Genomic DNA, 243,654 nt, shown 5'->3' with positions numbered 1-243,654 from the left:
ACTATTTCTCCAAGTGTTAATTAGAGTAGAGAATTATTATCCATACCTTTTATTTCTACATTTGTGACGATACCTTAAAGAAATTATTGTCTCAAGGTATCATAAGTAATTCCATATACAGTAGTTTTAAATATAAATGCCTTTGATATTGATTAAGAGATGGTGATATAAAAAATCTATTATTTAAAAGATCAAGTAAAAAACTTTATTTTTATTTTTTTATTTAATAAACGAAATAATTAACAAATGAGAATAGCATCTTCACTCCAGTGTATGAATCATGAGCCATTTGAGGTAGTTCTGGCAAACGATCCACCCTTCAACAGATACTGCCCAGGACACAGAGGCGATGTTAGAAACCGAACAATTACAATATGGATAGACGAATCTACAGTTCAAAGTGCAAAAGGAAGAAATAGCATTAACTCGTTTGACTTATTGTGCAAATAAGAGTCAGTAAACTTTTATCATCTTTCTGGAAAGAGGGATGAACTCTGTTTCGGCACGTAGTTACCAACTCACGGTGACCTCGATAGTGCAGACTTTTGACTTTTGCTTTAGGGTCTGTTATGAAGTTCTTGAAGATCTCGCTAGTTTTCGCTACCCACCGACTAAAAATATAGGGAGTTGAGTTCCGCCCGAGGCTTCGTTCCTCCCTGGTTTTTTCTATGAGATATGCGTTTTAATATATACTGCAAATGAATGCGTTAATAAATTCATTTTAATATAAAAATAACAGAAAAATATTTAAAATTTTTCTCAATGTCTTACAAAGAAATAATGTACATTAAAAATTAAGCAATGGTTTAATATTTACAAGAAATTATTTCTTATTCATTTTTTGTGTAATTTAAAAGTTAAAATACAGAATTTCTTGCAATAAAGTAAGCCATTTTGTTGTTTAAATGTATTCTAATTCTGCAGAATAAATTATATTAAAAATTTAAGAATTTAGTTATGTAAAGAAAAACAAAATAGTCTATGCATATAAATTTTTGCATTTTATTATTTGTATCTTTATTTTTCATCTTTGACTCCATGCGGTTCTACGAATAATTTGCGTGCAAATATATCAAAGACAGATGCGAAATTCAAGCAAGTTCAGTTTATTATTACGGATGTAATAATAAACTAATGTAAAACTAATGTAAAACTAGAAATAAATTATTTTGATTTTGTATTATAATGATTATTATATAATATAATTATTAGAATAGAATAAAGTTTATATGTATAAACATTATCTAATTTATAGTATTTTTATTCTGACATTTTTAACCGTTAAAAGAATAATGATAATCTAAGAGTTTCTTTTATATGAAATGAATGAGACCTTTAACCATGAAGATGAAAATTCTCGAATAAAAACATTCTGGATGCGAATTTTCATTCTTTCCACGTCTAAGATACTAGAATTCCGACCTAGAAATTTTTCGAGCAAAACACTAGTTCCCCTTCAAGAATACTGATTTTAGATCTACGAGAGTGTGAAATTGCTTTCTGAAAGTTAGACACAAAGTCCAAAACATTTTTATTTTGACATACTTCTCGAACTTAAATAGCTAAAATTCAACGTGAAGAAAGATCATAAATTTCTCGATACAATCCATACAGAATCAACAATGATTTCGTAACTGTTGATTCTAGACGTTTCAGAATTTTAAAATTCAGACAATGGGAGAAAATATACCTAGAAAAGCTGCATAAATTACCATTTACCATTATAAATGAACGTATATATATATTCCTTTAGTTAATCGCATAGTTAAAGACTAAAATGCAAATTACCATCTTAATTAAATTAAGATATTTTTTAAATTAAATCCTTAATGGAGTGCATAATATACACAACGTCAAAAAATAAAAGTTTCTGCGAACTGATATAGGACTACGGAAGAAAACGAATGTATTCAATTCTTGTCACCATAGCAACTGTTATGACGTCAAACGAAATGGGTCAAACTAAAGATCTACACAAAAATTTAAACGATCTTCATTATTAATCAAACCAGTAGAATAATTATTGCAAATAGGGAACAAAATTGAGAGGTAAAAGAACTGGCATCACAAAACGATGAATTGAAATTAATAAATAAATAAATTGAATATATGTCTACGGAGTCTTTTCCTCCCTTTATTCTTGTATGCAGAGCGATAACCTCTGAAGTAGCTAGAATACATATGATATATATATTTATGGTGAGATTATAAAATACCGATTATCGATAGTGAAAGCATGTTTTTAAATATTTAAAAAGTTGCAGTAATGTAAATATATCGCATCGAATTTTTGCTCCAAGCTACATTTAGTCTGAGAAGAAATTTGTAGTTTAAAACTCAAACAAAAATATTTGTATCTTAAAAATTATTGGTGGAACTTTTTCTACTTTTGATGAAAAGAAGAACGCCTCTAGTGATATTTGATCGAGTTTAAAAATTGGATTAGTATATTGGTTATCAGTATGTTGGATTAGTGGATAGTTACCACGCTATGGCTTAACGTTGATTTCATGCAACCATTGCATGCGATAGATTTTCTAATTGAGTCAATTACCGTTTCCAGATGAAAGTGATAAGATTAATAAATTGCATTAACATATTTTTAACATGCAAATTGTATATACGCCATGCTGAAAATGTAAACATTATGGGTTATGATTCGTGTGAGTGGATGTCATAATAATATACTAATTATGTTAAATAGCATGTAGTTGTGTATAATGTATTTAAACGACGTACTGGTCATCCAAATTAACTTTAATATCACTAAAGTAATAGGAAAATAATTTATTTGATTATTAATTAGCGATAATAAGTTATAAAATTATAATTTATAATCGTATCGTGTATCCGCCATGAGTTTTTTTAAGTTAGGAAAAAGAAGTCCAAAATTAATGAGTCGAATTAGATTGTTGGTTCTAATTTTTGTTTTGTACTTAATGAGTAAAGTATTTACGAATAAAAATACTTTAAGTTTAATGACATGCGGATAATAATTTATTATTGTGATTAATTTTTATTAAATATTAATATTTTAGAAGTTGAAGCTACATTAGTTAAATGCACTTTAAATTCTTTTTTATTTAATTTATTTAATTTGTATTTCGTAAATTTTTCATCGTTATATTTCACTGTTATTCATTAATTTAATTACAAATAAGAAAACACAATTTACATTCTAAAAAATATTTATTTTTCTAAGTAAAATATATATTATAATATAAATTTTAAAATATTTATTTATTTATATTTTATTTACCGTAATTTTAAATTGATTTTAAATAAATAAAAATTAAATATTTAAAATCTTTTATTAATTAAAAATTATAATTCTTCTAATTTTTTTATTTAGCATTTAATGATATTATATAAACTATTCTAATTGCAAAAAATAAATATTTTTATTTAAAAAAAAATATATATATATATATTATTTAAAAACACGCATAAATTTTGAAAAATTAATTTTTCTATAAAAATATTAACTTTTAACTTATGTGTATACACAGATTTATTTAAATAAATATAAGCATACACAAAAAAATTTAATATACAAACTTCAGAAATATTTTTAAAAGAATTAATTTTTATCAAATATATCTTCAAATATTCAATACAAATCCTTTTTTTTTATTTTTAATATTTAAGAAGTGGAGGACAGGAAATGAATTTTTTACTTTCGAGATGGTTTACGCTTGCACAAACCAGACGAAACGTACAGTACGTTCAGCAGTTTTGATGAGAATATTAACCAAAAGCTCTTTTAAAACTATAATAATATAAAAATCGATAAAATAAACCAAGAAAAAAGTTACAACAAAATTTTTTAATGAAGTAATTAAATTTATAAAATGCTCAATTGCGACTTGTTTGGAAAAGAAAATACTAATAAAGTACATAAAAATTATCTCAATTTTTGTGTATAATTTATTTAATTTTCTTAAAAAATACTTAACTTCAAATAATTTGACAAAATATGAAACAAAAAGTATCATCAGTGAATACGACTCGTGATGATTGTGTAGAAGAATTACATGTTTAAATCATCGAGAATTATGAATTATGAAAATTTATACCGTTTTTTTTATAATTTTATTTTTATTTTTTATACCGTAACTGAAAAATTGTGTAGTTATAATCCTAAAAAATGAATATATTTTTCTCCACACTTTAAAATAGTGCAAAGAACGTGAAAGTGCAATCAATCAATACGGATACATTCATCTATAGGATAGGTTTTATGTCTTGAACATTTTCAATATAATCCTAGATACATTCTAGAAAATAAATGATCATCAGAACTTTACCCAGCAAAGAATAAAAATCGTTACTTAATACTTTTTTGATACAATAATCCCGCAGGCAGAGAATTAATTATATATAATTTTTTCTTCTTATTATTATTATTATATTTTACTTTTTACTAAGTATCAAAATCCTGTTCTATCGTAAAACTAATCGAGATAATTGTAATTAACAAGAAGTTTATTAAGTTAAGTTGCGTTAATTAATAGATTTATGTCTATATTGATAAGCGCGTGGAGATGCCGTCGTAGGATTACACATTTTATTAAAGGTCCCGTGTGTTGTATAAATATAAACATTATAAATAAGGAATTGTGCGAAGAATGGTAAACTCGCGTGAAGAGAGCGGCCACCCCTTGGATCGAACATGGCTTTTCCCATACCGTTCCAGTCTCCATTCCGGGCTTCTCCAGTTTGCTTCCATGTAACCGATTGTGACGTCCACTGTAATTTTCTTCCATCCTGCAGAGCACTTCTATCAAAGGCTTGCAAAGCGAACAGGTATGATGTAAATTCACTTTAATCAACGTTAAGTTTTTAACTAGACCCTTCTCTATGCCATATTACAGTTTACGTTTTGGAAACACACTTAATTTGTCGCGATTGATTTTGTAGCGAAGATGCATTTAATATTTTACAGAAATGCCATTTTATAAATTTTGACGATTTAAAATAATACTCTTAATAACGATTTTTTTCGAGTTTATTTTGACGCATTTAATCGAATTTTATGTAAGCATTAACGTGTAAAAATTTACTCTTAATCGTAACGTTCTTAAGTATGCACGAAATGATACATGCGAATAACATTAATCTCAACTATTTAGAGAATTGTTTAAATATCTCACTTAGTTAAACTCAACAAATATTAAAATGAACGTAGGTGAGCTTCCTTATATGCAATTTAAAGAACCGAATGCGTCGATAATGATTTATGTGCAGGTTTGTTTTTACTATCGCATCTTGCACTGCGTTACAAATTATCTTTATGGGAAATTATTATTAATTTATAAGTATCGATTATATGATAAAAATGCTTTATATTATTTTAAAAATAGGTGAAATTATAAATTTAAAAACGATTAACAGTATTTCTAAACGTAATTTTACTCCTTTTATTTAGTTTAGAATGAAAAATAATTTAAAAATTTGTTATAACTAAATATATTTTTTTTTGTTATATTAGTGACCTTTCTGCAGTTTTTGTTTAGTTTATATTTAATCAAACTTAATAAAAATAAATTAATGAATTTCTTAAAATTATTCTATTGTATTTTGTACTTCAACTTTAATTTATTTTTTTTAAAATAAAATTGCAATTTTTAATTATAAAGAATTATAATCGCTCGTCTTTTTATTAATTTCAAAATTCTAGTGCAGTGTATAATTTCCCATTAAAAAAATTCTATATAATTTTTAAAGTACGGTAACGAATATGTTGTCAATTCGTGCTCTTCCATTCGAAATGGGATATTTAGATATAGGAACTATTTTAAGTAAAAGTAACATTGATCTTGCTTCGAAAACAGATGGCATCGCATTTTACGTGGGATGAATGCCATCAAAAAATCACCACCAACTGTGATGAACTTACAAACTAAATGTTTCGGGTCAGAATTTAGATATTCTTTTGTGTATTTTCATTCCATTTATACGTAATCAAATTTAAGCTTCGTCTTTAACTAATGTTTTCATTTCTATTCGAATATTAATTTCTATCGGCAGTTTGCAATTTTCCCCCTTTTAGTGCAATATATTTTAACAATTTAAAAAAAAATCAATAAGTGTAATTTTATTTCTTTATTTTTTCGAGACGTTTTAAAATTATGAGATTATTTTTTTATGAATTTTTTGTAGTAAGGAATATTAAATCATCGCTCGACCCCGAAAAATCTTCCTTCTCTACAAAAACCGACAAAATAACTGTGTTATAAATATATTACCATATATTTGAATAAACATTTCATAAGAAAAATTTGTTTCCAATGTAACTAGATAAAACTTCCAATTAAAAATAGTTTTACGAGAAAGTTTTAATATTAATCGCAATTCTAAATAGCGTAATGAGAAATTGAAAAGCGTTATGATCCAGGCTTTGAAGTTCTTATGAGATTCGTATTATAACTTATGTTACTGCTTAAAAACAATCAATTTGCGAGCCACAATGAGTGGATTTTGTTTCGTCAGCCACATGCTTAGTTTTATTCATTATGGACCGACTTGATCCTTGATAGGACCCACCAATATAAACGTAAAACGAAACTACTATTCATTTCTTACTCGGATAGAGAATCCATTGTCGCGCGATCGTCGGTTTATTCGAAAGCGGATTATAATTAATTCATAATTTAATTTTTAAATATTTGAAATAAAAATAAAATTGCAAAGAAAAGGCTTATTGTATTGCCACTATAAAATAAGGAGAAAGAATTGAAAACAACAACACAAAAATGTATTGTACGAAAACAACAGATGTGTAATACGTAATCAGACGCCGAATGTAGAAAGTTATTTTTACTAGAAAATTCTATTTAAAAGCTTATGATCACACAATATATATTATGTTTCATTTTATAAACACACTTGAGACTGAATCCACAATATAGCCTAATAGTGAATCGAAGTAGATGTGTATAAATATAGATTATAAAAATATAATGGGTGGAAAAAATGGGAATAAAATAGTTTTTTTACAGTATTAAAAAAAAGTACAGAAATTTTAAAAAATTTGCTCTTTTTTCCGTACATTTAGATAAGATTATGGATTCGAGTGAATTGCATTCTCGCTTCTTACTTGCTTTCGTAATCTTAGATTTGATTTTTTTTGCTAACAATTTACCAAAATATTTGATATAAAATTTAATATTATCATTTTCAATTTTACTTTGCATTGTAATTTTCAAAACATTTAGGTATTTATTCGGAGAAACGAATACGATACTGATGATATTTGTTTCTGATTTTCGAAGCATTGTCTCGTATGATTTTACCAATTTAAGTATTTGTGATCGGTAATATAATGTAATATCGACGATACTTATGTAACAGTAATAAGAAAACATTTAAATTTTTATATATTTTCAAAATTTTATATTATCTTAGCCACTTTCGTGTCATTGCACTTAGAGGTAATTAGAAACTGTAGTATATTAGTGTTCGTGTGATAGCAATTAAATAAAAAACTATATATGCATAAAATTAAACAGATTTCTCATTTAGTTATAGACAGAGACATTTCTATTTTTCATACGAATTTTGCTTCTTCGCTTGATTTTTTTGAATAAAATTCATTTATAAAAGCTAAATAAATTTAAGAAAGAATTATTGAACGTAGTTAACTTAATTATGTTCAAATAAAAAATGAATTACATTTTCAAATTTAATAAATTTATATGTATATTTATTAGATAAAATATTATTTTTACAAAATTTATAATTCATTTAATATATATATATATATATATATATATATATATAATATATTAATATATAGACGGCCGTATTACCGCAGCGATTAAGATGTCAACTTACTGCTCTGGGGGACCCGGGTTCGAATCCTAATGGCAAAAAACATAGGAGTTTTTTTCATGGACAGTTTTTTCGTATTCATCGAGCTCCGTCCTTTACCACCAGGACCTTTCTGTAGGCCTGCCCAAACCAATTATGGATATGAAAAAAAGTCAAGGGCCAGAAAGAGTTATAAATAAATATTCTATTTTTATTATATTATTTTATTTTATATATAAAATATATCATTTCAAAATCAAGTTATCACTTTTTTAATAACCGAATTTCCATTTCTTATTAACTCCGCATTTAATCCTTACTTTCAATTTCTTATTTAATCTGTCTTCCCTCCGATTCTTATAATTTGATGTATCCTATAGTGTTAGAAGTAACATTAATATTTCTCATTTAATAATCTTTATCAATAAGCTTCTAAGTCGATATAAAAATAAAATCGAGATAATTAAGTTTTCACAATATTTATCTTAGTATTTAATGCGTAATTAGATAAATTATACAGGTCTGTAAATATTTTTTATTTTTACATGGGATGAAGTTGGTCGTTTTTCTTAATTAGACGATCGTTAGTTTTGTTAACCTGTACACATTTCATTTTTTATCTTATCTTTTTGCTCCTCTTCTACAGTTAGTCAGAAACATCCTTTTATTCCCTGGATGATCATTGAGACAGTCTACGAGTATAACATATAACGTGCTTGTTTTTGTATTAGATAAATTAGTATGGATTATGTTTGAATATGACTTGGCTCTGCTTAGGTATGCAAACATAACCGAAATATTTATTTTCGGTTATAAATATTTATTTTCTATATACAAAAAGCATTCTTATATATCGCGTGAATGCATATTTTACTCTATTTTTCGTGTCCGTCTGCGTTAAACTCTTTATATATATTTATGAATTATTTTTAAGACAATCTAAATGTTTAAGCGAATAAAATGTTTGATAAACAAGTACAAGTATATAACCACAGTTAGGCGAAACAATGTCTCAATGAGAGGGGGGCGTAGAAAATTTACGGTTTAATCCCTACTTTAATGTATGGAATTTTCTTCACGTGTTAGCTTATTGTTTACAGAATATATTAAAGAATTTTATCAATTTTAATATTTATACCTTAATTGAAAATCTTATAAAATTATCAGTTTTATCTTTTAGAATTTCTATAAAAAATTTCATTGGATCATATTTTATTTTTTGAATAAACATTTTTGTTCTTCCGGGCAGAAAAGACGTTTATTAATTAATAAATTAATTTTATTTTAATTTTGTTTAAAGTAATAAATAAATTTATGTTATTTTTAATTTCAAAATCTTTACCTAAAATGAAAATTTATGTTAGAATTTAACAGTGAAATGGATATGATTAGAGTAATAATATTCTCTTGGATTGTCATCAATGATTAAGTATCTTGCGGTTTCTTAAAATATCTTAGAATTTCAACTACTTCGAGTATATCCTCTAGCTTCTTTAAATATAATATATGTGGATATTTAAATTCTGTGACGAAGAAGAATTAATTCGGAGGGATATAAAAATATTATTTAAGAAATTAGATCAAGGTGTTGACTTAACTTCATTTCTATATTCAATTAATTTAAATCGAGGAATCGTAAGGCGTAATTACATTATTTTTAGTTTTTAAATTAAGTTATTAAATAAAGAAATTGGAATAAAAAATATGCATTAAGAAAATCACATAAATTATTTATATAAACCTATTATATTCGAAGAATATTTTCATGACCGCGTAAAAAGTGGGGTATAGTGTCGATGCAAAGTATATTTTTTTAAATTATGCTTTTAAAATAAACAACAGAGCAAAATGCAGTGACCGAATTAAAATCGATATTAGCTTCTTCTATAATACAAATTTAAAATCAAAGTAAAAGTAGCGTGCAAAATTAAATTAATAAAAAAAAATTAAACATTTACGATTTACTCTGAGGAAGTTTAGTTCTTTTTTTTTTTTTTTTTTTTTTGATTAAAGGAAACAAGATAAAAACCTTTGATCATGTAAAAGATCGGTTGTTTATCTTCGGAAAAGCACCATTAGAACTTCTAATCTGTGCGAAAGATCAGTATTGTGTCACAAACATTCATTGTTTCTGTCAGCGACGGGATTTCTATCAATTTTCGCTTAATTTAGCTGGATTTCCTCTTCACTAAGATATTTCAGGAGTATTTGCTTCATTTTCTGCCATAGTTTATTGTTTTTATATAAATTAAGATTGAGTTATGTCGAACGCGGTGTTGATGTAGGGCTTCCAAGGCGCATTTGTGAGAAGCTAAACGCATGCTTAGCTTTTCGCAAGACACAATAAAGTGTATTCTAGCAAAAATAAACAAATTGAATTACAGATTACAAACAGTTTGTTAAATATAGACTTTCGGCTATGAAATCCAAAAAATCGAAAATTAATTTTACGCAAACTCGTCAACGTTAATTCGATATTGTTGAATGTCAATTTTCAAATTATTTAATTATGTAAACTGACTGGATAAATGATTATGCTAGAAATTCGATATTAATCTTTAATTTTATAAATTTAATAAAGCATTGAATAAATAATCTTAATGGATTGTAACATAGAGGCGCACAATTCATTATTTATGAAAACAGCTAATTAACGCTCCTACTTATATCAATATAGTTAATCCTATATGTGCTGTTACCATAAATATTTCTGTAATGCATCAAACTATGAATTAGACAATTAAAATTATTGATTATATATTAAATATAATGTTTTATAACTTATTTAATTCTTTGAATATACTTATACTTTCCTGGCACTGTTATATAGGCTATAACAGAGGGAAAGTATGGAGGTCGGTCAAAAAATGACCCTCCAATATTTTTAGGAAATTCAGTGGTGTTTTCTGTATGTATGGAGTATTAGTGTGTGTGGGTGAACACGAGTTTATTCATCCTCTTTGAAGCTTAATAACTTCTGTACATTTTGTCGAAAATTTCTGAAATTTTGTAGGGAGGTTTGTTTATTAGGAGAATTTATGCTATTCAATTTTGGTGGCTAAAGGTCGAGGGGAAATACAGGGGGGGGGTCGTGTGTCATGTCTCGAATAGGTCGGACTTAATGACGATTTTAATGGTTATTAAATGCTAATAACCAGTAAAATCGTCTTTAAAAAAATAAAACTCATCCTTACCCTCAAATTAAGCTTTTTGAAATTTTATAATAATTAAAAACTTTTTAAAATAAAATATCATAACTTAGCACCGCACGCAATTTTAAATGTTGCCGGGAAAGTTAAGCAACTCGTTGCTGGAATTTTTTCTTTATATATTTGTTTCACTCTTATTAATTCGCGCTCAGATGTGAAAACTGAACGAGGAATATCGTCGAAAAATTTCGTTTAGTTAACCAATTTGCGAATTGTTATGCGTGTTAATCAATTCGATGAAGAGTTGACGAAAATTTAGCCATATCGTTGCTTGATTGATTGTCTCTCAGGATCACAGATCGTTATCACGCAACTGGATAACAACCCCTATATGAGTGAGGCAGTCGTCCTCAAACCATAAATCTTATTTATTGCAGTAAATAAATTTGTTGCGAAGTGTTTTAAGAGGTAAAATCTTATTTCGAAAAAAAGCCATTTCATGTATCCATCTTTCAGTTATTATCTGTTGTACCGGCCAAAAATAATGTAAATTACTCTTACTTTTTTGATGGTCTGAATGTTGTCATTTAGTTAATTAATTGGAGACGGTAAATTAATTAATTATTATATTATGCAGGATTATTTATATTTTTCTATTACAATTTCTATTTTTCTATTATTTCTATTCTATTAAAATTGCATTTGATAGTATTACAATTTTTGGAAATTTTTATTTATTTACTTATTTTATTTATTTTTTTTTTTTTGTATATTTCGAACTATTCTAATTTATTGTTAGTTTTTTAGAAAAATAATTGCAAAAATATAATTGTTATACAAAAATAAATAATTATCAACGACTGAATCCATCAACTATGATGATTTATAATAGAAAATGTAAATATTCTTAGGCAATATTTTTTTTAAAAAAATGTAAAGAAATGGAATAAAAAATAGGATTTATCGATGAAAATTATTATTTTAAATAAAACTTTTCTGACTTATTTAAATTTCCTCTGTATCTAGAAATGATGTTGTTAGATTTCATTAAAAATTGTGAAGTTTTCGTATCTTTTTCTGTTTGCTGTAACAAGTTTCCTTGATAATGTAGGATCATTTTTCACTTTGAAATATTCTTTCTTAGATCAAAATATTGCTAAAATTGAATTAAAATTTTATATCAAAGTTTGAATTCATTCGACATGTAAAAACACTAGAGAAAATTTATAAGAATGCAAAGACATTTTATATACTTTAGGTGCCATAAATCAATATCCTGATACATTGAACAAGGTCATTATAACAAAAATGTAGGTATTATCAAGAATTTTGTGAGTTTAAAAGTGATTTTTATGGTTTTCAATTTATAAATGTAATTTTTTTTTATTTTCAGATAAAATTTTTTTAATAATATTTCTCCCATTGAATTGATATTATTCGGACGAAATTTACTGTTTGCTTCGAAAAATCAATATCAAATTTTATTTTGTCTTTTCTCTTACCCGAAACGTTTTGATTTATAAATTATTGATCTGTCTTTAATTTTATTAATTTTTATAATAAATTAATATATACATGTAGAAGATTTTACGATTAAAAAATCGATGGAAATCGCAAATAGCCAACTGAGATCACAGGTAATTTATATTTACACGATATTTTCAAGAGCAATTAAAGGAATTATCACAAAAAAAAACGGTTACCAATATATTAAAAACCCATATAATTCGAAAACCGGAAGCATTCATTATCTGAAACCAATTTTAAATCAAATTGATTTATAAGTTTTCTTATAAGCAGCATTTTTCTATTTGAAAAATATAGTCGCAGCTGTTGGTAATTTTTTAATAATTAATTTCACCACGGTTATAAATTTTCAATCAATAATATCCAAAAATATATTCCTTAAGAACAGATTTTAATGACGCAGAAAGATCGTTGAAAAGAGGAATTTCAGTTTAAATGTGAAATTTTTTAATATTATTTGACACGTATAAACTGTACCATCGCTTGTTTAAAGATGAATATTAATTAGAAATTAAATTTTTTTTGTGTGTGTGTGTGTAGGAGACCGAATATAAATTTTATTTAAATACAATAATGAGAAGGTTATTATAAAATATTTCTATTAAATAAAGTCGTGTATTGGTTAATATAAAATTTAATTTCTCTCTCGAATAGTTTAGATAGGAAAGTCTAAACTGTCATAAAAGCAAGTAAGAGACGATCAATCAAATCTAATGCTACTGATCGAAGAATATTTGAATAAAATTAATAAAATAAATTAACTGATATTTTATTTTGTGGAAACGTTAAATTATCCAAAATAAATTATTTCAAATATAAACTTTATTCAAATATATTTTGATGTTTTTTCTAAGAGGAAAAAGTGCTGTAATTCCTTTCAAAATTAATTTTAGAAACATTTTAAGGCTATAAAATTAATTTTATAAGAAGTTAAATGATTGATTTAAAACAAGAATCTTCAGAAATGTACTTTTTTTTATTATTATTAGAAAAAGGGGGACAAATTTTGGGGGCTGAAAAATGGACCGAATGAAACAGTTTTTATAACTGCGAAACATTCGTGGGCCATTTTGAACTGAATTTCCCCAGTGATCTTACTTCAATTAAATACACAGACAGAATGGCGATTACAGTAGTTCAGCAAAGTATCGAATCGGAATATAACGCGCATACGCGACACTGTAAACTGTACATTTTGCTAAAGAGAAAATAACTAAAATACATATTATTCATATTATATTTTATAAAATATTCTATATTATTATATATATATTAATATTAATTCTATTAATCTAGTAATCGAACTAATTTGTTATTTCACTGTTTTCGTCTAGTATGAAAATCACTCTAGGCCAAAATTTTAATTAACATAATTATCGATGAATAAATTATCTAAGAGATTAAATAATTAACTTCAAGTAGATAATACAGGTTACCAAAATGAACTTTTTAACATAAAAGGTATATGAACTGTTTGTAAACTCCTGTTTATTTGAATGTAAATAAAATATGATTATAGAGTTAATTCACCTTACTAATGGCTTTCTAAAAATCGAGAATTAAAGAGATTACATTAAAATATTTACCTGTTATCCATTTAACTTAAAAGAGAATAATTAATTAAAATTAACTTAATCTCTTAAAATGCTTTTGCACAAAATTTATTATCTATATAGAACCAAAATGCGAACAATTACTTTAATAATAGTCCGATGATAATATGGGCTACTATGTTAATGTATAATAAACTGAATTAAAATTAATGTTGTTTATGTCTAAGGACCGAGATATAAAAGCTTTTAAGATAAGATAATTGCATATAATGTAATATAATTAATAAATTTCATTAAGCTTTCCTATATAACCATTATTATTACAATAATTATATTAGAAAGGTAAAAATATTAAGTAGACTATAGGGCTTTACAAACACTATCATTACACAGGTTTAATTTTGTTGTAGTACTTTTCAGTATATAATATATTGAATCTATTTTAGCTTTTTTTTTAAAAAAAAAGAATAAAATAACTGTTTAGATGGAAATATAAACTTCACGCGATTCGATCAAAATACATTCCCTTCAAAAATAATGTGTAAACAAATCGATAAATTGCAAAAAAATATGATTGAAAAACTATAAGTGATTGGTTATGACTGAATTGGTAAAGGAATCCCTGACTTACAGGACAGAATTTTGATGACAGAACCAAGATTGTTATATAATATTCAGCCAATATGGATTACTTCAAGAGATGAGAGAAAATACTCTCAAAAATTTTAAAAACTCCCGAGTGTATTTACTGGTACTTGCCAAAGAATTTGATAAAACACTCAAATATTTTCGGATGATAGAATATATCTTAGAATAAAATATTTTCTCTTACCATTTTAATTTTCAAAAAAAAAAAAAAAAAAAAAAATTTTCGCATTTTCTTATTTATTTATTTTATTAATGCTTTCCTATTTTATTAATATAAATTATGGCTTTTAAAATTTCTTCCGGGCATTCAGAATTTTTTAATATAATTGAATTGTAAATAGTTTTCTTTAAGGATTTGTTGTCGAATTTTCCATTTTCATTTCAAATAAAGATGGGGTTAATGTAATGTTTACGTTCTAAGGAACTAATTTATATAAACCATAAATAATGAGAGGCAAAAAATGTTTCAAAGATATTTAATAAGAATTAGAATATTATTTTTGATACTATTTAAAATATAAATTAATAATGGTCTATATGACTTATTGCTAAAATGTTGTATGTGTATGTTAACTTATAGACCAATACAGTATTTTAATACTGTAATAATAATCGCATAGTATACAATTGAAGTAAGTAAAATTAATGTTTAGTTTTTCATTGAGTAAAACGAGCTTAATAAAATTACTTTTAATGAGAATTGTTAGTTAATTAGAAAATGACAAGGATATTTAAACATTTTTTTTTTTGTCAGAATGTTATCAAATCAGTATACTTATTTTATTATTCATAAATAAAAATATTTAATACATAATTAAGTTTAGGTTTTATAGATATCGTCCATATTTTTAAATTACGTCTAATTTTATACATAAAAATTAAACAATTTATAAAGAAATTAACGCATAAATTATTTACTGTTAATAACTCTTATGAATGTATTTAAAAAAAAAAAAAAGAAATAGAGAAAGTGAGGGCAAAAGAATTTCAATTTAATTTTTAAATTTCTGTAGTTGATAATGTAAATTTAAATTATTTCAAAAATTATTTTAACTTATATACGTTTTACTTATTTACGTTTTACTTATTTACGTAACAAAAGTTACGTCACGAAGCTATATGCATGTAAGGCTTATTTTATTTCAAATTTATATTTTTATCTCGTTACATCTGACTGAATTAAATCATTATTTTTTAACTTTTCAAATAGATACATGAATAGAATAAAAAAATAATAATAGTAATAATTTATTATACTGTAATAATACTCGGGCAGTTCATCGTTTATGATTAAAAATCCACACTTAAGACAACTAATTAATTTGTTATCGCTTATTCCGAGGAATTTGAAAGTTAATAAACTATAATTATTATACCATATAAATATTTTAATTATTTGAAGACAAAAATTATATTTATTCTATTAAAATATGGGGTTTTTGACCGATCAATTCTTTTGTTTTTATACCCACAGAATATTTTAAAATAGTCTTATTCTGCTCCTGTAAAAATTAACTGTAAATTGTTTTCTCAGAAAAGATTACAGAGTGATCGAATGGAAGATCTCGGCCTTCATTTCTGCAAAATTCTCAACAGAAAACACACCTTTAAGATTGTTGGTTAAAAGAAAGTGGATTTTCTGGTATTTCTAACAATATTATATATATTTTAGCGACTTTCAGTTTATCGACAGAAACTTCTGAAGTAGCTTATATGCTTCTATGTAATATGTTATAATCGATTAACAGAATTCAATTTTGGTATTTTCGTCTCCTCTGCGCGTTTAAAAACTCTTTAAAATCATCTGTAAATATTCTAAACTAAACTATTAAAAAAAATTGCATCAACGTTTTTCCATACCTAATCAATTCACTTTCGTGGGATGATGCGCGGGTTGTATCCTATAATAAATTCCTAGACTCAATTTACATCTCAATTAATCTATAGGTTAGGTTTATTACATTTGGAGCTATAAAATACTCGGAATAATGTTATAATTTAGCTAATTTGCATACAAATTTTCTACATATCATTATCTAAAATTGCTCCTTTGAAATTTTTCATTTCTTTCTATTAGTAATCGTGGAAAAAAGTTACGATAAAATAACATTTGCAATTATTTATGATTTAGAAAATGTTTTTTTTTAAAAAAAATAGAATAAATTGCTTAAAATATTTTAAACGTTTAATTGAAAATGCTTCCTGTTTATATGATTGTAACCAATTTTTTATGAGAAAATATGCATTTAGTATCTGAAATTCCGTTCAATATTTCTTTATAGCTTTGTTTATAAATAACCCAGAAGAGTAAGTCACGAAATAAATCAAAAACGTGACCATATTTTTTATCTAACATTAAATAAATTGTTTTTATTGATGGAGAGAGACTATCCCACATATTTTAGATATTAAAAGATTTAATAAAATTTAACGTTTTTAAATTATTTGAAACGTAATAAAAACTATATATAATGCAAGAAAGGCAATTGTAAATAGACTAACAAGCAATCTTTCCTATTTCCATAATCAATCAACGACGACAACTATTTGCAATATGCAACGAGATTCCTTGCATGAGATGAATTCTTCTAGGAACATTATAGACCATAAAAGAAAACGATGTTCAGATTCCATCTGTAATTCTTACAGTCTTGCAACAATTCTTCCAAAATTTAATCAACTTGTTTTCATCCCGAAAACTTGAAGCGAATTTACAGGTTTTTGGGAGTATTTTTTAAATTATTTTTTGAGTTTTATTAAGAATTTTTATGTTCCTAACATTTTTTTTTTTTTCCTTTCCACTTCCTATAATCATAGAAATAAGTATTATTATTATTATTTTTAATGAAATTTGTTTAGTTAAAGGTATACAAGCTATTTTAAATATTAATTAAAATAAATTATATACAATATAAACTGAAAAATTTTAATAATTACAGTAATAAGTTTTATTTTTAGAAGTCGAATGGCAATTTGTAAATGGCATAAACAGTTATTTTGATATTTGTGATAAATTAAATTATGTATATTTATGGTTATACTCGTATCTAAAACGTTAAAAAATGAATAATGTAAAGTTCAAATTTAACTGTAATTTATCTTTACTATATTTTATAAATAAATTTGATAGATGCGAAACATTCTTATACTTTAATCTCATTTTCATGAAAAATTAATAAACTAAGATATTTTAAAAATTATATTCCGAGCTTATATTTATAATTAGATATACTTAATTTTCTTCAATGTTTTTCTAACGCTTAAGCATTTTTTAAATTAATTATTAATTTTTTAAGAAATTGATTTTTAAAAAAAAACCGCAAAAGTTGAGAATTTTAATAAAATAAGTGAATAAAAAATGTATTTTAAAAGAAAATTCAGTGAAAAATTTGGTTTTCCCCTCCCCCTTTAATTCATAAAGTCTTTCCGGTTCACTTAATATCTACTACTGTAATTTTGATTAATTTAATTAGAAAATTTCTTAAGCTAACTGGAATTAAATTAAAATTAATCCAATTTTATGTTGGAAATATAATTATTTATTCAAATTTAAATATCTTGTGTTTAACCATTGAAAAGATAAGTAAAACTTCATTAGAGAGTGCAATGGAACTAAATAAAGATTCTTTCATTTTCAATAACTTGTATTTCATTATTATTAATAAATCAATAATTAATAATGACTTTTGTATATTTAAATAAACTACAATAAAATAAAAATGAATTGCAAATCAATTTTCTTTTTTATATTTTATTATTGTGAAAACCTTTCCTCTAATCAATCCTCAATTTAAATTATACCATTACTTAAATAAATAAAGGTAGAATTTCTTAATTTTCCGCATATGCAAGCTTACTTTAATGAATATCATCAAATAATAACGGCAAAATGTTATATAATTTAATTAACTTTTAGTTTTCTAATTAAATCTGCATAATTGAAACACTCCGCCATCTTGCCTGATAAAGAACCGAGACTGTGGTGGAAAGTGCTTACATTATAAATACATCTACAATATAAATAAACAAATATCACGTCTAACACAAAATTTCATCATCATCTATATGAAATTTTAATTTCATTTATTTAATTATGGAAAATTTAATTGCAACTGGGCATTATTTTTGTATGTTTTACTGGAGGGCATATAAAAATAAATAACATTAGACAATTTTAGTAGATTCGATGATGATTATATTGATTTTTCTTATCTAAATTTCACTTCGATTATATCTTTTTATCGAAATTTACAGCTATCTTAACGGTATAAGGAATTTCTGAAATACAATTTTGGCATTACAGATAGGAAAAACAAAAAAAATAACTCACATTCCTGATACATTTTTACTTAGTTATTTTATCAAAATAAATTTATACAATAAAACAATTAAATATATTATTTTAGTGATATTTAAATGACAACTTCAGATTTACTAAAACAAAATTCGATTTTTTAAAATTATTTTATTTATTTCGTTTGAGTTTTTCTTTTTTTTCTTTTTTTTTTTTCCTTTAGACTGAACGTCATTGTGTGCTATCAAATTACCAGTTTTTGAAGGTATTTTCTAGAACTTACTTAGTGACACGGGAATAAAAAGGAGATTTTTCTGAAAGATCAAATTTCTTCTAACGGTACATGAATCAAAACATTTCGGAAACGTTCTTCTTGCCGATAGAAAAAGAAAAAGAAAAAATACAGGTTTAAAGAAACATTCGAAGACGATAGTCGAAACCATAAAAAACTTTTCATTATTACGTAATTTGAAAATCTCATTTTGTCAACATTCGAGAAAATAATCTGATCTTGTTCTTTTATTCATAGTTGTTACCATTGCAGACATATATATATTTCTATGCGGGCTAATTTATATTCTAACTTGTAATATTATTTTCTTCTACTATCGCTCGAATGTAACAGTTGAAGCATATCCTATTTATTTCATTTTATTTTTGAGTTTTTTTGCAAAATAATACTAAATTTTATGTCTGCATTTATTTAAGAAATATTGAATATATAAATTATTGCATTTAAAATATTCTGAGGAATAATAATTACTGTTTATGTTCGTATTTTATAATTTAAATATTAATAATTTTTGCTTGAGGGTTATTAATTTATGAATGTTTAATTATAAGATTTTTAACCTCTTATAGTTTGCATAAAATAAATTTACATGTAAAGAAAATTGTAAATAAACATTTATACATATTTTTCTCGAATATAATATTAAGTTTATTTACATATGAATTGCATAAACAAATTTATTTAAAGAAAATCTCGAGATATTTTGAATTTTTGATGTGTAGGAATTTAAAATAAAATTTTTAACAATGTAATTAATAAATATTATTTTATAAGTGTAAACTAATTAGATAATAATTAATGCATCAATTTCTCTCATTTTAAATGTTATTGAAAGAAGTTTTATTCAATATTTCTCGAAAATATAATCAATAATTAATTACTTTACTTGTAAATTGTATAATGAAGTCGTTAATATGAACAATACTCATTTTCTGCTCTGTTATCAATCTTATGAATAATTTCCATAGAATTTTAACAATTAAAATGTCATAGTATTATTAATGTTCAATTCAAAATAGAAATTTTATTGATCAATTTATTGAGAATCAAATAGCATAAATTTATTTTATGCGCTATCTTATCAGTTCAAATTCCGGTTTAAATTATTAATTAAAATTCCACTGCGAATTTATTGCCTATTAATGGAAATGAGTAAGACATTGATCCTCATTATGCATATACCGAGTTTAATTCATTTAGAATTTAAAAAACGACCATGAATTTTGGTGAAGGTAATGCCATTTAACAGATGAGTTTGGGATTATCTTAAATCGAGGAACCATATTTCCATCATATCGATGCATTCCACTAGGGATTAACAAGATAAATGATGTTTTCTCAAGCTTTATATTTAAGAGACCATATAGAAATATACATTGAAGATAAGATAATAGACGAAATTAATGCTCTCTTAGTTCGTATAAGCATATTTTTCTTTTAAACATGCCGTAAGCTCTATGTGAACGAATAATGTTTCGAGATAATGCACTCAGAAATTTGCCTTTCTTCAGGTTTTGTCATTGAAAAAGGTCGAGTTCATGTGTTTTAGCTTTTGTAACATTGTGGTAATGCTGTTTGTATTACATGTAGAGGGATTTTGTTTCAGCATTGAAAATAGTATAAAAATGAAAACAATATTTATATTTCATGTGAATTATTATTTCTTTTCAAGCTATTTTTCTTCATATAAAATAGATTTTTTTAAGTACTTTGAAAAATAAATCCAACATAGAGAATTAAGGAATTTCAACATTAAGAAATAAACGAAAAAAAATACTTTAATACTTTCTTAATTCCTTGTTTTTTCGTATTTATTTGTGGCAAATCCTTTTGGTCCGTGTCTTCTAGTTTTGTTTAGGAAGTCAATTCTTTGCCGTTTATATCCTTCTATTGATTGTTAATGACTAGATACTATCATTTACTACGATTTATGTCTTTCTACTGCAGTTACTTTCAATCACTTCATATTGAAAATAGAAGCTTTTTGAAATTATTTTAAGTTTAATTAAAGAACATTTTAATTTATTATTATAGATTATTAGTTCTTTTCAATAGTATTATCTGCAGTGCTGATAATATATATATTTTGCCTCGTTAACACTTACGTAGATAAAAGATATTGTTAATAGGATCAAACTATTTATAAATAATTTTATGAAAGAGTATATAATAAGCCTATGTAATTCCTGAATTTATTCAATTTAATATTCTGAAAATTTTTTTATTAAATTGATTTATTGATGACATTTAATTTTAATAATGTTTTACATTATTTGTAATTTAACTAAACTATAAACAAATTGATTTGGTTTGTATTCAAAATATTTTACTGAATAACAGTTGATATAAAATGCCTTAAATTAATAAAAGTTTATAAAAGTTTTAATATTTGAACATATAATAGATATTTAATAATTGTTAAATTAAGAAAAAATGTCCCCTAGGCACCAAAAAGGACCCTTTGATGTCTGGGGCATCGAAGAGGGTCGGTCCTTTGGTGGCTGGGGGACATTTTTAACCCACGATGAGAATGAAAAAAGGACCGTATTTGGTGTCTATGGCACCAAAGAGACCCTTTTTCCATACAAATCGTGGGTTAGCCATATTCACAATGGGGGCAACCGGGTGATGTGGGACAGGGTTCGACGTATCCTGGACAGATCGCTCGGATATAATAAGGAATCTCCCAAATTGTTAGGTTAGTGTCTTAATCGCTCGGCCATCCGGCTTTAAAAATTTAAAATGTTCTTAATTTAAACTGTATTTATATTAATTTATGATATAAATTCGTAAACAATTTAAATGCTTAAGAACGTAAACCTTTTGAGTTTACTCAGAAATAAAACTTTCTAATTAAATAAATAATTTCATAAATATTCAATAAATATAATTTGTTCAGAAAGTCTTTTTTTAAAATTAATTTAAGTAAGTTAGAAAGTTGACATGTAGCTACAAATGTTAAATATTTCCTTCGTGAAGTGTCTAATGTATCTCATTTTATTGATCAGTTGGTATTATCAAATAATTTTCTTTTTTATTGGAAAATGTCCAACGTTTCCACTAAGAAATAAAATCTGAAAGAATAATAAATAATATTTGAAGCATTATTATGAAAGAATAAGCCCACGCTAAAAGTTTTTTCCTTGTACTGTAATGAAGCTTTATATTCCCCATAATTTATTTTATGGATGTACAATGCAAACTAACTTTAGTTTATTAATATATAATATTTAAGCATCATAAATTATCTTAGTATATTTTCTATTGCCAATAAACCTATTATCGATTTTATAGTAATATAAAATTACTCTACCGTTTTTTTATATGGTTAATTAATTAATTCATATAGTTAAATTAATGTCAAATAAAATAATGAAGGAATAATTTAAAATTAAAAAAGATAATTGGTGACTTTTCTTTATTCTTTTTTTTTCTAAGCGCGTATAACTTTAAAATAAAATAAATAATTAATTAATTTTAAATTGATTTTTTTCTTTATGTGCGAATCGTCTTTAAATAATTCATGGCTAAATCATAATTTAAAATACTTTAAATGAAATTTTATATTGCTTCAAACTTTCAAAATATTTCAATTATTTAACTATGAATAATTTATTTATTACTTTTTCCGAATAAAATATTTTCGCAGATTCTTTCTATTATTATATGTATATGTATCTAGACTTATGTAACATTTTCTTCTCCGTATTGCAGTTGGAAAGTTGCTATATTGCTTCTCGCTTTAATTTCCATCGTTATTAAATTCTCTACACAGAATCATTCGTCCATATTAAAATAATAATTTTAATTTATATTTATACATTGAAATCAGTAAAATTAATTATGATAATTTCATCTAGTATTGTATTTTTACATTTCAATAATTTTAATTAATCGTTGTATAGTTTAGCAACGAGATAAGCATCGTTGGAGGATGAGTAATGAACGAAGTGTCAAAATTAATACTTGATTGATATAGTGAATTTATTTTGTCTTAAGTAATTCATCAAATTTATGTAAATTTCTCAAAGAATTTTAAACATTTTTACGCTCAAATCCTTCAAAATATTTATTAAAGTATTATATAATTTAAAATATTAATTCTTTATTTTGCACTTGTATTGCATAACTGAAATAAGCATGAAATTGTTTTTGTCTTTTTAAATTTATTCTTTAATAAAATTATATTTCTTTAGAAGAATTCCTTTACAGTTTTTATATTATAAAAATAATAATTTTGTTTATGATTCTAAGGAAATTTTCAATAAAATGCTAGAATATATTTTATTTTGGTTTATAATTTGTCTATGTCGTGAAATCAAATTAAATTTATTACAAAATTAAATTATATATTATTTCGCTTGGTTTATATAAGTTATATTGAAGAATTTATTGAAAATAATTTTATTTACACTTATTCTAAAATTTATATATTTATTATAATGCGATTTATTTGATTTTATAATTCCAGTTTCTTTGTAATAATTATATAATCGAATAAAATATTGCAAGTAATTTAAAATATGTTATATGTTTTATAAAATTTATTTATCCTATCCAAAGAAATAATAAAAATGCCCTTTATGAAAGTCATAAAATATTTTATTCGTTTGTAATATTTATAATTCAACAATTTTACTTTCGACAAAGTGAATTTAAATACAGTATATACACACAGTAAACCTCGATTTAACGCTACCATTTGTCCACCTCTGAAATTGACAGTAAATCGAGTGTGGTGCTAAACTAAAGTACCGTACCTCAAATGTAGCAATGAAGTCTACACACAAATTTGAATTTGGGAGTTTGAAAATCACATGATTTAGTAATGATAATGTTATTTGAAATGGTAAAGCACTTGTTTAGTAATTCACAGATACCGAAGAGTTCTTTATTCAATATTTAAAGGGAAGATACGTGTTCATTGTTGCTTTATGTAGGATCGCTATTCAGAAGGGCGCTATATCGGAGTTCGAGCTATGTACACGTGGTATATATAAAAGTCCAGTATCGAAACAAATGACTTCTAATAAAATCTTCTTATTAGTATAATAACTAAATAAGAAGTTATAATAGTAAATATCGAGTTCTTAAACTACGAAGAATAACAATGCTATTTTTACTTTTCGTATAGATACGCAGCATATAAGTAAATAAATAAATATTAGTTTATTTACATGTTTATATTATATTTGTTATATAATTGATGATTAGAAAATATTTCATAAAATTCTATTAAATATAGATTTTTTTTCATAATTAAAAAAAAAATTGAAAGGCATTGAACAATAAAGTAAAACGTTATCGTTGTCTACAGACTTACATAATTCGTGTTTTTATTGGATATTTTAATTAAAACTTCAGACAATAAATAGCATATTTCTTTTTTTTATCCATTTCTAAAAAATGCGAAAGGATTCAATAATTTAATAACAAAATTTTCAATTTAATTCTCACATTATTTGTTATAAATTTGGCATCTCATCAAATGATCTCAATGTAAAATATAAAAATAAAACGAAGAGATTTAATTTATTTTTTATATGTAATAATCTTATTTTTTTTCTATTCGTAAACATAAACCTTAAATATAATAATATTTACTTTAAAAATAATAATGATAATGTAATTTTCTTGAGTAGATGAAAAGTAAAAGATCGAATAAAATCAAACGTCGAATTTAAATATACTAAAAATTACAAAAAATCAATTTAAAAAAAAATTTAAACAGTATAAAATTAGATAATAAATTAAATTAATTTTTTATGTTTTAATATATTAAATAATATCATGTACATAATAATATATCCTTAAAGATAATAAAAGTAATTATGTCATTTTAAAAAATTTCATCAATAGAGAATAAATAACGTTAAATTAGTGATTAAATTCAAACCTAATATTATAATAATGAATATGTTCTTACAAAATATATTAAATTTTAATAAATATCGTATGAAAGAAACGAAATTAGTTATATATGTACTGTACTGTTCGTATTATGGGCATCGATCAATAAAGGACAGAAGGGACATAGTTCCTTCCCAATATTTTTGGCAAAGGCTCCCGAAGATATATACATTTTACTTTTATACCATATATAAAAAAATTAAGAGTAGAAACGAGTATAAATGAGAAATGTTCTTACTCTTTGCCAGTGACCTGACCTCCCTAACATATATATATATACAGATTGACGCCGACTGCATGTGTATATATTAATTTAATATAGGCCTATATATATATATGAAAGACAGATTGTGTATCACCAAAATTGAATCTAAATTAGTGTTCATAATCTCATCTGATAGAGTGCAACATACTCTTATATAAAAATACTATAATGGAAAATATTTGTGACTAACTTATTACGTATTATTGTAAAGTTAAAACGTCAATGATAAAAAAATATTGTAAATGATTAGGTTTTGTCAATAAAACAATGCAATTAAAATGAAATAAGTATACTTATTTAATTTGATTTAAATAATTATTGATATATCTCGACTAATTCACAATCTGGCTTTGTAAACTTGCAAATTTTTAAATAAATAATGAATAAAATATAAAGGTAAGCAATGTAATTCTCTTCGCTTCACGCTTGAAAGACATTTTTCGTATCAGAATTTTCTGTTTTGTTTTCCCTCTTTCGCCTGAAAGAATTTGTTTTCCAAAAAAGAAAAGTAAATCATACAAAACAAAGTTCTGCAGGCTAAATACAGTTTTGCCATATTAAGTTTTCCCTATTCGTCTTTTCAAATTTCACTTAGAGATAACTTAGTGAAATAATAACAAATTGAATTTTATCTTGTTTATTTCTGCATGTCACTTGTTTCTTGTTTCATTTACTTCTTACATAATTTCACGTTTATTGCCTGACTTTTAAAACATTTAAATTATTTTAAAGTTGTATAACAATGATAGAGAACAATGATCAATAACTCATAACTAGTGAGTTCCTAATATAGGTCCCTGGGGCGTTGTTTTTATTTTCTTGTTTTCAGTATCGTACCATTATGAAGCCTTAATTAAGCTGATATCCATGATCTAAACTAAACTAGACCAGTAAAAAGATAACAGTAAACTATATATAACTACTTTGTATATCATTAGCATATGGCGGTTATGGAGTAGACTATGTTAGTACTCAGCAGGCTTAAAGCCTGAAACTCTATAATAAAAAATGCCTGCGGCCTGCGGGAAGCCTGCGGGAAGCCTGCGAAGTTCACTTGCGGCCCGCATCTAGAAAACGTTGTTTACCATTGATACAGAATTTTCTCATTATTTAAGTTACTGTACAAATTTATATTCTTATAATCAATTAAATTTCGAATTAAAAAATATAAAGTTGAACTTGGATTCCTAAAAAATGAAAAAGTAATAAATATTTTAATTTCATTCAATTGAAGTTTATTGCATATTTCAATTGCAAAACTTTCAGGGACAAAAGTTTATAAATAATTACGTTGACAAGGATACGTTCAGTCAGAATACATTTAAACATTTATATGTTGCAATTGTAGTTTCTTATTGACTTGTTAGTGCTTATTAAATATTTAGTTTAATTTTAAAATTTTTCCAATAAAATAAGAAAATAATTATTAATTACAATTCATATAATTAATCTCAATAAATATATCAAATAATTGAAATCACCTGATGATAATTTTAATTATTTGATGATGACGCTAAGTGTTAACCGCACAAATATCATTACAAAAATAGCTAGAGTTTGGACCATTTCAAGATATTCATATCAATATCTCGAGAAAAAGTATTGCTCTTTACACGTATTTTGTGTATTATTGAAAGTAAGGAATTATTTATTAACTATGTATGAAATTGTCACGCTTACATATTATAATATATATGCGTGCCAATTTAATGAAAGGTTTATTTTTATCTATTTTATATTGTGATATCATTGGACATTATTTCCATGAATATTATATCAACATCTATTATTCTACGAATTATTAATGTAAAAAGTATTTCACGTGGTTTACTCAGTTAATAAACATGTTGTGTTTTTATATTTTATTAAACATAACATTTATTCTCGATATTGTATTATTTTCTATACGCTATTGTAAAATAATGTGTATTGTTATAAACAATTGTATTTATTAATATATTTATAATAATTATTATAATTTATACATTTATATTAAAATATATTATTAATTTAATCATTTTTATCGTTTTAATTTACGAATTAAATCTCATTAAATATTATTATAATTAATAATTAAGTTTTAGTTTTAGTTTAATTAATTAATAGCTTAAATAATGAAATAATTATTAAATTTTAAGTGAAAGTGTTAATAACAAAATTCAATCAAAACCTCGATTTAGCGCTATTTGTTTGTCTCAAATTGGCACTAAATCGAGTATGACGCTAAACGGAAGTACAGTATCTTAGGCAATAAGAATTATAACTTATATAATAATGAGGTCTACACCCAAGTTCGAATTTGAGTTTGAAATTTAGTGCTAATGCTCTATGCAAGGCACGAATACCGAAGTATTCCCTATTTAATATTTGTGAGGAAGATTCATTCACATGTATTTCATTGGCGGTTTAGGGGTAGCGCTATTTAAGTGTGTGCTATATCGAGAGAGAGGACGATTTGACTGTAAAATAAACAAACAACTTGTATGAAATTATAATTACTTCCTTTTGATGTATGAGATACATCAAAAGGAAGTGTACATTACTTTAATATCTTAAGAGAAATTATTAATTCATCGATATTAGATTATTTTTAATGGTGCTATTTTTTAAATACTTTGTAAAAAAATTTGAAAATTTTCATTTTCTTTTAGTACAATTTTTTATTTAAATGATGTTTATTCAAAAACAAGGAGGGGAGGGAACGTTATTTTTAAAAGATCGAATTTCTTTTTCGTAAATATTGACTACCTTTCAAAATGTTCTTCCAAACTGTTTGAAATATTTTAACTCTTTATATCATTTTTATTTGTATATTATTTGTATTTTATAGGGAATTATCTATCATAGGTTATATTTGGTATTTCAAAAACGGTTGCTTTTCTTAAATCATAGAATTCCCAAATGAAAACAAACTTTAAAACGATATTTTTCTGTTATCATTTTTGCTTCTCTCTAAGCAGGAAAAAATAATATTTAATCCGAACGATTTTGGTAAAAAGTTTTATGATATTTTTTTATATATATATATGATTCGAGTATAAATAATATTTTAAGATTTTACAGAACATATTTCTTCAAAGTTAGAAATTTGTATCCTAAACATTTTGTAATAAAAATATAAATATCGACTAACTAATAATATATTTCGTGTAATAAATTTCCAGATTTTTAATATATCTTAGTTTTTTACTTATTATATATTATATTAACAGAATTAAAGTGACGAATCATTTAAAAATTTCAACAAAACTTTTCGAGATTTTGAATAATTTTTAAAAAATTATCATTTATTTTCTCGTGATAATTCTAAAGTTATCGATTTTTCAATACATAAATAATATCAAAATTTACGATAATTGTATATAGTTAGATGAAAAATTTAGTTAATAATATAAAAATTTCACTCACTTATCGGTAATTGTATCTACATCCAACATTCTTCGGTTGAAATGTGGATACTGACAACTCCCTTAGTGACACTTGAGATGACATCAAAATAAGGGGGGAGAAAGTATCTCCTGGACATTCTGTAAGACATCAATTCTCAAACGAAGCAAAAACTATCGACTTCATAAAATTTCATCCTAACATCGAAACAATTTAATTATTATTATTATTATTTCCTTGTTAAAATCACTATTCAAAATTATTTAATATAAATATTTCAAATCTTATATTTATAACTCAAAAATTTGATTATACAGTACATAAATTCAAGAATTTTCTTTATAATTTGTAAATTTATTTTATCGTTAAAGTACATTTACGTTAAAATGTATTCATAATTTAAATTTTATTTAAAAACGTTAGCTAAATTTTTAAAATTTATATAGAAAATCAGGAGTGCGTAATCAAGGCTTTAATGCATAATAATTATTTATTTTTCTATTAAAATAAATTAATAATAAGTAAGTAAATTAAAAATTTGAATTATTTATCATTTTTTCCATTATGTTGTATGAAAATGTCGAACATGAAAAAACTGGGGTTCTGTAATAACTGCAGTTTATATTATACTTATTGATCATTCAATGAACGACTGCAACTCCAAATTAATTCAAACATATTTTATCTGGAATTGATATCATCGTCAAACTCTGTTAAAACAGTGATTAAAACATAAACTTATTCTGAAGTACAAGAAAAAAAATTAACATATACAATTCAATATATCAATGGTCATTTCCTAGCAGAAAAATTTTTCTTTTCTTTTAATGTACAGAGTAAACGTTTGCTACGTGTTTATGAAACATTGATTATTGATCGAATGTATAATAAATTATTTAATTAAAAAATAATACAATATTCATACGTAATATTTATGTACACAATGCACTCATAACTTCACCGTATTTCCCTTTTGAGACTGGCAGAGATCCAAAAGAAGAATTTATTAAACTAACTCTTAATCTAATCCTCACGTCTCTTTATATTCATTGCCACACACATTCCTAATCAAGCATACTTTTGCCTCATATCTCTTGGTGGCATTCCAATGATTCTTTTTACTCAATATTTTATACGAATTTTCTACCAAATTCAAATTAAGCCGATTTCTCTTTCTGTTTAAACTATTTCTGAACATTTTCTCTCATTAGTTATTGTGTTGTAAATAATACTAAAGTCGGCTTATTCGCTTTCATCTGCAATTTCTTTTATGCTGCATAAGTTAATTAATTGAAATTAATAGGTCTGAAGGTAACCGAAAAGCTTCTTGGCTCCATCATACATTAAACTATTACAGGTTCTTACCTTTGAAATAGGATAATAAGTTTCAGAAAGATGATGACTGATTAATTTGAAATAATAAAATAATATATCAATAAAAAAAATTGAATATATTGCAGTGTAAAATTTGCTACGACTAATTTTTTTTATAAATAAACAAACAGATATAACATGGGCGCAATTGTTTACAGGGGAAGGAAATATTAACTCTTATAAAGCATATTCTATTAGATAATGTGCATTTTAAACAATTAAAATTTTTCTGTCATGAAAAAATTAATAATTATCTCAGTAGACGTCCTTAGAAATTTCGTGTATTGCATAAAGGAGAATCTGTTTTCTATTCAGAAAAAAAAATGAAGGGCTTATACATTATTGAATAAACTTTCCTCATTTCCTTGTGTGCAAACGGATATTTGCAAAATTATATACTAATTCCTAAAATTCTGAATATAATAATAATTAGTATATCGTTATTGGAACAATTAAGGATACAATTACAGAATATCTGGATACGTGTATAAGGGACAAATTATATGAAAATAAATTATGTATAACATTAATGTTGATAACATAAATTGTATTAATACGTTAGAATAAATTAAATACAGAACTTAAAATATTTAAAATAAACATTTATAATAGAGCATTAATAAAATAATTGAAGAGTATTAGAATAAGGAATTTAGACAATTTAAGTTACTTTTTAATAAGATGGAATTCTCCGAATAATATGAATCACGAAACTTTAAATGAAAAACCGTAGATTTTTGTACGTTGTTGGAAATATTATGGAATAAAGGTGTACATTTATTTCTTGGAATAAATTTAAGATAGAAACTATATTTAATGCGAATTGGATTGAACCGAATACATTCGGATACACAATGTATCGAGTGACCAGACTGTGATGTATAGAAAGGATATGGAATAATTTCAGTTTCGGAATTATGAATATTTTAAAATTAAACCTATATATATATATATACAATTTTGCTGTATACTAGGGTATTATTTCTTTCTAGAATTTTATCAGTGATGATTATTTAATAGCTTCGAAATATATGTTACTTAATAATATACGACCATAAATATACCATTCGTGATTTGTTCTCTAGTGTCAAGTTTGGTTCTCTAGTGTCAGAAAATACAATTAGTCTTATAGGTCAATTTTAATGATCTCGTCTAAGCTGATGTATTATTAAGTATGGGCGAGATCATTGAAACTGCGTCAATATTAGGCAAGTTAATGACGAAACTAACACATGCATGTTATTCAATTATTCGTAAGCCATGTTTTTGTATTCATATAATAGATAATTATAATTGAATTCTCCCATTTAGTGTTGCGTGGAGTGGGATCCAATAAAGGAATTCAACGAAATTTGACGGGATATTTTTCCAAAAACACGAGGAAGGTAATTTTGTAGAAAAAAAAACTTCAGTTTTAATCAGCAGGGAAAAGGTCACTTATTTAGGCATTGGACACTAAAATCAGGCTAATAACATTACAGAAACGCGCTTTGTTATTAAAGCTGTAATACTAAATAATACTTTAATAAAACTTAATACAAAAATAATAAAAATAAAACAGTAATTATTTTTGAATATAAAATTATTTAGTAGTATGTTCTTTTTCTAGAGCATACGCATCGTGTTAAGCACTTTAACACTGCTGTATCCACGCGTGGATAAAGCGAGAAGAGCATTAACTTTTCTTGGTTCCAAATTCTAAAACAGAAACAATAAATATTTTTTTCTCTCGTTCTGTTTTTAAATTATTTTTCAAATGACCTGGCTTTCAAATTTATTACAATCCGTTCATTACATATCGTTCTAACAGTTCTGAATATAAAAGGTTTTTTACATTCGAAAAAAATTTTTTCGAATAATTAAACAAACTGATTTGAAAATTTACACTAAATATTCATTAAAATCGTATCGAAGTTTAGTAAACTGAAAAATTTACTAATGTATTATTAATACGTTAGAAATGTTATAGATTATATGCTCACAGATAAGTGTATTATCTATAATTTAAATGCAATAAACTTCAATATGATGCTAAATTGTCGAACCTTATAATGTATAAAACTAAAAAAGTTGGTATTATAAATAAACTTTAAATAATTTTAATAAATTTGTTTTTTTTATTAACATTTCTATTTCTTTGCTTTAACCTTTATTTTCCTTTTTGAATTGTTTAGGTTATTTGAGTGCCATTTCTGTAATTAGACACGAAATTCTATATTCAATTGTATGTTTTATTAGTGAAAACGAAAAACACAAAAAAATAAACTAAAATATATTTAATTATAGCTAGTTTTATTCTATATTAAAATATAATTCATTAAACGAAGAAATAATTGTCTGAATTTATTTTTGAGTGTAAATTATATAAGAGAGAAATGATATAAACACATATCTCTAAATTACTGAAATCAAACAGAATAATTGACTCATTAGTCCTATTATTTTAATTTAATTCATTACATATAGTGCTAATAACTATGAAATAATGGCAGACTTCTACTAATCCCAAAGGAAGATGGTATTTTTTTATTGTTATCCCATCTGTCTAGTCAGGTGTTATCCCTTAAGTAAAACCGCTTATAGTATATTACACTTCACGGCATATCGGAACAAGATAAACCTCGTGTGTCTACATAAGCTAATATACATTAACATTTATATAACTAGTTAAAAGACAATGTGTTCGTTCATGTAAGCTGTTCTATGAATCTTGTCCAAAGAAATTTTATAAGCATTGTCAAAGACAATTTTCTTTTTGTTAATTTGGTAAGCCGTCCTAACTCTTATTACTTATTAAAAAGATACAGTAGATGCACTTCATAGTGTGGGTGTTTCAGCTTTGCACTCGCTTACAAAAGTACGTTTCAATTTCTATTTCAGAAATAACAATATGATATTTAAATTTTAAACTAGAGAAGAATGGGTAATGAATAAATTATTTCTACAGATTTAGAATAAGATAGGCTACAAAATCGTTTCATAAGATTTTCTGAAGAGATTTTACAACAAATTCCTCCCAAGATTTACAGAATGGAGTCTTATTCTTAAACTCAATATTTCACGATCGACGTTCAGCAAAAAATATTTAACAGTGAAGTATTTTTGTAGTTCTGTTTTTAAATTTAACAGCTTTGTATCCTGAAAAATATTTTTTGCTTTATCTTCTATTGTTTCAATAAAAAAAAAAAAATGTTTAGAATACCAAAGTTAAGCATGAAGGCTCTGATTATGTACTAAAATGGTTTAGATAAACCATCAATTGAAGATTGTAAGTTGAGAAAGAATCAGTTCCTTTATTTCCGATAGAATTTCTTATTTTCTTTTCAATGAAGTATGCCATGGCTAGAATTACATCAAATAGCCATTAAATCAATTTGAAATTTAACATTTAATCAGTCAGAGCCATATCGAATATAAATTTTTTACTGTTTTGCACCAAGAAATAATTTTGTTTTTAAATTATGTGTATCAATTATAATTTTCGGTTAATGTTACCTATGGTTCCAAGATGACGGCCCGTCTCTGATTCCAGCAAACAGAAGAAAGGAAACAGTGGGAACGCACGTTCTAACCTAACCTAACCTAACCTATTCTAATAAATTACCATAATTATTACCAACAAAATTATTAGAATAGGTTGAGTTAGGTCAGAACGTGCGTCCCCACTGTTTCCTTTCTTCTATTTGCTGGAATCAGAGACGAGCCGCCATTTTGGAACCATAGGTAACATTAACCCAATTTTTTTTATAAAAATGAAAAGATCTCGAATAATTTTATAATGTATAATTATGTCACAGAATTTTATAATATTTTATCGGTTAAATTTTATTTTAACTTCTTCTATAACTTTTTATAGGATTAATTTTTATTGATGATAAAAATTCACAAATCTGATTACGAAAATTTATTTAATATTTTATCAATGAAATTATTGGAAAAATTATTAATTTTTTGGATAAAATTCAGAACAGGGAACATTTTCCCAAATATTTTTTAATGAAGGATGATAATATAAAAATAAAAATATAAGGTCGTTCCACTTATGTTTATCTAATTATCTTATATTTGCACTTTTCAGGATAATAATTTAAATAAATTTAAAACCTGTTGAATTATTTAGCCCTTGCATTTTATTATTAATTTAACTATTTTTCGACTGAATTGAATTATAAAACTTCTGTTTTAGCTATGATCGGTCATAAAAAAGTTTAAGATGAATAAAAGAATTGTGTACCGATTATTACATTATTTTAATAAATCTGTTTATTTTTATATGTGGATCTATTTTAAAAATAAATTTCATTAAACAACGAGCAAAAATTATTGCGACATAGTCACAATGCCAGGCTGCAATTTTTAATTTATTTAATTTAAGATATATGCTCGCCACCTCAAATTAGTAGTAGCTTGCCCCTGTACATCATACTTTTCCTGATAATAACACGAAGTCATGCCGATCGTCTATATAAGTCCGTTTTAAGTTTAAATCGAAACCACATGACTTCCGGTCTAAACCGGAAGCTCGTATATAGTTATTCGGGGCTTCCTTTCCCTAAGCTTTCATATATGGTCTCGAATTTCATTTATCGAATACCGTTCTCGAAATTAATGAAGGACAGGCTGATGACAGTGGGAATTTATAGGTCTACAGTTTTTTTCAAATTGCAGCCTAATAATAACAGTAAGAAATAATTAGTTGAAAAACCTATATAGAAACTGAAAACATATAAGTAAATGCTGACAAAATATGAAATAATTTTTGATTTTTGGATTGTCGTTAAGAGTTAAGTGTCGTTGATTAAGTGAAAATTTTGTGCGCTGAATATATATTGTACTAAAGTAGGATTATAATTGTAAAGCTGGTATAATTTTTTCGTTTTGATAATAAATAAAAGGTATTTAATAATAAAATTAGTTTTATTATTTTCGTTGTTTCGAGCGAATTTACTTTTATTTTATTACATACGTGAAGAAAATATTTTTTATTTGACCGATTTGTATAGAGCAATTAGGCCACCAGAAGGTTCCAAATGTTACCATGAAAAGCTGTATTTTTCTTCTTTCTTTTCTAGTCGTTAATGCAATTCATTAAATGCAAGTATTTAATTTTTAGATAATTATTTTCCAATAAAATACAGAAAATAAAAATGTAAGATTATTAAATTAATGTTGTTTATTTTTCTGGATATTCTGTTTTTCTATAATTTTTCTGGATACTTAATAAAACTTTAAAACAAATTAAATAGCAATAAATTATTATTTTATATATTTTTATTATAACTCGAAATTTGTTCATTGTTAATAATCAGTTAACCACCAATAAGAAAACGGTTGGTAAGTGATTCTGAAAGATTCCGGATTATTATACGTTGCTTGAAAGCCTTTTATGGAGTGTGTCACGAAACCATTGTCACCTCGAGTTTGTATGGCCTGTAGGGGACGCTAAATTATCTGGAAGTGCTGTAATAAAAGTGAATAATCCTGCCATTTAACTCATTTTATACGAATGACACAAACAGAATTGACTTGTGCTCTTTTAATTATTAATTCGATGCGCATATTAAATGAATTACACCTTTCAGAAAAGTGATTAATCTCTTTATTCATTTTTAAATTACACTTCGCACTTTTCATCATTGCCGTCAATATTAATTTGAAAAACCTCGCTCAATTCTGGCATTCCGCTTCGTCAATTTTTGTGCTAAGTCTCAAGTTGTGTGAGAAGCGACACGAACGACAACACACGTGTCACGAACTCACTCAGTAAATGGTCTCACTGAACGAGTTGTTACCACGTAATATTCTCAACGCGTTCGTGTTGATAATCACATAACTTGAGACTAAGCATTCAGACAGTCCTGTTAGTGTCGATGAGGAGGAACTTGTCAATAACATTGAACTTTTACTTCGATCTGGTATTTACTTCGAAACAGTCGATGATTTGAATTTCGAAGATCGTTGTTGATGATCAAGAAGATCAAATACAAGATGTGGATCTCACGGTATGCTTCGATGAAGAACTTCGAATCGACTGCCACAGTCAGTTTGAAATTCACTGATATGACTGTCAATCGCTCTCCGAAAGTGAATAATCCTATAATCCAAATCTTGCAAAAATTTAAGACTACAGTTATGCCATTTTCAAAGATGATTCAAATTGTTAATGAACTGCTGAAAGTTCCAGAATGGGATGGAAGATTAGAATTGAACGGAATGGATTCAAGATCTTTTCTGGTTGTCAAAGTAAGGATTTTGTTAGAAACAAAGAGACTTATTTGAGGACCTTATTATGTGCCAAGGCATTCATCTCGAGAAACTCAAGAAAATTCATTCCATCGTACTCCAAAGACCCGTGGAAGCAAAACAGGACTATAAGATTGTCTATAATCGTAACTTTCGATTCTGTGCATGTGAAGTCAACATAGAAGTCAGACTCATGAACTTCAAAGTATGAGAGTCATGGGTTACAAAGTTTAAGATAATAAATGAAATTGGCAATCACAAGCTCAATCGAATTGCTATTAAAAGATTTAGTCGCGAAGAAAAGACATCCAAGCAAAAGTTGACGAGTTTATCAGAAATATCAACAACGAAAGGATGGCTCCTTACTATTCATGTACAACTGTAAATTTTTATTTCAATATGAAATGCATACTGGAAGAATCTTGATTGTAAAGGAACTCACCAAATTACTGCTTTGGTTCAATCGGTAAATACTACCAGTCATTCCTACAGGCCTACGATTTTACTCGTGATCAGAATTGATGGAATTTTGCATTCTTTGTTGTTCATATGCCTTCAATAAAAAGTGATAAATTTTCTGAAAATTCAAACCCATCCTATCCATTTACTTGGACAACATTTACTTGAAGTATTCATTATCTAGAAATGTTTGATAAAAATCAGATCGAAGAATGGTTCAATGATATTATCTTTCTGGAATTCGAAAAAGTTCATGAAAGATAGCCATGTTTTTTCATAACGTTTGTCTGGATTCAAATCTTCGAAAATAAAACAAGGGCTTACCGTTAATATGAGAATAATTCCACCATGACCACACGAATCATTCAGTTTATAGTATATGTTCTTCCGTTCTTGGAACACATCAGACCACATTCTCTTGATAAACAGCAGAGTTTCTCTGTACCAGAGAAACACAGCCATCAAACTACAGTCCTTGTTCACTGCGAATCGTTACAAAGAAATGATCGAGTTTTCTTGGTTTCAATCAGAATACAATATTGGAAGAAAAAATCATTTAAAATCTCCATAATTGTTTGGTTTTGAAAACATTTTTCAATTCTTAGATGCCTTCAAATCGTGGTCAAAAAAGGCAGTACGTTGTAGTCACTGTGAGATCTACTTATGCTTCAATCATTTCTTCATGCATAATTCCGATGCATGCTGTAAATACATTAATTAATATATTCATTAATTGAAATGTTAATAAAATATGTTCATTATTTCAATCTATCTTTATTTGCATTTTAAACACTATTCCAATACCGCAGCCTTCCTTTCCAAATTGATACTATTTCTAGATTACCATAACTTATATTAATGCATTTTCCTATAGGTGTCTAATATGGCTATCGTGGCCAAACGAAATTGAGGTAGTGTAAATTGACAACGGACAAAATTGATAAAGGCTTTCAAATAACGTACAATAATTCAGAATCTGTCCGAATCATTATTAACAGTCTTCATGTAAAGTCGTATCTTTGGGAAACATAAAATATTATTTAAATGTCATTTTAATGAAAATCAATAAGAAATTTCGTAAATTTAGTGGTATTACTAAATATATTTCATCGAAATGTCCTAGTCTAAGTAATTTTTCTGTAAACTTTGACAAGTTTTCTAGTAACCGATTGAATAATTTTATTAATCGAAAATCAATTAGGCATTGGTCGTATGTATGTTATATGACTTCAGTAGTTCAATGTACTGTACTTTACATTCACAGTTTACAAGGCTTTTATAATAAACCTGAATTTTAAAAGCTGTACTTCGAGATTATATTCTATAATCATTTTAAAGGCTTATTACTTTTCACTGAAATAATTTTCTTAACTTCATTATTTCTAACGAGGAGAATTTTCAAAATTATTATAAATTAGTTACATGAGCCAAATGTATGTACTATTAAAACAAGTAACTAATTTCATCTTGCTTTGAAATGATTACTTGGTTCAAATTTTCAATTTTTTTCTAACTAAAGTTTTTGAATTTAAATTATTATACGGAGTAGTATTTAGGTAATATATAGGGCTATATATGATCTATATATATAGATATAAATATATAATTATATAGATGATATCAAAATGTATATTGTATATTAATTATTTAGCTTTGCTATTAAGTATCAAAATGGCTGTTTTAGCTTTACACAGTGACAGGTTTCCAGCATACATAATAAAGCAAGAAGGCAAGAATTTAGATGTTTTTGCCTGTTATGGATGACTGTTAACCAATATAATTTTGATAATGATGATTTAACGATTATTTATAAACCAATAAATAAATATAATAAGTTAATCTAGATATAAATTTGAAATTCATAACTTATACAGTATAATATACGCAGTGTTTTGTGTATAGTCAGTGAAAAAAAATCCACCTTTAATTTACAAAGATATCTTTAGTGGATTTTCAGTTTAATTTATGGTAAAATATATTAAAAAATTATGTAAAGCTTTTGGTTTATCCTCATTATTTTCTATCAAATTGATGTAATTAAAATGTATTGTACAATTAGTCATGATAAAATTAATTGTATCAGGAATTGTATCAGGAATATAAAAATTCTTCTGAAAATTTGTCTAAGTACGAAATGTAACGAAAAGATTACTACATTATCTTGTCGTGTTTGAGAAAAAGTGGATGTAATGAATCTTAATTAAATCTTAATTGCGTATAAAAATCCAAAATATTGAAATAAAATAGAATTTTCTAGCATCTTAAATACCTTAGTGAATTGAGATTTTCGTAGAGATCTTTGTCACTCTAGACGAAGACACATTGACAATGCTCAAGGCGATAGTGTTCTTGGATTTAAAAACTTTACCTATCACATTTCATGCACGATAAGTTCTTAAGTAAATTTCATTATTATTCGATTCTTTCATACATATTATCTCGATCAATTTTCATAGTTCGAATCGGCTTCGTAAAAAGTTTTTTGCTTGGATGAAGATAAATAACAAATGCTAGTGAGACATCTTATGGTTCGGTGAAGTTCAGAATTGAAGTTCTGATAGTTATTTTTCACAGAATCGATAATATCTATGATGCTTTATATAAAAATTATAAAATCGTTACCATATTATGGTACATATAATATTTCCACAATAATATATAATAATATAAATATAAGAAATATCACAGTGTAAATTATATATAAATTAACTCATTTTATTATAGGCTATTTTATTAATTACAAAAAATAATTAAGCAAAAAAAATTACAAATTTGTTTCTTTATTGCCTTTTATGCTATTTGAAATTGTAATTTAGAAAATTACAAAAATAAATTCCTATTCTCAACTCGAATTTAGATTTAATTATTAAATCTATATTTTCAGTTCCAAGTTTACTTCAATGAATTTCTTAAGAAATTTTCGGTTAAAATTATAATAAAAAATATAAATATTATTTTCAACAATTTTTCAAATTGTTTTAAAAATTCATGTAAATTATAATTTTGAATTAATTAGCATTTTTCCTAAACTCTAAAAAAATTTTACAGGTTAATTATTAGGTCATTTAACATAAATATTAGAAATTAAAACAAAAATTTAGTTGTTTGAAAAAAGTCTGTCATTTAAATAAATATTTTCCATTCTTTTTGTTGTCCAAAAACCTTATAGTAGATAAACTTGCATACTTATTTAATGCAGACGGTTTAATTTAAAGTACTTTATTTTAATTATAATAATATATTAATGAAAAAGTATTAACTTATATGAATGTTTAGAATTACAAACGATTATATATTTATTTATAAAGTTGTATAGTACTGTATATCGCTGTATAAATTCACATTACCCAGTATAAAGATAAGAAAAATGATAATATAAAACATTTAGAATATATATTAAAATGAAAATTTCTTTTTGATATATATAAATGCATAAATTATCCATTCATAAAATAATAAAACGAAGAAAAAATTTCTATTGATGTAAAACGGATTATTCTCCTTGAGTGAAATTTCCATTCGAATTGTCATATTTCTGGATTACGAAATATTTTTCATTATTGTTTTTACGGCCAAACACTTTCTCGTTTTCGAATAACTTAGAAATGTTGGCGCCGTTTGAATTCAAACTGAGATAATTCATTTAATACTTTTAGACATTACTGAACTAATATTTAAAAAAAATATTTTAAAGTTGGGAGCTGAGTGGATGGAATCACTGAACAGTTATTGGTCGCGCTTTCGTTCCTGATAAACGTGATGGCGCGTGGAGTTTCCCAGATTTTTCTTCACGTGTCTAACACAACAACACCTAAATAGGGGACCAGTTTTCCATAGAATGTCCTCCCGTGAGATATTTAATTCCCCACGGCGAATCGCGTGCCTTATTCCATCTAAATCAAACCAAAGAAATCCTTAAAATTATAGAGAGAGAAGGGAAAAAAAAGTTTTTAATAAAATATATTGTTATTTGGCATAAAATATTAAATTACATACTTTAGTAAATTAATAATTTATATTGTTGAATTTTTATATATAGCGTTTTTAGAACAAAAATTTAATTATTTGATATTAAAAAATAAATTTAATATTTTAATTTCTTACCTCCTGTAATGACAAAAGAAATAAAAATACTGGATATTATAAATATAATAGATCACCTATTATATTTATCTAGGTCTATAAATAAATAAATAAAAAATATTGACGTGATCTGTGTTTGAATAATTACACTGATTTAAAGATGCTTAAAAATAACCGGAAATAATTAAAGAACAAATAAATTTTAGCAACATCTCTGTATTATCTTTAATGAATATTTATGAATGAGAATTTATTAATCCAAATACTCATGAAATTAATGAAAGTAATTTCACTCTTGCACTTCTATTACTACTGGTAATTTAAGAAAAGTGAATAAATATATGCAAAATAATCTTTATTGTTTTATATAATGATCTCATCATTATCGTTATTATTAATTGTGTAATATCGTGACATTCTGCTTTTATTTTCGATAATTGTAAATTTTTCCATTTATTTATGAAATATTAATTTTTGTGGAATTATATATAATTCCTATTTTGATTACGCTTTATAAAATATGAAATACTTAGAATGTTATTATTATTATTAGAAGCGTACTTAATTTAGTCAATATTATTGTATAAAAATTTCAATAATAAGTAAATGAGTTTTCTACATAGTTTATTAAAAGAATTTTCGGTGAAACAGGAAAATGTGGCTTTATCTAATTATAGGTGGACCTGTATTATAAATTTTTATGGCATTTATTATTATAATTATTCATTGATAACGTATGATACATTTTAACAACATAACAAGTTCATTTTTTATAACATAGCATCACTTTTAGAATGTCATTTCTTTAATATAAAAATTATTAGTAAATAATTTAAACGTTTCATACATATTAAGAACAAATCAAATAATATCAATGGTGATTTTGATCGTTCTTCATTGTTTTATAGCAAATTTTCTTTAAATGTGGCTCTCATTTAGCTAAGCAGCTATAACAGATACTACTGTATAACAGCATACATTAGATATTTTTAAAACATTTTAAAAATTCCTTTCTAGAAATGTAATAAATATTATGTTAAAAATAACAGTTAAAATTTTACATTTACTTCCTTACAACTGTATTTTATTTTATTCAGCATCTTTAAATACATTTTACAATTAATTTTTATGTTATAAACTTATTTAGTCATTAATTGGTCATGTTTTCAGTGAAAGGTAGCTAGTTTTTGACATCAATATCACTCTTGTTTTTTTAGATATAAAATATTCCAAACGTTCTTATGAGATTTAATAATATCTAGAGAAATGAAAATGTAGAAATAGAAATAAACTTAAGTAAGTAAATTGATGGTGTAGAATCTAATAATGATTATCCTAATGACCTTGATCTACTTTTCGTGGAACATTCGCTACAAAAGAAAAATTCAAAGTTGTCGAGAGAGGCCGATTACTTATAACTCATTTCTTAATTTAAACTTACGTAAAGAACTAGAAATCATCGTGTATTTTTAACTTTGAATTGAGCAAACTACTGTCCCGACTGACAGACATATCGTGTCCTTTATCTCCAAGAACAGATCATCGCTCTTCTTATGTCTTTTTAATGACGTATAAAAAGAAACGTTTAGAGTTAAAATGTTCTAAAATTCTGCTAAAGCAATAAATAAGAATTTAGGAAATAGGAAAACGTACAATAATTGAGATTTGACACATAAATAATCTAAAAAAGTACGATGTACTGTACGACACTCGAAAGCAACAAGCCGCAACGAAAAATCGTATCGACATTTTTCTTGCGAACACAAATAAAAATGAATGGTTTATAAACATTTCTTAACAGTTTGTTTGTAAGCTTAAAATAATAATTGTTATTTACGTAATTGATCTGTTCTATAACTTTGCAATTTCAATTTTCTCTTCTGTTCAACAGTTAGTAGTGATTGCTTACTTGGCAACAATTAAATCAAGGTTAACGGGATAGTCATTATTAGATTCCACAGCATCAATTTACTTAGACAGACATACTCCAATTTCTAAATTTTGATTTTTTTAAAATAAAAGTTGTTTATCTGCAAAAGAATTTTTGGAACATTTTGTAAGGCACTGAATATTTTCCAATTTAGATAATAGTTAACAAAATTTGGAAAATCTACAACAAAACAATTAAGGTGAACTAAATAAAGAACATAATTTTTGATCTGTAAGACTAAATATCTGCATCCATAATTTTCAGTATAATAAGTCCTGTTAATATATAGAAAGTACTAGTATACAAAATAAATTTTAAAAACAATTAAGGATTTACTGTCTCCTCATTTAATACTGTGCATTCTCATATTATTATTATTATTGTTATTACAGTAAAATTCGATTTAACGGACGTGAAATAAAGTATGTATGAGAAGTTTAATTTCACAGAAAATTTTTCTATACACATTACAGTATTGTTTATGTACTGTACTCACCGTACATCTGAGACTGTAATAAACAAATAAGACTGTACGATCGAAATCAAAATAAATAAACAAACATTTTTTTTGTAAAATAACCTATTAATTGTATTTAACTAGGGTTTCTCGAACGGGATCCCGGAGGTTTTTTTAACCCGGGAAATATCCCGGAAAATTTTTCTTATCCCGGGAAATCCTGCAAATTTCTTAAAAATTCACTTTTTTCTTATTTTGTGTTAAAGTTCAGGAAATTTTGCAAATAGAAAGCATAATTAACTCATAAACTGTCAGAATAAATTTGTATTTATTAATTTTAAACCTACTTATTAGTTTTTTAAATTTTTTCCTCGTTATGGCATGTTACAAATGGTCAATAATCAATGCGTAGCCTATTTGTGGCAGGATTCTCAAAATTCTTTACTTGTCAAAACCTGTAATATCTGGAATAATTGTGTTTATACTGTCTTAATTTTTAACCATGCCCAGTAGCTTCAATAACTGCATTATGCCAGATTGTGCAAATTGGCAAGGATGCAAACGAGTATGAAGTTTTTCTTCATAAACCTGATTATTAAAGACAAACGAACTGTCGAATTATCGGGCTACAAGCTTAATACCGCTATTAAAGCAGCCAAGGTAGACAAATCAAGAATACTAGAAAGCAAAACAAGTACTACAATCTCGAAAACGAACTAGAAATCTTCCAGGCTACAGGTGAAAAAACACATAACATCTATTTTCTCTTAAATGCATTAAACACGATTCCAATCACATCAATTGAATCGGAAAGGGAATTCTCGGTAGCAAGACTTTTCATTATTAAAATAAGAATTAGATTGAGTGATCGGAGTATTGACCATGTTTGCTTTTTAAAATCTTATAATACAAAATATTATTGTAAATTATTATAATGTTTTATTTAAAAAACGAAAATTACCTTCTGAGTTAGAAGTTTGATCTAAATTCATTTTTTCTTTAAATTTTCAACTCAATTCAAAGTCTTTCTTTTTGTTGTTGTTGTATGCAATTTCCAGCAAACTTTAATACATTTTTTCTATTAGTAAACATTTCTACTTAATTCAAAGATAATTTTTAATATATACCTTACACAGAATTATTAATGTGATTTTGGCGGTTGCAGAACGTATTAAATTACTTTAAAAAATGAAAAATAATTATATCATTTGATTTCAAGCTATTTTGTATATCTTAAAAATAATTAATTCTATCCCGGGAAACAGTTCACTTTTATCCCGGAATCCCGGGACAAGCACCCGGGATTCCGGAAAAGACCGGGAAACGAGAAACCCTATATTTAACTAAACAAGCACATAATGTTAAGATCGGTGGCTCTTGGATTTGAAAAATTCTCTTAATTCAATTAACATAGAAAACATTTTAAAATTATTTGTTAATTTTCACGTATGACATACGCGAGTTTAATTTTTTTTATTGCAAATTCTTTTTAAATGATTACAGTTTACGTTCAAAATATTAAATATATTTATCACTAACCTGAAATCGCTAGTTTTGCTTTACGATTGTTTCGATTTTATTTCTTTTCATTTTAGACCGCCTGTGGATATACTGTTCAATATCGAAACTTTTATTAACTTAATGGAATAGTTCTTTAATTAAAAGAATGATTAAAGATATATACAAAATAAATTCTTTATATATTTATGAAAATCATTTAACTTGCGATCTGAATAGATTAAAGTTGCGAAAGTATCTTCTGTATTATAATTATTCGTGATTTTTTACACTAGTTATTAATTATGAAATTTTAAAATTTCTCTTATTAAAATATAGTGTAATTTCTATTTTAAAAAAGTTATTTTAAACAGTAACCAATTTTTAAATATTAATAATTATCGATTTTCATCTTATTTGTTAGTCTTTCAGAAAAAATAAATTTAAATCTGATTTATAAAATTAATTTCCAGAAGATTTTATTATTAAATTTTATTCGACTTAATTTAATTCTATAATCATATTTAAAATAAAAATTTAGTTTGTAGATATATTTTCTCATTTTTTTTTTTTTTTCGGGTAATCAATGTAAAATGACACAAATTTTATAATTAATTTGTGCTATTTTAGACTAAAATAGAAAGATTAAACATTTATCTCTCTTTTTACTTTAATTATGCTATCCATTCTTTTACAATTGGAATCTTTTTTAACGTTTTCTCTAAAAATGCGCAAGAAAAAACCTGATAGAAAGAAGGAAATTAAAGAAGAGGAAATCTTTAACCAATTACCACGTTTTCCGATTTTTTTCATTTTCAATTATAATATTTCTTGTGTTTCCAAGAAAATTTAATATGAATATAATTAGAAAAATGTTCATTAACCGTTGCAATAACTAAATGTACACTGCAATAGAATTACAAGATAAAAACTATTCAGTTAGCAAAATTTAGAATTTTAATGCTACTCAAATCTCGTTACATTTTTCAGCTTTAGAAAAATATTAATTGTGTGCTTTATCTTACAGTAATTGTTTCCAAATTACTTACATAGAAGGTCGGGTGGCCGAGTGGTTAAAGTGTCGCCCTACCGCTTTAGGGACCGGGGATTTTTTGGGAAGTGGTCCGTCCCGCATATGTTAGATCTCGTTGTGGATCTGACCGAACCCACGATGGACTTGATTAAAAGGCTTTCTTAGTGCACAGAAAAAAACACTACCGATATCTGTGAACTGAATATAGAGTGTAGCACCCTTTAAAAAATGTTTATGGATCCTTACAGGATATACTCGTATATAGTGTATGAATATTAGGTTTCTCGAAAAGAAAATTCAAAGGTTTTATGCTTTATTGTTATTTCAACATATACAATGTATAACAATAACTTTAGCATTAATTTGTATTCACACGTGCATAACTATAAACATGAGTTAGTGGTGAGGATTGAACCGCGTTTTGTAATAAAAACGACTTTCATATAGGCTAACTGTATCGAAACTAATATTTTATATACGTATATATAAGCAAATTTTATTAATTTTATTGAAGTTATCCCCTTTATTATTTACATTATGCTGTTTCATTAGATCATGAACGTAAATCGTTAGTTTCTTACGGTTGTATGTAAATGTCTACGTTAGTTAGTTGAACTATTGAGATGAATTCTTTCAGCACCAAATAGGCCTTAGTGTCTACTTTAATTTTACCCTTATAGGCGTATTCGACTTGTAATCAACTCGATTAGCACGGGTGATTGATGGGAAATGATGCCCGAGCAATTACACACGAGGATTCTAACTGGTTCGAATTTAGTTAGAATCCTCGTGAGAATAACAGAATTTTTTATTCTGTAGTTCTCCACTTGACTAATTACAGTAATTTTAATTAGTTTCTTTACTTTCTCATCAACAACCTATAGATTTGCTACTTTAAATACATTCATTTGTATAGATATTAATCGTGGGTACAACTCTAAAATATTATTGGGGAGGCCCAATATTTTAAGTGGTGCCGGTCTTCCAAAGTTAGTTGAAGGATAAAAATTATTTTAACCTTCAACTTTGTTCTGGAAAAAAATTTATGTAATTTTAACAAAGAAGAAAATTTAGTTTTAACGAAGTTTAAATTGACTAGTACCTTAATAAAAATGATTGTAAGAGTATAATTAATTTTCGAATTAAATTGATGCAATTGGATATTAAGAATACACAGATAAAAAATGATAAAATAATTGGATTACCCAATAACTTTTTTGGAAATTTTATAAGGAATTTTAAAAAAATAAAGTTATTTGAAAAATAATCTGCTTTCATTATGTATCTCATAAGAATTAGGCCGAAAAACAAAGTCTTAAGAATGATAATATAAAATCAATAAAAAAAAAAGAAAATTGACTCTCAAGTGTATAAAAATTGAAGTATTCGTCAGATAGTATAAGATGGGTAAGTCGATTGCCTAACAGATTTATGAAGAAAAATATAAATCTACACCAACGTGACGATGATTTCCATACCATATATAAATCTTTACGATAAACGTTAGGAAACATCTTATTCATTTCAATGGAGCGAGACATAAAGTTTATCAAATAGCAGTGAATGGTATATTTAGAATATTTATGACTAGAGAAACCAACTATTGAAAATCGAACAGTTAAAATATATGTCGGAGATAATTGTTTTTTATGCAGTATAACAATTTATTCCAATAAATTCTGAGATATATGAAAGTTGAAGAATAAAATATTATTTTTCTTTCGATACTCGCATTCTTTTTTCTGCAATATATATATATATATATGAAAGATATAAGAAATGAAAAAAAAGAAAAAGAAAAAAAAGCCGAGAATAAAATATCATAACATTTTGTAAGGAATATGGGCAAATAATTGGCATGTAAAAGATTTGGAAAACACTAGAAATAAGAAAAATCAGAAGTGACGTGGAAAGGTGTTCAATCGACGAAAAACTAGGGAATATCATAGGTCCAAAAATAGGAAAAGACGTTTACTTTAATAAATGAATGGTCTAGCATATATCTTATTAAGAAAATTCGAATAAACCTATTATTATCAATTTAAATCTAAGAATCTTATTTTTCCATAATACTCAAACTCTGAATTAAATAGTTATTAAATATTTAAATGATGAATTAGATAGTTATTAAACATTTAATATAAGCGGTGAAATTTTGAATAATTATATAAAGAGATTTCAATCTTAGTTCAAGAGAAAATATATTTATAGATATTCATTACATACTGTAAAAAAATTGCAAACGATTTTATTTATAATTTTTCCAGTTCGTGAAATTAATAGAAATTAAGATTTTCTTCTTAAATAAAAGATTTTATATATGTACATTTATCTTATAAATTGTTATTTCAACATATACAAATCTTATATTATTAATTTAAATTACAGAATATTTTATTATTTTCTTTAAAAAGAATAAAATGAAATATTTATTCGACTAATTTATTCGAATTATTTTTCAGTGTGAATTGGTCATTTAAAAAAATATTCAAGTAATTAATTAGAAAAATTAATAAATTTATAATGTTTAATATAAACTTTAATTTTATGATTATAACTAATTTTAATACATTTTTTTTTAGTTTTATATAATTATTTATTATAGTAACATCGTAAATCTGAAAAACTGTTTTTATAAATATAAAATCTCATAAAATAAACTTGCAAATTTTTTAAGATCATACAGCTCATTTGTCAAACTCAGCATAAAAAAGTCGACATAAATCATTATGCAAATTACTTCATGCCATTCATTCTTGATAAATTTAAATCAAGAGATTTATATTTGATGCTTTAATTATTCCATCGTATCTTACAGAACACGAGGAGGATAAGGGTTTTGATTACGCTTTCCATTATTTCAGAAAATGTAGATATCGTTTCCGAGTGATTGTTTTTTGAAATTTTCATTTACTTTTGCTTCAGTTTCATGGTGACAAAATAAAATCCATCAGAAAGAATTAGAGCGAAGATACTTCCAGATCATCCTAACGTCTATCTATGTCTTTTTCTCCCAGGAAAATGTCTCAACTAATAACACTCTTCTTATCCCATTGTGTTACTATCATGACAAATCAAATATCTGATTATTTTTTCATTCATTGCTACTTTTTATAAGAATTACATTTTTATTCTTTTATGCCGTGAATAAATACAATTATAAAGTTATACGTAGTGTAATAACTGTAGTTCACTTTTCATCACATTAATAGTTATAGTATTACTTTGTAGTTATTGAAACTCTGAAACTGAAATATATAAGATTTCCTCCCGGTTATCTAAAAATATCTGTTTTACTGAAATTTAAAGTAAACCCTATTATTTATATTTAATCGAGTGTACCTGAAAGATTTGTATCTAAATGTATGTGTCTTTCAAACTCCGATCAAAGTAATCAAGCAAATATTTTTTTTCTATTAAGCAACTTTAATAAGATTTATAACATTAAAAATAGCCAGCAAAAGTGTCACTAACCAGACATATAATTCTTACTTTAATCCTGTATATTTATTATCCAGATGCTAAACAAATACTTTTTTTAATAATAGTTTATCTCACCGGTTAAATTAAATGAATGGTTTCTAACTTTTATTTGTGTTTTTTTAAAATAATTTCTAGTATGTAAATTATATAAATTTTTTAAATTTTATAATATTTTACTATTTATATTTACATTTCATTAATTAAGATTCTCAAATTATAAAATTAAAAATGTTAAAATACATTACTAAAAACTAACCAAAGTCTATCTTATTATAAAATTAAACAAAGTGATATTCATTAAGATCATTAACTCATATTGGTTTTAATTATACAGTTCATTAATTGACTGTAATGTAAACGTTCAGTAAATGCGATTTTCCACGCTTCCTTTTTTTCCAGCTTTTCATACCAGAAATTTATCCAGAGATACATTAATTTAGCTTGTTCATATTTGTTTTCTAATAAACAAATCAAATTTAATCACAGGTATTAATAATGAAATTCATTTTAAAACAGAGGTAACATCTAGAGATCTGTAGAAGTTTTTAAGTCTAAGTTACATCGATAATTAGTGAAATTCAATTACAGTTTATAAAAAACTAATTTAATTTTTAACGATTTATAATAAATAATTCATAAGTTCCTCTTGATTAAAAATATTTAATAAACGTAAAAGAATTACTTGTTTCTTCGTATTTTCATAATGATGAAAACTCTCACATTTTTTTTTATTTAAAACTTGTTAATTCTACACACATAGGCCTATAATACATTATTAGTTTATTTTTTATATTATAAAAGTTACAAAATCCTGATATTGAGGAATGCACATAGAAAAAATAAGTAAGAAATCGAACTTCAGTAGAAATTTAATTAAGGGTAGCATTTGATTAAAAAGAAAGATCAGAAATCGACCAAATTAATTTTTTTTCCTGTTTTAAAAAACTTTCACCCTTTTTATTTTATGTTTGTGATCTATTCCTTATTTTACTCAGAAAATATCTTATTTAATTTAAAAATTTTCAAGTCATATTTTATTTATAAATGAAATATTTTCTGTTGTATAGAGTTATGTAAAATTTATGACACACAATGAAATTACTCAAGTCAACCAATTGGACAGTATTTAGAGGTGACTGGAGGGATCGAGGACACGAGATTTTGTTCTTCTATGCCACAAGACTCGTTAGAAAAAACTTAGATTTTTTTACGCGAATTGATACTCAAATCTGTTGGCCACTATTTGATATATACAAGATTAAAAACTAATTTCCTCCCTCCCAAAAAATAAAAAAATAGACAACTATACAGTGTCTTTTATTCCCTGTGTCACAGGGTAATAGTAGACAGTATCTGGAGCAACGACAAACAGCTAGAAAGTGGCTAAAATTTTGCAGACAGAAAATAAATAAATGAAATGTAATTTATTTACATATATTCATTAGAAATTGAAATACAAAAAGGAAATGAACACCTCAAATATTAACTCACTACAATTTTAGGTTGCCATGGTCACGATTTGCTTCTGAACATGGCAACTTAAAACTGTAGAGAAATAAGTAAAACCGAGTAAGAGATAATTCCCGATATAATATAAAGCGCGCTTTCCCAAAATCTCCGTGTTTGATTTTAATCAGCTTTGGAAAGGAAGAAGTTGCGCTATTTAAATTTTTATACATATTAAATAAATAGCACAAAGCACATTATTATGCACATTTAAAAAATATATACCTAAAAGTCACGTGATAGTTGTAATAAACACTTTCTGAAATAGTAAAAAATCTGTCAAAAACGACGAATTTTCAGCCGTACAAAACATAAAAGAAAATGCACGAGCATAACAACATAAATCAATATTACGTGCTGGTAGAAATCATGACGAAACATGACAGTGCTGCCAACCTTTTATTTTTTAAAATATTTCATGTCCAGCCACTCTATAGCTTATAAATTTAAAAATTATTGTTGCAACCGCAGATAACGACTGATTTTAGAGGAAAATTATTTACATAATAATTTAATTTCATTTTTTTTATCACTTTAAGCTAAATTATTTCCTTTTTTTTGGAATTTTAATTTAAATAATTATTCTCGCAAATTATGATATGTGACGTGTATTGTAACGAAAATTAATTAAATACGATAATAGTGACGTACAGTACAAATAGTAATATTTGAAACTAAAACAAATGTTAGACTTTCTTTCAACTGATATCAATTTGAAATCCTTGTATGATTATTTAATATTCAAGTTAGTTTAATTTGCTTTACCAGCAAATGCACTATATGTAAACACTAAATTTCACACAGTAATAATTATGTGAACACCGTACTTTTCTTAATTTAAATAAATTTGTATTCCTTTCTTTAAAATTTATCTTCACTTTACTTTTAAAGTATCTCACTTCGCCCTGAATTAATCTTTGATAATTTAAATTCTGCCAGCTTCTCGATGACACTCGTTAGCATCCAACATACAACAATTGATGAAAAACTATTCTCGCAATTTACTTCAAAGAAGAGATTCTTTAGATTAAATACCGGCTTCTTCAGCTTTTTATCTTGTCAATTCTGCTACATTAAACATCCAGGAAAAGATGTTGCTGGACTGTAAAAACGGTTAAAGATTTTTATAATTTCTTTATAACTGAATGGCTTGAATTAATACGATAAATAATTAGAAAGTTAAATAAAAGAAAACTCACGAAAGTTTTCTTAATTAGATATAACTGTTGAAACAGGTATTTGGAAACTAGTCACCATAATGCAGTTAAGGAAAAAATATACATAATTTGAGAGAAGAAATATTACATAATCAAATAAATAAAAATGCTTAAAGTATTTTTTTAATTAAATTTACGATAATTTTACGTAAAATTAAAGATTATTTTATATATAAAAGCTAGATTGGCATGTATTAATTTTAATGGAAAATGTGATTATAAAATCAATTCTATTTTCTAGGAATTAAATGATTCTAAAAAAGAAAATAATAATAACAATAGATTAATAGGAGATTATTAAATTTTTCGGTAATTTTATATACATTATAAGACATAATGCAAAATGAATCATTTATATAATTCGGTGTCTGAAGGAGAGATATATTAAATTAAGAATTTTATGAATGTAAAATAAATATTAGAAATTTCCATTAGTTCTTATGGATCATTAATTTCTGATAAAAATTTCTTGTTAGAAGTTAAACAAAAAACATATTCATTATTGTTACAAAATATGTTTTTTATCCTTATTCAAACTGAGAAATATTTGAGATTTTAGAAAAAAAACAATAATTTTTGTAGGTCAACAGCCTTTTCCTTGACAAAAAAAACTGTTTTTTTACGGGATGTCGACTTTCAATTTTTTAAAAAATTTCTTAAAATCTAAAACCTAATTTTCAAAAAATTATAAAAGTGTTCATAACTTAATTTTATTATAAATTTTAACACTTCTGAATTAGAAAAATAATTATTAAATAGCACTTTAAAAAATCACTAAAAGTATATATGCAATTTTTTTTATTATCTTAATTTGTAAAAGTAAAAAGTTCAAATGGAGAAAAGAATCCGTTTTGTAAACAAGGATTCCTATTCAGAAGATCACGTATTTCTTTTTACACGTGTAGATAAGAGAAGAAAAGAGATTGGCTGTTGGCCAAATGCGAGATTTGACGTTTGTCAACAATGATGACTGACAGAAATCTCTTAGCGATCAGGTTGGTTGGTAAAATAACCGTAGAATAAAAAAAATATATGCTATTACACGTTGGCATCTCATCTGCATACATACATCATCCTCGTGTTACGCAAACATCCATGTTTTTCTGTTTCAATCAACACGGATGAGAATTTCAATTATTCATTTACTCTCTAAATTTTAATATCTCACAAATAGCTTTTAGTTATATTGTATTAAATGTATTTTAAAAGGTTTTCGAGCCATAAATTTTTCAAATTTTCGTCTTCTTCTTCTTCGTTTATTAAGAAAACGATGAAATCAATTCGATTTTATTAATAATATAGCAGATATTATGGGTCAGTAGAGAAATCGGTTGACATTCTGGATAAGTTTAATAATAAGTAGCAAAATATGGACTGAATAGCCGAAAGCATTAAGGTTTCATTCGATGGATTGAGATCATTTCCTGTAGCACACTCGCTTTCATGACGTCTGTGTGTTTTCAAAGATAATCGATTTTTAATGTAGTGCTTTATCATTTTAGTATATTATAGATACATCGAACAATCTCTGCACTAAAAAAAATAAAGAAATTATAATTTAATTTAAGTTTATTAATAATTCATTCGTTTTTATAAATTAAAAAAATGCAAGACAGTCTTGTATTGCAGCTAGAAATTTTAGTTTTAATTTATTTTAAAAGTATTAAATAAGTCAAACGTTTTATAATTTAAATTTTTCGCTTGTTTTTGTATTAATTTTTAATTTGTGAAATGAACATTTTCTTCTTATTTTAAATGTTAATATAATAAAATTAAAATGTATATAGATGAAATTAATCTTGCCCTGAATTTAATACATTTAAGTATAGAAATTTTTTGTGTATTCTTGTTTATGTAAAAATTCTAAAAGAGTTATAAATTTTTGAATATATAATTTAGAAAATTCTTTTAAGGAAATATTTTAATAAAAATATAATCTTTTCCAGAAAAGTTTTTGAATTTTTAATATATATTTTTTTTACTCAACATATTTTTTTGTTTTTTTAAAGAAATTATTTATTGCGAATAAATTATTTATGTTAAATAAAATGTATTGTAATCAAGTCAGCAGAGTGATATCAAGTTGGCATGTTACCAGGAGAGTCCGGAATCGATTCCCGTTGATTTCCATTCTATGAAACCATCTGTTTCATTCCAATGTATCTAATATACCATAGTATAACCCGCATTATATTACTTCCCGTATCATTTTAAACACTGAAACATTTTAGTAGTAGTAGTAATAATAATAATAATAAATACTGTAATTTATTTTTCTAATTATATTAATATATATTATTATTTAGTCTGAACAAATGCCGATGCCATATTTAGTAACAAGATATAACTAAGTCATCATCGAGTACTTTTCATTGATTTTTCTGAAAGTATTGACTGCAGTCATCGTTCAATAATCGAGAAACATCAGGTAAGAATGCCATGTTTTCTAAGTTATGGATCTATAAACAAGAATTTTATAAGATAAATCAACACATAAAACTATTTTATCAAACTTTATATTTTTAGTTAAGGAATTAAATTAGAATTAATGCGAAAATGAAATCCGATCCAAGCAAACTTCTACAATTATGTGGTAAGAAATTTTTAACTATTTTGTAGATCATTTTTTTGTGTAAATTACTTGTTCTATTATATAAATTGCTATTAGTAATAAGGATATTAGTTCTATAATTTGGGATATTAAAGAATTATTTTTAACTTTTTGGCTAAATTTCTATTTAAACTTATTACAAATTTAATTTTTTTCCACTATATTTACAGAACTATTTATGTAAATACTTAATATCTTAAAATAGTTTTTTTTTTACTTATATTTTTACATTTAGATTTTTATTTCTTGTTTAAGCCTTAATATTGATAAGTAACTTAGATTTTAAATTGTATATAAAAATAAGAACTGGAAACGTAGATTATTGTTAATCAAAATCTAGAAAGAATGGTAACTCGTTTCTATTAACATAATAGAAGTTCTTTTACCCTAGCAATTTAGTTAGTAGCTTCATCCAGTGTAGATGTAATTATGTCGTAGACGTGAAATTCCATCGAATCCAGATAGGTCATTCACCAAATAACACATCCTAATATCTGAAACTAATGCAGTAAAATATTATATATACGTACAGTACACTTAATTTAAACATTATTAAATCAATAAAGTAAATTTTAATTGAAGCTTATAATTATATTTAAAAATTAATTAATTTTTTTAACTGTATAGATAACCTATTGTATAATAGATAAACTATTGTATAACATATATTACGTAAATTTACTAATTGTGATATATGTATTTGGATTTATTTTTATATATGGTATTTTACAAGCTAATTTTTTAAATATTATTATTACGTCTGATTATGTAGAACTGTTATGTATACAAAATTATATCGATAAAATAGGGCAAATTATAAAATTGATAGATAAGGGAAGAGAACTTGTTACGTACCTGAATAGGAAAATTATTGAAAATTATAGAGTAGATAGAATAACATTTGCTTTCTGAAGGAAACGGATAGTCGGCGTGAGTGAAAACAGATGAGAAAATAATCGAGTTTGTTCGTGAAGTAAAGAAAACAAAATTTATACTTTAAATTGATGGAGCATTAAATAGAAATTACTTGAAAAATAAAAGTTAAAAATGTAATTGGGGTAATTCAGTATTTTTAACATAGAAAATTTTCGTCTAAAGATCGTTAAGGAGCTGTTTTTGCACTTAAAAATGTTAAGCTTGAATGCGCTCACTACTCGAATATTTTAATGTTGAGAACCGTTTGAACGCTCAATGATAAAAAAAGATAAATTAATTATTTCTGGATTTATTAATTAATTGAATCATTAATGAAAAATATGCTTGAAATTCTTGTATTCGGCGGCAATTTGAAAAAACTGTATACCTATAAATTCCCACTGTTGTTCGTCTGTCTTTCCTTAATCTCGAACGGAATTAGATAAATGAAATCCGAATCCAGATATGGAAACCTTAGGGGCAGGAGGTCCCGATTAATTATATATGAACTTCCGATGTAAACCGGAAGTCACGTTATTTCAATTCAAAATGTTTTCCCCTGAAAGCAGTTAATAGATGGTCGGCACGACTCTATTGTTAAAGGAAAAGTATGATGTACAGGGGCAAGCCACTACTAATTTGAGGTGGAGAGCATATATTTTAAATTAATAAATTAAAAACATGATTTAAAAAATTACTCTTTTATAAAGACTTATTCAATTAAAACATATTTTTGGCTAATTTAATAAGAATATGTCAGATTAATTTTTTCTTTTTTTTATTGATTATTTATTTGAAAGTTTAAATAAAGATTATTTTCTAGAAAAATTAAGCATTATAATAAATATATTTTATTTTAGTTTTATAAATCTATAAAATTCGCGTTAAATTGATAAGAACAGTTTCGTGTCAGATATATAAATTTAAAGCTATAATGTTAATATATTTAATTTAAACTGTTCAGAGACATCCCGATAAAGATTGCATAGGTTTAAACATAATAATATTTGACAGATTAATTTTGAAAAGTGATAATAACAAATTGATTTTAAAAAATTGCCTTAAATGAGAAGAAAATTATCTTTTATGTAATCTGTTTATCTATATGTATAAGAGGTAGTGCTACAATATAAAGTGATATTTTTAATTTAATATTTATTTTTAAACGTAGCGTTATTTTAAAGACAAAATAAATAACAAGTTTTAATACTCATCAAAGGTGAATTGCAGTTGCTATTCTTTAGAGGAAAATTGTTATCGAACTATCCATTACGTGGCTATCATTTCATATAATTTAAACAACAGCTCTCTGACAATAGGGAATAATTTCGCAGCCATGTTTTCATCTGTTAAATAATTTTAATGGAAGAACATTTATGTATGCCCCCTTGTCGTGCTGAATGAAATATATTTAAACCAAAAGATATCAAATTTTTTCCCGTTTTTAGTGGCAATTAATATTCATATTGCTAATATTTTCATTATTTTCGGTCTTATAATAAAGTCTCGTATCTCAGACTAATCAAGTAGGATAAAGGGAATGATGCCGATTGCAATATTTACCATCCTCCTACGTAATCAGAACATATCAAATATAACAAGATTAACATTTTTGCTTTATTATCTTCTATGCTAAGTTTTCTTTCTGTATAATTGTAAATACTAATGTTTTATAAATACTCTTCTTGATCCAATAAACATTACGTTAGTTTCTTTAACATTTTCTTTATTAGAATGTTTTATAAAGATTTTTTACAGTGGAAATTCTTATCATCTGACATATATATATTGATATATTCTAGTTGTTTTTATACAAAATTAACAAATCCACACAGAATATTTTAATTTAATTAATTTAAAAATAGTATTAATATTTTATCTTTAATATCAAGCATTTTATCAAATGTTTTCTGGCATAATTTTAGCGCATTAAATCTCTTGAATACATTATTTATGAATCGAGAACTGTAGAATTAAAATATAATGAAACAAAATAAACGTAACGTAATATTTAAAAAAATTCTTTAATAAACCATATCTTTATAACAAAGAATGTTGTTTTTTCTGTCTATTTATTATGAAACTACAAAAGTTTTATCATCAATTGCATCGTATGTTATAGATCAAATGTAAAGCATTACTCGTCTTGATATATGTAGATCGTAGAACATTTTTTCTACTCGTATTACTGTATAATAAGCACTTTCACTCTGTCGTTAGTCGCAGTTTACTCGCTGTCGATAATGTTTCCATTCATGCTTTCTTTAGCTATATTATGATAAGTTTCTTGAAAACACCACAGAAACAAAATAGGGGTAACAATAAAATTAAACTGCTTATTAATTGCCACTTTTATTTAACTGTTGATTTAATTTGCTGTTATAATTACGAGCATTTTTCGAGATATTTTTTCGGTCTGCATAGAAAATTTCCAACAAGAATAGGTTTTAGACCGTTACGATGTAGCTATAACTAAACTTTTTTTATTTTAAAAAATTTAAAATATTAGTAACGTCTAGAAAATATAATAATTAAAATTTTCATAGGATTTTTACATTTCTGGACTTAAGACACCTTGGAAGATCAAGAAATGCAAAACATTACGGTTTTTTTCCTGTATGTATGGATGTTAGTGTGTGTGTGTAAAGCACAATTTTTCACCCTGTTTGAAGCTTAATAACTCCTGTGCTTTTTGTCGAAAATTTCTAAAATTTTTCAGGGAGATTTAGATTTGTGTATTAGGGAGATTAATGCTATTAAATTTTGATGGTTGGAGGTCGAGGGGGTGGGGAGTGTGTGGTATCTCGAGTTGGGTCGGACTTAATAATGATTTTACTCGATATTAGCATTTACAATTTTTGGTTAATGTTACCCTTGGTGCCAAGATGGCGGCTCGTCTCTGATTCTAGCAAGGAAACAGTGGGACGCACGTTCTAACCTAACCTAACCTATTCTAATAAATTATAATAATTATTAGCAACCAAATTATTAGAATAGGTTAGGTGTTAGGTTAGAACGTGCGTACCACGGTTTCCTTGCTGGAATGAAAGACGAGCCGCCATCTTGGCACCAAGGGTAACATTAACCCAAATTTTTTTTTTTTTTTTAATAAAACTCATTCCTACCCTCAAAATTAAACTTTTTGCCGTTTTATAATAATTAAAAATATAAAAAAAACTTTTTAAAATAAATTATTATAACAGATGGCGCCTTACGTAATCTTAAATGTTACTGGGAAACGTAAGCAACTCGTTGCTGGACTTTCCTATTTAATGATAAAATTACTGGAAAAAATATAAACTATCCATTAATACCTCCGAGTATTCATATTTAATATTTTTTCTATAAATATTTTCGTTTGAAATATTTAATGTTTTTCTTTTTTATATAAATTAATTTTTTATGATGTTTCTTTTGTTTGAATTATAATTAATTTTATATTTTTAAAATTAAGATAAAAATTTTCATGTGATTGGCCGATAAATTGATATACGAGATGGCAATGTTTGTTTCTATTAATTTTTCAATGTGTTGAACGGAATGATTAGAATATTGGAAATAAAATTAGAAAATAAAATCCATATTTTTATTTAATAAAAATATAAAATCGAGATTTATTAATAATGTTTTTTTTTTCATTTACAATCGGAAGAAATATATTTTGTTTTCCATCATTAAATTCAATCACTCATTCATCACAAATCTTACAATTTAGTTATTTAACCGTTGAAATTATATAGATTTAAATCGGTTTAAGTGTAATTTATATATTTTATACACAAGACTTTTTCTCTTTATTAAATAATTGAAAATTTTGTCGTAGAAAATTCGATTAGAAAATAATTTTCTAAAAGGAATTATCACTGAGGATAATTTTTATTAGAGTAAATAATTACTTTACAAAATTGAATTAACAGCTTTGTTGGAGATACGAAATTTGTTTAATGACTATTTGATAAATCACTTTGTAATAACAGAAGCTAATTAATGGATACACTTAAGACGCCTATTATAATGCCTGTAGAAATTTGAAGAAATATGATAATAACGGAATTAGAACAGATGATCTTCTACAAAATGAAATTATCTGAATAATGAAACTGGATACAGCAACCACTAGCCAAGGATACTTGTTATTAAAGAGAATTATAATGAAAAGTTTCCTTGTAGAATTTAAATTATCAAAAAATATTATAACAATTGTCTTTCTTAAAATAATGCTGTTTACAGTTTAAATTTAATTAATACTTTAAAAATTTACTTTAACCATAGTTAAAAAGAATTTTATTTAAGTAATATAAATTAGATATTGTACACATAAATTAAATTAAATGCTTATTTACTGAGAACAAAGACATTTATAGTCGTTTTGATGATATCCAGATAATGTTATTTTTAAATTTTTAATGCTTCTCTGTTAGCCTTCAAAATTATGTTGGAAAGAAACATTTGCAGGCGCAAAATATATATATATATTTTAATATATTTGATGCTCTATAGAATTTTTTTTCTTATTTTTAATAGGAAGTTTGTTTGATGAAAGCACTGCTTATCTACAGAAAAAGGTTACTCAATATGTAAGTAAATTTAAAACAAGGTTTTGTTTACATATAAAATGAAAATGGTCATATAAAAAATGTCTATCATAATTAAATTTTTATCTAGAAAAATTGTATTTTACTTCACTTTTTTTAAAAAAAATAGTTAGTAGAAGAAACAGGAGCACAAACGGCATTTCTTTTATTTGTCTCTGATGATCAAGATGAACTTAGTTGCAAGGTAAATATATATATTTATCTATTTTATCGGAGAAATAAAAAAATTGTATTAGAACGAATAAATACGAATATTCAGTTTTATATTTATGGTTTGATAAGAATTTAAAAAATTGAATGTATTTAATATTAGTCAAATAACTTGAACTGGGCCGACGTTTTTATCGTATGATTTATATATGGTGGAGATTAGATATGCAGTTACTTGAGCGTTATTTATAATCCTCATCATTCTTGATTACAACGGTTCATTGATAGCAATTTAATTATAAAAACGTTTATAACTTGCATATAAAAATGATTTAAATTTTACTATAAATTATATCAAAATATTTTAAAATGTTCTTGCTGTAAAAAGAAGTATCTATGCGTTTATAAGTTGAATTTATAGGAATATACCACTTCATAATTGTTTTCGTGACTTCAGATATATAATATAAATTACATTTAAGTAATAATTAAATTAATTAAATATCATAATATTTTTCTTAACTGTTTTAATCTATTGATTTAAGTAATTTTTTTTCTTACTATGAAATTATCATTGTTTTACTATCAATAAAATTAATTTATTTTAAAATATAACAGGTGGTAGGAAATAAAATATTGGAAGAAAGTGTGAAATTTCCAGTGAGTATCAATTAACTCTCTAAGGATTTTATTTAAACAAATTTTTAAGTTTCTAAACACACATTAGATTATTCCATTTGAAAATTAATTAGAAAATCAACTAAAAGAATTTAATGAATTCTCATTAATTACAATTTATTAAGATTGTTTGTGAAATTAAACTGTCGCGTATTTAAAATTACACTAATATAAAATTCGAATATATATACATATATATATTTAAATTAGCAAATCGTGTAAAATATATTATTAAATTTTTAACAGACTAATTATTTATTACTTAAATTTTCTTTAAATATGAAGTTTATTAGTTTAATAAAACAAAATTTAAAAAACAAATATAAATTGTCAATACTTACACTTTTATAATTAAAAAATGCATTTATTTTAAACATTAATAATGTTACTTTTTCATTATAATTTTTTCCTCACATAGAAACATTTTTCTTGTAAAATCTAAATTATAATTAAAACAAAAAGCAATATTATTATTATTATATAAAAGATATAAATATAAATAATAAAATATTTGTTATATATAGCTAAAAATATTTTAGACAGTTAAAAATAACATCGACTGCTTTATGTAATCAAGAAAATTAGACAAAAATTCATTATATAGATGTAAACATGAAGAAGAAATAAACTAGTCTGTAATCAAAGTGTTTAGCTCATTTCGGTAACATAAATATTATATAACAGATGAAGAAGATACAGATATTGATATTGTTATCGAGTGTTTTACTTATATTGCACCAATTTTAATAAAGTCTTTATATATTTAGTTTTAATTTTATATTATTTTTATTCCTCGTAACGAGAAATCTCTACTATAAAAAATAGAAATATATAATTAATATAATTACATTTATTTACTTTTTATTTAATTAATATAGATAATCTCTTAATAAGCGCATTAAAAATTATTTTTAAAAAATTTCATTAAAACCAACTGGAAATAAAATGTAATTTCGAATAAAAGAAATAAATTTAATTTAAAAACTATAAGATTAAGCTTTCAGATAAAAATACTTTGTTGTCTATTCGTCTTTATTTCCATAAATTGTTTTTTTCTTTCTCTAAATAGCTTCAATTTCTAAAGTACTCATCACAGGAAGTGACTTCGCTGCATTAGTAATGATAATGCGCTTCATACTGGAGACAGTAATATGGAACTAATCTTGTAAATAGTACATACAATAACACAAACATATGATACTCTCATAATAATCAAAGACGTAAATAACAATAAATATCGTTAGAAAAATATATAATATTTAGCCTTTGTTTATGAAACAATATAGTAATAGTAAATTATACATTTAAATGCAATAAAATTATTTTAAATTTTAATATGAATAATTTTTACAAAAGTTAAATTATTGTAATCGTTATCTCTCTTTTTAGAATATCATAATTAAAATAATTTAAAATTATTACAGATTCAGAGCAATAGCTTCAGTACAGCTATCATCGAAAAAAGACCATTAACCTTGGAAGATATTAAAAATGTAAGTAAATATTTACCAAATTTTAATGGTTTATATAATTTTTTTCTGTACTAAAAACCTTATTTAAATATAGGAACAATCCGAAATCATCAGTTCTATGATGGAAGATGCATTGCTCACTCTTCTTTGTGTTCCAGTGTTACATCCTCACAACGAAGAGAAAGTCAGCATGTTAGCTTGTCTTGTTAACAAAGAGAAGTAGGTGATTTTTATCTTTCTTTACATCTAAATTTTAAAATTTACAATAAAATATTCTTCAGTTTTGATGAAGAAGATACAGATATTGTTATCGAGTGTTTTACTTATATTGCACCAATTTTAATAAAGTCTTTAGCCTTTGAAGAAGAAAAACGATTGAGAAAACAATGCCAGGTACATAAGAAACTATATTCATCTCGTCTATATTGTAAATTAATTTATAATTCAACAGTTTATAATTTTATGTTTAGTCTCTCCTTACTGTGGCAAAAAATTTGTTTACTCATCTTGGTGAGTGTAATATATTTAATAATATTTAAGGATTTGCTGGACATAATGAAACTTATATACGTATTACTTTACAGATGATGTAACATTATTACTAAGAGAGATTATGACAGAAGCAAGAAATTTAACTAAAGCCGAAAGGTAATTATATAATTAATTGCATAATGATGATGATGACGATGATAATATATACTATTATCAATTTGTTTATATGTTGCAGATGTTCACTATTTCTGTTGGATAAAGAACAAAATGAATTAGTTGCAAAAGTTTTTGACGGTAGCGCAACTGAAGATGGAATAGACGTAAGAGTTAAACTATATTTTTTTATTATTTACGTAATATATTTTTTTAAATATTAAACTGTTTTTCTAGCATTCATTTGAAGTTCGAATTCCAAGCAATGAGGGAATAGCCGGTTACGTTGCTACTTCTGGTTAGTATTTTTACTTATATATTCGAATTTACCAACAGTCTTTAGTTAAAATCACACAAAACTTTTTAAAGAAAATATAAAATTTCTAAAGAAAGTGGTAAAATTTGCAAATTTTGAACACATAAAATACAATAGATGACAAAATAATCAATCGTTATCCATCATCTTTGTTTATCGTAAACGTTCAGATGAAATCTAATCACATTTAACTTTTCTTTAAAAATTTTTATTGAATATGTATTACATTATGATAATAAACAGAAATTTGTTTATTAAAATTTTATTATATATATATTAGTTTTTAATAGCGAAAGTAATTTTATCGAATTAAATAACTTCACTTTTATGTCAGTATGTACAGCACTTGTATGTCGCTTCCTTTTTAATTTATTAATTTGTATATAAATAAATAAAATACTTTGAAACTTAATTTATATACAGGAAAAACGACACGACTATTTTATGTAACAGTTAAAAATAAAATAATAAATTGTAAAAAATGATATTTTATTTACATTTTAAAGTAAGATAGATTTAAAATAATAACTTTATTTTCACATAAATACTCATTAGCATCCAGTAAAAAAACTGTTACAATGTGTAAAAAAAAAAAAAAAAAACTCAGACGTAATTCCTGTATATTTCGTTGTTCTGAAGAAATGTTCCCCTCAGAATATATTTATTTAGTAATTTAAAATGTTTTATCTTTCTGACTTCGTATTAAAAGTAATTTCATTATTATATCGATTTTAATTTTTTTCTATTGTTAGAAATTACGCATTCTTCACCTTATTCCTACGTTATTTTGGAAAAGTTTCCTATACATATTTTATTTCGTTCTTCTTCTTGGTTTATAAACTAATTGAGCAGCTTTTTTGACAGTCTTCCGTCTGTAATTCTGTTGTTTCTATTTCTATTTATATTCTGTTATAGATCATTAATGGAGGATAAGTTTATCTTCTTTCTCTACATTTTCGTCTTATATCTGATTCAGTTTGTGCAGTCTTTAACATATGACAAAAATAGCATTTCAGTTGCTTGAACTCTGCCGATGTCTGTCAATAATGTTTCGTTTTCTTATTTTTTTAATATAAAACTGTATTAATAAAAGCTAAAGTTATTTTATAGAATCTTAAAATTATCTTTCAGGAGAAGTATTAAATATCCACGATGCCTATGCTCATCCATTATTCTATCGAAAAATGGACGAAACTACAGGTTTTAAAACGAGGTATAAGATTCTATTTTGATTGTTTATTTTATATTGTCTAGACTACATCTGTCACAAGAAATCGCACATTATTGATATATAAATTCCAATTTTTCTTTTATACAGAAATATCCTTTGTTTTCCTATTAAAGATGATAGCGGTTTGTATTCTCAGTTTATGTATTATTCAAAATTGTCTCGTCATAAATAAACTAAACAATTATAATATCAAATATTTTCATTATTTTAGGTGTAATAGGAGTTGCCGAGTTATGCAACAAGATTAATGCCAGATATTTTTCATCTTTTGATGAAGAAATAGCTAAAGCTTTCTCCATATATTGTGGAATTAGTATAATGCACGTAAGTAATTCCTTTTTTTTTGTAATTCTCGAACATTATAAATAACAGATAGATTTCATTTATAAAATATTATTTATTAGTCTCTCATGTGGAAAAAAGTCCGAGATTCTCAACACAGAAGCCATCTTTCTAATGAATTAATGATGTATCATATGCAGGTAATGTTATATATATATAATAAATTAAATCAAGTATACACACGAAAATGATGTATAATTAGATTATTTTTTTTTATTTACAGGTTCCTATAGACGAAGTGATGAAATTTGCTCACAGTACAATACTTCCTCCTTCTTATTTCAGTGATGATTTTAATAAGTTTCATTACTTACCAAGATCCATTACCGAAAATGAGACACATCTTGTAAGCTCAAACCATTATAAAAGTAAACAAATTTAATTAACAAAGTAAAAAAACCAAGAAATTCGTTCATTTCCAGGCTGTAATGACCATGTTCGATGACGTAGGTTTCATTTCTCGATGGAGAATCCCAATGGAACACCTCTCTAAGTATTGCTATTTTTAAGAATGATGAATTTTAATATAATTTAAAACGTTTCAAAAAATAATACATAAATTTATATTTTGAAGATTTATCTTAATGGTAAGGAAAGGTTACAGAGATCCTCCATATCATAATTGGATGCACGCATTTTCTGTTGCACATTTTTGCTATTTATTATTCAAGAATTTTAAAATAATGGAAGAGTATCTTACGTAAGTTACTTGATTATTCTATTATATATATATATATATTTAAATTTATTATCCGATTTATTACTTTAACAAATTTTGTTTATAAAATAACTGTAAACCTGAAACTTTCCTCTCAACTTAGTCTATTGCATTTTCTTCAGAGATCTGGAATGCTTTTTCTCTCTTTGTCGCTTGTCTCTGCCATGATTTAGATCATCGAGGAACTAACAATTCCTTCCAAGTAACATCAGTACGTTATCATATCCTACGTTTATTTCAACTTTCTGACTTACACATTAATTTTATTGTAACTATTAACTTTTCAATTTATACCTGTTCATTATTTAAAGAATTAATTTAAATTTTATCTTAATTAAGGGATTGATAAGGAATATTTTCTTATTATTCTAGAAATATATTATTATTTTTCCATTTAGAAGATGAGATAAACATTTTATATATTTTTCTGTGATTAAAGGAAATTCATTTCCCTTTTAGAATAACAAGAAAATAGGAAATTTGCTAAATATAAAATTCTCTTCTTACATTTTGTTTATCCTTTCTTATCAGTTGCTGAAATTAAAATGTATAATTCATCTTCTACTCGACTATATTTTGTAATGGCTTTATTAAGGATATTTATTCATTGCAGAAATCAGATTTGGCAGCTTTATATAGTTCCGAAGGTTCTGTCATGGAGGTAAAATATTTAATTTAATATTTGTTTGTTGTGTAGTCAAGTTTTTTATAGTATAAAAATTTTTGTTTTAAAAATAATTGACAGATAAAATAACAATAACGTTTATTCAGTTTCTATTTTAAAAAATAAGAATAAAAGAAAATAAACAACAAAGTATTTTTATTTTAAGACGTAACTTTTAATCTTACTAATGGAAACGACTTTAATATTAAATATACTGTCTAATGAATAGTTTAAAAGTTTATATATATATATATATATGGAAATTAAAATGTCAATGACAATCAATCAGTTTATTTATGTTTATTTAGATAAATTTAATGGAAGAGTATTCTACTTCTTCACTTTTTAATGGTTTATTATATAAATATAAATCATAAAATATTATGTAAGCAGTGTACTCATTATTTGATTTATTATCTACAGGGAGATCATAATTAAAATTAAGTGTTCAGACTTCTGCAGGAACAACTATTGAGCAAATCTCAATCAACTTTAGTATACGTACTGTCTTGAATTTAGTTTTGATTTTAGAAGAAAAAATTTTACTTCAAAATTCAGCCGCAAGGTCGAAATTTGGCGCTGACGTTCTCTTAACGTGCACGTTACGTACTGTACGTTTTTTAAAAACGAATTTCTGAAGTTACGTAACAAAGTACGTCGTTTTATTTCAATTGCAGATGTGGAATGAAGAATTGACTATTGTATGAAAGATACAGCTCTATGTGACCTCGTGCCCACCGGTGACCAAGTGGATAACGCCACTCAACTGGTCGTAGGTTCGCACCTTGGCCGCACAAAGTTTTTCGGGTTTACTTCACCTGTCTAACACCTAAATAGGGACTAGTTTTCCATAGGAAGTTTTCCCGGAAGGCATCCCTCCTTGGCAGATGGCTCATTTATTTTGCCTTATCTTATTCCGTTAATTCAACCCAATGTGCTCTCCATATCTCCATACACTAAAATCTGCATTCGCTGCACAACACATTCGATAGCGAAACGCAACTGATCTGTGTGTAGGTGTTGCACGTCTAAAATTCTGTCTTTTGTATCCAGAGACTATCTAAACAGGCTCTGCAGGTAGCCCAATAATAAAAAATCACAACCAAAAACGCTTCAAAACATTTTTATAGCCGAAATTCATTATAAAACGTACGTAAATATGAACACTAACACAACACAACAGCGCCAAATTTTCCCTAGCGGCTAAATTTTGAAGCAACCGTTTTTCTACAAAATCGAAACCGCATACTCAATATGTAATATATATATTACATACTTATTATATACTAGCTTTTTTCTTTAGAATATATTTCTAGCTTAAAAATTAGTTTATTTTCATCACATATTTTGACTTTATGTAATATATTTTCAGAGGCATCATTTCGCTCAAGCTATGGCTATTCTTAATACCGAGGGATGCAACATATTCGAAACTTTTAGTAAAATGGTAAATATCTTAATTAATAAAATAAAATTTCTTAATGTTATCTTAATAAGATCTTTAAGTAAAATATAAATATTTTTATCCTACACGCTTCTACTACGTTATATACAAAATGTAATTTAAAGTCATTTTATTTATGAATAAATTATTACTTTCTCGGCTGTTATAAAGTATAAATGTGTGTGTGGGAGGCAAGATTTTGTTCACCTTCTTTGAAGCTTAATAACTCCTGTGCCTTTAGTCAAAAATTTCTGAAATTTTGCAGGGAGGTTTATGTATTAGGGGGATTAATGCTATTAAATTTAAATGGTTAAAGGTCGACGGGGTGGGGAGATACAGGGGGTCGTGTGACATTTCCTTTTGTATATGTAATAAATAAATATCTCTACCCTGAAAGTTAAGTAACTCTTTGCTGAAATTTTTTTTAATAGGAGTACATTCAATGTTTGGATTGTATACGTGATATTATATTAGCAACGGATCTTGCTCATCACATTAGAATCATAGAAGATATTAAGAATGTTCAACAAGGTATACAATATAAATTAATGTATATTGGATGAAGGTTATGTAAGAAAATGGATAAAAACTTTTTCTTTAAAATATCAACAGAAGGATTTGATAAAGAAAACCATCATCATCATCAATTATTACTCTGCTTGTTGGTAACATGTTCCGATTTGTCCGATCAAACTAAAGATTGGAAAAGTTCAAAAAAAATTGCAGTAAGTTATCTTTATATATTTATTTATTTATTCCCTCTACGGCCTCTCTTATCCTCAAAAATTGCAGTATTTATTTTAATTACTTTTCTTTGTATCAAAATACGGGCAATAGATTTAAATTTACTTATTGATTTCAGGAATTAGTATACAGCGAATTCTTTTCGCAAGGTGACCTGGAAAAAGCCATGGGTGTGCATCCTAGTGAAATGATGGACAGAGAAAAAGCTTGTATTCCAGAATTGCAAATCAGTTTTATAACAACGATCGTTCTTCCTTTATACGAGTAGGTTTATGAAACGTATCTATATAATTAATACTATTATATCATTTATAATTATTAAAATAATTTGTCATCCACAATATTATTGAATAGAGGATTTTAAAAGTTCAAGCTTTGTTTATAAAGTTAATTTTAATTAATAATTAGCTGCGTGTTTTCGGACTTTTGAGTGGATGGGCTTAGGTGAATAAGAGTTGGTTTGCAATGGCGCGTTACCCTATGGGTAAAGAGGGCAATTGCCTGGAGTCTTCACCAAAAGGGAGCCCTAAACTAATCTTTTATAAAAGAATACTTCCCCAAAGAAAAATGTCTGAAGTCAACACTGTACTTGAGAACCCCTAATTCAAATTTGTCTGGGCAACTATGAAGCTATAACGCACCATCGGTTGGTTGTACTTCGTAGATTATTTTTTAAGAAGTTGAAGGGGAAAATGGTCAGATTGGATTGGAAGAGGACGATAAAAATAGTGGTACTTAGGTCAATAAATGTACATTTTTAGTTAATGAGTATTTACAATAATGAAACCACAAATCATTGTTGGGCAGTTAAGAGTGGGCATTAGGAGTGATTGGAAGATCTTCACAGTAATATTTCAAGGGTGTCGAAGAATATGTTGAACGATATAGAACCCTTTACCTAACTAACAAACATACATGTATACATGTCTTGACTTTTACAGGAAACCACGGCAGGTGGTAAAAAATAAGTTTCATTTATTATTAAAACAATGATTTTTTAAAATAAAAAACGTAAATTTAAATATTAAACACTTCGTTTTCTAACAAATCTCTACATGAAAAGTACGTACAAAGTTATCTTTTATATGTTTAATCTTATACAATTTCTATTTGATTTATATATATATTTCCAAATTAGAGTATATTTTATTTTAATTAGTGTATGTGTTTATCGTAAACAGATTACTGACAGCATTTTTTCCTGAAGCCGAAGAGATATCGAATGCTGTAAATACAAACAAAATCTATTGGGAAAGAATGAGAGATATTTACAAGAGGAGATACAGCAACAGTTCGTCTTCGTTAGACATGTTCGAAGACGAAACATTAGAACAAGAAGTGCTCAATGGATTTCAAGAAGCCATAGGCAAATTATTTATATAAATCATTCATTTATATTTAGCGATAATTCTTTTTTAATTTTAAACGATTTTTCTTTTTTCGTTATGCAGAGAGCAACGTAGAAGAACTAGACGAAGCTCTGTAAAACAAATTATCAAGACGATATTTTTTCCCCCACGAAAATATGACGCATTTCAGGTATTTCGGCCAATATACGCCAGAAATTCGTACCGAAAGAATATATTAAAATGCGGAGACTTCATTTAAACACGCAAAATTTGCGGAAGTGACCGATAAAGCAATAATACAGGAACTGTCTTTAATTAAAGCATGTACAATCGATTTATTCATAACGGAGCTACAATATACGACAATGGTATCTGTCGTATATCGTTCCCTGTAAACGAAAACCATTAGTTTTTACGAGGTTGCTCAATTGTTTGCTGCCTGATCAAATTGTTCTACGAAAATAACGAAGTGTATATAGAGAATGCATAATCTTCCACGTATACATTTTACGGGATGGATCTTACTTGGTGTTTAAAAATAGTTACAAATTTGCTACGTTTATGTAATATATTTTTCCCATTGAAGAATTTTCAAGTGTGACAATTAACGAACTCCTTGTGAATCAAACTTGTTGTAACATATCTCATATTTGTACAGTAATTCAAATGTGACGTATGATTTTCATATTTATCGAAAAAAAAATCCTGATGTTTTTTGTGAATCTTCTAAAATACAGAAAAAAAATTAAACATTTTTAGTAGGATATAAATCTTTTTAAATGTGAATTTTTCTAACTGTGATATAAAAATATATATATATATATATATATATAAAATCAAGAAAATTCACAGTCAAAATCGAATCGTATCATTCAATTATGGAAAAAATTCGTGTGAAAAATATAAATATAAATAATTCTTTCATCTAAATATATTAAATCGATGCTTTTTTATGTGAGAAAATTCATTGTTTGCCTGAAATATTCACAAGATGAAGCACGAATAAGCAAAAAAAAAAAAAAAAATTCATTTAAAGCGGTTGTAAATCATGAACAAAAAAATATATACGCGGCAATTTTACTTAATGGAATAAATTAAATTCCTAAAAGTTTTATCATCATTTAGAATAAATGTTCAAACATTTTAATTAATATATTTTTATTTATATAATTTACACTCTAAATTGGACAAAAGTTGAACATTTTCCTATAATATTAAAGAATTAAGCAAAATGACAATCTGTTGAACTTTATAAGTAAAATGTTTATTGTCGAATGCGTGTGAAGTTATGATCAATGATTTTACTCGAATCTCATCCTTTTTTTGGTTAGTTTTTATTTTCATATTTATTTAAAGTTTGGCTGTTGAACGTTAGAATGAAGTTCCAAACGAGCTCTGAGTAGGAAGTATTTATATATATAAATGTCCTCATGTTTTGTGACTATATAAAATAACAGCTTAGATTTGCATATGTATAGCTATTCGAAAAAATAATATTTTTAAATTTAGAACTTAAAACATATATTTAAATGATATTTTATCTAATGATTCATATAATTCATTAACTAAATTATAATTATAAATGTTATGTTTCTTCAAAATTAAAATATTTATCATTTATATGATTTAAAATATATATATTTAAAAAAATTAATCAGATATTTCTAATTTGTTAATGAGCAAATTACAATATACAAATGTAATAAGTTATTTTGTTGAAATAATTTTTTTTATTTTATTTAAAATAATTTATTTATAATAAATAAAAAAAATATATATATAAAGTTATTCTGTGTTAAATTTTTCATTTTTTTAAAGCAGCTTTTAATTATTTAATCATAATAATAATTATTATTTACCGACATATATTTATATTATAATCAGATCACTTCAAACTAAATTTAACAAAGAAATTACCAGAGAAAGATTATTCAAATATATAAAAATTAAGATATATTATTGTAAAATTGAAATATATTGTCAAATATTTTAAATTATTCAATAAAATTTAAGCATCGATATGTTTTAAAATATATAATTTTATTTTATATAATTAAAGTTCATTAAACTCGGTAATGTAATACTTATTTGTCAATACAAATAATTCAAAGAATGATTAATTGAAAATAACAAAATAAATTGTAAATTTGGAACGAAAATACGATAAATAATAAACATTTTTTCCTAAATTTTTCAACGTAAAAAAAAGTTATTGTTTAAGGATAGATCTAAATACCACATTTTTGGCACGTTTTCCGGCATAAATGAGAACTCATTATTCCGTTTTTCGTCCATTATTTGCATATTTATCTTTATAAGAGCAGGGTGAACTTTAGTCCTTGGAGGGATCTTCCTCGTATAATTAAAATTTTATAATTGCAATTATGGGTATTTGTTACATACTGAGCTTACAAGAACAATCTGTCAGATCCCGTCCGTGTTTACAGTGACATTTGCACCTGTTTTTATTTAATATTCCACAATTTAAACAATTTAATTTACAGTCTAAAGATTGATTATGTTAAAACAATAAATTTATATACACATATTTAAATATTTCATAAAATTATAAAGCTATAAATTTCGACTTACCGCAATTCAGCTTTAGTAATTTGCAGAGTTTTGCAGAAATTGAGCTAAATATATATATTATTTAATAAGCAATAATAGTTACAAATTAAGTTTTTAATAACTACAATAAGTTTTAAAGTAACTATATAAAAAATAAAAACAAAAATAATAATTAAAATTTCATTTCAGCTTTAATCTTTCCAGAATTAATAGTAATCTCGAATGGAATGTTTGCTAAAATATTATCAAAGTATGATGAATTTTAGATGTAAACATTTAATTTAACAACAGCAATTGAATTTAAATCATTTAAAAATATCTGAAGCATTTAAAATATAATTTGTTATCTTTAAATTAATTTCTATCATTAATACAGAATGCACGAGTAATTCCGTAAAGATTAAGACGGAAATTAAAGTTTATATTTTATCTTTTATAGAATTAATCATTTATTCTGTATCGATGATATTCGTGTATAACATAAATTAATCGAGCTTCTTATTATCTTATAATCTCAAATTTTGCAACGTTATGCAGCAGAGTGACAAGTATAATAAAATTTTTTATTTGCGTAATAAAAAATAAACATGAAAAAGTTTCCGGTAAACTACTTTAACAAATAGACGAACAAATAAAAATTAACTTTCAATCGAAAACAGCAAAAAGAAAAACTGTAATCCCGAAGATTTTCCCGACAAATTATCTTTTTCTTTTCGAATAAGTATCGCTTTTAGGGAGAGAGATAAAGAAAATTGATTTAGATCTTAACTCAATATATCTTCATTTCTGCTCAACTTTCGATCTTCTATAAACACTAAACATGCCAACATTGAAAGGGTCTTTTATACTCAACAAAATTTAAAACGGGAGTGCTGGAATCGTTTTCATTTACCATAATAGTCATACATATCAATATTGAAAGAGTTTCTTTATAAAGATCAATAAAATTTAAAATGTTCAGTGAAAAAGTAAGATATATATATATATCTCTTCGACTTCCCGCCATTGTATTTTTATAATTTAATATTTTAAAAAAAAGTTGCTTGTTAATGCTTATTTAGGTTGCATTTCTATGTATTTAAATCTGGAAATTTTAAACAGAAACTTTTAATAATAGTTACTGTACTGTACTACCAACTTAATTTTTAGAATTATATATTAAAATATGTAATCAAATATATAAGTAGAAGCAAAATTGACAAGATTTAAATGAAGATTTCGACTTACTGCAGAGACCGGAATGACAAATATAACCGGGATTACATAAAGAACATCTTTTTCCAATTTTATAAACAGCGTAATTTTTGATACGTTAATCTGAAAAGGAGAACAATATTTTCCTTTATTAATAAAATTCAATTAATAATAATAATAAATATATATATATATATTATAAAATAACGCAATTTTTTAATAGTGAGTGAATATGTCTATATTATTCCAACACTTATTTACGGAGCATCCCGATTTCGAAGTTTCGTACCACATCATCTACTTTTTTTTTTATTTTAAAGAAAAATTCTACAGAAACTGAACTACGTGATCATTAAACGGGTCTACCGGTATGTAATTTTGTTATTTTTCTTTCGTTAAACGAGACGAAATATAAATATTATAAAGTTTTCTCACTTCGTACCAACTCGGTATCATACTATCTTAATCGATATTTTCCACGAAATAATATATATTTTGAGTTACATCCGAATAATATACTATCTACTCGGCAATTCTTCCACATAATAGCATATGTTTACTCAAGCATTTGCCATAGAAGCCAACCTAACGTCCCAATTCTCGATACGAAAAACACGTGTAAGCGGCGGTATTCTTCTATATTTTATTCGTATTTTTCGTAATGTCTTACCAGATATTTCATGTTGGAGGCTGATGGAATGCATTTGCTTTTATATTTATTGTGTAAAAGTATTATTTTAACTCGATCTTCTTCGTCTAGAAATGAATTTTTGGCTTCCGAAAATTCGTCACCCGGAATTTTCGTTTCGTAACATTCGTAATCGAAATTTTTGATGACGTAAGCATGTGATTCATTTTTAAAACTTTTTTTATTCGTCATTTATAATAAGAATAATGTAAATAAATAATAATATTTGATTCACGTTCTTAAAAAGACCTATAAAATATTTTAATTTTTAACAATGAGCAACCATGCATTGTAAATATAATACAAGATTAGTTAAAAATAATAATAATTATTATTAATTAATATATACATGTTATAGTATATAATATAATATAAATAATCTATTATAAAGTATGTAAATTATGCAATAAACGTAAATAAATAAATATATATATAACTCATGTAATAATCTAATATCTTAATATAATATAAATGCTTGTATTTACAAATTGCGAAAATAAAAACACTACTTATTTTAATAAAACAATATTAAAAATAATATTACAAATATTATTTTATAATTTATCTTATCTTAATCTTAAAACGATAGATGGCAGCACTACTTTAAATAATTTTTGAAAAATTTATATTTATTAATTTCGTTATAATTTTTTATATTATTTAAAATTAATTAATTTTATAAATACGCGAGTTTTAATATAAATTTCGAATTAAAAATATTTAAAATTGTTTATTTACAGTAATTAAACTTGAATGTAAGTTTATCGCCATCTAGTGTCTTCAAAGTTTAATAAAAAATATCAATAAAATAATAATTAATCATTATTATTTTATTGATTGCTTTATGCATTATTATTATAAATTGTTTTATTCATAGAACAATTACTTATCCAAAATGTATAAGATAAAATACTTATAGCTAAAAATAAAATATAAAATAATATATTTATGAGTTACGATAAAAATAAAATATTATTAAAATTTAATTATAATGAAATTAATGAGTCTATTCATAAAAATACAGTTAATAGCTCCAACGTTGCTATATAATGAGCATTTTTCAAGTTCATAAATAAAAAAGTTCCAAAAATAAAATAAAATTAATGACATAAAAGTTAACTTCCGATACCAGATGGCGCTAGCACGAAATGAACAATTTAACGATCGAATTGATACTTAAGACCAAAATAAAGCACGATAATGCCAGTTCTTAAGAGATATAAATAGATGCTAACGCCATCATCTCACTCTTAATTACGCTAATTGTTGTAGATGACAAACATAATTAAAATGAAATGAAATGATTAGTATTTTATTATTAATTAATATTAATTTACGAATAATTATTAAATAGGGTTTTCGAACTTGTTTAAAAGATCGCTATTAGGAGCGAACCGGAGCGAGTTACGCGAAGTGGCAGCCATTGTGTCGTTCGACTCGGGTCACGGCCATTGGTGCAGGCGCAGAAGAGAGCAGCAGCCATTGACCCTGGCACTGAGCGAATTGGCACTGTGCCAAGGTCTAGAAGCGAACGTCCTTGTCTGCAGTTCCTTTTCTTCTTGAATCTGTCTTGTTTCCTTTCGTCCGCGCCCCGCATCCACAACGATATTTTCGTTACTTCCCACCATTTTACGCTCGTTGCCGTTTCTTTCTCATATCCTACCTTCGTTTTAATTATACAAAAAAGAATAATGCGTAACACTCGCGTTGCGCTCGCAAGACTAAACAAAAAAATATAAATATAAATATAAAAAAAAGCAGTAAGAAAATCGATAGATCGAGGTTTATAATAAGTTATCTGCTGCTATAACCGGCGAGGGGCCCCTCGTTTCTTATCTACAGAAATAATGTTTATGCTGACCGATAAGTTAAAGGGATGCAACGATGTTTAGCACCCCGCAGAAATAATTAAGTAGGCAGTTTTAGTCATGTGCATATTCGAATATGAGATCACCGGTTTCTCCAATGAAAGAAACAAACAGACCCATGACTCTAATGCCGAAGGCGTCCCTTTTACTGCGCATGTCATTTTTAGGGGCCGTGAGTCACTTTGCGAAAAGATCTATCCGCTCTTGTTGCGTCACGTGTTTGGTAGAGACTGTGAATCCGGCACAGTAATAGGTTGTCGGTCAAACAAAGAGGTCGCTAGTTCGTTCGTGCCTACATTTACTGCCCTTCTTTGACAATCAGCGATTTCCTGACTGGATGACCTTCTTTCGTATCGCCATCTCCTCAGGTAAGACTATCTCTTTCTGTTATATACTTGAAAAAATTATTATCTATAAACTCGTTTTAAACCCGTGCAGTAAGTGTTAAGGATGCATACGGTACATAAAACTGTATGATTGTTGTTAAGGGGTGTTTTTTAAAAGATTCACTTTGCGAACGTTCAACATATGCATCGTAAGTTATTGCACCCATAAATATCATTGCATATTTGCATAATATTTATAATAACTACTAAATGAAGAATATTTAATGCGTTTTAAAATTTTGCAAGAAAAAAAAAAGGAAAGAAAAATCGATTTAAATAATTCAATTAAATTTTAAAAAGAGCTTGCAATTGAATTTGTTTAATTCAATTTTTTATTATTCTAAATAAAAACTGTGTTTATATACATAAGCAATTTTATAATATGAAAGAAAAATCGAAAAAAAAATAGCGCCTTTTTTTTAATTTAACCGTCTAGCTGTGAAAACTATTTTATATATATATATATATTAATATTGTCGGTTATAAAATTTAATAGACAGCAATATTATTTACACACAAAATATAATTTACAACTCAAAAATCAATACCAGACTTACTACATAACAAAATCTAAGACATCTCGCATTCTCAAGTTCACTGACATTCAATGATAAGAAATGAAAAAAATCGATTTCCTGGACGCCTGAGAATGTATCTTCACCTCACAACTATCCTTATCTACAGAGAAATTATCATTGCAGGGGCACGAATGTTCAGGTGGACGTCACCTGATAGTCGCCAGTATTATACCTACTTTTAATGTTTTGGCGCCAAACTAGGAAGTAAAACGTGCTGCATGGCGCCCGCCTGTCCTATTAATGCTTCGTGAAAAGCCTAGACGTCGTCTCACTGTGAAAAACCGATGACTGTATACTGTTATACAGTAAACATCACGTTTGGCGCCCCATACGGCCCTAACTCTTCCATACTCGTGCAATTTTTTATTTATTTATTTATTTACTAAATCTTCTCGGAGTTTTTTCGTCATAAAATTAGTAATTTGTATTAGTAGGAATAAATAATAAATTTATGAATATTAATTTAATTTTTTTTTATCGGCAATAAATCACTCGTAAACTTTTTTTTTTCAATTACAAAATCCCATTAGAATAACGAACAGCTTTTTTCGCGCCCCGACGACAAATCAAACCAATTGGAAGAAGATTGGATTTTTTGGATAACAAGGTCTTGCAAATCACTTACTAAGAATAGGAAATTGCATTCTACAGCAAAACAGTAGCCTGGAAGCAAAGTTTTATCGTTAAAAGGTTTCAACCGGAAATAAAGAATGTGCCATAAAATGAAATAGAATGGAAGATGTTAGATGAGGTGGATGCTATCATAAATGTTTGCTTTCTATTCCGAGTATATACTTGTAAGAAACTTCTATAATCTAGCGCTTGAAATAATTTAAGATCAAATTTTTTTTTTGTGTGTGTGTATTCAGTAAAAATCTTTCTTCGTTAATTAAAACTTGCAGGTAATTTTATTTGCAAGAAGCTTGCATTAAAACTGGGCGGAATAATATTGATTGGTTTCAATCCTAATCCACTTTTGTCCTCTATCTTGATTTTCTTAACTGCTTTCTATCGGGAACTGCATAAAGGAAAAAATAAAATAAAATAAAATTACTAAAATTATTCTGTTAACACAGGCTTTTCACACATGAAGATTAATAAATTAATTTTAGAAACAATAATTAACTGGCTGAACATTAGTGTGTTTATTTTCCTTGTTAATTCGACAAATTATCAGATCTTAGCGAAAATTCCTAATGGATGAGATAAAACAAGAGATCAATCTTTCGACTGTGTGAACACTAAAATGTGATAGTCGAAGAATGGTTCATCAATTACGATTAATAAATAATGGCTCACGTACCTATTTACGTTTTGTGTGAGGTATTCCCCATTCAGTTTTTCTCTCCAATAGCTTAAACGGGTTTTTGAATTTACGAGTTGAAACAACGACGAGTGGCAATCGAGAGAAAATGCGTTTCTCGTTCAGAAATGTAGACTAATTCCATTAAATTAACGTCTACCGAACAATGGTAGACAGTGATTAATGTGTACAATTTTAGATTAAACCATTCCACTCTGGCATCCGACAGGAAGACACCAAATCGCATTCTGTTTGGCCAATCAGGAGCTTCGACTCTTCTCTTCCCTCCTAATACAAGATGGCCAAGAGAAGAATGTGTTAAGGGCATTTATAATTTATATCCCGCTTGTTGCGACCCTCCACACGCTGATCTATCTTAATTTATTTTTCTTCGATGATGTGTCTGATATTAAGAGATTTGTCAAATAAATTCGTTATATAGCATGATGCACAAATTAGTTTAATGTATAAACATTTAAAATTCTAGCCAGAAGCTATATAATCCAACATTTACAAATTATATTATGTTGAGTCTTTAATTATTGTCTGCATCGAATATGATTTATATATTAATCGAATTTATCTGTTTTCTATTGTAGTATGGCGCCATTGGAATGTTTAAACTACTTTCAATGTTTAAGCCTTGATTATAGGAGCATTCTTCTATTATAAGATATAATGGAAGAAAGCAAACAGGAAACAGTACTCGGGATGGACGAATTAGATTGTCTTCTTACCAATACAATTTTTCTTTTTCTTTTCGCGTGTCATTCGATCCTTTGCACATTACGGTTTTGTATCCACTGTAGTCTCTTAGTCACGTAAATTGTTTTACCAATCGAATGGCTCTCTCCAGCACTGTCTCCGAGCTTGCTATATTAAAGAGTTTGGGACTGTAAAGTGGGTTTTTAAAATGAAATCTGAGCGTGCACTTCACTCCTCCAAATGGAATGATTATGGGCTAAACTTGATCTTGTCTTCAAATAATATAATATACACAGAATTTATTGTATCTTATTGGATAACATGTCATCTGTCACAACTGCATCCGAAGAAACTTATGCATACATAGAAATATTTTATGCACAATCTATAACATAAATTCAAAATGTGAGGAACCGGACCCTTTATATGCTTATAAACAAGATAGATTTTATGATCTTGGCCGAAAATTAGTTCATTACATGGCATTAATTCTGTACAACTTTAATTTATTCTCTTCGGCAAATAAATAGGCAAATCATTTTTAAATGCTAATTAACTTAATTTGAATTTAATTATAATGGATGCATTTGATTTTGATATATATATTACCTCAATGAAGTCAGCGAAACATCGGATTTATACAAGTTAATAAGCGCAGATCTCTATTTATAAACGTGGAAAAAAATGAAATCGATTCGACTTTTACGTACCAATTACAATTTATAATTAGTCTAGACCGATTTGATTTAATTCGACTGTCTATAAATTTTATAAAGCGAAACAATCGTAAATTACGAATCATGAAACGCCGTTAAACGTAATTTATGATAAACAAATTAAATAATTATGCATTTATTCATCAATGAAATTATTGAGTCGAAATTTAATTATAAATGTTGTCGATGCATTTCTCTACGGTAATATTTGCCGTTGGATGGAACATTAATAATGTTTCCGAAGCTTTAAAAAGTCGAGAGAATAAAGTGAAAAGAGGAGAGCGCATCTGGCGGCTCGACATTTGATGTTATAGGATTAAAAAGTAGGGATGCAATGCATTCTGGATGCAACGACGCTAATGCACCTCTTACCCAGAATTCCTCGAACGAGTACAGTCATTCGTCATGTCTGCCTCGGACAACGACCTTGAACCACTTCAGTCCATTCATTCGGATCGATAAAGCGACGTGGAGGTCGCTTACACCGAACTGATGCAGAGAATATCCGACTGGCGATCGATAGAATTTTCTAATTCTAAAACGATTGCGAATATACACACGGAAAATCGATTTTATAATCATCTTAATACAAAAGACACCGACATTCGATATCTTTCTAATAAAAGCCATCCGATTAAAATGTCTCGTTTCGATAAAAACTGTAACACGATAAGAATTCTCTAGATATATTTTCACTTCCAATCATTAGCTGTATTAATGTTTCACGGCGACAGGTTATAAAACTCGATTTTTTTTAAATAAACCGCTCTTAAAATAATAAATTCTTTCATTTCTATTGCCTCCCTTACGACGATATATCGTGATAACGGAAAATCGAGCGATAATTGATTGATATTTTATGGATTCTTCTGCCATGCCAAAGAATATTTATTGTAAAATGTTCGACTCGAGTTTGAAGATTTTATGTTTATAAAAATAATTCCTGTTTCCCCCCTTATTATTTTAGAAACTTTCTACAAAAGAAACCTGTTGAATAAGAAATTTATCATATAAAGTAATGAGTTCCATCGGGATTTTCCTATATTTTCTTCTTGCACGCCATTCCGTAATCTGATTTTTTATTATTCGACTTTCTACGTTCGAGTTTTTCCTCTCACATTCCTATAAATTTTTTTCGTTGTAAAAACTTTTGTGTTTGTAAATAATTGAAAGTACAAGGCCTCATTTTGCGTCAATAGAATTGTGCCATACTAAGAGGATCAATAGCGAGCCTCCAGATCTTTTTTTAGTCATATCTATTTTCCCACAATATTTGTTTTCGTATTAAAGTATTTATTATGTAATAAAAAATTAATCCGGATTGATTCGATATAAACTGAGTTTCCGGACAATATTTGCAAATCGTAGCAGGAAATGGGCCATGTCTGAAAAGAACATTGAGTAAAGAATAAAAGCTTCCACGCCGTATTATGTTACTCAATATGTTTGTTCGTAAAAAAAAAATATCTTTCTTCCTACAAATCTCTATTCGATTTGATACCCACAAAGAGTAGAGAGGAAGAGAGTGCATTCTCGCATCTTCCGTACACACTACCTCTTTTCACTTTGTAAAATTTGTATTTTTAAACTTTAAGATGCAGAAAATGCGATAAAATTCGAGAAATTAGAAACAAATTCTATATTTTAAATTACAATTCTGTAATTTAATATTTTATTTAACTATCGGGTTTCTAAAACGAATATGGAGTCGATCAAATGTTAATAAAAATTGTTTATGAAATATTATTATTATTATTATTTTGTGTATTATAATCAAAATTTAATATATAAACAAGGCGTTATTACATTACATATTACATATATCATACAAACATATTAAGATATATTTTGCTTTTAAAGTTTAGAAAAAAAAACGTCTGTATAATATATGATGTATTTATTTTCCTATCGGGACCTCAGCAGCGACCTATTAAGCCGATTGGATGTATCCATGGGCATAAACACATCATCCAATATCTTATTCATAGAACATTTTTGTAAGTAAATAAACAATTCAGATGAAACAAACGGTTCAACGTTATCAACAAACAAATATTAAATTTGATCGCTACATTGCTCTATTATTATTCTGTTATATTCAACTGTGAAACATAGAAATGCCCTTTGGCTAGCGGAAAATAAACACTGATTACGAATTTTGTTTATATTGCCAGAAAGCAAATAGATCAGGAAATTTATATATATATTTTTTTCAGTTATCGGAGCTTAAATTTTTGTCATGAAAATAAATACGAACGAATTAAATGCTTAAATGTTAATAAAATGGCTAAATTAATTTTTCTCATCGGACATATTTTTTTAAAAATTACCATAAAACAAACCATAGAACTCGATAAATTGCTGCTTGGCTTGAGAAGCAAAGCAGCAATTAATCGAGTTCTATGGTATGAGCAATGCTTTAATGTGGGTATACAAATTTATTTAAACAAGAAAGTTGTATTGTTACAATGACTAGAAGAAAATTGAAGACCAACTAATGACAACAATTCATTATAACGAATATCGATTATTTCGTATTTAATTAAAATATTTCGGAAGAAACGAAAAGCAAGTTACATACACCGATTATCTCATCCATTAAAATTTTTATGCCAGATAAGGTTATCTAATTTAAATATATAGGCCTATATAATATTATTTAACGCAATCTTCAATATCTGGATATCTTAAAATTTACTCGATATTCGTGTTTGTTGCCGTAGATACTTGCATTTAAACACAGTAAATAAGAAATTTTTAAAGTTGTGATGAAGCAAATAACGCATGGAAGCTCGAAAAATAACACTAGGATCTAACAATAGTACAAAAATATTTAAAAATTTGGTTAAAGATGTCTTCTAACCATAATTATAATGAATTGTAGCGTGTCGTTAATTAACTTTTCACACATTTTAGTACATTATAACCATAGATGGGCAATATCTTTATTTTCTTCTAATTTCTTAATAAAAATATGGATTTTAAAAAAAATTTCCTCGTTTTTAGCGTAATAATTTTTTAAAATCGTTTTTAGCGTAAATAATTTTAAGCTAAGTGTAGAAATGAAATTAAAAGTAAAGTAAATTAATTTAAAATCCATCTGGCTAATGATATTCAAGAATGTTTGCCCAACTCAAGTCAAACATTTACTGGTAAAATAAACAAGTATAGAGAGACATTGATTTTATTCATTAACTTGCATAATTAATTTTAATAAAGTTTAAACATTATTGATAACTATGGGAAGCAACGGCGGGTTTTAAATCCAATCCGTTTTGGAGTTTAGGATAGGAAATGGCTTTACAATAGGGATTGGCGTTACAATAAGGTACGAATGGACGAAAACAGCACAAAGATGAGAAATTATCGTCTGCTGTTTACGGGGAAATGGTCTTTCAAGGTCACCAAGGTTAAGAGCCATTGCACCCATACCGAGTTCATTGGGTCGATAGCATTTTAATGGCGTAACAAAACAAACCGATTTTAAAGGGAAGAGAATATGTTTGTGGCAAATTATTCAATTCGGTTTCTGTGACGTAAGATAGCCAACACGTGTGCTCGTGACGTGAAACGATCAAACGCGCTCATTCACCCCTGGCTCTTCGCGCACGGTATAAACGGCTAAAAAAAAAGGGGGAGCAGATGACCGAAGACCAAGATGGCGTCGTGAGTGGTGTCGGCTGCTGCGAACTGAACAAAGGAAACGGATGTCGAACGAGGTTTGTGGCAGTTTTTCATTACAGTTAATAGCCAGAAAACAATTGATATCGTTTCAAATAATAATATAAACCAAAACTCGAAATATATCTATTATACGAGCGAGTGACGATGTTGGTTGTTTCTTTCTCTGTCACGTATCAAAATGGCGGTCTTTACTTCGACTTGTCAAATTGTTTACGAATGTTTACAGTTTTTTTAATGAAATTGAATAATACAGAAAACGTAGGGAAACGTGACAATACAATTAAATACATTTTCATCACCCATACAAGTTATATTGTACATTTACTACTGTTGTTGTATTCACTTGTAACATTCTTATGAACATTATACAATAAATACAAATAATCATTTATAAATTTACAATAATTACTTCTCCAGTATTGTAAATCTCCACAATATAGTTAACATTAATGAATACTTCACTTTATCTCACTTGAGAAGTTAAGACAATTTTTTTGTTCCACTTATCTAAACTATCATGCCTTTTTAGAACCTGAAAATAGCCAGGTTGTGGCCGAAGTTTTCGTCTCTAAGATGTGAACTTTCATGTTCATGTTTTCATGTTTTAGAGAGAAAAACTTTGGCTGCAACCTTGCTAATATCTGTACACAGAATAATAATAATAATAATAATATAGTGAATACTTGAAAATGTACAGTAGTTGGAGAAACTTTACTGTTCTGTAACTTCATTACTTAACAATATGTACAGCTCATTATTTCATTTTATATATATATATATATATATATATATATATATTATTGATTAATATTCTGTGAACTTTACATGCCACATATTGGCAGTCAATTTTAGAGGATGATAATTTAAATTATTGTCCTCTAAATTTTTGCTGAGTGTGTTTTGTAACTATCCGTTATGAATGCCGTATTAATTTTATAATAAGTTTTCAAATATTTTCAAAAGTTTAAAAGTTTATTAAAAATTAATTATTCATTGGATGTACTGATTAAAATTAATACTTGCTGTTATGATGATTAAACAGTTTGTCTTTAGAACTTCTTTCCTGTTTTTTACTAGTTTAATTTGTCATTATTGGTTAGCTGGCTTTAATAATGACTTCTGAATAGTATACTGCTCTGTTGCCTTATTACTAAGCTAGCATTTCTCCGTAGTGATAAATTTAGTTTATTGTATAATATGAACAGTGCATATTTATATTAATGTAATAGTATTGTATTTAATTACCTATAATAATAGTAGTAATAATGTATTAATATAAATATATGCTATTCAGATGATTATTAATCTCTTTAATTGTAGTTTTGGTTCTGTATTACATAGGATGCTGCGAATAATAAAAAATTTTAAAAGATTATTATTATTATTGTAGATTGTTATAATTTTGAACAATTATGTCTGTCATTGAAGGTTTAGTTTTAATGGAATTCATTGGTCATTGTTGTTATCTAAATCATAATTAAATCCAGTTTTAATCTCTAATGATTCAAGTTTTATTTTTTGACATTTTTCAGGATTTTTATTTCGGTATTTTATTATTTCTTTTCAATATTTAAGATACAATAATAATGATAGAATATATATCACATTTAAATTTATAAACTATTTAATTTGTTTAACAAAATATGACGTTTTAATTTCAAATATATTACGATAATTGAAACATTAAGGAATGAAAAACTAATAGATTAAAATATTTATAAATTCCTTTAACTTAGTTTATTCTGAATTTCTTTTTATGATTTTCAGTTATAAAAAAAAACTTAGATAACTACTTGTTTTGTTAGCTACTCAGTAGTATTTATACTCTGTTAAAGAAAAATTTAGTTTAGAGAGATTCTATTATTTGTTGAAATATTTAGTTCATTCTTAATTAAACCATTTCCCATTATTTTGGAAATAAAGTACAAATTTTTCTAATTAATAACATGAAATTAATGTTTTTGAAGCATTTACTAAAGTTTTTACAATTATAACTAAACTTTAAATAAATTCAGTTTAGATGACCTGAATAGTCCAACTTGTCCTTTGCAAAGTGTATCAGAACCTGTTTGAATGAACTCTACTATCTAAACTTTATGAAGAAAGTTTAGTAATATTACATATTGTTGTGAAATATATTTATTAATAATGTTAGTTAATGGAATAGTTACCGAGTTTTATTTGAAATATAAATACTAGAGATTATTTGTAAAACAAAATTTTCAAAATATGACAATAGAAGATATCTATCAATAGAGTAGAATGTTTAGTAGAAACAATTTAGAATGGTTATTTTACTACTAAAAAAGAAGTTCCTGTTATTTTCAATATGTATTTTTTATGTTTAGATAAAAGGATGTTTTAAACTTTTAACAGATGTAAAATTTATTTATTGTTTTTGATAAAAATTAAGTTTTCTGACGTGACCATTTATCTTGTACACCTTATTTTATATATATATATTTTTCCTTAATCTAGTTTTGAAATAAAATAACAAATAAGGGTATAATTTTGAAGGGATGTGATTGTTAATGACAGGAATTTAATACTGTTCTTGCATGAAAAAAATCATGCATTTATTGCTAATATAGTCATCATTTCATGAATGTTTTTTGAAAATGTTGTGTAAAGGCATAAGCCAATTGAGCCATGGCAATTTAAATTTTAAAGGTTTGATAATTTTGTCATAATATGATTATTAATAATAATTTAAAATTAACACTGTTATGTATTAAGTATTTGCTTTTCATAATCTTAATAATATGCTAAGTGTGATATTTGATTAGTTTAAAACTTGTTTTCAGGGCTACATTAATATATGGGCATACCTGGCTATGGCTGGGGCCTTGCCTTCTCATGGGTATTATCTCACTGTTATTAATATTTTGTACACCATCTCTATAATGTCTCTAATGAAATTGAGCAGATGCCACAAAAGTGCTTAAAACAACTATGCATTGTCTGACATTTTTCATAGATTTTTTACTTTGGCTAAATCTATAATCTTGAAATATTTTAAAGTAATTTTTATTAAAATTTATACATTCAGAAAACTTATAAAACTGACTTTATCATTTTTAGTTTACCAAATCCTTATAATTCATAAAGTTCATATCTGTCAAAATAGTTTGTGATGAAAATATATAACTTGCAAGAGACATTTTAAAATGTCTAGTGTAATTTGTATTATTTTTTCATTAAAGAACTGTTTCATCAGAAATGTAAAAGTGCCTTTTTTTTTAAATGTATAAAATCTTTTAAATTTTGACAAATTTATTTTTCTAATGATTAAATATTAGAATTTCATTAAACTTATTTATGTAAATAAGTGTACATAAATAAGTTATGTAAACTTATTTTAGGCATTGTAAAAAGGCATTTTTTTATTTATAAAATTATTTTTGAATCCTACATAAAATTGAAAGTTTGAGAAAAAGCTATAAATTGTGCATTATCCAACTAATTAGAAAAAGAAACTGTCAGATAATGAGAACCAATAAGCTTCTTTTATTAATGTGTATTTTATTAAGTTAATGTTTAAAGTTGCTGACAATTTTGTAACTTTTGTTTTAACATATAGATACTTTGTTCGAGAAATAATAGTACAGTAAAATTTGTGTATAATAGGGAGGTTTTAATTTTGTACAGGGTCTAACTGGGAAATAAAACTTGAAATAGAGAAATTTGTCATTTAAAATACTATAAGCTGAAAATTGGTCTAATATAGAAATGGAATGTTTTTTAGTGTACTAATTGCATAACATAATCTAAAATTTTTCTTCATTTAAGATTATTTTATTGTCTGGAAAGTAGCTCTGAAAATGCTGTATAGCAATGCTGTTTTTCCTCAACACTCTAGAAAAGTTAAAATTGTTTTCTGGTAATAGTGCATATTTTTAAAATATTCATTATTTTTGAGAAAGTTATATGCTAAAAATCTATAGTTACAAAAATGGGAATATATCAAATTAAGTTATTATGGCAAATCAAAAATTGGTTACATGAGATTCAACTGGTGTCAACTGGTAAAATTCTTAGAAGTGGCCAAAATTCAGCATTGCATTACTAATATTAGAAATAAGAAAAGTTTAATTTTTAAAAAAGCATTTTCTGTGAAGTTTTAAGTGAAAGTTTTAGGTGCTAGTGAAACATTTTACAGGCAGTGAGGTTTTACATATGTATATATATTTCGATGAAAACATTTCAGTATTTTCAACATATTTTTGAAACATGATTTGTGTGGGACTTGTTTAAAACAACTATTCTTTAACATATGAGTTACAACTTTAATTTTCAACTTTTATTTTTCTGCATTAATAAAAACATAACTCTATATAAAATGGAAACCTGGCACAATAGAAAATTCTTTTCAGTAGTGTTGCATTTCGTTTTAAAACAGGTTTTACTACATATTAAAAATCCTAAAATAAATCAACTAGATATAGGTTGTAAGTACATAAAAATTAGTTTTTAATCAAGCACAAATTTTAATGAAGATCAGTTTATCTTTTTATAACTATTGAGGTTACAATCGATTACACTCTTCAATATAACAAACTTTTTAAATTTTTTGAATTCATGCAAACTGCAAACATTTTAAATTTATAAATTCAGTTACTATTTATTGAAAATTGATATTTATATATATTGAAAAGTTTACAATCATTCTTCAAATATAATAAACTTTTTATGTAACTATTACCATAATATTAATGGATTTCATAATTAATTTAGTATTAAAATCAAATTAATACGAGCATGTAAATGGGGATTAGCACTTTCAATGTTATAGAACATGTGCTTTCAATATTACCATCATTTAGGGCCAATTGCACAAGTTTTAATCTCACGGTTAAATGCACTTTAATCTATAGAATTAATCTTGGTGTGTTGCATGAGTATAAATCTTTGGGATAAACTGCCAGTTAAGTTAACTGGCCAATTTTGGGATGTTTAGATTAGCAAAGAAACAAAGGCAGAAGTCAGTCCTGATTTGAAATGTGGAAAGTCTTTTAAGCTATTTAAACAAAGTTTATACTAATATTTGAAGAATAGTTTTAAAAAAGATTGCTATACAACATTATAGAATCTATAAATTTAAAGAATTGCTTTTCAATTTAAAAAGCAATGGTTTTGTTAATTGTCAAGTTAAGTCAATTGTATTTTATATAACAATCATTTTTTTATATTTTAAAATACATATATTTAAATATCATAGATAGTATTTTCTAAATCTGGTAATGTGTTCATCTACACTCCAATCTGTCATGTGCTTTTGCTTAGTATTTTTGTGTGTATAACTAATGTTATCTTTAAGACAATTTGAAAGTCATGTGGATTATACAATGATTTTAAATTGCAGTTACAAACTATGGCAAAGGTTTCTCATTCTAGCAATTCTCCTCAGGTTATACACATGAAAATATAGTACTTGTTTTTCATTCTTCCATTTTGTTTGGTAACAAATATGCAATACACTATCAGTCAGTCAGCTGAAAAATTCTCTGTCAAGTCAGAGCAGCTTGTGCAATAGGCATAGCTTATTTTTTCAATTTGTGACAAGATTAAATTTATTCTACACAATTATTCTGTGATTTAAATGATAACTCATTTGACAATCTTTGAATTATTAAAATTCAAACATAGATTAGGAAATGCATCATTATTGGACTAGTTTGAAAAGGACAATGATTTGAATTTATTATTTACCATTTGACTTCTCATCTTTAAAATTTTGATGTTAATGATGGAAAAGACCAATATAAATATGGAATAATTAAAATTCCATAATGGATTTTTTAGTATATCAGGCTTAATTTTACATAGGAGAGCTCTTTGTTAACCAACCCAGTAATAGTCAGGGTTAGAAAATTTTCAAATTAATTTATTAAAATTTTTACTTTTGTATTTTTTTCGAAAGTTTAAGATAGGAATGTGGTCTTCAGTTCTAATAATTCTACATTCTATTTTTATTATATTATAAAATTTACATAATTATTATAGTATATAATTTTTTCCTGAAATTTAGAATTTAATAAAAAACAAAATGTATTAAAATTGTTTTTTGTATAGCTGTTAATTGTTTATATTAATGAAATAATTTTTTTTTAAAACCTTTATTTCAAGTCAAAACAGATTTGTTTTTAGAAAATGTTCTGAAGATAACTAAATTTATATTTAAGATAATATAAGTTTCCAAGCTGAAATGAAACAGAATATTTAAGAACTTTTTAGTAATTAAACTTCTGAAAATAAAATTATTTTTGGAAAAATATACATAGGATTCTACTATAATTTTTGATAGTGATAGTGATTTTTCTTAAGTCCTTTTACTCCTGAAAATGACTTAAGAAAAATCATTTATTTATTTTAATTTAGTACAGGGTATGCCATAATTAGCAAGAGATGATTATCCTATAGAAAACATCAACAAAAAGAACAATTTCAATAATACATGTAAACAAAAATAAAGGTATAAAAATCAATATATAAAAAAGTAAAACTAAGACAATAACATGTTCATACAATTTTCATATTTTAACTGTTTCATTAGCCTTACATCCAATCCAGCAGGGTAACAAAAAATCAGTTCAATTGTTTTTGGCCTACACTGAAGGTCTTTCTCAGGAGCAACAGAGTTTTAAAATAGAATGTTAACCAGCTGAATTGGATGTAAGGTTACTGAAACACTCAGTAACTGGTCCAATTTGAGTTTAAAGAATTTGGTGATAAAAATTGTAGTAAAATAAAAATAAGTAAAAAAAAAGGCTAGTATTCATTATAAAGAACCTTTATACAAATTATTTTAAAATATGTAAAATCATGAAGTAAAAGATCATCTGAATCAAATATTCTATTGAAGATTGCTTATGAATCAAAACGAAAACATTTTCATTTCTTCCAACTGTTAACTATTGTTAAAGATGTAGGCTATTGTTTTTATTATGATGTAAATTTGATACTTAGTTGATATTGATACTAAGTATTATGTATTACTGAAGTCCATACATAGCTATTTAAAATGGCTGATTTATTATAAATTTATTAAAAAGTTGTTGACTTGTAGTATATTTAATTTTGCTGCAGAGAGCAATATTAAATGCATACATATGTAGATACTATACAAAAATCTTGAAAACATCAGCCTATTAAAAATAATTACATAATGCTTATATAGTATTTATATGTAATGATATCCAAGGAAGACAGAATAGTGTTTATTTTCTGTTGCTACTTTATTAATAGAGCTAGTTCTAAATATATTTATTGATTCTTTCCTCAGTATAGATGTTTTTTATATTGTGGATGTTCAGGATGAATGTCTGAAATGTCCTTGTTTGTTTGTTCATCTGAGAACATGATATGTATCAATTTTGATGAATACCATATTTCATGGGAATAGTAATAATGGCTTATAACTTGTAGCACTTTTTTTAAAAACTTGCAACTGAAATATATATACCAGATTGTTCAATAAGTTTTGTCGTTCGATAAGAGATGGTGCTATTAGATTCATCACTTTATTTCTCTAAAAAAACAGTACTACTTTTTTATGCCTCATTCGTATATTTACAGCTTTCAAAGTTGATGTGTCACTGTATTTTTTTACAATGGAAAAAATTGAATATCCTGCAGTGATAAAATACTTATTTTTGGAAGGTGTAGCACCAAAACAAATTCATGAATGATTGTTAAGTGTATAAGGACTCTTCACCTTCAATTAGAATAGTAGAAAGATGGGTTGCTGAATTTAAATGTGGTTGTACACGTCTTGAAGATGATCCACGTGAAGGACACCCAAAAAGTGCATAAACACCAGATCGTAGCTAAAATATAGCATATGGTTTTGGAAGATCATCAATTAACTGAGAGAGATTTAGTAGGAAGCCCTAGGGATCTCATTAGGCAGTGTGAGCAATATTTTGGCTGAAGTTTTGGGTTGCAGAAAGCTGTGTGCACAATGGGTGCCGCATTTGCTAACAATGGAATAAAAACACATTCAAATGCAATTTTCCCAGCAACATTTGAAGTGTTTTAGAAAGGATAAAAAGGATTTTGTGTGTTGTTTCATCACTGTGGATGAGACTTGGATCTACCACCATGATCCTGAATCAAAACAAGAGGCTAAGGAGTGGTGTGAACCTGGTACTTTGGCTCCAAAGCAAGTTAGGGTCCAGAAATTGGCCAAGAAGGTGTTAGCATTAGTTTTTTGGAATGCAAAAGGAATTTTGTTTGTGGATTACCTCCAAACTGGTAAAACGATAAACTCAGATTATTATTGTGACCTTTTGGATGTAAAAATTAGTGAGAAAAGACCTGGTTTACAGGAGAAAAAAATTATTTTTCATTAAGGCAATGCACCCTTTCACACATCTCAAAAAGCCATTGTGAAAATCAGTGAATTAAAATACGAATTGTTGCAACATTCTCCCTATTCACCAGATTTAACTCCCTCTGACTTCTGGCTGTTCTCACATCTCAAAAAATTCATGTGTGGGAAATGATTTTTATTGAATGAAGAGGTAATAGCAGCTGTGGAAGCGTATTTCAACAGTCTTCCGGATTCTCACTTCAGGGATGGAATCCATAAATTAGAAGATCACTGGAACAAGTGTATTGAATAATAAAATGTATTTCAAACCATAAAATTGTGTTTCTTATTGAATGACAAAACTTATTGAACAACCTGGTGTACTAAAGAAATGTTCAGATAGGACGAAACCAATCATTTTTCTGACCATCTTTTTAATGGGCACATTGTTATTTTCATAGATTGTATACAAAATGATTATTTCTTTATATACTGTCCCTTGCTTGTATTACTCATTTTGTATGTGCAAAGAATGGATGATTAAAATTGAAGTGTGACAAACTGAAAAATCATGCATTTATGGTGTAAATGAGCTACATGAAAAAAATGTTTTAATAGCATGAAGTAACATGCTATCTAGTATATGCTAAACTCAAAAAGTATTTTATATAACTAATAATATATTATACTGCTACAATATAAGAATACTGCATTCTGTAAGGTTGGGTGATAATGCCATACAGTTTATAAAATTACTGTATGTTAAAAGCCTATTATTTAAAATCTGAACTAAAATTGGGTAAGATGCTGCAGTGGAAGAGATCCAACTATAGCATTTCACCTGATTTTACCTTAGTTTTTAAGTTTTTAGTATGGTAACTATATATGTGAGATAAAAGTTCTAACTATACACCAACACCACCACATATACATCACTACAGTGCATTTACATACAGATCTTATGATAAACATAACTAAATATATAATTTAATCATGTTTTGGGATGGGGAGGATGGTTTGGGTGGAACCACTCCTCTAAAACAACATTTAAATGTATTGTCATTGGTCTTAGGTATGTCCTTAAGGTTTTAGCCTTCTATCTTAATTAGAAGTGGATGAAATTTGAATTGCGAGATTTGAGGACATGATACAAACCAAGTTAAATAAGTGTTTTAAGATAGCTTTTATTAATGCATTGTACCACCATTTTTGGCAATTGTTTCAAACACATGATTAAGCATTGTTTCAGTTTATCCAAAAGTGAAAGTTCTAACTTAACCCATTTATCCATGACTGTAATGGTTATTAATTCATGTGTGCTTCAAAATTGTTGGTTATTTGCATAGACTCTTTTTGCCAGAATTCCTCCCACACTTTCCATGGTGGTTGAGGACTGGTTTACATAATAGCCATGGAAAAATGCATTTTTTTTTGCAAATCAACTTTTCATTAAAACTGATACATAACACAGTATGTTGTCTACTTCTAGTCACTGCTTCCTGTGAGAAGACCAGTTGAAATCAATTTATCATACAGAATTTCCTGATTAACCTCTAATTCATTTGAGCCAGAACTACAAGATCAGTTTTCCCACCAAATGAAAAAGCTCCTGAAATCATAACTGAAAATTTCCCATTTTACAATTAACTCATACATTTTTCTTTATATAAGTTATTGTCATCTGGCCCATCTAAATTGAACTTTTTTTCCATCTGAAAAGACAACAGATTTTCATTCTTTTTTCCAGCAAGCACTTTTTTGGCCCACTGAAGTCTTGATATTTTGTGTGCAGATGATCATTTGTGGCTGTGATCTCATTTTTATTTGTTTGATAAATGTTTGTGTTTTCCACACTAGTAACTTAAGTTGTCTTTAGTTGAGTCACAGTTTCAATCGGATTATTTGCTTTGTCTGTTATAATCAAAATCCAGTAACTTATCAAGATTTTTTGTTTTTCATGAGTTCATAAATGATTTTTCAGTTTAGGATTTGAATCAATCCTATATAAAGCCATTTAGACATTTTTATTAATTATTATTTGACTTGCAGTCATCTAGCACAAGTTTATGAATGTTAAACCAAATATGTAATTACTATATTAATCAGGCTAAATTTATGATACTAATTTAATTAACTAACCAAATAATTTGTCTAAAAGTACATAGTTACACTACTATCTTGGGCCAATATTATTAATCAAAAATGAAATAATTTTGAATAACCTGGAAGAAAGATTAATTTTGGAGCTTGAAACCTCATCTCTATACTGTGCAGATGCATTCATTACCAAACAACCTCCTTGTTTTTTGCTTCACTCCTACATTAATCAAAGTTATATAACAATATAAGCTAATTGTTTTTTCCAACTGGAGACAATTAAATCCATATGATCATAAAGCATTAATTAATGTGGATCTGGAAGCAAAAATCAGATACAGGTAGAGATTTCAATAATGTAATTGGTGATGCAAGTTTGAGCTCTGTTCTAGGTTGATTGTTTTTTATTTCAGATTATTCAAAGTATTTAATTTCTAATAATTAGTATTGACCCGAGATGACAACCTAACCACCTATCTTTAGAGTTTAGACAACTTATATGGTTAGTTGAATTAGTAGCCAAAATGTTGCATGATAATAAATATAGTAATTGATAATTGATTCAATAGTGACTGTCTAATATTTAGTCTAGTTAGTGCTTTTGTCATTTCCAACATAATGATTAAGGGTAAATTAAAACAAATTGACTGGGTTTATATTTCATATCAAAAGTGTAACAGAGCCAATCAATAGTTAGATATGACAGGTTTGAGTATTTAAAATTCAAGTTTCTGCCGAACACTTATATTGGCATTATTGTTTTTTAGTGATATATGCTATATAAAATCTTTCTACTAACATACAAAAATAAGCTTAATTGTAATATATGTAATATTTATTTTAAATATTTTTTGTTACAGGTGTGACAAATAAGAGACATAATCTGTGATATATTTATTCTGAAACTTATGCTCTCACACTAGTTTCAGCAATTTCCAGTTATCAACTGAAGTAAAATCTGTTAGAGGACAAATACATGCATAAATCATGGTATTCATGTCAAAAATAAAAAATTATGCACCAGTAATGTCACAAGTATTAGATGTTTTAGATATTACAGGAATGATATCTAGCATATATATAAATTTAATTTTTTTTTCTCCCTCCACACACACAGCTTATAAGATTCGACTTCTACCATTTTTATACCTACTTAGTCATGTACAGGACTAACTACTATTAATTACTGTTGATGCTTGTAGCTTCTCCTTCATCAATATTCACTCCCATGAATTGTCATCTGTCAGCACTCATACTTTGCCAATTTTCTTTGGGTATTGCAGATGCAAAAGCATTTTAGAAAACTAACCTCCACAACCATTTCAGCATGATAGAGTACACAATTTAATCTATTTTGACTTTAACTCAACAATCAAAAATTATCATTTTTTTATCTTCTCGGCTTTATCATTGACTATTCCAGCTTCCACTTTCATTTTTCTTTATGCAAATTGAAATAGGTTTGCTTTTTACAGTTATTGTCACTCAACAAATTATTTGCTATAGGTTGAAAATATAGTTTTTGGGTTTCTTTATGGGTAATCTACCTTCTCAATGTTTTTTCAGCATATCAGAATTCATTTTGGTTTTCTCCAAAAAAACAAACTAAACACCATGTAGGAGTTTTGATGCCTATTCTATAAAATCAGCATCATCAAATTTATGTGACTACAGTTAATCAGACATTACCTTTAGCAAATTCCATTCATTACATCATTTTCATAGGAAATTGCAATGAAAATTTATTCTGCTATGATCCCAAAATCATCATCTTTAAAGTATGTCAGGTTAAAAAGATTATCCATTTTTAAAATCAGTGGCACATCCTTCAGAAAACATTTTGGTATGATTAAGATATGGATAGTATTAGGTTAAATTTGCAAAATAGTTATGCATGAAGTTCCAAATTGCTTTTGTTGTCAGGAGTGGATGGAGTCCTTAGGAAATTTCCAGAGGTGCCAGTAGGTCTGGTCCCTTTATATTCGTAGGCACCAGTACCAGTCATGTTTCTCACATTTCTTGAACAAGTCCAATTTGCCCATGTTTTTTGTGATAAAGTTCTTCATTGACAATGTGAGAGAATGCATTCTGATTGTTTTGAAGCCAAACAATATAAATAAACAGTGTAATTTGATTGTGAGCCCACTGAGCCTTTTGGACTTCATCGTGACGTAACACCATACTGTTTTCTGCACAATCAACTTGAATAACAGTTCAGTTTTATAACAAATGCTGATTTTTGATATAGGAATTTTTTGGAAGTGGAAAGTCTTAATTCTTTACAAGAAGAGAATCAAAGTTACTGCTATTCAGGATTGATGACATCTTCAATTAACATTCTTATTGTTTTTATGTCAGTTTATTTTCACACATCTCATCTATTTGTCAGATAATCATTTAGTTTATTTGCACAGACATTGAACTCTTCTGTCATGCACACTTCTGAGAAATTTCTGCAGACTTATAAATAAAATACAAGAGAACAGCAAACTTGTGTTGGCTTTTTGCTTGCAATTATATTGTAACATGAAACACATTTTATATTGAAATATTGAATTCTATACAAGTAGATATGTAACAATGCATATATATATATATATATATTTTATTTATTTATTTATTAAATCAGAGATTATTAAATCAGAGAATTCAGCATTTTCTGATTATCAGGCTGTTGAAATTAAAATGTGATTTATTAGATTTCTTTGCCTAAATAGAGTCAAAAATAGAAAACATCAAATTATTTAGAAATAAAACTTATATATATCTATTATCTATTATATATTTTTATCCCATTATATATATATATATATATATATATATATATATGGGATAAAAATGCCTCTGAAAGAATGGTAACTAAGTAGAAAAACAAGACAATCAGGTCTTGTTCAGACAAAAACAAGTCTTGTTTTTCTACATAGTTACCATTCTTTCAGAGGCATTTTTATCCCAGCATGCTATCAGTTATTCCATGCCTATAAAGAATACTTTGTCCTAATGAATTGTATGACTGGTAATGTTTTCCTTGGAGTTTTTTTGAATTTCGGGGAAAAAGTGGAAGTCTGAAGGGACCACATTTAGATTGTAGGGAAGATGGGACATCCTCCAACTTCCACTTCTGCAGCAGTGCAGCTATTTCTTTGGCAGTTTACTCTCTCACATTGTGGAGAAACATAACTCTAACAGAAGACCTAGCTGGTGATTAATTACAATTGAACTAGTGTTTTTCCAAGTAAGCATTGGCGTTCACTATCATTTTCTTTGGTGAGAACTTACATGCTTGAATCTTCAAGACAGTTGCTAAACCTTGCTTTTCCAGCACTTGCTGACATCTTGAACTACTTGTTGAGAGATGTCAGATTATTCCATATTATGGATTCCTCCTTGGTTTTAGGTTGGAAGTGATAAACCCAGGTTTCATCTTTAGTGACAATGGAACTTGATTCTTTTTTCTGTTACATATAACAGCACAGGTTTTCCAAAGACAACTCATTCACAGGAGCTCTTCATCTACAGGAAGCTGTCTGGGGATCTACTGGTTGGAGACCCAAATGGCCACGGACAGTATTTACGTGATGTCGTATTCATATGAACAGCTAAACATGTCTTTCAGTTTATGGTTACTTGCCTTTTGTTCAAATTGCATTGTTGAAGTAGGAATGAGTATATTTGAAATTGATGGACAACTACTTCTTTCTGATCAAACAAGGGGTCCTTCCAAAATCAAATTCTCAGCACTAAAATTGCACTTGCTGTATAGACATCACAGCACTTCCATACAAAATTACTAGTTTCTGATGAAGTTTCCTTTTCCCACAAAAATTAAATTGTGCCCTGTATTTTCTCTTGAATACACAGTAATCACTTTTTAGATATAATCACTCATGTATTCTTCTCAATCTGATGTCTAGGAAGCAGCCAGATTCCATGACCCATGAACTGAGGATATATTGAACTTTGTAGTTGTCAAAACATTACATAACTTCCTGTATCATCTGCTTGAAAAAAATTAGGAGAAGCTAATTTTTGATACACCCATGTAATTAATCAAGGCTGTTTGTTGTAAGAAATTTCTAAATTTTAATTTTTTTAGACTTCTACAGTTATAGTTAACATATACATTTAAAAAAGTTTGTAATTGCTGCTTGAATAATTATTAAAAGATAAGAATCCATTGTTAACTGATATAAAAATTTTCTCAATTATTTTTTTAAAATAATTTTTGGAATAAAAAAGTCTTTTAGAAAGTTATTTTATAAAGATATTCAGTACATTAGATTAAAATCCTTTTCTTGAACCTCTTATTTAAATTACTCTGTTCTAACTTTCACAATATTGAATCATCAAACAAATTGAATAGATTAAAATATTTGATGGAATTCATAAAAATCATTTACCAAATTTAAGTTAACAAATTAATCAAAAAGCAAATTGTTTTGAATTTAAAGAAAAATTCACTGTCTCAAAATATTAAGTACTATGATAAATGTTTATAATATATTTTTCTGATATAATTGTTTTTTCTGCTTTATGTATTGTTTTGCTGTATTTCATACCAAATTGAGAAAAGTATAATTATAAGATATAAAATAGTTCATTCAGTTCATCATGCTGAAATATTTGCTATGAATCCATAATTTAGTAAATTATGTAAAATGATTAATTCTAAATCATTTTTTAAGAAATGATTAAATTTTCAGTTTTTAAAGTTTTCAATAAATTTTTTAAATAACAATTTTTAATTAATTTAATACTTTTAATTTTTTACAGCTTGGTGGACTAACTTTTGGTTCTTTGTATGATTGTAACCATTGATCTTTTGATCCATATGTAGACAAGCCATCGCTGACAAAAGTAATTTCATTTTATATATTATAAATATATAGTTTTAATTTTTATAGTAAAAAAATCTTACAAATTAAAATCCAGTAGAAACTATTCAATGTATTCTGAAATTTTTACGTACAAAAATTTTATATTGTAGAAATAAAAATTTGTGAAGATTGTTTGAAAGAAATTTTTAAAAGTTTGTAACAAAATCGAAAGTTAGTTTTTTGTAATACATTTTTTTTTTTTTCCTAGAAATTATTACTAATTTTTCTAGTTACTGATTTTGATTTTCTTACTATAAATCTGTTATGAAAAGAAAATCTAGAGAAATTTTTTTAGCTATGAACACACAAAAATACTATTAAAATAGTATTTCTGTGTGTTCATAGCTAAAAAAAAAATACTATTAAAATAGTATTTTTGTGTGTTCATAGTTTTTCATTTTTTGCAATTTTTCAATTTTGAAAATTCTCTAAAAATTCATTAATTTTTCAGGAAATTATTGAATTTTAATTTCATATTTAGATTATTTGTTATATTTTTTTTAATTATGAAAATCATGAAGAAGTAATTTAATTATGTACTGTAAGGTTTGGCTATAAAAAAACAAATTCATAATTTTTTAAAAATAAATGGAAAGTTTTAGAAATACTTTTCTTCTGTTTAAGTAAGAGAGTTTGATACTGATATACATATTTTCAGTCATTTTACTGGCACACTCATCAAAACATCTGCTTGGTGTTGTTATAGTTTTCTTAAGTATCTTGATGTACTGTATAGGTTGAAATTTGCACCCATGTGTCCCTTTAATATATTGCCTAGTATATTGTCTTTGCAAATTTCTGCATGAGTTTTTCTAGGGTAGAACATAAATATTTTTATATATGCATGGCTCATATATGTGTGTACGCAAACACTAATGCACAAATACAAATATAATCTGTTTTTCAGATTTTAAGACAAATACGTTACACTCCAGTCTAGAGAACTGGAGTGTAACTGAAGTACATAACCAAAAAAATGCTTTAAACAACCATAAATAACTTCAGTAACTAATCATGAAAAGTAGGACTAATGATTTTGATCTTATCCATGGATTATCTTCAGGTCAAAGATTTTGAATTGGTATAATTTTCAAATATTGATGCATTTTTTAATATGTTCAGTTTTTGAATGCATTTATAAATTTAAATTTGATATGAGCCATCAATATCCTTTAGTGTGAGGGCTTTTAAAATGTTTTATCATTTAATTTTGTGATATTGATGCCTCACACCAAATTTAAAGTTATAAATGCATTCAAAAAATAAAACATTCAAAAATGGAATGATATCTGAAATGCATTGATTTCAACAATATTCAAAAAGCATTTCAATTCAAAATCTTTGACCTACAGAAGATCTATGTCTAGGATTGAAAACATTGGTCCTATTGTCAATGATTAGTTCTGGAGTTATTTATGGTTCTTTAAGGTGTTTATTGGTATTAAATAAGTTCAAATTAAAGTACCTTAAATTGATGATGATATTGTTTTTAATAATTACAATTCCTGAAGATGTTAACATTAAAATAGTTGAAAGTACATTGAAAAGTAGGTTGTTGTACATGATTAAATTGTATTTAATGATACTTCATGTTAAATGATTTAACTTCAACACAGTTCATGAGTATCTTGATAGGTATAAATCTTCAATGTACACCTATAAGTGATTTTAGACCAGGATATGATACTAGTCTTCTTGTGTCATTGGCTAAGAATTTGGTTTTTTTATTTATATAAGGCTTTTGTAGATATTAGTTTTCTAATGTCATTATTTTTTAATTTTGTGAAACTACTACTATCTATATCAAAAATTCTTTTTTGCATGTTTAAAAAAAACCTATAAGTCAAATAAGTGGACAAACTAACTAAATCAGATTTCATACAAATAAAATATTCCTCATGAATACAGAATAAATAATTAATATAAATTAAGATACATAATATCATTATTAGAGATTGAGATTATTATTATTATTGTTGTAATCAATATAATTAAAACACAAAAAAACTACTCACACCTTGTAAACATGCAGCCAAATTTATTAACTTCGAATGTTTTCAGTCATGTTGAATGACCATTCTCAAGAAGAACACTGTGAAATTCGAACACTTTTTTCTTTATTTTTCCGCTCATATTTTAATATTTAGCTATCGCTAAAGCTGGCACACGTAATTCTTCAATGGAACACCATTCAAAAATGTCTGAAAAGCCTATTCGTTTATGCTTTTGTACTGTGTTCGAATTTCACAGTGTTCTTCTTGAGAAAGGTCATTCAATATGACCAAAAACGTTCGAAGTTAATAAATTTGGCTGCATGTTTACGAGGTGTTTAGTAGTTTTTTGTGTTTTGAACATTATGCAGTCTCGGAAGAATTTCAATATAATTAGTTTGGCTAAATAATTTTAATTTTGTTTTAAAAATTATACAATGTACCAAAATTATTTTTCTATGGAGATATTTAAAGTATATAATAATCTGAAATGTATGATGGTTTTTGAATAGAGCTGTTTGAAAACTGTGTGTGTGTTTTTTTGTTTTTTTTTGTAAAATCCATAATGTTTAATACTTAAAATTCTGTTATAAAATCATTAACTACTTTTTCTGTAACATATGATATAGAATTTAAAATTTTACCATTTTATTATTATTTTATATTTTTCCTTTTGAGCAATACATTAAAATGTGCTACCAATGCATTTTTTTTTTCTTATTTATAGTGGGTTTATAAATTAGTGAATTGGTTGAGATAACTGTTTGCCATATTTCATAATAGTTTAAATTTATTAAACTATTATCATTATGTAGCATGCAAATATTTTTTGTATCAGTATGTTAAAATCTTTTAACATTTGTCAAATATCACTTCCAAATAAACAATTTTATATTCTACCTCTTACGTCTTTTTCTTCTTAAATATAGGAATATTTAACAAGAAAGACATGAGATACACAAGAGAACACATAATAACTCTTTCCTTTATACTATAAATATAAAAGAAAGATTTAAAGCAGTTTTTATTAAAGTAATTATATTTTTAAATATTTTTCACAGTATTTTAGTTCAGTTCATAAAATTGTTATTAAGACATTGATTAGTAAGTAAACAATGAATAATTAACAAGCCGAATGAAGGAGCAAACCAGACAAAATCTGATTTGATTTTCGGTTCACTATTGTATCTCCAATAATGTTTCCTGGTTATGGAGAATTCAAGAATCAGGAAGCCTATTACATAAACACAAGTCTAAAATTCTACTTTATAATACTAGCCAACTGATTATTTTATTCTAATTGTTAGTTGTTGGTTGATATTAGCATTTCTAATTTTTTGTAGAATCATATCTAAAATACACATTATTTCAAATCGGCTATGATGTAGATTTTATTAGGTCTCTTACAATCTCTATGATGCCTATCCTGTTAATATTCTCTTGCATAAATTATTTTAAATTGGAGTTGTCAATATGACTAGATTTAAGATCAGTGGGCATAAAATGTTTTTTAACTTTGAAGTTGAATATCAATCAAATTATTTGGAGTTTAAACATACAAATTCATATATAAGAAGTTATTTAGTTATCAAATAAGTCAGAAGAAATTTATTGTACTTAATTTATCATTAATTTTATGTTAATTATCTATAGCTGTCTTACTCACTATAACTGCATAATATAAAATATACTGACAATGAATATAATTTTTTAGATTCATCAGTTTTCATCTGAAAAAAATCATGTGTGTATTTTTAAAACTTTTTTTTTTCCTTGTGCTTTGTTTTTTCCAGAATTTTTTTCCCCTAGGAATTGGTTATATGAAACTAAACTTTTGATGTTGCGTAGTAATGGCTATAATTACAGGCATGTGCATTTGAACATTTTTTAAAAACATGTCAGTTAGATCTTAGTTATTTTAAGCTATGTTTACACAGTTACTCTTTCTAGCCATGCCAGCAACCACAACCAGCTCACTACTGTAGCTGTTTAATAAATTTCCTCTGAACTGTGTATGATTACAATTGCAAAGTGCAACTGACAACAAACTAGTTTGTGCTGGTTACAAGTGCATTCCAATAAAGTGTTAAATATAGTGATGTAGAAAGATGACAGTCTGTTGAAATATTGCTTTGGAGCTTGTTATATCAAACAGATTGAGCAATATGATTCTTTATGAAATGTCATCTTTATAGACTATTGTTGAAAATACTTAGTCTTGGAGAGAAATTCGTGAAAATTTGTTAGTAATCAACAGTATCTTTCATGTTTCTAGCAGCCACTTGATGTTGAAAGACGAAAAGCCCAAACATTTTCGACCCTGTTCAGTAGCCAGCTTCAGACATTTTTATATATAGCCTGCGTTTGAAAATTTAGGGATTGAGGGTAAGTTATATGTTTAAAAAGTTGTTTGCTTTGCTTCAGATAATGTCTTAATGTAGACTATGATCTGTTCAGCTGTGAAAACAGTCATCTTCTGTAATATGCAACAGCACTGCTTATGGTTGCCAGTGTGGCTAGAAAGATTAACTGTGTAAACACAGCTTTATACTTATTCAGTAAATGGTAATGCTTATATTCAGATGAATTAGAACACAAAGCATTAAAGTACTGGAATCAGAATTCTGAAATGACACATCTCAAACAATAAATTAATATTAAATTTGTTAAATTTCGGTAAAAATTATACTGAAACATTTAATCTGCTTAAAGAAACATACGGTAATGGCATAAGTGCATGAGTGGCATAAGTGTTATAAAGGACATGAATCTACAAAGGACAAATCTTATCCTAATTGCCAACTTCAGTAACAAACAACAAAATGATTTTTTGAGTTCATGATGAGATCAAGAGGGACAGTAGAAAATTAATAGATGATCTGATTTGGTCAACATTTTGAAAATTTTTTTCACGTGGCTCTATATATGCCATTCTTCATAATGACGTAAAAATACACTTAATTTTTAAGTCATTTATGCATTTTTAACTTCTGTTCTCATTGCACATCTGTTAACTTCCTCAGAACATTGTGAAGAATATTTATTTATTCATTATTGTAGGACTGATTGACACAGTTAAAAACTAGATATGTTAAATTGAATGATTACTGTCAGTGAAAAATCAATGTTTTTTACTTCATATGCAGAGCACAAATGCACCTCACTATGGAAATCAGCATCTTCACCAAGACAAAAATCTTTTATGATTGACCCAAGAGGAAGGTAATGTTTTTTTTTTTTTTTTTTGGCAAGACCTGGTACTAGTACATTACAAATTTGTTCCTGTAATAGAGCCATTATCAATATAAGACTTGTTCTCATCTGCCTTCATGACAGTAAGATGAAAACAGCCTCATAATTGGCAAGCAAAAAAAGTAAGTTCTTTATCATAATAACACCCAAAAAATTGCACTCTTTTAATTTATATCTGACAAAATACCAGATAATGTGCAAAAATATAGCACTGTTAAGTGGCATGCCAATTTAAATGATAGAAACCAGAAATTTTTCTTCTCACATCTATCATAAACCAGTGTGCCAGTTTACCATGGGCAGTTAACTGACATTTCAGTTTCTAAGATAATAGTGTTTCAGTTATTTTCTACAGATCATTTCACATCTTGGCTAATCAATTTTTGGAGAGTGATATTAAACTTTTGCTACATCTTATTGGCTTCATTATAAACTAGCAACTGATCTGATTGGCTACCATTATAACATTATTTTATGATGTAAGCTTATAAGAATAAGCAAAGTCTCCCATTATAACATTATGCCTGCCCATAAAGTTATATCAAAGCATTTTATAATGAAAAATACCAATGTGCAAACTAGCTATTATCATTGTGATGATTGCACTATATAACAAAATAAATTATCTGACATTTTTAGAAAAACATAGACAAATTAAAAAGTTTTTCTTTTAACATCATAATTACTAAAAATATGGTAATACAGGTTGAAAATCTTTTATCTGATATTCCAAAAACCTCAAAAATCATCTTGAATGTTGACATAATGTGCTACAAATGGGAAATTCTGCAAACCACTGAGAATGTTGGTGTTCTCAGGCTCTACTAGGATGAAAAAACTTTGAGCAGTATATGTAAATAAAATGTATTACTTTTTTATATTTGAGTATATTTCAATTCCAATTTTTAACATGTTTACAAGAATATATTTAAAATTTAAACAAACATGCTGTTCTTTTAGAACAGATCAATTAAGTATCTGAACTGATCACTATCTGAATATATCTAAAATTGTTTTAATATATCTGTGAATATTTTTTAAAAATGTTTTCATGTGTTTATGGTGGATTTGTTTTTTAAAAAAGTATTCACTTAGACATGCAAAAATTTTTGTTTTTATCAAAAATTAATAAAAATCCTTATGTAATCAATGTAAAAAGAATGAAGTGAAACAAATATAAATCAAATCAGATGCAAAATATACAAATATCCCAATATCCAAAACACTTCTAGTCCCTAGTATTTTGGATAAATGATTCTCAACCTGCAAAGCAAAAAAATACTATTTGATTGAATGATTAACAAAAAAAATAAATGATGTGAATTTCATCCCTCTTATGGCTGTATTTGCCAACAAAAAGTTGAATCAATCAATCATCATTTATTGTACTTTAAGTAGGTGAGACACTACGTACTTAAAGTAAAATGAATGCTGGCTGATTGACTTTGATTCTCAATTCTTTGTTGGTGAATACAACCATTAGTAGCCTTACCTTAGGGCACTAAAGTTACCTTATATGTTTAGTTAGCACCTTACATTAACTAATCAAAGTAAATGTTCCAGTATGATTGGCATGTACTATACAACTTCTGATCCCACTGAATGTTGCCTATGATAAAGTAAAATTCTGCCACAATACTGGTAACAAGACAACAAAAATGAATTACAGTAGAGCATCGATTATCCGACTCAATTGAGGACTGAAGTTGGTCGGATAACTGAAAAAACAATAACCGGAAAGTATGAAAAAATACATTATTAGTATAGTGTGTTAGTATATTAGTATATCTCATGTAATTAGTATATTAGTATATCGCTATTAACCTACTTTGCATTGAATTTTCATTGATGTTAAGCTTAACAAAATTTTTTAAAATAATAATCATCGTTAAATTATTTCTTTATTTTGCACATAATAAATACAGAAATAAAGAAAAAATAGAAAATTAAGCCTGGTTTAAATACTGGTTTCCCTTTCATGGTTGAGCCAGTGTTTCCAGCTAAAACACGCAAAAATTTAACAAAAATAATATTAAAGTAACCAAGACATAGCCAAATATTGTAGCGGACATTTGAATTTGCTGACTAGAACGCGGTCGGTTAACCAATGTGACGGTTGATCGGGGGTCGAATAATCAATGCTCTACTGTAGTTCTATATAAGAAGGGTTATGATATTATAACACATAATTAATTCATCATTATAACTTCATTTAAACTATCATGCCAGCTTCCCTGGGGTTAGTTTGTTAAAATATGGTACTTTCACTTCTTAGTCTCTGGACTTCATTTCTACACTTTCATATCTTTACCAAAATGAAAGCTATATTGATGGGTTGTAGATTCAAATCAGAAGAGCAGGTAAAAAGTGATGCAATGATTTCACTCAAGGAAGTAATGCAGAATGAGCTGCATTACTATTTTAATACAGGATATTAGCATTGTCAAAAGTTTGTAGCTGCAGAAGATGCTTATTTTTAAGATGGTCTTCTGTACATCTTTGTACTGTTAATAGCACTGATACATTAAATATACAATTAATTCCAAAGGACATAAAACTAATTGTGAGAACAGCAAACAATCAAGTATTAAAAATTCAATTTATTTTTGACTTAGTACATTAAAAATTATTGTTATAATTAATGTTGTTATAATAATTTATTACAGAAATTATAATGAAATATTTATTATTTGAAATTTGTTCATGAACATTTTTGATAATTATTAGATTTTATCATATCAATTGAAGATATATAATAGGAAATTACATAAATTTTATTTGAGAAATTTTTTGAATTTACAATTTTACATAAATTAACAACAAAGTCCTCTTCTTTATAATGTATTTATGAACAAATTTGCTGTTTTCAAAATTTACTACTTGGTAGTACTATTTTAATTCATTTAAATAAGCACTTATTTACAAATGATATACTTACAGTGAAATACTTCAACATTATATATGCTTTAATATTTTAATAGTTTTAATCCACTTTTAGAAAAAGCTAAACTCTGATTAATTTATTTAAAAAAAAAAAATGATATTTAAATCTATTGTTAATTTTATAAATAATTATTTTATAATGTTGCTTGTACTTCCATTATAATTTCTGAAAATGAGACATTTGAAAAAATTTTTTGTATCTTTTACATAATCAAATAGATATTGGTTTAATTTGAAACAAATTTTTAATTAAAAAAATCCACAAAATGTTACTAATCATTGAAGAATGTGAAACAATGCAACTGTTAGGTACAGCTTTAAATTGCTGACATCTTAGAGAAAATAATCAAGGAATATGTCAGTTAGGTTATCCCAATTTAATAGTTACCAGCTTATTTGTAGTATTTGTACTTCTGCTTTATGCAGTTTTTTTTTTTAATTTGCTTAGTATGTTAGTCTTATATGTAATTTTTAAAACCTTTATTCTTATTTCAAAAGAAGACAACTTTTTGGAAAAGTTATTCTTTTGAGAAATTAACATATTACAGCAAGTTTATTATCATCATTTTTAGAAATATCGAAGAGGGTGTATAAACATGAGATTCACATTCCATACCAAATGACTGGAAACCATTATACAGTTATACAGATGGCTGCATGTTATACATTACATTAACTTTATAGAGGAATACAGAACTGACTCCAACTTCAGCACCAGAGTAAAATCTACACTTTCTTAAACTTGTTACCAGTGTGTAACACATACAAGATATACAGCTGGTTTTGAACTGTCACATAGTTCTTCTTCAGGTGAACTAGCTCAGGAATGCTTCTGAACAGTGTATGGAATTCAGCGGGATCGAATGCCATTTCAATGAAGTCAGTACTGCCTGACATGTGCTCCTCCAGCACTTGTGTGCTAGAGGAGGTAGCTGCGGGTCGGCATCTAATAGGGACTGCCAGGCCAGTGATAGACTCAGCTCCTCCTTTCAGTTGACACACGTGGCTACCTGGCCAGCACTATAGATGGCTATGGTTTCTAGCCATCTAAGATGTTTCTGATGGGGTGTGTTTATGATGACTGCAGCTTCATCAAACTGCGCCTCGACTTCGGGATTGGACGCATACATAGCAAGGGCAGTAGTGTGCCACCCATGTTACATATCTGCTCGGTGTTCCCTTATATGGGTATTTAAGGAATGCTTGGTAGAACTGATGTATAACAAGTCTTTGCCCCACCTGTTGTCTCTAATCGGGGTGGAATAGATACCTTGGAGTCTGGTGCAATCCGGGGGTCTTCACAATCTTCTAGCTCCCCACCTGGAAGACTACCTTCACACCATAAACAATCCGGTTGACCTCATCTGCCTTCTGCGGGATCTATTCTCCCTGCCACGATTTATGACAGTCTTGGACTTTAAATCTATGTACCCTTTAGTGGAGCTCCCTCCTGCCTTCTGCTCCCTTAGAGATTTTTTACTTAATGCAGTTTAAGACCGAACACTATACCAACAGATACTAGAAGTGGCCCATCTCATGTTACGACTCTGTTTTTATGTTTGACGGTACTGTTTACTGGCAGAAAAGAGGGGTACCGATGGGAAGCCCCAGTGTCCGGGGACCTTTGTGAAATGGTCATCAGGCAGCTTGAACACCGGGTCCTCCCATTTTTCCTCCCTAACATCTTGGTCTATAAAAGATACATTGACGACATTTTCATCATGTGAAGGGAGGTTCCTGACATGGCATCTTTTGTGCAAGCCATCAACAACAACCCTTTCGGTTTGACAGTAGGAATGGAGCAGGCTAGCACAGAAGAGGTCCATTTTCTTGACGTTGGCATTAAAATAGTAGGACCCAACATCCACACATCAGTATACCACAAACCATCTGCTGCTCCTACGTACATACCAGCCGATTCATGCAACCCATTCTCATACAATGCAGCAGCTTTTAACACTCTAGTCAGAAGGGCATTTTCATGTTCATTAACCAAGCAAGCCCTAATGACTGAGTTAGCCCAAATTAAGAAGATAGCAACCTAGCATGGGTACCTGACTCTGATGTGCCACTTGGTCGAATGATACCAATGCTTGAAGCATGTCTCCACTGCCAATGATAATGCCGACTTTGAGCCCAACAGTTTGACATGTATTCCCATAACGTTTAACCCATATCTTAAAGCAGTTTGTAAGCAGATAGCCAACAAACATAGGTTACAAGTAGCATACAGGAGATGTCTCATGATTTTCAATATCCTACGAAATGTAAAAGACCCTCCCCAGATTGCACCAGACTTCCCAGTATCTATTCCACCCCAATTAGAGACAACAGGTGGGGCAAGGTCTTGTTATACATCAGTTCTACCAAGCATTCCTTAAATACCCATATAAGGGAACACCGAGCAGATATGCAACATGGGTGGCACACTACTGCCCTTGCTATGTATGCGTCCAATCCCGAAGTCGAGGCGCAGTTTGATAAAGCTGCAATCATCGTCAACACACCCCACCAGGAACATCTTAGGTGGCTGGAAATCATAGCCATCTATAGTGCTGACCAGGTAGCCACATGCGTCAACCGAAAGGAGGAGCTGAGTCTATCACTGTCCTGGCAGTCTCTATTAGATGCCGACCCGCAGCTACCTTCTCCAGCACACGATCGCGCATGTCAGGCAGTACTGACTTCGTCAAAATGATATTCGATCCTGTTGAATTCCATACACTCTGTTCAGAAGCATTCCTGAGCTAGTTGACCTGAGAAAGAACTACCTGATAGTTCAAAAACGTTTGTCACTCGCTGTATATCTTATATGCGTATGCACCGGTAACAGCTTTAAGAAAGTATTTATAGAGGAATTTGTTTTTATTTATTTTGATAAATATTTGTGTAAATTTAGAATATTTTTTTAAAAGTGAATTATTTGGAGTGTTAAAAATACTTTTGTATTGTTTAAATTTAAAATGTAATCTGATAACTCCTAAAACTGATTGAAAATGTTATTTTCCAGAAATTCATTTAATAATTATGTTCTATAATACCTAATTATAATTTATTAAGAATATCCTGCAGATTGCATTGAATGTAATTAATAGAGCAATTTCATGCTCTATCAATTACATTCAATGCAATTTTGAATTAAGAATAGAGAATAGAAACTAATTGAACCCTTCTTTACCAGAAATTTAAATTTTAATGCATTTGTGAAACATTGTTCTTAAAAATCAGAAATAAACTAATCAAAAGTGCTAACATTTGAAAAACATTGCTTATAATTCACTTGATAGATACAAATAAATATTAAATGAAAGAATCTGACATTTTCTAATCAAAATCAGCATTTAATTTGTCATTAAAAAATTATGATCCTAATGTTATTTTTAATTACAATTAAATACATTTCCTATTAAACAATGAAAGATTCTCTTAACCTATGAGAGAATTATCATCTAAACACAGATTAATATTTTACTTTTTCTGTTTATATATAACAGCTGTTAAGTAAAATGGCAAGTGTTATATATGGCAATTGGTCAAAAAATGACCCCTGAAGATTTTTTACATTTTTTTTGGAGGGGAACCTTGAAATGTTATGAAATGTAAAAAACTTTAAGTGGTTTTTCTGTGTGGGGTGGTATGCTTTTATTCATCCACTTTGAAGCTTAATAACTTCTGTGAGTTTTGTGAAATTTCTAAAATTTTACAGGGAGGTTTGTATATTAGGGGGATTATTATTGATAAATTTTGGTGGTTAAAAGTTGAGGAATGAGGAGGTACAGAGGAATCTGTGTTGTGTTATATCTCAAGAAAGGTTAGACTTAATGAAGATTTTACTCTTATTAGTGTTTACAATTTTATAATACTAATATAAAAAAAACTTTGTTAATAAAACATCATCAGATGGTGTCATTTTTAAATGCAATTTTAAATGTTTTTGCTAGCAAAGTTACACAACTTGTTGCTGGATTTTTTTTATATTGATGAATGTGTATATTTTAATTTTTTCAAAAAAGCTGATTTTATATTCACATACGTGTTTCCAATATTGATGAACAATATTTTACTTACAGTAAATTGTAAATAATTAAAAAGTGTGCTTTTCTCGTAATTTTTTTCATAGAATATTAATCATCTGAGTTTGTCATTTACTAGAAGATATGTTTTTTTCTCCTTTTGTTGTTTCTTTTAATAAAAGGAGAAAGGTTTAGTTTATTTAGTGTTTTTCTTTACCATTTCTACATGTATTGTTTTATGCTTGTATGTACTAAGTGATCATAACTAAAGTAGCCCTATTTAGTGCTGTCTAGAAAAATTTAGCAGTCCAAATGCAATCAAATTTGGTATGGTGATATTTCAGGACATTGGAAGACATTCTGTACATAAAAAAAAAATACCAAGACTTACCACTATGGCACTTTTGGAGCTGTAATCTACAAATGTTTTATTTATAGAAGACATTCATAGCCTTAGGAACAGATTCAGCCATAGTTGGAGCACTTTTTGCTTCCAATGTTATAAATACAATTATAATTTCAAATTACCTGTTAGTTTGCAATACTGTCAAACCAAACCAATAGACTTTCCATATGGAGAAAGTGCAAGTTATCAGTAAAGTATTGTTTTCCTTATCCCTGACATTATGTATATACCTACTCTGGGAGATTTAAAAATTTAGAAAATTTTTGAAATAACTAAGTAAATATTGAAAATGAAATTATAAAGAAACTGGGTGACCATAATCATGCCAATCATTTTTGGGCTGGATCACTTCCCCTTTCCTTACAGCCTTGTATACAGGGACCTTAGCCATACAGGGAGATACTGCTCAGTATGGTCCACATTCTGAAAGTGTAAAATCTGAAGGCAATGGATAATGTTCAACAGCTGACTGCAATTGATTGATCCTCTGTGATGCTTGTCATGTGCAGTGTTCTGAAATGCTGCCAAATTTCCAACATGTTTTCAATAAACTTTCTAACAGGCTGTGGAGAGGTACATAAATGCTCAACTCTGAATCCAATTCCTTGGTTTATTGTAAATATATATATATATATGCAAATTACAGTAAAACTTCTCTAATTCAAACCTCCAAGAGGCAGGAAAAACCTTTTAAGTTAGAGAATTTGAGTTAGAAAACAATAGAGTAAAAACTGGTGATTCTGAATAGGTTGTATTTTTACCTCTTGCACTACATTAAGAATCTTTTGATATATTTTTCTGTTTTAAATAGCCCATGTAATCTCATGTAATACCTTTTATCAAAAAATGTTTAATGTAACTAATGTATCTGCAAAACTGTTCACTTCCATCTTACTCCAGTCCAAAGTGAGAGGAACTCTGCCTAGGATGTCCTAAGCCTGGCTGTGAAAGGAGGATGGTGGTCATTCTGGCTAGATGACCAGAACCAGGAAACTGAGGAAACCAGCCAAGAAACCGCATGAATTTCGACTAAGTTTCGATTATGACTAGTGCTACTGCATCTGGGGCAGCCGATGTGCCAGCACTATGGTCCTAGGATGCTGGTGAGAAGTTGGCTGTGGGCCATAAACAGAAAACACTATACATCACCCCAAAAATTTGACTGAACATCGCTGCATGGAATGTCAGAATAGGACACCATGTTGTCCAGAAAGAAATCATTGCCAGTGAACTTGCCAAATGCAATATTTTGATTGCGACTTTATCAGAACTAAGACTTACTGGATCTGGAACAATGACTATACAACCACCAAATATCAATAAGACAATGATGCTTTACTACTCTGGTAGTGACGAACGAGAGGCAGGCATTGGGTTCATGGTGGATGGGCGGGCTGGGCACAGTGTTGTCGCCTTCCAGCCAATATTGGACCGTTTGGCAGTCCTTACGGTGCATGGCACCATCAAGGCCCACATTGTGAGCACCTATTCACCAACTGAAACCAGCTCAGACACAACCAAGGATGACTTCTATAACTAACTGCAGCATATGGTGGACATGATCCCACAGACTGAGCTGATTGTCCTGGCTGGCGACTTTAATGCCCATACTGGTCTGGACAGAAGCGGCTGGGAGACAACAATGGGCAAATTTTGATGGGGGTGAAATCAATAAAAATGGACTGCGTCTCTTATCCTTTGCCAACTCCAACAGTTTGATCATTGGAAACACCTGGTTTCAACATCTACTAAAACACCAGCTCACATGGAGAAAACCCATCTGGCAAAGATTCTGCTGTACTGGATTATGTCCTAATCAACCACCAATTCCGCTCAACGCTGAAGGATGTCTGGTCCATGAGAGGACCCAATTGTGGCTCAGATTACTACCTGGTTTGTGCCAAGATCTAGCTTAAACTATCAAGTAGACCTCGCCATCACAACCTCAACCAGACTGGAAACAACTTATGGTCTCCACATGCAGGCAGGAATTTCAGACCGCCTTGTCCAACTGCTTCTCCAAACTGGACACATCTGATAACATAAACAAGGAGGAGAGATGATACTGGATTGTGCCAAGCCCTTGGGCCACTAGCCCACCAGCAAACACAACCATGGATATCTGATGAATGCCTCGATCTGGTGGCCAAACGAAAACAAACAAAGTTAACCAACTACGAGCACTATCACCAGCTTAATCATGATGTTCGACTGAAAATGAAGGCCGAACGAGAGCAATACTGGAACAAAGTGACTGCTGACCTGGAAGAAGCTGCATCCAAACATGAGTACTGCACTCTCTACAGCACTATCAGAAGGCTGAGTGGAAAGTCCAAAATAACAAACGACACCATAAAGAAAGCAGATGGCACATTCGTAAAATCGCTGACAGAACAACTGCAACATTGGAAGAAATTCTTTAAGAACCTGTACAACCATGATGCTCCCCAGGGAGTACCAGTAGACCCACCGCCAATTGACCAGCCCATGATACCTATGCCTTATACAGTGCCTACAATTGCAGAAGTGAAAGCAGCCATTAGATTGCTGAAAAATGGCAAAGCTGCTGGACTGGATCTGGTCACTACAGAAGCGATCAAGGCTAGTGTTGACATCCTGCACCATCGTCTTCATCTACTCATCAAAACAATATGGCACACAGAACAAATACCAGCCACCTGGAAGAAAGTTATCATCATGCCAATCCACAAGAAAGGCAACAGCCAAGATTGCAGTACAAGTCTCCTTTTCATCATCAGCAAAGTATTCATGAAGATCATCCAATCAAGGTTACAAAAACACTGCGAACAGTGGAGCCAGCTCCACTGTTCGCAGTGAACCAGCCGAGAAAAACAGGCAGGGTTCCGTCCTGGTCATGGTTACTGTGATCAAATCTTTGCCCTTCATCAGCTTATAGAAGAAAGGACCAGATGTGGCAAATGGACTGTTGTCATATTCATCAACTTCAAATCTGCATTTGACTGCGTGCACTGGCCTGTGCTGTGGAGAGCACTGGAGAGTGAACATGTCCTCTCCAGGACATAAAGTGTCATCACACTCCTAAAGGAAGCCTACAAAGATTCCTCTAGTCAACTGCGAATCCGAGGGAGAACTGTCTGAGGAGTTTACCATTCAGACAGGAGTTTGCCAGGGAGACATGGCCTCCCCACTACTGTTTAATATTGTGGCAGATGCAATTATGAGGAAGGCCTTTGATGGGAAACATGGTGTCCAGTTTGAGGATGTCACCGACAACAGTGCCGTTCTTGCTGACAATGATGCAATGCCCACAGACATGCTTTATGATATCACCACTATTGCTCAGTCATATGGTCTTAAAATAAATGTGGACAAAACCATAGTGCTCACAACAGATGGATTGCTAGCTACTGTTTACCTCCATGGAGTCCAGATTGAGCAGGTACAAGAGTTTAAATACCTTGGGTAACTGATCCACGAGAGGAAAGTGGCATTGTTGAAAGAAACCCACACTTGAATTGGACAGGCAGCCCATGCATTTGCCTCACTCAAATGGTGTGCATGGAAGAAGAATAACATCTCCATGATGACCAAGATCCACCTGTTCTGTACACTGGTCATGCCAATCCTTCTCTATGGATCAGAAACTTGGACCCTGCTCAAGACAGATTTGGCCAAACTTGAGACCTTTCAAATGAGATGCTTGAGACAGATTCTTGGTATCTCCCTTCGGGATCGCATTACCAACAACGCCATCTGGGCCAGATGCCTACAGCTGTTGAAAGGCAAATTCATCAGTGATGGCTGAGATGGTTTGGCCATGTGTGCCAAATGGATACTAACCGGATACCTCACCAACTGCTCTTTCGACAGCGACCTACCCTGTGGAAAATCCAATGCACCACACCTAAGAAAACATGGACCAAACAAATTATGTATAATGTAATATGTATAAATATGTTTAATTACAAAATTGTTTTTTTAATTTATTCAACTTGTCTCTTAAAAATTATTATTAAAACTTACTGAGTAGTAGATCAATAAAAAAGAATGGTGACTTATTTTTTTTTATAAAGAAAACAAAAAATTTGTATTTTGTTTATGTTCATTTCTTATTTTGTGACTCAGATGTCTGGCCCCAGTTATTGGTAGCCCAGTTGTTCTTTGTCCACTCGCTGTTGCCCAGTTGATGCCCGCATGTAATTTATACTAGTAACATAAAAGCTGCAGTATCTGATTTTGTACAGCTCTTGCATTAATATTTTAGCTTCTTGTTCAATCAATGCTCTTTTTTTAAACATTAATATACTAATAAAATTGCTATGCTAATCTGATCCAATACTACTGATTACTGATCCAATACTATAACAAGTAATTAGAAATCATAATTTTTACTTTTTTTTAAGAAAAATTAAATAAAAAAAAGTATTTTATTAAAAATTTTATTAGATTTAGATCTATTGGCATGTTTAACTCTGTACCTGGTGCAGGAATGGAACAAAAAAAAGTTAATGCCTTTTAGATGGAAATGTTTATAGCCTTCTGAAAATGCAATATGTAGTGCACATCAATTGTTAGGAGTGTTGTTCCATTTGCTGCTGTTGAATATTTAAATTTTTATACCTGTTGCATAAGTCAATCCCTAGTTTGTAGAGATTTTTTTTCAGGCTTAAAAAATTGACTTATACACTGGCACATATGAAAACTATGAAATTTTGATTTTGATATTTAAGAAAATTTTAATATCAGCTAGTTTAACTTTACTATATATGAGAGATCAAATTATATAAAGAAACATTGAAAATTCTGGAATTAACTGGTTTAGATTATTTTGTATTTGATAATTGTTGTTTTATATAATTTCTAGAAAAAAACTAGTTTAGTTTAGAAATTGAAAGTAGAATTTTATTTAAGTGAGCTTGTTTTTGGAAAGCTTTATATAAAAAAGGTTAATTAAAACATTTCAAAATTTTCAATTTAATATATAATTTAGTCTCATAGAAATTCAAGAAAATATTATGTGGAAAATCATTATTAAGTAGAAGTGAATTCTACTGTATACATTTTCAAAATAGGCTCTACATATGAATATGTTTAATCTCAGAATATTATTATTAATATTTTTAAGAATTACTCCATGGAGATTCCATGTTACTTTAAATATTTTCTAATAATGTATTATACCATTAAATTTTAAATTATGTAGTTTCAAATTTTAAATTTGTTTAAAGCATTATGGCAAAAAACAAACTAATAACTTTTACTGTTAAAATGCCAAATAATAAGACATATACATACAGTATAATTCACAGATTAGTAAATCTTTCCCTTGCAAAAATCTGTTACTTCTCTCATGGTTTTTTGAGTTTGTAATGAGATGTATGGTTGCACAGGTTATGGGATAAACTGTCACACTTAATTTGTCAACTGTCATGACTGCCAGCTGAGAAGTTCTGAATTTTATGATGTTGATAAATTTGAAATGTTAAGGTGAGTATATTTATTCATTTTTCAATGTGTTTAACATTGCTTGTAATACTAAACTATATATGAAAGAGAAATTTAGTGCATTGAAATGAACATAGGATGTTCAGTATGAATGGGGGAATTAATTTGTCACATTTATGTTTGTTCAGAAAACGTTTTAAATATTTTCTGCTTGTTATTTGTTTGGAAGGATTAAAATTAGTTATAATTTCCTTAAGTTTATTACATGATTTTATTATTTGTATAAACTAGCATTTCCAGATTAAAATATAGGGGAATGCAGTTAGAATGTCATTAATGAAAAGAAAGGTAAATTTATTAATTAAATTATGTAATTCTAATGATTTAAATATTTATATTTAAATAAATCTTATTTGAAATTTTTGTCCATTTTTTTTTTCCAACATACTGAAATTTGAAAGATTAAAATGTTTTGAGGAACACAAATCGAAATTAAAAATGCTTAGATAGATAGATAGATATTGTTAGTATAAAAACTATAGATTTTAATCATTTTTGAAACTACGTGTGTTTTAAAAATATTCTGCATGCATTATTGTATATTATAATTAATAACCAAACATGTTAATTTACAAAATTGTTATGTTGAAGATACTCATCTAGATTTTATAAAAGAAAATTGTTCCTATTTTCTGAAAAGTCATTTCATTATTCAGTACATTCTTTTAAGCAAACAATCCAAAATTTATTGTGAATGATTCACTTGTGTGTGTTTTTTTTATTATTCTGATTGCTTTTTGTCTGTTGTTTTTAATTTGTATGTTTTGTGCTAGCCATGGCTATGGAGTCATTTAAAAATCGACTGACTCTAGCAAGTCTGACTCTGACCAGCAGAAGACTTATCAAAATAGGCCGAGGAATTCTGATGTCATCATGTGACCTCAGAATAAAAGCTTCAATAAAAAGTTCTAATAAAGATAGAACATAGAAACTTTTTATTTCAAAGCTAAAAGACTTCTCTAAATAATGACATAGTCAATATATAAATATGTATTTAATAATTTTTACTTTCCTGATTGTTACATATGAGGGAAAGTGTAACAATCAATCAAAAAATGACTCCCCCTTCTGAAATTTTTACATTTTTGGACTCAGGACGTCTTGAAATGTCAAAATATGCAAAAGATTTAAGGTTTATTTTTCTGTATGTATGAATGTTAGAATGTCTGTGGGAGACACGATTTTGTTCACCCTGTTTGAGGCTTAATAACTTCTGTGGTTTTTGAATTAGAGTCAGATGGTTTAACACAGGAGTTAAGCTTCAAAGTGGTTGAACTAAATTGTGTCCCTCCCCACATCAAGAGTTGGAGTCAGTGGATTTTTCGCAATGCTGACTAAAACACTAAAACTCCACAGTCCTGGTGCTAGCACACTTTTCCCAAAGACACTTATCACATTGGCTTAAACACAAAACAGAATGACTTTGAGACATAATTTGCAGAATAATTTTGTATTTATGATATGCATTTCAGACATAACTCTTCAGTCTTAATACATAGATCCTTTTTAGGATTTGTAGGCATATGCATACACGTTATTAATTTTATAATAAAACTTTACAACATATATACACACAGGGACTGGGCTACCATATGGGCAAACTGGGCATTTGCTCAGGATGGAAAATTTTCATAAATTTATGCAAAATTTTTAGGCCTGTTTTTAAATATTTTTTTATTTTTATTTATATTACATGGCATAAGTTGAATATTTGGTTAAAGGAGCAAGGTGTAGCATATCAAAACAAAATATTTTTCATTTTATGTTAGGGGATAAGGACATCAAATACATATCTTGCCCCAGGCAGCATAAACTCTGTATACAAACATGACAAAATGCCACCAAATAAGAACATTTTAACCAGGATGTAAACTTGAATGAAACTATATTGAATTCTCACAGTACAACTATACTCTAATAGAATTTACTAACAACACCCCTTTTACAGATCTACATTGCCTTTGCCTTTCTTTTGCTCTAGCTCAATGTTTGTGCTAATTTTTTTTCTCTCTATCAGTTAGTAATTCTTCCAAGATTCATGTACTGTACCTGTATTTTCATTTATTCTTTTATTATTTATCTTTATAATTTCTAAATGTTCAAATAATTTTCTTTGGTTTTTTGGACTTTGGTTCTCAAAGAAGTTTGATAGTACAAGAATATTAAATAAAACAATAAAAGATTTAATGTATTTCCATGCAAATAAGAGCATGCTCTTACATGTGAAAAATGCTTGTTTTTGCATCTTGGAAACACATTGTTTGCTTTGCTTATAAGAGCATACCTTAAAAAAAGAAAATGCCAGACTCGTTGACATACAGGCAAAGCTATCCACATCCTACAGGAAGAAATACCTTAGTAAAGATTCCTCGTGTGTCAATGATCAAGTCACATAGCTTTTTAATTTGTATGGTAAGAATTGCCTTGCATTTATCTATATGCTAGTGGCATGGTTGCTAATTTAGGAAATTTTACCCTAAATTTAGATGTTTTTATTACTCAGAATTTTTTCAGGATTTAGGGTATATTTGTTTTTCCTACAGTTAATAATCTAGGAAAATTTAGTAAATGCTACTGTTTGCAGTAAATACAGAATGTTGTATAGAAATTAACTTTTCCAGAGTATTGGTTGCAAATTATGTTGTTTCCGTACTTTTAAAATAACTATAATTTTGCTTGTAAATTTATTATTATTATTGCTTGAATTTGGATTAGTAACTTAAAAGTTTATTGCAATTGCTGTAAAATCAGTTCTATCACTCTGATGGAAAACACTGAAACAAACTAAAAAACATTAGCTGAAAATAAGCCTTCTTGGTTCAAAAGGTTATCTTCTGTTTTCTTGTATTTTTTCATGAAAAATAGTTATTAAAAAAAAATAGATAAAAACAATATTATTGAATTGCATAGAGTATATGAAAATATCAAGAATTTAATAACTTAAAGTAATATAACTGAATAAATAGCAATAATGGTAAAATACAGAAATGATAGCAGACAGGTATGACTGCTAAGGAGGAATAAAAAAGTTATCAAATTTTATTGCTTTAGGATTCATCTGACGAACTAATGACACATTTAAGTGTTGTGACTTCCCATCAACAAAATAGAAAATAATTTATAATATGCTTTCTTAATTTATTTTATTTCATTTTAATTCTCCACTTGAATTTGGCCCATTGATTAATAACTACTAATTTAGGATAATCTATGGTAAATCTTTCAAAGTAATCCTGAAGAACTTTTTGACAACAGAGGGTTTAAATGGTTTGATTGTACATCACACCACTTAGAAACAGAGTAAAGCCTTAAACCAAACCAGTCAGTCTACCATTTTTATTCTTAGAACTAGTGAATGTTTTTAAGTATTTGCAGGATATTGTACTGATTTTGCCTTATTTATACAGTAGAATCCCAGAAACTTGACTCTCAATAACTCAACATTTTGTAAAACTCCATCATGTTGTCCAAAAAATAGAAATACATGTAATCTAATTATTACCTCTATAATTTAATTTATTTGATCCTAGTGTTGTCATTCTTTACTGGTGACACTTGATAATAGCATAAATTGTGTGTGTTAACAAAGACTATAAGCTTTTTTCCACCGTGCCACTGAAAAACGTCACACTTCTTTAAATTCAGTTCTTGAACTTAATTGAAAAACTAGGACATGAAATGTTGCTACAGCAGTCAAAGTGCTGCTTCTGCAATGATTGCTTCTTTGATAATAAATATTTTCACTTCATTTCTGTATAAAAATAAAAATAATATATAATATATATATATATAGTCACTATGCTATCATAAATTATTTGAATATTTCTTATATAATCTATTGCTTTTTATTGCTTCAATAATCTATAATAACTGAATTGCATCATGATGATGATATGTTAAGAATGTGAACAGTTTCATGTTTTGTAAATATAAAATTTGATATTCTTATCAAATACTTGTCAAAGTTTGTTGATTAAACATTTTATTTTTGCAGCATTAAAGCTTTGATAATGCATTATTGCATTCTGAAAAACCACTTGATGATAAACATTATATAGCTTGGAGGGTATGAAGTTAGGCATGTATGAAAAGCAGCAAGTAATCTCTAAAATGTTTTCTTGTGTTATTGAATTAATGTTTTCATCTCATACATGTTTACGATTAGTTTTAAAAACAGACTACAAAGGTAAATGTTCTATGGCCATTAACAGGGTTCTCTAGTAGGTGTAGTGCAATGTAAATCATGCTAAAGTCACTGAGTCATTTTAAGGATTTGTGAACTTCCTATCAAAATATAGTTTTTCTTCATAGCAATGCAATTAAATTTGTCTAATTATTTTTGTGTGGCAGTACCATTGCTCATAAAGTGTATAATCTCAAATATGTTGATTGCATATGCTTGCCTTTACAGATCTGGGAAAATGGACAGTGTTTGTTGTGATTGGAAACCTGGGAAGTGGAGGTAGTGTCAGGCCTAGTCCTACTACTGTTAATGTATTTATATGGTGTATTGAAACTTAGACCATTAAGTGCACTATACATAAATATTATGTGCTTATAAACAGTTAATAAATTGACTATTAACTGGGTATCCTAAGTAGCCTGCCAAGTTTTAAGAGGACATCATGAAGAATCAAAGTAAATTTTTATTTATTTTTTTTTTTTACATATCTTGCTTGAAATTTGTGCCAAATTAAGATTACAATCAAGACCATGCTTTTTAAGTTTATAATTTTACACACAATTTAACCAAAAGATATTATAGAACTAGCTCTTGTCATTAATGTTAAGTTTCCAATCAGATTATTATGCTTTATGAAAACAAATTGGAGTTAAAAATAAAACAAATTTTTTGTTTTATTTTTAACTTTCAAAATTTCTCCTTAAATTTTTGTACACCAAAGTCAGATATTTAGCAAATTCTATTGTCTAATACTTAGATTTAGGGATTGAAAATGTAAACAAAAAGCTATGATTTAATCCAAATTTGACTTCATTAATAAATTATAATCTTTCTTTTCTAGCATGAAAAAATTAATATCCAAAAAGTTTATCCAAACTTTACAATAGTTTAATAATCTTATTATTTCTATGTTCACTATATTACTAAACATTTATTGTTAACTGAATAATTCTTAAATTTATATCTTCTGAGAGATTTATTCTCCTTTTTTTTTTTTTTAATAAAAACCTTCATACTTTGCTGTAAATTTTAAAATAAGTAATTGATGATGATGCTATCAGCACAAGCAGTTTTTTGTTAGCATCTAATGGATTTTTTTCTGATTAGCCTTGCAAACTGATTTCCTTATAAATGTTAGTCTATTTATATGCTGTTAATTATTGCATTATTGATATATATTTTAATATAGTGAGAATTTTTATAGAAGCATTACTAATGAGTAATACTGCAAATCTTTAAACATATTAATGGTAACTAATATTTTAAGTGCAATTAAAAATGTTAGTTTCAAGTTTTATTATTAACTGTTTAACAATCTTCATCAGATTTAAACCTCAGAACAAATGAACAGAATAATTACAAATTTAAAAACTTAAACTCTATGTTCAGTGTTCTGTCATTCTGTAGTTTGTAATTTGTTGCTTGCATGCAGTATTATTTCATTGTAATTTTTTAAAATTTGTAACATTCTGTAATCTTTCTTCTGAGGTTTGAATCTGATGAAGATTGTTAAATAAAATCAAACATTGCCTTTTAAATTTCTGCTGTGTTTAAAGGTTTGGATTGTTATTCATTATTTTCTTTTATCCAGATGTTATCTGAATAATAATTTTTTATTGTAATACTACAGATTTGCAGTCACAAATGACAATATGTAATGACAAATGCTGTGTAAAATGAGAGCTCTAGCTTAGCATGGTTTGAATGATTTAACTAGTGTGCATGGTCAGCAAGAGCTGTAGATTTAAATCCCTATTCAGAGCTGTTATTTCCAGTTTATTTTAAATTTTATTAAATTAATAAATAATAACCAAAATTATTATTAGCTTTTGGCAAAATAGCAAAATTGCTATTATAAATTTATCAATCAAATTAGTAAAAAAAACTAAAAAATAAATACTGTAAATAGTAATTTTCATAATTAACGTACTTTAATTTTAGTAATAGTTTACTTACTTTAAAACATCTAAATGCACAGAATGTTAGATTTTATATTGACTTATTCATATTCAATTAATTTATTTTAGAGTATTTAAAAATTTTTTATGGTTAACTTTCTAACAGATGTTGTAATTCTAATAAAAAAAGTCAGATCTTTGAATTTGTATTTGGCACTTCAGTCCATAATTTGAGATATAGAGGTTTTGGGTGAAAATTATTTGAGATAAACATGGAAAATATATTGAATTTAAACTGAAAATGCAGGGGGGGAAATAAATTTTAAGATAGAGATTTTCAAGATAAACATGTTTAAGATAGATAAATTCAACCCTAATAATAATTATAAAATATATAAATTTTCTCTTAATGAAATAAATCATCTTCAAGCATAACAAATTATAATTTGTAATGCCTGATAGTTCACTTTATTCTAATTTCTGGCATATTTAGTAGTAGTAATTTTAATGATTTTTCTTTTTATTTAACATTATGCACATATTAGCCAAAAGGATTGAGAAATTACATATTCTTAAGAATATTCTTTTAGAATTTAGTGCTTAACTAGACTATTACATGTGTGTGTATAAACATCACTAAGCCCAATGTATTAATAATAAACCAAAAAATTGCTGTAATTAATCTGGCTATTTTTCATTACTGTTAATAATTAGATATTAAGTAATTTGGTATTAGAGGTAGATGTTAGGCACCATCTCTTATTAAAATCTATAATTATAACTTAATATTATTATTAGTGAAAAATAGCCTGATTAATTATTTATGGTGATCGTTTTATTTATTATACTATTATGATATATTAGAGCAGGGGCCACCAAACTATGGCCTGCAGGGCGGATCCGGCCCACAAGGTCAGTTCATCCAGCCTGCTGCCGTACCATGCCACAAATGAGCTAAAATATAATTATTTATATGGAAATATCATAGACTGTAGATAAACTTATACTTATTTTAATTTTTTATACATAGGAAGTAAAAATGCCAAAATTGGTCCAATCTGGTTTTTGCATCTGACAGTAATATGATATTTAGGAAAATCGGTGAAATAAAAAAAATCTGTGGCTTTTTGTCACTTTGGATATCAGAGTGCTCTTTGTGTAAGTACCTGCAATGAAGTTTCTAAGAAAAGTGATTACAAGCTTACTGAAGCCATCTTGTTTGTGTATTAGTAAATAAATATATTGGTCGTGTTTATTATTTGTGTATTCAGTATATTGTATTGAACAAAATGGTTATGCAGCCTGCACTCGTCATTCTCTCAGTTATGTGGCCCACTGTGAAAAAAGTTTGTTGATCCCTGTATTAGAGTATCTTTTATAATAATTTTCAATGTGCTAATATCCTTTCATATGTTTCAAGTTTTTTATACAAATATAGTATAAATTATTACTTGATGAAAATAATTTATTATATCTCAAATATTAGATCAAAACTTGAAAGTCTTTAAATTATCAGCATGAATGGAAAAGTCAATAAAAAAAAATTTGATAGACAATTTTGTTAGTTGTCTCTGATGAGCCAGGAGGCTCAAAAATATTCATGACTTAATTGGTAAATTTTTTTTGAAGAAATATATAAATGATTTTTTATCAGAACTGTATTAATATATGTTAGCCACATGCTGAAATTTGCCATTTCAAGAAGTGCTAACATGTGCTATAACAAACATTTGTTTTATAATCTGTCTAGTTTTTCTGGTCACTTCTTGAAATGTTAATCTAGTTTCTGCAGATGTTGAAATAGTTGTATATTTCAGCATCTGTCTAATGAAACTAAGCATTTCATGTAATGTCAAAAGCTTACTAGCACGTGGTACAAAACAAAACAGTTAAACATTTCTATACTATAACATGCAGATTTTTGGGTACTGGGTACATGTCCTCAATGACAATTCTTACATGTTTTATATATATGTATAATTTTTACAAAAATAACTATGTACTAATAAAATTATAAAATTATTTTGCTAAAATTTATATGTATGTTTGTATTGTGTGTGTGGTGTGTTACTATATATATATAATATATATATATATATATATATATATATATATATATATATAATTTGAGCAGAAACACTACTACATTTCATTCTTAATTATTTACTTTTGTTAGTTGAGAGTGACTATTACTCAGTCTTGATGGGGGGAAAACAAAATTCAAAACCAAGCTTACCATCCAAAGTCTGTCTCCCTGGAGAACACTCTAGTAAATATCAGAAGAGTGAAACTTTAAACATTCAGCTGTTTATGCCATATGCTAGTAAGCTTTTGACATTACATGAAATGCCTAGTTTCATTAGACAGATACTGAAGTATACATCTGTTTCAACATCAATAGAAACCAGATTATCGTATCAGGAATTGAAAAACTAGACAGATTCTGAAACAAATGTTTATGCTAGCACTTCAAGAAATGGCAAAGTTTAGCTTGTGAGTATGAGACATTTAATACAATGAAAAAATCTAAGAAAAATTTATTCATAGCAATGTATTTTTGATTTCAAAATCATTATAAGAGAGAGCAATTTTTTTTACAATAACACACACAGATTTTTAAAAGTAAATAAATTATGATGCAATTAAACAGATTACATATTTTTGATCAATTTGACTATTAACTTATTTGATAAGAATTTTTTTAAATATGATGATATTCTGTAAAACTCAAATACATGTTTAAGCTTAAAGGTAACTGCACAGTTGGATGGACAGACTTTTGGATAAAGCATAAATCTGTCTGCATTATTTGTTAGTAGGGACGTGGGCACACTGGTGGGCAAGCAAGAGGACAGATTTCATGGGAGGAAGTTTCACATTCTCAAGAATTTTTGAACCTACAAAGTTGATTAAACCCAGGTACCTAGCTATCAAAACCTCCTAGCACTTCACTTAACAGAAATTGCTATTTTTTCTTTGAGGGAAACACTTCATTCTTTCTTTTGTTCTAAATTCCACTCAATCTGCCAAATCAGTCCTCAAGTGTGCACACACCAATGCAATTCTATCCATCTGCCTAGGGGTGCACTTATGCATTTACTTTAATACTTTATAATAAAAACTGACATCTAATATTAGTTATTTGCATGTTTTTATGAAGCTATTTAATATTCTAGATGCAAAGTATACTTTTTCAAAGATCAAATTAGTTTTTGTTTTAAATTTTTATTATAATTCTTGTAAAAATTTATATTTAAAAACATTAAAATACTTTTTTTTGTTTCTCACACACAATGCAGGGCAATTTCGCAATCACTTGGCTTCCTTTCATCTTTATTTCAGTTGATACTTTAAAATATTTATTCAAAAATTATTAATTATTTAAGTATTTCAGAAATATTAATAAAACATTTAAAAAGTGATTTTAGCAAGATTGTGTTTCTGTAGATAAACTCAACAACATAAATACTCATTTAGAATTATATTGATTGATTGAATAAGAACAGTGTTAGATATATTGTATTGTGATGGATAAAGAAACTTTTGAAAGAATACCTGAATTTTAGTTTTGATTTATATTATTCTAAACAATGATTTTGTGAAAAGAAAAAATTTGATTACATAGGCTATCAGATCGTTAAAACGAGCATATGAAATTGTTTGGAAAATCTGAATAAAACATAATATTTAAGGTCTTCCTTATTAAAATGTTTTATCTAATAAAATGAAAAGATGCCATTGTTTCTAATGTATATTTGTTTTAGCATATGGTGTAATTCTGTTTTTTAAAAAGTTGATAACAGTTTTTCGTGTTTTTAAGCTTCTTGGGTTATTCACTTCAGCACTTAAACAAATGTAAATAAAATCAATTTTTAATTCACTTGTTTCTCTGTTAGGGGTTATCAATTAATTACATGTACAGTGTAAGGAGGAGGGTATTGCAAAAGGACATCATTGTACTGTACATGATGGGGATGGTTCAAGGCATTGTCTACATACTTTTTTTTTCTAGTATTAGTACCATACAAATTTGTTGTTAATAAACTTACCTACTAGTCATGTGATCAAATTATCTTTAAAAAGTTCTGTAAATATTTTCTAAGTCACTTCTTTAATATTGAGGGGGCCATGAATTTTTGTACACATAATTAAAAGAAAAGAGGTTTGTAAAAATTACATTGTTGTACATAATTGAGGAGGAATCAAAAATTATTCAAAAAATTTCACTTGTAGTTGATGGATGGTCCCTTACATAAATATTAAATTGATCAGCTCAAACATTTTGTTTACACTAAAAGTTAAATTTGTTTAGAATTAATCATGTTTAATGTTAAACAAGTTTAACTATTATACTATTCACAATAATTGCAATTAACTTACTTAAATTATTTTCTGTCACGTTCCATGATGACCAAATTTATCAAATCAAATAATGGTAATTGATAAACATTACTTAAAATACAAAATCAGTTTAATGTATTTAATCCACAACGTTTCAATTTTCACAAACATGAGTGTATATATGTAACACCATGAAGGAATTGTGCAAATTGAACCAAACTTACAGGAAATGTAAAGTGAAGTAAGACATGCAAATGATTAGAATTACAAAGTGATTGTGGATGCATGAAACAAGAAACGGCTCCTTATCAGCCACTTGTTCTAGGTATATAAAGTACTGTAAAGATGCATTGAAATTCATTTATCTTCCTCTGTCTGCGGTAAACGTTTCATTGGTGGTCAATATGTCTCGTCAAAAGCGGAGGAAGCCATACCAACAATTAACAGAGTTTGTATGAGGCTGCATCATTGGTATGCGAGAGGGTGGATTTTCGTATCAAGAAATCGCAGCTTGTACGCAGTGTAATGTCACAACAGTGATGCGTGTTTGGAAGAAATGGACAGAGGAGAACCAAATAAGGCGAAAACCTGTCAGTGGGGCAAGCAATAGCACAACAGCATGGGACGACAGACACCTCATTTGCATGGCTGTGATGGACCGTACAGCGTCCTCTTGTGTGTTAGCGCAACGTTGGAGCATGGCTACAGGTATTTTGTTGTCTAGCTCCACAGTTTGTCGCTGTCTGCTGCAGCATGAACTGCATGCAAAGGTTCCTCTATGCAGGATTCCCCTCTCACTGATTCACAGATGCCTTCGACTTCAATGGGCTCAGCAACACAGCACGTAGCGTGCCCAGTGGTAACAAGTTGTTTTTTCCAATGAATCTCGCTACAATCTGCAGTACAATGATGGAAAAGTACATGTCAGACGTTACAGAGAGGAACGTCTGCTCCCACAGCGTGTTATCCAGCGTCATACCGCACAAAGGCCTGGCATCATGGTGTGGGGAGCTATTGGGTATAATTGTCGATCCCATCATACAGGTATTGTGGGCAACCTCAACAGTGATCGCTACATACAGGAAATTGTGGAGCCAGAGGTCCTTTCCCTTGTTCGACGCATTCTGGGTGCTATATTTCAGCAGGATAATGCCCGTGCACATGTTTCTCAGACTGCACAAGCCTTCTTCAGTGCACAACAGGTTTTGCTTCTTCCATGGCCTGCTTATTCCCCAGATATGTCGCCCATCGAGCATATCTGGGATTTCATTGGTCGGCGACTCGCTTGTACAGCTGGTGGGGCACACAATAAGACTGAACTTTGGCATCAAGTCAAAGCCATTTGGAATGCCATTTCCCAGGATTACATTCAGAACCTCTATGATTCAATTCCACGACATGTACAGGCTCTCATCGCTCAGTGTGGCGGACACACAAAGTACTGATTTCCAACAATCTTTGTTTTTTTGTCTTATAAATTGATCGTTTATTTGTACCACTATCAGTAACATGTGGAATAATTTCATTAATTTTTGACAATTCCTTCATGGTGTTGCAATTTTCACAAACATGAGTGTATATTGAATTTATAATTCTGATGAAAACAGCATTCAAATTTCTAGATATCAAAATTATATTTATGAAGCAATAGAAAATTAATGCCAGCACATTTGGTTTTGTTATTCTGTTCAATGAGAAAGCTTGACTACTCTAAGTTTAAACTTTCAAATTAAACAAGGTTACTGACAATGAATGACTGTGGTTTTAAACTTTTAATAGATCAGCTGATCTATCTGTTCAACTAGTTTAACAATTTAAAATCATTGTAACTTTTCTAGTATAAAAATACTATTAAGGAGCTTTAATTCAAGTAACATCAATGTAGAACAGAAACAAATGCTTTTAATTATTAGCTAATTAAAGATTCTGAGTGCTATTTATATCTATATAAATATAAATGTTGAAATTAAAGTGCTATGTTAAAAAGTTGATATATTGTACATTTACGAAAATATAAATTTTAATAAATTTTACTATATTTGTAAGCAGTATATATATTTGTAATTTGGTTGAACAGGATTCAGTTGTATTTTGGGATTATAGAGTTTAGCTACATTTTATTTTAACCTAGATAATGTTTAGTTAAGTAACTAGCAGATGAATATTATTGATTTATTTAAATTAATTTATTTTTTATTAAAAGAATATTAAAATGTTGTTGGTTACACTAAAAGTCAGATAATCAAAGCTCAGATTATCTAGTTAATAGCATTTATTTTACTAAAATAGAATAGTAAGTTCTATTAATAAGTTTAACAGTTTTCTATCTTATGTATTCTGTTAATTTGTTTTAGAGAATAAAATGTGTGAATTAAACATATTTGATAAAATTGCATTGATATATTTTTTAATTTATATTTCATATTCTACTTGAATTATCCTATTATTTACATATATTATATATTAATTAATAGTATATTAGGTTTTATTTGTTAATAAATATTATTCAAAAATGTTAACATTAGCTAGGCATTACTTTATAGAAATTAAAGAACATCAAGATCAAGACTAATTGATCCATATATGATTTGACTTTAACATTCTCTTACTCAACATTGTGTAATCTGGATTCACAAAGTTATTAGAACATATAGTACAGTACATAAGAGCTTAGAACCAGGGGGATCCAAGGGGGTACAGGGGCTTAAGCCCTGCTCATTGATACAAACAATTGAAACTTGAACTTTCAAAGCATTTTAAAATACATTTATGATGGTAAATATGGTTTATCGGACTATCTACAATCATCTTGCACATGTTTAACAAGTTATTTATAATTTATTCAAATATTTTTCATTTTTGAGTTAGTTCCCTTTGAGTTCTTTTGGATCTGTCATTGCTTAGGACATTTATTAGAACAGTTGTTTTAATAGGAATTCTAAAATTAACATATTTCCAGGATAAATGTCTGTTGTGAAAAATGAAGTTTAAGCATTCCATTATATTTTAGTTAAGTATTCCATTATATTAATATAATATAATGTAAGTATTGTAATGTAAGTAATGTTAAGTATTCCATTATATTATATTAATATAATGGAATACTTAACTAAAATATAACAAGTTTTTTTTATAATGAGGAGTATGTTTTAGGATACATTTAGTTATGTATACTCTATTACAGTTTAATGGGCTACATAACTAAACTCATTCTTTAACATTTGACATGTTGCTGAAGAAAGAGTATGTTTCATCTATATGGAATCTAAAGTACGCATACATTCTAATCTTAATTTCTTTTCTTTGAATGAACACTGATTTAGGCAAAGAGATTATATTAAAGTATAGTTGAATTTTAAAAAATTAGTAACAAAATCATACATGCATTTATAGTTTTTACATAACAAATTACAACACAATTACTGTTTTAACATATGACCTTGGATAAGATTCAAGCTTACATTTTTCAGTAACATATCAAATGCTTTAAAATTCTGTAGCTTAAATATTAAAGTGTAGCATTCTATTACATTTTATTGTAGGGACAATTAGTATATGAATATGATTTTAAGAATATTGTATGGAAATTACTATTATTTTTATATTTTTACCTATTTTAAAATTAAGAGTTTTTCATATATTTGACAAGGTATCCAATTCAGAATCTACAGGGAGAAAAATATCAAGAACTGAATTCTGTAATTAAGTATTCAGTAAACTGCATGCATTACAGTTCATTCATGTTATAAATAAAATCTAATCTCAGTAGTAATCTAATGCTTGTATTTTTACTCCTTATAGTTTATGAAACTGTAAATTTGAATGAAAATGTTAAATAAGAAACATTTTTTTATTAGCTACAGATAGTTTTATATATAGACACTCTAAAGCTTTTTGTACACAAAATTACTTCAAAATTTTAATGCTCTATTACCCAAATATTTACTGTGAAGGTTTAAATTTTTTCAATTCAAATATGAAAAAATTTTAAATTGATTTGCTTAATAGAAATTAATAAACAATTTGAAATGAAATTAGTTGCTTTCTCATTCTATAATTTAAACATTTAATACATTTGTATATTAAATTCATAATCTTAAAAGCCCACTAGTGGCTGAGTAGATAAAACCACTGAACATCTGTAGTTGTCATGGATTCATGCCTCACCAACAGACTGGTCAGAGTTTTCCAGGTTCTATTCATGTCAGTAATGCCTAAAAGATCACCTTGAAGGCATTCTCTCCCTCAGCAGATTGCTTGTGTTGTGTTGCCTTAATCGAATAAAATCGAACTAGAATCTTAAAATATAAACATTTTGTTGCTTTGTGGATCAAATTGAATAAAACTTATTAAAGTGAAAGTTTTTTTTCTAATGTAATTACTTAAAATTGATTAAAATGATTGACTAAATATAATGTGATTGATTAACTGATTGAGATTAAATTTTATCAAGGAAAAATACTGCTGTAATTGATAGAGATTATTAGTTAGTGGATGGTTATAGCACTTTAGAGAGTAAATGGATTATTGTCAAGAATTCTGAAAAGATTGCATTGTCATAGAAGTTGAAAAATAGATAAGAATAAGGACAAACACCACAATGATGATATCTCAAATTACATTGATATAAATAGCTTATAGGTGATTAACATATTACATCAATGGTAAACAGCATTAAATTCGTAATTTCTGACATTGTCATTACCATATGTTTTTTCCTTATTTGTATTCCAGCTTCTTTGGCAATGCAATTCGTTTTAGAATTTCTGATGATCGTTTAAGCTTGAAAATCATTGAAGTTGACAATACTTTCAAGCAAGCATTTAAAAATGAATGCACAAACCTTAAATTGACCTTGCAGATAAGTGTACTTTTGGTTACAAAAGTTTACAGTACTAATAAACCTTCCTCGGGTTTATCCTTTTTGAAAATTGAATCTTTCTGGCCATATTCGACCTGTTGTTATAAGAGGTGTGCTACCTCTTATAACAACAGGTTATATAGGCACATAGACAATAAGCGCATAGGCTATTAATAAATACATCCCATTGGATGCTTAAAAAATTTTTGAATTTGAACTTTTATGCAAATCTTTTATGCATTTTATTCTAGAACCAGAAAGATTTCAATTTTTGAAGGGATAAACTTGAGGAAGATCTTTAGAAGTAGACTGAAAACATTTGTAACTGAAAGCACATCTATCTGCAAGGCCAATTTAAGATTTGTGCATTTGTTTTCATTTTTTTTATTATAAGATTAATTTACAAGCATTTTTATATTTTTTATTTTTTGTATGAATAAATGTTTGGTAATCTGAAGCAGTTGTATGTATATTCATTTAGCCTTGAAAATATTTGATCATTTTATTTATTAAAAGTTTAATAAACTAACACTTCTCCCACACCGGGTTGTATTTTTTATTTTATTTTATATATGGACCCACCAGTGGCCAAGCAGTTCCATTTCCTAAACACTGGGAGTCGTGGGTTTGTGCCTTGCCAAGGTCAGGCTGGCCACGTGGAGTTTTCCGGGTTTTCTCCACATCTGTAACATCTAAATAGGGGGCAGTTACCCTCAAAAAGACCTCACAGAAGGCATCTCCCTAGGCAGATTGCCCAAGTGTTGCATTGCCATAACTTATTAATAAAACAAACAATTTTATTATATGGCAGTTATAACTGACCATAATATTAAAATACAGTCAAACACCATGCACGCTTTTCTCAGTTATGTTTTTTGCAATTGTATGTTAAATATGATTTTTAAATTATATGTCATACTTTTTGGTACTCTGCAGCACTTTTCTCACTTGTGTTGTGTAATAAATTTTTCCACTTCAAAGTAAGTGAATTATGTATTCACACAGCTTAGTTCACACTGGTAACAAATTGCCAGCAATACAAAAGGCAGAGCGAATAATATCTATATGTAATTTAATGCCATTTGCAACAAATTTTTCCACTTTTTATCAGTGAGCCAATTTTTAGAATGATACTTCATTCTTTCACACGACTGGAGTTTTGACCAGAAGGAGATGACTGATGACTTTTCAATTTATTATACACATGATACATTTGAATATATAAAAGTAAAACAGTGCAAAATTAAGCCATGTACTTTTAAAAAATTGACCAAGTTTTGTTTGTTTCTTTTTTTGTGAATTTTTCATATACTGTACCAGTTTGTGAAAAATAATAAATTGAAACTTCGTTAAGAATTACATTTAAAAATTCAGTTGTAAGGTATTAATTTGTACTATGCTGTAAAATATAGCATGGTATATGATTGTATTCACTCTGGAAGCAATTCAAAAATGATTTCACGTGTATTTTTTTTTCTCACTTACACAATATTTTTCTCAGTTTCCATGAAAGACATGTAAATACCCAGCTGAACTCCATTTATAACTTTGTTGAAATAAAAAAAAAATGTTCTCAATAAATTTGTTCCTAATATTAATGTAGTTTGTGTTGTTTATAACTAAAGTTATTCTGTATAGTGTTAATAGAGAGGTTGTGGCCGACGTTTTAATTGCGAAAACATGAACGTCAGACGTTCAGCACCACTTTCCTGTAAGCCTAGACGTTTGACAATGGCGTTCGGAACATCGAGCATGATTCCACTGACGTTCCAACGTCATCGTCAAACTTTGTACACATTTTTGTGATGAAAACATCGACCACAACCTCTCTAATATAATAATCTTAAAATAGGTGACCATTGAAAATTGTGTAAGATGAAAATACAGTAATTGTGTAATAGTAATTCAATTTAGCTTTACTATAAGGCTTTTTCAAGTAAACTCTATAATGATTTTTACTTGAAAAAGCTATATAATAAAGTGAAAACACTTAGCATAAAATTATTATATTTTTAATATGAATTATTATTAAACACTCATATGTTTATAAAAATTTAATTCAAACCAGATTTATTATATTAAACGTGTTTTAATCAACTAATTGAAGAATAAGATTTCAATTAAATTACCCAGATATATTTTCTAATCATTCAAAAGGGTCTCATGCAGTGGTGATATTCAGCGGGTTCGCACAGGTTCAGCCGAGCCCGTTGTTAAAATTTTCATTTTCCCGAACCTTGTTAAACACACGGAACATTTCTCAGTGGGTTTGTTTTTTTTTAAAAATATATTAAAATATACATATTATATTTTGTAATATTACTAAACTAGGGCCTTATACCCCGTTTGCACCGAGCATTTCAATCTAGATTGTGAGCAAGATTGGGGACTATGTCTTGGTGCACTCTCTCTCGACCGAAAAGAGGTTTAATAGTGATTGATTCAAGAGAGTTCTTGAAAGTAGATCTAGTCATAAGAGAGATCCGACAATCTCACGTGCGCAAGATAATACAAGATGGCTGTGGAACACGTGTCGGGCTATGGACAGCGAAAGAAAAAGGAGAATGTATCTCTAGAGATGATGACATCTGTCTATAACGAGAAGTGCCATTTCGCGGTGAACAATTCCTCTGCCTAAAAAGAAAAAATAAAAAAAAAAAAGGTCGACAGCACTAATACACTATTGTTACCTGGTCTTCACCCAGGGCTTGTTACGTTCCAAATACGCCACTGATTATTAGATATATTGCAAGAAAAGGTATTGTATTTATTTCTAACCAAAACTTCCATTTCGTTTGTCGGTGATTGTCAGGGAAAAATTTTCTGCTAGCGAACCCTTTGTTAACTATTTCAAATATCACCACTGGTCTCATGTAAACCTTATGGGAAATGGGTCCTGATGGATTTTGCCGAATCTGATATTTTATAGTTCTAGCGGTACTGATCAAAAATCTCCATAAGCACAAAGTCAAAAAATTGACAGTTTGAGTTATAGAGTGATTAAGATGCAAAAATAGCTTGATTCACACATGTGAAGCCCTAAATTTTTTTTATTTCAAATATAAAACATCTCAACAGAGTTTTATCATCAAGTCTTGGTGGAGCGAGTCTCTTGCAAGAAGGATGCTGTTTGCTATGCAGAACATGTATTTACTAGTGCAGAATAAACCCAAACAGCATGAGGATCAAACTTGTGTCAATTGTATAATGAATGATTTCTCCACAAGGAAATCCAAATGTGCTGAATGACAATAACATTTGAAAACATTTTATATTTGGAAATGAAAAAGATTCATGCCTTACAACATGTGAATTATGTTATTCTTGCATCTTGGTCATTCTAACTCACTCCATTTTTTTACTGTGCCTATGGAGACTTTTGATCAGGATCACTAGAACTACAAAATATCAAAAATTTAGATTCACTGAGACCTATTTTATAAGGTTTGTACAGGGTCATTTCAGCTTACTACTTTGAAAAACTTATCTGGATCATTTGCTTTGATATAAAATCACAAATTCTATGTATCACTTTTATTAACTTTAAATCATTGCTAAGAATTGCCTAATAATGTTTCTTATAAAAGGATAACTTTTTAAATGAATGAGGCACCATCAAAAGCAGAAGTGCAAATTTTAAAAATAATGAAAATTAATTACATGACTCTTATGGATAACTTATTTTGATTAGGAAAATATTCTTTGAGAATGAAAATATTTTGTGTTAAGTATAGATTTTGTTCATATTGATAGATTGAATTTAATAACCTTTTTTAATTTATCAAATTTGTTTCTTTTTATTAACTTTAGCCAGTAAAAAAATTTAAATGCTATAGAATTAAAGAACCAATAGAAAAATAATTTATAAAATTTTAGAAAAATATTTTGTGAATCCTAAAATTCCATAATGCTGAAGAAATTTTAATGTTGAATTCACTAAGTATAAATTAAAATTCTGTGCTGACAATATTTTCACATTTATCTATTTAATGCTTGTAAAATACAGTGATCTTCAAAGATTTAATCTATTGGAATTTTTAAAATAGTATTTTAAATGGAAACCATAACACCATTGCTGTTACAAATGAAAAATTTATTTTATCTAATGTTTTCCCATCAAAATATATTTAGTTTTTTCCATCTTCTGTACAGAATCTTTAGATATAGATTTAACTAAGTTTAACAATTTATATGTATACAGGTTTGTACTATTTGAGAGCTTTAATAGAACTTCTATTCTTATTAATAAAAGAACTAGCTTTTTCATTGTTGTTCTGATAATTGAAATAAGTGATGGATGTGAGCAGCAGATGTTTTTAAAGTTTTTAGATTGGATGGAACATATCTATGCTGTAAGCTCATACATAATAGGTTTTGAATCTGTGCAATATACCTTGATGATTACAAAAATGTTAGTCATAACAGAATAAATACATTTAATAATCAAAATGATAATATAGTTTTAATACCATCATTAATTTATGATTGAAACATTGTATCATAATAAATTAACCTATATTAAATTATGAAATCATTATCAATTATAAAGAATTTGAATTTTTTGCTAATTTGAAAGCAATGTAATTTTTCTGTGTAATGCAAGAAATAGAAATAAGGAATACTGTCTACAGTGAGTCAAATTGATTTTTATGCTGCATGGAGCAATATGACTTACTTTATATTGTACAGTACAGTACTTTAATAATAATGCTTTAGACATACAAACATTAATAATTCATTTGTCAAGAAATTGGCTTTATGTATAAAAAGCATTTAGTACTAGAAAAATTGTTAATTTTATCATCAAAATTAAATAAATCAAATTCTAAAATTTTTCAATATTTTATTCTATTAAATATTTTTTAGAATTTAAAATATTAAATACAGGAGATTGCTTACTTAAAAACATTAAACTTATGAACTTTCAGATTTAGAAACAATTTGACCATATATCTAAAATTGAAATTTTTGGCAGATTATGAAGTTCCCTTTCTGCTCATGGGGTGGCATTGAAGTCTGTCTTTGGCCAATAATAAATAATGTGGATTTATTTCTATTGTGTATTTTCATTTTTGCGTGAATTCTGACATTCCATTGTTGTTAGCAAGGTAGCATTGACGTTGGTAACATTAGAATAACAGTGTTTATCACTATTGTTTGCAATTTTTATTAACTTTTACAAGTAGTGCTTCAAAAATGCACCCACAGTGTAATAGTAAATCTAACAGCAGAGATAAATGTGAGAAGTGTTGATCTATTACTATGGAAACTAAACTGGAATTATAAAACTAAGTGTTAGATGAAAAAACTGCATTTGGAACACCTGTTACTTAACAGTAGTGAGCAGGTAAATGAGCATAATGTATTCTGTTGAGTATATTGAAGGATCAAACACTAATAATACACGATTATTCTGTATACAGACATCTTTTCTAGATTAGTTTTAAACTTACAACAAAACCTTGAACATGTTTGCAAGTATGAGAACACCTGTTTTCTTTGAAATTAACAAATCTTTGTACATTGTTCTTTTGTTCATTTTTAAAATATCTTATTCAAAAACCTGTTAGAAAACTGTTCTAGAAATACAGCAAATTTGAAATGTAAACTAAAGACAATTCAAGTGGAGCTAAAAGTTTTTTCAAATAATTTTTGGTAACCAGAAAAAGCAGTAGTAAACTATTGACATCCTATTTAATATTTAACATTCATTTTTTATCATCAGTGTAATCTATTATTAAAACTAGAATAAAGTTATTTCTTAAGTTTTTTACTTTAAATATATATAGTGTATTAGATGTATCATATAATATATAGTGTTAAAATGAATATACAGTAAAATCTGTCAATTTGGACACCCTATATCCTGGACATTTCCATATCTTTAACACTTTCACTTAGAACCAGAGAAATCCCTATACATTTAAATGTGTATGATTACACTATATCTTGGACACCTCTCTGCCTTAAATTTTGGAAAACTTTTTGTGATTTAAGTTAGACATTTTCAGAAATTTCTCTCCAATTTTTTTTAACTGTTGAATAAGGTTTTAAAATTGTGAACGTGTTGAATCATACTACACGTTTCCAATTTTAAAATCTTATCAGTTAAAAGCTTTTAAGAAAATTTATAATAAATACTGTTTTTATGGAATTTGGATAGAGTTTTTACATTGCTGATCACCAATAACCTCAGGCATCATTTTTTCCTAAAGACCAGGGCTGCTAATTGGCTACTTTGTTGCCAAATTGGCTAGTTCAACATTCATTTTTGCAACCAAAAAGTTATGCTGGCAATTGCCTATAAATTTGGCAAATTTTTTTAACTTTGGAGAAAAAAAATTGGTGCTTTTGTTTGTCACTTGTTGGCATTTGTTGTTGAAAATGTTGACCTGTTTGATGTATTTAGCCATGTTTAGATGATTTCTTGGTTGCCATGACAATCTGTGTGATGTTTTGGTTGATGTTCAAATTTTGTATCATGAAAGAGACTATTTTTGTTATTGTGAATCTGAGTCATGTTTTAACTTATTTCTGAACCTACATCAGCCTTTGAGTGTAAATTGTATATAAATTTTTATTTTTGTCTGCTGCACAGGCATTAACATTGTCTTTTTTCAAGTCTATGGTGTGTATGTTGAGTGGATTCAGTCAGATACACAGTAAGATGGCTGGATAGTGAGGGACAGAGCCTGACATATCCAGAATGGACCACTCTCCCAGAAATTCATAGGTTTGATGACCTATCTGGACTCAATTTTGAGTCATTCAGAGTGATAGGCTGATGGCATATCTATCTTAGCGGGTCCTACTTTTGTGACTGTGACCATGTGTATAAAATCACTGAACACTGAACTAACTGGTCAAGGGTTTGCTTTTCACCAATGGGCTGGCATGTGGAGTTTTCCAGGTTTTCTTCACATGTCTAATATCAAAATAAGGCCAGTTTATCATAGGTCTTCCCAGTAGGCATCCCCTTTGGCAGATCACCCATATACTGCATTGTTATATTCCATTAAATTAATTGTGTAACTATTAGTCTTTCTCAAAGTATGATACAATGATTTAAAAGAGCCAAGCTGAAGCAAGATTAAATGATTGTGATTGTGTTCATCTTTAAAAAGTTAATACTGTACAGTATCTGAAGAAAAATCAATAAGTTGATAAAATTATTCACTCAACATACACATTTTTCTTGATACATCTCAGAATAGGCATATAATGCCTGCAAACCTAGGTTAATTTCCATAATTTAAGGACAAGAACTCTCTCACTCTGTATCTTGGACTTCTATAAACTAGACACAATCTTACTGAACCAAAGGTGTCCAACATAGAGGTTTTACTGTTGGAGATATGTATATGTCTCCAACAGTAAAACCTATATTTCTATATTTACATTTTGATATTAAATGTATATATAGAAACAGGATGGAAAACCTGTCTTTACAAAACATTTATCAAATGAAATGGCAAATTTCTTGAATTATTTACAGATTTATAGATTTTCAGAAAAGCATTTCTGTGTAAGTTGGGAGTTAACAGTATATGTGAACTTAAGGCATGAAAAGTTGTAATTATTTTATTTATAAATGTAACAAATGCTTAAAATTAATGTATTTAACTGCCATCATATTTATTTAGTAAGTTTGAAAATTCTTCTGTAGTATACAAAAGGATTGATCAAAAAAGTAATAAAAGTTGATTATTTCTTGTATAAATGATGCCAAATGAAATTAGTAAGCGTTAGTTTTGAATATAAATAAAATGGTATTGCCTGTAATTATGGTAAATTTGTGAAAGTCACACACTAGTATTAATTCAAGAGTCCTATTTTTTGAATTAATACTAAACTTCTATAAAATGAATGATTAAAAACTGAATATAAATGAAATAAGTCACTCTATTTCAAATATTTGTATCTTATAATCTTTTGTGCCTTTTAATTTTATCACAGAAGAATGAAAAAGAATTTCAAAACACTGACTAATTAATTCTTTCTAGAAAGAAGTAAATGAACTTTTTTCTTTAAAAAAGTATTTTATTTTCTTGTCTTAATTGCTGTTATTCTTTTATACTTTTTATTATTATTATTGTTTTTTTTCATAATGACATTTACATTATTATTATTTTTTTTAAAAAGTTAAGCTTATTTTTACAATTTGTAGTTTTATGTGATTAGTACTTTATATATAAATATGATAAATTTATATTTTTAACGTTAATAATTATAAAAAAATTATTTGCACAGTTCTTTGCATCTTTATTTAAATTCAACAAAAATATGACTTTTCGATAGGAAATCGGATATTTTAGTTTTATTTTCGAGAAACATTAATGATACATGTAATTTGAATACTGGAAGATATATGGTTTCAAATGTTCTGTTCTTTTGAGTGCCTTTTGTTATTTGATTAAGAAATAATTTTATGAAGGATGAACATCAAAATAAATTATGATTTTTAAGTAGTTTTTTACTAATACCCATTTAGCTAGATTTTTCTTAATAAATTTTGTATATATAGTTTACATATTCAGTCAATTCAGTATTAAAGTTTTAAGCCAAAGTAATAAATTTTTTAAATATTTGTGTTCTGGGATTACAAATCAATGAATTATTTAGAAAAGAGCAGTTTTTTAAAAGTGTAAATAGGTCTTTATGAAATAAAAATGTTTAACTTAAAAGCTAATACTTGTAAAAATAAATTAGTTATTTAATATGTCTTGTATAAGTGTTGTTATAGATGTATTAATGATTTATGTATTTTTCTTATAATTTGGTTTTAAGTTTTATCTTATTAATCCATATTTATTTTAATTATTTTGATATTATAGGATATGAAATTTATATGAACTTATATGATTTTTTTTTTACAGAAATAAGTTATTTAGATAAATAACTTACAAGTCACTAGTTTTTTTTAATCTTTAAATTATATACAGTTTGTTTTTAATGTAATAAACAAAATAGAATATGGAGTTTATTGCAAAACTTAAATAAACTTTCATTGTGATTTGAATCATATAGTGGCCAACAATTATTTCTGCTCTATTTTAATTTAAATATTTTTAATGATTTGTTCATGAACTCTGTTTTTTGAGGAAATTAATGCATCTGTATTCATGAATTTCTTTATATTTATGTTAATATAGTAATTTATAATTTGCATTACATAAGTGTTTGAGGAATTGCTTATCTGAATTTTTTAATAATTCAAATAGATTTATATTATTGAGATAGACAAGTTACATTTTGTAGAATTTGTCACAATGAATGTTGTAAATCTTATTTAAAATATTTCAAATTTTAGTTAATTGCATGTAAAACAAATTGCTCTTTTTATTCCTAGTGAGATGTTTAATGAATTACAAAAAATGATAAATTAAGTGAAAAAATTTACTATGAAACCTGAATGAAAATATATCATTCTTTCATCATAATAGACTGTAACTAGCTACACTTGAACTGAATATTTTTTTAATTCAGAAGTTTTAATTTTGTTGTTAGCAATGATTTTTTTTTTTTTTTTAATTGTAGTTACACTATGGTTAAGAAATTTCTTTTAATTATGTAAATTTCTAGAGTGCAGCAATAAATACATATGGTATTGTCAGGGCCCTCATTAGACCTAAAATATTCGGTCCTTTTGACTTGTGGATGATAGGAATGTGAGTAAGTACAAAGAATTAAAGCCAAATTCAAAACATTTATTTCCTTAAAGCCATTGATTTTCATATAATTAAATAAATATTTATGATTGAGTTTGAGATTGATTGATTGTTTACAATAATGCAAATTTTAATTCAAAGTATAATAATTCAAAGTATAAATGTGAATGTTACAAGATAAATTTTCTTCCTTCTTTCTTTCATACATTCAAAATACTTCAATTGCTTTCCATTTGGAAGCTGAAAAATTGATAGCCATATTAGGTGATTGCAACCAAGGCTTTTAGATTATCCTTTTTCAATGCAGTTTCATTAAGAGCACTTTATCCAATTCTCTGTGCTAAATGATCTTATATGAAGCATTGTTCAGTGGTAAAACTAGGACACAGGCATGATGCAGTTACTGTAATATATTTTATTAACCATGATTTCAAATTTATTTAAGCTTTTAATTTATTTACATTTTTACAAAATTTTATAATTTACAAATATTAATTATAAAAGTCTTAACTATTTTCCATTTTTATTAATTATTTTTCTGTATCAATTCAACAAAAATTCTGTCCCTAAAGGTTATTTGTTATAGGTTTTTGTTTGTGTTGAATACCTTTTAATTACTTCATACCGTAAAATAAAAACAATTGACAAAATTAAAAGACTAATGTAAAGTAGTACAGTCTGAGCAACCCAGGATGGCACTCCCCTTAGGCATTGGACTACTTTACTAATCATTTGCAAGTAGCATGATTCAGCTAGCAACCAGTTGACATACCTTAGGATAGATGGGTTAAACTACGCTGACCACTCACATGATGCACTTTGATCAATAAACTAGTCCATTGTCTAAGGTGAGTGCCTTCTTGGGTTGGTCAGACTGTACACTTAAACTACTAAAAACCTAAGTACAGTAACCAAAAAGTCATTCAAATGATTTTTTTTAAAAAGTCACAAAACCTTTATCATATGGACCACTCAAAAAATAGATCAATTTCTAATTTTTCATGTAATCTAGCAACCTGGAGGTGTTTGGCTGTTACTGAAGATAGTTAGATTGGTCATTCACTTTTGTTATAGGGATTATTTGTAAATTGGAAGTGACTATACTTATGGCATTGGGAAATGCTGTTAGTCAAAGTTGACTCTCAAGCAAAATTTTTTCTAGTCAATTTCTAGGAAATATGTGAGTAAATATGGACTTTGGATTATCCAAGCAATAACTAAAAGTGTAGTTTTGCATGTTCTATTACCAGCATATTAAAAAATATCTCATTTCCAAGTCATTTATACAAATATTTTTAACAAGAATACACTGTTTAACAAATAATGCTTAGAATGTAACATATTAGTGAAATTAATTTTTTTAAAATTATTTCTTTATTAATATTATGAAACTTTTTAAATATAGATTAATACATTTTGGATAGTAATGATACATTTATCTTTTATTTATTAGATTACATTTAAAACATTTGAGAGTTTTGGAAATATGTAAAAATTTATTTGCTTAAACAGTTTTGCTGGGTTAAAAAATATTTTTGATTAATCTTTAGTCAATCATTACTATTAATTAGTTTTATAAGCATTTCATTTACGGGATTCACTTATATTACAAGTATAATTTGTATTCTGATTTAAACACGCATTCATCTTTAATTTTTGAAGTAATTTGTCTGTGTCAGTACATTCTTAATCTTTACAGAAAATGTTATGAAGTTAAGTGAAAATCACTTGTGTTACCTTTTTTTCCTGCATTTCTAACCATTTGACATACTTTGACAATATAACCACAGTAAAACTAAAATCATAGTTTTGCATGTGTTGTCAACTTCATCTTCCTAATTTTTTCACTTAGTGCTAAATATAACTAGATTTGTTTAAGAAATGTACTACTGTAATATGAAATAAAAAGCAAAATATGTGAAATGAGAATTAAGCATGTGTATTTGTCATTGCATGATTTTTCAAATAAGAATTGCACTTCAGTGACATGATTGTTTAGAGGTTAATTAAGAAATAAAAGAAATTTTACTATATTGTATGTGGTTAATTATTATTTTGTTACTTATATGTACAGAAAAGTTAAAAAATATTTTTATTGAAATTATGAAATCATAACACAGAATTTTTATAAGTAATAGTTAAGTTTCTATTTTCAGTAAATTTTAAAAAATTTTGCATTTGAAAATATACTTTCAGTTAATCATTAAATCAAATTCTATAAGACAATTTCAGTATGTCTTAAGGTCATCCATACCAGTTTAAGAAATGAAACATTTCTTAAAATGGTATGAATGTCAAAACTTCAAACATCTCAACCAACAAAAACTATCAAAAACAAGAAGTCAGTTCATGAAATAACTAGTAAAAATTGGATTTTTCATATGTACTTATTTATTTCTAATTTTATTATATAAATGTAATTTTCTGTTTTTTTAATGAGATTGTGTGTGTGAATCTTTGTTATTTGGATAAACATGGTGTTTGACCATGACATATCCGAATGACAAAGAATATACTCGTGTATATATTTTGCGTGTTTTTTTATTTATTAGAAAGTGTTGTTTATATTAATTACATTAATCTGTATGAATAGCAACTAGTCAATCCAATGTGTTTTTGGTGGCATTGCTAAAACAATCATTTATTTGAGTATCCTATAATAATTATTTGAAACTAGTTTTAGTAATAATTGATAAGGAAAAGGTTACAATCATCTGTGAAGATGGATTGTTTCTAAATCTTTAGATTTGATTGATAGATATAAATTTTTATAATAAAGCAATTGATCAAGGATGTTACTGGTGTCTTACTATTATTAGTCATCAGTAAAAAATGCTCATGTGTATTTTAAATGAGTTTTACAACAGAATCACAACTAAATAAAAATTGAACTATTAATCAAACATACTTTTTTTGAAAACCAGTTTAATATTTGCAAATGCTTTCAGCTTTTTAAATTCAGTTATCTTCAGGCTACATCATCTCATAACGGTTCATATTTTTAAATTTAAAATCTCATTCTTTCTAATACATTTGTATTTGAATTTTTAATAAATATCTTTATGTTAAGTAAAGTGTGTGTGTGGTATGTGTACACATATCTGTAATTTATATAAACAAAATAAATCGTAATACTGGTCAAGTAAAAATATTCCAATACTAAACTGATTAAAGGGGTCAAAATTTTTTATTTGATTAGATATTTATTTTTTGGGAATTCTCTGTCTTTCCAGATCCTTATAATGTCCGAATCAAAAATTTTTAACAATAATGCCTGTAAATTTCTATTATGTATAGAAAATTATATATATCAATTTTCTATACATATATATATATATAGTTACTATTAATAGTAGTGTTAAAGTAAGGTAGTCAGGTTAATCTAGCAATCAGGCTTTGAGATGTTTACATATGTATATAAAATTGAACTAGTTTTTGAGCTGTATTTTATTCATTTTAATTTATATATTATAGAAATTTACAATTGTTTGGCTTTGAGTTCAATTTTATTATTGTATAAGATATAATGGATTGTTTAAAACACAATTTGCCAAAACACTCATTTTTTTATAGAAATTGTCTGTATGCTTCATGTCTTATATCTTTGAGATTTTTCCTTCCTGTAACATGATAAATGGTATGATTAACCTTTTGCAGTATGATGTCAAGCACTGCTTGATATCATATTTCTTTCAGCAGGTCCTACAGTTGAGTGGTGTTTTCTAACTACCAGTACTGCCATCTGTTGAGCTAGTAATTTTTCATAAATTTGAATAAATATTCATAAATAAAGAAACTACTTGTATTTTACATATATAACCACCATCTATCAAAATTTATCATATTCTATGAGCATATTTTATAATATACTTTACATCATCTGCTCAAATTATGGTTATAGTGGCATGCAAAGAAATCAGAGTAATTGGGACATAAGTTTTCTTGAAGATTTTCAAGATTCTAGCATATTACAGAAATTATATATAACAGTTGTATTAAAAAAAAACATGAAAATATATGCTTGAATATGATATTTGTTGGAACATGAAAGTACAGGTATCTCTTGTATAATATGGTAGTTACATTCTGAAAAAGTGCTGTGTTATGCAAATCCATGCTATATGAAACAAAGTACTAATGCAAAACATGGGTTAGGTTTGAAAAGTTAGTAACGAAAAAGAATAGTATACTTTTGCTAAGAGAAATATGTTAAAGAAATGAATAAACTAAAAATTACAATTAAAAGTACTCTATTATGCAATAATAATAATTTTAGTTAAACAAGGGCATTTTCTTTTTACAAAGTACCATCATCAGCTGAGCTTGTTTTTTGATCTTGGTCAGAAATATCAGCAATACCTTCATTTTTCTTATTTTTATCATAAGTTTTTATGGATGATAAAATGAAAAATGTTGTTTGAAAATTTTCTCTAGCAGGTTGCAACTGTTCAATTTGAGTATCAAGCAAAATTATTAGTTTTACTTTTATTTTTCTGAATTTGTGTTCTAATACCAAATTGTTAAAGTACCAAGATATTGCCATATTTCATTCATCATTTTTATGAACGATTGATTCTAACTGTAGTTTAATAGCATTTACCTATAAATATTTAAATAAACTTTACTAAATATGAAGATTAATCTATAAAACCAAAACACTGACAGTCTTAAATACCAATGTCTGAAAGCATTGTCAACAATACCTAGTTGATAGCACAATTTTTTCTTCCTTGTCCTAGCTTTCCTATCAGTTTTCATTAAAATAAACGTGACAAAAGGCATAGACAAATTGAAAATTTTAATATTCTAAAATTCAGTGGGCAAATTTGAGATGACATGTATGCTTGTTTGAATTTTAAAAAATATCAAATAAGGAGTTTGCCTGTACAAAATTTCACAATTTTTAAGTGCAATTTCCCAAATTCTCAGTGTTAGAGCAAAACCAGAAACCCTGTTGTATGGGGGATGTCCTCAATTTTCCAACTATGTTAGAGGAAAACCATGTTGTAAAAGTGCTGTGTCACACAAGGGATACCTATATATGCTTAATGTCATATATAACATTACTGTGTTCATAGGAAAAGTGCTTTCAAATAAAAGCACTTTTCAAGTTTTTTTTAAACAGTTTAAATTGAACATGAATGAGGAAAATACAAAAAAAGGACTGCAAAGGATTAAATTAATATTGGTGGTTAATATCATTTAGTATGCTACTTTGTGTATAAAATGGCTTAACAAACAATTATTTGTAAAGAAGTTTTATCTAATAAATAAATTGTCCACGAATCAATCTGAATATTAAAGAATAATACAAGCTCTCTATAATTTATAATAAATTTATCAATTTGTATATGGATAGCTAAAAGTAAATGGTTAAAATAGATATTATAATTCACTATCAATTAATCAAAACATTTTCTAAGTTTAGGTTGGTTCATACTTTGTGAGAATAGAAAACAGAAGTGAAAATATTAAAAATGTGTGAAGTGTTAATTCTTTTTCCTTCTGTCCTTAATGTTTTGGTTTTTTCTTTTTACATTGTCTATTTGGACCTTGTTTATAAATAGGATTTATTATACTGGTGTAGTTTCTGATTAGCAAAGAGAAGTCTTAATCAAAAGGTAAAACAGAGTGATTATTTATTGTGGCATTATCACAATGCTAGGCTGCAATTTTTAATCATATTTTTAATTTATTTTATTTAAAATATATACACTCTGCCTCAAATTAGTAATGGCTTGCCCCAGTACATCATACTTTTCTTTTAACAGAAATCATGCTGATCATGTATCTAACACCTTTCAGGGAAAGATTTTTTAATTGAAATAACATGACTTGGAGTTTGCATCAGAAGTTCGTATATAGTTAATTGAGGCCTTCTGCCCCTAAGGTTTCCATATCTAGTCTCATTTTTCATCTATCTAACCAAGTCCTTGAGATTAAGGAAAGACAGTGGGAATTTATTGGTCTACAATTTTTTCAAATTGCATCCCAAATACCTTTTATTTTCATCTTTATTTTGTTTAACCTTTCGACTAAGACTTCTTCTCTTTGATAATCAGAAACTACACCAGTATAATAAGTCCTATTTATAAAAAACGTTCAAATAGACAATATAAAAAAAGTGTGGAGTGTTTGTTGTTCACTAAATTGTTATGCACAACACTCCCATTTTTTTTTTTTTTTGAGAAAATTTTTTATTTTTTCTGTTAAACATTCCATAATTCTTTAATACTAATACTAATTAATTAATACATAATACTAATTAATAACATTCTTTAAATGCTAGACCTAACAACAAACTAAGTTTTGTTTAAAAAGTTTTCAATTAGATATTTAGTTAATACTGCCTCTAACCTGAAAGTTGAGTGTTTTTGTTGACTAGAAATCTTAAGGACCACCCACTCTTAAGCTTTAACTTCAAAAAATAACCTTTGTGCCATAACATGTTGTCATTTGAAGTAATACCTCAAGAGGTGTTACTTCAAAGATCAAACAAAGATGATCTGATTTTCAAGTGATGACCTCTAGTCAACAAATGTACACATCCAACTTCCAGGTTAGAGAAAGTATTTAACTCTTTACATTAGATATTTAGCTATCTAATATTTTCTGTTGTTAATCAAAATGAGTGATAAATATTTATTGATTGATGTATAAAAATATCTGTGTATTTTGGATAACAATTTAGCCAAGAATAAATTCAATATTTAATTAAAAGTTTAAATTTTACACAAAATATTGAAAATATACTTTGATTTTTTTTTATAATTTGTAATGTTTCATTCTCATATAGAATTTAAAAAAGGAAGAATAGACTTTTTTTAATAAAGTATTTTAAAAAGGCTTCAAGTGCTCTAAAATGCATTACTTCTCATTTTAAAGAGAGATGGATGCAAGTCCATACACATTTTTCTTTCATTGTTTTAAGTATGAACATCTTGTGTGAAGAGAACAGTAATGGTGGAACTACAATGGAGCAAGTAGTTTGGTTGAACGAGGGCTCTGAGCCAACATGTTGGATCAGATGATTCTATTTCAGTCAAGGGCTAAGGGCTTTTGAGGGATGAAAGTCCTGTCCTTTGTGGTGGGATGGGGTTGGGCCCACATAGAATTTTGAACCATGGTCTGAAGTAAAATTGTTTTACCTGTGGAGAAAAATAAATTCTTTGTTTTTCCACTCTCATAAAATACAAACTGACATTTTAATTCCTTAATTTTGACACTGATATGCACAAAATAACACTTTTCTTGTAAGTAGTAAGAAAGTGTTATTTTGTGCATATCAGTGTTAATTGAAAAGTTCCAGTTTATTAATTAACTTTATCCTTAATTTTGTCTTATTTAATCTTCTATTATTGTTGAGATTATCATTTTAATTTGATTCTTCTTTTTATTACTTGTAATATACATTTTTCTATATCTTTTTTAGAAATACTTTATTAGATACATATATATGTTTGTTATGTATTTGAATCTTAAAAGTTTATTTTTATTTGCAGGCAATCAAAATGTCAAGTTCACCAATCAGCAGTGTCAGGCCGACTTCAATGGCATCTCCCACTCCATCATTACAAGAATCATTACTTTTGGGAGCTTCTCCTCTTAGCTTTATTGGTGATCATAATCAGCCAGAAAATGATGTTCCAACAAAATGCAATATTTGCCATGAAATTTTTACTCTACCAAAGGTATTACCTTGTTTTCATACATTCTGCCAGCACTGTCTTGAGAAGATACAGGAATCTACAGAAAAAATTAAATGTCCTCAGTGTCAACATGAGTGCTCACTTCCTGTTCAAGGTGTTGCAGGGTTGTTATCAGATTATGCTGTGAGCAATATTCTGGAAATGGCTGCAATAGAAGGCACATCTCTTTGTTGTACCGGTTGCAAAAGCAAGGAATCAAATGCAGTTGCTAGATGTTTTGACTGTGCCAATTTTCTATGTCCAAATTGTGTGATGGCTCATCAGTTCATGCACTGCTTTGAAGGACATCATGTTTTAACATTGAGTGAACTTCAAAATAAAGATGACTTAAAAGTTGAGAAGCCTGTAGCATGCTTGAGACATAAGAATGAATTGTTGAAATACTTTTGTAAAACATGTAACATTCCAATTTGTAAAGAATGTACAATTCTTGAACATCCAAAAAGTTTGCATGATTATGATAATCTGATTGATGTTAGTCAAAAACAGATTGAACTTATCAGTCAAATGATAGAAGATAGTAAATTGAAGACCAATGATTTGCGTAATGCAGCAAAAACTGTAGAACACTTCTCCAGTCGTCTCCAGATGCAATATCATAAAGCACAAAATGAGGTCAATGAAACATTTCAGTTTTACCGTTCAATGTTAGAAGAAAGGAAACAAGAAACACAAAAAGAATTGGATAATATGTACAATACTAAAATTGTATCTCTAAGTTTATTGGGCCAAAAAATTCAAGAAATGATAGACAAAATTCATCGGATGTGTGAATTTGTTGATAGAATTACTAAATTTTCCAGTAACACAGAAATATTGGTTTTTAAACACTTGTTAGATACTACTCTACAACATATCCTTGCTTTTAATCCAGAAGTGAATCTGCAAAGTTTTGATCTCGAATTTGTATCAAATTATCAAGCAATTCAAGTTGGTGTGAGAAATACATTTGGCTATGTTCGCCATAATGCTGAAGTAGCCAGTCATACATCTAAACCACCACCCATTGCTAGACCAAATGGTACAATTGGTTCAGAACGTACTTATCATCAGAATGGTCATATATTTGAATCATCTATATTATCAAAAAGATTTAATTCTGCAAACAGCCTTGGCCCTTTTTCCACAAGTCTGACTGATTTAAGTCCTTATGAAAAATGGTCCAGTGGAACTGGAGATATATTTCAAAATGGAACTACTGAAACATATTCTTTAACTGATCCTTTAATTGATATATCTCCAAAATTTATATCTACAAATATTTATCCTCTTAAATCACAAATAAAAAGGCAGAAAATGATTTATCATTGTAAATTTGGAGAATTTGGAGTTATGGAAGGTCAATTTACAGAACCAAGTGGTGTTGCTGTAAATGCCCAAAATGATATAATTGTTGCTGATACAAATAATCACCGTATCCAAATATTTGATAAAGAAGGGCGCTTTAAGTTCCAGTTCGGAGAATGTGGTAAGAGAGATGGTCAGCTTCTTTACCCAAATAGAGTTGCTGTTGTAAAAACATCTGGAGATATAATAGTGACTGAAAGAAGTCCAACTCATCAAATTCAAATATATAATCAGTACGGACAGTTTGTACGTAAATTTGGAGCAAATATTCTCCAGCATCCTCGTGGTGTCACTGTTGATATTAAAGGTCGTATTATTGTAGTGGAATGTAAGGTTATGAGGGTAATAATTTTTGATCAGATGGGTAATGTTCTTCAAAAATTTGGATGTTCTAAACATTTAGAATTTCCAAATGGAGTTGTTGTCAATGATAAGCAAGAAATATTCATCAGTGATAATAGAGCTCACTGTGTAAAAGTTTTTAACTATGATGGTTCGTTTCTTAGACAAATTGGAGGAGAAGGATTAACTAATTATCCTATTGGAGTATGCATAAATCAGAATGGAGAAATATTAGTTGCTGATAATCATAACAATTTTAACATTACCATTTTTACTCAGGATGGACAGCTTGTAAATGCTTTAGAAAGTAAAGTAAAGCATGCCCAATGTTTTGATGTTGCTCTTATGGATGATGGATCTGTTGTTCTTGCAAGTAAAGATTACAGATTATATGTGTATTGCTATGTTCAAGTACATGGTATTGGACCCTGAAAAGTATCTTCATAAATGTTTTGGCTGGAAAAAAATTTGTTTGCTGCAATAAAGGCAATAATTGAAAATTTACAACGTTCAATGTCATTGGAATAGAGGTTAGTTTAGTCTTTGGAAGATGTCTGCAGCAGACTAATTTTGCTAATTTCTGTATCTTCTATCCTATAAAATGGTTATCATGGCATTGGAAATTTTGAATGTGAAAGTTAAATCTACTTGTATTCACTTTTGAGAGTAAGATATTGGTTTTTATAAGTAAGAATGTAAAATGTGACAGACAAGTCAGAGGTCCTGTGCTGCAGCCAGTATTGTAGGTAGATTTTACCTGTTGAAAAAGTTGAGATCACTAGCCTTGATAACTGTTATTTCACTCAATACACTATCATTTAATATTTAAACCTATTGAACAAGTTTTTTGAGTGATTAATCAATATTTACAGAAAGAAGAATTTTCCTAACTTTCCCTAGTCAATTACAGTTACAGTTACAAGCTTCCACTAAACTGAAGAGATTACTTTTGTGTAAAGTTAATAGATTTGTTTTTAATGTGAACTGACTTTTTTAATAGCATGCCAAAGATGCATAAATACCAACTGCTGTGATCATTAAACCATGGGGCCACTTGTTAACAATAGTTGTTGAATGTCTAGCCAGCATAAATGTCCTGCCTTAAATGCTTGGAGTGCAGCAAACTATGCCTTTAGACCTGTACTGTCAGGTCTGTTCTTCCAGTACATCGTGCAGGCATTTCCCTGTACATAAAACTTCCAATTTTAAGTTTAGAAAAGTATTGGTGCCAATTTTTTGTTAATAATTTAGCTTTGTGTTATTTATTTCACTGTTTCTATCTGTGAAAATGAGAGTTTAATCCAGTTGAATCATAATATGTTAGGAGCAATCATGCCACTAGTCTATTTCATTTCTTATATTGGTTATTATAAGTTATATTCTTCTGCAAATAATATGTTGATATAAATTGTTCAGTTTAATTTACAAATTGGCTAAAAAATTATATGCCTTTATGAAGAATATATATTTCAAACAATGAAGAAATTTCAGGATCTTCCTGTGTACAAAACAAAAACACAAGGTAGATTGAGTTATTATATCTTAAAATATGCATTAATATAGTTCTTAAAACTTGCTAATGTTTTAAGTTTGTGATGAGAATTTAAATAGAAATTCTTGCAGAAGTGGCAATAAGCACACATTATTCGTCTGCAATAATGTCTTAATTGGCACTCATTTAATACCATTCATTTGGATTGGGAGATGCCATGCTCAAACCATTTGCAGACATTTTGGAATTCTATAATTTTAAACTAATGTTTAAAAATATGCTTGAAAGATCTGAGCGCAGTCGCATTGTCTTAGACAAATCGATTTTATTTCTATTATATTTGTAATTGATTTGCACAACTAGTTCAATTTTATGCAATCATTCCTCGGCTTTGAGTAATCTTTGTTAAATATTTGATACTTTCTATTGTTAGATATGTTTTGTGATCAATGTTGTTTTTTTGATTGCAATGATCTTTACTTATTTAATGAATATTTGAATTTATTTTACTGTAACTGTTAAATTTTTTTTATCATGCTTGTAAAAATTAACCATCCATCATTATGAAATATCCAGTCTTAGCGGCAACGGTACTTCAACGTACAATGGATATTTAATATTTAACGTCCATTTATTTCTGAAATAGAAGTATAAAAGTTTGCAATTTGAATTGGTATCTTTTGGATGTGAACTTTCAGGAGAGTATATTTATTATACTTCTGAAGGAAAATAATAATAAGTTAACTATAATGTAGTGCTCAAATTGCTGCAGAACAAGAATTCTTCTTCACATAATGGCAAGCTATTTTCTGATATTAGTTTGTATTAGTGTTTTTACATGTATGTTGGTGGTTACCAATAATCTACAGTTATAACAGTTTTGAACATTAATGGCAGATGTCTTCAACAGACAGCAGTTGTTATACAAATTGAGCACAAATGAAACTGTTGTTTTTGTTCTTTAGTCAGTTATTATTTAATGGGTGGGATTGGGAGAATGTGCCAAGAAGTTTTTACATACTTAATATATCAGGGAAATGAATGTTTATAGGGTTTATAGTTTGGAGTTTGTTTTATGGGGGGAATGAATTTCTTAATGTGATATCCATCTACCTGCTGTCATATAAATAACTCTGCCATTAATCTTCAGTTTGTAAAACATTTTTAATCTGCTGAAAAATTGGCAGTGACCAGTTTACAGCATTTATTCAATATTGCAGAACTTTAAAAGAACAGAAATGTGGTTTACAATATTTATAATGTTCCAGTTCAAGTTTTTTTGTTAGTGTTGATTATTTTTGTTGAACTCTGCCAACAGATTGTGAAGTTGTGACTTTGGAGATCTACTATTCACATTGTATTACCAAACATATCTGAACATGTAGATTAGAATATAGTATATGTAATAGAAATGGCTTGTGCTATTATAGTGTGAAATGTAAATGTAGTTGTCTTACAGGTTTTCTCCACTATGCAATGTTTATTCCTTCTATTTTTTCTCAACGGCTGTCTCCCCTCATTCTCCCTTTTTCACTTTCCCAAAAAGAGATGTATTTTGGCATGGTGAAATTTTTTATAAACCATGTTGAAAACTAAAATCTGTTATTACTTCCATGTTGGTCAATATTTTTATGCTATAGTCCAATTTTTGTGGAGGAAAACCTGTTGAAATTGTAGTTTTTGTGAGACAAGGTGGCCTTGTCCCATATGTTATTCCATATAGTGAGGCTTCAAGTGCCCCATCTCATTTATACAAAAATTGTGTAAAAAAAAAAAAAAAGATAAAATTACATGCACAAAGCCATCTGATTGAGTGACCTGTTTGTGAGATGCTGTTAGGATCACATTCCAATAGAATAAAAATTGCTTATTCTGCAGTATTAATTGGTTTGAGTATACTTTATAGAAAGGATCTTGTGTAGATCATAACTGTATTGCCATTGGTAGCCCAAATCATGGCAGCTCTGCATTTACAATCATTCTATCCTCATAGCTCAAAGCCAGTTGAAGGTGCTTTGTTGTAGTAATTTAAAATGAAAGCCTTTCTCTGGTGCTGTAAGAGAAATTCAGTAACAAGTTTGTGGTGTGTTATAATGTAGGGGTGTGCTTAGTTGAAGAGTGAAATTGCCATCTTTTACTCTATGAAATCATTGGGATGCACTGCATATGTAATTTGTGTATCTTGTAGTTTGACTGTCTAGCATGCAAATCCCTTGGAGTAACTCAGTGCAGTGGCAATCAAAATTTGAATCATATACTGTAAACATCATGATTTAAGTTATCACTCTGAAGATTGAACAACTATTATCATAAATGTCAATTCATGTTACACAGTTGCCTTTTTTGCTACTGCACTGCAGTTTCCATGGTAATACTGTTAGTATACTCTTTGAAAATTCTTTATTCCCTTATTAAATCCACAAAATGTCCATAATGTCACTTGTTTTCTATCCCACCTTTTTAAACGGGCGTAGTTAGGATCTATATTAATCCTTAACTGAAAGGTCACACAATATGAAGTCAGATTTTTCCTACAAAAATAAAAAAAAATAAATAAAAAAAATAAATTATTATTCCTGAATAAGTCACTATTGGTTTATCGTTTTAATTTATAACACGACATATTTGTGGTGAAGTTTTGTCTTTCATGTTTGTTACTTGACTGTAATACTGCATTCAATAAAGTATTTTTGTTTGCAGACAGTTTTCTAGTGATTTAATTCATTAAGATATTCTTACAGTTGCCTTAATAAAATGTTGTTTAAAATGTTTAATAATTTATTTTTAATCTTTTTAAGTAGAAACATTTTAATTTAAAATATCACGACGATTAGAAAAAACGCAGTCTAATTAAAACTTATAAATTTTTAAATTTCGATATATTTAATTCCTTAATTTATAACAATTCTATTAAGATTCTAAGCTTTAATAAATGTTAACTCAATCAGTGATTTCATCAGTTATGATAATTTTGAAAATAAATGCAGAATTGTTTTTGCTAATTTTCAAACAGATAATTATAATACTATAATTTTCAATGTCGCATTTCAGAAGTGTCATTTCTCAATCACACTGTCAAGTTCTATTCATGATTTATGCATGGCTGCATTCCTGAAACGCGCGCACGTAAACAGATTCGCACAGTTACGACCAATTATCACAGATATAAAATGTCAAAAATTCCAGAGATCTCGTGAACACGTAGTCAACACAATTTTCACTTAAAATAATTAACTTCGATATTTTGAAATTAACTAACATTTACACTGTATATTATGAAATTCTGTTGAATTTTCGAAATTACGTACTGTACAGTATAGTGCAACGGGAGAAAAATACAGATATCGCTATTACATATTTCTACCATGTCATTTATGCATTAGAGATCAAATCCATACACTTTTTTTTTTTTAACCACTTCACACAATGGAATTTAGTTATTGCTGCTGGCAAGGGAATGCATTTTTAAAATTGCGCAAAATAAGACTGCGTAAAACTATAACCAAGTTTTATTGGAATCCTGACTTCTTTCTTGCTTCGTTTCAAGTGGAGTAAGACGATACCAAAGAAATTAATAAAGTCAGAAGTATGCAAATGAAATATTTTAAGCTTGTAATATGTTATACTGAATCACTTAAATTTTATCTTTTTATTACAATTAAATTTTTAATCGTTTTTTATTATAAAATTTGACGTGTGGATTCATAGACGTGATCAACAAAACAGTTTTTCATAACTAATTGCATCATAGTCTGGTTTCAAGAATGCTAATTCTCGATAAAACCGGACATCCTTACAGTAATAACTATGTTAAATTTTGTTTTACATTTTCCTTTTTATTGGCTGTCTCACAAGTAAATAAGCGCAAAAGTAAATAGACAAAATTTTGTTCTCGAGTCTTTAAAAATAAAAAGGCGACTACAAAAATGTAAAAAATAATTGATGTATATCAGATGTGTTCGTTCTTAATTTCTTTTTAGTATCCTCTTCCAGAAAACTTTCCAAGAAAGAAGAGGAAATTAGATTCGAATAAAACTTCTACAATAGAAATATCACAAGGATTTAAATTTCTGTAGCTTAAAAAGTTATCGAGAAATTAGTATATGAACAGTTGCTACAGTATATACTGAACCTATATAATATCCTAAAGATACTAATAAATATTATGAAAAATCTTGATCTTCCTGTAGATGGTATTGATGTTTAATTTCATGATTTTGTAGTAATTTCTACGAAGATTTTCCACCTATATTTCGAATTTTTTTAATGAACTCTGTATTTTCGTTGTATTTTAAATAAAGTACAAGGAAACCATAGAATTCATTAAAAGTACACAATTATAATATGAAAAACATCAAAACTTCATTTATTTGCTTTCTTTTACATTTAAAGAATAAGGAAAGCTTTATAAATGGATTAATGCCTGAGAAGCTTTGTTTTTGATGATTATGAAATTAGAATAATTAACTGGATAAGATAATTTACCATTAGCAATCTCTCTACAGTTCTGGACAATGTTTTTTTCTATATAGGAAAGTTAAATCAACTGCAACAATAATACGTGGTATACAACATATAAGCAATGTACTGTATTCTATAATTGATGATTTTTATTTTCTCCCAGTAAGAAATTATATATTATTAAATCTTTACAACCCATCTCTTAGTTAGAAAAAACTTTAATACTTGGCTAAACTATAAATTAAAAATAAAATTACGAAATTTTGGATAATTTCTCATGTAGATATTTATTAGAAATTTATATTTATAGTTAATATAAGCTATGAAAATATTTCAATTTTCATCATTTCACCGGCATTCCATCATGCCTGGTTGGATGCTATTTTTAGTAAACGTTGATAAATGGTTTTTATATTTCGTTTTCGAAATTGAAGTTTATCGTCCAATATTTTATTTAATTGAATAAAAAGATTTAAGAATTTTAATACAAAAATTACAATCCAGATTAGTAACTAACAAATTCCCATCTTTAAAATATTAAAAATTTAATGGGGCAAACTAAATTAACACTGATTTTTCTTGTATTCTTCGAAACAATTCTCGCAATACATCGGGAATCAATTTTTCACCATAGTTGCGGAGTGTGAAAGCATTAAGGCAGCGTTAAAAGTTCTATCGAGCAGAGTGCAGTGTGTAAATTGAACGCTTTTGTGACAGTATTGAGCTCGACGCTGATTCGTTGTCGAAAATTAAATTTGCTCTACTCAACATTCTTCATTGTAAAGTACGCGTAATTTTAAATTCTGTCGGAACAAACTATTGTGCCACCGTTGGGAGAATATCGCGACATATTTTTATTATAATTAATGCTTCATTTTTATCAAAATCTAAGCGGATTATTACACATTTAACTTATAAGAAATTATAATGCGATCGATATAGTACTAAGAAGGGGGAAAACATCAAATTTTCAATGATCAACTCTGTTATTTTTTTCAAACGTGAATAATTTCTTATTACCGAGCTTTATTCGGTATGTATTATTGATACTAACTAGTGTTAGTTTCATTCAATTTGATATATGATATGATACGAAATATTTGAAATTAAAATGTGCAAATTGGCAAAAATTTGAGGCAATTTCAATCTTTTAAACCCGTTTTGATGATAATTTTATTTACTCGGCCATCAGGCATCTGTTTCATATGTTATTCGTGAATGGTTTCCTGTATGTTCGCAGTGTATAGCCTATACACATTTTATAAATCAATTTGTAGTTTGAACAATTTTGTTATATACATAAAATTGTTTCAATAATTTACAAAAACTATCGATTCATATTTGTAGAGTAGTATTTACAATTTATGATTTCAGTTTTTCAAATATACTGTGTGTTTAGTCAAATTATTAGACTGAAGTCTGCATTTTCAATTTGCTGTAGCACTTCATTTCTTCTTCATAATTATCGAAAGATATCCCATTTCTAGATTACGTTGCTAGTTTCGACTTTAAATTGATAAAGATTCCTGAAAGTAAAAAGGAGATTCTTCGTCTGGAAACACTTCTCTATACACAGACAAGTTTTTACGAATCTATATTTTCAGATTAATTATAGTTTTCAGTCACATACATACATATAATTATATATATATAATCGTAGTTGAGTGTTTCACTGTTTACTCTTCACGAGACTTCTTGCATGACTTTCTCCATACGTGCATGTATTGATTAGTTCTTCAAGATACTTCACATACAGATTTCAATAAAGTATACTTGAAACAGTTTTAATGAATGAATTGAAAAAAAGTATTCAAGATCTACTTTAAAGTTAAAATGTAAATTATCAAACTAGTTGTAGGTAAACGGGGTTGTCAGAGCATGGAGTTGAGAATGTTCATGACGTAAAAAGATCTTTTTGATATTTTAAGTGTGTACTGACGTGTACAAAAATGTTTTCAAAGAAATATGTTTTCAGTCATCAAAAAATTAATTTTTAAGTTTAATCCTTTCTCTTTTTAATAACTATAATTAAGTAATTTTACTAGTCTTTGTGATTTCATAACAAAAAATGTTTTTCTTTACTATTATTGTGAAAAGTTTTACCCATTATTTTTCATTTTATTCTTTGAACCATTGTCTCTTATATGATTGAATATTAAATTTTTTTTATAAAACATGTCTCTTGGTTTAAACATTTCCAGATCATCGTGCCTTTTGACTCTGACCTGTTCTGTTCTAGTATTTTTAAATACCAAGCTACTAACCAATGTTTGGAAAAGTTTGAATCTGATATTATTCTGTGCTTTGAAATTATTCATTTAAGGGGCGAATCGTACAGTACCGACCATTACTAGATTTTTGCTACTGGAGGTAGATAGCAGCATTCCACAGATATACGCAGAAGAATATCATCATCAGAGGTCATATACAGTACTTTGGGGACTATTTTTCTTGGTTAGGATTGTAGGTACCACGAGCCAGAGGTGCTTGTTGGTATTTAGTGCGTCAAAAGTTATTTTCGCGGCTTTAATTCTACCTTGGAGATGAGTAGTTAATTTCATTTTAAAACGTATTTTGTCTATAGTGATATTAGTTTAAGATAAAGCATATATATATATATATATATATTTATCAGATTAAATATTATAAATCAATACTTAAATGCAGTATCTAATTTCAAATTACCTGAATCTATTATTTGATTGCATTCCGTGTATGCAAGTTTTGTAAACTTTATGAATACTTTCAGGTAAAAAAAAAAAGAAATTATTAATAAATTATTAAATTACTTATTAGATTAATTGTACTAATTGCAAATGTAGATAAATCGTTATATTATCTAAAAATAAATATTACATTATATTTCGTTTAAGCGTTAGTAATTATAATTTTATCATTAGTGAAGAACTGAAATCATTAAAGTTTACAACAGGAAAGCTAATTTAAAAAATGTTTGCATGAAGACAAACCAGTATTTTCATGTATTTCAATATGTATATAACATATTTTAAATTTTTGTAAACTTTGTATGTATTTTTCTGTAATTTACTTTGTTAATCTCGCCCCTTTTGCAATGAGGTTAACAACACCAATAAAGAATAAAGTAGAGTTCAAGTGAGGACCCGAAAGTGAACGGACGTGTTTTTATGGTCTCCAATTTTCTTTTGTCTCGCTCACCCTACACTCGAACCCACGACTACGACTGCAAAATAATACGACATATTTGCTTACAGAAAACAAAAGAAATCAGATTTACGAAAATTATTACAATGGATAAATATATAGAAATATATTTTATATACAGTATTTATTAATATATAATCTCAATTTAACGGACAAAATTTCCGGTCCGTATGTCTCGTGAAAATTAACAATTTGTTAATTTTAAAATTCCTTTTGTGTGTCTAAATTAACAGGTTATTTTTTCAAATCCAAGAGTCGCCGTTCATGAAGTGTAGTTTTCAAAAAATGTTTGATTATTTATTTCGGTTTAGATTGTATAGGCCTATTTGTTTATTACAGTCTCAGAACTACGGCAATAATACATAAACTTTTCTGTGAAATTAAACTTCTCTTACATACTTAATTTTAATTACATCAACTTATCTACATAAATAAAAACAGATTAACTAATTTGTCATTTTTTTAATACGCGCATTCGGAAAACCCACTTTATTATATAATGGACTTTTCACTTTAAAGGACACCCCTCATCCGAATTAGTCGGTTAAACCGAGATTTTACTGTACTGTTAAATTTATTGTCTTATAGCTAGAAATCTTAACATGGTTTGAACGAATTTGCAGTAAATTTAGAGGGCGATTCTAAACTACTTTCCATTATTTATTTATTTTCCATTCTTACGCTGTGAGCACTAAGGCCTTTTATAAATTATTCCTCAATGGAGACGGCCGGGATTCGAGGGACGTAACTCGACATATCCGGGACAGACCACCCCAAAATATTCCTGGCAATTTGCTCACCCGGATTCGATCCCGTGTCCCTCAGAGCGGTAGGCAAAATTCATATAAATATTTCGTTTTATATGAAATAATATATATTAAAATAAATTTTAACGAATATGAAATTACAATTAGTTACGATATAACCTATATTTTCTGTACTTCCCAAATTTGAATAGCGAATCATTACAGTACTTACAAATTATTGATACTTCGAACTTTTAGATTTTTTGACGTTTGTTTAATTCATATTATAAACGTCTTCACAATGCTGGGCTGCAATTTTTAATTTAGCTAATTTAAAATACACCGCTATCCAAGTAAAATGCAACACCGTGATTGACTACAGATATTGAAACAATGGAAACTTCCTTCATGGTGCTGCATTTTGCCTGGTCAGCATTATATATCATCTCGGTCTCAAATTGATAGCGTCCTGCCCCTGTACATCATACTTTTTCTGATAACAAGAGTCATGCTAGTCATCTATGTAACTTCATTGGGGGAAATTTTTGAATTGAAATCATGTGACTTCCGGTCTATACTGGACATTCGTATATAGTTAATCGTGGCCTCTTTCCCTTAAGGTTTTCATATCTGGTCTCGACGTTCATATGTCTAATTCCGTTTTCGAAATTAAGGAAGGTAGGACAGACAACAGACGGACGACAGTGGGAATTTATAAGTCTGCAATTGTTTAAAATTGCAGCCCAATAACAAAACATTAATACTAAAATACATTTTTTTGTTTTTATTGGCTGAAATATGTTTATTATTTTAGTTTATATGTTCAAATAGAACCGATACTATATTAGTTTAAAAGCTAATTTAATATATCACTTTCATGAAGTTTGTTTCATTGAAATTTAGATTCAAATCGAAATATAATTTTTATTCACATCTCACATACCTACATATAAAAAAAGAATTAAAATGTAAAAGAAAATTTTTACAATACAAATTCTAATCACTATGGAAAAAATTAAATTATAATTAAATTGATTCATTTTCTGAATGAAGAATAATCCACTTCGTTAAATATTTCGTTAAAAATTAAATTTGATTGTATTATTTTGTAACCGATTTTATCATCAAACTTTTTGCTTGCATAAATTATATAAATGTAATATAATATAAATTTATAGCATAAATAAGAATTTATGCTATAAATCTTGGTTTATTATTTTAATTTTCTATATAAGCATATATATGAAAATACTAATTTGTCTTAATGTATGAACATTTTTATAATTAATTTCCCGTTACAAACTTTTTAATGATTTCAGTTCTTTCCTAATGACAAAATTATAATTGCTAACATTTTAAACGAAGTGTAGACTAGAAGTAAGTTAATATTTATTTTTAGATAATGGTAAAGATCTATCTTCACTTGATACTTCATTTTAATTTTTTTATTTTTTAATTTAAATAATTATTCCAATTTAATAAAAGCTTTCTTTTTCTGTTCAATGTACTTTCTGGGTAAAAACAAGAATTTAAAAAATTTAATTTCAATCTATTATAATAAAAATTAAACTGTAAACAAAGCATCAACTATAATTAAATTATAATTAACATCTTAAAGACTTGTTTTTTTTATTAAAAACAATTTTTAAATTAAGTTTTAAATAAATATATATATATTTATATAATATAAAATGTTTAATGAGCTATATTTATATTAAGATATAATATAAACTTTCTATTATATTTTATTAAAATAATTGTTAGTATATTAAAGCTACATCAATGGTTTTGTTAAGATACAAAATGATTTTATAATGGCTGCGAATATTAAGCAAAACAAAATGATTTTGATAATCAGGTATGTTAAATAACACTATTTTAAATATTTTTTTCAATAATATTTACGAAAACTTAACAAATATTTGTATTATTATTAATATATGCACACCAATAGTAAGAATGGACTATTAATTTCATTTTGTGATGATTTTCTAAATCAATTGTGTTTATGACAACGATCGCGTTATTCTTGTGTATTATTTAATAATATGAGAAAAAATCGAAGAAAACTATTGATTAAATGTATTTTATATACATACTATAGGCTGTTTAAAATATTTATTCGAAAATATGTAAATAATACAAACTGTGTTATATACTGCATGCAAAACAGATGCGTAAAGGCATAATTCTGTTTACGTTATCTGTAAATTTCTCTTTGAATAATTCACGGCTGCCTAACGTTTACAATTTTTAAAATCGTGTCCATTTTTATTCTTATAACTTATATTGTTTGCAATAATTAATATATAATTTTTATATATTTTCTACATTAATTTTGTCAATTTTGGACGATTTTATCTCACATTTGAGTTAATCACCGCAACGTAAGCGAGCATGGACGTACACAGAAAATTTTCTTGGAGGAACAGAGCTTGGAACCAAATAATTACATCAATAAACTTTTAATTTTGCATTGTTTAATTTTGCATGTTTTTCTACAAGCATTGTAAAATGTAGTATGCCCATGTAAGTGAGGTATAAAAACGAAATCCCGAATATCCACAGAAGTTCATGGAAATTCTATTCGAATTTCACTAAATTCATCTCATACAAGTATGAGTATTTAATATTTCTAAAGATTTTTTTTTTTTAGGAGGAACCGAAATCTCAAAAAATGCCAGAAATTACCAAGGAATAAACGATAATGTTTGAAAAGTTTAATATTAGATAGTAAAATGTTTTATATTTCAAGTTCACAGACAAAAACAGTATAATTTGCAAAATTGATTAAAGTAATTTGAATAATAATAACGTAATAAAATTCTAAACAAACGTTTTATGAAAATATTTATTCAAAAAGTTTTAGTAGTCTGTTTTGGTAATCTGTTTTAGGCGGAACAGATAAATAATTGCTTGTCAAGGAAATAATACTATAATATATACGTCGTATTTTGAAATATTGATATAAAGTAAGGATTAATGGTATTAGAATAGTTTATCCTTCATTATTTAGAATAGAAAAAGAAATTTGTTATTACAATTTTTATTGTCTTAAACAAACATACATTTTATAGGTGTATATATAAATATATAAATTTATTAAATCAGTGCTTTATTTTTCCTCATATTTTTCTGGATATAATCGAAATTTATTAATAGAGAGAGAAAAGAAAGCTTTTAATGGTGAAAAAATGAGTATTGTAATTAAAGAGAGGAAAAGTATATTTAAAATATAAAACTTGATTCTTAATTTACAAATTGATTATAATTGTAATCAGATTTTATCATTAATTGAGAATTACTATTTTATAATAGGAGACATTAACTTAAAAATTTAATCACAGAATAAGATAGTTCTTTATTTCTGCGTAAGTCTACATTAAAAAACCAAAAATCAGCAATATTTTTAATGTTTTTCATAATATAGAAATTATAATTTTAGTTCTAACACGAATTTTACTAAAATAGATACAAACTAAAATGTTATTAATATCATCTGTTGAAACACTGTACAGAAACTATATAAATGACATCCAGTTTCTCAGAGTTATAACGGCAGTTAATAATCAATATAGGCCTATTGTATGTAAATTACTTTAAACAAAACAGATATAATCATATAAATATTATATTATGTCTGCATTGTTTCTTAATATAAATATATTATAAATAAGAATGTTATATACGGTATATATACATATATTATTTTTTAGAAAATAAAGTTTGTTTTACTAATTATCATTGCATAATATTTCGAAATCGTACTGGAAGAAAGTAGCCCACTATTGGCTAAGTGGATAAAAACCACTAAACTCTGGGTCTTATCTGGTTGTCGTAGGTTTGCGCCTGATAAACGTGGAGTTTTCTGGGTTTTCTTCACGTGTCTGACACCTAAATCGGGACCAGTTTCCTGTAGAAGGTCCCCCCTAAGTAAGCATTTCACCTTGATAGATTGCCTATGTGTTGCTTTGCCATTTCCCCACCAAACCTAACCAATCTACTGGAAGATACAGGATTCTTATTGGGGGACATTTATGCACACAGAATATAAAAATTATGATTAAAAAAGGCCAAAAATTATAGACAGTTGGTAATATAAGCCATCTCCATAATAACAATGAAAATTTAAAATAAAATAAAAATTTAGATTCGTTGTCAATCAATCAATATTCAAGTTATATTAATGATCCAATTTTGATATTATAAAGAATTTTCAAATATGCAATTCAGTATAAACTTATTTTTTCAGTTTATATTTATTTAATTCATTTATAAATTTACAAATTTCTGAATGTATGTTATTTCATAAGGGTTGTTCAAATGAAACATAGATTGGACCGCATAAAACATATGGTGTCACTGGTCCCTATAGCACGGTTACAGTATACACGGCATGATGACAAAGTTGCGTTAACCACTATAGGAAATCACCTCCCGCGTTCAGACACGTGCTCCAACGCGGTATAAATCTGTGTATAGAAAAGAGGAAGGCTACTGAATGAGCCATTCAGTTACAGCTGCGTGGACTTCTGCGACCTTTGACAAACTTTTTTAAAGATCAAAAAACGTGGAAGTTGCAAGGCGGTTGCTGCAGAAGTTCCCATCCGAAGTGAACCTTTATGTATATTAATTTATATTCATATTAATTAATTAAATTCTTTATCACAGACGAATCATTTATATATTTTTATATCACATTATATTATAAAGTATACTGTATTTCTATAGATGTACTATAGAAATCAACTTTTTAAAGTAAATTTTTATTTTTAATATAATCGTATTTATAAATTATAACTGACGATTTGTCAATTATTTATAGAAACGTGACGAAATAGAACTTTATAAGATTTGTTTCTGAAATTAAAAGAGATTTCAAAACTCAATTGTATTTTTTTATAACCGTTTTTTTTTATTAAGATTTAAGCCAAATTTTTATGATTTAGTCGAATGCAAACGTGATTTTTTTCTTTTTAAATAATAATAATAAATTCAATTTATTCTATAATAATTGGCAGTCAATTTTAGAGATGTCTGCCTAAAATTATAAATTGAATTTATTATTATTTTTTAAAAATCACGTTTGCATTCGACTAAATCATAAAAATTTGGCTTAAATCTTAATAAAAAAAAACGGTTATAAAAAAATACAATTGAGTTTTGAAATCTCTTTTAATTTCAGAAACAAATCTTATAAAGTTCTATTTCGTCACGTTTCTATAAATAATTGACAAATCGTCAGTTATAATTTATAAATACGATTATATTAAAACAGCTCTAGAAAAAGTTGACTTCTAAATGTAAAATGCAATTTATTTATGATTTATGTAAAAGAGTGCATCTTTGAGTGATCTGAAGAGATTAAATAATAGATTTTTCTTCATTTTTTAATTTTTTATCTCATTAAATATATGCCATTTTATGGAAATGTTTTTTTTTACGAATTTCCTGTCAAAAATATTATTAAAATACATCAAAAAATGTGTGTGTAGTGTTAGCGAATTCATATATATTATATATATTATTAGATATTGAACCTTTATGTAAATAAACTACTAATTAAGTTAATAACGATTTGTATTACTTTAAAAAACAAATATTTTGTAATTAAAATATTAATTCTTTATGTATAAAAGTTGATTTATTTTTTATGGTCATTTTCTAGTGTTATAATCTTTTATTCTCCATTAATTTAATGAAGTTATTCTCGAATTTATAACATCAGAAATAAAATTTATATGTATTAAAAGAAAGTAAGATTAACTTAAATAAGAAAATATTAAACCGTCGTTTAATGACAATAATATTTTTAATTTTAGCAATTAAAAGATAGTTTTAGTGTGTTATTAATTATTTTTTTCTGTTTAATGTCTGTCCGTAGGACATTTCGGAACACAAATAAGAGTTAAAGTTATAATTTTTTGGGGTTAACATTGTTCTTTTATTTACCCATTTTATTTCATGGTAAAATTATTCTGTTGGGAATTAGGTAAGACAATTATTTTTGTTTTTAGGCTTTATCGTGTCTCTTGCAACAATAAATTCAGGCTATCTCACTTATTATATATTATAATTAATATTTATCTAGTTAATTAATTAATTATACTTATTTATTCATTTCTTTCATACCGGACAAAGTTTCAGAAAGGGAAAAAAGTTACAACTTATAGCCTGTTTCCATTGCAATTAATTCCAATGCATTAAATATCCTATAGAATAATGAAATATTTTAATCAATAAATAACTTTAGTAAATTATTATTTTCTCAAATTTTTTAAATCTTTTAGAAATCTTAATTACATATTAATTTCGAAAATTATTATTATTATTATTATTTTTAATAGCCCTTTACTTATCTGAATACTTTAATACATTGAAATCTTATTGGCTATTATTTTTTTGGTAGTAAAATTAATAAATTGTCTTTAGACTAGAATATAATATTAAAATTTCTATGATTTCTCCCTAAATATAATTAAAAGAAAGCATTCTATAATATGTTAATTTAATTGAAAATTCATCATTTTTATATACTTTTATAGACATATAATAGAATCGGCTATATTTATTTAAGTACAGCTGACCGTGATTTTACATATAATAGTTATAGTTAATAGTTAATAGTTTGTTTTAAAATGACTTTATATTGAGCGATCTGATGCAATATTCTTCAAACTTTCAACATGCAATCAATGTACTCTTCTCACTAAATTTGATTTTCTCGAAAGCAGTACGTTTAGACAACTAAAAGTATTGACCTTTAGTTTTCAAAATGAAAATTTATCATACCGTAGATACAAATGTCTAGAGAATCCAAAGATTCCGCGAAATGCAGTTTGATTAACCTTAATTTAGAATAATGAATTTTTAAATAAATCGATAATTCATCTCTTACTTAGCTCAATACATTTGGTTTAATGGAAAGATTCAATTAATCTTAAATGTATATCACTTTCTTTACACATGAATAATGTTTTTAGCTTGTAAGTAACGAATAACTTCAAAGTTGTTAGAACTTAAAAGAAGATCTTAAACTATTTAACGAATTATGGAAGGAAGTGCTTTGTGCATCGACAATAACTTAGTGTTTAGTAGGAAGAATTTTTCTCTTCTTATCACTGATTAAACTTTACTTTGATACTTCACTTCATATACATTAATAAGAAAAAATAAATTAAAAAGATGATCAAAATGAATGATGCAAAATTTAATTAAATATTTTAATATAAAAATAATTTCATAAAGTCAAACTGAATTCTCTTTGTACAATTAATACTTCAAAATATATAAATTTCGGTTATCGTTAATATATAATATTAGATTATAGCGAGTGGCATAGACCTAACATGCCCTACATCTAATTGCGTTAATTGAATTGAAAATCAATAGTCTACATAAATTTTACGACTTTCAACATTGACCGAGTGTTATAAATAATTTATAAACAAATTACGTTTTTCTTTTGTATGAAATCGTGTATTTTATATTCTTATTTTATTATATTAATGCTTACATCCAACAGTTTACGTTTGCTTAAATTTATAGTGTAGTTTATACAAAATATAGTAAGTGGGGTGATGTAGATCAGTTTCGGTAAAATCACTTATTGTAAAAAGCTAAAACAGAGAAAATTAAATTAACTGCACTGTAAAGAAGTATCACAACTAGTGATTGAAAGACCAAATTCGCAAACACCTAATTTTATTGGAATGATGGATGATATCGACATTTCAAAATATATTGTCATACGGTCCATTTCATCCTAATGTAGGGTGAAACGGATCGTACTCAACTTCCATGTGGGGTGAAATGGATCGCATGCTTTTTAATTATGATAATGGAACTAATTAAACACAAATGAGTCGAAACGAACTCACTACATTAAATTAGTTTAACAATAGAAAAATTCAAGAACACTTTTACACGATTGATATGAAAGAAAGACCCTCTAAGTTCTCACAAAGCAAACAGAGACAAACATGAAAATAAGAATCCTGTTCCTCATCCTCATTGTGTAACTAAGCAGTTCTAGAGTTCTGGTTCCTGAGACTGAACTGAATTTCACTTTGGTTCACTTATTTCTGAAATTTATTGGACCATTTAGCATTCTGGGACGCCACGACACCACCCTGTCTAGTTACCCCTACAGATTACAATTCTAACGATTCATTTTACCCCGTCTAAAGTGATCCAGATCACTCTAAGCGCAACAATACAGTACGGAAAAAAAAGGCATTTTTAGTTGTTGACTACTGCCACATTACATTTACCAAAGCACTTTTGCTTAATAACAGATTTATTTATTTTTATTTTTATTATAATTGTAATATTTCAGTTTACTGTTTGTGCTGATAATAACTTACGTGTGTCGTCGTTCGTGTACAGACACAAAAAATTTTTTCCGACAAAACCGAAGCGACCTTCGCTAAGTAGACCTACTTCTTTCTTAACTTCAAAAAACTTCAAAGGTTCAGTGACACATAAGTACAAAATACAAAAATAAAAACTCTTAAAAACACGATGCTAAAAGCTTAGCGTGATCCGTTTCACCTCTTAATCCAATTCACTCCTAGTTATCACATATGAAAAGAATTTTTAAAAACCTTAAAAAATCAAAATATGCAAGATATTTTTACTTGTTAATCTCTGAAATATATATTTTTTTAATTATACACTTTTAGTATAGTTATAGATCCATTTTATATCGATACAAAAATTTCTTCAGGTATGTATCGTTTAATTCCTTTGTTACAACAGTAATGTCGAAATGTCATCTACAACGCGACTCTTAAGCACGAATTTCAATTTAAGAGAAAGAAAATGATCGCTTGGGATAGAGTCCTGAAAACACAAGAGATGATAAAGCAGGATAATGCTATTTTTACCAACACCGGCTTAATAATTTAATCACGTGTTTTTATTTATACATGATAATAGCAACACAGAAACTGATACACTTTGAAACTAACACAACAGTTTATCGAAAAATAGTCTCATCTTAATCGTAAGCTGATAGTGAATAGTACCATTATTAAACTGTACTGGTATTAATTAGTATTGAAATGTAAAAAAACTTAAACTTTTTAGGAGTGAATTTTTAATTAGAGTTCCTGGAACTTTTCTGTATTTAATAGATTGAAAATCGTAATCAAGTATATTTTAATTATAAATATGATTTCTACTTATAAGAGCTACTTACTTTTCTTTTTTTTTTTTTTTAATATAAAACTTGTCTGAAAGCTGAAAGTATAGTTTTATACCAGTGTTTCCCAAACTCTTCGGACTACTATTGCCTCTTTTTAGTGCATATATTTCTTACATATACAGTATATAATATATATATATATATATATACTGTTTCAAAATGAATTTTTATCTCCCTTATCTTCCAACATCCCTAGCACCCCTTGCTCCAGCATCCCTTTTAGTTTCCTATCATCCTCAAGAGGGCGGTAGCTTCCATTTTAGGAATCACTGTTATATTTATATAAATAAAAAATGTAAATGTTCGTTTGTTCACAATCTTAAATCTCCGAAAGTTCTTCACCGATTGCTTTGAAATTTTGACACAACGTTGCATTCGAACACGTGCGTGTTTTTATATACCTACTATTATATAGATGTCGAAATCCCCCCCGCGGGGAGAGGGACAGGATTAAAGCTTACCGTGAAGAACTCGGCTTCTATTATACTATTTTAGATGCAGTTCTTTGCGTTTTTGATTGCGTTTTAATAGGAAATGTACACTAAGAAGGGAGTTTTCGAAATTCCTCCCCGCGGGGGAGAGGTTGTTAACAATGGAAGTGTTAAGAGAAAGCGACGTGCAAGATTTACAGGCGCAGATGCGGTTTTTTGCGGGAAATCGAACATATTTTTGGATCTATCTACAAATTTTCTAATTAGTTGGAAACAGGGGAACCTAATTCTTGCATTCTGTGAAAACGGGTAAGATTGGCTATAATGTAATAATCGTAATCTTCGCTATCGTTACTTTTTGCTCGAGCAACGCCGGGCTTATCTGTTAGTATATTAATAAATAATATTTAAATTTGAATAGTGTACATTAAATATAGAAAAACGTTTCTAACGACAGATAATTAAAATTGAATTTCGTATTATTCTTTAATAAAATATTTTCTAAAATAAATATTTTTCAGTAGTCCTACTCTATTGTAAATGCTAAAATTCACTTTAACTTTTAAAAATGTTAATTTTTAATAAGGAAAATTTTACAAAGATCCATAATTATATATGTTATGCCTGACTAATTACACATTAATCTTTACTTATATAAAATATTCAAAATGAAATGTTTCAAAAGGAAAGAATATAATTAATCTTATTTCAATTTCTCTTTAAACGACATTAAAATATATATATTAATATCTGAAATTTGTGGAAAGAATTAGAAAACATCAATATTATTTTAATTGATAGATAATAATTGATTTAAGGATGTAAACAAGAAATAAAACTGTGTAGAATAAATAGAAAAAAAAATAATTAATTAGACCTATAACAAATTTGGTTTTAAATTTTTCAATGCCTGTGACTTGATAATGTGGCCAATCAGTAGAATTAGTATAGAATTTCAGTTTGGTTAGGGTAAATTATTAATGTATAAATGTAATCTGTTCTATCAGAAATCTGTCACGTTATTCGCCCTTCTCTCAAAAAATGTTGGCGTAGAAAAACTGATGCATTTCTGTATTTTTATATCCAAAAACCCAATGAAACGATTTTCTAGTTCTTTTATCAGTTTGTTTCAAAATGACGACGGTTTGAAGGACCCATATAAAGCCACCGCCGCATACTAAATCAATGAAATGAATCGAGTTGTTTTTAAAATAATCGATATTAAAAGAAACTGTTTTGTTGTTTTCTTTCTAAACATAAATCCGTGTAAAAATTATTTTCTTGTTTCTACAACTTCAATTAATGAGACGTTTAAGAGAAAGAGATAATACTCTTTGGAGAATTATTAACTCTAGAAAATATGATACAGCCTTTGTTTATATTATTGATATTTCTTATCGTATTATTCTTTTATTCTTAAATAAAAATAACGATTGTTTCTAAAAATAAGAAAATAAATATTTTCTGCAAAGATGATGCTTTATTTTTTCAAGATCCGATCGTTGAAAAATATTAAATGCTAAATTTGTTATTTTTAACGCTTTCTCTTCGCCTTTGCACATAAATAAAATAAAATATAATTTATCAGGAATTTAAATAAAAATTCATTTTATTCTATTATTATTTTTTTTTATTTTTTTTAAAATAAACGTGTATCTATGAACTTACTTACTGTAACAGTGTGTTAATCTGTAATTATATACTAAAGCTATAATAAAAATAGTAATTTGAATTTAATAATAAAAAATTTAATAAGAAAAAAACGTTAATTAATACACGAACATTAAATTTTTTTGTCTAGAATGAAAATTAAATAACTTTTTAAATAAAATTGAAGACAATTAAAATGAATAAATTAAAAACATTTCTCGCATTTTCTTAAAAATTGTTCCATAATTTTTAAGGAAATACGGCGAGATTTTTAATTATATTATATATATATATATATTTTTTTTAAACAAACGCAAACTTTTAGAAATAAATTTAATATTTTATAAATTACAACATTTAAATATAAGCTTATCTTTTAATCATTTAAAAGAATTTATCTTGGAATCCTGTGGACAAAAAAGGAAATTTTTCCCAAAGCAATCTTTTATAAGGAAATACTTCTCCAAAAAATTCCCCCCGAAGAAAATTCAACACTGAAATCAACACTGTACACGGATTCCCCTAATTCAGATTCGCTTGGACCCCACGAAGTTATAATACCTCAATGTTGAAGTCGTGGCGTGTTCAATCAATTTACAAGCATAAGTAAATATAATATGTTGGAAGTATGGAGAGAGAATGAAAAATTCTCTAACAGAGTTATGAATTCTAGACAGAAAATAAGAAGTATTTCATACTGTATCATTCTGCGTAAACTTTCATCGTGGTATATCACGAGTTAGGAAAAATTGCCACCCAAAATGACTTATCTCGTAAACCACGACGTTGTCGAAAAGGTTGTTTGACTGTAATAAATTTAAGTTGACATGGTTTTGAATTATTCTACGGATTTTCACCACGTAAAAGTTTGTTTGTAGTGCCATTATTATATTAACGTAAGACGGATCCAGTTCTTTAATGGCAAGTTATAGAAACCAGATGTATCTTGGCAGCTTTCACAATTTAATTTCCTGGGTGCATTGTAAATGAAACCTTTTCTTAAACCAAAACACGTGTTAAAAACGTAATTACGTTAACGTTCTCTTGACTAATTAAGCAATTTCAAAAATATTTTTAAATGAAAGTTCTCGGTATTTTACTTAGAATTTATTCGAAAAATAAGAATTCCGACCGTTCACACCTAAAAATACTGTTGTTATTACCGGGTATTAATAAATTTGAATCGCATTCTGTAGATTTTCGAAAAAGTTTTTATCTGTTTTAAGTCTTCGTCCCGATGGAATTTTAGTGGCCCCCTCCTGTTTTTACCTTCGATCCTAAGAGACCAGCTGTTGCTGAGAAGTTGTAGAAATATAATAATTGCACAATTTAAAATTTTATTTTATTAATTTTTCCTATTTTTTTGCTGTAAAGAAAACCAAGCTTAGACCCAGAAAGCTTGTATATTCGGTAGTTATTAGTATTCTAATTAATTCTTCTTTTCTGTCTGAAATTTAAGAAGATTAACGACGTAACTAGACATCTTCCTTTTAGTGTTTATTTAAATTGTATAATTTTTAAAAATTTTAACATTTAAATTTCAATATAATTGCGCGAGTTTTGTGCTACCATTCGATTGGTTTGGATGATTATAATTTGTTTTTTTTTCCGCTGTAAAAACGAAGAACATTTCGACGAATTTAATAGAAATATAATTAAAAATTTATAAAAAGCTCTTAAAATCTTATTATTTTAAGAAATTATAAACCAAAATGATTAAGTAAATAATTTATTACGTTCAATGATGAATTATTTATCGCAACTTTACGTTAGTAATGGAAAGTCGCGACTAAATTAGATTTATATTAGATAAATAAATAATTAAATAAAATATACATCATTATAAATGTTAAAATTCTTTTAAAGTTACTTTTTTTTTAAAAAAAGAAAATTCTTCAGAAAAATCTTACGATTTTCTAAAATTATACGTAAAATGCCAAATAATATTTGTATACGCGAAAAATATAACGAGAAAGTTTAAAATCTAGACAAATTTTAAAGTTATAATCCATTTATAAGAACTAAATACGTTATAAATAATTGAATTAGTGATTGACACATGGAATAACGTACAGTATTAAAGAATTTGCAGCTGTCTTTTGATTTTTATCCCTTAACAGCTGCCGATAGCATGCTATAGTCGAATAGATCTCACCTTAGATTTTAAATTTAAAATAAAAAAAAAAAACAAGATGGAGTTTTATTAATGATTTTGTTTAATATAAAAATCGAAAGTACAAAATGATAATTACACGACCATTCGAACATTTATTATTTTGTGTTAGAAAATTTCATTATCTGTTTATTTTATTGTAATTAATCAATTGAAGGAATGAAAAAAGAATAACGAAGAAAATAGTCTTGTAGAATTTTCCCAAATGATATAAGTAAAAAGTCAAAGTTAAACAACATTCATCATTGGAAAACATTGATAGTTACTACTGTAAATGTCACTGGGGATTTTCAAACGTTAGAGCATTGGAAACTTTCATTTAGAAACATGGTTGGCGACACCAATGCCATGTGGAAAATTCATCTCACGAAACACATCTATGCCATAAACCGCATAGAAAAATAATTGAATCGATACTTTTTGCCCTTTTTTTTATAACGCTTCTATAATTTCCGAAGATTTTAATGTATATTTTACTTTAAAATATATTAAAATTGATCATTCTCTTGTAAACAATGTAAATTCTCGCTAATTTTTTGGTTTTAATAACGCTAAATTCTTTACTTTTATACAGGAAAAAAAGCATTAAAACTTTTTCCTATTTAATTTTATATATTAATAATAACTTAAGGTGAAAGTTTTGGCACTTTTACGTATCAGTTTTCAATTTTGAAATGTATAAAAAGTGAAAAATCTAGCCAAGGTTAATTGATATATTGTTAATAACCTTCGGTCACGATTTTTAACATCTGCTTAATACGAGATAAATTAAAATAACGAATAATTAGATTTAAAAAATAATGAAATAATAGAAGAAAAATTTAATTATGATTTTCGAAAGATTATTTCAGGTTGGCCACTCCGACTAATTACTAGTTGCTGATGGGATTAAGTAGTAAGAAGGCGTATCGCATATTTATTAATGGAGCCACTTGATCAACGATGCAAAATTTCAAATAAGAAATATATTAATAAATAAATAACCAATTAAAAACGCCGTTATAAACTTATTCGTATATTTTAATGGCTGATTTTGATTACAAAAGTATAGTTTCGTGAATAAAATATGGAAGAAAATGATTTAAATTGATATTTATTTTTATCTGTATGTCGTTTCCCTAGTTCTAACTTCGATGTTTCGCCTTTTTTTTTTCCTCTCTTTCTCTCTCTCTCTCTCTCTCTCTCCCTTTCGTAGGAAAATGCTAGCAAATAAAGATTTTACAAGCAGATTAGACGTTGGAACTTTCTTCTATAAAAAATTGCGGATGCTGCGAGAAGGCTCTTATAACTGTTAGATCGAACAAATATTTGTCGTCAGAGCTATTGAATAAGTTGAAGTGTTTTGGAAAGAGCTTTAAGAATGGAAAGAATTATATCTCGGGACACTCTTGTAAGGGACCTACTACAGAATCCGTCCTTATACTTTTGGTTTCCATGGCAACGGGTCAGTGACCGTCAACATTGATTCCCTTCTTTTCGGCTCCCCCGTTCCGATTGGGTCACGTGATTCACGTAGCCGGTAAGGACCCATGCCAGCTGGGATTTTTTTCTCATATCTTTTGACTGATGCAGTATTAATATTTTAAGAGCTTTTTTTCCCTTTTTTTTCCTCTGAGGCTTTTAACTCAAAATAATAACGTTCCGAGAGGAACATGTTTCATTGCTTCGAAAGTATGTATGTAATTTCACTCGAGTTATGTTATAAAACTTCTTCTTCTTCCCTTTTTTTTCTTTACTATTGTAAATCAAGATTTTTCTTTATTAGTCGGAAGAATGAATGGTTTTTTTTTTTTTTTATTGAAACAGTGGATTCTTACGTTTCAAACGTATCGTCTTTGCAAATTTATATTTAGCTTTTGGCCTCTTTGTGTGTAGAGAAAGGTAAAGATAGCGGAGAAGGAAACTGTAATTGCGTGAGAAACTAGCTAATTAGCACTGGAATAATGGGGCGATGACGTGTTCCGAAGCACGAAAGCACTATATGTGAACACTTATATAGTTTTTTTCCATGTTTTTATAAGCAAAAACTACTTCTTAACATTAAAATTAGTAAAAATATAAGCTTATTTTAATAGTAAGTTCGTATTTACGGTAAGTAATTAGCATAATTTTTTACACACAATGGGATTAACATAGATGACAGAGCCACACTTAGTATTAAAAAAGTGTAAAATGTATTCGAAAATGGTCAAAAATATAATTGATAGCAGTGTTTTCTTACGTCAGAATGGAGTTTATTTCAAAGTGAATTCGTATCAATCAAAACTATTCTTGATATTTTTTTGGTATAAATCTATTTATATATCGCGACTCCTTCATAGTTAAAAATAGTAGTAATTTATTATCCACATGGAGATGACTTATTGTTATCGATGACGAAAATCACGCTATCCCGTGAATTTTATTGAGAATATTTTATAGAAGGAATCATTGATCCGCATCCCGGATTTATCTATGATTAATAGGATAAAACGTAATTAAGTGAGCTATATCAAAGCAAACAGTAAGATTCGTTCTCGATAAATCAAACAGAGAAAGGTTAATAATGATCCAAATATGATAATTATCCCGTCAGAGTATATGATTTATATAAATCAGCTGCAATATTTTCGCTATATGATTTATTTATAGATAGGTTTGTAAGATAAGCTTTACTCGAGACATTTAACTATTAAAACGTGTAATTCATTGGAGTATGTAAATCATCTTTGGTCTGGTTCAGTATTAAACAACTTATAAAAATACATTACTGTGCATCAATGCAGTAACTCAAATATTGACCGATAGAAGTGTATGAGTCATCGCCGTTTGAATCATTAGAAAAACACCGTGTCAATCAAAATGGAGCTTTTCCTTCCGGTTATTTTCCATTTTAATCCAGGAAAAATGTTTAAAGAAACTTTTTACTTAATTATGTATTGTGCTAACTTCAAAATTTATCAAGTTTTATCGTATATTTTTCTTTGTGGAGTGATAACATAATCAAACATAATTACTGGAAAATAATGTTATAAGGAAGCTCATTGGTACAAAGTATAATAATTTATACTCATAGATACATATGTTGTAGGCTAATTAATAGTTACGGGTTACCGAATTTACGTTTAGTAGACGTAACAAAGACCTGTTACGGGATTTGTCTTTCGCTTTTATCTTGGATTCGTCCAACCCCAAAGGGGACGAGCAACATCGATTGGAGAACTTAAAAAGCATTGTGTTTGACCACATTTCTGTTGCTCTCGGTACCAAACTGAATTTTATTTTTTGAAATGACAGTTTCTCTTTAAAATAAAAAAAACAAGGAAATTGCACCAGACAATGCTATTAAACAACGATAAGAATAACGCTAATGATAAAATAATACGTATTTCTTCGGCTTTAATTACATATTCTAACATACATCATCCACCTAGATTTAAATTTCCACCGAGAAAAACTCTTGTACAGGAAGATAGATAGACACTGGAGAGAATTTAGATGCCGATCTTGCATTTTTACCGTTTTTATAGCTTGGCATTCCAATTCGGTTCTAGCAACAATATAAAACTGGAACAAAATTTAAACTCGCGGTTGAATAAGTTTTTTAGATTTTTAAAAATTAAAATGTCAAGATTTGATTTATTGCTTTGGGACAGGATGAAAATTTTACCGGTTTGTTTAAGGTACTAAAAAAATTACACGGGGTCCCTCAAATATTTATCTGCGTACAGGCGTCAATTGTAATAAAAAACGGAAGAAAGACTTTACTATTTAATAATTATACCTATTATAAAAGTGTGGACGTGTTTATATTTTACTTTATCGCCGGGAGAACATCCGAGTAATAAAATCGTCTTCGATTTTAAAGACGTAAACGTTTATTTTTCCACGGACGAAATCAATAAGCAGAAAGGCGATAAGGCAGTTATCATCATCATCATCATCGCTTCTATTATAAAAGAGCAACTTTTATCTCTCTGTCTCTCATTAATTTAGAGATATATTTTCAATCAATTATAGCATTTAAATTGCATTCTCCTACGAATCAATCTTCTCTCTTTTTTTCTTTTAATTGCGCTTCGAAAAGTTACTCCCATAATAAATCCATCGCAACGAAAGACACTAATAAAAAAAAAAGAAAAAGAAAAAGAAAAATCTGCAGAAAATTACTATATTATTGTAGACAGCGACAAATTTGCAGATTGATTTCGGATAATAAAATAAAAGAGAAACGTAGCGCCTTTAAAAGTCCATCGGGCAACAATTCATTATAAAAGATTCACTAGCTTCAATTAAAAACTACTTTATTTTTATTTCATGGCGTAAAAATTAGATTAAGATCTTCTCTATTTGTTTAACAACTTTGTTAAATTGTACTCGATTAAAATAGGATTAAAATTTGCTAAATAGTAAAGTAACAATCGAATTTCGTTAAAAATAAAATAATAAATCGATAATTATTATTGTTAACAATTGGCGTTTACTTATTTACACTGTAATTAACAAAGAACTATTTGTTTATTAATAAAAAAACAAGAGCGCAATTATTGTTTCTTCTTAACAATAGCTAATACGTCTGTAACAATAAGAAGACCATCAACAGTAAAGTGATCCATTTATTAATCATAGAAATGAATCACTCCTATTTTTGGTTGTTGGCTTTAATTGATAACAATATAAATCACCGCAATAAAACTTTTAACAATAGGTCATTCTACTGTTACGCTATTTTTTCTTATAGGCAGCATTAATAATAGTCGACAACAATATTGACAACAAGACTAATAAATTCTTCATTTAACTGTAATCAGTTTTCCATCGTTGTTTATAAACCTGATTAATAATTTAATTAATATAATTTGTATTGGAAATTATTATGGAAATTATCTACAGATTACACCACGTTTTCGATTTTTTTATGGGGGGTGATTATAAGTCATGTTTTATAGCATTGTAGCTACCATGTTTTACAATCATAGATCATGCTTTGTAACTATTAAAATAATTGATTTTATGAGTAGACTTAGTAGCATTCAGGTTTATTAATAATACGAACGGATCAATTTATCATTTTCATCAATATTTGAAAACAATATTAAACTATAATACGGCAATATCACCCCCTCAATAAGTATTTGCATATATTAATACTTAATTTACGTATTTGTAATAATTAATTACAAAGCAATAAATGCATATTAATTATTTAACATTAAGTTATTTTTTAAACAATTTTTTTTTATTTGTAGATAAAGTTTAAGCGAGTTAAATACAGTCGAACTCCCACTGAAGGGAACGTAAAAAATGGCCGTTATTTGGAGATTGTTTTGTATGCAATTCAAAGAGAGACGTTCCTGAAAAAATGGCCGCCGTCGTTAGAGGTGGCCGTTGTTGGCAGGTTCGACTGTATATTAATGATTCTATGAAATATTTGGCTTTAATTACTGTTAATATTTTCTATATGAAAATATATTACGTAATATTAGTTTAAAATATTTAATATAAACTTTTGTAAATATGACTTAAACAGAAAATAAAACTATTAGCAAGAAATATAAATTTATTAATAGAGTATATATATATGTGTGTGTGTGTACAGTACATTATATTAACTTTGATTTACGACAATATAATGAAACGACAATAAAATAGTTGAGTTAATAACATAATTACTTATAAACCACAGCAATAACAGTTAAGAGTATGACAATATTTACTGGATAATAACAATAGTAATTGGATTCTTAATAATATAATAAATTTCTCACTTTAATATTAGTGATATAGTAGCATTGAGAATGTAGGTTATAGGCCTACAATCTTCTTACTCCTTTGTTCTGTGTTAGATAAGTTCTTCACTCCACAGCATCGAATGTTATTTTAAAGAAAAGTACGAAGTGCTTGTTAGAAATGAAACTACAGTCTTTGCTTATCTTTAAAGACACCAATGCATAGACTTTCTACGTATTGTTATTGAATACCATAATTGTAATAATACTAATGAAACTGCTATAAAATTAAATTAGAGGATTAAAAGTTGCAAAAACTATTCCAAAAGAACAAAAAATTAACATGACGCAAACTCCGCCAGGAATTTCGAGTTGTATTTCTAATAATTATATTTAATCCAACTTATTTAAACTTAACTTACAAGGTAAACCTGTTAAACCCGATGTCGGCTGTGTTTAGAGCCGAAAATATTTATTTATTGGGCTAAAATTTAAAAAAATTGTAAATCAATAAATTCTCACTGTTGTCCGTCCGTCCTTCTTTAATCTCGAGAACGGAGCTAGATAGATGAAAGATGAGACCAGATATTGAAACATTAGAAGCAGGAGGCCCCGATTAACTATATAAGAACTTCCGACGCAAACCGGAAGTTACGTTATTTCAATTCAAAATTTTCCCTGAAAGCAATTAATAGATGACCGGCACGACTCTATTGTTAAAGGAAACGTATGATGTACGAGGGCAAACCAATACTAATTTGAAGTGGAGAGCATATATTTTAAAGTAAATATATTAAAAATTTCAGCCCGGTATTGTGACGACTTCACAATAAAATAATTGCTCGTTTAGTATGTATTATATTACACTTTTTTTAACAATGAATTTTTAATTGTTTTAAGTAAAATTAAAAAGTAGGTATTTTTCACGAATGTAGATTCATTTTCAGAGTTCAGTTCGAATTATTTACAAAATTATTCACGTGAAAGTTGTTTTGTATTTGTCAATTCATTTAATGAAGATACCACCGCGACACTGTCTAGGCCGAATTTCCTGAAATCACGGAATCTACCTATTTTCTTGCCGTATAATTGAGATAATTATCCGTTATTATCGAAATCGTGCGTTATTATTAATTACTGCCATCGTATCGAACGTTTTAAATTACCTCAATTGCCGTAAAGTATACTTATATAGAGATTTCTGATGATAAATACAAACCATCCCCGTAACGTCGATTTATATTGATATATTTCTAAACGAAAGAAGCACGCGGATCCATCATACTTAAAAATCTTCATGAATCATCCACTTGCAACAATCTGTAATTCGTGTTTTAACGCGCGAAATTAATGATCTTAGAGATCGGTGACGTTTGTATCGGTTGTGGCTCTAGTACAAAGCACTCGAGGAAGTGTTCTTTATAAAGAATAACCTATAGAACTAATTTCTCTCGTTTTTTAATCACTCGAAAGAGGAACAGCGGGTGATGATTTATAACGAATCCTCTTTTCTTCTTTTAAAAAGTAGGATCGATTCCCTGATATACAGGGACATAATCCCCGATGGTTACTTCTATAGTGGTGCTAGTTCGTATCCCTCCATGACGTCAGTACACTTCACGTGTGCTTCCTTTCATATGGTAATATGGGCGAGGGGGACCATCTGTCGTTTCCTATAACGCAACTCCTGTATCTGTTTCTCCACCCGTCCCTCCTCCGCGATAAGAATGTCCTCACTTTCATTTTTCAAAGTCGAATATGTCGAAATAAATAGTAAACACGCCACTTTTACCGAAGAAAATTTTCGTTTCTAGAATGGCATCACGCGATGATAACTTACTCTCAAGGTTTAAAATAAGTTTTCCATCGATGCTCGATTACGTCAGTGTTTTTTTTTCATAATGAAAATGTATATCATCATCTAAATAATGATTTCTGTATTCGGTTCGCGTAACGAGAGAAGGAATATTAGGCGATAAAGTATTTTTATGCAATTTTATCAGAAGACCACGTGACATAATAATGAATGACCAGGCGTGATCATAATTGATGAGTTCTATTTTACGTCTCGTAGAAATTAGTCACTAGAACCGATTCACAGTATTATAGAATATTATAAATAATTCTGTTAACAAATACATATAGTGAAGAAAACATTTTTATTCCGATTATGATTTTTCCTGGGAATTTAGGATTCCCAGGACTGCGGTGTGTGCGTAGTGTGTGTTTATAGAGTTGCGTGGTCATTTTCAAATATTATAATTGCGATAAGCAGAAGGCCGAATGATTTTTACTGACGATACTTCACTTTTGGTAACAAGCAGAGTGGAAATCCATTTCTGCACTAATAGGGAGTCCATTGTTCCCCGAATCCGAGAGAGAAAGATCGAGGCAGACCCATCGCTCACGTTGTGTCATTCAAGTTCGTAGTTAAAGGCATCTGCAGTTCCTTTGTTCGAGCGGCAAGAGTACGTTGAAGCTAGGCAACCAGACGAGGGCAGCGAAAAATCTCTTTTGTTAGTCTCCTGTCCAGCGGTCCCTCGCTCTATGACTCATCGTGCGAACAACACTGAATAACAGCGTGTTGTTCATTGATGTGGAAATCGCCACGTGCCCTGTCAAAATCTCAAGTTCCAGCCTCCGCACACTCATCGTTTGTCAAATAATAGGCGAAAGCTTGACCGTTTGGATCCCCGCTTCTCGCTAGCATCTGGGATTTTTCCTTCTTTATTCGCAATTCATTGTTCTCTGTCAAAACAATTGATTTAGAATATATCTTACAGAATCGAATTTAAACATAGAGATCTACTATACAATTTTTTTACCTCTTTTATCGCTGCTTCTTTTCAAGTTTTATAATCTACTCGCGTGTTGCCCGTAGATAGCAACTCGAATTTCACGAGGAAATAGGAGCGTGTGAAAGTAAAGAGCGAGAAGTCTAGAGGGAGAAAAAGCTTAAGGACAGCACAACTGCAATGTTTGCATGCGATCGACTGACTGTGTCCACCTGGAAGACATTATTCGAGATAAATGACACGTGTTGGGGATCGACTATGTTCTATCACCATTTACAGCGTTTTCAGACTAGCTTCCATAGAAATCACATTCTACACAAATTGATGCGCTATTCCCAGTGAGAAAAGTGAAGTGTAGAAAGTCCCAACAGTTGGTTTTAACACTCAACATTCAATTTTTTAACCTGGGATCCAATTGCTAAAATTGCTTAGGCCTGGGCTTTTGGAGTAAGCATTATAATGCTTTTGAAATAAATTCGAATGCTTTTTTCCAAGGTCCTTAACACAAAAATAAACGAAAACGTGTTTACAAAAATTAATTGGTTGATTTTTTATTACACACGTTTATTGATAAATAATAAAATGGTTTGTGTGTTGGAGATATTGCTTTACAGCATGGCAAAAGGCTGAAATAAAAGAAAGTGCTATTTACAGGGGCGAAAAATGGACAATAACCTGTTCGGTGCTTTCTGTAACGATGTAGATATTTTATAAAGTGGCATATTTTGTCGCAATAATACTTTTATCGGCAATTTTAAAACTTTAGCAAATACATAATAGTGTTTGAAATCAAATTTCAAAATGCCATGACCTACAATTCTTACTTCAAGTGCATGAATTGTTTACAGAATTCAATTTGGAAAAGAATGGGAAATTATACGAAAATTAAATATAATTTAATTATTGCTAAAAAAAATCGATTCTTTTTAATTCAATAGATTTTTAAAGACAATGCCTTGGAGGTAAACTCACATTAATGTCTTTAAACATTTAAAATAAATGCAGTCAGAATGTACATTTAAAATTCAAATATGGCAAAGTCGTAAATAAAATAATGAAAAATCAAAGAATTTCTATCTTTTCAAAACATTATTTTTCTTAACTTCCTAAAAACATTTGGAAATTTTGTGTTTCAAAAGATTGAGTAAATAAACTAATATATTTTTTCATTTATCAAATTAATAATTGTAATTCTCAAAGTTTTTATTAATACTAAAGAGAAAAATTAAAAATTGCTAAATAAATTTAAGATATAATTCGTTATATCATTATTTCAAGTAAGAAAATTATTAGAGAAATAAAAAAATTTATTACTTAGAAGGGATATTAAATACAGTAAAACTTTATAAATACATCAATTATTTGATGAACAATGATTGAGGTACGTAAACTACTGTATACATTCCTAAACCTTAATACAAAAAAATAAATAAATACAAATTCATTACAAATCTATAACTGTTAAAATTTTGAAGCACAGTATAAGATTAATCAAATATACAATCTACGAATGAAAATAATGAATCTACATAATGTACAGAGAGAATTTCAAAGTTTTATTCCACAAAGTTTAATAAATTATAAAATCTTCATATCTTTATATAACTGAACTAACTCTTTGCATAATCTGTGGATCGGAAGTCCCATTACGGTAAAATAATCCCCTTGTATTCCTTCGATTATTGTCCCGCCAATTTCTTGTATTCCGTACGCTCCGGCTTTGTCCCTAAAAAAACAGATATTTATGTAAGATTATTTAACATTTTATTCATTTTTTGGTTTTGCAGTATATGCAAAACAGCAATAAAAATTTTATTTTAGTACTTATAAGTAATAAATTTTTTCTTTTGAAATTAATAGATTTCAAAATAAATTTTTTATTTCAATAAAAATTCAAATTTAAGAAAAAATATGTAAATTTTATTTATGATAAATCTTATTCATAAAATTTATTTGCCATTATTTTAAAAATTGTGCTATTAAGTAGATTTTCTTTTTATCTATTAATTTGATAATTTAATGCAATTATAATAATAAATTAATTGGTTTAAAATATTTAAAAAAATAAAAAGCAAATACATTTATTCAACTACATTATACTACAATAATCATCCTTTAAAATAATGACATTAAAATTTTATAATCGTTATTATTTGTTACTGATTTTTCAAATAAAGACGTAAATAAAGTTTTTATGCAGATTAATTCTGTACGACAATAAATAATACATTTGTAAAATTTAAAATAAATAAATTATACATTAATATACATTAAATTAACATATTATGTGTGGTGTAAATATTATTTTTAAATTAAAAACTAAGATAAAATAATTACATTGGTTCTTTGGTTTTGATATAATATTTGATCATATCTTCCGTTAACGTAGACATTGTAACGTGGGTTGCTTCGTGAAAAGTTTTTGTTATAAATTCACAATCGTCATCTAGTAAATGAAAATTTTTAATATATAAATTACATAAATGTTTTACTTGAACAATGCAAAAAAAGTAATAAATATATTTGTTTTATTCATTAAACTATGATAAATATTGAAGAAAGAAACTTGTTGAAAGATACTATACTAAAAATATTATGTATAAACACACACAAAAAAAACTTGCTAATGTGTAAAATTTATTAAATAAATAATACTTTTGTTACGTAAGTAATAAATTCTAGTGTAAAAAGAATGATTACTTTGATTGGATGGTATAACAAAAACAACTCCGGTATATACAGTATGAGTTCTTCCACTTAACCTTTTAAAAGAAAATAAAAATTGCCATTTATTAAAAATGAGAACATTAAATGATTTGATTCATGATTTCATGTTTTTAAGAATTTATTATCTGTTTTCTTTAAGTTATAAATTTTGAATTTAAGCAAGGGAGGGAGGGGGAAAAAATCAATGCTATTTGGAGACTCATTTTATTGGAAAGTGCTGCCCTCTTTTGAAAGAAAATTTATTTAACGACAAATTTAAAAAAAATAATATGTCTAAAATGTTTTGATCAATGATAAAATGAAAATTTCTTAAATATTGCATCATAATAGACATAAATAAAAGACAAAATTTAAAAATATATTTCGATATAACTATTAGCATGCATCATTTCTGTAATATTCATACTAATTTTCTGCTTAGCACTTATTTTTAAATTAATTTCTTTAAATAAATTTATTTAATGAAATTAATTTAAAAATAAAATATGCCAAAAAGTTATTTAATTTTGACTGTAAAAACTATGGAGTTTGATTTATATTTTGTTTTTTTTGTAAGCATTGATTTCTGTACGCTTTTTAAATCTTCCATTTATGTGCTTTAAACTTTTATAATTAATGATATAATTAAGAATAATATTTTATCATTATATGAAAAGAATAATGCAATCATTAAAATTTTAATCTAAAAGTTTTTTAAGAATAGTTTTTATTTATTACTTAATCTCTTTGATAAATAACCTTTTCCAAAGAATGAAAAATTATAAAAAAATTTTATTTAGAAAACTTTTAGTACAAAATAAATAACCATTAAATAAATATAGTATATTTAACTGTATTTATAATAAATATTTTTTATCGTATAAGTTAATAGAATTAATATAAGTTTTTAATTAATTAATCAACTATTATTAACAATTAAAACTGCATCTAATAAAAAAACCACATTGTTAATGTATTTAAATTTCTATTGTCATCTTATAATTTAATTTTAGCACGTAAATTAAATAGAAATTTGCATTTAATAAAATTTCTATTATATCAGATTTAATTTATATTCTAGGGACTAATTATTATTAAGATGTAAGAAAAGTTTATATAATACCCATTTTATTTTATTAATTGAATATTCTCATAAATCTTTAGAATAATATTTTAGTCAACAAAGAAAAGAATGCTTTTTCATTTTAATGTTACAAAAACATTTTTAAAAATTTAACTTAGTCCAGTGGCGTAGCGAGGGGGGCAAGGGGGTGTATCATACACCGGGTGCCACTTGCAGAGGGGCGCCCAAATGGTCTCCAAGACAAACTATATGTGTTTCTGGATGGGGGTGCCAATAAAGTGTCGTGCCCCAGGTGCCAATTATGTTCGTTACGCCACTGACTTAGTCTTTACAATTAATTTATACTTAGAAAATTTATAATAAAGTGTTTAGAAATTTTAACAACATGCATGATATTACATCTATATCTATTAATTTCATTAATTTTTTTTTGTAGAATATTATTTCAAAAAGCTATTTCTATTATATATAAGAATGAAAGATAAAATATTTCTATTCAATTCTTTATTGTATGAATCTTAGCTCTTTAGAAGGGGGTTAAAGTATTACATAAAGCTGGAGTTAGTACAATATAATAAATTAATGTAATAGACTGATAACAAGATAATACAAAATAAAATACACAATAATAAGCATATTTCGAAAAATGCGATAAATTATTTAGTTATATTTTTCCAGGATTTAAATCTTGTCAAATACTTTTTCCTGCTTGCATCAATTTCATACAATGAAAGAATACATGTTCCCATGTTTCATATACTTGCATACTACAATTACTAAAAATTCTCTCAGGACCTATTATTAGTCTACTATTATATGTCAAAATATAATTTTGACTATATATCAGTTGCAGTATTGAACATTTTACATGATGATTACATGTTTATGTGTCCATAAACAAATAATCTTCACATATAAAAGTTGTTTTAATACTAAGATATAATTGAAAATGTTTGTTCTTTTTCAACAAAGACCAATCTTGTATAGTTTGTTCACAGCACACTTTTAAAATTAACATTTGATAGCTTTCAATCAAATGAGGATCTTGAGACAACCATAGAAAGGAGAATCTAGCAGATTTCTCAACACCAACAACCAATTATATGTATAATTATCCATTGATGAACAGTGGTGTAGTGAACATAACTGGCACCCTAACTTTATTGGCATCCCCCCTCCAGAAATAGATATAGTTTGTCTTAGAGACCATTTGGGCACCCCTCTGCAAGTGGCGCCCAGTGCATGATACACCCCCTTGCTATGCCACTGTTGATGAACACAATTTATAAAGTTTGTTTTATGCTATTTTAACATAATTTTTATCATCTAATTTCAATAGTCTAATCCAAAATGAAACTATTGCTTTTATTATTATTATTGTTACTGATGTTTTAGAAATACCAAATTCCAAATGCAACATGTAAGCTGGAATTTTATTATATAACATTCCATTTTATTGTAATAAGTAATTGCTCATACAGGAGCAGCATAAAGTAGTATAGATGAAATCATTAAGTAAAATAACTTTACATAAAGATAAGCTTAATTAATTTTAGCTCCTGAAAGAATAGGCCATATAGAATTCATTGCCATTTTAACCTGTAAAAATTGTCCAGAAGATGAAAATTATGCTCCCAAGTATATGTAATTCAAAGTGACTTGTAAAGGCTGATTATTAAAAAACCATCTCTCTCTTGGTGATCATCTACCACCCTTCTTGAATACCATTATTTTAGTTTTAGAAACATTTATAATTAATCCACAGTCACAGCAAAATTTCTCCAGAATTGCATTTTTACTTTATAACATTTATGGAGTATCAGCAAGAATTACAATGTTGTCAGCATACATTAATACATGTAACTTGACTTGATTAGAGAGAGAAATCCCAGGTAAGTCAGATTTAGCAAGTCGAACTATCAGACCATTAACTATATATATATAAATTAAAAGGTAACAGACTCAGAATTTTACCCTGCCAAACTCCAATGTCAATATCAAATTAACCAGTCTAATATCTTTACTCTTGCAGTAGCTTTGGAATATATAGCAATTGTAAGTTCAAGAAACTGTTTATTCATGCCCATTCTTTCCAATAGTGACTATAAAATTTTATGATTAATTGCTTCTTTTATCTCATCTAAGGTAAAATATAAAAAATATTCTGCCTCTATTGGAAACACTTTATACACATACATCAACAAGTATTCATCATTAATAAGTAGAATATAATCTTTAGAATTTTGTAGCATAAAAATTGAACCATCTTTCCAACAGAATTCTTGAATTATAACCCAATGGACTTTTACGTTTTAAGCTGTTAATTATTTTCCAAAATATTTTAGAGTTATTGGATGTCGCCAATCTTTTATTTAAGTTCCAAAAGTAAGACTTCTTTTTGACATAATAGTTATATTCTTTTAAATAACTTTTATACAAAACGTAACATTTATCTGTACTTGAGTTTTTTGCCTTCTTAAACCATTTCCACAGACTTTTTCTCAAGGTAGAACACTTATTATCATACCATACATTTGTTATATGTCTTTTGCAAGATACAGATTTTACATCATAAATTAAATCTATAGACATTGCCACCTTAGCTATACATTCCACTAAATCATTGGATGTGATGTTTCCTCTATATTCATCTGATATAACAGCAAATGAAAATTTAAATTCATCTCTCCATATTGCATGTTTACCAAAAAATCGTCTATTAAAAACTCTGGATGATATCAATGGAATCGTTAAAAGAAGAACAGGTGAGTGATCTGAGCCTATCTCTGATAAGGCAAAGAAATCATTTATAACATGAGAATATATTTCTTGTGACACTATCATGAAATCAATTATGGACAATAATTATAACTAACGTAATCCTCTATCCACTGGTTCCCTTAGTTGCATGGTAAGTAAAATACCCTCTTTATCTCCTGGCAATAAACCATTTAGACAAACAGGACTGTTATCCTCAAAAATGATAGAGAGTTTTCCCTCTAGTATTAATAGTAGAATCCTTTGAAACCTTCAAATCAATTTTCGAGTCACCAGTAAAACATGACAAATAATCAGGATGTCCCATTCTATCATTAAAATCTGCACATAAAATCAAGTTAGTTCCATGTAGCATATAGTTTTCTATAAGCAACAAAGAATTTTTGAAATAATCATCATACTAATTGTCAGGTGGGATACAGGACACTATTAACTAGATATTAGTTAACTCCTCAGTAGTTATAAAATCAGTACAAAGTATAAACTGATATTTCAGATATGAAATAACAATTCAACCTTAGAGATTGCATCTAATCTGAGCCCGACGATTAAGACTCCACTGGGTCTTCCAGTGGAGTCTTAATCATCCTCTTCCTCACAGCTTGATATTTGACAATAAATTTTATAATCATCAGAGAAAATTGATTCAATTTACGAAGATGTATGCCATGTTTCTACCAGACAGAATATATCCATATTAGATATCAAGTTCCAGAAATTAGGGAAACAATATTAATTATATAAACCCACAATATTATTTTAAAAAATTTCATATTATCATCTTTATTCAAATACTGGATGTGGATATTTATGTATTTTAAAAATCAGTCTGAAAAATACGGAGTTTTACAAGAAAAAAAATTTATCTGCCTAGTTAATTCCAATAATCAAGTAACAACTTCATGACATGAAATCCTGTATCTTCCCAGATGATTCTGCATCATGTCACTCTATCAGATGGTGAATAAAGTATAATGTATCCTTTCTCTATAGTTAGTTTAAGTGACAATATTGCTAACAATCACACAAATTGTTATTAAGGTAAAAAATTTCTACAAGAGGCCCACATAAAAAGGATAAGTAGGTAAAGTAGTAGTAGTTTTTGATCTCAAACTTATTGAGAACAGATGGCTTATTGTTGACACAAAAATTGCAGAGGTCTGAAAAAAACAGAAACTGCAGGAGTGTATTACAAGAGTTTGGTATTACAAACTTGGTACAAAATACTTGAAGAAACTCATCCACTTTATGCCAGCCCTGCAAAGCTGTTATTAAGATGGTCCTATGAAATATTAGGATTCCATTCAACAAGAAATAACTATTCACATTGTTTTTTCAGGTATATTTACACTGTGAGTCCCTTTTTTGCTTCCATAACCGTGAGCAGCAAGTTCTTGAAACAGTGTTCATTAACAGTATCGACGAAGCTGTGTGATATAACCCAAGTTCAAAGCAGTATTAATTGAAATAAATTGAGAATTTTTTTGTTTATTCTAGTTAGTTTCTTCTCTGTTTTTACTATACAAAATCAAAGCTTAAATATGCTCTTTATGCAGCTATCAAATGCTTTTTGGCATATATTATCAGTAATATAATTTCCATTGCTGCTACTTTATGCTACCGCTGGCACTACTGTACAATTCATTGAAACTACTGATTCACCTGAACACTCTCTTGCTAATCATCTCAACAAAGTTGCAGCCATGTAAATTATTTTGGTAAAACTGGCTAAAACAGGCTAAACATATTTCTTACACATAACTAAGAATTTGGCTACTTTAAAAATTAGTTTGAATTTCTATTTTTTACAATATGATGCAAGATTTAATCAACTTAAAAGATTTTTTTAAAAACTGAACTAAAACAGTAATGAGTTTTCTATTAGACAAATATCTATTTTAATACATTAAAATAAGAAGAGTTTAAAGAAAAATTTCAATATATATCGTAGTCATATAATAAAATAAACTAAAAAAAAATGAAATTTTATCTATTGCTGTAAGTAACATTTTACTTTTTTAACATTTATTTTATCATTAATTAAACAAAGCTAAATATTTTATGAACATTTATCTAAGAACCAAATTTATTTTCTATGGATTAATTCTTAAGCAGTAAAACACCAATGGTAAAGTGAACCAATACTACCTTGGATAAAATAGATGGCCAGGACCATTCCAGATAAAAAAATTATGAATATAAAAAATTTATATGGTAGCAATTTTAAGTCTCTTTTAATACCTTAATGAATTTAATCATATATAAGACCAACATTTTTACATCATTTATTATACAGCTAATACAAATAATAGTTTTAAGAATAAAATTGTGTATTATTTTAGTTACATTTTATCAATATCATCAATGGTCTGTCTCATATTGAAGTTAAATGATAAAAAATAACAAAAATTATTCATATTGCAATACATGATATTGTTTTAAACTTTCTTTTATGAATTACGGTATATGAATAGTACGCATTCACTTGCAGATTTGTCTCAGATAATGTAGAACCATGCTTAATTAGGGCTCAGATAATGAGGGTTCTACAGTATTTATTATTATTTATTGTTCTTCAAATCATCTAATATATTAGAATGACAAAATAAAGTTAAAAACACTTTATTCTGTCATTTTTAACTTACCATAAATTTCCGCAGATTAGACGATAGTTAGATCATAAAAAATGACCCCCAAAATCCGGGGTCGTCTTGTTGAATCAGTGCAATGTTTGCAACAATTGCAAGACAGTGCTGCCAGATGCAAAAAAATAAAATTTGTTCATTCGAAAAATTACAAATAGGACATAATTCCATATATGTTATACAGTAATATTATCTAGATGATGATTGCTGATCTAAACTAAATTCATAGGCCATTGATAGTTTGGGTGTCGTCTTATAGGACAGATATATGCTAAAACTATAAAACTTTGACGAAAATTTATATCTCGTCTTATATGAAGGTCCGCTTATCTGCGGAAATATATAGTAATAAAAATTTTAATATGTAAAATTTAATAAGAAAAATTATAATAAAATAATACGTTTGAAGCATTTGAAATGCATCATCTTCATTCTTTGGTTTTTCAAAAATCCTTCCATCCAGTGTCACAATTGTATCAGCTCCAATAACTAGATCAGCAGGAGTCTTAAATGAGAAAGAAAAATATTCTTTTAATGAGCTTTAAATAAATTAATTTATCATTAAAAATTACAAAAATATAAGAACGATTTTTAGTTCTTTTTCAATTTAAAATATAAAACAATTTATAATATACAAACTAAAAAAAAAAATTATGTGAATTATTCTAAGTTGTAAACAAATGGAGAATTCTACTACTTTATAGGAATTATTAATATAAAAACATTCTTGATGACAACAAAGTAATGAATCAAAACCACACAACATTAAAATCTGTTAGTAAATAAAGAAACAGTTGAAGTTACAGAAAAGTTGAATGCTTCACTTTATTACTTTAAGTTTATCCAGGCTATTGAATGTTTAAAACAATATATATACACATATATTCAAATTTAGCAGATAAAAGAAAAGAAAATAAAGAAATTGGAATATTTTGAAAACTGAAATAAAAATTCAAAAATATACAGTACAGTAGACTAAAACAATAACTATATTTAAGTTTTATTATATTTATATATTATTTTCAAAGTTTTAATGTAGATCATTTTATTTACATTACCTTTTGTAATTTCAATTTTTCTGCAACTTGTAAGGCTTTACATTTTGCAGTTTCTTTAACAAATTCATAAGGTTTCTCAAAACTACTCTTATCAAGATTTTCTTCAAATGTAGATGGAATAACTTCAAATTTTAAATTCTGCAAGAAAAACAATAAATTGTATTTAAAATAGTAAGTACCATATTTTCTTGATTCTAATGTGCCATTGAATCTAATGGTTGTCTTATTTTTGCAACACTGAAACCCCCAAAAAAAGTTAGCTCGCAAACATATTGCATGCCCTACATTGAAAATGCAGCAGTAAAAAGTTAATGCATTTAAACAGTAATAAATGCATCTTTTTAAAAGCATTTTATTTTCATGTTACAGTGCTTTATAATATCCATATTTTCAAATGTATTCATTTATGACTCCAATATCAGGTAGGTACAGAGGATCTGGACCAATAAAAAATTACTCTACAATCAATGTTTTAAAAGCAAGTTTTCAAGATAGCATACACAAGCAGTAAATTTACCAAATACATAATATCACACTGAAATATAATCATACATGTGTACATCAAGCAGTTCTTCAGCATAGTGGATAACACACTGTTTAAACACAGCTTTATAAGATATTCATCTGCAGGACATTGTTTACATGACTTACCATAGTTTAAAAGACCACCAAATCAATCAAAAACCAAAACTAAGTACTGGGAGAGACATGTACAGTATGATGATTATAACATTGTAATACAGTGAAGCAGGGTGAAAAACAAATGACACAAATAAGGCTGTATTAAATTGTCTTTATGCATGCCCCAATTTTTGAGATCAGGAAAGTCCAAAAATGGTATTCATTAGAACCAAGAAAACATAGTAAAGTAAAAAAGTGCTTACGATAGATTGAAAATTACCACACAACAATTTGGACATCTAAACTACTTCTATTACTATTTTACTTTCAAGTTAATAAAAATATTATATAAACTACTGCGACATTTTATGTCATTGATTCAATATACAGTATAAGAAAAATATTTTATGTTATTATAATATTTCAATAATTTGAATAAATTATTTTTGTTTTGAACTTTCTCATCAAATATCTAATATGCAATTTTTTTTAATATGAAATAAACTTATTAATATTGATAGGAAAATATTGTTACAAAAATTTTGAATTAATAATGATCAAAATCATGATAAAATATCAATGTTCATTATTAATCATCATCATCATCATCATCACTACTTTATCTTTAAAACAAACTGTATTTCTAGAGTAAGGCCAATTATTACATTCTATTTATTCAGTATGTTCAAGGGTGTCAATCCTGATATATGGGAAAGAGGGAACATATCCCCCATATATTTTTATTTTATACCATATTACAAAAATTTAAAATAAAAACGAGGGCTCTTTTCCGTTAATGAGACGCCAGATGTAACTTTAATCTGACGTGTGATACCAGCATCCACGTTGCTCTGCTAAGACTATCACAATTAACTATTTAGCCCACACAACCGTGATGGGGGATACTATAGATTACCACCTATGGAATTTCGGGCCTTTGAGTATATATCTGAACTCAGGAGACCAAAGTGAGTTCAACGATACCCTACTTTTGGACCGGAGACAAAAAATAAAAAAGTTATCATACTTTTTTCCAGCGATCGCGCGATGACAGGGAGTCGCGTCGCTCTCTCAGCTAAGTCGCCTCGCTATCGCAATCGGGAGTCGCGTCGCTTGCCGTTAAAATTGCCTTTAGTAGACGTTTGCCCCTTTTTTTACTTTGTTCAAGAACTACCGTGAATCAATAACTAGTGATGTTTAGCACATGGCGGCCTGCTGGCGGCTCCCCTCCGGGAGTCAGTCGGGAGCACGAACAGTGGGAATGGCCGCCACGTTCGCTGCCATAAGTAACATTAGCCGAAATGGTGATCGCGCGATGATCGGAAGTTGCGTCACTCTCTCTGCTCTCGTATCACATGTTTAACCCTACTGGAGATGACCGTAGTCCGATGTCATGGTTTGCAGACTTTACCGCAAGATGGCAGTACTAGCAACTATGGTGCCGTCTTCATGAGAGCATTAAAAAAGTATGGTAACTTAAAAAGTATGATAACTTTTTTATTTTTCGTCTCCGGTCCAAAAATAGGGTACCGTTGAACTCATCTCGGTTCCGAGTTCAAATAAATAATCAAAGTCCTGAAATTCCATAGGTGGTAATCTATAGTACACCCTCATGATGACTTAAGAGTCGTGAAACTGGAGCCCTACTCATACCTAATACTCTGCTTTAACATACCAAATACCTTTATACACCGTTTGGTGATAGACGTGACATGTGGCGTAATACTCATACCAGCCCCAAAACTAATACCAAGATACTTGTTCAAGTATCTTGGTATTAGTTTTGTAGTCTTGTTTGAGTAGTCTACTTGGCTATTCACTGAGTAGTCGATGTTATATAGTTTTAGGGGATGTGGGGCTCGCCCCACCCGGGCACCAAGGTGCTTGCTGTCGCTCACACCAAAGCAAACAACTACATGCGAAGCACTTAGAATAGGCAGTATACCGATACGTGTTAAAAACTGATCTTTGAAGACGAATGTATTATGAAGGATCAACAATTCTGAGGTAGTGCAAAACCCCTCATTCAGAGCTTGAATCTTACCAACTGGACAGTGTTTTCCTTTTTAATTTTTTAAATATAAATAAACTTCACACAACTATAATTCATCAAACGGTACATCATAAAAAGTTAATTTGGTAATTTTAAAATTATACTAACGATATTCTTTAAAATTTGCTCTCTGCGAGGTGATCCACTGGCTAAAACTATACGTTGTGTAGCGAGCTTATGCAATATCGGTTGAAGCATCTTCTACAATTACAGAAAATTATAAGATTTTCATTTTAAATATTTTAAAATAAGCTGCAGTTGAAAAATTTACCTCTACAAAACGTAAACAATCTTACTTTCGATCAATCTAAAAAATCACGTGGCCGGCGCTCTTACAGTCGTTTACCGCCCTCTAGAGAAAATAACAGTTTGAAATTATTTTAATAATTAATTTATTATATTTTAAAATTACATAATATTACTCATATATAAATTTTTATTGTACGTGTTAAAAAATTATTATAATATAAATTTATAAATTTATAAATATTCTTATTACTCATTTATATAAATTTGTCGTCTGCTTAAAACGTTTCGGAATCAACGCCACCTATAGTTTTAATTAAGAAGGACGAACGTGGAGTGGAGATGAGAGCTAATTTGCTCTTATCGAAAAAGAACTTGTTAGATTTTATCGAATTTAATTCGTGTTTAAATAAGATTATTTTAACAAATTATGTATATAAAAGACCAGCTCGAGCGTTTAGATGTAGTAACAATCTCGTAAGATGTCAAAGGTGAGTTAATATAAACAACAAATTACTACAGTATTTTTATTTATACAAATTGATAAATAAATCAAATTTATATTTATACAGATATTATTCAACAAAAGAATCGAGGGAAGGAATCCAACAAAGCTTCAAGGTTAAATTATTTTATTAATTTTTAAAAATAATTATTTTGTTTGTGATTTGGTAGAAGTTACCTTTAGATCATTCATTTGTGTGTGTGTGTACATTAGCAATTAAATTGGTTAATGTTACCCTAGGTATCGAAGATAGCGGTTCGTCTCCGATCCCAGCAATCAGAAGACAGAACAGTGGGGATGCACGTTCTAACCTAACCTATTCTAATAAATTACCATAATTATTAGAATAGGTTAGGTTAGGTTAGAACGTGCGTCCCAACTGTTTTCTTTCTTCTGATTGCTGGAATCGGAGATGAGCCACCATCTTGATACCTAGGGTAACATTAACCATTAAATTTAATTAAACAAATGTTTTAATTAAATTAGAAAAGTGTTTAAGGTGTGTTTAGGTCTTTATATATCAAAACAGTTATATAGAACCATGCATTGAAGAAAAGTTATAATGACATAGCCGTAGCCAACCGTGTTAAAGTAGGTTTCAGGAGGAATCCTACCATATACACCCCTTTCAAGAATGTGAAGGATGTCTGATAAAAATCATGTTCTAGGAATATGCACTATCCCCATTGAAGGCAACAGGTTCAATGAATGGGAATACATTGAAATCACCTCAACAGGAGACTTGAGGAACATGCTGCCAATGTAAAGAAAAAGCAATCTGTAATCATCCTGGTAACTTTCACCATAGAAAATGATACATAACTTTTTTCCTAAAAGTTACCAAATTATTAAAACGTCGTGGGGATTTCCCAGATCGAAACACCTTAAGTAATTAGAAATTTACAAATTTATCTTAAAATCCAAGGCAATCAACTAAGGATGTTGATTCTATATTAAACACCTGGAAATCAATATTAGAAATTCAACAGAATAAATATACTTAACTGATCACATAAATCGTATAGTGCATATATAATGTAACATACATAATCCAATCAGATTTACTTTATAAAATTTAATTTTTGTGTTATAAAGTTCTAATATTATTTTGAAATTCAAATTTTCTGTAAACCTGAAGATTACTATTTAAAACAGCTGAAAACTTCTTTTTTTCTGAAGTTTTTGCTGGAAGTTAAACCTGGTTCAAGCATGTAGTTATTGCAATTACTTTCCAGTTTGTTGTTAATACATAGAACTATCATTTTAAATGTATGTAATTATTTTTAGTTATGAAAAGAACAATTATAGTTTCCTAATTGTCATCCTAATAAGCTATGAACAATCATAGCTTATTAGGACGACAATTATCATGTTATATGTCTTAAGCATCGAAGTTCTCTGAAATGATGTCATCATATAGATAGGAGACAAATTATGGAAAATTTGTCAGGTTTTAAGATACAAATTTAAATTGGAGAATGTAATAATATTGATTAAAACATAGATTAAATTAAAGAAAACAAATGTGTGAGCACTAAATGTAAGGTAAATGTGTGTGTTTTTGGGAAAAATTGTGATGACAGACAAATATGTGGCTCACAAATAAATTTTTACATTTTCTAAAGAAGCAGACAATGAGTTTAGATAAAAGAAAAATGTGCTTGATGAGTTTGTAATTGCAAATTAAAATTGCATATAACTGTCACATGGCCATGCTGCGTCCCTTTCAAAATTGCTTTTCAAGCACAGATAGCCTGTGGGTTATCTGCATGAAATTATATTAACTGTTTAAAAGTGTTATTTTTTTTAAAAAGTTTATGCTTTAAAAATAAATATGAATTTATGTGTATTAAATTTTATAAATATTAATTAATTTTGAAAAGCAATACTTTTGTCTGTTTTTTTTAATTAATATAGTAAATTTTCAGATTGATATGTCAAAATTTCCAGAAGAAAATATAAGAAATTTTAGTATTATTGCTCATATAGATCATGGAAAAAGTACTTTATCAGATCGTCTATTAGAATTTACCGGTAAGTGAAATATAAATGTTTTGTAATTATGTAAAAACTTTTTTTTTGCATTTTAACATAAAATTTTTATATGTAATTTTTAAAATTTTTTAAAAATTATGCATAAATATTATAAAATTTAATACCATAATATTATCAATTTTATAATAATATTTCCTTGAACTTTTAAATATTTGTTTTAAAAGTTGAATATTTGAGAATTGTCATCAGTTCTTATTAGTTTCATTTCCTTAAACTTACCATTAAGCAAAGAATAGCTATAAAAATTAAACACTGCAGTTGGGCATTTGAATTTTGTTACTTAAATTTAATTACAGTTGTTAAATTTATAGTAATACACCTAATGTATTTAGCAATATTTTCTCCTGTAGTTACCATTTAAATTGGATTATTCATTAAAAGTTTTAAGTTTTAATTTTTTTTAATATAATTTAGTATCAAATTTTATAATTGTAGTAGAAACCCATTTAAATGAGTATTATAGTGAATTGTGGAAGTTTGTCAATAAACACACAAGAGCATAGTGTGGTGTAATTAGTTCAAGAATCTTATCTGGGTGGTGCATTGTATGTGAAAGGGAAGCTGGATGGTAGCTTACTGCTTTGGGGGACCTGGCTAAACCCATAATGGGCTTGCTAAAAGAGGCCCTCTTAGTGCCCACAAGGCAGAAAGAGTTAAAAAAAAAGTATGTGAAAGGGACTTTAGAAGTTTTTAAAAGAATTTACTCTGGTGATTTGTCATAACAATATAAATTTTAGAAAACTTTAAGAATTTTAATTGCAACTGTAGATTTGCATTTGTTTTAATTTTATTTGTAGCAGTATTTATTAAAAATATTTTATTATATAATTTAAATTTTCATTATGTTCAATAATGAACATAATGAAAATTTAACACTGCAGTTGTGTTTAGCTTGTGGATGCTATACACCAAAATGTCGTATAACGCTTCCAATGATTCTGTCCAGGACCAGCACAGCTTCCCTATCATCAAATGCCACTGCTAACAAGTAGTATTGACAGCAATATGCAAATGAGCTGGAGTAGCAGTTAACTGGAAGCAAAAATGATTTTTAAAGTTTTAATGTTCAAAAACTCAGAACACTGGAAGCTTGGAAAATCTTTAAGACCACAACTAAGGGAAATATATAAACAGCAAGAACACTGAAACTTTCTTGTTGTCATGAGCAAACTATTCTAATCTAAAAATACAGTTCATCATGCATGTTAATTTATCCAAATCTAGTTTATTTAATAATTTATCAAACATTTGGCATTATCTGTGTTTTCTGATTATCCAAGGTACTCTGATGTTACATTGGATAATTGGGACTCTACTATATTTAAATGTAATAACTTATGTTTAGTAATTATCTAATTTTACTTTTGATCTGTATTGAAGGAAAAGAAGGAACAGATAAATAAAGTTTTGAATTTGCTTCTAGAAGTACAATAGAATCAAAAGATTGATACAGTAGACCCTCTATAACATGGGTTCATATAACACAGCAAAAAAATTGCGATTGTGTTCATATAACATGCTAAAAGAGACTCGTATAACACTGTAAAACGTCATCGCTGACTCGTGTTGCAACAGGATTGGTTGAATCTGGACCAATAGCAGACATTGCACAAGTTGCACTGTTGAGTTTAAATGAGCAGCGGACCTACTAAAACCCATTTATTATTTAATGGCCATAAAAATTATATTTTTATTAATGATGTCTCCAAAGTTCGGCAAATTTTTCGCAGAAAAATAACTTACCGGGAAACACGCGCCCGCCGTTTGATGAGCCACTCTGTGACGAAAACAAGCTTAAGCAATGGCGTCATCAAACGGTGCACACTCTGTAAGTAATCCTACAATTTTTTGTTTATAGCATAGTTTATATGGATTATTCCCAAAAAATTATATGTGATTTGGAAATGTTGAGTCAAATTAGTCTAGAATCGATTAATTTTATGGAAGAAAACCTTTCAAACAGCCATAGCCCCTAAACTGCAAACGTGCTGGGCTGCAATTGGTTTATATATTTAAGTGACTTGTACAACACGGGATGTATCTACCGTGTTATAGGTCTACTGTATTCAAAAATAATAAATGTCAAGTTTTAAATATTAGTTAAGCAATATATAAGTTTTATTAATTTATAAAAGTTTATCCCAAGGCACAATACCTACTGATGCTAAAAATGAGCAAGTATTGGATAAATTACCTGTGGAAAAAGAAAGAGGCATAACAGTAAAAGCACAAGCAGTTTCTATGTTGTATGACTATAAGGGAAAGACTTACTTATTGAACTTGATAGATACACCAGTAAGTTAACTTTTATCAAATTTTTTAAATAAGTAAATTAAAATTTCATATTATATGTAAAAACACATATTAATGTTTTTTGAATCCAAAATTTTATAGTAAGAAGAAATTATTCCAAAAATATTTTATAATAAAAATATTTATTATAAAGACTATTTAATAAGTATTTTAATACATGTATAAATTGTTTTAATGTCTTTTTTATACATTAAAATAATAATATCGGTCTCAACAATTGATTTGAATATTTTTAAATCTAATTCCACCAATGTATAACTAAAGAATATTAAAGTGAAACATTATTTATTATCATCATCTCTTATTTCAATTAAGTGGATCAAATTTTATTATTTTAGTCTTCCAGTCTATTTTATAAACAATCATTTATTCTGTCCTAACTCTAACGTATCTGTTTTAACAAATACCTCTCAAGATTCCTTTGGCCTATTTGTACTTATAAGTTTTTATTTCTTTTTACTAACTTTATTTTATCTCTTCTCACAATACATACTAACCATTCAAATGAATTTTTTTCTCATTTTATCATCTATATCAATTACATTTAGATTCTTTCTAATCAAACTATTTCTGGTTCTATCTTTCAAAGTTGTTTTATGTATATATTTAGGTATTCTAACTTCATCTATCTGCATCTACTTAATCTTTTTATTTCTCAACATGCCATTTATTGAACAGCTGGTCTAATTATCAGTAATAATTAGTCTGCTTCCATGTCTGTAATTCTAAATTTATCCCATTTACCATATCTAAATTAATTCTCTTTCTGCAAGTAAATATAAATGTAAATATTTGACTTTACCATTTTATTCTGAATTTTTTTGTTCTTTCTGAAACCCTACCTAATTATAAACTCTGTTTAATGTATTTTAATCTAATAATTTTAAAATCCATTCTCTAACCATTTAACCATTAGAAATTATCAATCATCAGAAATTTTTAACTAAAATAACATCATCTCAAAGCCCGAGTAGTATATAATACAACACCAAACGATTGCCTAAATATCAGGCTATAACATGGCTAGTATAATAATCATTTAACTAGCCACGTTATATCCCGATATTTAGGCGATCGTTTGGCGTTGTATTTTTAACTAAACTCTAATTAACTAAAAGATGGTTAAGGATAATTTTCTAATTTTCCTTTTTCTGCATTAAAAGGGTTGTATCATTTGTAAATAATCAAACTTTCACTCATTGCTCAAATATTATTGACACTAATAAGGAATTGGAATACATTAGAGGCATAGCCAAAGTGCATGGATAAAGCAAAAAAATTATTCCAAGTCTAATGAATAGCATTCAGAACATGATTGATTAGGATAAATATCTAGCAGACAAAAAAAGTGCATGGGCATACACACGAGCAAAAGCAAGTCACAGTACATTTTTGCCTTGCTTTACTGTCTAAGTACAAACATATAACAAGATACACCAAAATTAGATTAATATTTAGATGCAATTCTATCATCTTTAGATTACTATCAAAGCTAAAGATCAATCTAACACCAACAGAGCTCCAGTGATACACTCAGTAGCTCTATACAACACAGATTAAACAGAAAGCTTGTATATGTAGGGTCTACCAGTACAGCTAAGTCACATAGGATTGCCAAGCACAAGTGTGACATTTCTAACAAACAGTGGCATGCCGTCTATGGAAGCTGTGGAAGCACTGCTTTCTTTGTATTTTCTAGAATATGAATACATATTGTGCGATTATTTTCATATTTTAATGTACTTTGAATTAATTAAAATTAATATTTTATTGTAACTGCATTATATGTATCTTATTACAAATTTCTATACTACATGTGAAAAAAATGATAAGATTGCTATTGTATACTCGAATATAAATTTGTTATATTCTCAATGGAAGTGTTGTATTGTTGAATTTGAGATAACTTCCACAGCCAAAATATTTGAAATCATGTAAAGCAGCCAGATTATATGCATTTGCTTTACAGAGCACCAACACGGTTCACACGATTTAGCTTGCGGATGCTACACACCAAAATATCATATAACGCTTCCAATGATTCTGTCCAGGGCCAGCACAGCTTCCCTATCATCAAACGCCACTGCTAACAAGTAAGTATTGACAACACTAGTCCAATATGCAAATGAGCTGGAGTAGCAGTTAACTGAAAGCAAACATGATTTTTAAAGTTTTAATGTTCAAAAACTCAGAACACTGGAAGCTTGGAAAATCTTTAAGACCACAACTAAGGGAAATATTATTGTTACAGCCAAAACCCGTTTTTAGTTAGAATGCGTTTTAACTAGTTGAAACTAGTTCATACTGGACGTCTTTGTTAAAACCCGTTTTGTCTAGTTAAAACTAGTGTTAACTCAAATTCATTTTTGACTAGCAGTAAATTCTAGTTTTAACTAGACAAAACAGGTTTTGTCTAGTTAATTTACTGCTGTACATGTTTTGACTTTAGATAAAACAAGTTTTAACTTTTAACATTTGTTAAAACTAATTTTAGCTACATAAATATGTTTGGGCCAAATAAATAGTTATGTATAGTGATTTGGGGGAAGATGCCTAACATTTTGCTTATGAAGGAAATTATAGCGATAATTTGGGTTTTGGAGACCTCTAATGAAAATATCATATTCTTGAGCATGTTTTTCAAATAAAACTTTGGAGTATATGAAAAATAATTGTATATCGTGTTTGCAATGACGACTTTTTTACTGTCTGGCATTTTAGACATCTCATTCCAAGTATCCAGGTGAGATGCCAAATGATGTTAGGGTAAGATAACAAATATAATTGCATAAAATTAATTTTCGAATTTCTTAACCAAATTTAATTTATTGCATATGTAGTACAAAGTACTTTATAGTAAGTATAACAGCGCAGTATAAGCATTGTTAAGTTTCCGCCCATTCTAACTGCTCTATAGCTAGCTGAAAGCTTTTTCTAGTCCAAAAACTTTTTTGAGAAGTCCTTATATAATTTCTATGCATATCCTGCAATAAAACGAGAAAACAAAAATTTATTAAAAATAGGCATATTGGAATTCAATTAACAAAAAATAGGCATGTTACCCCAAGAAAAATGTGGCATCTTTCCCATTTGTCGGGGTAAGATGTGTAGTGGAGTTAAATGTTCTAGCATGTCCGATTGGGATTGGCAGTAGCTCACAATGGAAACTTTAAAACCTTAACTACATCACACATTAATTGTTTTAAGCAATTTTTAATAAATTCTATTTTAACTTTTAGTTTTAAAATGATTCTAGAAACATTTCACAACAAAACGTTTGTTCTTATCTTGCTTTTATTCTTCTTGGATGTAGAAAATGAGGTAACAGTAGCCAACTGCAGATTTCTGCACTCAATACTGGGCTAACAATTCATCATACAAACACATGACAATATCTGACGTCACCGTTTGAAAATATCAAAAAGTAGGCATCTTTCCCAGTGTACCATCTTACCCCGAATCACTCTATATGTTGCAGTCAAAACCATTTTTTAGTTAGGATGCGTTTTAACTAGTTGAAACTAGTTGATACTGGATGTCTTTGTTATAACTAGAATTTACTGCGAGTCAAAAATGAATTTGAGTTAAAACTAGTTTTAACTAGACAAAACGGGTTTTAACAAAGACATCCAGTATAAACTAGTTTCAACTAGTTAAAACGCATTCTAACTAAAAACGGGTTTTGACTGTAACATTATAAACAGCAAGAACACTGAAACTGTTCTTGTTGCCATGAGCAATTTTCAAGCTGTGTCTACAGCTTATTGGGTTTATTAAGGAACATAAGCTGTGGTCACAGCTTATGTTCCTTAATGGGTTATCCATTGCTTATGGATAACCCATTAAGGAACACCATATAAACAAGAAAAATAAGAGTGGCACATTTTACATCCTGCTACTGTTAGAGCTATTAACACTTAAAAAATTTTTTATTATGTTTTATTTCATAAGAAGTAAAGGTTTTGAAATTTTGAGGTGTTGATAACTAGAATCTTTGGTAACCAACTTTAATTTCAAAATCAAGTTGGATATAGCAGTGATGTAAAAGATAATTTACAGATATTTATAAAATTATATATAAAATTATTTAATAAAAGATATTTATTAAATAATTTTTTAGGCCTATTCTTTTCTTCCAGACTCTTCTAAAATTGTTTAGTAAATATTAAGTTATTATAATTATTAATTATCATCTATAATTCTCAATTTCATTCTATAATAGTTTTCCTTAAAGTTTTTAATTTAGCCTATAAACATGTTAGCTTTATATTTTTTTAATTATCATATTCACTGAATCTTATTTTTTTTTATAAGATACTCGTAGTATGTTCAACATTTCTTCTATTCGAAAAGAATTTTTTTATCTTCATTCAACATGATATTTTTTTCTCAACATATGCAGACTTATAAAGACTATAAATTAATATTAAGACTATTAATTAATTAAATATAAATTACATATAATTCTTCAGACATTTATTATCCTTTAATATTTCATTTGCATGCATTGATTAAAGATATGTGTTATTATTTAGGGACATGTAGATTTTTCTTATGAAGTGTCTCGATCTATTAGTGTGAGTCAAGGTGCTGTTCTACTAGTTGATGCAAATCAGGTTGGTCATGATGAATTTTCAGTAGTGATGTAACGAATACTTGGTTACTACCCGATATTCAGCCTATTTGGCCGAATACCGAATATTTAATCACTATTCGGCCAAATACCGAATACTTAAAAACAGGAGTAATAAATAACAAAAACACAGTAAATTAATCATTTTGGTAACTTTTATTAATGCTGAAAATTAAATTATAATTATTGAAGTTAATAAGAAATAGCATCTAACTCTAGTATTAAATTATTTCATAATTAAATAATATTATAGCTGTTATCTAGCCCGATATCTTTTGACATTGATGGCATGTAGGTTAGAATGTATCGGGCATTAATGTTATTGTTTAGTTAATTATGTTATATTCATATTCGCATATATTTTTATATTTTTTACGATATTTTAAAATGATTTACAAAACGTTTTATGGAAACTTATCATATTTAATGAAAGAATTATTTCTAGAAGATGAGTAACTAATATATAATTTATTTTATATATAAAGCAAAGAATGAACATTTCTCATTATATACAAAAGATAACATTTGAAAAGATGTTAATTTTAAAAATATTGACAAAAACAATAGCAACAAAATATCACAAAACTTCACAAATAGAAGCCCCTCAATAATATATTTGAACTGTTCCACAACTGGGAAGAAACTAGACCATATGTCCCCACTAAAGTATATCCTTAGAGTACTATTCAGTCTAGAAATGCGTAGTAAAAACAAAATTTTAGTGCTTAATTAAAAAGTTAAAAAGAAAGAATGAAATAACTTAAAAGTTATAACTTACATCTAAATACCAACAACTGCCGAATCATATCAGGCTATTTATGGCTATTACATAAATTATAAACCAATTTGGCACTAGAGGTAGACGTTAGGCTCCATCTCATATTAACTTTAATAATTATAATTAAATTAATTAATTAAAATTATTTAGACCTACTGGAAGAAAAAATCGTAGTGACAGCGGGCCAATAGAGAGCAGGGTGCGTGATCCTTGCCATAATGCGGTTTGCACGGCAATTTTCGTACGTGCATTAATCAAGCCGAATAGTTTGGCCGAATGTTTGGCCATTTGGCCACGCTCCTAGCCTAATATTTGGTATTCGGCTGAGGCAGAATATACTATTCGTTACATCACTAATTTTCAGTAGTTAAATTCTGATTTAATAATTTTTTTTAAATTTAAGTTTTATTTTTAAAAATAATTTTAAATATTCAAAACTTATATACTTATAAAATTTTTATAATAGTAATCTTAAATTGAAGCACATTTAAAACTCTATTGATTAATACTACTGTACTAAAATATACTGTTTTCTAAACAGCTTTAAAAAATCTTTCATTTGTTTAGGGTGTTCAAGCGCAGACAGTTTCCAACTTTAATTTGGCATTTATTTCTGATTTAACCATCATACCTGTTTTAAATAAAGTGGATTTAAAAACTTCTAAGCCTGAAGAAGTTATTCTTCAATTAAAAAACTTATTTGGGATTGATTCTTCTGAAATATTAAAGGCATGCTATTACTTTTATTTAAATAATACTTAAATGATATACATAATGAAAATATCAAAAATTTATTTATAGATTTCAGCTAAATTAGGTACTGGAATAGATATTCTTTTGGAAACAATTATAAACAAAATACCTGCGTAAGTCACTTATATTGTTTAAATAGAATTAATTAAAGAATGTTGGCTTTTAATCAAAAACTTAGTGTAATCTTTTATTATATATTGAAGTTTTTTATTTATTATTTTATTATTTGTATTTATGTTACTATTTATATCAGTGATTCTCAAAGTTATATAGGCAGCAGACCACTTAAACAGAGTCACAGATGCAGCAACCACCTATCCCCCATCCACTTCTTATAACAATGTAAGAGATAAATGTTTGATGAAAATACTCTTTCTTCTGGCTAAACAGATAGAATTGCATTTTAGATAAATGACTTAATCAATCTGTAGACCATCTGGTGCATGCTCACAGACCACACTTTGAAAACCACTGATTTATATTAAACTGAAATATGTGGGCCTGGCTGAACCTATAATGGGTTTGCAAAACGAGGCCCTCTTAGTGCCCACAGGGCATAAAGAGTTAAAAATAAAAGTCCATAAGAGGTAATCCTTATAGACAATATATCTGTAATTTTAATATTTTGTTACTGTTGTAATATTTATAAAAGAAACAAGATTGATCAAGCTGATCTGATAGCATGCTCCACAAAAGCGAATCAAATATTAATTTTGTTTAAAATAAATTTTATAAATTCTTGGAATCAAGTAGTTGTTCAGAAGAATTTTTCACTGAATATATACAGTAAGGGATGTGGTTTATAGATTCCAGAGGAACCTGGTAGTTTTTACTATAGCTTACAGTGATTGTTAATGAAAATGTTCAGTTCCCTTTTGTGCATGCACATGCACATGCACAATGAAGGGATTGAACGGAACATAACACTTAGGTAACAAAAGTGAACGGAGTCATTGCACGTGTGCGTGGACATGCGCAATAAATGGATTGAACGAAGCATGCGTGTGAACATGTGCAATGAATGGATTGAATGGATCATAATCTTGAATATATAATGTCTGACAGACACATAAAAGTCCTAACATAAGCACTTCACTACTATAGTGAAGTGTGCTAAAAAGCATAAACAATAGAATCTGCTTATCTCTAATTATGGATATTGTTATCAGTGATCTAATATTATCAAAGTTAGCATGTCCCCAGTGGCATAGCGTAGTGGGGGCGGCAGGGGCAGCCCACCCCGGGCGGCACTTATAGGGGGCAGCAAAATTTCACAATAAATAATATCATCTTGTAAAAATACCTAAATAAGGGGGTGGCAAAATTTTCCTCCGCCTCGGACGGCTGACACCCACGCTACGCCACTGCATGTCCCAAAATATGTAAGTTAAAATATACTTATAAAACTGCTTTTTGTAATCACAACTTCAGTTATAGTTTTTATTATCATAATATAAATTAGTATTTTTAATCTGTCTTTTTATGTTAGCCTGAACATGTAACTAATTAATTATAATTGTTATCAGGTATAATAGTCTTAATCATTGCTGTAAGTGTTAACTTCACTGTAAACAACATTTTTTTTTCCATGTATTGGAGATAGTTCTATTTGTTCACTTTTCAATGGCTTTCTTTTATTTGTTTCTTCAAAATTCTATTTATTTATTTATCATCTACAATGATTCCACCCATTAGATTGATGATTTGTTTACAGTTATGAATGATTGTCTGTTTATTATAATGGTCAACATAATTCATTTTAATAGCTTCATATTTGTGGGGATTACATTTTGTAAAATTTTCATAAATATAAAAAGAAAAGACATTGAAAAAATATCTTATTTGGAAATAAAAACATGTTTTTATGCACAGAAATTTTTTTATCAAATTTCTAATCTATCTTTGTTGTTTTTTTAATGTATATTATGGTAAATTCATTTACAACAAAAATTTCAAAAGTCCAACGTTGAAATTTCCTTTCTGCAAACAGTCCAGCATTTTAAATTCATCTGAATTGACATCACTTTCTCTCGTCTTTTTGAATATTTGGGGAAAAGAAACAATAACTAAACTGCAAAAGTAAAATCTTGACATCCATAATGCATACTGATATAAAACATAACATTTACTATTTTTGTAAGTGCATTTGCTAAAATAACTTGAAAAAATATGAGATAATATCCACTAGCATTGTGTAAAGGTAAACAACACAAGTTGCAGTACAACATTTTAAGATAAAAACATTAAAAATTTTTTAATTGTCTATAAAATATTCTATTAAAAAAAGCAAAATGTTAGAAAAAATATTTTATATATATATTTTTTTTATTTTCTATTACTTGTCGAACTCAGCCATTGCTTATTTTAAAAACATTTTAGAATTCAAAGTTGGAAGACTACTGATTTTTAATTTAAGTATAATTTACTTGTATACAATATACAAGATAATATTTCATTGGATTAACAGATATTATTGACATTGACTATTATTTATTAGAATAAATCATGTAAAATGTATAAAGTGCTTGAGAATTTTATATATGCAATATATAAATTTTCTATTTTTTTAATAATTTATAGTGAATTATTTAAAATATATTTAATTTGATTTATTTTTATTTTAAATTACACTTACGAAATGCAATAAAAAATGAATGAAATAATTTTAAAATTTTCTATATAATCACACTTTAAAATGCTATTTTTACAATTATGATGATAATTTTAAAATTTTTACTTTCTGTATGTATATTTATATATACTAAATTATAATTATTTTTAAGTTAAATTTTAAAGTATAAATCAAATTTATTTAGACCTACTAATGGAAGGAGTAAATTATTCAGAGCAGTAGTATTTGATTCCTGGCACGATCGTTATCGTGGAGTTATTCCATTATTGGCAATAGTAGATGGTAAATTGAAGGTAGGCGATATAATTACATCTCATATTACTGGAAATACATATGACATAAAAGAACTTGGAATTCTACATCCAGAAGAAACACCAGTAAAAGAACTGTAAGCAAGTAGTTTTTATAATAAATATAACAATTTTAAATATTTGATTTAAGATCATTTTAATCTTTCTTTTAATTTAATTAAATTTTTAGCTTTTGCTATTTAGTTTTGTTGTTGATTTCTACAATAATAAATTGTCTTAGCAATAAATTTTTTACTTAGCAAATGGTTTTTATTTATTTAAGGTTACCTTTCAATTTAATGTTTAAACTATTCTAATTATAAAAAATTTAATCAAATTCAAATTAATTAAAATTAAAATTTTATCTTGATAGGACTAAATAATGATACTACCTGATGATAATCATTAAGTCAAATTTCAGTATTTATTAGAATTACAATATAAAAATAATTTGAGGAAAATATTGGAAATTTTAGCTATTTTGTCTTTTGTGGCTTATGAGGCACTTTTTTCAAAATTTTATTATCTAAAACTCCTACATCTTGTAAGGTAAAAGTCTGATTTAAGATTCAGGTTGGGATTTAGGTATTCTCCTAGTTTAACAATCAAGCAACTTTAGAATAAGTATATTATATGAATAATTCAATTTAACAAATAAATAACAAACAATCAAAACAATAATAAATAGTCAAAGAGTATTCAGTAAATGGCTGTAATAATTCTTTAAACTACTGGTAGTGGTTAGTAGACAAACTGTGCATTTAATCAATACCATAGGAATCATATATAAATACCAACATTATGTAACAGTGCCTTATAAAGTAAAACAAACTTTTATTGAAGGAGGAAATGTTTTAATTTCCACCTAACTTTCAGCAACAGAACAATTGTCTCTCTAATCTAAAACCTGGCAACCATTTTTGTTTCAATAGTAATGAGTCAAGTATGATACTGATCAGCAGCGCCGCTAGCTGTTTGAGCGCCTGTGTGCAATACCAACTACCTGCGCTGAGCTTGCCAGTAATACCAATTTGCCGCCCCTTTGATGTGCCGCCCGCGTGCGGTGCACTCCTTGCACGCCCACTTACGGCGGGCCTGATACTGATAAACTATATGCTTATGGAGTAGCCATCCACAGTTCAGAACCAACTTTTACCAAATTCAACACAAACTTCAAGAACCTCCAGAATAACATTAAGAACATAAAGCAGATATTAGAAGATCAATTATTCTTTCTGAAAAAAAGCAAAGAAAACTTTATTTTTTTTTTTCAAATAACAATTTTATAAAACAATGATATTTTTGTAAAAAATTTATTTTAATTCTCATTATACTGAAAAAAAGTCTACACAAGACAACATGGCTCTTCTAGTTCTCCTGTAAGCTTCTTTCTCATATAGGATGTTTGGAGTTTTTGCTTGCTTTTTATTATTCATTCTCTTCAAATAGTATAGTAGAAACAAACCTATTTAAGAAATATGATTTTAGGAAATCAATTGCTAATTAGTTGAATTACCTCTGTAATTGTTCAGCCTAGTTGATATTTAATAAGGTGGTTTGTGTATTTAAGGTTATTGTATGTTTCTTTAAAACATAAAGAAAATAACTCAAAGTGCACAAATAACCTGAAAAAGAAAGTTTAATGAATAACAGACAGAATCTGGAATGAGCATTAGCTCTCCCAACAGAGTTCAGGATTCTAAAAAATGTCCTTCAGTTTTATTTTTCTTACATATTTCATGTAAACTTAGAAAGCATTCTATATCTGGCATATCTTATATGCCACAAAATAAGGTATTTGTTTATTATTACTTGTATTATTAATTTATAAAAAACTTCATTGTATTAATTTTGTGAAAGTACTGTTTTTTCTAATTTTTACATTAACCAATTTATATTATATTAAATTACAGTTGTAGTAAGTTCTAAAAATGCTTTCTTTTTTTTTTAAAAGTTATATTAGAATCTTTATATATATATTTTTTATGCTTTATATATAATGCTTAACTAATTGCTGTCAGCATATTACAATTTTTCTTAGAACATATCAAAATATTTCAACTGAATGTTTTCAATATCAATATAAATAAAATATGGCTGTTTTTTCACTCAATTTTTTACTATGAGTTTACTCTTTCTATCATTCAATTAAATTCAACTACGATTTATTTTTTCAATTCTTCAGTATTTATTTACTCTTTTCACTCTTTGAAAAGACAATTTATTTTTGATAAATGGAAATAAAATAAAATTATTTAAACAAGTAACATTTTTAATTGTGAATGCTTTCAATGATAAAAATTTGTTTTGTTTTGCTGTTAAAAATAACAAAATACAACTTGACAGTATTTTTAACTATATTTAAATGTTAAATAACAAACTATCAAGTTTAATAACTAATATTTATAATACCATCCATAAAATTTATTATTATGCTAACTAATTCACGATCATTTAATCTATTGAAATTAACAAAGGAATGTGCTGATAAATTGTTCTCATAATGTTTAGTCTAATATTCTGGGAATTAAATCTTACTTAGATGTTGTTAATTTCTGATTTATATGATATGAAAATTATACATTTTAATTCAATTTATAAAAGTCAGTAGAAAAACTGAAATGTATGATTATGTATACAAAAATTATTAGTGATTTATACATGGAATTAATTCAATCAACAAAAATTAACAAAGTTATGAATTCTGAAAGAACAATAACATTAGACATATTTCAAAAATTAATTCTATAAACAAATATTGAGGATTGTAATAAACTTGTTATTATTGTATAATTTTGTTAAACATTATTAGCAAAACATAATTGTAATTAAAACACAATTATTTTTAAAAACTGATGTTTTTTTGCAAAAATTTTAATATTTTTATCAAATTAAAAATTTTAGTTTTGCAGGTCAAGTTGGTTACTTAACAGCTAATATTAAATCATTATCTGATGTTAAGATGGGTGATACTTTTCATCATGAAGGTGAAGATGTAAAATGTCTTTCATTAAATCAACCATTTAAACCAATGGTATGTACTGTACATTACTAGAAAGTCTAATATATAAAAACATATTAAATCATTTTGAGTCATTATAATTACATCATTGATGCTCAAACTAATCTGTACTAACAAAAAAAATTTTAATGCTCAATTGTTAGGTCATTCAGATGGTTAGATTAGCTAGATGATTGCTGACACAAGATGACTAGATTGACTTGGCTACATGGCTGAGCAATTAAGGTTTCTGCTATGGGGATCTGGGAACAAATCTGGACAGGTTGATAAAACCCATGTATTTTTTGGTAGGTGGTCTGTTCCTCACCACCTAGGCCGTTTTGTCCCTTTGTGGGCCTGATTGAACCCATGATGGATTGAAAAAGAAGCCTTCTTAATGCCACACGATGAAAAGTGTAAAAAAATAAAAAATAAAAGATAGTATGAATGGAAAGGAGCATACCAGCTAAATGATTTTATAAATAATACCTGTATTTATTACTTCATTTAGTTTAAGAATTCTATGGTATTTGTGAAGTTTGAAACTCAGCATTAAATTAGATGTTCTGTTTGTAAAATCTTTTGAAAAAATTCTTGTTTTTAGTAATTTCAAGTAAAACAGTACTTAAAAATTTATCTGCTTTTTTTTTCTTGTTTTAATCAATTTTATTTTTTGTTTATGCCCAAGGATTAATCTCATTATTAATTTTAGTGGTAATTAAATCTTGTTTATATATATTCCATTATGTTCTATTGTTCTGTTCTAGGGTTTCTCCACCTGGGATCCCAGGATCCCAGGTGTTTTTTTTAACCCGGAAAATTCTTCTCATCCCAGGAAATCCTGGAAGTTTTTTAAAAGTTCACTTTTTTCTTTTTTTGTGTTAAGGTTAAGCAAATTTTGCAAATAGAAAGTATAATTAACTCATAAACTGTCAGAATACATTTGTATTTATTAATTTTAAGCCTGTTTATTAGTTTTTCAAATTTTTGCTTATGATAGATTGTCAATAATCAATATGTAGCCTATTTGTAACAGGACTCTGAAAATTCTTTACTTGTCAGAACCTGTAATATCTTGAATAATTGTCCTGATGCTGTCTCAATTTTTAACCATGCCTGGTAGCTTCGATAACTCATTACGCCAGGTTGTGCAAATTGGGCAAGGATACAAACGAATATGAAGTATGCAAGTATGAAAGCATAAAAGCATAAAAAAGAAACATAAAAAATTAAAAGGATTTATTTTTTCATCTAAATGGAATATATTTTTTAAACAAGCAAACATTTTAAAGGCTGAATATTGTATCTTCTCTTAGAAAGAGAAATATACAATTAATTAGATTATTCACCATAAAACTAATATAATTTACAAATAATTGCCAAATAATTTTTATTAAAGTGTAATTTTTGAAGAGCTATAACCAAATTTATGTTATAACTTAAAGTGAATAGAGTTATCAAGTTCTAACAGCAGTTTTGATTATTTCGACTGGATTTAAAAATGTGTCCAGTGAAAACATCAAAAAAAAAAGTGTGGAACCATCTTTACATTTGGGTCTTTGAATTGTGTGTAAAAATCTACTAATATATTACATATTGTATGTTAAAGTTAGTATTTCATAACCGTTCTTCAGATATATTTGACTACATCTTTATGAAATTAAGAGTCAAAACTTGTACTTAGGTTTATAGAAATCAAAAAACTTTATTACTGGAACAAACTTTTTCAGAATTGCTCTACTCCAGCAAGAGCTCTAAATATAAAAAAAAAAATTAGAATTTTGACTTTCATAAATATAAGTGAATGTTTTTACTACATTAAAACATTCACTTATATTCAGTATAATTTCATATTTCGTTACAGTCTGGAAGTACTCAGCAGAGATAAGTTACAACTTTCAGCCTATTCCCATAGATTATCATTAGATGATGGCATATGGGAGAGACTGAAAACATTTGTTAATAAAAAATTCTCTCAGCAAATGCACTGGTGTTGTAGTAAGTTTGTAATATTTCATCACATTGTAATTGATTTATCTAATGCTAAAAATTGAGATCATTTCAATTATGCTTTTTTAATTCAGATTCTATCATTTCTGTGGGAATATGAGGGCACTTGGGACCATACCTAATTGCCACTTACATGTCAAGTAAAACTTGCCCACTTTGTCTTTTCGGATGGCTTTTTATCATATGGTAAAGGAGGTTGAGCAAGTTGACAGGTGGTTAGGAGTGACAGGAGACAGGTTAAATAAAATAACTAAACATTTATTAATGTCTAAAATTAATATATAGAAGGTCTACAAAGCTAACTCGATTAAATACTAAATATAGATATAAAAGGTCGCTCTGGCTAAGTCTATTCCTGTTGTAGAAGAGAGAGTTCACAATGCGCTAACAAAATACCTCTATGAGGAAATGAACGGTATGCATCATTCAATTTATTGGAATCATAGTCCTAGATGATACGGCGAGCTGTATGGAAGATGGAAGTTCAAAGCCGTGATCTGTCTTCTACCAGAGTCGTCTTCTTTCATTGAGCTGGGAGACGAATGTATCACATTGACAAGTATAACTTCCTTTGGATTGCCCTCAGCTTCCAGGGGCTCGAGCTTTTATTTGATTGTCGTGGGAAAGGAATCACGTGATTATTCATTTTGGGGATGACAACACATTTTCTGACACATATGTGTCAACTTTCCCATTAGATTGCTGACAAACGGGGTGACCTTTGATTCGAAACTATTCAATAGCTTTTCTATCGGTGGATGTTTACAATCTTTCGAAAAAAATTTGCATTACATTTTTTTCTTGGATATTTGCAGATTTCACATTTCCCTTGTTAATGATTTTTAGAATTATATATTTTCTTTGAGGTTTTATTTTACATGTTTTAGGAAATATGACTTCCTGTTTTTTATTAAATTTTTAATTTTTTGTTATTTATTGAAAATCGCTTTGAAAAGTAGTAGTAATATAACCATCAAATAGATATAGTAAGACCCTGCTTAATGCGGGGGACAAAGTGCTAAATGAAACAGTGTTAAATGAGGTCATTTTAACATAGAGTAAATAGGGAAAGGGGAACACACAATGATAAATAAACAGATTTTACTTTACTTTTAAGTTATTTTTATGTTAATTTGCATAATAATATATTTTAAATAACACAAACATATGTACACAGAAATGTAAAGTTCATTTCTTGTGATGAAGGTCCTGGCTTCTCTGAAATTCTTGCTTTTTGCAATAAAGTCGTGTAGTTTCATTTGTCGCTTTCTTTTTTTTCCTTAAGCAAATGTTGATAGCAGAAGATTGCATCCAGAACACCTCGTTTTGCTTTTGCACTCCTTTCAAAATCTGGATTATTCACTACAATTTGATCAACGATTTCAGTTATCGTTACCAAACTTTTACTAAGAAAATCTGTAGGGAAATTTTTTGGGTTCTTTATTTTCAGAATTTGTATTTTCCTGTTCTACATGAATTTCTTGTTCTGCCAGTTCTTGAAGGTAGCCATTGGTGAGAGCACAAACCAGAAATCTGCAGTAACTCTTCAATATCCTGCTCGTCTACATCTCCTAGTCCTGCTATATCGATTAGGTTGACAATTTGGTCAATTTAACGATATAGCAATAGGCTCTTCTCGTTGAGAATTCCTGGATACCTTCAGCCATAACTTCTTCCACACTCCATTTATGCATTTATCAATTAATTTTTGCCAAGAGAAGTTGATATTTTCCATGGCATCTGTGATGTTATATTTTTTCCAAAATTGCACAAAACAAACATAGATTTAAAGGACGTACAGCGCTACAACAAATTGCCACTTTTTTCTGATTGGTTCATGTTTGTGAATAATCATATTATATACAAATCAATGAAATGCCACAATAATTTGAATCAGTGTAAATTTTGAGCTTTTGTTTTAGGCTTCAAGCAGACTGTGCTATAGTAAATCAGCATTAATCAAAGCAGCATTAAGCAGGGTATTACTGTACTTAAAAATCTCAAATGATTTATTAAGACTAAAACTTAATATTTAATTTTCAGGTTTATGCTGGCATATATGCTGTTGATCAGTCTTATAATCTTGCAATGAGAAATGCAATTGAAAAATTATTGTTGAATGATTCAAGTGTTACTGTTGCCATTGAAAATAGGTATTTATGATTAGAAATAATTTATATCTGATTTTATATTTATATTAGATATATCAGGTTTTTAAAATAATGCACCATAGAAGCATCTGACGAAGTAAGAATGCTGTCCAGCATTTTACTGTGTTTTACTGGATGGCATTCTTAGTCTGGAAGGCACTCCTATGGTGTACCTGAGAACATTAATCTGACAGGTGATCACATGTACAGTACCTCCTGCCTGTAATAGGTTTTCAGATTATATTGTTGTAGAGTGCTTTCAAAAATCGCCGGTGTAATTTTCGATGCCAATTTTCAATAATTAGTAATAAAGATGTACTGTACATTCCATCAGAAGTATTCATTATTATGGTAATTATGCAAATTACTGTGTCTGCAACTGTAGTATTTTGTTACTCCAGACAGGTATTTAAAGTTGATTTAGCAGAGTGCAGAGTGTGTAACAGAATGAGATATATGAAGGCAGAGAGAAGTGAGATGTTACAACTTTTCCTTCAGGGATGTAACACAGGGGATGATGCAGGGTGATTCTATGCATTGCATCCCAATCAGACCAGTGCATATTCTAATGTGCAACTGGACACAAAATGTGTAATGGAAATTTTGAATTGTGCAGTGAAAATCCCATGTTTGTGCAATAATTAATTGTCCAATTCTGGAATTTATAAGAACTTTTTTCTTCTGGTTATGTTAAAGTTAAAACATTAACATAAATTACACAGTTTATGGTAAAACCTGAATAAAAAGGAAACCAGCCTGCATGGAAAAAATTCTTCAGAACAGAGCAATTTTCTATATTAAAAAATAACCTGTTCAAAATGGAAACCTGCCAAACTGGAAAAATATTTGGTACTGTGCAATTCTGGTTTACACGTTTTACTGTATATTTTATTTAGTTCATGAAAAAAGAGCTATGATGGTAAGATTTACCATTTGTATTGAATGTATACAATAGATATTTTTTATGCAGTTGCAACATCAACATTATCATTTAAACTATAATTATCAATCATAGCACACTTATCATATAGTAAATTATATCACATATAAGAATACAGTGCACATTGCAATGTCTAACAATCAAGATTGAATGGTGATTGAAATTAATAAATATACAGATATAAGATTCATGTTATTGGGCTGCAATTTGAAAAAATTATAGACCTATTCCCACTATCTGTTTGTCTATCCTTAATCTCAAGAACAGAGTTAGATGGTGAATGTCGAGACCAGATATAGAAAGCTTGGAGGCAGACACTCTGATTACTATATACAAACTTCTGATGCAAACCAGAAGTCACATTATTTCAATTCAAAACTTTTCCCCTGAAAGGAGTTAATAGATGACTGGCATGTGACTATTGCTAACAGGAAAAGTATGATGTACAGGGGAAAGACACTATTAATTTGAAGTGAAGAGCATATATTTTAAATTAAATAAACTAAAAAAAATGATTAAAAATTGCAGCCTGGCATTGTGATGATGTCACAATAAATAATTGCTTGTTGTCCTTATTTTCTATTTAGGTTTTTTAGAACAGCTTATTAAAGCTAGGATTTATCGTCTGTCCTACAATCTTAAGAACAGTAGCTAAATTTCATTGCATGAATGACTTGGATGATATCTCAAGACCTGGGAGACCCAGGAGTTGTATGATGGATGATGTAGCTGTAGACATCATAGTGACATTTACAGTAAACCCAACTACCATTCATCCTTTATGTCTGCAGCAAAATAAACTCCATTAATGTGTGCTACTGGGCACAGGAAAATCCACACTGCTTGTGAATGAAGTATAGTGCACTCAATGTCAGCAGAGTGTTAATGTTTCGGCTGGATTACTTGACTGATGAGTTCTTGGGCTGTTTTTTATTGATGGTATTCTTGACTCCCAAAAGTATTTGCAGCTCTTAGTAAAACATATTAGACCACTTCTTGCAGATGTAGGTCTTGATAATACTATTTTCTACCAGCACAATAGAGCCCTGCCCATTGGAGGGCTTGATTGTTAAAATGTTTCTGACTTAAAACAACCTGGTAGTTATTGCTGTTTGTATTTTATATACATACAATGTGGTACAAAAGTTCTTACATTTTATGTTAAACTTTTGCATAATTCTGCATAATAACATAACATAACTGACAGAACACGGCATATTGTGAATGGGAGCATCCAATGAAGTAAGAATGCAGCACTAGCTGGGCTGCATTCATTGGTGCTTGTATGATGCATTATTTTATGAATACTTGGTATATTAAATTTTATATTTACAAGTAGATGTAAAATTTAACTAATACATGAATATTCAATTACTGAAAACATGAAAGATGATGACAACATTTTAATCTGTTTGGTTTCAAAATTCTGATTTATGCATATAATGTGTAATAAATGCTTGAATAGCTTGAATTATAACTTAATTTTAAAAGTTTTTTTTACATCTTATGATTTGAGCTCAAAATAAAATTAGAATACTTGACAGATTGAATATTCTTGAGGAATGTCAATATCTGTACCCACAAGAGCCACAGATGTTGACTGCTGTTAACTTCATATGCTTGATATTTTTTAAGAGATCTAAGAAATTGCAGATATTGTATTGTTTTCTAGGAACATCTTTGTTTTAGGTTGTGTAATTCTTAACTGAATATTAATTTTTATAAACTTTAATGAGTCTTTTTTCTAATGTTGTTCCAGTTAAAATAAAATAATCCTTTAGAAAATAATAATAACCATATTTATTATTAGTAAAATTTGCTTCAATTTGGATTCTCTTGTTTTAACTATTCTAAACTTTTGTTTTGATACTTACTATTTATTTTCTCCTTTTAAAACTTTCATATAAACTTTTTACTTGTAATTCTAAGCTAGTTAGAAAGTACTAAAGAACCAGTTTGAAAGAACAAAGATAAAAATCATAAAAGCATAAATACAATCATATTTTTATAGTGGAAATATAATGTATTTCTTTATCACTATCTAGATGTGTACAAAACTATAATGTAACTAACAATTTCTTCTATCCAGCATTGATGCTGCCATATTTGAATTTTGCATCTAACCCAATAAAACTAATTGTTCTATTTATTTACTGAGTGACTTTAAAAGGTTATGTTTAACTTCATTTTTTAATGAGAATGCAATACAGTCAAGCTTTACTACAGCAGTATTCAGAGGATCAAAAGAACAATATTTTTGTACCAGAGTTGTTGTTGTGGGGAGTGTTAAAATTCTGAATTATTATTATTTTTTGTTTAGAAAATACACTCATGTTTATAAAAATTGCAACATGAAATAATCATGCGATATAAACTGAAAAGATCTTCACATTGTATTTCACATCTAGAAGTCATACTTCTAATAATATCATGCTTAAGAACCTGTAAAAAAAAAAAAAAAGAATAAACTGAAATTTACAGGAAATGAAAAGCAGGGTATGACATGCAAATGATTAGAATATCAGAGTGATAGTGCATGAGTTGGCTGAGAAGCACCCTCTGAGCAGTTGTGTTAGCCATATAAATAAGGAAAGTAGAGGAGAGTTGGAGGTAGTGTATCATTGGCTACCACTGGTAAACATTTCATGAGAAGCTACTATGCCTCGTTGATGACAAAGGGGACCATATGAAGGGTTATAAAGTTTGAACTTGGGCAAATGATTGGTCTGCATGAAGGGGGATTTTCGTATGAAATTGCAGCTTGTTTGAGGCATAATGTTACGTCAGCACTGGATGACAGACACCTCATCTGCACAATTGCAGATTGTACAGTTTCATTTTGACAGGTGGCACAACATTGGAGCACTGCTACAGGTGTGCCATTGTCTGCATCCATAGTTTGCTGATGTCTGCTGCACCATGGATTGCATGCAAGTATTCCTTTGTGCAGGATTTTCCTGACACAAAACTGTTGACACCTGTAGATAGAATGGGATCAACACAGCCACTGGCATGCTGATTGGCAACTAATCATCTTTTTCAAAGAATTCCACTTCAGTTTAGAGTACAATGATGGCTGAATACACGTTAGACACTATATGAATACCATCTTCCACAGTGCATTATCCAGCATCATCCTGGGCGATCACAAGGCATGATGGTCTGGGGGCACTATTGGATATCACAGATGATCTCAGCTGCTCAGAATTGCAAGTACTCTCAACAGCAACCATTACATCAGGAAAGTTGTAGATCCCAAAGTTGTACCCTTCCTTCAATGCATTCCTGGAACTGTATTTCAACAGGACAATGCCTGTCCACATGTTGCTAGGAATGATCTAGACTTTTTTTCAGCATGACATATTGCTTCTTTCTTGGCCCTGCTCCTTATTCATGTATTGAACATGTCTGGCATTTCATGGGTACGAAACTCATTGTTGATGCTTGTCCAACAGCCAATACAGATGAATTTTGTGTTCGAATAGAAGCAATCTGGAATGCTAATCCTCAGGCAGACATTCAAAATCTGTTTGATTCAATTCCATGACATGTAGAATCTCTTATTGCAGCATGTGGCAGTTTTACCAAATACTGATTTTTGGCATATAATATTGTTTGATTGCTCTGTAAATTTAATCATTTCTTTGTATCACTACAGATTATGCACGGAATAAATTTTATTCATTTCTGATGATTCCTTTGTGATGATGTTGCAATTTTTACAAACATAAGTTTATATAAAAAATATATAATCATTTTTGATGTATTTAAATGATTTTTTATATTATTGTTTGAAATAATAATAAATGAATAATAAAATTCTCAAATTTTTTTACAATAAGAAGTATTTTCTAAATTACTTGAGTTAATAAATATGTATTAATACACAGTAATACATGTTTACATAATAAAAGTTCAATTTATCTTCAAAAACTTTTCACTTAATAAAAATAAATAACTATATAATTATGTAAATTTAATATTTTTACAATTTAAGACATCCACCAGAAGATGGATTAAATATTGAAAATAGACTAATTCAACTAGTTTTAATAAGTATAAGATCTGAAGATAACTTAATATTGCAGGGATAATTCCCATAGTTGAATGCTTATCTCCTCCAATCCAACAGATATATATATATATCTTCAGTCATTTTATATTTAATTTCTTTAATGTTTTTTCTTATATTAAATATCTAATAAGTCTTACCGAATAAAAAAATTGTACTTATTCTGATTAAATTTAACAAAAATTTTTAATTTATTATTTAGGAATTCATAGGAATTAAACTGTGTTGTTTAATTCCTATGAATTCCTATGAATTCCCAACTGTGTTGTTTGTTTTTAATATTTGCATTTTTTATATTTAAAATAATACAATAATTTCAATAATAAAAGTATAATATTGTTTCAGTCCTGCATTAGGTCAGGGATGGAGATTAGGTTTTCTTGGCCTTCTACATTTGGAAGTATTTTGTGAAAGATTAGATCAAGAATTTGATGCTCAAGTGGTAATTACAGCACCCAGTGTACCATATAAAGGTAGAATTTTGCTTATTTCTTTTAAATCTTAAAACTTTCTAAAATCTTTCTTTTAATTTAATAAAGTTTGTTGTATAATTACTGAGAAGAATAATAATTGATAATGTTAGCATCCAAAAAAACTAAAACTCTCAAGCAGAATAACACTAAAATACATGAATTCTTGCCATGTTATAGCCAGATAATTGTACAATAAATAGTATTAATCTTGTAAATAGATTTGATAGGAAACATTTAACTTTCCTCTCATGCCATCAAACAGACTCCAGTAGGTCATATGAGATATTGTCCCATGTATGAATGACCAAGTTCTTCCATAAACTACTTTCTTTTTGTTCAACTTTGGTAATGATCTCTGTTGATTGTTCACAAGTTCTTTATATAGGAAAGGAAGATACATCAAAAAGTCATAAAATATTATTTCAACAAATATTTCCAGAATAATGCATATACTGTAATTGTATTTGAGAGATTTAACAAGTTATCAAACAAGAAATTGATTAATGTCACATTAATACTATTCTCAAATACTATAATTAATTTATTCATTTTTCTAATATTGTTCATTTTTCAATAGAATGTGAAGAGAATGACAAACATTACAATATTCCAAAAGATGATGCAGTTTTTGTTAGAGTATTAGCAATATTGCATAATATTAAATAATACTTATGACAACCACTTGATACGTTAAGTGATCTTTTTAGTTTTTGCAAAGGATATTCTTGAATTTTTTTATGTTTGCTTTTCAGTTGATGCTGTTGTCAAACTCTTGTTAATAATAGTAATAATGTATTATGACAGAGCCATAATCACAGAGAAAACAATTTACCACAACAGACCAGACATCACATTCATTGACAAACACAGTAAAATCACATACATTATAGACATATCCATTCCAACAGTACACAATTGAATAGAAAATAGAAATACATACATCATACTACAGAAGGCCACTATATTGAATACATGCCATATTGTTAGGAAATTCCTGAATACACACACACACACACACACACTGACACACTTATTTAATTTTTGTCTTGTTTTGGTAGCAACAGGTGCCAAGTGAGTATAACTCACTAAACCCAACATAATTATAAAATACATGTATAATAATATTAAATAATGTAATGGTGATTTCCTGTATTTTAATACTTTTACTATTGATAATATAAATTATTGCAAACTATTTGTGAATTCAATGACATATGTTATATAACTTATATGTCATATTGTATAGTCAAACCTCATTAAGATGCCACTGTTTAAATTTGAAAAAATTACAAAATTTTCCTATGGATGAACTCTAAAGGTGTCCTTCTTTCTTTCAGACAGAAAGGAAGGAGGACACTTTTAGATTTGTTCACAGGAAATTTTGTAATTTTTCCAAATTTATAATTGTTGCCCTGCAATAAATTTTATTAAATGCCACTGTTTGTTTGATTATGAATTTGGTGGTTTAATGAGGTTGGTGGTCTATTGAAAATAGTTTATAACATTGCAATGGTGAAAAAATAAATTTATTTTATACTGCAATAAATTAAGTGTGTTGTGAACTGTATAAGGTATACTGAGAAAATGATTTAAAACTCGTGGAGGAAACTAAAATGTCTTCATGCATCTGCCATGTCCAGTCACCAGGAACAAACAATGTTCCTTGCAGAAGTGCAGAAGTAACCTTTTATTAGAGGCTATGCTCCAGCAAAATTATGTAAAAACAGTTGAAAACATCTATTAATTCATATGCCTTTGTGTCCTTATTATATAAATGTCTACAGGACATATTGTATTATTAGGACTTATTGTACTGGTGTTCAGTTTCTGCAAATTGAGGAAAACTTATTCAGAAAAAAAACAATCTTTATTGTTCACCTTGTATTTCACCTGTACACACTATGTTTGTGTTTCGGACCTTAAGTCCCTCCTCCTCAGATTTACATCAATGAGGTAAACCTGAGGAGGAGGCTAAAACGAGATTTATAAAATTACAACAATATTCTAAAAACTTTTCTGACAATTAAAATGACAGTTTTTTTTGTGGTATTTATATAAATCTTATTAAATCAACAGAAAAATTCTCATCACATTTAAACAATTAAACCTGTATAAATTTAAAAATTAGAATATTTTAAAATAAGTGGTTAAAACATTTTTCTAAACTTATGTATCCTTGACTTGCTGTTACTTGTTTGTACAATTACCTTATCACTAAGATCATTCCCTTTTTAACTTTCTCAACCTGTTACTCCCCCTTTCGATAATACTGTTCCATGATTGGTGGATTTCTCTTCCCAAGTTGTCATTGATTCTATTGTTTTGTCTTTTTATGTAAATATGTTCATATAATTGTCTTTTAAAATTATTTCTTTCAATTTTTAATTAACTTAAATTTACAAAAATCTATGAAGTTAGTCATAAGTTTTTCCATAAATCTTTGAAATGAAAAGATGAAATCAAAATATAATTTTTAAATATTTTGTTTAGTGAAAATTTTTGGATCAAAAAATATAAAATTATATGGCAGTGAAGAATTGGATATTACAGATCCATTAAAGGTATGAAAATTTTATACTTAAAATTAAATTTTAAGTTATCAGTTATATTTAAGCTAAAAAGTTTATTCTTTAAAATTTAACTAATAGAAATTTTGTTCTTTCAAAATTATGAAACTTCAAATTGAATGACATTTTTTTGGAAATTATGATAATTTATAGTGGAAGAATATATAAACTATAACAACTAGATTATATTTTTATTCTACTAAAAAGTTTTCAGTAGAATCAGTTCCTCATTGGACTTGAATGTATTCTCAACCACACTTTTATTTTTGGAAAAAAATGAGTCACTTGGTGTAAGATTGATGCTTTAGGAAGGGTGATCAAAACTGTTGGAGCAATGCCTGTAGCCATTGTTCAGGACAAAAATCACATCTGAAGACAGCAAGCTTTGCCTCTTGTTCTGAATTACCTTTCAAAGCTTTTTAGTTTCACAGAACACCTGTGAACTAACATAGTCCTAGACTCCATAAAATCTGTCAGCAACATTCCCTTTTGGTCTCAAAAAACTGTAGCCATCATCTTTTTGCTGGATAACAATTGCCTGAATTTCTTGGGTTTGTTTAGCAAGTTTGTCTGCATTTATTACTTTTGATTGTTCCTTTGTCTCCATGTTCACAAACTGAACCATGTTTCATCCCCTGTAATGATTTTGTCCATAAAAGCATTGCCTTCCACATAGTAGCATTGCAAAAACTGCAGTGCAGACCCCATTTGCTGCACTTTGTGACTGACCAAAGTTTTTGGGCCCCCACTTGCACAAAACTTGTGATAGCCCAGAGTCAAGGTCACAATTTCAGAGTATTGCTCATGGAATTTCTGGAAATTGGCATGATAATTGACACGTGAACTGACAGCATTTACAGACCACTTTGTCCACTCATTCAACAAGTTTGGCAGTCATCACAGATGGTTGTCTTCCATCTGTGATGACTGCCTGATTCATTTTGCATATCTGTTTGGCCTCCGAAACTTTCCAACGCCATTCTCACACAACAGTCACTCAAGAAGTTTTCTCTGTACACAACACTCATCCTTTGGTGAGTCTCAGCTGCACTTCAGTGAATCCTTTGGTGAATTCATGGTGTTATCTGCTTTTTGCAAAACGTGGATAACACCAAGTACCTCACATTTAGTGGGAGCTTTGATGACATAAGCCATGTTTCCACACTTGCTACCCAACCTGCATTTAACAAAATGGCTGACCACATGGACAGTCACCACTGTTTATTTCTGTGCTCATATTTATTTCAGGTTGCTGCAATAAGCTATGTGGCTGTGTCAGCCTAATGGAGGTCACTTTCTGAATAACTCTTCTATTAAAAATAGGTTTAAATAATACTATACCTCATATTATACCATACAATACCATAAACCCTCTATTGACATCAAGTCAATAGAGGGTTTGATATTAATATTGAAATACAGTAATTAAAAGTAAATTAAGACAAATAAAGATAAACTTAACATAACGTAATAGTGTTGTTATAAAAAAAAAAACAGCTTTGTGAATGCAATGTGCACTTTTAGTTAAATGGCAATCAACTGGAAGTGGGAGACAAACATGTGGTGCATGAAGTGTGAGCTTACTTGTGGCACAGTGTACCAAGTTTAAACTTACATTTCTGTTAGAAATTGATTTTATTTTGATTTTTATTTAAAGTATTATTTTGATTTTCTTGCTGGTTGCTTGTGCGATATGCTGACAGGAAATTATTCAGCTCCAGTCAGGGTGGATGAGTATGTAGCACTGAAAAAGTCTTCCTTGAAAGTTTAACCATTTATTATAAACATTCAAAAGGGGTTTACAATAATTTTTTGAAATCACTTCAAAAGTGTCTAGGTCTGGATGTGTTTGATTTTTCATTCACAAGATGAATGCCCCAGGATAGCATTGGTTTTGAGTGTGGAGCTCAGATGGAATTAACTAGATAAAACGGAGAAAGTCCTTGGTAGCCTTGGTTGAAAAGACAAAGCAGAAACACAGGCACAAAATAAGAGATTAGAACTTGTATGCTCTCCAAGCAGTTTCAGAAGAAGGATGACAGGAAAGAATGCAGATGAACTATTGATGGGAAGAAGCCCAGTGTCTATGGTTTCATGGTTTATATAGAATTTTAGCAGATTAATAGGGTTCTGATTGGTTCCTAATTGGTCACACACTGTTTCCAGGTGTAACAAGACTCAGATTAGGGCACAAAAACAGTGAATAGTCCAAATACAATTTGATATCTCATTTTGACTCCACCCAAGAATTGTTTATTGAACTTTAGCCCTTTTTCTCATATTTTAAACTATTGTGTTGTGATATGACAATCAAGAATTTTAATGATTCTGTTATGATGTTCTCCCTTCCATTAATATAAAATTATTTATCAAAAGTTTATTCTATTTTTTTATTTCATCATATTTATGACTGCCTATATCAGGGTTCACTTTCCTGAGCAGATATCTGTAAATTCTTGTTGCCTGCACTCGTCTCACATTTGCGACTTATATCACTAATTAACTCATTCTTGACATGTTTACAATATACAGTGAAAACTGCTTAGGCAAGACCACCTGCATTCGACGGGCACCTGTCAAAATGGGCAAAAATTTCTGGCATGGAATCGTTACATAGAGTCTTTGTATAAGTTACCCGTATTAAACGACCACCTGTGTAATGTGAAAGGCATCGATTTTTGGTCCGAAACAACATACAACAACTGTAATAAGCAACCACTTCTGCGAATATTTCTGGTATAAACTCTTGTTCGAACCTACCTTGGGAGAAGTACTCAAGGTAGGTTCGAAATTAGTGCAGGTGTTAATGAATTAGTCTAGCAACAAAGGAAATTCATTTCAGTTTGTTCAAAATTGTCCGAAAATGAAAGAAATGCAAAGTGCTGTCATTAGAAGATCGTGTTAAAGTTATCAGAGAAAGCGAAAATGGTTTATCACAACCGCAATTAGTGGCAAAGTTTAACTGTGGGAAAACAAAATTTATTTTACTGTAGACCTACAGTATTTTGCTTAGGGGTATAAAATATTGTACACAATCCAATTAATTGGCTGATCTCATTATTTGATAAAATTTATTTTATTTATTTTTTTATGCTCATATATAGTACATGTGCGATAAATAGTTTCTGTTATCAACCTACCTTATTTCCATGATATTTTTAGAAAAATGATATCCAAAAAAACAATAAACGCATTAATGCAAAAATCAGTTTTACAGGCAATCTTCCTTTTTTGATTCCGCAATTGTCCAATGACAATCGCAGAATGTAATGAAATTGTATTATGAGAAAAAATAATAAAATCATTTTATTATTAATTAATAATTTTTCTTATTGTACTTAAGAAAATATTTAAAAAATACAGTATTTTTAAAGTTAAACTAACAAAAACCAAAGCCAAAGTGATGGAGAGATACAACGTATATCGATGAAGTAATACATGTAACTGAGGAGCGAACAAAAGAACTGAGTTGAATTAATTAAGTCGGGAAAAAGAGAGTGTGCATTATATTCGAGAAAATGCGAGTATTGTATTAATCTTTAAAATATTGGTATTAAATCTGTCTTATAAAATCACGATAAATTAGGAGTCATTGTGATACAAATACAAATAAAATACAATACCAATATAGCTCTATTGTTGAAAAAATTCACATATTTTTGCTCACTTTGAATTTTGCTTAGTAAAAATGGTTAAAAAGTGCGCAAAATAAATACGGAAATATGGTATTACAGCACCACCTGTATTGGACAACCACCTGTCTAAAAGACCACTTTTTGAAGGAACCATGGGTGATCGCCATAGACAGGTTTTACTGTACATTTCTTTTTCTATTGACCATTTTACAAGAATTGTCAATTTTCAATTCACAATTTTTGTTACAATGTTGTTTATTCTATACATCCATTTGGTAATAATTTCTGTTACATTCACATTCTTTTCATTTTTACTTGTGTTTTTGGGGTTTTTGACCCCGTCTAGAATCTCACGCTTGAATTGTGGCTAATAGAGAGCCAATCTACTGTATTTATTTATGTAAAGGTCCATCAAAAAGTACTGAATAGTCTGCAATTGATGATGCAGCTGTTTTTTATGTATATACTGTAGGTGATGATATTCTGGATGAGCAGGCAATTTAAAAAGGATAATGTGATGGTTTGTGTACAGTCACACTTAATGATCTACTGCCATTACCTAATGGATCATAATATATTGGATCAAACTAAATTCAACCTATTTGATCTTACTTCTGTTTAAGTCATCAAAAGAAAAAGCTACTGTATGCCTGTTAAATTGATAGATGGGTTATGTTCCTTAAACAGATGATATGAAAGTTATCAATTATGGTGCATAAGATACCTAAAATTCTGTAAAAAGTCATAATTTTACATTTATATTAGATCTTTAGTTTTTGAATTTAAAATAAACTGAGATGACATCTGAAAATTTTGTTCTTGCAAGTTTTTCAACAACTTTTTTATAAAACTAATGTAAGCTACATTTTAACATATGTACAGTAGAGAGTCGTTAATCTGAATCAATTGGGGACTGGGGTTGTTCGGATTAGTGATTTGTTCGGATAACCGATTATGTACGAAAAAATATATTAACCTGTCCAATGTTCAAATTTTTCTCTGTTGCGTGTCGCTTCGTGTTGAATTTTCGTCGATTTTAAGCCTAACGAAAATTTTTATAATAATAATCGAGGCTATTGTATTGTTAAAAATTATTTCTTTATTTTGTACAAACAAAATAAATATATTGAAGAATATAAAAACATGAAAATTATACTTTAGAAGTAAATCTAGTATCAAAAACGTTTGATTCAGCACGACACAGTCTGACTGAAAATCGTTTGGATAACCGGCGATTCGGATTACCGGGGTTCAGATTAATGACTCTCTACTGTATTAATAAAATGCTCCATGATAGCAGGAAGGTAACCTAAAATGCAAATATTTAAAGAACAATCTACATAGATTTACTCAAAGTCAATCAGTCTAATGACATCAGTATTGATTTCCTTGGTAGAAATGGGACAAGGAGTAACTTAATTACTTAAATATATCGTCTTTTCTATATTCCATATGATTCATACAATTTGTTTTGATTCAAGATCTTATGTTCTGCTTATTAGTTCACATTCACATAAGTCTCATTATTTAAACAAAAAAAAATGTGATTACACAGAAATATCTTTAAAATGTTTCATGATGGCATAAAGGAAAGAAAATATCTCATTAATACATTGTTAGCCATGCATCCTGATGATATTTTAAGGAGCTAGTAAGAATAATAAAATTTTAAACATTTGGTAAGAATATTTTCAGATGTCATCTCAGTTTGTTTTAATTCAAAATGACAACGATATAATTAGAGAATTTTGAGATTTTATGAAATTTTAATACCAATAATGGTTTAAATATCAAATTTTAAATGAAAATAATAATTGTTTATATAGTTAAGAATATTCTAAATTGTTTGAATGATTTAATTTTATTATTAAATGAATTATACTTCAGTTGCCTGACCCTAAAGTCATTTCTGAATATTTTGAACCAATGGTAATTGGAACAATTATTACTCCTGTAATTTATGTTGGAAGCATTATGAAAATATGTATGGTAAGTATAAATTATAACTAAGATTTATAATATTTTCAATAAAAGTTGTATTGTTATGCAATTTATAATTATAAAAATATTTCTGTTATCTAATACAGTATATAAAAATAATGTTTTATTGAATTTGTAATATAATTATTTAAAGAGGATTGTGAATATCATTTGCAAATATGCAAGTAAATAAAAGATCGAGTACTTTTATATTTACAACTTTAATATTATTTATTAAACATATAAGAATTCTATTCTATTCTTATTTTCTATAACAGTTTCTATTTAAATTAAATTTTAAAAAAATCAAAAATAAAATTATACTTATTGAAATGTGCATTAAGATACAGTAAAATTAAATATATATTTTGATAAATATTGTAATTGGATACAACATATAATTTTCTGATATAAAAACTTATAAAATTAGAATACATTACACAGAAAATTTTAATATTCTATTTTTGAATTAATTGAAATGAAAACTGCAATTTGAATTTTATTATATTTTAAGTTTGATGATAGCTTTAATAAGTGTGTTTTATTTGCTCATAGCTTGTTTATTTTATTTTAAATAAAGTCTCCAATTACATATATTATATCTTCTAAATGAAATTTAATTATTTAGATGTATATATTCTAACAAGAATTACTGTTATGTTACTGTAAGTTATGAATTTGAATTTCCTAGAATCAAAACTTTTTGGCGTATGTTTTGATTTGTTTTTTTATGGACATATATTTTATACACAAATTATATTTTGTATTTTTATTTATTAACAATTTTAGCTAGTGAAGAAATTATACTTGTTTTATTGATTATAACTAATTGAATATATGTTTAATCTTCTTATTTTTGTTATACAATTATTTTAAATAGGCTGTTGATTGAACAATAAGTTAACATACTGTAACAATATCGTTTTTTAATTATCCAAAATGATTTGTGACAAAAATTATTCAGATAATCAAAAATTCAGATAGTAGTTAGGTTTATAAATTAGTATAAACATAATAGCAAGATTGCAGCCAAAGTTTTCAATGCAAAAACGTGTACGTCTGACTTTCGGCACCACTATCCTGTAAGCCTAGAAGTTTGACAATGGCATTTGGAATGTCAGTGGAATCATGCTTGATGTTCTAAATGCCATTGTCAAACTTCTAGGTTTACAGGATGGTGGCGCCAACGTCCGATGTACACGTTTTTGCATTGAAAACGTCGGCCACAACCTCATTAAGATATATAACAAAAAAAAGGGGGAGGAAAGATTTATTGACCCTAGAACTTACTTTTTGTATAAAAAGGATTATTATAGATTTTATTTCTGATTTTAATTTTTTAATCTATATCGATTTTTATGTCTGAATAATTTTTGCATTCTATATTCATAATACTATTTTCTGTGGTATTGTAAATGTATCAAAAGAATGAATTTTGATTATAGACATTATTAATTACACATTTATAAATAAAATTACTATTTAATTTCTATATTTAACATTATTCAATTTTTAATTATTTTTACTAAATAACATTGTAAATTATCTTGGTTTTATTGATATAAGACATTTACATATATTTAAAACAAGGCATCCTTGACTATTTTTAAAGGAAAGAAGAGGAATTCAGAAAACTTCCCAGGCTATAGACGATAATCATATTATGTTACAATACAAGTTTCCTTTGAATGAAGTTATTGTTGATTTTTATGATGAATTAAAGTCTATTTCATCCGGATATGCTAGGTATTGAATTAACATCATAGATAAAGTTTTTGTTGTTATGACTCAAATGTAATTAATAGAAAACTGAGTAATTAATTATTAATCTTTTTGTAGTTTTGATTATGAGGAAGCTGGATATGAATCAAGTACATTAGTAAAAGTAAGACATTTAAATAAAATTTTAAAAAGTTTTAGTTTTCATCATTATTAATGACTAAAATAAGATAATTTTGTGAAACTGTTATGAAAATACATTAATAAATTGACAAATCTTAACTTGAAAAATTGATCTTTCTTTATTATTAAATCATAATAATTACTGGTATGTTAAATATACAGAAATAACACTCAAGTTTATCATTATAAATTTATCTTTATTATATTGTGCTCATTTTATTTTATTCTATAGCTTTTATCATTTTTACTGTGTACTAGAGTTAAGAGCTTATAATCCAGTGGTTCCCAACATTGTTAAGTGTGCTATAGATCCAAAAATCATGTGAAGGTTGCCACACACTTCATTATTAAATATTACTGGACAGCTCAACAGATTGATCAGGGAGCTCTCTCTAATACTTTTTCTATGATAGTTTACTGGTACAGTACAAACTTCTGAAATATAGCTGATAACACATAGAAGTACATTTTGTTGTTTTTTTTTTACAAATTTTAACATTTGCCATTTTAATTTCTTTTATTTGCCTTGCAATTTATCAGTGTACCATAACACACCAATTGGGAATCATTGCTATATGTTTAACAAGTAAAATGGATTATAGAGAGTGATTTACAATCATATAAATAAAATTGAATTTAATTAATTGATGATATATTAATATGTAAATGCATGATTATACACACAAAAATATTCTTTGTAGAAAAGTACTTTTGCAAAATCATCTTAATGTTTTTTACATTGACTTGTAATTCATTTTGAAAAGTACATGAAATAAGATTTGAACAAAGAAAAACAGAATCTTTCTAAATAACTATATTATATATGTAATAATGTCATTAATCTGTTTCTAAAAATCATACATTCTTCAGGAAAACATTAACTAGGATAAAATTTCCCATTACTGTATTTTAAATGGAAGAAATTACAATGTATTACATCATCAACCCAAAACTTCAAACTAATTTCAAAAAAATAAGTAAAACACAATATAACATCTAAATGTGATAGTTTGTAATTTAAATACAGTAGAGCGTCGTTATCCAAAAGCCGATCAACCGAAACGTGGGTTAACTGAAAGCTTTCCAGTTGGACTGTGTCTTGCTGAATCGAACATTTTTGATACTAGATTAACTTCTAAAGTATAATTTTTTTTTGTTTTTATATTTTTAAATATATTTATTTTGTTTGTACAAAATAAAGAAATAATTTTTAACGATACAATAGCCACGATTATTATTATTATAAAAATTTTTGTTAGGCTTAAAATTGACAAAAATTCAACGCAAAGCGATACACAATGGAGAAAAATTTCAACATGGGATAGGTTAATATATTTTTTCATACATAACCACATAATCGGTTATCCAAAAAATAAGTTATCCGAACAGCCCCAGTCCCCAATTGATTCGGATAAATGACGCTCTACTGTAATGATATAAGATGTTTATACATTGCTTTATGGCCACCAAATAGTTAATATATATTATTTGTTAACAAACAATTGTTTTATATGCATTGACATGAAAAATGTACATGCTGTAAAGCAAACATTATGTTTACTGTACTGCAGGATAAATATGCAGCAATAAAGGGATTTATTTTAAGAAATGCAGACAAAAATTTAAAATAAACAAGAAATCAATTCTAATATATTTTTAATAAAGTCTGTGACACTTATGTAAATTGAAGAATTGCTTATTAATAATGATGTCACAAAAGTGTGTTTGGGCTTTCTGCATTAGTAGTAGTAGACATGATGCCTCTTCCAGAGCCAGCTATGTTAGCTATTTATTCCATTTTGTGACATGGGGTGCTTTTAAAATATCTATACAATTCTAACCACTTGTAGAAAAGTCTCAAGTTACATTCTAAATATATACAGTAGAGCATCGATTATCCGACTCAATTGGGGACTGGAGTTGGTCGGATAACTGAAAAAACGGATAACCGAAAAGTATGAAAAAATACATTATTAGTATAATATATTAGTATATTAGTATATCCCATGTAATTAGTATATTAGTATATCGCTATTAACCTACTTCGCGTTGAATTATCATCGATGTTAAGCCTAACAATTTTTTAAAAAAATAATAATCGTCGCTATTGTATCGTTGAAAATTATTTCTTTATTTTGCACAAAATAAATACTGGCCTCCCTTTCATGGTCGAGCCAGTGTTACCAGCTAAAACACGCAAAAATTTAACAAAAATAATATTAAAGTAGCCAAGACAGCTAAATATTGTAGCACCACATCACTAGACGACATTTGAATTTGCCGACTAGAACGCGGTCGGATAACCGATGCTCTACTGTATATTTTTTTAAAGATTTATTGATTTATTGGGACAAAAGCAAATTATTTTTCTCATATAAATGATACCCAAAATAATGCATTAAGAGATATTGAAACTTCATAGTGTATGTATTATAACCAAAAGACATTTTATTGGGGAAGTGAGGCATGTCTGTGTGTATAATTGGGTGTATTTATATATGTTTGTTAGTAATTATTAATACTGTTAATAAAATTTTAAAGATAAGTATATATGGAGTTTTAAAAAATTGACATATAATAGTTTAATAATAGTATAGGCTTACAAGTTCAGACTTTACATAAAAATATTAACATGAAATTTTATGTTTTGAATATTTCCTGTTTTTATTGGAACACAGATTTACCTAATATTCATTTAAATTGATAATAGTTGTAACAGAACATTCCCTTTCTAAAAACCTGATTTTATTTGTAGATGAATATTTTATTAAATGGACAACAAGTAGATGAATTAACTACTATTGTACATACTTCAAAATCACGTCAAATTGGGCGAAATATCTGTTTGAGATTAAAAGAAACTATACCACAACAACAGTTTGAAATTGCCATACAAGCAGCAGTTGGTGGGAAAGTCATAGTTCGAGAAAATATTAAGGCATTGCGTAAAAATGTATTAGCAAAATGTGTAAGTAATAGAAAATTAAGTTATTTTTATTACTAATGAATTATTCATTGTTAATTATTTGTATATGTATTTTTATTATATGCCTAATCAGATCATATATTAATTTACATATATATAATTTAAATTTTTTTGTGTAAAATGATTATTATTTTGTTTTACTGTATATATTCTACAAGTGTTTTATTTCTCTAATTCATAACAACTTTGTAAAATATTGTTTTAATATAAATGAAGTATATTTTCTTTATAACACAATGAGCAAACTGTATAAAAGTGTATATAATACACCTAATGCCATATCAATCCAGGAAAACTTATTTATTGCTAATGTTTTTGACCATTTTAAATTATCTTCTTTAGACTATGATAAAATGAAAAATTACAAGTGTTAAAGGAATGCAAATATATCAAATAATCAAACATATAAAAAGTAACTTCTACACATCCAAAAATTGGTAACATTAAAAATTTAAAGATCTTTTAAAATGGTTGAAAACAGTAGTAATCTATTAGTTTTACTAGACTGATATGGTGGCATACAAAAAATTTAGTATGAATATTATTACCATCATCAATACAAAGTTTCATTTACTAAAATTAAAACTATATAAAATTTGATCAAATTTTATAATATTTTTAATATAATTTTAAAAAAGTTAAGAGTAATTACTTTCAACTTTAATAGATTTAACAAGTTTCATTTAATTCCAACACCCACATTTTTGGTGCACAAATTTTTCTTAATGAGTGTTTTTATATATTGGAACTTAGTGGTTGCATTATTTAAAGTTGAAAAAGTGGTTAGGTATTCTAAAGCAGATTATAAAATTTAAAATTTTGACTGAATAAAAAAAGTTTTACAAAGTTTGAACTTAACATTAAAAATGAAGCTTTTTGAAAATACTTATAACTGCACTTTCTAAAATGATTGAAATTTTTGTACCATAATTCAATTATATTTTTAGTTCTTTATAGAATTATATATCTGCATATAAATTTTAACATAGCCTTCATTTAATTAATACTGTTTCAAGCTTACTAAGACAAAATAAATTAGTAAAAATAAAACAAATTTTTACATTTCTATGATTTAACTAATTCACATTCCAAAAAAAAAAAAAAAACACTGGAATATGGAACATATTAAAGTGAAACCTGTATCTTGATGTTGGCAATACCAAGTCATTTGTGTTGAAATAATCATTCTTTCTATTAAATTTGTTTTTCCACCGTAAAAATTTATAAGTAACAAATAAAAAGAAATTCCCATTGCTTCAATTTTTCAGTTGTATTTCCAATAATGTTAAATGATGATGGAAAATATTCTTTGCCATATTGACAATAAGATGTACAGTACAGTACTTTCTAAGAATGTAAATAGCATTTAAAGTTTCTTTTACAGTAGGTGGTATAACAGATTCTTTTTTTTCTTTGTTTTCCTCATCTTTGGTTGAATGAATATTGAAAAAAAAGCTTAGACATTGTAATCATTTGTGCACAGTGCAGACCATACAGCTCAATCATCAACTACAATTGTTTCTTTCTCAAACTCTGTTGCATTCCAATAACTGAGTAGAATTTGGAGTCATTGATTTCTAGTTGATCAAATGAACTGATGTTTATAACTGTTTTGAGTGCTTTCCAGATATTAACAGTTTTTGTCTTAACCATATTCCAAGCTTGTTTAAGTAATTGCATGACATTCAAATTATAACTTTTGCCAGCTTCAAGATTAAAAATAATCCCTTGATGCAAAGGTTGTGTTATTTCAAATTTAACTATCACAAGATGCCCTATTTATGTCAACTTTTTCCTTATGAGCAAGTTAGAGATGAGAAAATCAGTTTGATTGCTTCCAAGTCCCAGACATATGGATATACATAGCAGTTATTGGCAATTAAGGTTAGAGCTTTACCATTTGAAGATCAAACTGGTATAGCTATGCTGCAAACACTGAGGTAGTCATCCAAGTCTTTCTGTTTGTCCCATAAGCTAGAGGAAATTGTTTTACATTCTTGAAATGTCATGGAAAATTCAAAAAACCAAATAAACTGATCTTATACATGTAAAGGACATGCTGTAATTGAAGGAAAGCAACCAAAAGACCACATAACTGTTCTAATGGCAGCAAACATAGATGAAAGTGATTATTTTTCAAGTGGGCCCTGAATAAAAGTTGTCAGTTCATTGGCATTATTTTCCTAGTAGGACAATTTTCTTCTAGGATAGTTAGAAAATCTGAAAAAGCAAATTCAATTTTGTGATATAACAACACTTTTTACCACAAACATGCTTGTAGGTAAACTATGCCACTGCTTAAAATGGGTAAACCATCTATTTGATGGAATAAAATCAATGATCCCTAAATATTTGATGAATTGTTCAGATTTTTCTTTAAGTATATCATGATCAATAATAGGAAAATTGGGTTTTTCTTGATAGCTCGCAATACCATATGTATACAGGATGTCAACTTTATCTTTTAGATCCTGGATAGATGTTTTCTTTCCAGCATTGCACAAGTGTATGCATCTGGTGCATGCTTGCTCCAGCATTAAAATAACCAAATGGAATCAATTTAAGATGATTTATAGCCTAACATACAAATAATCTCCGACTATAAAACTCACTTTTTTTAAATCAATTTCTGCAATGTTGGCTTTATTTTGTTAGAGAAAATGTTCAAAATGACTGCCTTCAGCAGCAATACAAAGATGTAGACAATTGAGCATGATGTCACTGTATCACCGGCCTCTTGTGTTAATCTGCTGTAGTTGGGTTAATGACAAGTCAAGTCATTTATCCACCATTATGTTTAGGATGCCATCAGTGAATATGGGACCAAGAAACTGTTCATCCCAAATTCCACACCAGACATTTAGGGTAAAACACTTGGTGTTGCATAGATTGTGGAGCATGCCTCTGCCCCGTAATGTATGGTACAGTACATTGTAACAATTATATATTCCATTCTGGAAAAATAGTGCGTTGTTGGTCCATAAAATTTGCTGAAGTAGTTGTGGTAAATCATGCTGTAAATTTAACACCAGCTGTGCTAGCTAGAGATAGCAGCAGAATTTGCTTTGTCTGTTTATGTTTGTTATGGAAAAATAATATATAGCATACTTTTGTCCCCTGCAGTCTACAACCTAACCTAACATATGCTGGAAAGATCATTTTTCCCTCTGGATAATGTTTAAGTGAACACACTACTTGCACATGCACATATACTGTATATAGCCTCTTAACCATTAAGTTTGATATTAAACTGGTTGCAAACATCTAAATGACTTTTCTCCGCTTCTAATGCTTTAATTGCTTGATATTTTGTCTCCAGTGTGCAGTGCATACTTTTGTTTCTTTTCTCGTGTTGTTATTGTTCTAAAAATTGAAAATGCAGACAGCAAAGTAGTCTTTTTTGCATAACAAAAAACTGTTAAAAGGATTTTATTTCTTAACTGTTTGTTGTCAATAAATTAGCCTGACCATCAGGGTTATATTCTGATGAATGATAGATTTTAAACTAAAATATTGTACAAATCTGGAACTTTTACAACAATAAAATGGAAAAGTCAATTTATGCAATCACAGAAATAGGTAAAATCGCATATTTGAACCACAAAATCATATTGAGGAAAATGGTCCAATGTGTATCTTGACGCTAGCTTAAGAAACTTAAATTTAACAAATCCTGTAGACAAGCAAACTAAAACTTGGAAATATGTCAATGGATGGGTTTGTTTAACTATATCATTGGGCTGCAATATGAAAAAAATTATAGACTTATAAATTTCCACTGTCATCCATCCATCCGTCTGCCTGTCTTTCCTTAATCTTGAGAATGGAATTAGATAGATGAAATCTGAGACCAGATATGGAAATGGAGGTCTTCATTGACTATATATGAACTTCTGGTTTGCACCAGAAGTCATGTTATTTCAATTCAAAAGTTTTTTCCCAAAAGCAGTTAATGATCGGCACAACTCTATTGTTATTGTTAAAGGAAAAGTACGATGTACAGAGGCAGGATACTACTAATTTGAGACGAACATATATTTTAAATGAAATAAATTAAAAATTGCAGCCTGGTGTTGTGACGATCTCAATAAATAATCACACTCACTATTTTGAATACTTTCAAAAGTGATGTTTAATTAATAATAAATTTTATTTATTTTTCATTTAGTATGGTGGTGACATAACTAGGAAAATGAAGTTGCTTAAACGTCAGGCTGAAGGAAAGAAAAGAATGAGAATGATAGGCAAAATACAAGTTCCTAGAGATGTTTTTATCAAAGTACTGAAAAGATAATTTTATTAAAAATAATGTAAATTATCAATTTTTATAAAATATTTTTGTACAGTTTTATGATGTGTTTTTCCATTATTATTCTAGAACAGGCCTGGCCAGCCTATCAATTAAATAAATGAAAATTTGCATGTGTCGTCGTTACAATGTGCAAGTGCGAGTATATAACAATAAAATTGTATTCATTTTGTATTTGTTTTACTTTTTTAAAAACATGTTTGCCTAAATTGTGGCCTACTGTAATGTTACGCGTGATCAAAGTGGCCTGCGAAACAATTTGGGTTGGCCAGGTCTGTTCTAGAACATCATGATGATTAAAATAGATTTTAGACTAATTCTTTAATAAGATAAAATGGGTTAATTTTAGATAACCAGGGTTAATAATTAATAGTTTGGTGAGGGAAATATCCTAATTGAGAAAAAACAAATCTCATAACGATAGAAGGAATACATTGAAGAACTTTAGAAAGGGGACAAGTTGGATGAGATGCTGATTGAAGAGGAGAAACTAGTTGATGCAAATGATTTGGGACCGTCAATCTTAAAATGTGAATTTAATAAGGCACTGGAGGGAATGAAAAAGAGCAAGTCACCTGGTGTAGACCAGATACCCTCAGAACTTATAATGGCCCTGGGAGAAAACTCTAAAATGACCAGTACAGACTCCTCAACAAAATGTATATAATTGGACACGTGCCAAAATATTTTGAAAAGACCATAATGGTTCCAATTCCAAAGAAGAAAGGAGCACAGAAATGTGAGGATCATAGGACACTAAGTTTAGTCTCACACACATCGAAAATTCTGTACAGAGTAATATTAGAAGACCAATGTATTTTCAGATGAAACAAAGGTACACAAGAAGTATGCTAAGCCTAAGGATGCTCATTGAACAGCTTGTTTGGGTAAAAAGGCAGGCAGTCGTCCCCAAATTCTTTTGCATTTCTCAAAGTTCCAAGGTGTCCGGTGTCCAAAAGTGTAAAAATCTTGGAGGGCGATTTTTGACCGATTGCCATACTTTCTCTGTTATATATAATAGCCAGGAAAGAAAAAATGAAATCAATCACTCATTTCTTTAAAAGATTCAAATCATTCAATGTTAGAGGTGATTAATTTTTCTAGATTATCTCCTTAAATGCAAATTTCTTTCATCAGTTCTCTAGATCATGTTTAGAATTTGTAATACAATGAATGATATCAATATCTTTTCCCCTGGCACATGTAACTAACGATGAATGAGCTATTATATCTGTAGAATCTTAGTGTAAGTACTGGTATATGGATAACTATCAAATTAAAATAATTAAGAATATTTGATGTCAAAATTTCATTCTGAAAAATAATAAATAGTTTCTATCAATACAGAAAATTCACCCTTTTCTGCAAAAGCATTTAACATTGTGTACATTTGAAAATTTTATTAAATTCATATAATAAGTGCTAAACCAAGGGTGATCAAAGGTCAGAACATATAAACCAAAATGTGAATTTACAGAAGAAAAGACAATTAGGAAACTATGTAAATAATATTTTATTCTAAACTTTTGCATAGAAAAACATTAATCAAATGTGATTTTCAACATTTTGATTGGTACAAAACATTCACTTTTGGGTCCAGTTTTTTTGATGTATTATGAAATGTCAAATTTAGTTAATATGCCCTTCTGACCTATCATTCTCTAAAGGAAATTTAAAATAATTTCTTGAGAATTACAAAATTTATTCATTAAATTTACTTGATTAATCTTAATATCATAATTTTAAAAGTTGTTTAGAACAAAACACAACAGGGCTGCCACTTGTCTACTTTTTGAATGTAAAATTTGTTTCGGTTGGACCTTGAGGACACTCCATTTGCAATGCAAAATTTTTTAGTTTTGTTCACTTAAGTTAAGCTTCCAGAGTAAAATTTAATAAAAGAAATTAATGACACTTAGGGGAATTATAACTCGTCATTTAAAAGTAAATTACAAAAAAATACATACCATGTGTTTTACTTAAATTTCTACTAAATTTTATAAATTAATGTATAATTACTGTACTTACAAGACATACTTGCTCTGTGTCTTAGAAACTGAATATGACAATAGTAAATCTGAAAAAAATAAACTCATTTCTTCTTTTAACTGAAGATTACAAATTGATGCACAACTTGACACAATGAAATTTTACTGTGTCTTAAAATGCATTTCAAGTAACTAATAACGCCTCCTTAGTCAGATAAGCACTCTATGATATGATTATAGAACATATTTAAGGAGTCCAGATACAAAAGGTATTATGTCCATTATTTTAAAAAATTGAAGTAGTAAACTTATCTATGACAAAAAGGAAGTGGAAATTAGAACTTACAAAATATGACAATTCATACAAATAAATCTACACTGTGGGCATGTTATTAAATAAAATCTAAGCAATACATCAAGTTTTTCTTAATGGACATATTATATTTTGCATCTGAACTCCTCATTTAGAAACTACACGAATAAATGAAAGAATTAAGTGCCACTGATGTTCAATTCTTATAACATTAAGAAAAGCAATATTTCAGTATCATATTTTCTTTAAAAACTTTTCCTACTTTTTAGTTTTTGGTGAGAGTCCTGAAATTTATAAATTTTTGGAAAACCAGAATGTGATACACAAAATAAATATTATATTTAGCATTTTGGTAGAATAAGATAAGAAGTTTAGTCAATTGCAAGCATGAAAGAGAAAAAATAACACATTCTAGCAAATAGTGATATAAAATGATGATGATTAGTATTTATTTTCTAGTTAATAAAAATCCGGACAAATATATTTACATGTAAATACTTCTGTTTTAAGAATTCAACATGGATATTAAGATTTCTTCCACCAACTGTACATTTGCTCTATTTTCAGATGTTTTCTTGACTTCATTTACAAGAGTTGATAGAAATTTACTTTTTCCATTTTGATATTTTTTAACCTAAAAAATATTATCATTATTATTATTGTTAGTTCTATACAGATCAAACAACAAACAAAATAAAAATATCTAAATATTTAGAAAATCTAAAGGTCAGCTAATAAGTAGACAAGAACTCATAAGAAGATATATGAATTTTGTGGGTTTGAATTCAATAGAACACATTATAGACCTTGGTTGGCATTGAAGATAACAATAATATATAAAAGCAAATTTGTGCATAGAACTAACATTCCATATTAGAGACGAAAATTTTTGTAATAAATGAAAAAACAAATGTGATCA

General features: G+C 27.7%; 5 protein-coding genes across 15 annotated transcripts in view; 3 read left to right on the top strand and 2 right to left on the bottom strand.

Moving 5' to 3' along the window:
* The first annotated feature begins 4,695 nt into the window (after positions 1-4,695).
* LOC136985250 (cGMP-dependent 3',5'-cyclic phosphodiesterase-like) lies at positions 4,696-71,538 on the top strand. Its single transcript, XM_067282502.1, is given in 28 exon segments — positions 4,696-4,806; positions 54,426-54,547; positions 54,646-54,712; positions 60,170-60,226; positions 60,354-60,424; positions 61,009-61,050; positions 62,493-62,561; positions 62,635-62,759; positions 62,822-62,933; positions 63,011-63,050; positions 63,125-63,188; positions 63,268-63,352; positions 63,423-63,483; positions 64,633-64,714; positions 64,820-64,854; positions 64,944-65,056; positions 65,137-65,214; positions 65,298-65,420; positions 65,497-65,567; positions 65,649-65,778; positions 65,917-66,003; positions 66,406-66,453; positions 67,829-67,903; positions 68,332-68,431; positions 68,513-68,625; positions 68,763-68,908; positions 69,826-70,010; positions 70,096-71,538. Coding segments are annotated over 26 exon segments (2,184 nt in total). The 5' UTR covers positions 4,696-4,806; positions 54,426-54,547; positions 54,646-54,675; the 3' UTR covers positions 70,131-71,538.
* A 5,008-nt stretch (positions 71,539-76,546) lies between these two features.
* Positions 76,547-155,603, top strand: LOC136985240 (brain tumor protein-like). 10 transcript variants are annotated; one of them, XM_067282483.1, is made up of 5 exons: positions 83,626-83,721; positions 98,868-98,951; positions 116,949-117,045; positions 121,475-121,701; positions 149,517-155,603. In XM_067282483.1, exon 5 carries the CDS (start codon positions 149,526-149,528, stop codon positions 151,842-151,844), a length of 2,319 nt encoding a protein of 772 aa, XP_067138584.1. In that variant the 5' UTR covers positions 83,626-83,721; positions 98,868-98,951; positions 116,949-117,045; positions 121,475-121,701; positions 149,517-149,525; the 3' UTR covers positions 151,845-155,603. The 10 variants fall into 10 exon arrangements, with proteins under 10 accessions (XP_067138589.1, XP_067138587.1, XP_067138591.1 ...); XM_067282488.1 differs by lacking the exons at positions 83,626-83,721; positions 116,949-117,045 and adding an exon at positions 76,547-76,682; XM_067282485.1 differs by lacking the exon at positions 116,949-117,045.
* A 29,191-nt stretch (positions 155,604-184,794) lies between these two features.
* On the bottom strand, positions 184,795-196,547 carry LOC136985246 (probable bifunctional dTTP/UTP pyrophosphatase/methyltransferase protein). 2 transcript variants are annotated; one of them, XM_067282498.1, is made up of 7 exons: positions 196,476-196,547; positions 196,313-196,405; positions 193,531-193,668; positions 192,874-192,977; positions 185,960-186,021; positions 185,597-185,705; positions 184,795-184,985 (listed from the first exon to the last, which is right to left on the bottom strand). In XM_067282498.1, exons 2-7 carry the CDS (start codon positions 196,400-196,402, stop codon positions 184,838-184,840), a joined length of 651 nt encoding a protein of 216 aa, XP_067138599.1. In that variant the 5' UTR covers positions 196,403-196,405; positions 196,476-196,547; the 3' UTR covers positions 184,795-184,837. The 2 variants fall into 2 exon arrangements, with proteins under 2 accessions (XP_067138599.1, XP_067138600.1); XM_067282499.1 differs by having other exon boundaries at positions 196,313-196,402; positions 196,476-196,489.
* A 219-nt stretch (positions 196,548-196,766) lies between these two features.
* waw (Translation factor waclaw) lies at positions 196,767-240,474 on the top strand. Its single transcript, XM_067282501.1, has 17 exons — positions 196,767-196,941; positions 197,023-197,071; positions 198,884-198,989; positions 201,157-201,305; positions 205,859-205,939; positions 207,302-207,463; positions 207,536-207,600; positions 210,304-210,507; positions 213,314-213,443; positions 217,464-217,573; positions 222,928-223,055; positions 225,546-225,616; positions 231,145-231,246; positions 232,850-232,983; positions 233,077-233,122; positions 235,895-236,107; positions 240,294-240,474. Exons 1-17 carry the CDS (start codon positions 196,793-196,795, stop codon positions 240,417-240,419), a joined length of 2,025 nt encoding a protein of 674 aa, XP_067138602.1. The 5' UTR covers positions 196,767-196,792; the 3' UTR covers positions 240,420-240,474.
* Positions 240,475-243,154: 2,680 nt separating this feature from the next.
* The window catches only part of GatB (glutamyl-tRNA(Gln) amidotransferase subunit B, mitochondrial), a 15,522-nt gene continuing 15,022 nt past the window's right edge, over positions 243,155-243,654 (bottom strand). Inside the window, exon 11 of the mRNA XM_067282470.1 lies at positions 243,155-243,369. Within this exon, the coding sequence (XP_067138571.1) occupies positions 243,241-243,369 (129 nt within the window). The 3' untranslated portion in view covers positions 243,155-243,240. The remainder of the gene's footprint in view (positions 243,370-243,654) is intronic.

Source organism: Centruroides vittatus, unplaced genomic scaffold, assembly GCF_030686945.1.
Source record: "Centruroides vittatus isolate TY-2023 unplaced genomic scaffold, ASM3068694v2 contig_956, whole genome shotgun sequence".
Taxonomy (NCBI): Eukaryota; Metazoa; Arthropoda; class Arachnida; order Scorpiones; family Buthidae; genus Centruroides; species Centruroides vittatus.
This window is presented reverse-complemented; position numbering and strand designations above follow the sequence as displayed.

What these genes read in the sequence shown, in the direction of transcription:
- waw (XM_067282501.1), top strand. Translation starts at nt 196,793, where the DNA reads ATGAGAGCTAATTTGCTCTTATCGAAAAAGAACTTGTTAGATTTTATC. An exon ending in GAATCCAACAAAGCTTCAAG is followed by an intron (nt 197,072 to 198,883) that starts GTTAAATTATTT and finishes GTAAATTTTCAG; the next exon opens with ATTGATATGTCAAAATTTCC. An exon ending in AAAATGTATTAGCAAAATGT is followed by an intron (nt 236,108 to 240,293) that starts GTAAGTAATAGA and finishes TTTTTCATTTAG; the next exon opens with TATGGTGGTGACATAACTAG.
- LOC136985246 (XM_067282498.1), bottom strand. Translation starts at nt 196,402, where the DNA reads ATGCTTCAACCGATATTGCATAAGCTCGCTACACAACGTATAGTTTTA. An exon ending in AGCAAATTTTAAAGAATATC is followed by an intron (nt 193,669 to 196,312) that starts GTTAGTATAATT and finishes TTTTTCTTGCAG; the next exon opens with AATTTAAAATTTGAAGTTAT. An exon ending in ATCAAAACCAAAGAACCAAT is followed by an intron (nt 184,986 to 185,596) that starts GTAATTATTTTA and finishes CTGTTTTTTTAG; the next exon opens with GGACAAAGCCGGAGCGTACG.